Genomic DNA, 283210 nt, shown 5'->3' with positions numbered 1-283210 from the left:
ATATGTGGGACATTTATAATCATGTTAGCCTATTGGCAGCTTCAGCAACTAAATTTGCTTGGATGTGTGGCTTAACCAACTGTCGAGATTTTCATTCCTTGCCGTCAACCTGGAACTAATTACTTCCAAAGTTCTCTCCAAGTTAACCACTCTAGGTGAGAGTGGATTTACCAGGCAGCAGCTGTGGAAATTTCAGGCCTCTGTATGTAAAAACAATCAAGCCAATTCCACTTCATTGAACAACTAAAATATGAACAATTAATCGTGTGAATGTTTATAAAGTGATTTCAGTTGCTGTCCAAATTCTAATTCTTCTCTACATTTAATAAACCTGGAATTGGAATGCTGAAATTGCACAAAAATATTAGCAACACAATAGAAGTATTATTTTTTACATCAACACTGAGTCTTTAGTTTAGTTTAGAGATACAGCATGGAGACAGGCCTTTCAGTCCACAGAGTCCAGTCTGACCATCAATCAGTGAGGAAAGATTAGGTGGGATTATTGAATTGAATTGAAAGATACAGCATAGAAACAGCCCTTTGGCCCACCGAGACCCATCAATCACCCGTTCACACTAGTTCCATATTATCTCACTTTTTCATCCATACCTGACCTACCTGGGGCAATTCACAGAGGGCAATTACAGTAACCTACAAACATGCACGACTTTGGAATGTGGGAGAAAACCGGAGCACCCGGAAAAAATCCACGTGGTCACAGGAAGAACGTGCAAACTCCACACAGACAACAATCGAGGTAAGGATCTAACCCATGTCTCTGGAGCTGTGAGGCAGTAGCTCAGCCAGTCATGTCACTGTGCTGCCCTCTATGGCAGAAAATGTCCAAATAATTTCATACTCTCTTTGATGACATATTTCTTCATCTTAAGCCTAAATGGGCAACCCTAATTTGAAATAGTGGACTGAATTGCCTCAGCAAAGGAAAATGTCATCTATTCTCTTAAGATCTTTAAATTTTGTACATTTCAATGAAATCTCATTCTTCTAAACTCTACAGGGCACAGTGCTAGTCCAGTTTCTATATGCAAGTACCTCCTGCTCACTATATACCATGCAATTTTACCAAATTCTTGCATAATTCTTCTTTACTCGCATATTCAAATCCTCTCAGTAGAGACTAACAGACAATTTCTCTTCTTGATCACCTGCTGGAATGTGGCACTGTATGTACAAGAACACCTGGAGCTCTTTTAACATCAACACCATCTAACCTATTGCCATTTAATTAATACTTCTCTTTTCTGTTATCAGCAGTACAGTTCCTCCGATGACGCACAGGTTTGTAGGCTAATTGACTTGGTAAAATTGTAAATTGTCCCAAGTGTGTGTAGGATAGTGTTAGTGTGCGGGGATCGCTTGTCGGCACGGACTCGATGAGCCTGTTTCCGCGTTGCAGCTCTAAACGAAACTAAACAAAGGTGGAAATATGATATTTAGTCCGCTCACCTAAATTATTGATGAAGATTGTGCAAATCCTGGGGCCAATCACCAATCCCCAAGGTACTCCACCAGTCACAGCTGCCAAATTGAGTATGGTCCACTCATACCCGCTCTTTATCTAATTGCCAATTCTCAAGTAATGTTCAGTATATTAACCCCAGTTTCTTGTACTCTTGCTAATTAACCTCCTGTGTAGGATATTATCAAATACTTCCTAAAAATCCAAAAATAACACAGATGCTAGTTCTCCTTATCTACTTCACAAGTCATATCCTCAAAGAATTCCCAAAGATTAGACAGCATGATTTTCCTTTCATAAATCTAGATTGACTTTGCTGAATCCTATTAATTTTTTTAATGTGTTTTGTTGTTGCACCCTTCATTTTAGATTCCAACATTTTCCCTAAAGCTGAAATGAGGATCAGTAGTTTCCTGTTTTTTTTCTCTCTTATTTCTTGTTTCGAACTAAGCTTATTTTATCCTAGCATTGCAACATTTAATGATAACTCCAATGAAGTGCTTCTGCATTCATGGAAAATGCATATATTTGGGGTCTTTAACTGTTTTGGTTGATGGGGATATCAGCTCCATCTTGGTGGTGGGTCCATCAATAAAGACCAGTTAATCATGAAAAGTGAATTGGATTCTAAACAATTACAATATAAAATAAGCTATAAATATGTCCCCAGGAAATCAGTAGGAAGGGAGTGTCTAATAACTGAACAGAAATTAACCGATAAATAACAATCTTTTGAGACTTTTTATGAGACGACAAAGGAAGTTATTCAAGCAAAACAAAAATTGTATATGTCATCAGGTTCCACTGATATGAGACTTGTGTCTCTAAGAAAAACCCCTAGAGTGTGCAGCAGACATTCTGTACTTTCTGCTGCTGTTTGCGTGGTTCGTGGCTGGAGGAAACCGCACCTCAGCCTAAATTAACCTGCTTTAATGGAAAAACCCATTGAGTCACTCGTGAGAAGCTGGTTTGAATTGCTATCAGTAAACTTAGGAACTGATGCATCTTTTTACAACCCAGAATGGCATGCTCAATATTCCAGTAAAACTAGAATTGAATATTTTCATTGTAACCCCACTTTTAAATGATGAAATCAGTAAAGTGCAGCTTTTTGTCAGCACATCGGCCATGATCAGTCAAGACTATTGAGTATAGAAATTGGTAGGTTATGTTACAGTTGGACAAGACATAGGTGAAGCCACGTTTCAGTATTATGTTCAGTTTTGATCACTCTGTTATAGGAAAGATGTTAAGCAGGAAAGGGTGCAGGGAAGATTTAGGAGGATGTTGCCAGAACTCAAGGGGCTGCACTGTAGAGAGAGGTTGAGCAGGCTAGAACTTTATTCCTTGGTGCGCAGGAGTACGAGGAGTGTAAGAGCTGCATAAGATAATGAGAGGAATAGATAGGGTAAATTCACAGTATTTTTTACCCAGCGTATGGGAATCAAGAACCAGAGGACATAGGTTTAAGGAGAGGGGGAAAAGATTTAATAGGAACCTCAGGGGCAACTTTTTTACCCAAAGAGTGATAGGAATATGGAACGAGGAGGTACCAGAGGAGGTAGTTAAGGCAGGTACTATTACAATGTTAAAAAAAAAACATTTGGACAGGTATAGGATAGGTTTAGAGGAATATGGGCCAAATGCAGGCAGGTAAGACTAGTGTAGATTGGGCATGTTGGTTGGCGTGGGCAAGTTGGGCCAAAAGGCCTGGTTCCAGGCTATATGACTATTATCAGGGCAGAGGCAAGGAACTAGATTTCTCTCCATAATTAGCCCTACAAGATAATGGGGAGATCGGTACCTGTGATGGACCGAGCAGTGCCCACCACGCTTTATAACCTCCTTTATTCCAAGGCATTCGAGTTGCCAATCCAAGCTGTAATGCAAGCAGTCAATAGGCTCTCTACCGTACATCTGTAGAAGTTCAAGAGAGTATTCGTCGACATACCGAATTTCCTCAATCTTCTAAGGAAGGCAATCTTTATGATTGCATCAATATGCTGAACCCATGACAGATCTTCAGAGATACTCATACACAGGAACTTGAAGTTAACTTTCCACCGTCAACCCATTGTTGAAGACAGGGTCGTGGATCCTCAGCTTTCCCCTCCTTGGTCTTGCTGGCATTCAGAGCAAGATTGTTGTCTAATCAAATGTTTAAATAAAATGGTGAAACTTTAAGAACATAGCGTCTTGGTTCTTGGTTTCTTGGTCCTCCAAAATATTCCAAATGGAATTTAAACTGGAGGTGGATTATACAGCATGGAAACAGTTTCTTCAGCCTAATCCATGCTGACCAAGTTAGCATATTGGACGTCTCATTTGCCTTTGGTCCATATCCCCATAAATCCTTCCTACTTATGTAACTGTTCCACATATTCCTGTTATAAATTATGAATATAATAATTCAAAGGATTGATGATTATTCAGACCTGAAATATTGACAAAATTAAGAAAATATCTCCACTTTGGAAAACCAACTTCAATGCCAATATTATTCTTGATTTCTGATAAATTTGGCATAAAATCAAACTTAAGGAAATTTTAAAAGGGAAGCATTCTCTGCATTTTTTGATATGATTGTTTTAACAGTGCCAACATATTTCTGTCATTACCAGAATTAGGATCCTTATGAAACTCATGTCAACAGTGCGTGATCTGTTCCCAGCCAGGGTGTTTCTCTTTGGCTGCGTTTACTGCATGGTTTAAATTTAGCTAAACTCTACACAACCTAATTTAAGTTTTCAAAATGTCCGGCTTACTAAATGACCCCTTGTAATTATGCCACATACCATTTTAAATATTTCTACTATTTTAATTTATTTCCAACGAAGATGCATGAATTGTGAAAAGTGTCATTGTGTTAATAGCATTAGCGCTCCAATGCAAAAAAAGCTTCCTCACCTATTTGGGACTTGTTACAAATTGCACGAGCAACAATTGCATGAAGAGGCCATAAATAACATATCCATGTGTTGAGACCATTTTTAGGAACCTAACAAAGGTACATACCACATACAGTATTTTGTTCGTGTATGCGTGTACGTATGCCAAAAAGGTTAAGAACCACTGATCTAGTCCCTGTCGACCAGCGATCACCCTGTACACTTGTTCTACCCTACACAATAGGGACAATTTACAGAAGCCAATTAACCTACAAACCTGTCTGTCTTTGGAGCGTGGGAGGAAACCAGAACACCCAGAGAAAACCAATGTGGTCACAGGGAGAATGTGTATACTCCATACAGACAGAACCTGTTGTCAGGATTAAACCCATGTCTCTGGCACTGAGAGGCAGCAACTCTAACGCTGTGCCACACTATTCCTCCAGATTATGGCAGGCAATACAGGTACCAAAGGGTGTGGTCAGCATGCATAAATTCAAGCTAAATGGCCTCCATGGTTTAGTTTTGTGGCCCTGACTCCTAATTTAACATCTGCAAATTGGTCTATGCATTGCAAGATTTCAATACTGTTCCAATATTCAAATAACTGTGGATTCTCTTTATTCAGTGGATAATACAAGCACATTAAAAGGACAGACCACAAGAAGGAGAAAGATGTGTTTCTAGTGCAATGATTTAGCAGTCCTGTTGCAGTGGATGTTGTTATTTGTTAGCAGTTATCTTCTGTATAGATGGGGGTCACAATTCTGCAATAGAAAAGAAATAACACAGAAAAAGTGCAAAGAAAACTCCCAGGAATATTTTCTTTTGTCCCTGAGAAAGAATGTGAATTTCATTTTAACCATTTTATATTTTTTATGGAATCTAACCAAATTCCATGACTGTGGAATGACGATTTAATAACCAGAATGAATCTTGTATGCATCGAGGATGATTTATGCTTGGCTCCTCCTGATTTTAACAGGATGTGGGAGGGTTGCCAAAGCATATGTTGCTGTTAAGGATAATTAATTTTGAAAAGGAATGCAGTGATTTGTCAACTAAGGACCTCGAAACCTCTGTTAAAAATATAAACAATAAAATCTGTCAGGTAAAATAGACATTGATCAACTAAAGCAAAATTTCCAAATTTGTTACATTCAGGTGAAAATTTGGGGTTATGAAAAGTGTTATTCAGCTTGATAGATAGTGCGGCACAATGGTTAAATCACAAAGATTGTCAAATTATTTTTCAGCTTCCATTCTAATTTAAGTGCATGCTTCTAACCTTATTATGTATTTTGAAAAATATTTCAATCTTAGCTATAAAGTGCCTGTAAACTTTCATTAGTTTAATATGTGAGAGGAGGAATTTAACTCATTTCCAAAGCGAAGAAAACAATTGTCAAATATTCATCTTAGTAAGAAAGATGATACACAAAATTGCATGAATAAAAGCTCCATAATTTATCCCATGTAATGGGCCTGTCCCACTTAAGGGATTTTTTTTCGGCGACTGCCGGAAACTATCATAGTCGTAGTAGGTCGCCGAACAATCGGCGACTGGACGCGCCTATGACAATGCCTAGGACAATGTCTAGAACAACCTACAATCTAGTCGACGTCAAGCTACGGAGAGCTACCGACAACCGGCGACCCATTAGGACATCCACCTACGACCTATTAGGACCACACCTACGACAACCTACGTCCACCCACGACAAGGTAAAACAATTCAGTCGCCGGTACCTGTTGCCGGTTGATGTAGGTAGTCGCCAATGGAATTCACCGAAGTCAGCACCAGAGACAACCTACATCATCCTGGCGACAACCTACGACACCAATTCAGGAGGTCAAGCTACGCTCATTGGCGTCAAGCCAAATGTCACCGACTGTCGCCGAAAAGTTTTGAACATTTCAAAATCCAGCGGCGACCAGAAAAACGCTACGATTCTTTGGGCGACTGAGGAGACGACTCACGACCATACAGGCGACACCCCGGCGACCATGTGGCGACAGCCTAGTCTACTGTAGTCGCCTAAAATATCACCTAAGTGGGACAGGGGCATAACTCTTAACTGGTGATTTCAGTATTGGTAAGTTGTTAGGAGCATTCTAAACTCATTCGATTGATGCAGTTATCCTAATTCTGTGCTTAGAATATCTTAATTTGATTGTACTTTGGACAATGTGATTAGATGAGCAGTATTGATATTGAATAAATATAAAAACTAAACTCAAGGGTTCAGACTTCAGAGAACTCTTTGTCTAGGACCTCCAGAATTCTGATATAATTATATTTCCCCTTTGTTAAGAATGCAAGGTTATGTAACATTGACCTGGTAAAGCGTTCTATGGGAAGGTGCATGCATCTGATCTCTCACACTCCTTCTCATAGGCAATTTCCTATTGGACTTTAACCAGATAGATCTGTTAAGGCATTGTCCAGTGGGGATGCATGCTATTAACAGTAGGAAAAGGGCCACTGTTGCTTCCTATTAACCTTGCTGAACATGGAAACAGGCCAAAATATCATTACAAACATTTGTTGTTTAGGGATAAATGCATGTCACCAAATGCAGTCATTTTCCTGATGTTATTGTTATAACTGATAAAAATGCAGATGGTGTCTCCACTTGTGATCTTTTTGCTAATACCCATAACTTCAATGTACATTTACACTACAGCTGATATTCACACATGATTGTAGTGTAGCTACCAGAATAGGTCAGATTGCAGTAGAGGAAGGCACATGATAACCCTTTGATTGCTTGGATGCAAACGTACTGTTATTTTTCCTAGCAATCTATTTTTAACTCTAGGGAACGAATGCTGTTGTAGAAGATAGATGCAAAGCGCTGGAGTAACTCAGCAGGTCAAGCAGTATCTCTGGAGAAAAAGGATGGGTGCATTTCAGGTCGGGACCTATCCTCAGGAGTCTCAGTTGCCTTGTCAGCCATCCATGTTGTCCAGAAATGCTGCCTGAGCCGCTGATTTACTCCAGCACTTTGTTTCTATCTTTGCTATAAACCGGCATCTGTAGTTCTTTGTTTCTACTGCATGTTTTTGTAGACCCTATTCATCTGAGTAAGTTGGTCCATTTATAGTCATGGTCATACAGTTTGGAAACAGGGCCTTTGGCCCAACGTGCCCTCATTGACCAACATGTCACATCGACACTGGTCCCACCTGCCTGCGTTTGGCCCATATCCCTCTAAACCTGTCCTATCCATGTACGTCAAAATGTTTCTTAAATATTGAGATAATACCTGCAATTCATATATTAATTTAAATCATAGTAGTATTATGTTAATAGAACAACGCTCAACTGATTTAATTCAACTTTCATGATTAGATATGTGTAGTTTATTGTGAAGAGGGTCAAAGTGTCTTCGAGTCCAAGTGTGAAGAGGGTCAACCCTGTGTCTCCCTCTCCCCTGACTCTCAGTCCGAAGAAGGGTCTCGACCCGAAATGTCACCCATTCCTTCTATCAAGAGATGCTGCCTGTCCCGTTGAGTTACTCCAGCATTTTGAGTCTACTGTGTAAACCAGCATCTGCAGTTCCTTCCTAAACAACCCTGTGAGGGGTGATGTTTGGAGCTGGGTAAGCGGTGCATCCACTCAGTGCTAAACTATGGGGCTCAGGCTGCATACAGTGTGTGTGGACCACTTGATAGGTAGTCAAGAATGCAAACATGTGAATTATGATGCATGAGATTCTTGAAACCGGCGCATCACCATTTGAATTTACCATCGTATGCGGGACAATCCACAGATCTTTCAGACCACAAATCATACGGCATTTCTGCGGGTGAATTCGTAATGTCAGAATTAAGCTATACTCAATGTGTTGGAAGGAACTACAGATGCTGGTTTACACCCAAGACAGACACAAAATGCTGGTGTAACTCAGCGGGTCAGGCATCATCTCCTGATAGAAGGAATAGATGACGTTTCGGGTCGAGACCCTTCTTCAGACCTTCATTTGGTTACATACTCATTTGGTTCTGCAATTTATATTGGAATGTTTGGAATTCATCGGAATGATTTGATTGGCTTGACTCACGGAAAGCACAGAATATTAAATTGCAAAGTCTATTTTAACTGTCACCAGCACTTCGATCATTATTTTCTCATTTCCAACATCATTATCGAGGTACTTGCTGTTTTGAAAAGTGCAGGTTCGATTGATGTCAGGATTGCAACTACCTAAAGTGCCACACTTTGAAAGGATCATTGCTCTCTTCATGCAATAGATTATCATTTAAATGTCTGATATTATTTTGCTGCATCTTGTGATGAATAGAAAGCATTCTATACTTCCTAGTAAATGCATTTGTATTATCAGGGAGAACATCTATTGGAAAGAGACACATCAGTCAATAGCTATCTTAAAGATTCTTGGAATACAGTTCTCATCATATCTCTGCCCAGCGAGAGTGCATCTGTGCAATTCTCTACCACAGAAGGTGCTGTAAAATCCAAGATGCGTGGCTCTATTGAATTGAATTGAGAGATAGAGCATGGAAACAGGCCTTTTGGCCCATCGAGTCCATGCCGACCATCGATTACCCATTCACACTAGTTCTATGTTATCCCATTCACAAACATTACCCACACACTAGGGGGGGATTTACAGAGGCCAATTGACCTACAAACCCTCATGTCTTTGGGATTCGGGAGGAAACCAGAGCACCCAGAGGATATCCACACGGTCACAGGGAGAGTGTGCAAACCCCACACAGACAGCACCCGAACCCGAGTCTCTGACACTGTGAGGCAGCAGCTCTGCCAACTGCAAATTGTCCTGCCCCACTTCCACCTGTGTCTCTCTAAAGGCCATTAACTCTATTATCCAACATTGCCAATCCCACTAGGTACTACCTTCCCTTACAATATTCTCAGGCGTTTATGTGGTCACATCTTTCACCTTTGCACTCCCATTTCCTAGATCCGTCTTATTGCCTTCATGATGACTGTTTACGAATGTTCCTCTATCTCTAAAAAACATATTCCAGTGTTCACTGGGCTTAAATGTTGCTGTTGAAATTTGTTAATAGTTCATTTTGTCTCAAGAAAAATGGTGAACTCTTGGCATGAGATAATGAAATGCTCCTAACGTGGTATTTTGCATTAATATCAATACTTTGCATTGGTCACACGTTGAACGGGTTAATTTTCTTATCTCCGTATTACTTATGGTGCAGACAGAACACTCAGCAAGCCATCTCATGGCTAACAGCAACTGCTCTGATCTCATCAGCAAACTGCACTTGAAGCTGAACAATACAGTCTTCTCCTAAGAACACAATTACCAGAAGTTCACAGCTTTTCACTGAAACCTCCCCAAGGACTAAAATGCCAGCCTGCTTGTCTGCTCCCAGAATAATAGTAGCTGCCAATTTCTTTCACCTTTATCCTCCTTTAAGTGATTGAATAGCTGTTTCATAAGACAACATATGTAAGGGCATAATTCTTTCAAATGTTATGCCACTGAAATAGAAAAGTAAGATTAAAAAAGGCAGATTTTTGACATCATGTCATTAATGAAGGAGATAAGCTTGAGATTGTTGTGTTGCAGTAACATGCAAAATGCAGCCCTCTTATGTGGAACAGAAAAAGAAGAAAAACAAATCAGAGTAGCAAATACACAAGGGTTTGCTAACTGTGATTGCTGCAGCTTTTGCTGGCCTGTTGAATGCTATTTTACCATTCTCAATTAAGAAGTTATGGTAAGCAGTGTATAATATAAGGAAAGGATGATTATTGATAATGACATAAACTGTTGTGTTTCGTTTAGTTTAGAGATGCAGCACGGAAACAAGCCCTTCACCCCACTGAGTCCGCGCCGACCAGCGATCCCTGCACACTAACACTATCCTGCACACACTAGGCACAATTTACAATTATACCGAGCCAATTAATCTACAAACCTGTACGTCTTTGGAGTGTGGGAGGAGACCAGGGATCCCAGAGAAAACCCACACAGGTCACGGGTAGAATGTACAAACTGCGTACAGACAGAACCTGTGGTCAGGATGGAACCTGGGTATCTGGCGCTGTGGGGCAGCGACTCTACCGCTGCGCCACTGTGCCGCCCATGTAGTGCCTTGTGAAACTTGTGGAAATATAAACAACCCAATGATTCTGCCAAAATAACATTGCGTTAGCATTCTGTTGCATGCAACAAAAACAGCTTTTCACTGTACCTCGGTACACGTGACAATAATAAACTAAACTAGACTCAACAAATTTTAATTGAATTCCAATTTTTCACTGAGTGAAATGTGTGGTAATTTCGTCTAGTCGTTTCACATTGCACTAGTCTGTTCACTGTACATTTCCAGCAATTAATTACCTTGCAGCCCCAGTGTGATCTCTGCATCAGGGACAGGAGAGATTATGTCGTTATCTCCTTTTGGTTTTGTTACTGCTAGAGTAGGACTCCTAAAATTTTGTATATAGTCCCCTGCCCCATTCCTATTTCTACATTATTATTTGATCTGCAGCCAAATCGTGAAATTGCTCAAGTCCTGCTCACCACTTGCACCGAAGATAGTCACGAAATGCTGGAGTAATTTAGCAGATCAAGAAACATCACTGGATGAAAGGAATAGGCAATGTTTCGGGTCGAAACCAGTCTGAAGAAGGGATTCGACCTGAAACGTTGCCAATTCCTTTTCTCCAGAGATGCTGCCTGAACCGCTGAGTTACCCCAGAATTTTGTGTTTATCTTCCATGTAGACCTGTATCTGCAGTTCCATTCTAAGCACGTGCACCCTTCCCCTCCCATTTATTCTGCCAGACCCCTAAATAATGCCATTTGTGGCTTGTAAATCTGAAGAGATAGCGGGATCTGAAGGAAGCAGAGACACCAGAAGTGGGAATACCATCTTGTTCAATGTTATCGACCCTGTCCCTGGTCACGTGTTTCTCAATGATAGGTTTAAGAAGGAACTGCAGATGCTGGAAATATTGAAGGTCGATAAAAATCCTGGAGAAACTCAGCCGGTTTCATGCAAAAATGGCTTGCATGCAAAAATTCTAATACTGAGGATGGACTTAATTTCTTTGCAACTTTTCCTGTGTTCCTAATACTAACCAGACTAGTTCTGTAACTCAAAGTGTTGTTCTCTGTGTACTGCAGCAGGACCATGCATATATTGATGTTGCTTCCCAGTATATGGAGCCCATTTCTCCATGGGGGCAGTGAATGATCTGATTACAATTTATATTTGTGAACTTTTATTCGCATATCAGAAAAATAAGCAAACTAATGCTTTGTGTCCGACAATTGTTTATTTACATTGTAATTATAATACTGACCTTGACATTACATAAGGCCAGATTTGTAAGTAGGAAGTGAGGTTTTGGTGTGAAAGCTGAGTTTTCCTGCTGTTTTCTTTTAGTATTGTGTTGACAGTGAACAGCCAGAAGCCAGCCTGGTTTAACACTGTAGACACAATGAACTGCAGATACATGTTCACAGAAAAATGACACAAAATGCTGGAGTAACTCAGCGAATTAGGCAGCAGCCCAGGAGAACATGAATAGGTAACGTTTCAGGTCGGGACTGAAGAAGGCTCCATCTATCCATGTAACAGGAAAGCAGACTATTATCTAAATGGTGGCCGACTAGGAAAAGGGGAGATGCAGCGAGACCTGGGTGTCATGGTACACCAGTCATTGAAAGTAGGCATGCAGGTGCAGCAGGCAGTGAAGAAAGCGAATGGTATGTTAGCTTTCATAGCAAAAGGATTTGAGTATAGGAGCAGGGAGGTTCTACTGCAGTTGTACAGGGTCTTGGTGAGACCACACCTGGAGTATTGCGTACAGTTTTGGTCTCCAAATCTGAGGAAGGACATTATTGCCATAGAGGGAGTGCAGAGAAGGTTCACCAGACTGATTCCTGGGATGTCAGGACTGTCTTATGAAGAAAGACTGGATAGACTTGGTTTATACTCTCTAGAATTTAGGAGATTGAGAGGGGATCTTATAGAAACTTACAAAATTCTTAAGGGGTTGGACAGGCTAGATGCAGGAAGATTGCTCCCGATGTTGGGGAAGTCCAGGACAAGGGGTCACAGCTTAAGGATAAGGGGGAAATCCTTTAAAACCGAGATGAGAAGAACTTTTTTCACACAGAGAGTGGTGAATCTCTGGAAATCTCTGCCACAGAGGGTAGTCGAGGCCAGTTCATTGGCTATATTTAAGAGGGAGTTAGATGTGGCCCTTGTGGCTAAGGGGATCGGAGGGTATGGAGAGAAGGCAGGTACGGGATACTGAGTTGGATGATCAGCCATGATCATATTGAATGGCAGTGCAGGCTCGAAGGGCCGAATGGCCTACTCCTGCACCTAATTTCTATGTTTCTATGTTTCTCCAGAGATGCCAACTAACCGGCTGAGTTACTCCAGCGCTTTAGAAACATAGAAACATAGAAATTAGGTGCAGGAGTAGGCCATTCGGCCCTTCGAGCCTGCACCGCCATTCAATATGATCATGGCTGATCATCCAACTCAGTATCCCGTACCTGCCTTCTCTCCATACCCTCTGATCCCCTTAGCCACAAGGGCCACATCTAACTCCCTCTTAAATATAGCCAATGAACTGGCCTCGACTACCCTCTGTGGCAGGGAGTTCCAGAGATTCACCACTCTCTGTGTGAAAAAAGTTCTTCTCATCTCGGTTTTAAAGGATTTCCCCCTTATCCTTAAGCTGTGACCCCTTGTCCTGGACTTCCCCAACATCGGGAGCAATCTTCCTGCATCTAGCCTGTCCAACCCCTTAAGAATTTTGTAAGTTTCTATAAGATCCCCTCTCAATCTCCTAAATTCTAGAGAGTATAAACCAAGTCTATCCAGTCTTTCTTCATAAGACAGTCCTGACATCCCAGGAATCAGTCTGGTGAACCTTCTCTGCACTCCCTCTATGGCAATAATGTCCTTCCTCAGATTTGGAGACCAAAACTGTACGCAATACTCCAGGTGTGGTCTCACCAAGACCCTGTACAACTGCAGTAGAACCTCCCTGCTCCTATACTCAAATCCTTTTGCTATGAAAGCTAACATACCATTCGCTTTCTTCACTGCCTGCTGCACCTGCATGCCCACTTTCAATGACTGGTGTACCATGACACCCAGGTCTCGCTGCATCTCCCCTTTTCCTAGTCGGCCACCATTTAGATAATAGTCTGCTTTCCTGTTTTTGCCACCAAAATGGATAACCTCACATTTATCCACATTATACTGCATCTGCCAAACATTTGCCCACTCACCCAGCCTATCCAAGTCACCTTGCAGTCTCCTAGCATCCTCCTCACAGCTAACACTGCCCCCCAGCTTCGTGTCATCCGCAAACTTGGAGATATTGCCTTCAATTCCCTCATCCAGATCATTAATATATATTGTAAATAGCTGGGGTCCCAGCACTGAGCCTTGCGGTACCCCACTAGTCACTGCCTGCCATTGTGAAAAGGACCCGTTTACTCCTACTCTTTGCTTCCTGTTTGCCAGCCAGTTCTCTATCCACATCAATACTGAACCCCCAATGCCGTGTGCTTTAAGTTTGTAAACTAATCTCTTATGTGGGACCTTGTCGAAAGCCTTCTGGAAGTCCAGATACACCACATCCACTGGTTCTCCCCTATCCACGCTACTAGTTACATCCTCGAAAAATTCTATAAGATTCGTCAGACATGATTTACCTTTTGTAAATCCATGCTGACTTTGTCCAATGATTTCACCACTTTCCAAATGTGCTGCTATCCCATCTTTAATAACTGACTCTAGCAGTTTCCCCACTACCGATGTTAGACTAACTGGTCTGTAATTCCCCGTTTTCTCTCTCCCTCCCTTCTTAAAAAGTGGGGTTACGTTTGCTACCCGCCAATCCTCAGGAACTACTCCAGAATCTAAAGAGTTTTGAAAGATTATTACTAATGCATCCACTATTTCTGGAGCTACTTCCTTAAGTACTCTGGGATGCAGCCTATCTGGCCCTGGGGATTTATCGGCCTTTAATCCATTTAATTTACCCAACACCACTTCCCGGCTAACCCGGATTTCACTCAATTCCTCCAACTCCTTTGACCCGCGGTCCCCTGCTATTTCCGGCAGATTATTTATGTCTTCCTTAGTGAAGACGGAACCAAAGTAGTTATTCAATTGGTCCGCCATATCCTTGTTCCCCATGATCAACTCACCCGTTTCTGACTGCAAGGGACCTACATTTGTTTTAACTAATCTCTTTCTTTTCACATATCTATAAAAACTTTTGCAGTCAGTTTTTATGTTCCCTGCCAGTTTTCTTTCATAATCTATTTTTCCTTTCCTAATTAAGCCCTTTGTCCTCCTCTGCTGGTCTCTGAATTTCTCCCAGTCCTCCGGTATGCTGCTTTTTCTGGCTAATTTGTACGCATCATCCTTCGCTTTGATACTATCCCTGATTTCCCTTGTTATCCACGGATGCACTACCTTCCCTGATTTATTCTTTTGCCAAACTGGGATGAACAATTTTTGTAGTTCATCCATGCAGTCTTTAAATGTCTTCCATTGCATATCCACCGTCAACCCTTTTAGAATTAATTGCCAGTCAATCTTGGCCAATTCACGTCTCATACCCTCAAAGTTACCTTTCTTTAAGTTCAGAACCATTGTTTCTGAATTAACAATGTCACTCTCCATCCTAATGAAGAACTCAACCATATTATGGTCACTCTTGCCCAAGGGGGCACGTACAACAAGACTGCTAACTAACCCTTCCTCATTACTCAATACCCAGTCTAAAATAGCCTGCTCTCTTGTTGGTTCCTCTACATGTTGATTTAGATAACTATCCCGCATACATTCCAAAAAATCCTCTTCCTCAGCACCCCTGCCAATTTGATTCACCCAATCTATATGTAGATTGAAGTCACCCATTATAACGGTTTTGCCTTTGTCGCACGCATTTCTAATTTCCTGTTTGATACCATCTCCAACTTCACTACTACTGTTAGGTGGCCTGTACACAACACCCACCAGCGTTTTCTGCCCCTTAGTGTTTCGCAGCTCTACCCATACCGATTCCACATCCTGCAAACTAATGTCCTTCCTTTCCATTGCGTTAATCTCCTCTCTAATCAGCAACGCTACCCCACCTCCTTTTCCTTTCTCTCTATCCCTCCTGATTATTGAATATCCCTGGATGTTCAGCTCCCAGCCTTGGTCACCCTGGAGCCATGTCTCCGTGATCCCAACTATATCATAGTCATTAATAGCTATCTGCACATTCAACTCATCCACCTTATTACGAACATTCAACTCATCCACCTTATTACGATACCTTTGTGTCTGGTTTAACACTGGATGCTGATTCATAAATAGAAGGCAGCATATTCACAGCTCAATTTAGGTTTTGTTTTTTCTTCTCATTTTGTCATTGTGATGTGCAGGCATAGTTTATGCTAATGTGCTTAGACACAAAATGCTGGAGTAACTCCGCGGGACAGCCAGCATCGCTGGAGAGAAGGAATGGGTGACGTTTCGGCAGTTCTTTCCTACACATTCTTTTGTGCTTTTGTAAAACCCTCACAAAGGATTCTGACCGCAGCTTTGGTTATCGGGGGCTATAAGAAGGCATGTCAGTGTTTTCCACATCGAAACGCGTATAGAAGGCATTGAGCTCCTCTGATAGTGATGCCTCGCTGTCGTTTGAGCTACCACTTGATTTTGCCGTGTCGGAAGTGATTGAAACATAGAAAGTAGGTGCAGGAGTAGGCCCATCGGCCCTACCACAGCTGCTGAACATCCATCTCATCCTCCAGTTTTGAGCAAAACTCCCTTTTAGCCTTTTAGCCATCTAAGGTGGAGTATTAAAAAATCTTATAAATCTCAAAGTATGCCAAACTTTATTCTGAAACTTTGCTCAATATTTCGAGGCTCCCCAGACAAACGAAGCAACTCATCAGCTTTTGCTCTGTAGGTACCTCTCAAAGTGTAGTTTGTCCCAAAGAGACCTAGATACTTAAACATCCAGATATTGCTTTCTGGATTTGAATTGCTTAATTATCTGCATTTTGTTTTAATTTTCTGGTTATCAATTCCTTAACTGTTGCGCTCACTCTTAACTTCTGATGACTTTTTATGCTGACGTGAAATCAAATTATGTTTTGACTGGTCTAATAAATGATCCAGGTGGTAGACTAATTACCAAAGGTGCATGGATATCTCATACTGACTACAGGTTAAAATACCAAGTAACAAGGAAAGAAACCAAGCTAATCTTCTTCTTTTCATGTCCATCTTGTTACAAGTGTTGACGTCGCTGTCATCGTCCGTCCTGAAAAGAACACAAGCTTCCGGCGACAACCAGTGGGAGCCATCACTTGTCACAGTAGATGATGGTGGTAGCAGAATTAGCTCAGGATACTTCCAGTTTCCAGCCCTGCGACATGGACGTTTCTGCTATGGGGCCATTCAAGCTAATAGGATGATGTAATTATGAAATAATATGAGAAAGGGGAAAGATATCAGAATCGGAACCTTGTTCATTGTTTAATATTCTGCAGTATATGACAAATATATCAGGAGATATAATATGACAAGGCATCATAACTCCTACGAGAATATCACGCCTCTTACATGAATCAATATTTTCAAATACTGTGACCTACCTGAAAGTGCTCTGTGATATGAACCAGCCATGAATGTCAGCCATACATGTTCCCATATATTCCTCCAATCTTTTCAAATGTTACACGCAATGTGCTCAGTGTAACGGGTATAGCTTGGATCCAACAGCAGCACAGAATCAGGCAGGTATAGTTGGTAATGAACTTTATTACGATACTGTAACACAGAGTAGTAACACAGAGGCTCAGGATTGAGCAAAGGTTCGAATCCATGTAGGCAGTCGGGAAATCGCTGGAGAGTCTTGCATGAATGCTGAGAACAATCTGGCACTGTGTGAACGGTGAGGAGAGTCTATATACCGGGTTAATTGGTGATCAGAGGCAACTGAGTGCAACAGGTGAGGAGAGTTGGGCTGATGAGAGGGGAGTGGCAGGCAGGTGAGGAGAAGGAGGGACCGGTGGAAAAGTACTGGGAGGTGAAGTGGATGAGAATGAGGAGAGGACAGACTATGACACTCAGATATAAAGTACCAACATTATTTTTCAAACATGCATCACTGTTGTAATTGTCGTGATTGCAACCTGTTTTTTTCATGGTTATATAATGTGATTGACTGCCGTTCAGTCATTTATCTTGTTTGACGTAAACAGAACAACTTGAAAGGTCATTTCCTGGTTTAAATATGATTGTAATGGTCTGAAAATAGCACAGAGGTGTTCAAATCTGGCATCTTGCTGATGCTCCAGAAGCAAATACCTTGGCTGGGTGCTGAAATGCAGATTCTTTGTTGTGTGTGAGACCTCGCCTCAATATGCAACGTGGGATCTTCTACTGTGCAAAGGGAAAGTACATAATGCAGCAAAGACACAAAGTGCTGGAGTAACTCCACCGGTCAAGCAGCATCTCTGGAGAAATAGGATGGGTGACGTTTTGGGTCAGGACTGGAAAAAGGTCCTGACACAAAATGCCACTCATTCTTTCTCACTGGAGATGCTGCCTGGCCTGCTGAGTTACTCCAGCATTTTGTGTCTATCTTTGGTATAAACCAGCATCCACAGTTCTTTGTTTTTACATAGTGCAGCGATACAGATGGAGCTGCTGAACAAAGCTCAGAAGACACTCAAAAGCTTCAATTCTTCCACAACTTCATCGGAAGTTTGGGTTTACCTTTATTATCATTAGCGAGGTACAGTGAAAAGCTTTGGTTCATGTGCTAGCCATTCAGATCAGATGATAAACAAGTCAAGCTCAAGTACAATAGTTGGAGCAAAGGGGAAGATACAGAGTGCAGAATATAGTAGCGCATCAGTTTCAGAGACCAAGTCCAAAGTCTGCAATGGGATAGTGATACCTTAGGTTGTGTCTACAAAATAACCCAGGCTCACTGCCAGTACATGGGAGCCATCTCCTCCTCCTTCACCGTAGACCTTACCAGTCCTCCAGTTCAGAATGGAATTGAGTAACTCCGTTTTCTCCCCAAGTTAGCAAGATGCAAGCCTTCTATATTTATGTGGCTAAAGGAATCAGGGGGTATGGAGAGAAGGCAGGTACAGGATACTGAGTTGGATGATCAGCCATGATCATATTGAATGGCGGTGCAGGCTCGAAGGACCGAATGGCCTACTCCTGCACCTATTTTCTATGTAAAATCTATAATATAAAACGAGCTGGCCATCACGGTGGCAACATTTCCAGACTTGCCTGCTAACAGTCACTGCAGTCTGTATAAAAACCTGTCTTACCGCTCATGTTACCATCTGTATTCTGTCTTCCCTTCACAAACTGAAAAGGGCTCTCAAGCTAAACAAGCCCTATCTACACTCTGAAGGGGATGTGTTTACCAACTTCTGAGCCAGGTTAACAAACTTCTTTTCGCGCACGTCATTTGGAGAAAATCATCACTGTCTTTCTCATATACATTTTAATCATCTTTCATGTCAATATCTTTCATAAAAAGCTTGCGTAAATGGTCTTAGCTATAAACCACAACCAATGTTTAGCACATTGCACTTGTGCTGTGGTAAACACAAATCTTCAAATTGATCCTTTGGAAAATAGGTCTTTTATTTCAAGCATGGAAAATGTGCATGGAGATTTCTCAGTGCCTACAAATTTTAAAGGCGACTTTATGTCTTGACTATTACAAAACATAAACTGTTCCAAGCTTCCCAATCAAAGGCCGATAGCATTTCCTTCCTGCCTCCTCACAACTTCCTGCAGCAGGTCTTATCGACATAGAAACACCGGGATGGCCAGTCCACTTTCAGTGCCAAGACCAGCCTTGTAACGGGAAACTGATGGCAAAAAGGTAAATTAAACAAAATATTCAACTCCTTTAAGGCTTCTGTTGTTTTGTTTAATTGGAAACATGGGCGGGTTGTGACAGCCCAACTAAAAGAGAAATGTGCTCATGTGAACATGGAGTCCCACACCCATAAATCCTGGTCACCTTATCAAAACCATTTGTTTATTTTTATCCTAAAACACTGCCAGATTTCAATCTGGTTAGTACCGATAGCATTCGTCTATGTTAGGCTTGTCGGAGCAATCTGATAAACTCCCATACAACCTCCTTTGATAAAAATTGGCAAAGGATTAAAAAAAAATCTTTCTTCTTCCTTCAGCATAAGGAGACCACTACAGAAATAATCCATTAAACAAACAGCTTCAGTAAATAGCTCTTTAGTGTGTTCTATTGTAAGAAACCAAATTAATAAAAGCTCAAAAGTTGTTCTCGGTATCCTCAGTGGTACTTTAAGATGAAGCTGTAGCTCACTGTGATTAAATTAATTCAAAACAATAAGAGTCTTGCAGCATGGAAACAGGCTCTTCAGTTCAACTTGTCCATGCCAACCAAGATGCCCCACCTGAGCCAGACTCATTTGCCCGCATTTGGTCCATATCCCTCTAAACCTGTCCAATCCACGTGCCTATCCAAGTGTCTTTTAAATGTCAATATTGTACCTGTCTCAGCTACCTCTTCTGGCAGCTCGTTCTATATATCCAACAGCCTCTGAAAAATATGCTCCTCAAGTTCCTATTAAAGGGCCTGTCCCACTTTCACAACCTAATTCACGACCTTTTTTACTCGTGGACATTTTTCATCATGTTGAAAAAATGCCCCGACCTACTTGATGCCACGAGTACCTACGACTAGCATCATGACCTGCTACGACTCACCTACGACCTCCTACAACTTTGTGACAACCACGCTGCGAGTATGAGTCAAGGGCAAACTCGGCAGAGGTCGTGAATTAGGTCGTGAAAGTGGGACAATCTTTATCTTAATCTTAAATCTTTCCCCTCTCACCTTAAGCCAAAGTCCACCGGTTCTTGATTCCCCTACGCCGGGTAGGTTAAATTAACAACAGTAAACGTTGCTTAAACTTAAAGTCAATGGCCAGCTGATAAATGCACATTTTATCTTTTTATTCAAGTTTGGAATTGTATTCTTGGAGTTTTAAAACTCACTTAATAAAATTACTTTTCTTCATTTAAGCAAAAAAATAACTTGCTTCCAAACTGTTCATGGAGTTTGGTTCAGTTCTGAACTGATATAGACGGTAATTAATTTAATTTATCTGGAGGCTGTACTCTATAAATGTAAATGTACTGACATTTTCCTTTCCTCTGATTTCCAGTAAAAAACAAAAAAAAGGAAGCATAGTTTAATCAATTAAATAACACAAGGATTACTGCTCCTTCAGTTTGTTTGGTTTTCTCCCTTCTGCATCACCAGCATCAGTAATATAAAGGTAATTTAATCAGTTCTAAAGATGGTCTCTGTCGTTTTCCGATTCAGGTAAACCAGAGCAGTAACTTGAATTATTGATATATGCGTGTTAGTGAAGCAAATTCGGCTTTCATTTGCAAAAGCAGGAAACTTGTAAACTGACCTGTAGTTATAGATATTAATCAAGGTATCATTTAGTAATTGAATCACGATGATGCAATATATGTATAACTATTAGAATTCTCAATTGAGTACTTTGATACAGTGAACTTTTCATTTAAGCGTTCAAAAGAATCAACATCATACCTACATTATTGTGGTATTTCATCATAATCCCATCCTTGCAACTAAAACATAATTAAATAATTAACAACATTGCAGTAAATTGCCTAATGAGGAATATAATGTGACTTGGTGATTTATAAAAGTCAACATAAAAGGTAGACAAAGATGCTGGAGAAACTCAGCGGGTGAGGCAGCATCCATGGAGAGGCAGGGATAGAAAGGTTATTGAATCTAGATGGGTCGTAAGAGTTAAGATACAATTGGATGTGACCTCATTGAATTACTCACACCTGTATCTGCATTCCTATATTTCTTGTTACTTTATAAATATGCTGTAATGTTAATTTAATAATGTAATATTGTATCATGAACGCAATCATAAAACAAACTAGAAATCTGTAATCATGCTAAATTATGAATCCTTGTTAATCAATACATTATATTGTTATGCCTCTGTCCCACTTAGGAAACCTGAACGGAAACCTCTGGAGACTTTGCGCCCCACCCAAGGTTTCCGTGCGGTTCCCAGAGGTTGCAGGTGGTTGCCGGAGGTTGCAGGTAGTGGAAGCAGGTAGGGAGACTGACAAAAACCTCTGGTAACCGCACGGAAACCTTGGGTGGGGCACAAAGTCTCCAGAGGTTTCCGTTCAGATTTCCTAAGTGGGACAGGGTCATTATACTTTTCCCTTTTAACTCAATTTGATTTGATGGGCAACTCATCTGTGTTCCGTCAATTGTAATGAGGCCACGCTCCTGAAACAGTACATTGCCAGAGGTAATTGAAGACTTGAAGCTATAATATTATGACTCTCTCTCTAACATGTTCTTTTTTCTGGAGGCTGTCTGTATAAATGTTGCAGAAAGAAGGATCTCGACTCGAATCGTCATCCATTCCTTCAATCCAGAGAAGCTGCCTGTCCAGCTGAGTCACTCCGGCATTTTGTGTCTAACTATATAAATGTAAATGTATTGACAATGTATACACTCTGGTTTCCAGTATAAAACAAAAAAATCAAAGCAGAGTCTACTCAAGTCAATTAGGAAGCTCAACACTAACCTTACATTTTGTATTTTCTGCACTTTAAATCACATAGAACATCGAAAAGTTGAGCACAGGAATGCATATTTTGTCAAACTTGTTGCCCAGGTAAATTTCTCTCATTTGCCTGCACATGATCAATATCCCTCCATTCCCTGCACATCCATGTGCCTATCTAAAAGCCTCTTAAATGCCACTATCGTATCTGCCTCTGCCACATCACTGGCAGCATGTTCAAATCACTCACCCCGTACTTCTAGAAACTTTGTCCCTCTCACCTTAAAGCTGCGCCCTCTAGTCTTTGACATTTCCACCCTGGAAATAAGGTTCAGACCTTCTACCCTGTCTACACCCCTCATAATTCTATACACTTCCATCAAGTCTCCCCCTCAAACTCAACCTCCAGTGTTCTGGAGAAAACATTGCAAATCACAAATAAATAAATACTGCCAGAATAAAAATAGAGAAATCTTCGGAATAGCAAAACAGATGTGGAAATAAATATGAATTCACTACCAGATTCATTGTAAACAGTTTTCTTGATGTCACAACAACTTTTGAAATCATTATGGTAAATGCTAATGTCATGAAAATATGCAAATACTTTGATGACAAAACCAAAAATATAATTATGAAGTATTTTGGAGGTATTGGGTGGCCAATGTCTCATTGACTTTGTTTAAGAATATAAAGAGCAGGTTTGACAACTGTCCCCACCCAGAGTCCAGTGACTGACAGATTGAGTTTAATGGTTTTCAGAGATTCACGTTGGGCAAGACTCATGGGCATGTTTCGAATTGTTTGTAGGTAATTTGTCATTAGCTATTAGGCATATTCTCAACAGTTCGTAACGTCGCTGCCTAATACTTCAGTAAATGTATTCATTGTCCAGCACTGAGCCAATTAATATCCATACTCCATCTGCATTCCCTGCCGCCATGTGAACTGATGTCAGCTGGATGGTGAGAGCAACGACAACTTGCCTCCATGTCTTTTAACTATAGAAAGGAAAGCCACTGAAAATTGCTGCACCAGATCATGTGTCCATCGTCCAAATGCTCACTCCCACTGATGTAAATCTATGGAATAAATACAAGCTGAAGAGTGAATTGAACTTGAACGTGAGATCGGAGACACAAGGAACTGCAGATGCTGGAATCTCAGGCAAAACACAGAGCACTGGAGGAACTCAGCGGGCCAGGAAGCATCCGTGGAGGGAATTGAAGAATGGTCCGCACCAGAAACATCATCTGTCCATTCCTCTCCACAGATGCTGCCTGACCTGCTGACTTCCTCCAGCACTGTGTGTTTTGAATGTGATGTCCTCTTGGCCACAGTTGAGTTAGCCTGATAGTGCTTACACCGTGAATAACTATTATTCAGATGCTGAACGACATCTGATGCTGGTAAATGTTACCCCTTTAAAGTACGGAAAGCAATTTTGAAAAATAATGAACATGTACAAGATAAGTATGGCACTAAAATGATGAAAACTGGTTGTCACATAGCAGACTGAGAGTTGGACAAGTGACTCCTTTACAGCCTGAAGGATGTAACCAGTGGGGCGTCCCATGGATCAATTCTTATTCCTCAATTGTTTATGTTTACAATCGTCGGCGGCGGTCACTGGAAACGAGTATGACTGTCCTCTCATGGAGGACGCCTGTGCGTGACTTTGTTTAACGTGGGGAGACTGGTGCACAGACAGCCACCCCACGGTCCTTGACAGATCTGGGTCAGGATCCAGTGTCATGGAGTCCAAGACGACCGGAGATCCTTTTCTGCTGCAGCCTTCATCTGCCTTCCCAGCCGTTGTGACGCTCCACTAAGGAGCGTCACTCCGCCTGTTCCGCCATTGAGGTCTTGGTTGGATTGTTCTTTGTCAGAGACCTCCCCCTCGACCTTACCACCATGGGTGACCCTACCAGGAGCATAGCTCCAGACGGCATCGCTCTCAGGATCTTAGAACCACACAAGGTTCCCACCACGACAAGGTGACAATCCACAGAGAAGATGTTTACAATACTGACATCGAGAAGGGGAACACAATCTAAGGTTTCCAATGTTGCCATTGACAGGAAAATAGATGGGAATCCATGTTCTGATGAGGACCTTGTGATTCTGCAAAGGGTTATGGATAGAGTGAATGGGTGAAATCCTGGCAAGTGGAGTTTAGTGTGGGCAAGTGTGAGGTCATGTACTTTGGTAAAAAATAATCGGTCTGAAGAAGGGGCTCGACCCAAAACGTCACCCATTCCTTCTCTCCAGAGATATTGCCTGTCCCGCTGTGTTACTCCAGCATTTTGTGTCTATCTTCAAAAATAATCGAAAGGTAGATTATCTAAATGGAAAGAGACAGCAAATTAGCAAAACCTAGATGTTCTTATAGATGAATCACTGAGATTGGAAGAGATTAAACTTGTTCGCCTTCCATCACAGTGAGGAATATGGAGGAGTCACTGTGGTGGATGTTCATGTTAAAATGTATTTTGTTTGTCTTGTTGCTTTTTATTGGTATGACTGTATGGCAAATGAAATTCCCCGTATTTTGCAAAACCTACCTGGCTAATAAAGTATTATTAAGAATATGATTATGATTATGAAAATGTCAGCAGGCAGGTTTAGCAAGTAATAATGAAGGCAAATGGCATGTTGGCCTTCATTGCAAAGAGGATGGAATTTAAAATGAGTGAAGTTGTGTTACAGTTGTTCAGGGTGTTGGTGAGGCCACACCTGGAATACTGTGCCCAGTATTGACCTGAAACAGAATATATTGTCATTGGAGGCGCTGTAAACGAGATTAACCTGATTAATTCCTGGGGTGGGAGGGTTGTCCTTCCAAGAGAGCCAAGACGGTTTTGGTTTGTGTTTCTGGGAATTTAGCAGATTCAGCAGAGTCCGTTTCAAATATAAAATATCCAAAGGGGGCTTGACAGGACAGATATTGGGATGTTTTTACGAACAAGGGGCTAGTTACAAAATTAAACCTTCTGCCTATCCAAAAACCCTCCTCACAAAGTGCTGGAGGAACTCGGTGGGTCAGGTAGCATCTGGGGAGGGAATGGGCATTTGGGGAGGGAATGCAACATTTGAGGTCAGATGATCAGTCTGAAGAATGGTCCCAACCTGAAACGTTGCCCGTTTATTGCCTCACCAGATGCTGCCTGCCCCGTTGAGTTCCTCCAGCATATTATGTTTTGCTGGAGACTCCAGTGTCTGCAGGCATCATCGCCCTGGTTTTACACAGGCCTAGTTTCTTGGTTTCTTGGTCCTCCAAAATATTCCAAATGGAATTTAAACTGGAGGTGGTGAAGGGAGGGCTTAAGGCAGAAAGGGTTATTGGGAAGAAAGAGCTACTTTAAATGTAGTTGCATCTGGTTGGGTAACTATAGTTGGGTGGAGATTATTCCATGCTTTAATTGTGCTGGGGAAGAACGAATTGCTGTACACATCTGTCTTTGTAGCTGGGATCACAAATTGGATCGAATGCCCTCGTCTGCTCCTAATTGGTTTGGGTTTGGTGTAGGTCTTGTAGTCTATGTCGAGCTGACCATTTAACATTTTGTAAAAACAGGTCAAACGGTGAGCTTCATGTCTGTTGTTCAGAAGTGTCCAGAATACATTCAGACATCACTCAAGATCTAATGATATTTAAGGCAAAGTTCAAGTGACCAAACAATGCTTTAGACATAACAACTCACAGCAAATAAATACACATGCTTTCCAGAAACAGAGGAGCAAGTGCATACAAGCACGTTCATGTTTAAAAAGTTGAGAAAATGTCTGCATTTGTCCTACAGTGAATTGTTTCTACTTTCCTGTCCATTTCTTTGAAACAAGCCGATTTATTTTAAGTTGGTGGTAATGGATCATCTTTGATGTTTAGCATAATAATCCAGTGCATGTAACGAGAAAAATATCCATGAATGCAACATTTACAGTGTTTACTATGTTCTGTTACTTCAAGGAAATGTAATTTAATTGCTGAAAATATTTACTTTGTGCTATCCAGATGATCCCATTGAATTGGCCCCATTGCCCCTGCACTCAGAATCCACCACTGGCTGTTTCTGACTGCAGTGTGTATTATCTACAGGATGCACTGCATCAACTCATCAAACTTACTTTGACAGCAGCTCCGAGTCTCACAACATCTACAACTACGAAGGACATAAACATCAAGGTCATGGGAACGCCATCACCTTCAAGATCACTTCCAAGTCACAAACATTCTTCTGACTTGGACAAATATCATTGCATCTTCATTATTGTAAATCTGAAATCCCCTATCTAACATCATTGTAAGCACCATTAACATAGAACTCTAGTAGTTCAAGAAGAATGCCAACTATCAATGTCTTAAGTCAAGCAAGCAATAAATAATCTTCCTCCACTTTCCAAGAAAAACGTACAAAAGGTTTATCGCTGTTGATGTGAAAAGTTATCTGATTAGCAAGAGCTTCAGTGTTTCTTGCACCAGGCCAGTAAAAACGGACAACTTTCCTTCTATTCATTTTGAAGTGTGAGTCCTGAACCACAAGAGACATAAACAAAGATTCACACGAGTTAGAGATGTTATGAAAAACACCAAGTGCTGGAGTTCAACAGGCCAGGCAGTACCACTGGACGACATGAATGGATGACTTTTCTTCAACCCGGAATAAAGAAGGGTCTGACCCGAAACATAACTTATCCGCATTCTCCAGAGATGCCACCTGACTGGCCCACTTAGTTGCACCAGTACTTTGAGCTTCTCTTTGTAATCCAGTATCAGCAGTTCCTTGTGTCTTTTGTTAGAGATTTTGTATGTCTTTTGCACATTTTTTTCACTTACATTTTTAATGTTCAGAACAAACAGTAAAATGGTTAGCAAGATAAAATAGATTGAAAGTAAATCCCTAACAAATATCTAGAATTTTGCAACATGCAGTGGAGATGGAAGTAACAATATTGGTAGGGTTGAGATGAGAGTGTCCACTTGCTTTATAACCTGGAAGTAGCAGTTTGGTAAAGATATCCTGAGGTTTTTCTCTGAATGGAAGGACTGTGAAAATTGATGAGGTTGATGCAATGGGGGTAGTGGGACTGTAGTTTCACAGCACTAGCTGGGCCAGACTGCAGCTGTTATTACAGTCAAAGTCTGTCCAGAGTCTCCAAAACATATTCTCCTATTGTCCCTGCAAATTCAAATGTCTGTGGCCATTAGTTTGCTACTAAAGATGAGTTGCCATAGTGCATCCTGCAGATAGGGTGCTTTGCAGCTAAGGTACAGTGTCGGCATGTTGGCGCAGCGGTAGAATTGCTGCCTCACAGCACCAGAGGGGTGGAAGATTGCAACCTTCACATAGTCCGCCCTGTTTCGACTAATGCAATCAACTCGACGTGCACAAACGGAAGATCAAATAGAATAAGTTGTCCAACAACTTTAGGCTGTGCACGCCACATGAAAGAAGAAGACAGCACCAGAGACCCGGATTTGATCCTGACTACAGGTGCTGTCTGTACGGAGTTTGTACGTTCTCCCTGTGACCACGTGGGTTTTCTCCGGCTTCCTTAAATTCTCCCTAGTATGCAGAATAGAATTTGTGTGAATGGGCGATCGATGGTCAGCTTGGACTCGGTGGGCCGAAGGGCCTGTTTCCATGCTGTATCTCTAAACTAAGCTAAACTAAAGCAAAGGTAGACAAAAATGCTGGAGATACTCAGTGGGAGCGGCAGCATCAATGGAGCGACGATTCGGGTCGAGACCCTTCTTCTGAAGAAATGTAGAACAATATAGCATAGGAACAGGCCCTTATGCCCCCAATGCCTGCGCCAAACATGATGCCAACTTAAACTAATCTACTCTGCCTGCACCTGATCCATATTACTCCATTCCCTGCATATCGATGTGCCAGTCTAAAAGCCACAGATGCCACTATTGCATCTGCCACATCAACACGGCATTTGCAGCCCACCTGAGATCACTCCAGAGTGCATCTTAGTAAGTTGATCAAATACCTTAACTTTCATTGATTGAGTTGAGAGAATGAAGACTCACCATAGAGGGAAATACAGAGTTGACCCAGAGGATGGAAAGTAAAGGAGGTGAGGGTCACATGGTCAAACCTGGGGTTCCTAAGATACATTTTGAACTTAATAAAATGAGAGAGAAAAATAACCAAGAAATACACAGTCCTGCTCATAGGAAGTGTACATCATGAACACAAAAAGTTGGAGTAAGTCAGCGGGTCAGACAGCATCTCTGGACAACAGGAATAGGTGACGTTTTGGGTCGAGACCCTTCTTCAGACCCAAAACGTCACCTATTCCTTTTGTCCAGAGATGCTGTCTGACCCGCTGACTTACTCCAGCTGTTTGTGTCTATCTTCGGTTTAAACCAGCATCTGCAGTTCCTTCCTACACAGCCACTGTCCGTTATAAACATTGGGGGTAGTGTGGAAATGGGAATGCAAGTTGAGAGCTATTCATTCTGTTGCTGGTTTCACAGAAAGGAAATAAATTGCAAAAATATTGACTTCTGTTAAACTTTGATTTTTAAATATAATAATATAACTGATTCCATGTCACATACTTGTCATTACGTTATATAGGAATTCAATCAGTAAGAGTTGGCAGCCAATTTAATCATTCCAGCCAAGATCAATGAGGTTTTCACTCAATACCCACCTGCAAGTGCTTATATGATCCCAGGACCAACTCGTATCTGCCTGCACAAAATCTGTACCCTCCAGTCCCTGCATTATCCTTATACAAGGTTAATTCGGGGGATGGCAGGACTGTCATATGCTGAGAGAATGGAGCAGCTGGGCATGTATACTCTGGAGTTTAGAAGGATGAGAGGGAATCTCATTGAAACATATAAGATTATTAAGGGTTTTGACACGCTAGAGGCAGGAAACATGTTCCCGATGTTGGGGGAGTCCAGAACCAGGGGCCACAGTTTAAGAATAAGGAGTAAGCCATTTAGAACGGAGACGAGGAAACATTTTTTCTCACAGAGCGTGGTGGGTCTGTGGAATTCTCTGCCTCAGAGGCTGGTTCTCTGGATGCTTTCAAGAGAGATTTAGATAGGGCTCTTAAAAATAGCGGAGTCAGGGGATATGGGGAGAAGGCAGGAACGGGGAACTGATTGGGGATGATCAGCCATGATCACATTGAATGGCGGTGCTGGCTCGAAGGGCCAAATGGCCTACTCCTGCACCTATTGTCTATTGTCTACCTATCCAAAACATTCTTATATGCCACTATCATATCTGCCCTCAACCACCACCCCTGGAAGCACATTCCAGGCACTCGCCATCCTCTACGTTAAAAAAAAGTTGCTCTACACATCTCCTTAAAATTTTGCCCCTCTCAACTTAAAGCTGTGCCAACTAGTATTTGATTTTTCCATCCTGGCAAATAGGCACTGGCTCTCTACCCTATCTATGCCTCCATCAGTTTTGTATGTTTGTATCAGGTCTCTCCGCAACCTTAGAAGATAACTTCAGTGCGTGTATTTCTTTTTTGAATTTCAAGTCAAGTTTATTCGTCACATACACATACGAGATGTGCAGTGAAATGAAACGTGGCAATGCTTGCAGATTGTGCAAAAAAACTACAAAACAGAATGGAACAGAATCAGTAATTACATTTTTGTGTGCATCAAATTATAATTTCATAGCACATCTGACAAATACATTGGATTTAAATTCACACAAACCTTGTAAAATGTTCTTTCACTCTAAAAGTGCATAATTGGCAGTCATATTTCAATCATTGAGTGCAAAACTAAAATTCTAATTAAGATACTTATGTGCAAAGTCAATATCAGGAATAGGTGATATTTAAATTGCATTAATTCAAGTTTGAGAGGAAGCCAGATATATTCTCCTCTTAATCTATTTCTATCCTGGAGTTCCAAAATAGACTATTTCAAATAGAATGAATAGCTCTCAACTTGCATTCCCATACTCTTTGTGAGTGTGACCTTGCTGAGAAAAATGGTATGTTTAAATGAAATAAGTCCTGGAGTCTGGAGACTGAGGCAGATTTCCTTTGTTAGGTGGGGCGCAGCTGCAGTGGCTGTGAGGGATTGTATGAGACAGAGGCGCACTCTGAGCAGAAGTGTCTGCAGCTGGATGAGGGCCAACTCGTCGGACGCCAGGCCTGGTGAGCTGGGTGGTGGGAGAGGTCACCGCGCTGAGTTCTGCAGCGATCTTATCTCTGTCCAGCCACTGCAGCAGAAACATCAAACATTTCCTGTCCACAAGGCAGAAATACAACTGTCCCGTGTCCAACTTTCAGCAGTCACTGTAACCTAAGGCAGGATGTTGGAGATTTACTTTTTATAGAGGGAAGGATTGTCCGATAGTCATCTTTCCCAGTGAAGGCTTAATGTGAAAGCTGCCAAGCTATATGCTTGATAACTTAGGGCGCTAAATTTATTTACCAATAGTGCGATGATTGGTTTAATTTTTCATCCGATTCTCTTGGAAGTGAAGCTTTTGTTTGTGTGTGTGTGTGTGTGTGTGTGTGTGTGTGTGTGTGTGTGTGTGTGTGTGTGTGTGTGTGTGTGTGTGTGTGTGTGTCTTATAGAGCGCCTTATAGAGTCTCAGCATTACATTCCTATTTTTGTATACAAGCTCTCTCGAAATAACTAGAGTCTAGCCAGTCATATAGTCATACAGCACAGAAACAGGCCCTTTTCGCCAACTTGCCCACCTGCCTGTCTTTGACCCATATCCCTCTAAACCTTTCCTATCTATGCACCTGTCCAAATGTTTTTTAAATATTGTTATTATAGAAACATAGGAAATAGGTGCAGGAGGAGTCCATTTGGCCCTTCGAGACTGCACCGCCATTCATTGTGATCATGGCTGGTCATCCACAATCAGTAACCCATACCTGCCTTCTCCCCATATCCCTTGATTCTGCTGGCCCCTATCTAACTCTCTTTTAAATTCATCTAGTGAATTGGTCTCTACTTTTTCTCATCTCAGTTTTAAATGGCCTCCCCTTTATTCTTAAGGGGCTTGTCCCACTGCGGCGACCTAATCCACGAGTTAAGAAGAGTGTCTTCGACCTTCAAGCTCGAGGGCACACGCCTGGAAAACCTCGAGCTGGATCGACCCTCCGCGTTGAAACCGCGAGCTGGATCGACCACACACACACACACACACACACACACACACACACACACACACACACACATCGCAAAGGTGGAGACCAGGGAAAGCGGGGGAGCGCTGTCTGAAATTCACACCTGCGATGAAGAGGAAGGTAAATGGCTGCCACAGTGTACGGTAAGTCGTTTAGAGAGTGCGGGGGGGGGGGGGGGGGGCAGAAAACGGGAGAGAGGCCGCGAGTATGCGGGAACTTCCCTCGAGTATGAAGGAGAGTTCCAGTGACCTCATAGGATCTCCTTGGACCACGTGTCGACCATGCTGTGAGTTTGAGTCGAGGGCAAACTCTTCTAAACTCGCAGATTAGGTCGCCGCAGTGGGACAGCCCCTTTATATGACAGTCCCGCCATCCCGGGGATTAACCTCGTGAACCTACGCTGCACTGCCTCAATAGCAAGGATGTCCTTCCTCAAATTAGGAGACCTAAATTGCTCCAGATGTGGTCTCACCAGGGCCCTGTACAACTGCAGAAGAACCTCTTTACTCCTATACTCAAATCCTCTCGTTATGAAGGCCAACATGCCATTAGCTTTCTTCACTGCCTGCTGTACCTGCATGTTTACTTTCAGTGACTGGTGCACAAGGACACCCAGGTCTTGTTACACTTCCCTTTTTCCTACCTGCCTCAACAACCTCCTTCAGCAGCTCATTCCATATACTCACCATACACTCTGTGTGAAAAAGTTGCCCCTCAGGTTCCTATTGAATCTTTCCCATCTCACCTCACTATAGGAATGATATTTGTTCCATAGATGCTGCTGCACCTGCTGAGTTTCTCCAGCACTTTTGTGTACCTTTTACTATTGTGTATCTCTTCCCCCCCAATTACAATATCAGTGATCAGAGAGGTAATGTTAATAAATACATTACGTCTCGTATAGCTTCTTCCAGCGGGCACCACAGTCAGTATTTGGACCTCCTCTGCCCTAGGCTCATTTGCACTCCTCCCACTGGTAAACCTCCAGAAACACTCCCTGTGAATTATCTTCTGATTCATAAGCCATGTGAGAAGAACTCGTTTTTAATGTTAATAAATGGAACAGTCATTTCCCAATGAGGTCATGTAACCTGAATATTATTTTAGACATTAGTACAACCTCCATTATCAGAGCAGAGATGGAAAACATGTTATAGAGGGTGCCGGATGATTGTGGAGTGGTCAAACCACCCAGGACTATAAAGTAAAGTAGCCTTTATTGTCATTCAGACCTTGCGGTCTGAACGAAATTTCATTGATTTGCAGTCCTATATATAGTAAAAATGACAAAAACACACAATAAACACAAATTAACATCCACCACAGTGAGTTCACCAGGCACCTCCTCACTGTGATGGAAGACAAAAGTTTTAAGTCTTTGTCTCTTCCCTTCTTATTCTCCCTCTGCGCTGAGGCGATCCAGGCTTCAGATGTTGTGACCCCGCCGGACGATGGTGTCAGTCCCGCGGCTGAATCCGAGCTCCGCGAACACCATAAATGTGCTCAACTTTACCAGTGCAGTTGTGGAATTTGAGGTTAGTTACTCTAGTGATCAGTAATTTAAAATAATGGTAACCATACGCTACAGGATTGTCAGAAGGAAATCTACCACCTGTCGGGTTTCTATGAGACTCCAGACTCACAGTAATGACAATGACTGAAAGGGCAGAGTAAGCCTTAGTGCTGCTTTAAAACACACTAAAGAAAGAATCAGAAGGATGATCTGGCATTACCATAGCAAAGTTTTACGCATTCATAGAGTGATACAGCATGGAAACAGGCCCTTCAGCCCAACTTGCCCACACCGACCAACATACCACATCTACACTAGTTCCACCTGCCTGTGTTTGGCTCATATCCCTCTAAATATATCCTATCCATGTACCTATCTAAACATTTCTTAAACGTTGCAATAATACCTACCAGTCTTACAATTCTTCACAAAGATCTGGGCCAGCAAGGGTCAAGAGGAGTGTGTCTACGTTGGAAGTGATGTCGAGCAACAGTGTGACATGCGTGCGTTCACAGAATCATTCCTTACAGACAACTTGCCAGACTCTACCATCACAATCGCTGGGTACTGCAGAGCAGATCCACCAGAGGAGGCGTTCTAGATTGGAGTCTTCAATATTGACTCTAGAACCTCGTGAACTGTCATGATTTCTGGTCCAAAACCAGCAAAGATTCTTCTGCTGATTACCACCTGCCTTCCTCTCAATGCTCCCTGTTCTCGTTCACAAACCCTGATCTCTTTCGTCAAAACACAAAGTAGCGGAGGAACTCAGCAGGTCAGGCATCATATTTGGAAGGAATGGGTGGACGATGTTTTGGGAGGGGATCCTTCTTCTGACTCTGCTCCAGAACAATTTTGCTGCTCCCTTGGCACCGACATCCCAACTTGATGCTACTATACCATTTAAGTTGATGTTCGCCAAAAGAAGCAACAAGGATAGAGTGTCTGTCCAACGACTTATTAAAAAGATATCCAGAACTCAAATAACTGGAGTAGCTGATACAAGAAGAAACCAAAAGTCATACCGTACAGAATACAGCGTAGAAACAGTGGGCACTTCACCCACTGAGTCTGCACCAACATTTGATCACCTGTTCACATTAATTCTATGTTATCCCACTTTCACATCCACACCCATCCACTTCAGGCGACTGAACCATCCTGTCAACAACTAGAGAGCGGTCCTGAGCCATCTATCAACCTCTGAGATCCTCAGAATATCTTTAATTGGACTTCACTGAACTTTATCTGCCACATCACATGCCCTAAAAAAAGGTCAATAGATCTATCATAAATTGATCTATCTTTCATAAAACCAAGTCTAATTATATTATGACTAACCGTCAATACTCTGCTGAGACCAAAGTAGGGGTGTCTGCAAAGGTGTACTTTTTACTTTTCGTGGCTAATAGATTTCTGGCGTGTTTTTTACTTTACGTCATCTATATATCTACCAAGTTCACGGAAGAGCCCACAGTAATAGATAGAGCACAGAAACAAGCCCTTCAGCGCAACTCATCCATGCTGACCAAGATGTTCCATCTAAGCTAGTCCCCTTGGTCCATGTCCCTCTCAACCTTTCCTATCCATGTACCTATACAAATGTCTTTCAAATGTTGTTATAGTACCTGCCTCAAGTACCTCCGCTGGCACTAAATGCTGGAGACGCAGCAGCTCTGAAGAGAAGGAATGGGTGACGTTTCGGGTTGAGACATTTCTTCAGTCCGAAGTAGGGTCTCGACCCGAAACGTCTCCCATTCCTTCTCTCGAGAGATGCTGCCTGTCCCGCTGAGTTACTCTAGAATTTTGTGCCTATCTTCGGTTTAAACCAGCATCTGCAGTGCCTTCCTACACATACCTCCTCTAGCAGCTCCTTTCATAAACCCACCACCTTTGTGTGGAAATATTGACCCTCATGTTTCTATTAAATCTTTCCCCTCTCACCTTGACATACATCCTCTGATTCTTGATTCCTCTACTCTGGGTAAAAGACTCCCATCACGCTTATTTTATTTTGCCCGCTGTACAGTTCTGGCAAATAGCAGGTTCACTGGTTGCCGCGGTGTTGTCATTCGAGGGCGCTGCATATCTGGGGCATCGGGGACAGCATCGATAAATACCATCAGATTTGTTCAATTCAATTTATATAAATGTAACATTTTACGTAACTGTAAAGGAAATAATCTCATGAATAAAAATGGGTTGAGGGTTCCAGCAGGTCTCCACAAAAAAAATTCTATCAGTGAATATGGATGGAAACAGAGATTTCAGCTATAACTTGGTGTCCAATGTGTTCAAGTCTTGGAATTATCATAAACGACATCATGCCAGCAAATGTCAACATTCCAGGAGTAAGTAATGATTTGGGGAATTAAATTTGACGTGGCCTTTAGTCGGGTTGTGCTGGATGGGAAGAATGGTGCCAAGAATAACATTTGTTTCTCATCATCTGTGATCTTGTATGTCAAGGTGAAAGCGTGTTTCAATGTGATATTGCCGCTTACTAAATACCAATGATGGCTTGTGACCAACTGCTAGAGGAAGATTACTAATAGAGGCATCGTTGTAAAGGATAGAATCCTTGGCCCAATAATTACATCTCCACCATCAAGCAAGTGTTCACCCTAAACCTATTTTATTCTTCACACATTCCCATTAACTTCCTCCACAGATTCTACCCCTCATATACGCCCCCAGGTGCAGTTTTAAACTGGCCAATTAACCTAACAACTAGCACATGTGGGAGTAAGCTGCAGACCCAGAAGAAAATCGTGTAATAAGCAGTAGAATGAGCAGACTCTACACAGAGAGCAACGGAGATTAGGTCGCTGGAGTTGTGAGGAAGCTGCTCTACTAGCTGCATCATTAAATTGCTCACAAGATATCCTTAATGTCATACTTCATTGTGGAGTTCACTGAATTTGAAGTCACTATGCTGAATTTAATCATAAACCATTAAAATGCACTTCAAGAGGAATGTTTTACAATAACAGCATTTAAAAGGATAAGCATATGGATAGGAAAAGTTTAAAGGGATATGGATCAAATATGGGGAAATGGGATTGCTTGGATAGTGTATCTTGCTCAGCATGGATGAGTTGGGCCGAATGGCCTGTTTTAGTGCTCCATGACTCTAAATTTACTTCCATGTTAAATTAAAACCTGTAAATTAGAAAATATTCACGTTGATGGTTGAAATAGCTATTTAAGTCCAATAAATATTAGACTTTAACACAAGGCCATTTAAAGCCAAACGAATATTAAACTTGTTGCAGCAACTTATTTTGTAGAGCTGCAGCATGGAAATGGGGCCTTCAGCCCACCATGTCCATACTGACCATTGATCACTTTTTCACACTAGTTCTAAGTTTTTCCACTTTCTCCTCCACTCCCGACATAGTAGGAGCAATTTACAGAGGGCCAATTAACCTGCATGTCTTTGGGATGTGGGAGGAGACCAGAGCACCTGGAAGAATCTCACGTGGTCACAGGGAGAACGTACAAACTCCACACAGACAGCACCCAAGGTCGGGATCGAACCCGGATCTCTGAAGCAGTGAGGATGTTTGATGGTTGAAGCAGACTTGGTGGACAGAGGGTCCATTTCTGTGTCGTAGCTGTCTTTGGTTCTACGACTCTATTTGCATGTTACACATTCCTCTTACTTACGCAAGTGACTTTGGCCATTCAGTGGCTTCTGGGTGGAATTATGCACAAATTGTAGGGCTGCCAACATTGGGTGAGAGTTGGGAGTGAGAAATTGCGAGAGACCAAGCCTGAGGGAGCGTAGCGACCGAGGGAGAGGGGAGGGTGTGGAGCTTTTGCATTTTTAAGCTTGAAATTGTGCAATCTGGTGCATACTGTAGCAAGTCTTTTAACTTACACTTGAGTGTAATATTTATGCATTAAATTGGATTAGCTATGAATAAGGTTAGGCTAAATTACATTCCTAATTACATTCCACAGTGGAGCCAGGCTCTGATCAACAGGTGCAGCACATGAATGATCTTAGTGTATTCATGTATGGAAATCAGATTATAATCAAGCACTTGGCCCATGTTGACCAACCTGGGTCTCACTGCACACCTGGTACTACTTCAGGCCCTGACTCCAGTTGCATGCCCTCTCTTATTCCTGACCCTGAGTCCAGCCCTACACCTGCCCCCCCCTATTCTACCCTGATCATAACTGCTTACCTGCTTAGGTTCCCAGTGCTGAACACTCCCACTGTCCCTGCTTTGACTGCACACCTAGTATTTATTCCAGACCTTGATTCTGGATGCACACTTGGCCTTGCTCCTAGCCCCTCTGCACTGACAATATATCTGGCCCACACATAAAGCCCCATATCTGACCCCCTGGACTTAACCTATTACGTTCAAGTCCACAGGTGCTTATCTAATGCGGTAATCTTTAATGGGGCACTTCACGGACCAAATTTTGTATAACAAAAATTGCTACATCCATTGGCTTCCTTGATATCTAACATGCTAGTTATTTTGTCAAAGAAGTCATCAATTGGTTGAACACAATTTCCCATCCATAAAATTATACTCACTCAGCTGTATAAGTATTCTGTTACCATTTCCTTCATTTTCCTAACAATCTGTCCTGAAGTTATTTTCACCCCCAATATTTTCAGTATTTTGCTGCCTTCCTCTCAGCTGGGACATTTCTGCAATGCAATGTCCACTAACTATATATTTAAGCAATAATATTCTATTTAATGTGATCTTGAGAGTACATACTATGTTCTGTGGTATTCATAACACAACAATGATAAAAAAGATCTTTGTTTTGATTGCACCTACCAACATGCATACATTATTATATTACAGTTAATGTACCAAGGGCAATTTTTTTGTTCCAGTGCTCCCCATTCCCAATTACTTTTATGTTGAAGTGATTGAAATCCAAGTGAAGTTTAAATGGCATCAGAAAAATGGCATCCAGAATGGATGATATTCATTACAAGGTTGGTTGGAGTCAGTATCAGCACAATTACTATATTAAACTTTGAATCTTCAGATGTCCTGGTTCAAGCTAAAACTAAAGACAAATAATAACCTCCTCACACATTCCCCTGTAAGTATCTCTGTCACTCCTTTAAAATATTCCCCTTTGAACAAGCGCTTAAACATCGCACCTGAATCAGTTTTCATCTAATTACACTCCTTGAGGATGTTCATCTACGTGTTCAGGGACTATCCCAACATTTAAGAAACAGTTAGACTGATACATGGATAGGACAGGTTTGGAGGGATATGGACTAAAAGCAGGTAGTGTAGCTGGGACATGTTGGCGTGTGTGGGCAAGTTGGGCAGAAGGGCCTGTTTTCATACTGTTTCACTCTATGACTACATTATACCTCCACCATGCATGAATGCTTCAAAATCGAGTGGTTGAGTTTTATTGCCATATACTCAAGCATAGAAACATAGAAAATAGGTACAGGAATAGGCCATTCGGCCCTTAGAGCCAGCACTGCCATTCAATATGATCATGGCTGTTCATCTAAAATCAGTACCTCTTTCCTGTTTTTTCCCCATATCCCTTGATTTTGCTAGCCCCAAGAGCTAAATGTAACTCTCTTGAAAACATCCAGTGAATTGGCCTCCACTGCCTTCTGTGGCAGAGAATTCCACAGATTCACAACTCTCTGGGTGAAGAAAGTTTTTCCTCATCTCAGTCCTAAATGGCCGACCCCTTATTCTTAAACTATGTGACCCCTGGTTCTGGATTCCCCCAACATCGGGAACATTTTTCCTGCAGTTACAGTAAGTGAAAATCTAGCAGCCAAGCAGCATGCTTTCTCCAACCACCTCCCTTGGAAGGCCACTATCTTCCACCACTTCTACCCAGTGCTTGGTACCTACTTCCAGCAGCCACTGGTTGTCCTCCAGGATGCATCGAGCCACAGCCTGGTCCATGCCAGTCACCAGAGCGAATTCGGCACAGAGACTCTTGCGGCTGCGGCACAACACTTCCGACGCCTCCGATGGTCTGGGACTCTTGCACTGAGGCTGTTCCATGGCCGGAGCTGCGGCGAGTGACTCACCAGCCCCGCAAACACTTGCCAGCCCCGCAAACACTCGCCAGCCCCGGCTCCCCATCCGCATCTGTCCCCGCCGCTGCTTCTGCTTCCATCCCTCCCTCAGCCCCGGGTCTCCAACACCTGCGGCCCATGCAGTTGATATTAGTTTTGAAATTCTCAGTGATCACAGAATTTCTCACGACTGTTTCACGCTCAATGCGTGAGAGTTGGCAGCTCTGAAATTGTAACATGCCGGAAAGTTGAATATCCAGTGAACTGATGTATTTAACGGGGAAATTTGGCAACACCAATGAAATGGAACTGAAATGTAAGCATTTCCATCATCCAGTAATTGTGCAAGAAACTGGCAGAAAAATTTACGAGCACTCTATATTCAGTACCAGCCAAGTCCATGTTCAGTATTGGCCAAGTGCATGCAGCTGGTACTGAATTTCGATTCTGCAGATGTCTCCTCAGTTGATATCCAGGAAGGGAAAAGATGACAATGAGGCTATTTTCATTTCACCCACATGTTGACGTTGCTGCAGCTGATATTAACTCACCAGCTCCCTGACCAAGGGGAGCCCAAAACGATGGGACAACTTCTGAAATAATAGAAATTAGAGTTTTATAAATCTGAATTGGAAATCCCTTTCCAAGTATATACTTCAAGCAATCTAATTGGAATGAAGAAAATGTGTTCTTTTTTTTAACGTAATTATCCTTGCCCTTTATGTTCAAGTATACATAAGTGTTATTTTTTATCATTCACTATTTCCTGTTATATTGCTTTGAAAGCTTTGTTTAATATAGTTAATTGAGGTATTTGTATGTAATTTTGAAAGATACCTCAGCTGTTATTATACTGGTAATTATTTGTCACCCAAAGGTATTATTTTAAATATTATCCTACTTTTTTTAAAAAGGACATGCTGTTTTTATAAATTCCATCATATTTTTCATTGATTATTGATAGGTAATTTGAATTTTGGAACAGATTTGTGATACACAGTTGCTTAATACAGATAAGTTAAATCTTTTAAGAACTACTTCTGCCAATGTAATTTTGACAATAGACAATAGATAATAGGTGCTGGAGTAGGCCATTCGGCCCCTCGAGCCAGCACCGCCATTCAATGTGATCGTGGCTGATCATCCCCAATCAGTATCCCGTTCCTGCCTTCTCCCCATATCCCCTGACTCCGTTATCTTTAAGAGCCCTATCTAGCTCTCTCTTGAAAGTATCCAGAGAACCGGCCTCCACCGCCCTCTGAGGCAGAGAATTCCACGGACTCACAACTCTCTGTGTGAAAAAGTGTTTCCTCATCTCTGTTCTAAATGGCTTGCCCCTTATTCTTAAACTGTGGCCCCTGGTTCTGGACTCCCCCAACATTGGGAACATGTTTCCTGCCTCTAGCGTGATTGGGCAAATACAGGCAAAAGCTGCTGGTAAATTTCAGCTTCTGAATTCTTCCTCTCTATCTGTCTTGCCTCTCTATGATTGAATTTACACTTACAATGATTTCTCCCTTCTGTCAAAATTACAAAATGCCCTGTAATCTTTAGTTTAGTTTAGTTTTGTTTAGAGATATAGCGCGGAAACAGGCCCTTCGGCACACCAGGTCCGCGCCGACCAGCTTCCCCGCATGTACACTATCCTACACCCACTAGGGAATTTTTTTTTTTACATTTACCAAGCCAAGTAGGTCTTTGGAGTGTGGGAGGAAACCGAAGATCTTGGAGAAAACACATGTAGGTCACGGGGAGAACGTACAAACACCGTACAGACAGCACCCGTAGTCAGGATCGAACCCGGGTCTCCGGCGCTGCATTCGCTGTAAGGCAGCAACTCTACCGCTGAGCCACCATGACCGCCCAATGCCAGTGAAAATACCGTATATCAAAGAATCATGAATGCAACTCAATATCCTACAGTACGTAATTGACCCAACGTGTGTTGTTATCTGTATGTTAGCGATCCTAGTCAAGGACAGTTGCATCAGCATGCACATATATGTTGTGCTTCATCATGCATGTATGCGTTGACATTACATATGCATTTATAAATCTATCGATTTTATATTATACTAGACCAAGTGCAGACTCGTTGGGTCTGTTCCCCCAACGTGCGGTTGTGGGGGGGGGAGGCGACATGCAGCGTCACACACACTAACTACGCCCCCCGCACTCACGCTAATTACCCCCCTTGATATTATATTAATATTATTAATTTGCTCCTTTTACCCCATAAACACCCTATCTACTGATGCATAGCCCCCAACTTGCAGTCACACCTAGAGAGGGAGGGGGGGGGGGGCGGGGGTAGAGAGTGAGGGCAGAGAGAGAAGGGGCAGAGACACAGAGAGAGACAGAGACACAGAGAGAGGGGCAAGAGGTAGAGGGGGTGGAGAGGAGGAGAAGAGGGAGGGTGGGTGAGGGGGGAAAGGTGGGGGAGGAGGGGAGGAGAGAGAGAGGGTGAGAGTGAGGGGAAGAAAGAGGGGGTGCGGTGAGGTGGGGAGCAGGGAGGGGGAGGTAGGGGGATGGAAGAGGGTAGGGAGTGTGGAGGGGAGGGAGGGAGGGTGGGGGAGGGGAAGAGGGGGCAGGGAGGAAGGGGGAGGGGAGAGGGGGGAGGGGGGAGGAGAGAGGGGGGAGGAGAGGGGGGAGGAGAGAGGGGGGAGGAGAGAGGGGGGAGGAGAGAGGGGAGGAGAGAGGGGAGGATAGGGGGGAAAGAGGGGGAGAGAGAGGGTGTGCTGAGAGGGGAGGGGGAGATGGTGGGGAGCAGGGAGGGGGATGGGAGGGGGAGGAAGAGGGTAGGGTGTTGGTGGAGGGGAGGGGGTTTAGGGGAGGAATGGTGGGGGAGGGGAGGGGGGGAGAAAAAGAGGGGAGAGCGAGAGGAGAGAGGGGGGGAGAGGAGAGGGGGGGAGAGGAGAGGGGGGGGAGAGGAGAGAGGGGGGGAGGAGAGGGGGGGGGGAGAACCTAAAAAACATTTTAGAACCAAAAAAGACACATTCTGCAAGCATTGTAGAACCAAAAGAGACACTTTTTGCAAACATTTTAGAACCAATAAACACTTTTTGCAAACAATTTAGAACCAATAGACACATTCTGCAAGTGTTTTAGAACCACTAAGGACACTTACACTTGAGTAGACATGTGTTCAGTGTTATTCCCAGCTCAGAGAAACGTGACCCTCTGCCTTCCTCCATCTTGATGAGAGACTGATTGAGGCACACCACTTCCTGGTTTTATAGTCCCTCACCCCTGCCGCCAGCGGGGGCAGCAGAGAGAATGGGGAATTTTGTAAAATCATTAATATCTCTGTCATTTTTCATCGACGGGAAAAATCCTCGGCACACATACGGCGGAGGGGGGCTCTGAGCAAGGTGGCCAAAAATGACGGCCGTAGGTGGCGGCGTTCTCTTGAAAATCGCAGCACAGAAAGCCAAACCCGGTCAAGAACAGACTTTTAGTAATATAGATATCATATTATTTAAGGCAGAAATAGAAAGATCCTGATTCATTACGGGTGTCGAGGGTTATGGGGAGAAGGCAGGAGAATGGGGTTTGGAGGAAGAGATGGATCAGCCATAATTGAATGTATACTTGATGGGCCGAATGGCATAATTTTGCTCCTATCACTTATGAACCTATTATCCAAGCAAATTCAAGTGGATCATATGATTTGTGGTATTTGTTGTTTGTGGCCTGCCAAGTTATACATGATGGTCAAAACACAAAGTGCTGGAGGAACTCAGTGTGTCAGGCAGCATCTGTGGAGGGAATGGACAGATGGCGGTTCTGGACGGGACCCTTCTTCAGACTGATGCAGTAAGGGGAAGAAAGCCGTAAAGCTCGGCAAGTGATAGGTGGATACAGGTGAGGCAGGGGTGGGAGGGGTGATTGGCGGACGGGTGAAGTAAGTGATGAAGGATAGATGTGAAAAAGAGACGAAAATGTGCCAGTGAAATGTAAAGCCAGAGGGAGGGATGTAGACAGAATGAGGGAAGGGAAAGAGGGATAGATAGGGAAATATGGGACTAGAGGATGGGAGAGGAGAAGGTGGGGGGGAAGGAGCAGTGTGACTGGGGTGATGGAGTACGTGATGCCCCCTCTACTTGACTTGATTGGATTTATATTCAATATATCTGATCTGCTTGAATAGCTTGCAAACAAAGCTTTGTACTGTACCTTGGTACAGGCGTGAATACTAAACTTAAACCTACAGAAAAAAATAACAGAAACCTACAGAATGATCAGTACGGGTGTCAGAGGTTATGGGGAGAAGGCAGGAGAATGGGGTTGGGAGGGAGAGATAGATCAGCCATAATTGAATGGCAGAGTAGACTTGATGGGCCGAATGACCTAATTCTGCTCCTATCACTTGTGTCCTTATGAAACCAGAGTTATTACTGGATGGGATTAAGGGATTTATTATTCACTCTACCAAAGGTAATTTGTTTATTAATTTATCCTATTAAAGCTCAGTGGCATAGCCACTTTGTCCCCACCATATATCCCATATATTACCAATAGTCCCCAGGTGAGAGAGATGACCACAATATTTCCTGAATTATCTGCTGTATTTACTGAAAATAAAATTGTACGAACATAACCTTTCATGTTCGACATGTCCTGATATAATGTTATTGGAGAGTTAATTTACGTGAATGAAATTGGGTTTATGCTTTGACTTGAAAATATAATCTTTAAAATATATTTTTATTTCTCATGTACGGGTCGAGTGAGGTACAGTATTACTAAAGGAAGTGGAGATTTTGTCTTCAACCCAATTTGGTGTGAGTTGAGCCATTTGTGATTTAATGTTTTGATATGACACACCAAGTCTGAGTGCAATTCTTCCAAAGTAGCAGCATTGTATTTGGTTGTCAAGACTAGCCGTGTCCTCCCCTGGGTCTCGACCCGAAACATCACCCGTTGCTTCCCTCCAGAGGTGCTGCCTGTCCCGCTGAGCTACTCCAGCTTTTTGCGTCAATCTTCCCTTTCTAAGTCAGGGTCCAAAATGCGATGAGATGTCAGGTTCTTTATGTTGTGCATGGGAGCATATTTCTTGGAAACTTGCTGGTAATAAGCAGGTAGACAAAAATGCTGGAGAAACTCAACAGGTGAGGCAGCATCTATGGAGCGAAGGAAATGGGCAACGTTTCGGGTCGAAACCCTTCATCAGACTGATGTGGGGGGGGGGGGGGGGGGGGCGGCAGGAAGAAGAAAGGAAGAGGTGGAGCCAGTGGGCTGAGGGAGAGCTGAGAAGGGGAGGAGAAAGTAAGGACTACTTGAAATTAGAGGTCAATGTTCATTCCGCTGGGGTGCAAACGGCCCAAGCGAAATATGAGGTGCTGCTCCTCTAATTTACGGTGGTCCTCACTCTCAGCCACCGGGAGATCAGATTGGTTATTACGAGCCGAGCGGAGGTGTTCACCGAAGCGATCGCCAAGCCTACGCTTGGTCTCACCGATGTAGAGCAGCTGACATCTAGCGCAGCGGATGCAATAGATGAGGTTGGAGGAGGTGCAGGTGAACCTCTGCCGCATCTGGAAAGACTGCTTGTGTCCTTGAATGGAGACAAGGGGGGAGGTAGCATTTCTTGTGGTTGCAAGAGAAACTGGATATCCATGGTGAAGATGAGGGAATGGGGGCCTAGAAAATGGAAGTCCTGAAGTCGACAAAGAGCATGTGAGGTGTCTTAAACATAGGTTGGGATGGATTTAACCAAGGGGGATAGGATGGAGTCGAGTTATGTGGAAATAAGTTCGGGAGGACACGAACAGGCAGAAACAATGGGTCTGCCAGGACAGTCAGATTTGTGGATTTTGGGGAGAAGGTAAAATCGAGCCGTGCAGGGCTGGGGAACGATGAAGTTGGAGGCTTGGGAGGGCAGGAAGCCAGGTAAATACAGGTAATTAGCAGAGTATGTTTATTCAGTAGTCCTTAAAATGAGCAGGGTGGAGAAGGAAGTGAAATTGAATAAAACTAGTAGTGGGAGAGAGGCACACGGCCAAATAAAGATGCATTGAGGGGTCTTTCCTGTCCTATTTACAGTATCTAATGCAGAGGTTACCCGGCATAGTCTGTGGGGTGACAAATCTGTTTATCAGACTTATGATTTTTTTTCTTGCCTTCGACCAAGTGTTGCTTCCAGCTCAAGACTTCTCAATATTATTGCAACATGAAATTGCATAGTTTCTATGGTATTGCGACTCCACCTGTTTTATTCAAACACTGACTCACCTGTTTGGATGGCGTTCAAACCTTGGAGGGTTTAGTTTCAAGGAAGAAAAGCTAATTACAATACACAGATAATTGTATGGTGAATATGCAGCGCTGCTAGCCTAAGCAAGGCATTACAATTGCAGACTTTAGAAGGTGCACATTGTAACTTCAGAAAGCAATTTCCATTTTACAGCGAAAGTAAATTGCTCGGTAATTGGATAGTTTGGGCCTAAACCACCTCTGGAGGAAAGTTGTCCAGGAATCCTTGAGTAAATACATTTAGAGTTGATGCACAGAACAGTACAGAACATGAATATGCCCTTCAGATTCAGATTCAGATTCAGATTCAAACTTTATTGTCATTGTGCAGTGTACAGTACAGAGACAACGAAATGCAGTTAGCATCTCCCTAGAAGAGCGACATAGAATATGAGCAATAAATAAATATATTTACGTGCATACAGTCATAGTAGTGCAATTATTTATTTATTTTTCCTTGTGGGAGGAGTGATTGGCAGTCACCGAGGTACAGTGTTGAGTAGTGTAACAGCCGCTGGGAAGAAGCTGTTCCTGGACCTGCTGGTCCGGCAACGGAGAGACCTGTAGCGCCTCCCGGATGGTAGGAGGGTAAACAGTCTGTGGTTGGGGTGAGAGCAGCCCTTGGCGATGCTGAGCACCCTTCGCAGACAACGCTTGCTTTGGACAGACTCAATGGAGGGGAGTGAGGAACCGGTGATGCGTTGGGCAATTTCAGTCCACAATGTCCATGCAGAAATAATGCCAAGGTTAACTCATCTCTGCCTGTACGTGGTCCATATCCCTCCATTCCCTGCATGTCCATGTACCTCTCTAAAAGCCTCTTCAATGTCACTATCATATCTGTCTCCACCACCACCCCTGGCAGTGCATTCCAGGCACCCACCACCCTCTCTGTAAAGAAAGACTTACCCTGCACATCTCCTTTACATTTTTGCCCCTCTCATCTTATAGCTATCCACTCTAGTCTTTGTTTAAGAAGTAACTGCAGATGCTGGAAAATCAAAGGTAGACAAAAATGCTTGAGAAACTCAGCGGGTGAGGCAGCATCTATGTTGATCATGGGGAACAAGGATATGGCGGACCAATTGAATAACTACTTTGGTTCCGTCTTCACTAAGGAAGACATAAATAATCTGCCGGAAATAGCAGGGGACCGCGGGTCAAAGGAGTTGGAGGAATTGAGTGAAATCCAGGTTAGCCGGGAAGTGGTGTTGGGTAAATTGAATGGATTAAAGGCCGATAAATCCCCAGGGCCAGATAGGCTGCATCCCAGAGTACTTAAGGAAGTAGCTCCAGAAATAGTGGATGCATTAGTAATAATCTTTCAAAACTCTTTAGATTCTGGAGTAGTTCCTGAGGATTGGCGGGTAGCAAACGTAACCCCACTTTTTAAGAAGGGAGGGAGAGAGAAAACGGGGAATTACAGACCAGTTAGTCTAACATCGGTAGTGGGGAAACTACTAGAGTCAGTTATTAAAGATGGGATAGCAGCACATTTGGAAAGTGGTGAAATCATGTCTGACGAATCTTATAGAATTTTTCGAGGATGTAACTAGTAGCGTGGATAGGGGAGAACCAGTGGATGTGGTGTATCTGGACTTTCAGAAGGCTTTCGACAAGGTCCCACATAAGAGATTAGTTTACAAACTTAAAGCACACGGCATTGGGGGTTCAGTATTGATGTGGATAGAGAACTGGCTGGCAAACAGGAAGCAAAGAGTAGGAGTAAACGGGTCCTTTTCACAATGGCAGGCAGTGACTAGTGGGGTACCGCAAGGCTCAGTGCTGGGACCCCAGCTATTTACAATATATATTAATGATCTGGATGAGGGAATTGAAGGCAATATCTCCAAGTTTGCGGATGACACTAAGCTGGGGGGCAGTGTTAGCTGTGAGGAGGATGCTAGGAGACTGCAAGGTGACTTGGATAGGCTGGGTGAGTGGGCAAATGTTTGGCAGATGCAGTGTAATGTGGATAAATGTGAGGTTATCCATTTTGGTGGCAAAAACAGGAAAGCAGACTATTATCTAAATGGTGGCCGACTAGGAAAAGGGGAGATGCAGCGAGACCTGGGTGTCATGGTACACCAGTCATTGAAAGTGGGCATGCAGGTGCAGCAGGCAGTGAAGAAAGCGAATGGTATGTTAGCTTTCATAGCAAAAGGATTTGAGTATAGGAGCAGGGAGGTTCTACTGCAGTTGTACAGGGTCTTGGTGAGACCACACCTGGAGTATTGCGTACAGTTTTGGTCTCCAAATCTGAGGAAGGACATTATTGCCATAGAGGGAGTGCAGAGAAGGTTCACCAGACTGATTCCTGGGATGTCAGGACTGTCTTATGAAGAAAGACTGGATAGACTTGGTTTATACTCTCTAGAATTTAGGAGATTGAGAGGGGATCTTATAGAAACTTACAAAATTCTTAAGGGGTTGGACAGGCTAGACGCAGGAAGATTGCTCCCGATGTTGGGGAAGTCCAGGACAAGGGGTCACAGCTTAAGGATAAGGGGGAAATCCTTTAAAACCGAGATGAGAAGAACTTTTTTCACACAGAGAGTGGTGAATCTCTGGAACTCCCTGCCACAGAGGGTAGTCGAGGCCAGTTCATTGGCTATATTTAAGAGGGAGTCAGATGTGGCCCTTGTGGCTAAGGGGATCAGAGGGTATGGAGAGAAGGCAGGTACGGGATACTGAGTTGGATGATCAGCCATGATCATATTGAATGGCGGTGCAGGCTCGAAGGGCCGAATGGCCTACACCTGCACCTAATTTCTATGTTTCTATGGAGCGAAGGAAATAGGCAACGTTGAGATAGACACAAAATAGAAACATAGAAACAAAGAAAATAGGTGCAGGAGGAGGCCATTCGGCCCTTCGAGCCAGCACCACCATTTATTGTGATCATGGCTGATCGTCCCCTATCAATAACCCGTGCCTGCCTTCTCCCCATATCCCTTGACTCCACTAGCCCCTAGAGCTCTAACTCTCTTAAATCCATCCAGTGACTTGGCCTCCACTGCTCTCTGTGGCAGGGAATTCCACAAATTCACAACTCTCTGGGTGTAAACGTTTTTTCTCACCTCAGTCTTAAATGACCTCCCCTTTATTCTAAGACTGTGGCCCCTGGTTCTGGACTCGCCCAACATTAGGAACATTTTTCCTGCATCTAGCTTGTCCAGTCCTTTTATAATTGTATATGTTTCTATAAGATCCCCCCTCATTCTTCTAAACTCCAGTGAATATAAGCGAATGACATGCTGGAGTAACTGAGTGGGCCAGACAGCATCTCTGGAGAAAAGGAATAGGTGACATTTAGGGTCACCAGTCTGAAGAAGGGTTCCTACCCGAAACGTTTCTCCAGAGATACTGCCTGACCCACTGAGTAACGCCAGCATTTTATGTCTGTCTCCCTCTGAACTTTTCCTGTCTACGGTGGAACCCAACTTGGGAATTGGTAGACCGGCCAGTGGAGTGTAGGCGCTGTTTGATGGCCCGGTCTGTGTACAGTTTTGGTCTCCTAATCTGAGGAAAGACATTATTGCCATAGAGGGAGTACAGAGAAGGTTCACCAGACTGATTTCTGGGATGGCAGGACTTTCATATGAAGAAAGACTGGATAGACTCGGCTTGTACTCGCTAGAATTTAGAAGATTGAGGGGGGATCTTATAGAAACTTACAAAATTCTTAAGGGGTTGGTCAGGCTAGATGCAGGAAGATTGTTCCCGATGTTGGGGAAGTCCAGAACAAGGATTCACAGTTTAAGGATAAGGGGGAATACTTTTAGGACCGAGATGAGAAAAAAAATGTTCACACAGAGAGTGGTGAATCTCTGGAATTCTCTGCCACAGAATGTAGTTGAGGCCAGTTCATTGACTATTTAAGTGAGTTAGATGTGGCCCTTGTGGCTAAAGGGATCAGGGGGTATGGAGAGAAGGCAGGTTCAGGATATTGAGTTGGATGATCAGCCATGATCATATTGAATGGCGGTGCAGTCTCGAAGGGCCGAATGGCCTACTCCTGCACCTATTTTCTATGTTTCTATCCAACTGGAATTTCCTGTTTGTATCACGCATGTCAAACGCACTTTTCTGAAATCGACACCTCCCTGCTGTACCACCTGCTTCTTTCAGTAAAATATCCCTTCATGTAAAATAGCATAAAGCCGAGGCCCAGCTCCAGAACTCGGTACAGTCAGGCGAGAAACATTCTCAAGTAAGAACTGATTAAATTACTTGTTTAGACAAAAATGCTGGAGAAACTCAAAGGTACACAAAAAAGCTGGAGAAACTCAGCGGGTGCAGCAGCATATATGGAGCGAAGGAAAAGGGCAACGTTTCGGGCCGAAACCCTTCTTCAGACTGATGTGGTGGTGGTGGTGGTGGTGGTGGGGGGGGGGGGGGGGGGGGGGGGGGGGGGGGGGGTGGCTGAAGAAGGGTCTCGACCCGAAACGTCACCTATTCCTTCGCTCCATAGATGCTGCCTCCCCGCTGAGTTTCTCCAGCATTTTTGTCTACCTTCGATTTTTCCAGCATCTGCAGTTCCTTCTTATAAATCACCTGGTCAGTTACATTTCCTGCCTGGTTCATTAGGCGTGAAATCATGACCTTGTATCTGCCTTCTAATTGTGCCAGTTCCAATTTGTTTTAGGCCTGCAAGCGAGGGTGGAACAGCCAAATGTTTTAGTTCATCTTCGTTTAAAAGGCACTTTGCCATTTCTCGTGTCAAGAGAGGCGAGATGCAAAATGCAAATGAGAAGGTGAGACAGGTTGGTACATCGTGGTACAAACGTTCTCGCCGGGACCCAGATACATATTGTTTAAGAAGGAACTGCAGATGCTGGAAAATCGAAGTGCTGGAGAAACTCAGCGGGTGCAGCAGCATATATGGAGCGAAGGAAAAGGGCAACGTTTCGGGCCGAAACCCTTCTTCAGACTGATGTGGTGGTGGTGGTGGTGGTGGGGGGGGGGGGGGGGGGGGGGGGGGGGGGTGGCTGAAGAAGGGTCTCGACCCGAAACGTCACCTATTCCTTCGCTCCATAGATGCTGCCTCCCCGCTGAGTTTCTCCAGCATTTTTGTCTACCTTCGATTTTTCCAGCATCTGCAGTTCCTTCTTATAAATCACCTGGTCAGTTACATTTCCTGCCTGGTTCATTAGGCGTGAAATCATGACCTTGTATCTGCCTTCTAATTGTGCCAGTTCCAATTTGTTTTAGGCCTGCAAGCGAGGGTGGAACAGCCAAATGTTTTAGTTCATCTTCGTTTAAAAGGCACTTTGCCATTTCTCGTGTCAAGAGAGGCGAGATGCAAAATGCAAATGAGAAGGTGAGACAGGTTGGTACATCGTGGTACAAACGTTCTCGCCGGGACCCAGATACATATTGTTTAAGAAGGAACTGCAGATGCTGGAAAATCGAAGTGCTGGAGAAACTCAGCGGGTGCAGCAGCATCTATGGAGCGAAGGAAATAGGCAACGTTGCCTATTTCCTTTGGGTTTCGGCCCGAAGCGTTGCCTATCTCCTTCGCTCCATAGATGCTGCTGCACCCGCTGAGTTTCTCCAGCACTTTTGTCTACCCTAGATACGTATTGTTCCATGAATCTGCAACAGGGTCGGCTGCAGTGTGGTTGTGGGGACATTAGACGGGTTTCACTTGATGTCGCCGGCGGGGTGGAGATCAGGTACAACACATTATTATCACATAGATGGCAATCAATGTTCCTAGTGAGGCGTGGGCGCGGCGTCGCCGTCGTTGTCTGAACCCGGCGCGCTATCTTCTGGATAACTTCAGCTCAGGGTTTCCACACCCCGGGCTGACCCTCTCACGTGTAGCTTTTTGCAAACTACTTCTACAGCCGTGGTCTGCGATCTTACTTCGAGATACTTTTCATGAATTAAAGTTGAAATTCCCTTAAAACCAGGAATTGATTTGGGATTTACGTGCATGATTTGGGATTGCGTTTGAATGAGTCCCATACACAATTATCACAAAATATTTCGGTATAATGTGTAGGAAGGAACCGAAGATAGAGACAAAATGATGGAGCAACAGCGAGTCAGGCAGCATCTCTGGAGAAAGGGAATAGATAACAAAATATTATTCGATTGTAGTTAAAAAAAAAACATTTCTATTACTTGCTTCGTTACATTAAGTGCACATAAGTCCTATAGGCAAGAGTTATTCCTGTTAATATATCCGGTCTATTTTTTTCTCTCAGAACCACAAATATCAATAATATTTAATTAGCTCCCTCTACATCAATTATCGAAATTCCAGCATGAGTTATTTTATGCAAATTAGTTACCTTTAATATCTTGGAGTAGGAACTATGGTATTAATAAATTATTTCTGATACAATGCTGAAAGTATTGGTAAGAAAATATTAAGACTTAGAACCGTTACGATCGCGTGAATGCTAACGGAGAGACTTTCTGAAATACCTTTAATGGATCAAATTTTATGTACACAAGATAATTTGGGCATTTTAATTATTTAGTTTAAACACTTCATATTAAATAGGATAAAACAGAATGAATTATAACTGCTGAGTCATCATCATTGACATTTTTATGAGAATAAAGTCATCGCTGACAATATTTTGTAAATCTAATTTACAGTTCAGCTTCAGCCCCTGTTTCTAGCATGCCAACACGTTTCATAAACGAGTACATGGCTTCCTTTGACCCCAATGTTACGATACTATTCGTTGTTTAAAATCCCCCAAATCAAATACCGAATTATTAAAATTGAAAATAAATTACAAGTATTTTTGTGTCTAGTTTTACCTAAACCTCAAAATCACATAATTAGCAATGTAGCAAATTACCTCGTTAGATCGCCACAATTGTCACCACAATGGATCCTCTGTTTAAATTTGTACCTCGACAATACTGGCAAGGAGTTGTCAATACCGTTGTTAACATTTCCGAATAACGAAAACGCGAAAATGAAAAAAAAATACTCATCAGAGTTTCCTATTTTAATCATAGCCGGAAGCTGCTTTGAAGAAATCCTCTGCAAGAGTGTTGGAAGGAACTGCAGATGCTGGTTTAAACCGAAGATAGGCACAAAATGCTGGAGTAACTCAGCGGGACAGGCAGAGAAGTCGTGACATGTCGGGTCGAGAACGGTGTGAAGATGGGTCTCGACCCGAAACGTCACCCATTCCTTCTCTCCCTGTCCCGCTGAGTTAGTTACTCTAGCATTTTTTTTGCGTCTAACCACCGCAAGATTGTTTTTTCGCAGCGGACATCGAAAGTACACAGAAAGCGGTTCTGTTTCTATAACAAAATATAATGTCCTCGATGCAGCAGCGTTGAACCTGATGCGGAGAGCTGCCACACTTCCACATCACGGCATTCGCTGGTCAGAGGTTGTAGATTCAAATTCTATTCTGGGATTTGAGCACATTATCCCTGATTGACTAAATGCTTGATTCTCCTTGTTTAAGATATTAATGCCAAGCCGGTCCAGGTGTATGTTCAAGGGAATTCTCGCGACCTTAAAAAGTTAAACATAATATTTATCCTTAATCTCCTCTTTGCCCCAATACGTTTTCGGAGAACATGTTCACCACTGAACTAGTATGAATAAAAACGACAGGAAAATATTTGGAAATGCCGTAAACCTACACTTGTGCACCTTCTCGATTTGCAGTCGCGTTAAGTTAGGAGAAAGTGCGAAATTACCCCCAAAATTCCCACCAAAATCAATGAAAGTAAGAAAAACAGACTGCTTAAATATCAATGCCGAGGGACAAATAGCGTGTCACCTAGATCAATTCCCGTTAAACCAGGCAAGGCACACTGCGGTAAGAATGGAGCGGCTGGGCTTGTACACACTGGAATTTAGAAGGATGAGAGGATATCTTATTGAAACTGATAAGATTGGTAAGGGATTGGGCACGCTAGAGGCAGGAAACATGTTCCCGATGTTGGGGGAGTCCAGAACCAGGGGCCACAGTTTGAGAATAAGGGGTCGGCCATTTAGAACGGAGATGAGCAAAAACCTTTTCACCCAAAGAGTTGTGAGTCTGTGGAATTCTCTGCCTCAGAAGGGAATGGAGGCCAATTCTCTGGATACTTTCAAGAGAGAGTTAGATAGGGCTCTTAAAGATAGCGGAGTCAGGGGATATGGGGAGAAGTCAGGAACGGGGTACTGATTGGGGATGATCAGCCATGATCACATTGAATGGCGGTGCTGGCTCGAAGGGCCGAATGGCCCACTGCTGCACCTGTTGTCTATTGATATTCATGCAATGATACTTCGAGTGTCATTTATTGAGTGTTTATTTATTGTCCCAAACAGAAAAATAAATTCCTTATTTGCAGCAGCACAACATAATATGTAAACATAGTACTCTGTAAACAATATCATAACTCTCTCTTTCTCTTTTTATTTTATATATATATATGTATATATATTTGTGTATATGTATGCATATACATACACATAAAAACAAACAATAAGAATGCAAAAAGCCAAATCCAATGCCCCAACATCTATGTAGTCCAGAGCTTATTTGGGGCTGAATGGATGGATAATCTAAATCAAATTGGATGTCACCAGGAAAATCAGTTTCTGAAGGGAGATAATTTATAATAATATAAAATGAGCAAGAAGGCTCTTGACCCGAAACATCAGCCATACCTTGGCCAGATGCTGCCTGTCCCGCTGAGTTACTCCAGTTTTGTGTCTATCTTCGGTTTAAACTGGCAGCTGCAGTTCCTTCCTACACAATATAAAAAGAGCAGACATATTAAAGGTATTAAAGGCAAAATGATTATTCTAAGAGTTTTATAGAAGAACATGTGTTCCCACCTATTCTGAAACAGCATCTGGCCAAATGATGTACTTGTTGGCATGTAGAGTGGTGCTAACATGGATACAGGCCCTTTGGCCCAACTTGCCCACACTGATCAAGTTGCCCCCTCTACTCTAGTCCCACCTGCCTGTGTTTGACCCATATGGCTTTGAATCTTTCCTATCCATGTACCTGTCATTTAAATTTTGTGATAATACTTGCCTCAACTACATCTTCCAGCAGCACGTTCCATACACCCACCGTCTTTTTTTTAAAAGTTAGCCTTCAGGTTCCTATTAAATCTTTCCCCTCTCAACTTAAACCTTTGATCTCTGGTTCTTGATTCCCCTCCTCGGGGTAAAAGACTTTGTGCATTATGTTTTAAAACATAAATGTTTAAGGTGCTAAAAAGATACAAGATTAGGAAAGCAGAGCAATAAACATCATGTCTTCTGTTTGAAACTTGCACACACCTTTTAAATTATGAAATTGTAGTTTGGTTTTGCAAATTTACAAATAAGCACAAAATTTACTCTGAAACTTCACAGTTAATTGGCTGATTTTACTAAACCAGAGCTCAGTGCCAGACAAAAAGGATCGCCAGGTATCCTGGGGTTCTAATTTTTTAGAATTACAGTATGGTAAAAGGGCATTCGGCCCAGCGAGTCTACACCAACCGTCAATCACACAGACAATCGACCATCAATCAATACCATCCATATTATCCCACTTTGACAATAGGGGCAATTTACTCAGGGCCAATTAGCCTACAAACCCGCACATCTTTGGGATGTGGGAGGAAACTGAAGCACCCGGAGGAAACCCACGCGGTCACGGGGAGAATGTGCAAACTCCGCACAGACAGCACCCGAGGTCAGGATCGAACCCAGGTCTCCAGTACTGTGAGTCAGCAGCTCTACCTGCTGCGTTACTGCGACCACCTTAATCATCATGCTTGTGGCCTTGGTGCACACATGTCTTATATACATGACAGGTACATACATATATACCTTATATATAGGTATGTTGCAAAGCCTACCTGAAGCGTCTTTGAAAATCTGCCGTTGCGGGTGTGCGCGATTTTGGCGCCGTTTAGAGGGGGCGGGTTTAAAACGCGATTTTCTCTAAGCTGTTCAAATCGAAGATGTTCAGCCTAGTTAATTATTAACGAAAAATCGCTGGAAGACCCCGTCGCAAAAGCTATTATTAGGTTTAAAGGCCTCGTATAATAGTTATAGTAGTTTAAAAATCCATCTCTAAACCCGCGACCGCCAGCAACCGCTGGGTCTCATAAAGCAAATAGCAGAAGTTAGGTTGTATATTTTTACATTAAAAAGGGCTTCTAAAGATCCCTTTATACTAAGTTTAATATTGCGAGTAGCTCAATTTGGGCCCATTATATCGCGCAGTATTTTTCTGGGCATTTGGGGCACAAATCTACCGCAATGTGAACGTTCTAAACCAGCGCGTTCCACAGGGACCCACTGGAAAGCTGATTTAAATGGGCATTTATTTACAGCAATTGAACACTGAATTCCTTCCATTTGGTCTATAAATTAATGTAAATGAGATTTAAAAATCATGTTTTATTGTGAATTATTTGTGAATATTATTTGGACATTTAGGCTATTTAAAAATGTTAATAATTTATTAAGAAATGGATAGATGTTTAGATCTAGTAATTGAAGTCTGAAATTAGCTACAATTAGGTAACTAACTAATTATATGCTTTAATTTTAGGTCATCCAAGTAAGATTATTTTATATTTGTTTCAGAATGCTTCAATCTATGATAACTGAAAATTTCATTCAGTTCTCTTAATTTTTAAGAAAGTTATGGGCTTTTGACTGTTCACGATCACAACTTTTTTGTTATGTCCATAGAAAATCAATAGGGAACAAGATGCTCATTTCCGAGTATGAAAATGGCCATAACTTTTTAAATACTTGAGATATGAAAGTGAATTAGGTGTCAAATTAAACTTATTTTTATGCTTTATCTGATGGGATAAATTACAGACTTGATTTTTAAAATCTCAAAATTTTGTAACATTGCTATTATATACGCACATATACATACTGCAAATGTAGCCCCTGTGTCTGGGAATGGTGATTTAATTTCTGCAATACAACTGAAGGAACTGAAGCAAAACTCGACTACTGTCCTCCACCAGTCTTCATAGTTACGCCAATTAAAATTGTTCAGGGTCTGGGTTATTATGAATGAATGAATAAGTTTATTGGCCAAGTATTCACATACAAGGAATCTGCCTTGGTGCTCCGCCCGCAAGTGACAACATGACATACAGTGACGGTTAGGAATGACACATAAAAATTTGTCATGTGTACTGAGGTACAGTGAAAAACGTTTGTTTGCATGCTACCCCATCAAACCAGATAGTACTATACATGAATAGGAGCAAGTCATGCACACATACAACAGTGCAAAGGGACCAGAGTGCAGAATATAGATCTAAGCATTGTAGCCTAACACTTCCAGAGAAAAAGTCCAATAACTGACATGGGATAGGTTGGTGAATGAAGACTACACCTTAGCTTATGGAGGACTGTTCAGAAGTCTGATAACAGATGGGAATAAGCTATTCCTGGGTCTGGTGGGATGGGCTTTCAAGCTTCTGTATCTTCTGCCTCCTTAGGGTGGGGAGAAGATTAAAGAAGGAATGTTTGGGATGGGAAAGGTCCTTGATTATTCCTCAGTGCTGTTGTCTTCCCAGAACTTGCATCCTAATGGCCAATACCTCAGTCATGAGTTGATTGCACATTGGACTATGACAATGTACAGTCCGCCCAGAGCTGCTCTTTAATGGCACACACATTTTAGATGACCAGGAGGTTAGGACTATCATACTTTGAGGGGCAATGGCTGATTTCCGAAGCCACTGGAGTAAAAACTGAATTGCCTGGCTATCTGAGCAGCATTATCTGTTCTACTAAGGTCCCATTTCTCAGCGACTCGTTGGCTCATTTTGATCTACTCTCTGCCGTCGGAACATTCAGTCTGCGGTTTGCCACCCCCCAGTGAAGACCAAGCCTGAGGCATTCAAGTCAGGTGATCCCAACCTGCAGAGGATATCGAGGTGCGAAGATCGCAAAGTCACCAGGAACGGCAAGGTGCACCTCCAGACCAAGCTGGGAGCCCAGTCTAGCCAGCCCGACTCCAGTCGCTTGTGGCAAGACTTGCTTGCTTTAACGGGCGGGCTACAGAGTGAAGTGGGGAAGAATCGCTGGCAACAACACATCTCTCCACAGTGAGCCCAGTGCATTCCATACTCATTTTGAGCAGAAGGTCTGGGGAATGCTACAGGTGCACACGGCAGCTTCATGTACATCTGTACTCATGTCTCTGCCGAAGACGTCAGATCACTCTTGCTGAGAATGAGCCCGTGGATAGTGACTGACCCAGATGCAGTCTCTGGCCATGTTCTCAGAACCCTGCGTAAACCAGCTGGCCAGAGTATTTGCAGACATCTTCAATCTTCCCCTACTCCAGGGTGAGATTCCCCACCTGCTTTGAGAAGTCGCCATCATCCTGGTGCCAAAGAAAGTCAAGGTGTGGTGATGTGATGACCACAGTCTGATGGCTCTGACACCAACTCCCACAAAGTGCCTTGAGCAGCTGGTCATGGGGCACATTAACTCCAGCTTCCCAAGTTGGCCTTCTGGGCTAGTCCCATTTGTCTGCATTTGGCCCATATCCCTCTAAACCCTTCCTATCCATAAACTGTACCTGTTCATTATTTACACTGTACCCTATTTACACTGACATTGCGAGTTCGTGAGAATCTCATTGCCCAAGAAGGTTTGCTGGTGAACTTTCCGCCTCACGACAACCTTCTGAATGTTGTAGGTACACAAAAATGCTGGAGAAACTCATCGGGTGCAGCAGCATCTATGGAGCGAAGGAAATAGGCAACCTTTCGGGCCGAAACCCTTCTTCGGAACCCTTCTTCTGAATGTTGTAGTCGGCAGGGCATATCGCCAACTTGGACAATTTAACATTTTTATCAAGCCAATTAACCTACAAACCTGTACGTCTTTGGAGTGTGGGTGGAAACCGAAGATCTCGGAGAAAACCCTCGGGGAGAACGTGCAAACTCCATACAGACAGCACCCGTAGTCGGGATCGAACCCGGGTCTCTGGCGCTGGTAAGACAGCAACTCTACCGCTGTGCCACCGTGCCTGCCCTTTGCACTGTCACCCATTCCTTACCCCCAGAGATGCTGCCTGACCCGCTGAGTTACTCCAGCATTTTGTGTCTACCTTGGGTTTAAGCCAGCACCTACAGTTCCTTCCTACACTTGATTCCCGACTGGTTGAATCACGCCTCCTGCTCTGTGATTGGCGTCGCTCATGTATATTTGCCCCGGGAGCGCTGGAGCCGGCAGCAGAAGTTGGCAAAGACGTGAAGAGGTGTTTGTGATTGTCAGTGACAGGTCCGCCCCGCTCGCAGGCAGCCGGCTATCGGCGCTCAGATAAGAAGTGTTCTGGCTGGAATGAGTATTTCTGAGGCGGAATACTGCCGTGTAGAGGATTCGCAGCCGCCCCGGGGCGCGGGCTTGGACACGGCCGCTTCCCCATGGGCTCGGGGCGAGAGCGCTGCTGCCTCCCAACCCACAACCACCCCTGCCACAGTTGTCGCCGCGAGTAAAGCGGAGGGGAACGGCGACAGCGAATCCCGGATCCGCCGCCCTATGAACGCCTTCATGGTCTGGGCAAAGGACGAACGCAAACGGCTCGCCCAACAAAACCCAGACCTGCACAACGCGGTCCTCAGCAAAATGCTCGGTGAGTGAAGGCAGGGTTTACTGGCCCTGACTTACAACGCGGCCGCAAGGTGTGTTATAGGCAAAGACAGACACGGAGTGCTGGAGTAACTCAGCGGGTCAGGCAGCATCTGTGGAGAACATGGATAGGTGACGTTTCGGGTCGGGACCCTTCTTCACACTGGGCATTCTAGGCAGGCAGTCAGGGACCAAAAGGAAGAGATTTGTGTCACTGTCGCTGTTTCTACAGCGCCGGCTTGATTCAAAACACGCTGAACTGAGAACGCGGTGTAAAACTAAGTTGCAATCTGACTGACATCAGGACTCCTAGATATGTGTGTGTGTGTTTATGTCTGTTTATGTGTGTTTCTGTGTGTGAGTGTGTGTTTATGTCTGTGTATTTGTCTGTGTGTAAGTGTGTGTTATGTCTATGTGTGAATGTTTGTGTGTGTGGGTGTGTGTTTGTGTGTGTCTCTGTGTGACTTTGTATGTGTGTGTGTGTGTGTGTGTGTGTGTGTGTGTGTGTGTGTGTGTGAGAGAGAGAGAGAGAGAGACTTTGCCAAAAGCCCACAGTCGTATTGTCGACGGTAATGTAAATTAATTGTCAATAAAACGCAAAGTGCTGGAGGAAGCCAGCCAGCGGGTCAGGCAGTACTTGTGGGGGGAATGGACAGATGGTGTTTCGGGTCGGGACGCTTCAGGTTCATTCGCCTGGCGTTTAATTGTCACACGTCCCGACAACAGAACGGTGCCAGTATTAGGTAACAAACCCAACAACACAGTTATTATATAATAATTAAAAATATAATAAATTAATAGCAGTAAAACTAGGGCAACCATAATAGTGCAAAAACACAGGTCCACAGTGCAACCAAAGATACAGTCCATAGAAGGCCAGAGACCAAATAACTTTAAATTGTTGACAGACACAAAATGCTGGAGTAACTCAGCGGGTGCAGCAGCATCTACGGAGAGAAGGAACGGGTGACGTTCCGGGTGGAGACCTTTCTTCACACTTCAAATTGTTCTGCAGAACAATTCAGCTGTCCATGGGAAATCGAAACGGGACCTCTCCTCAGACTTAATCAGTCTAAAGACCCGAAACATCGTCTGTCCATTCCCTCCACAGACGCTGCCTGACGTGCTGAGTTCCTCCAGCACTTTGTGTTTTGCTCAAGATTCCAGTACACCTGCAATTCTTTATGTCTCCCGGGAGACTATAATAATCGGATAATATTTAAATGTTAAATAATAATGAAAGTTATATAAAATTATAGCTAAATTATTCATCTGAACCATATAACCATATAACAATTACAGCACGGAAACAGGCCCTCGGCCCTTCTAGTCCGTGCCGAACACTTACTCTCACCTAGTCCCATCTACCTGCACTCAGACCATAGCCCTCCATTCCTTCCCCGTCCATATACCTATCCAATTTATTTTTAAATGATAAAATCGAACCTGCCTCCACCACTTCCACTGGAAGCTCATTCCACACAGCTACCACTCTCTGAGTAAAGAAGTTCCCCCTCATGTTACCCCTAAACATTTGTCCCTTAATTCTCAAATCATGTCCTCTTGTTTGAATCTTCCCTACTCTCAATGGAAAAAAGCTTATACACGTCAACTCTGTCTATCCCTCTCATAATTTTAAAGACCTCTATCAAGGTCCCCCCCTTAACCTTCTGCGCTCCAAAGAATAAAGACCTATCTTGCTCAACCTTTCTCTGTAACTTAGGTGCTGAAACGCAGGCAACATTCTAGTAAATCTCCTCTGTACTCTCTCTATTTTGTTGACATCTTTCCTATAATTTGGCGATTTCCAGCACCTGCAATTCTTTGTGTCTCCCGGGAGACTATAATAATCAGATACTATTTAAATGTTAAATAATAATGAAAGTTATATTAAATTGTAGCTAAATTATTCATCTGGGCGTAATATTTCTCACTCGGCCTGGGTTTGATTTACGTTTCTATATCTTGAATGACTGAAGATGCTGGAAAATCGAAGATAGACAAAAATGCTGGAGAAACTCAGCGGGTGCAGCAGCATCTATGGAGCGAAGGAAATAGGCAACGTTTCGGGCCGAAACCCTTTGGGTTTCGACCCGAAACGTTGCCTATTTCCTTTGGGTTTCGGCCCGAAACGTTGCCTATTTCCTTCGCTCCATAGATGCTGCTGCACACGCTGAGTTTCTCCAGCATTTTTGTCTACCTTTAATGAAAGTGTCTCCATGTCTACAAAGCCCTCAATGGGCTTGCCCCCCACCTTCTCACCCACCACTCCACCTCCAGGCCCCTCAGATCGGCCGACTTGGGGTTGCTGAATATCCCACGGTCTAGGCATAAGCTCAGGGGCGGCCGCGCCTTTGCGGTTGCAGCCCCTAGACTGTGGAACATCATCCCCCTTTCCCATCAGAACTGCCCCCTCCATCGACTCTTTTAAGTCGAGACTAAAGACTTATCTATACTCCCAAACCTTTCCTGACGTCCTCTGAGTGAGGGCCACATGTATATATGTATGTAGTCTGTTTTGTTGTGCTATTTCTTATAACACATGTAAAGCACTTTGGCCAACGAGAGTTGTTTTTTAAATGTGCTATATATATAAATGTGACTTGACGACTTGTGCGTGTGGTGGTGCAGTGTGGTTAATTTGTGCCTACATGAACCTTACAGGGCAGTCCTGGAAATCTCTCCCCTTTGACGAGAAGCGCCCGTTTGTGGAGGAGGCGGAGAGACTGCGAGTGCAACACTTGCAAGACCACCCCAACTACAAATACCGGCCGCGCAGGAAGAAGGCCAGCAAGAAGGTCAAGCGGATGGAGGGCAGCCTGCTGGCACACGGCCTGACCCGACCCCACGGCCCCGCTCTCAGGACTAGAGCGGGAGCCGGCGGCGACCGGTACAGCCGGGGCCAGTCCGAGCCGAGGGCCGGCGGGCAGCACCACCAACTCGCCTCGCTCGCCCACTACCGCGACTTGCATGGACTGGGCTCGGAGTTTGACAACTACGGCTTGCCCACGCCCGAGATGTCTCCCTTGGACGCGCTGGACCCCGTCTTCTTCCCCACTCACGCCCAGGAAGACGGCAACGTGTCCTACGCTGCCTACCACCACCACCACCACCTAGACTACACCACCAGAGAGAAGGCAGACGCCTTGAGCTACCCAGACCAGATGTCTGCCAACGTGGCCGAGCTGGTGAGGAACCCGCAGCATCTGTACTACAGCCAGATGTGCCACGGAGGTCAGGGACTCCTGGGACACCTGTCGCCTCCTCCTGAAGCCCCCCAGCACCTTGACAACAACGTGGAACACTTTGGTCCAACCGAGCTGTGGACTGATGTTGACCGCAGCGAGTTTGACCAGTATTTGAACCTGGCAAGGACTCGTGCAGCTGATAACTCCGGGCAAACCTTTCACGTCGCCCTGTCCAAACTGAATCCAAGAGGTTGCGAGGAGAGCAGTTTCATCTCTGTACTGAGCGACGCCAGCAATGCTGTCTACTACAGCGCCTGTCTCAGCGGCTAGATCGCCGAACTCAATCAACGCTGTTCAACTAACTCCCCCTGCAAACAAAAAGATACACAACAAGTGCTGGAGGAACTCAGCGGGTCAGGCAGCATCTGTGATGGGGAAGGGACAGGCGACGTTTCTGGTCGGCGCCCTACTTCAGACTGAATCTCATCTGCCCATTCCCCCCACAAACGCTGCCTACTGCCTAAACTAATCTGTCCCTGGGACATTATGGACAGGCGAAGTAGTTTCGAAAAAGGGACCCTCGTTCAGATTAATCAGTCTGAAGAACAGCCCCGACCACAAACGCCTGGCCATTCTCTCCTCGACCAGACTCTGCCTGACCCGCTGAGTTCCTCCAGCACTTCGTGTCTTTCCCAAGATTCCAGCACCTGCAGTTTTCATTTTTGTGTCACCAGTGTTAAGTCCCAGTGCGGGGTTATTTGCAATATACTATTTTTCTTTTCTTTTTTTAATTGTAATTAAACTGTTACTGTAGGTATATATTTACTTCTGTCTCCGCCGAGACAAACAGGCTGTGTCCCACTTGGGGTAAAGGGCGTAATGAAGTCAACCAGAAAAAAACAATGATAATCGAACAATGTCGGTGTCCAAAGCAAATTAATAATAAAAAGGGAATTGTAATAGTCAGAGGTTATTCCGACTGGAATATTTTGTATAAACCTTCATGGAGCAGCACATACAGGTAGATATTTCATCGATTCAAGTCCAAATGTATTTGTGGAAGGTGGACAAAAATGCTGGAGAAACTCAGCGGGTGAGGCAGCAATGTACTTCTCGAGATCGCTCTTTCCACCTTATGTGGATGGATGCCGCCTGATATTTTGGCGCTTTTGAGCCTGATTATGCATCTAACTGGCAGTGTACAGTGCTAACCTGATCTCACATACTGTTGTAGTGGTGCTTCTTTTGCTGTAATTGCATTTTCTAAATCTGTTAATAAATTCTGTTATTTAATAAATAAAAAACAGAACAACTTGAAAATTGCTTCCGTAATATAAAATCTCCTTGTTTGTTTGCTTGAACACATTTGATTGTTATTTTGCTCAATAACATCCAAAGTCCCAGAAGATGGACACAAATGCTGGAGTAACTCAGCGGGACAGGCAGCATCTCTGGATGGAAGGAATGGATGATGTTTGGGGTCGAGACCCTTCTTCAGACTGAGAGTCAGGGGAGAGGGACATGAGAGATATGGAAGGGGAAAGGTGTGAAGACTGTCCCCAAGCTAACAATATTCTACATTCTCCTGGATATTCGTCCCTTTTGATGTCTTGCTTTCACACCTTACCCTTCCTTATCTCTCGTTTCCCTTTCACTTGACTCTCAGTCTGAAGGAGGGACTTGGACCGAAGCCTCACCCATTCCCTCGATCCAGAGATGCTGCCTGTCCCACAGAGTTACTCCAGTATTTTATGACTATCTTCGGTGTAAATCAGCATCTGCAGTTCCTTCCTACACACCCAGAGTTCCAGATTGTTTTCAAGTAACAAGTGTGTTCCAGCGCAAGTTTCCATGAAACATTCTCATTTTAAAGGTTGAGAGATGGCCTGGAAATTGTACAGAGTCCGTGACAAGGACCTTGTGGAGGTTATGATTTTATCAGAGTCCTGACACTCTATGCACCCTCTGGACGTTTGCCTATATGATATCCTAAAAGAATAATGTTTAAGAAGGAACTCCAGATGATGGAAAAATCGAAGGTACACAAAAATGCTGGAGAAACTCAGCGGGTGCAGCAGCATCTATGGAGCGAAGGAGATAGGCAACGTTTCGGGCCGAAACGTTGCCTATCTCCTTCGCTCCATAGATGCTGCTGCACCCGCTGAGTTTCTCCAGCATTTTTGTGTACATCCAAAATCAGTACCCTGTTCCGGCTTTTTCCCCATATCCCTTGATTCCTTTAGGCCTAAGAGTTAAATCTAACTCTCACTTGAAAACATCCAGTGAATTTTCCTCCATTGCCTTCTGTGGCAGAGAATTCCACAGATTCACAACTCTCTGGGTGAAAACGTTTTTCCTCATCTCAGTCCTAAATGGCCTACACCTTATTCTTATACTGTGACCCCTGGTTCTGGACTCCCCAACATCGGGAATTTTTTTTCTGCATTTCCCTTTCCAATCATAGAAACATAGAAACATAGAAATTAGGTGCAGGAGTAGGCCATTCGGCCCTTCGAGCCTGCACCGCCATTCAATATGATCATGGCTGATCATCCAACTCAGTATCCCGTACCTGCCTTCTCTCCATACCCTCTGATCCCCTTAGCCACAAGGGCCACATCTAACTCCCTCTTAAATATAGCCAATGAACTGGCCTCAACTACCCTCTGTGGCAGAGAGTTCCAGAGATTCACCACTTTCTGTGTGAAAAAAGTTTTTCTCATCTCGGTTTTAAAGGATTTCCCCCTTATCCTTAAGTTGTGACCCCTTGTCCTGGTCTTCCCCAACATCGGGAACAATCTTCCTGCATCTAGCCTGTCCAACCCCTTAAGAATTTTGTAAGTTTCTATAAGATCCCCTCTCAACCTCCTAAATTCTAGAGAGTATAAACCAAGTCTATCCAGTCTTTCTTCATAAAACAGTCCTGACATCCCAGGAATCAGTCTGGTGAACCTTCTCTGCACTCCCTCTATGGCAATAATGTCCTCTAAGAATTTTATATGTTTCTATAAGATACCCCCTCATCCTTCTAAATTCCTGTGAATACAAGCCCAGTCGACCCATTCTTTCATCATATGTCAGTCGCGCCATCCCGGGAATTAATCTGGTGAACCTACGCTGCATTCCCTCTATAGCAAGAATGTCCTTCCTCAAATTAGGAGACCAAAATTGCACACAATACTCCAGGTATGGTCTCACCAGTACTACTGCAGTAGGACCTCCTTGCTCCTAAACTCAAATCCTCTCGCAATGAAGGCCAACATGCCATTAGCTTTCTTCACTGCCCGCTGTACCTGCATGCTTACTTTTAGTGACTGATGTACAAGCACCTCCCCTACTCCTAATCTGACACCATTCAAATAATAATCTGCCTTCCTGTTCTTGCCACCAAAGTGGATAACCTCACATTTATCCACATTATACTGCATCTGCCATGCATCTGCCCACTCACACAACCTATCTAATGCACCCTGCAGCCTCATAGCATCCTCATCGCAGCTCACACTGCCACCCAGCTTTGTGTCATCTGCAAATTTAGAGATGTTACATTTAATTGCCTTGTCTAAATCGTTAATATATATTGTAAATAACTGCAGTCCCAGCACCGAGCCTTGCGGCACCCCACTAGTCACCACCTGCCATTCTGAAAAGGACCCGTTAATTCCTACTCTTTGCTTCCTGTCTGCCAACCAGTTCTCTATCCATGTCAATACCCTACCCCCAATACCAAGTGCTCTAATTTTGCACACTAATCTCTTGTGTGGGACCTTGCCAAAGGGTTTTGGAAAGTCCAGATACACCACATCCACTGGCTCTCCCTTATCCATTCTACTTGTTACATCCTCAAAAAATTCCAGAAGATTAATCAAGCATGATTTCCCCGTCGTAAATCCATGCTGACTTTGACCGATCCCATCACTGCTTTCCAGTTCTCAGTAGATAATGTTATAAACAAACAGAAAAGGTCACTAAATTAAAAAAACCCGATATTGCAAAGCAAAACAAACACAAAGTCCCTGGTGTAACCAAGACAGTTCATAGTTTAGTTGGAGTTTGTAGTATTAAATAACATTATAGCTTTGGGGAAGAAGCTGCTCCTGAATCTGGACATTACAGTTTTCAAGCTCCTGTACCTACTTCCCGATGGCAGGGGAGAGATGAGTGTGTGGCCAGGTTGGTGCGGGTCTCTGATGATGCTGGCCACCTTTTTGAGGTAGCGCCTCCTATAGATCCCTTCGATGGTGCGGAGGTCAGTAGCTGTGATGGACCGGGCAGTGTCCACCACTTTTGGAATCATGAACCAAAGGGGATATGTCGAAGGGGAGAAGGGAAACATTTAACGGAAACCCGAGGGGCAACTTTATCACACAGAAGGCATTGTATATCCATGGAACAAGCTGCCAGAGGGTGAAGGTGAGGCAGGCACTATAACAACATTAAAAAAAACATTTGGACAGGTACATAGGTAGGAAAAGTTAGAGGGTTAAGGGCCTGTCCCACTTGGCCGTCATTTGTGCGTAATTTATGCGTCATCATTTACACGTCACGACGCACGAGACGTGACACGCACGTGATGCGCGCATGGTGCGTGATGACATAGGCAGTGACGCGCGGCCATGCACAACGTCGCTGGATTTTGTGATGTACAAAATCTTTGCACGCCATCTGCGTGAAGCGCAAATGACGGCCAAGTGGGACAGGCCCTTTATGGGCCAAAACCAAGGAAATGTGACCAGTTTAGAGGGGGCATCTTTGTCGGCATGGACGAGTTAGGTTTAAAAGAATGCGGGCCAAACTCAGGCAGATGCATCCTGCATGGCATGGGCTAGTTGGGCTGAAGGGCCTATTTCCATGCTGTATGACTTTATGACTCTTTCAAACAACAGCAGAATTGTCCCACTTGTGTGATCAAAGGCCCTAAATATTTGATGTTAAAATAATTAACTTTTTCATATCAAATGTTGTAAACAAAAGTTAACTAGCATCATTTTATACGTCTACGACACTGTCTCCCAATACTACGACATTTCCAACAAATACTAATCCTCCTAATGGCCCTGTCCCACTTACGCAACATTTTCGGCGACTGCCGGCACCCGTCATAGGTCGTTGCAGGTCGGCGAAAATTTGTAACATGTCGAAAATCCAGCGGCGACCAGAAAGACGCTACGACTCTTTGGGCGACTGAGGAGACAACTCACGACCATACAGGCGACATGTCGCGGGGTGAAGCCTGTATGGTCGTGAGTAGTCGCCCAAAGAGTCGTACCTTGTTCTGGTCGCCACTGGATTTTTAAAGTGTTGAAAATTTTCGGCCACCTGCAACGACCTATGACGGGTGCCGGCGGTCGCCGAAAAACTTGTGTAAGTGGGACAGGCCCGTTATATTCAGCCTTTTTAAAGACTTTAACTCCAGGCACATTTCCATTGTTTTGATGTAGCTTTGTGTATTATAACGTAACCATAAAACAATCCAAGTACCTCAGGGGCGGCACGGTGGCGGGACAGTAGAGCTGCTGCCTCACAGCGCCAGAGACTCGGGTTCAATCCAGACTACAGGTGCTGTCTGTGTGGAGTTTGTACGTTCTCCCCATGACCACATAGGTTTTCTCCGGGCGCTCCGGTTTCCTCCCACACTCCAAAGACGTTCAGGTTTGTAGGCTAATCGGCTTGGTAAAATGGTAAATTCTCCCTAGCGTGTGTAGGATAGTGCTATTGTGCGGGGATCGCTGGTCGTCACGGACTCCGTGGGTCTGCATTTCTAAACTAAAACGATTCCTCCTGCATCCCAAAGATGTGTAGGTTTGTGTTTAATTGGCCTCGGTAAATTGCCCCTCATGGGCAGGGAGTGGATGAGAAAGCCGGATAATATGGAACAAGTGTGGTCGAGTGTTTGACGATCGGGCCGAAGGGCCTGTTTCCATGCTGTATCTTTCAATCAATACATAGAGGCCCTGTTGCGGTACTGAGAGAGAGAGACTGTATTTTGAGTGAGATGTTAAATCCAAAGCTAACTTTATTGATGGAAGCTTTGCCTGACATGTTGAATAGAAACATAGAAACATAGAAAATAGGTGCAGGAGTAGGCCATTCGGCCCTTCGAGCATGCACCGCCATTCAATATGATCATGGCTGATCATCCAACTCAGTATCCTGTACCTGCCTTCTCTCCATACCCCCTGATCCCTTTAGCCACAAGGGCCACATCTAACTCCCTCTTAAATATAGCCAATGAACTGGCCTCAACTACCTTCTGTGGCAGAGAATTCCAGAGATTCACCACTCTCTGTGTGAAAAATGTTTTTCTCATCTCGGTCCTAAAAGATTTCCCCCTTATCCTTAAACTGACCCCTTGTTCTGGACTTCCCCAACATCGGGAACAATCTTCCTGCATCTAGCCTGTCCAACCCCTTAAGAATTTTGTACGTTTCTATAAGATCCCCCCCTCAATCTTCTAAATTCTAGCGAGTACAAGCCGAATCTATCCAGTCTTTCTTCATATGAAAGTCCTGACATCCCAGGAATCAGTCTGGTGAACCTTCTCTACACTCCCTCTATGGCAAGAATGTCTTTCCTCAGATTAGGAGACCAAAACTGTACACAATACTCCAGGTGTGGTCTCACCAAGACCCTGTACAACTGCAGTAGAACCTCCCTGCTCCTATACTCAAATCCTCAAATAGAGGAACAAGAAGAAAGATACAGGTATCTAAATTAGTTTTTTTTTCTGCAGTGGTACTTACAAAACATGACGTGGCCATAGAAAATAAAGCAAATGAGGTAGAAGTGTAGAAATTATCTTATGACCTTGAGTCAAGAAAGGACGTCCTGCCAGCTGGAGAATTATTGACGAGGAAACAAGAGGTGGGGTAATCAGCAGGATACATGTGAGAAACAAAAGGTTGGATGGTGGGGCAAGTCATCACATTGGGAAATTGGGTCTGGCTAGCTGAGATGTAGGAAACCCAACACGAATATTATTTGCCAGCTTGACATTTCAATATTGAAGCATCGGTGCTGAACTTTCTTTGATAGCCATCTCTTCAGGATTACTTCACCGTGGGCCATCTTCTCACCTACTCCAATTATCTTTATCATAATTTCATCATCCTCCTTGCGACATTTTATGAATTGGCTATCAGTCCCCCCCCCTCACCCCCCCTCACCCAACATGCCAGGCATTGTCCCCTGGATTTGGATAAAGGACTGTTTCTCTTCTTGGCAAACAGACACAGGGTAATGAAGAGTATAGGTCTGTGTTTATTACAGCAGGATCGTCAGATACATCGTGCATTATTCCTAACATGTCTGCAATTTATGCAATTGGTCCGTTTCCCTTGGAAATTGTCTCCAAAAATGATATCGGAACATTTGACATTTCACACGATTTTGTGTATTTCAATTTACATTCTTCCATTAGTTAATGTTAAGAAACGCAAAGTTGCTATTAAATTAATAATACTTGCTAAAGATTTGTGCTAAGTGCAGAACATTGTTCAGTCCAAATTTTGCATCAATTTGTGGAGAGCTTAAACAACACATTATTACTATTAAATTATCCATCAGGTAAGATCAGAAAGAGATAGCACATACAATTGACACATCACAAAGTCAAAGACTATTAGCCTGCTGCAGGGCATTTTCAATTTTTTAGCAATATTTTACATTTGATTCCAAATAGTTAAAATAAATAATAATTTCTGTATTGCGTCGGAAAGAACTGCAGATGCTGGTTTAAATCGAAGGTAGACACAAAATGCTGGAGTAACTCAGCGGGTCAGGCAGCGTCTCTGGAGAGAAGGAACGGGTGACGTTTCGGGTCGGGACCCTTCTTCAGACTGATGTCAGGGGAGGGGGCGGGACAAAGATAGAATGTAGTCGGAGACAGTAAGACTGGTGGGAGAATTGGGAAGGGGGAGGGGATGGAGAGGGAAAGCAAGGGCTATTTGAAGTTAGAGAAGTCAATGTTCACACCACTGGGGTGTAAGCTGCCCAAGCGAAATAAGAGGTGCTGTCCCTCCAATTTGCGCTGGGCCTCACTCCGACAATGGAGGAGGCCCAGGACAGAAAGGTCAGATTGGGAATGGGAGGGGGAGTTGAAAGGCTGAGCAACCAGGAGATCAGGTAGATTAGGACAGACTGAGCGGAGGTGTTCAACGAAACGATCGCCGCACTTGCACTTGGTCTCGCCGTTGTAGAGAAGTTGACACCTGGAACAACGGATATGGTAGATGAGGTTGGAGGAAGTGCAAGTGAACCTCTGTCTCACCTGGAAAGACTATTTGGGTCCTTGGATGGAGTCGAGGGGGGAGATATAGGGACAGGTGTTGCATCTCCTGCTGTTGCAGGGGAAAGTACCTGGGGAGGGGGTGGTTTGGGTGGGAAAGGACGAGTTGACCATCTGGGGAGGGGGTGGTTTCTGTATTGTTTACCTTACAACGGAAAAGTAAAATAATAGAAAGTGTAAAATAGAAGTTGTCTTTTTGCCAGTAGCAGTGAGTTCAGTTCTGGGCCCTGCCATTCAGAGAGGATGGGGTAGGATGCAATACCAATCAGTGGAATGACCATAAGGTCAAAAGGGTTGGATTTTGTGGAGAGGATGCGTAGATAGGTTTTGTATTTCCTTGAATATTATGTAGATTTTATTTGCATATTTTATTTAATGCACATGTTTAATCAATAATGTTTTATTATTAATGTTTAATGTTTTATGTATCATTCCTAAATGTCACTGTATGTGAAGTTGTCACATGTTGGCAGAGCACCAAGGCAAATTCCTTGTAACCATATAACCATATAACAATTACAGCACGGAAACAGGCCATCTCGACCCTTCTAGTCCGTGCCGAATACATAATCTCCCCTAGTCCCATATACCTGCGCTCAGACCATAGCCCTCCATTCCTTTCCCATCCATATAACTATCCAATGTATGTGAATACTTGGCCAATAAACTTATTCATTCATTCATTCATTCATTCATTCAATCATTCATTCATTCATTCATTCATTCATTCATTCATTCATTCATTCATTCATTCATTCATAATGAAATGATTTGATCAGAGAAAAACTATTTCCCATTATTGGAGAGAACCACATCGAGAACAACTTTAATATTTGAGCTGGACCATTCTAGAGACATGCCAGGAAATATATATTCATACAACCTGGAACTGTCTTCAGTGAGAAGCTATTGAAACGGCGTAATTGGAGAGGTTTCAAAGATGCAACTGGTCGATCTACTTGCCGAAGGCTATCAAGGGCATTGGAACCAAAACATGTAAACCAAAACATGGTGGCGCAGTGGTAGAGTTGCTGCCTTGCAGCGTTAGAGACCCGGGTTCGACCCTGGCTACAGGTTCTGTCTGCACCGAGTTTGTACGTTCTCCCTGTGACCGCGTGGGTTTTCTCCGTGTGCTCTGGTTTCCACCCACACTCCAAACATGTAGAGATTTGTAAGTTAATTGGCTTCTGTTAATTGTAAATTGTAAATTATCCCAAGAGTGTAGGATAGTACTAGTGTACGGGGATCGCTGGTCGGCATGGTCTCGGTGGCCTGTATCTATAAAGTCTAAAGTCATATCTCTGACAGTGGGTTTTTAAGCCGAGAATGACTCTGGTTTTCTCCCACACTCCAAACAAGTCCAGGTTTACAGGTTAATTGGTTTCCCTAGTATATTAAGTGTTTAAGAAGGAACTGCAGATGCTGGAAAATCGAAGGTAGACAAAAGTGCTGGAGAAACTCAGCGGGTGCAGCAGCATCTATGGAGCGAAGGAAATAGGCAACGTTTCAGGCCATTTCCTATTTCCTTCGCTCCATAGATGCTGCTGCACTCGCTGATTTTCTCCAGCACTTTTGTCTACCTATCCTGGTAAATTGTCCCTTGTGTGAGGGCTGGTGTGTGGGCGAACTCGATGGGCTGAAGGGCCTGTTTCCACGCTGTATCTCTAAAACTAAAACTCAATGGAGTTAAAGATCATGTCATCTAATTGAACAAACTGGAGAGGTAAACACCTTTAATTTTGCTCCTATATTTTGAGTGGAAGTGTAACATCAATGGCCTATAAAACTCTCTACTGGGAAGTCACTGGGGTGGGAAAAGCATTATTTATAGTCCTGTTATCCAATAGATTAATTTATACCAGTTGTACCAGTACTCTAAACACAGCACAGATCATCTTACTCAACATAGCGATGAAATGAAACTTGTTTAGTTCCGGTTTAGTATATTACTGTCGTGGAGAAAATCTGAGCACTCTGTTTCCTTTGAAAGAAAAAATGGTTTCCATCCTCATGAGGTGATGTCATTGTTAATATGCTGCTTTATCCTGGAATGAAGGAATGAAATAATTGGCCAGGCACGATGCCACGATTGTCATACTCTTCCTTGCGCTGCTCGTAATACCAGCTTCAGTCATTTTCTCAAGCATCCTGTCTGAGAACTTCGCTTGAAGGAAGTCCTTTGTGACAAATGTTGAATCACACAATTCATTTTGCAGAAAAGGTTCTCAGGAAGGAGACAGAGTTGATAGCCATTTATCACTCATTCTCTGGTGCTATGTTTCCTGATAGATACCACAAAATACAGTAACGGTGGAATTGCATTTTAAAATGTGTTGCATGAAGCGTGGTACTTTAGAGCCTTAAATGACAGAGTTTGCGTTGGTAGTTTGAGGGTAGGTTATTGTCACAGGTGCAGTGAAAAGTTTTTGTTGCGTGCTAACCAGTCAGCGGAAAGACAACACATGATTACAATCGAGCCGTCCACAGTGTACAGATACATGATAAAGGGACTAACATTAATAACGTCTAGTGCAAGATAAAGCCAGTAAAGTCCGAACAAAAATAGTCCGAAGTTCTCCAACGAGGTAAATAGTAGTTCATTGCGTGAGGCACAAATGACGCCAGGCCCTTGAAGTTCTGCCTTATTCAAGAGTCAAGAGAGTTACATTGGCACATGTACCGGCAATGGAACAATGAAATTCTTACTTGCTGCTTAAATTCTTACAAGGAGACATGGACACCCTTTACCGAATTCTTACAAGGATCGTATGGTGCAACACAAATTTAGATTTATATCCAATTATGGGTTGGGTGAGGTGGGCGGGGGGGACGAGGGGCAGGTATATCTCCACTTTTTTCTTTTTTTCTTTTTTCTTTTTCCTCTCTTACATCTTTATTCACTCTTTGGCCACGCTACTTTGGTGGTCTAGGGGTCCTATCTTTTCACTTTTCACTTTATCCCACTCTTGTTCTTTCTTTCTTCTTTTCTTCCATTTTCAAGTTAAAAGGTAAAAATAAATAAATAAATAAATAGATTCTTACAAGCCCAATGGGGTCAAGGAAGGAGCGTTCACCTCCCGGCCCCTGTTTCCACCAATCTTTCCACCACCACACACAAGAAGCACAAGAAGCGACAAGACAGACACCATGGTGTTGAAGAAGGAACTGCAGATGCTGGATGATCGAAGGTACACAAAAATGCTGGAGAAACTCAGCGGGTGCAGCAGCATCTATGGAGCGAAGGAAATAGGTGACATTTCGGGCCGAAACCCTTCTTCAGACTGATGGGGGGTGGGGGGGAGAAGGAAGGAAAAAGGGAGGAGGAGGAGCCCGAGGGCGGGGGGATGGGAGGAGACAGCCCGAGGGTTAAGGAAGAGGAGGAGACAGCAAGGGCTAGCAAAACTGGGAGAATTCAACGTTCATGCCATCCGGACGCAAGCAACCCAGGCGGAATATGAGGTGCTGTTCCTCCAATTTCCGGTGTTGCTCACTCTGGCAATGGAGGAGACCCGGGACAGAGAGGTCGGATTGGGAATGGGAGGGGGAGTTGAAGTGCTGAGCCACCGGGAGTTCAGGTAGGTTATTGCGGACTGAGCGGAGGTGTTCGGCGAAACGATCGCCCAACCTCCGCTTAGTCTCCCCGATGTAAATCAGCTGACATCTAGAGCAGCGGATGCAGTAGATGAGGTTGGAGGAGATACAGGTGATGCTTTGTCGCACCTGGAACGACTGCTTGGGTCCTTGAATGGAGTCGAGGGGGGAGGTGAAGGGACAGGTGTTGCATCTCTTGCGGACAGACACCATTGTATGCAGATGCCGAGAAGTGTGTTCAGCCCTTCTAATCTTGTGTGTGGACTCGATAAGAAGAACAAGACCAATAATGCAATGACATACAGGTAAATACATAGTAATCAACAATATAATGAATTCATAATCTGCAATACTAGGAAACCATAATAGTGCAAACCCCAAGTGTAATGCACCCAAAAACATAGAAGATCGCGGAAACAGGCCCTTTCGGCTGACCGGGTCCGCGCCGACCAGCGATCCCCGCACATTAACACTTTCCTACACCCACTAGGGACAATTTTTACATTTACCAAGCCAATTAACCTACATGCCTGTATGTCTTTGGAGTGTGGGAGGAAACCGAAGATCTCGGTGAAAACCCACGCAGGTCACGGGGAGAACATACAAGCTCCGTAGGGACATCGAACCCATAGGTTTTAACAGCAGAATTAGACCATTCGGCCCAACAAGTATACTCCACCATTCAATCATGGGTGATCTGTCTATCTATCTATCTATCTATCTATCACTACAGTTGCTGAGGTTAGTGTTGTGTTGTGTTCATGTATGATAGTTGCTGGGAAGAAGTTGTTCTTGAACCTGGTGGTCATGGTTTTCAGGCTCCTGTACCTTTTTGTACTGATGGTAGTAGTGAAATAAGAGCATGGCCAGGGTGGTGTAGGTCTTTGATGATATTGGCTGCCTTTTTGATGCAGTGTCACCTGTCGATCATTCACTCTTTGGGTGGGAGCAGGGAGGTATTCTGTCAAAGAAAGACAAACAAAAGCTAGTGTAAGTCAGCGGGTCAGGCAGTGTCTCTGGAGAACAGGAGCAGGTGACGTTTCGGGTCGAGACCCTTCTCCTGACTGAGTCGGGAGGGGAAGGGGAAGTCATGTCATCGATGCAGGAGTGCAGTCTGTGTCCATGGAGCCAATACCTCCCTATAGCACAGGAAGGAAGCCTCACTCCGTGCAAGACTGAGCCTGCATTAGCCAGCATTGGAGAGCAGTCAGTCCTGATGGGATCACTTCCCAACACGATTTATTCCGGAGAGCAGCCGGTGTGTGTCAGTGGAGTGAGTCACGATTTCACGTGGCCAGGCAGGAGGAAAGCTAAGTGTGGATGGATCCTCGGCCTGCCTTAGTCAAACCAGACAGGAAGCTGAAGAAGGGTCTCGACCCGAAACGTCACCTATTCCTTTTCTCCAGAGATGCTGTCTGACCCGCTGGGTTACTCCAGCTTTTTGTGTCTGTCTTCGGTTTAAACCAGTTTCTGCAGTTATAGACAATAGACAATAGGTGCAGGAGTAGGCCATTCGGCCCTTCGAGCCAGCACCGCCATTCAATGTGATCATGGCTGATCATCCCCAATCAGTACCCCGTTCCTGCCTTCTCTCCATATCCCCTGACTCTGCTATTTTTAAGAGCCCTATCTAGCTCTCTCTTGAAAGCATCCAGAGAACCTGCCTCCACCGCCCTCTGAGGCAGAGAATTCCACAGACTCACCACTCTCTGTGAGAAGAAGTGTTTCCTCGTCTCCGTTCTAAATGGCTTACTCCTTATTCTTAAGTTCCTTCCAACACAGACAGAAAGCTCCCTCTCTGGAGCCATAAAGCCCCATCGACATCTCTGCGGTTAGAAGGAAGTGAAGAAGTAAATATAAAATAAAAAGGAAAATAAAACCTTTTTCAAAATGGAGAATGAATGGTGATATAATTAAATCAGCTAAAACGATGAATCATCAGGTTATCTTGTCCACCTATGAATGAACATCTATTTAATCTGTGGTGTTGTGTTGACATTGTGGGGAAAACAATTGAAACTCTTATCTCCAATGCTGGATACAAAGGCCTGTAATGAAATATCTAGTTATAGGTAACCAAAGGCTGTTGTACGTAGCTTGCCTGCTATTTAACAGATCAGTGAATAAATAGACCTTGTAATTACCATGTAGAGGGGACGACTTTAACATTTTCAAGGAATTTAGAATGTAACAAAAACATAATTGGCTCTAACCTTGCACAGGCAAACGCATCACGTCTTGAACTGTAACAGATTTTAACGTGTAAATTAATTTGAAATTAGATCGTTATGTTCAATCAAGGCAAAACAATTTTGAAATGATTCAACTGTAGTACGATCTTGTAAGCCTATCTTTATGATATGTGCTAAATTAGCATTTTTATCGGTTAAATCAGACCATAATGTTCGTCGCGGTCTGAGTTACAATCCCACTCTTTCAGAGCCAGGATGGTGGAACATTTTTCCGTCGGAAACAATTTCCAGAGGTCGGATTATCTGAGAATGTCTGTAGCTCAGAATTATAATCCGAAATCTGAGGAAGGACATTCTTGCCATAGAGGGAGTAAAGAGAAGGTTCACCAGACTGATTTCTGGGATGACAGAACTTTCATATGAAGAAAGACTGGATAGACTTGGCTTGTACTCGCTAGAATTTAGAAGATTGAGGGGGGATCTTATAGAAACTTACAAAATTCTTAAGGGATTGGACAGGCTAGATGCAGGAAGATTGTTCCTGATGTTGGGGAAGTCCAGAACAAGGGGTCACAGTTTAAGGATAAGGGGGAAATCTTTTAGGACCGAGATGAGAAAAACATTTTTCACACAGAGTGTGGTGAATCTCTGGAATTCTCTGCCTCAGAAGGTAGTTGAGGCCAGTTCATTGGCTATATTTAAGAGGGAGTTAGATGTGGCCCTTGTGGCTAAAAGGATCAGGGGGTATGGAGAGAAGGCAGGTACAGGATACTGAGTTGGATGATCAGCCATGATCATATTGAATGGCGGTGCAGGCTCAAAGGGCCGAATGGCCTACTCCTGCACCTATGTTCTATGTTTCTATGTTTCTATGAAACCATGCCAAATATTCAATTCCTTAGTTCAGAAGAACGAGGGGGGACCTCATTGGAACGTACAGAATAGTGAAAGGCTTGGATAGGGTGGATGAGGAGAGGATGTTTTCACTAGTGGGAGAGTCTAGGACTAGAGGTCATAGCCGCAGAGTTAAAGGACGTTCTTTTAGGAAGGAGATGAGGAAGAATTTCTTTAGTCAGAGGGAATTCATTGAAGGCTGTGGAGGCCAAGTCAATGGATATAGTTAAAGCAGAGATAGATAGATTCTTGATTAGTACGGGTGTCAGAGGTTATGGGGAGAAGGCAGGAGAGTGGGGTACAGGAGGGAGAGATAGATCAGCCTTGATTGAATGGCGGAGTAGACTTGATGGGCCGAATGGCCTAATTCTCCCATCACTTATGATCTTTCCGCTATCGTACATGGGGCTGTGACTGATTGAAGGCAACAGGTGGAGTCCGGGCAACATCAGTGGTGCTATGAAGCAGAGCAAGGCCACACACAAACTGGAGGAACAGTACCTCAAATCCTGCAAGAGTATTTCACAACCCAATGGATAAACTCCGAATTCTCCAATTTTGGATAGTTAACCAACAAAATAACCCTCCCCCTCTCCCTCCCATCCCCCTTCTCTGTGCCCCACCTAGACACGCACCCATTTCTCCCCCTCCCTGGCCCCTTCCACCTGCATTCCTTCCTCCGTCTTCACAATTTGCACGTCTGACACCCTTATCAAACACCTTTTGTCTTTTCACCTCTGGCCTTTGTCCAACCATCCACCTATAACCCCTCCCCCCCTCCTCCTCGCTCACTTGCAACCACCTATCACTCACCAGGTTTTGTCCTGCCCTTCGCTCTTCAAGCTTCCCCCCCTCCCCCCCCAACCACAATCAGTCTGAAGAAGGGGCCTGACCTGAAAAGTTACCCATCCATTTTGTCCAGAGATACTGCCTGACCTGCTGAGTTACTCCAGTACTTTGTGTCCTTCTTTGGTAAACCAGCATTTGCAGTTCCTTGTGTCTGCAGGCATATATTGATGTCCATTCATATAAAATAAACTAAAAAACATTAAAAAATCTTGAATGAATTATGTCTTCTGTTGCACTACTTGCTTGTATATCGGTTTTTGCACGATTAAAGCCCTGTCCCACTGTACGAGTTAATTCCAAGAGCTCTCCCGAGTTTAAAAAAAATCAAACTCGCGGTAAGGAGAATGAACGTAGCGGGTACGTCGGAGCTCGGGGACGTCTCTTAGCGCTGACGGCAGGTACTCGGGAAGACTCGCTAACGGCAGGTAAGCACGGGAAGACGCGTGAAGATTTTTCAACGTGTTGAAAAATGTCCACGAGAGCCCCGAGTACCGACGAGTGGCCATTACCGTAAATCTCCCGAGTTCGAATCAGGGCAAACTCGGGAGTGCTCTTGGAATGAACTCGTAACGTGGGACAGGGCTTTTATGACCACCTTGTGTTACATTTAGTCATTTATTGAATTTTGATTATTACATTTTTATCTGCCTATATTTATTGCGTTTACGGGTCTATTAAGATGCCACAAGTAAGATTTTCATTATTCTGCTGGTGTCACATTTGACAATTATACACTCTTGACTTGACTCTTGACTCTTGAGATTTAAAACAGTCTACTTCAAGAGAATTCTCCTTCCATCAATTCTAAATGCTCAGTCGCTTGTGATAATATTATGTCCCTCAGCGGCTTCAGATTGTACATCCAGGGGAAACACACTTTCAGCATATGTTCTACCAATCCTTCCCAATCCTTGTAGAATCTTACAGAAGCATATAAAATTCTTAAGGAATCTGGCAGGCTAGATGCAGGGAAAATGTTCCCCATGTTGGGGGAGTTCAGAACCAGGGGGTCACAATTTAAGAATAAGAGGTAGGCCATTTAGGACTGAGATGAGGAAAAACTTTTTCACCTTGAGAGTTGTGAATCTGTGACATTCTCTGCCACAGAAGGCAGTGGAGGCCAATTCACTGGATGTTTTCAAGAGAGAGTTAGATATAGTACTTAGAGCTAACGGAATAAAGAGATATGGGGGAAAAGCAGGAACGGGGTACTGGCTCGGAGGGCCGAATGGCCTACTCCTGCACTTATGCTTCTATCCTACCATATATGTGTCAGATTTCAACTCTTGTTGGCTACATTGCAGTGCAGATAGCCAATCCTCTACAATGCGTCCACAGAGCTGACCGCAACATCCCCCAGAATCAATCAGGTGAACCCTCTCCCTCGTCCTTCTTCCCCCTCCCCACTCCCCGTACCCCACCTGGACCTGCACCTATTTCTTCCTCCCCCCCCCCCCCTGTATTCTTTTCTCCAGCTTCACAATTTGCAACTCTTTGTCTCACACTTTCTGTCTTTTCATCTCTAACCATTGTCCAACTAGACCTCCTCACCTGTGTTGGTCTATGACTGCCAGGCCTTGTTCTTCCCCTCCTCTCTTCCAACATTCTAATCCCCCCCCCCCGCCCCTCCCCCCCCCCCCCCCCCCTCCCTGAGGTTGGGCAGGTGAGAACCTTATTCGGAGGGCAGGAGACTGAGGAGTGATCTTATAGAGGTGTGTAAAATAATGAGGGGAACTGATCCGCTAGAGTCTTTCTCAGGTTAGGAGAGTCAAGAACTAGAGGGCATGGGCTCAATATGTGAGGGGAGGGATTTAATAGGAACCTGAGGGGCAACCATTTTGTTTACTATTATATGAACTGATTGCTTTGTGTTTATGGTAGACAAAAATGCTGGAGAAACTCAGCGGGTGAGGCAGCATCTATGGAGCGAAGGAATAGGTGACGTTTCAGGTCGAGACCCTTCTTCAGACTGATGTAGGGGTGGGGGTGGGGGTCGTTTAGAAGAAAGGAAGAGGCGGAGACAGTGGGCTGTGGGGGAGCTGGGAAGGGGAGGGGAAGGAGGGAGAAAGCAAGGACTACCTGAAATTGGAGAAGTCAATGTTCATACCGCTGGGGTGTAAACTGCCCAAGCGAAATATGAGGTGCTGCTCCTCCAATTTGCGGTGGGACTCACTCTGGCCATGGAGGAGGCCCAGGACAGAAAGGTCGAATTCGGAATGGGAGGGGGAGTTGAAGTGTTGAGCCACCGGGAGATCAGGTTGGTTAATGCGAATTGAGCGGAGGTGTTGGGCGAAGCGATCGCCAAGCCTGCTGCAGCAAGTGAGAATTTCATTGTTCTAATGTCAGTACATATAACAATTAAACACTTTTAGAGGGGGAGAGAAGGATGTTGAATTCTGAGAAATCTTTTCTATCGGAGGGTGGCAGGTGTATGGATCAAGCACCTTCTAGACCTCCACCACTCTCTGTGTAAAAAATCTGCAATGTACATCTCCTTTAAACTTTGCCCCTCTCACCTTAAAGATACACCCTGTAGACATTTAGAGTCATAGAGTGATACAGTGTGTAAACAGATCCTTCGGCCCAACTTCCCCACACCCGCCAACACGTCCCAGCTACACTAGTCCCACCTGCCAGCGCTTGGTCCATATCCCTCCAAACCTGTCCTATCCATGTACCTGTCTAACTGTTTCATAAATGTTGGGATAGTCCCAGCCTCAACTACCTCCTCTGGCAGCTTGTTCCGTACACCCACCACCCTTTGTGTGGAAAAATCTACCCCTTTGATTCCTAGTAAATCTTTTCCCCTACACCTTGAATCTACTGTTTGTCCTCTGGACCTCGGTTCACCTACTTTTGGGAAGAGACTCTGTGCATCTACCCGATCTATTCCTCTCATGGTTTTGTACACCTAGGAGAAAGATTCAGGTCTCCCCTCAGCCACCGACGCTCCAGAGCAAACACAGCATGATTAAAACAAAACACATGAAACTATGATGTGGGATTACAGGAATAAACCTGGGAGCCAGCAGCAAATGTGCAAGGAAGTGACTAATTTGTCCCACTTGAATCTGAGCAGCAATGGCTCAAAACAACATTCGTCCCAGAAGTCTTGATTTACGATCAATTCATGGCAGGCAATGGATTCTCGTTAAATAACTGGATCTGGAGTTGTGTTTCCTGACTTATTTCACACAAATCTTTTAGTTTTTTGAACCAAAGTCTGAGGGGAAAAAAAAGATCTTTATTGAGCGATTATTGGCTCAGGATTCAATTGACATCATTCTGTCGTTAATTGTGACCAGCAGTGAATGACGGATGGACGGGCACGTGGTGAAAACAGGATGTTTTCGCAGCTCGCTCAGGCAGATCAATTTGTTTTTAAACTCCTCTGCACTTGTTTTAACTGACCTCTTATTCCTCCCTTCCTAAGTCTTTGCGAGGTTTGGACCAGGAATAACAACTTCAAAAGACGGGGCTCATTTTTTTCACTGATCCGCAGGAAGCAAGAGTCAGCGTAACACGACTGGGAACTCTTTGAGCAAGGTGCCTCAAGAGCCTGTCCCACTTACGTGATTTTTCTCGGCGACTTCCCGGCTCCCGTCATAGTCGCAGCAGGTGGCCGAAAATTTTCAACATGTTGAAAATCCAGCGGCGACCAGATAAAGGTACGCCTCTTTGGGCGACTACTCAACACCATACAGGCGTCACCCCGTGACTCTTCGGGCGACTGTTCACCACCAAACACCAACCTGTATGGTCGTGAAAAAATCGAGTAAGTGGGACAGGCCCTTCAGTGTTTCCCCCTCTTCCTGACCTGTCTTGCAATCTCAGCAGAATGCACTTTGGCTGCTGCCTGTTAGAGGAGCTGGGATACTCGAACTTGCAGAAGATTAAAAGAGGAAACACCTTGTTTGTTGATAAACAGTCAGAAACGTTTATTTTTCCCAGGGTGGAAATGTCAAAGGCTAGAGGGCATAGCTTTAAGGTGAAAGGGACAAAGTTTAAAGGTGATGTGTGGGGCGAGTCTTTTTACACAGAGGGTGGTGGGTGCTTGGAACGTGGTCTCAGGAGTGGTGTGGAGGCAGGTACACCAGTGGTATTTAAAGAATCTGAAGAAGGGTCTCGACCCGAAACGTCACCTATTCCTTCGCTCCATAGATGCTGCCTCACCCACTGAGTTTCTCCAGCATTTTTGTCTAGCTAGCGGCATTTAAGAGGCTTTTAGATATGATACTGATACTTTGATGATATTTTATTGTTACATGTACCAAGGCACAGCAAACAAAATCCAGTCAAGTCATGCTATCGATAAGCACAATCATAGATGGGCAACAATGGTGGTGTAACAGTAGACTTCACCCAGACAGTACACAAAGAGTCCCCACGATTTTGGCGGCAACTAACTTTCAAAGTTCTAACATTGGGCAGCACGGTGGCGCAGCGGTAGAGTTGCTGCCTTACAGCGCTTATAACGCCAGAGACCCAGGTTCGATCCCGACTACGGGTGCTGTCTGTACAGAGTTTGTACCTTTACCCCGTGACCTGCGTGGATTTTCTCCGACATCTTCGGTTTCCTACCACACTCCAAAGACGTACAGATATATATAGGTTAATTGGCGTGGCATAAGTGTAAATTGTCCCAAGTTTGTGTCGGATAGTGTTAATGTGCGGGGATCGCTGGTCGGCGCGGACCCGGTGGGCCTGTTTTCGCGCTGTATCTCCAAACGGAACTAAACTAAAATTAAAGGGTGCAGCCGTAGCTGGGCCTAAAGGCCCGTTGTCCCGGCAACACCGATCCTCTCCTCTGTCCGCCGCCATCTTGGAAATGGCCCTTTGTCTGGCACCGCAGTAATCCTCTTCGCTTCCCAGTCTTTGGGATCGAGCATGAGACGAGTCTCGGACGATTCCGCTTATACACGGAATAGAGGGATATGGACCATGTGCGTGCAGATGAGATCAGTTTAACTTAGCATCATGTTGGGTACGGACAACGTGGGTCGAATGGCCTGTTCCTGTGCTGAACTGTTCTATGCTATACACTCTATGTAGTGATTGCCTTCACTGTTTCAATGCCATTCAGGTAAAATTAACAGTTGGAAGTGTTGTCCTATTACAGACAATAGGTGCAGGAGTAGGCCATTCAGCCCTTCGAGCCAGCACCGCCATGCAATGTGATTATGGCTGATCATCCACAATCAGTTCCCCGTTCCTGCCTTCTCACCATATCCCCATGACTCTGCTATCTTTAAGAGCTCTCTATTGTAAAGGATGCTACAAATAAACAGGGCAGGAAGGAACTGCAGATGCTGGTTTAAACTTCTTCTTCTTATCGAGTCCACACGCAAGATTAGAAGTGTTCAGCTAGAGCTGAACACACTTCTCGGCATCTGCGTACAATTGTGTCTGTCTTGTCGCTTCTTGTGCTCCTTGTGCGTGGTGGTGGAAAGATTGGTGGAAACAGGGCCGCGACATGAACGCTCTTTCCTTGACCCCGCTGGTTTAAACAAAAGATAGACACAAAAAGCTGGAGTAACTCAACGGGACCGGCAGCATCTGTGGAGAGAAGGAATGGGTGACGTTTCAGATCGAGGTTGAGGAAGAAGGGTCTTGACCCGACATGTCATCCATTCATTCTCTCCAGAGATGCTGCCTGTCCTGCTGAGTTACTCCAGCATTTTGTGTCTATCTACAAATAAACAGGCACAATTAAATGTTTTTAAATGTTATGCAGTAATTTGTATAATTCCTTGCTCACGACACAGTTCTAGTATCATTCTTACAACAAATCCTCACCTTTAAAATGTGCACATTTGCATGCACCTGTCACTCTCTCACTCTCTGCTTTACAGTATCTCTCATCTGCCCTATGGTCCTCCACTATATCTCCGCTCTTCTGACCACTGGTTTTCTTCACACCACTGTTAATGGTGCAGATAAGGAACTGCAGATGCTGGAATCTTGAGCAAAACATCAGGTGCTGGAGGAACTTGCCCTGAACTCCTACCTGAAACTTTACCCTTCCCATTTTAAAGGTATATCCTCTCGTCTTTGACATGTCCAGCCTCGAAAAAAAGGTTCTGACTGTCTACCCTATCTATGCCTCTCGTAATTTTACATCAGGTCTCCCGTCAATCTCCAGTTTTCCAGAGAAAAACAACCTGTCTGTCTTTTTCTATGTTCTATGTTCTATGTTCCATGTTCTATGTCGGTTCTGTTCTATGTTCTATGTTCCATGTTCTATGTTGGTTCTGTTCTATGTTCTATATTCTGTTCTATGTTCTATGTTCCATGTTCTATGTTGGTTCTGTTCTATGTTCTATATTCTGTTCTATGTTCTATGTTCCATGTTCTATGTCGGTTCTGTTCTATGTTCTATGTTCTGTTCTATGTTCTATGTTCCATGTTCTATGTTCTATGTAGGTTATGTTCTATGTTCTGTTCTATGTTCTATGTTCTATGTTCTATGTTCTATGTTCCATGTTCCATGTTCATGTCAAAATAATGATAATGATATCCACATCCTATGATATAACACTTCACGCTAAACTAAACCTGCATGGGGTTTCCTCCGGGTGCTCCGGTTTCTTCCCACATCCCAAAGACGTGCGGGTTCGTAGGTCAATTGCCTTGTGTCTAGTGTGTAGGGAGTGGGTGAGAAAGTAGAATAATGTCAATGGGTGATCAATAGTTGGCGTAGACTCGGTGGGCCAAAGGATCTGTATCACTAAACTATAAACTATTAACTAAACTAAACTAAACTATAAACTAAACTAAACTAAAGTGAACAACCATAAAAGTGGAAAGACAAAGAGACCTCGGTTTAAAACAACATGAGCCAAAACATTACGTATGAATGTAGTGTTAACAATTTCATTTTATAATTAACCCTGGATTTACAACATCTGGATGTCAACTTAGACAAAATAGACCATGCAAAGGTTCATGGCACAGCTGGGTGATCGGACAAAGTGTCAGATTGTCTCGGCTGTATTAGCTTGGTTAAATTGTCAGAAACAACTCGTCAAAAACCACAAACAAGGGCCCTAAATCTAAATCTGACGGATAATCACGAACAAGGTCTCGAACTGAAACGTCACCCTTTCCTTCTCTCCAGAGATGCTGCCTGGCCCGCTGAGTTACTCCAGCATTTGTGTCTATATTCGGGGGAGTTTCCATCACATGAAAATAAATCATCTGGATAATATGTATAGAACAGGTTTGGAGGGATACAGAGGTATGGACCAAACGCAGGCAGGTGGGACAAGTGTAGAAACATAGAAACATAGAAAATAGGTGCATTCGCATTGTAGGCCATTCGGCCCTTCAAGCCAGCACCAACATTTAATATGATCATGGCTGATCATCCAGAATCAGTACCCTGCTCCTGCTTTCTCCCCATATCCCTTGATTCCATTAGCCCTAAGAGCTATATGTTGGCCAGTATGGGCAAGTTGGGCCGAAGGGCCTATATCCATGCTGTATCGCTCTATGATTCTAAATTTAAAGCAAACTTTACGTGGTCCGCCCTGTTTCGACGAATGCAATCAACCGGGCGTGCACAATCAAATAAGATCAAATAGAACAAGTCGTCCTACAACATTAAGCTGTGCATGCCATACGCAAGAAGAAGAAGTAGGCTGCCTGAATGACTTACTTTTTTCAAACCTCCCTTCCTGCAAAATCATATTTTCATCCATTGCATGATTATAAGATCATACGTTTATTAGATCATAAGTGATAGGAGTAGAATTAGGCCATTCGGCCCATCAAGTCCACTCCGCCATTCAATCATGGCTGATCTACCTCTCCCTCCGAACCCCATTCTCCTGCCTTCTCCCCATAAACTATGACACCTGTACTAACCAGGAATCTATCTATCTCCGCCTTAATATATCCACTGACTTTGCCTCCACAGCCTCCTGTGGCAAAGAATTCCACAGATTCACCACCATACGATGTGGATATCTTTGGCAATGTAAGCTTTGGTTTGAAAAAAGACACAACGTGTTGGAGTAATTCAGCAGGTCAGGTGGCATCTCTGAAGATCATGTACATACCTGTTGGTGACATTTCGGGTCAGGTCCCTTCTTCAGACTGAAGGTTCCTGACCCGAAACATCCGCCTCTCCATGTTCTCCAGGGATGCTGCCTGACCTGGGAGTTACTCCAGCACTTTTTTTGTAAACGAGCATCCGCAGTTCTTCCTTTCTACTTTTTTTAGTATTATTTCAGTTTAGGTTAGAGATACTAAAACAGGCTCTATGGCCCACTGAGTCCATGCCGACCATCGATCACCCGTTCACACTAGTCCCATGTTTCCCCGCTTTTGCAATCGCTCCCTGCACAGTTAAGGGGCAATTTACAGAGGGTCAGTTTAACCTACAAACCCGCACGTCTTTGGGACTTGGGAGGAAACGGGAGCACCCGGAGGAAATCCACGTCGTCACCGGGAGAACGTGCAAAATTCCACACAGGCAGCACCTGAGGATTGAATGTTTAAGAAGGAACTGCAGATGCTGGAAAATCGAGGTAGACAAAAATGCTGGAGAAACTCAGCGGGTGCAGCAGCATCTATGGAGCGAAGGAAATAGGCAACGTTTCGGGTCGAAACCCGAAGGGTTTCGGCCCGAAACGTTGCCTATTTCCTTTTGGTTTTGGCCCGAAACGTTGCCTATTTCATTCGCTCAATAGATGCTGCTGCACCCGCTGAGTTTCTCCAGCATTTTTGTGTACCTGAGGATTGAACCTGGATCTCTGGCGCCGCGAGGCAGCAGCTCTACCCGCTGCGCCACTGTGCCACCATGGTGCGGTGGACTGACACAACGTTGATTTACGATGTCAAAGAACAATTATTTCATCTGCAAGTGTCGCCGTTAATGAAAAGGGTCGAACGGGCAAACCCTCCACATTGTTACAGCGGTTTTATTCATTGCTTTTCCTGAAGCTGTCATTTTTTTTTTGCCCAGGTCTGTTTTTCCACGACAGACAGGCTTCTTAAAGCAGGAGGACTGTTCAGAGACAGGAAGAAAACAGGAAGCTATTAGCAGCACGATGCACAGGATACAAAGCCAATAGGTTGTAACAAGGAAGAAAAGCCTCACGGACAGGATATTTTTGGACACGTTGTCGATTTAGTGGCTTATCTTTTGAACACAGAGTTGAAATTCTACACAAATAATTGAAACATCTGGCTTGACATGAGTGCCGTCAGTATTTGGTCGGGGGCCAATTGCAATGTGGGGAGGGGGGAGTTGCATAGGGATGGGCTGGCAGCCCAGAAAATGGCAAAATAAATCAATTCACTGGACAAGCAATTAGGGCCCAATTTTCTGAACATGCTCTCCCACTTTTGTTCCTGGCGCATCATGTTAGCAGATCACAAATCACACACAGGGTCCTCACGCAGGGCATAGAACAGTGCTCTCTGAAGAAGGGTCCCGACCCGAAACGTCATCTATCCATGTTCTCCAGAGATGCCGCCTCACCTGCTGAGTTACTCCAGCACTTTGTGTTTTGCTCAGGATTGCAGCACCTGCGGTTCCTTGTGTCTCTGTGGAATATTACAGCACAGGGACCGGTCCACCGCCCCCCATCTCTGCACCGACTAAGATGCCAATCGATGTCCACACATGGTCCACATCCCTCCGTTGTGGCTATCCCTCGAGGTGGAGGAGGATGGTTTACGTTCTGTTGTTTATATGGACTCTCTGGTGGCTCATGAGTCCAATCCTGGCTTTGCTGCTCACAGAAGGAAGACGCCTGTGCGTGTGTGTGTTTAACGTGTACATGATGTTGCGCTCCAGGAAGCACACGGTCCTTCACAAATCAATCAACTCCATTCCAACGGCAACTAACCAAGACGATTTGAGCTGATAGATCTGTTGCAGCCTTCATCCGCCTTCACAGCCGTTGAGTTCAAGATAACTTCGTCCCTCCTGGTCCGCCGTTGAGGTCTTGTAGGTTGGATCGTTCTTAGTCTGGACCTTCATCCTCGACCTTACCGCCATGGGTGGCCCGACCAGAAGCTGGTGCTTCCGACGGCATCGCTCTCGGGATCATGGGGTCACGCAAGCCTCTTCACCTCAACCAGGTCAACGATCCAAAGAGGCCATCCCTCCATCCCCTAGATAGGCACAAAGTGCTGGAGCAACTCAACGGGTCAGGCAGCATCTCTGGAGAAAAGGAATAGGTGACGGTTTGGGTAGGGAAAACTTCTTCAGACAGATCCCTCCGTCAAGAGAGAGTTAGATTTAGTTCTTAGGGCAAAAGGAATCAAGGGATATGGGGAAAAAGCAGGAATGGGGCAGAAACAGATTTTAGATGATCAGCCATGATCATATTGAATGGCGGTGCTGGCTCAAAGGGCTGAATAGCCAACAGGAGTTTCTATCCACTCCTGTTCATGGGTCTGGCTACATGCCTTATAAAAGATGCTATTGTACCTGCTTTAACCACTCCTCAGGCAGTGTGTTCCAAGTATCCACCACTGTAAAACAACTGCCTTGCATAACTTTTTTAAACTTTCCCCATTGCTTCAAACTAGTGCCTTCTAAGACTTGACATTTCCACCCTATGAAAAAGACAGAGTGTCTGCCCGATGTATGCTTCTCATTAGTTTATAGACTTCTATCGTCATCTTTCAGCCTCTGATGGTCCGGAAGAAACAATCCAAGTCAGTCCAGCCTCTCTTTCCAGCCAATACACGCCAATCCAGTCAACATCCAGGTAAACCTCTACCTTCTCCAACAGGTCAGGCAGCACCTGTGGAGGGAACAGACAGACCGCAGGAAAAATGTTCCCCATGTTGGAGGAGTCCAGAACCAGGGGATCACAGTTTAAGGATAAGGGGTAAGCCAATTAGAACCGAGATGAGGAAATTTGTTTTTCACCCAGAGAGCTGTGAATCTGTGGAATTCTCTGCCACAGAAGGCAGTGGAGGCCGATTCACTGGATGTTTTCAAGAGAGAGTTAGATGTAGCTCATAGGGCTAATGGAATCAAGGGATATGGGGAGAAAGCAGGAACGGGGTACTGATTTTGGTTGATCAGCCATGATCATATTGAATGGCGGTGTTGGCTCGAAGGGCCGAATGGTCTACTCATGCACCTATTTTCTATGTTTCTATGATATTTAGGGTCATAGGGTCATTCTTCAAGCAAGATCGGAACCCTTCTCGAGACTGATGAAGAGTCCCAATTTGTAACGCCACCTGTCCATTTCGGACCCGGAATGTTGCCTATTTCCTTCGCTCCATAGATGCTACCTCACCCGCTGAGTTTCTCCAGCACTTTTGTCTACTGACGTGTACCTTTGTTTGGTTTAAAAGATTCTGCTGAATCAGGAAGAAGAACTGCAAACAGTGCCTGCATTTGGTCCATATCTCTCTAAACCCAACCTATCTTATCTTCAGTTTAATCTGGCATCTGCAGTTCCTTCATACACATTTCGTCTGCTCCACTGCGAAATCTACTCAAGTCATGTCTACTTTGAAGAAGTTCTCCACCTCCCTCCGACGAGAGTTCAGCAACACCCTCTCTCGCTGTTCCCCCTCGGTGCCTTGATCTCCATTCTCTTTGCCCTGTTTTCACACCTTCACCCTTCCTTATCTATGTATCTCCCTCCCCCCCTGGACGTCAGTCTGAAGTAGGGTCTCGACCCGAAACGTCGCCCATTCCATCTCTCCAGTGATGCTGCTTGTCCCGATGAGTTACTCCAGCGTTTTGTGTCTATCCAGGTACCTGTCTAACATGGAGCAGCTGGGCTTGTACACTCTGGAGTTTAGAAGGATGACAGGAGATCTCATTTAAACATATAAGATTGTTAAGGGCTTGGACATGCTAGAGGCAGAAAACATGTTCCCGATGTTGGGAGAGTCCAGAACCAGGGGCCACAGTTTAAGAATAAGGAGTAAGCCAATTAGAACGGAGACGAGGAAACACTTTTTCTCATAGAGAGTGGTGTGTTTGTGGAATTCTCTGCCTCAAAGGGCGGTGGAGGCAGGTTCTCTGGATGCTTAAGGGGTTGAACAGGCTAGATGCAGGAAGATTGTTCCCGATGTTGGTGAAGTCCAGAACAAGGGGTCACAGTTTAAGGATAAGGGGGAAATCTTTTAGGACAGAGATGAGAAAAACATTTTTCACACAGAGAGTGGTGAATCTCTGGAATTCTCTGCCACAGAATCATATTGAATGGCCGAATGGTCTACTCCTGCACCTATTTTCTATGTTTTTATGTTTTCAAGAGAGAGCTAGATAGGGCTCTTAAAGATAGCGGAGTCAGGGGATATGGGGAGAAGGCAGGAACGGGGTACTGATTAGAGATGATCAGCCATGATCACATTGAATGGTGGTGCTGGCTCGAAGGGCCGAATGGCCTACTCCTGCACCTATTGTCTATTGTCTATTGTCTAACAGCGTAGAACATACGTAGACATACGTGGTGAAAGTCAAGGAGTAATGATGGTGTGGTGCAGGTGCCTGTGACAGGTCACAATGGTTGTTGGCATTGTCCCGCAGAAGTCTTCACAATCCGAGATCAATCCGTGCGGATTGAGAAATATCTGTCGTCTAGCTTTCCCAAGTTCTTGACCCTGGGCCGGAGTTGAGACCCGTTTCCGTTCTGCGTGAAAAATCACTTCCTCCACCAGGTGGCTCTCCGTGACCATTTTCACAAGGAAAGCCTCTCTTCCTGTGCATCGCAATGTGTGAGTAGTGGCAGGATGTCGTTCCAAAGTTCCCTCGGGGAAAAACAATCACTCTTTAGAAAGTAAAAATTAACTCCATCCTGACCCCTTCGTTAGTTGAGCTAAGTCTTATTCTGCCACCAAATTAGTTTCCCCAATATCTGAGCCTTGTATCTCCTCCCTGTGCCCCACCTAGATGCAGACTCAGTTAGAGTCATAGAGTGATACAGTGTGGAAACAGGCCCTTCGGCCCAAACCTGTCCATCGCCGACCAACATGTCCCATCTACACTAGTCCAACCTGCCTGCGTTTGGGTCCATATCCCCCCAAACTTAACCTATCCTTGTACCTGTCTAAATGTTTCTTAAACATTTAGGGAGATACGGCGGCGCAGCGTTAGAGTTGCTGCCTTACAGCGCCGGAGATCCGAGTTTGATCCTGACTACGGGAGCTGTCTGTACGGAGTTTGTACGTTCCCATGTAACCTCGTGGGTTTTCTCTGGGTGCTCTGGTTTCGTCCCACACTCCAAAGGTTAATTGTCTTCAGTAAAATAGTAAATTGTCCCAAGTGGGTAGGATAGTGCTCGTGTGCGGGGGACTGCTGGTCAGCACGGGCTCAGTGGGCCGAAGGGCCTGTTTCCACTCTGATTCTCTTATGTCTAAAGTCTGAATATTGCAATACTACCTGCTTCAGAACATTACAAACTCCGCACACACGGCACCTGTAGACAGGAACGGACCCTTGTCTCTGGTGCTGTAAGACAACAGCTCTACCTTTGCCCTCTATATATAGATAAAGGCTAAACCCTATAGAGATATAGGCAAAACCCTATATGGATATAGACCAAACCCATCAGAGATATAGGCCTAACATGGGCAAATGCGACCAGCTTCGATGGGGCAATTTGGTTGGTCTGGCTCATCAACACCTTCTCAAAGACAATCAGGAGTGGGAGGTAAATGTTGCCCACGGCAGCAAATCCTACTTCCCGAGGAAATGAAAATTACCCTCTAAAATGCAGTGAAAGCAAGATTGATTTGCATTTGTATAGAACCTTCCACAGCCCTTGATTATTCCACAGCACAGTGGCGCAGCTGGTGGAGCCGTTGCCTCACGGCACCAGAGTCCCGAGTTCGATCCTGACCTCGGATGCTGCCGATGTGGAGTTTGCACGTTCACCCTGTGACCACGTGGATTTCCTCCGGGTGCTCCGGTTTCCTCTCGCATCAGAAATTTGTGTGGGTTTGTAGGTTAATTGGCCTTTGTAAAAAATCTCCCAGTGTGTAGGAAGTGGGACAAGAGAGAGCTAGATAGGGCTCTTAAAGATAGCGGAGTCAGGGGGTATGGGGAGAAGGCAGGAACTGATTGGGGATGATCACATTGAATGGCGGTGCTGGCTCGAAGGGCCGAAATGGCTACTCCTGCACCTATTGTCTATTTCTATTTCAGACTGATTCTATTTTTATTCTTGGGAGGTGGAGGAGTAATCTAAATACCACGATACACCAAATAAGGTCGCTGGAACTTTCCTTCTTCTTCAGCGAGCAGACAGCGCTCCCCCGCTTTCCTCCCTGGCCCCCCGCCTGTCGCAATGTGTTTGTGTGTGTGTGCGGTCGGTCAGGATTCGTCGATCCAGCCTCCGGTTTTCACGCGGGACTGGTCGATCCAGCTACTTTGGTTTTCCAGGCTGTGTGCCCTCGGAGCCTGAGGTCGAAGGCACTCTTCTTAACTCGCGGATTGGTATGTCCCCAAGTGGACAGCCCGATTACAAATGTTTTCGGTCCTGTGCACTCAGCCAGCCTGAGACATTATTTAACATCTTTGTCAAGTTGTACCGACGACGTGGAATTCTCTAGTTTGGTGTGAAGATTTACAACTTGATAATGAGTCTCCATATATGTCAAACGTCCCTCCAACCAGAATTACACTATCACATTTCTTCCAGTCAAAAGAAACAAATGTTCCCTTGAAATGTTTTTCAATCTCATTTGTGAATCTCACAGGGGATGCCTTTTGTGTGCAGCATTATTTTGCAATTCAAAATGAGTAAAGTATTAATTAATTTTTTTTCACACTTGCTATTTTAGAAATGCTGGCTTCAGGAATCAGAAGTCTTGATGCATGAGTTGTACCAACACAAGGGAGAATGTTGAACCTCACTGAATTCCCTAGTTGGCCACTCGCCTGCATTAAGGCTGGTGTAGAAGTTGCTGCAATGATTTATTTGAAGCTGTGCGGAGCTTATCGTTGGAGGCAGAAGCAGAGGCTTTGTGTCAACCTGTTTATAACAGACTAAATGTCAACTTGCACTCGCTCTGATAAGGATAATTGCCTATGGATAACCTTGGCAGATGGGACATTCCGTCCGCTCCAGAAGGCAATTCATATTATTTCTGCAGATTTTATGGAAAATATTGTGTAATTCTAAAGCTTGGCCGGTGGCCTGCACTGAATCCTGTGTGTGTGTGTGTGTGTGTGTGTGTGTGTGTGTGTGTGTGTGTGTGTGGTGTGGTGTGTGGGTTGTGTGTGTGTGTGTGTGTGCGTGCGTGTGTGCGTGTGTGCGTGCGTGCGTGCGTGCGTGTGTGTGTGTGCGTGTGCGTGTGTGCGTGTATGTGTGTGTATGCGTGCGTGCATATGTGCAATGTGCATGCATGTATGCATGTATGTAAACATATGTATGTGCGCATGAATGTGGATGTGTTTTGATTTTGCAATGTACGTGTAGGGGTGGGTGTGCTTGTGCGCATGTGTATGAATGGTGGTGCTGTATGGCGTGATGCATGTGTGTGTACGTATGGTATGGTGCGTGTGCGCACGTGTGCATTGCATGCATGTATGTGCATGTATGTTGCATGCACTGTCTGCATGGGAAGTATTGCATGGGTGTTCGTGTGTGGGAGAGGGAGCGGAGGGTTAGTGATGAGGGTAGGGCTAGTATAAGCGTGGATGTAGGTGGGTGAAGTGGTGGCGTTTAGAGTGCAGAAATAGAGATTATAACATGTGAATAATGCACTGGACGATAAAAGGTGGTGCAGTGGCACAGAGGGTAGAGCTGCTGCCTCACAGTGCCAGAGACTCAGGTTCAATCCTGACCTCTGATGCTGTCTGTGTGGAGTTTGCATGTTCTCCCTGTGACCTCCGGGTGCTCCGGTTTCCTCCCACATCCGAAGACGTGCAGATTTGTAGGTTAATTGGCCCTCTGTAAATTGCCCCTTGTGTGCAGAGAGTGACTGGAAACGTGAGATAACATAGAACGAGTGTGAGTGGCCGCAGGGCCTGTTTCAATGCTGTATCTTTCAATCAAGCACTGTTTTAGACAATAGACAATGGACAACAGGTACAGGAGTAGGCCATTCGGCCCTTCGAGCCAGCACCGCCATTTAATGTGATCATGGCTGATCATCACCAATCAGTACCCCGTTCCTGCCTTCTCCCCATATCTCCTGACTCCGCTATTTTTAAGAGCCCTATCTAGCTCTCTCTTGAAAGCATCCAGAGAACCGGCCTCCACCGCCCTCTGAGGCAGAGAATTCCACAGACTCACCACTCTCTGTGAGAAAAAGTGTTTCCTCGTCTCCATTCTAAATGGCTTACCTCCTTATTCTTAAACTGTGGCCCTGGTTCTGGACTCCCCCCAACATCGGGAACATGTTTCCTGCCTCTAGTGTGTCCAAACCCTTAACAATCTTATATGTTTCAATAAGATACCCTCTCATCCTTCTAAACTCCAGAGTGTACAAGCCCAGCCGCTCTCATTCTCTCAGCATATGACAGTCCCACCTTCCCGGGAATTAACCTTGTAAACCTACGCTGCACTCCTCAATAGCAGAATGGTCAGCTCTACATAGACATGTAAAGCATGTGGAACAAATTAGATGGAGTACAAGAGTACATTTAATTAACAGATGGAGGTGAACGGGTCATATTGAATGTTGAGGATTTTCAAGATGTCCATGAATGGGAAATAAACATATCTTTGTAGCGGCACCTAGTGGTGGGGCTGGGAAGTCAGAACCCTCGTCAATGGTCGGCACGGTCACGTGACCGCGGGGGTTTGTCCCGCGGGCTTTCGTTAGTAATTAGCGCTCCACGCTTCGACAGGAGCAGTATCTGGTAGCTAGACTAGGTACGCGGTATTACGAGCTTTTGTTTGGTGTTTGTTAATAAAACCCATTTTGCTCAACCTGCCTGGTCTCTCTACGCCGTGTTATATCTGGAGATGGAGGAGACCCCAGTGGTTTTCACTTGGCAATTATGTTGCTGATAAAAAAATGTCAATGAGAGGGAAACATCGCACGAGAACGTTGTTGGTAAACGTACATTTTTTACCACTAGTTGGTGAGTCCAGGACCAGAGGGCACAGCCTCAGAATGAAAGGACATACCTTTAGAAAGGAGTTGTGAAGGAATTTCTGAATCAGTCTGAAGAAGGGTCTCGACCCGAAACGTCGCCCATTCCTTCTCTCCGGAAATGCTACCTGGCCCGCTGAGTTCGCCAGCATTTTGAGTCTATCAAAGAATTTCTTTAGTCAGAGGGTGGTGAATCTGTGGAATCCATTGCCACAGAAGGCTGTGGAGGCCAAGTCAATGGGTATTTTTAAGGCGGAGATCCACAGATTCTAGATTACAACAGGGTGTGAGGGGTTCTGGGGAGAAGGCAGGAGAATGGGGTTGGCAGGGAGAGATAGATCAGCTATGATTCAATGGCGGAGTAGACATATGATGGGCCCGAATGCCTAATTCTGCTCCCAGAACTTATCAAATAAGACACGTATGGGAATTGTGTGTGGGTCTCCTGATGGCAACCTTAAAATACCAAACCACATCAATAAAGAGATTAGGCAAACATAGATCATAGGTTCTGATAGGAAAATAACTTTCATAGAAGCTGGGAAAGATATTTTAATTTACATGCATAAGGTGGTACATTTGTGCAAATAGGGTGATTCCCATCGTATCTGTCACAGATCCATCATGAAATTATATTAGATTTGGTATTGATTAATGAGCCAAATTTAGTTAACTGCCTAATAGTGCAAAAATATTTATCAGATGTTGTTGAAAATATGATCAATATAGTGTTTGAAACTGAAAAATGAGAGACCATTACTGATATTCTGGACATGATTAAGGGTGAATTGTGTGACTTGTGTGTGATAAGACATAGAAACAAAAAAATAGGTACAGGAGTAGGCCATTCGGCCCTTCGAGCCAGCACCGCCATTCAATATGATCATGGCTGATCATCTAAAATCAGAACCCCTTTCCTGCTTTTTCCCCATATCCCTTGATTCCTTTTGCTCTAAGAACTAAATCTAACTCTCTCTTGAAAACATCCAGTGAATTGGCCTCCACTACCTTCTGTGGTAGAGAATTCCACAGATTCACAGCTCTACGGGTGAAAACGTTTTTCCTCATGATGGAGAATAATTTTAGAAATTTGGGCAAATGTTACAGGTAAAACAAAGATAGACTGATGGAAGATATTCAAAAATAACTATTGTATGAATTCAGTTCATACTCATAAGGCACAATAATTATAGCTGTCAAAGATTCAACCATGAATGACTAAAGAGGTAACGATAAAATTAAACTCGAAGAAAAAGCACAAAAACAGTCAAAGTTGAGAAACAGAGAGTAAAAGAACTATGGTTCTCCCTGTGACCTGCGTGGGTTTTGTCTGAGATCTTTGGTTTCCTCCCACACTCGAAAGATGTATAGGTTTGTAGGTTAATTGGCTTGGTATAAATGTAAAATTCTCCCTGGTGTGTGTAGGATAGTGTTAGTGTGCGGGGATCGCTGGTCGGTGCAAACTCGGTGGGCCGAAGGGCCTGTTTCCGCGCTGTATTTCTGAACCAAACTAAAGTAAAAGGGAGAAGAAGGGTCACGACCCGAAACGTCACCCGTTCCTTCTCTCCAGAGATGCTGCCTGTCCCGCTGAGTCACTCCAGCCTTTGTGTCTATCTAAGCTAAAGGGGATATGAGTCGAACGCAGGTGAAAGGGACGAGCATAGATGAAGCATCATAGTCAGCTTGGAAGCGATTGGCAGAAGGGCCTATTTTTACGTTGTTAGACTCTAAGACTCTACGGGAAGAAATCTGTAAAGTTCCCAATGTGGAGCGAGTCCAGAACCAGGGGCCACACAGTCTTAGAATAAAGGGGAGGTGATTTAAGACTGAGGTGAGAAAAAACTATTTCACCCAGAGAGTTGTGAATGTATGGAATTCCCTGCCACAGAGGGCAGTGGAGGCCAAGTCACTGGATGGATTTAAGGGAGAGTTAGATAGAGCTCTAGGGGCTAGTGGAGTCAAGGTATATATGGAGAGGGCAGGCACGGGTTATTGATTGAGGACGATCAGCCATGATCACAATGAATGGCGGTGCTGGCTCGAAGGGCTGAATGGCCTCCTCCTGCACCTATTTTCTATGTTTCTATGTAACTCCCCACCTGTCCAACCACCTCTACCATTCTCTACTTCTCTCACTCACTCGATTATCTCCCTAACGCTAATAAACCCTAATCCAGTCTATTCACGTCCGAATCCAGCAATCTAGTCAAACTGACCATCTGTGCTATTTCTGCTGCAGCAGAAACTGATAGATAAAATATAATCCTCTGCACAAAAATGTTGAAGGCCTATTATGGGATGCACAAAACTTTGTTTGTCATGCCGCAACCGGTAAGATTCTCAGTACGTGTAAACTTCTCTTAAGACTTATCAAGGAATCAATATCTGTCCTTGCTCATGAAAATACTGCAGCATTTTCCAGCCTTCTCAGACAGGGTTAGCTAGTCATACAGTGTAGAAACTCTTAGACTCGACTCGACTCGATGCTCCGCTAAGCTGGTCCCATTTGCCTGCATTTGACCCATATCCCTCTAAACCCTTCCTATCTATATACACGTCGAAAGGTCTTTTAAAAGTTTCAACTACCTCCCCCGGCAGCTCGTTCCATAAACCCACCACCCTCTGTGGAGAGGCTGTCCCTCAGGTTCCTATTAAATCTTTCTCCTCCCACCTTTTAGTTTTTGATTCCCCAACCTTGAGAAAAAGTCTCTGGGCATTCTCCCTATCTCTTCACCTCATAGTCAGAGTGCGACAGTGCCAACTTGCCAACATGTCCCTGCTACACTCGTCCCACCTGCCTGCGTTTGGTCAATATCCCTCCAAACTTGTCCTATCCATGCACCTGTCTGTTTCTTAAACGTTGGGATAGTCCCAGCCTCAACTACCTCCTCTGGCAAAGTAGGCACGTCCGGATGGCATGAACATTGAATTCTCCCAATTTTGCTAGCCCTTGCTGTCTCCTTCCCTTCCTTAACCCTCGAGCTGTCTCCTCCCATCCCCCCACCCTCGGGCTCCTCCTCCTCCCTTTTTCCTTCCTTCTCCCCCCTACCCCCCATCAGTCTGAAGAAGGGTTTCAGCCCGAAACGTCACCTATTTCCTTCGCTCCATAGATGCTGCTGCACCCTCTGAGTTTCTCCAGCATTTTTGTGTACCTCCTCTGGCAGCTTGTTCCATACACCCACCACCTTTTGTGTGAAAAAGTTACCCCTCAGATTCCTATTAAATCTTTTCCCCTTCACCTTGAACCTACGTTCCCTGGTCCTTGATTCCCCTACTCTGGGCAAGATATTCTGTGCATCTACCTGATCTATATCTCTCATGATTTTATACACCTCTATAAGATCCCCCCTCATCCTCCTGCGCTCCAAGGAATAGAGACCCAGCCTACTCAACCTCTCACTGTAGCTCAGACCCTCTAGTCCTGGCAACATCCTCGTAAATCTTCTCTGAACCCTTTCAAGCTTGACAATATCTTTCCTATAACATGGTGCCCAGAACTGAACACAAGAACTTTCATGATTTTATACACCTCTGTAAGATCACCCCTCAGCCTCATGCACTCCAGTTGCGTTTAGGGTGGTGAAAATTGCCCAATGCATCACCGGTTCCTCGCTCCCCTCCATTGAGTCTGTCCAAAGCAAGCGTTGTCTGCGGAGGGCGCTCAGCATCGCCAAGGACTGCTCTCACCCCAACCATGGACTGTTACCCTCCTACCATCCGGGAGGCGCTACAGGTCTCTCCGTTGCCGGACCAGCAGGTCCAGGAACAGCTTCTTCCCTGCGGCTGTCACTCTACTCAACAATGTACCTCGGTGACTGCCAATCACCCCCCCACCCCCCCCCCGGACACTCCTCCCACAGGAAAAACACTATGACTGTATACATGTAAAAAGATTTATTTATTGAAATCATACTCTATGTCGCTCTTCCAGGGAGATACTAACTGCATTTCGTTGTCTCTGTACTGTACACTGACAATGACAATTAAAGTTGAAACTGAATCTGAATCTGAATCTGAGGAGGCTTTTAGACAGGCACATGGATCAACAGGGAATGGAGGATATGCATCATGTGCAGGCAGAGGAGATTGGTTTATCTTGGCAACATGTATGGCACAGACATTGTGGGCCGAAGGGCCATTTCCTGTGCTCTACAGTTCGATGTCCTACGAATAAAATCCTAACCAGCCCAACCTCTCCCTGTAACCCAGACCCTCGAGTCCTGGCAACATCCTCGTAACTCTTCTCTGCACTCTTCCCAGCTTAATGGCAGGTTTTCAGTACTTGCTTTATCTGGAGAATACTTTTGTAGCATTGCTAGCAAAAATATTTTGGTAAAGCCAATAGTAATCTGTTCACCATGTCCTTTTGGAAAAAAGGCTTAAGTGTTTACAGGGTTTGTGTTGAGAACCCAGAGTGCTTATTAACTGGGAGGTAGACACTTCACAACTGATCGGTAAAATACAACCTGCAAGAAGGATATTTAAAGTGAAATCTTGGCTGGGGTAGCCATTGCGATTATAATGCTGCCACCAAGTGGCAAAGGAACTGATTCACTCAATGAACGATGTTTGATTCGTTGACATTATTGATATCCATGAACCCAATCCAATTAAAACAAAGCAGAGAAATACCTAACGTGCTTTTCACTACTAAACCCATTTACTGCAAATTCGCAGGAAACTTGCAGATCCGTGCAATTTAACTTGCTAAAGTTACATTAAGTAATTAAAAGTAGAACTTAGATTTGTGTGCACTAATGATTACTGATCAAAGCAAAAGATATAGGCAGTGTGAACACTTCAATTTCACTTTAGAAGCAATAGGATTCTGCAGATGCTTCAGTTTATTTGCTGACCATGACCAACGAAACCTTTAAACTGATTGCATGGCACGCACTTGCTATAATGGCCCTTATTATGTCAGTGGATTTTTCATAATACAACCAGTTAAGTAATTCCCCAATGTATATTAAATTTCAATAATTTTTCTATGTAAACCTAATTTTTATAACAGGTTTTTCACAGTTATGGGGAAATCCAACAGTAAGCAAATGGGGGTGAAAAATGTCAATTGTTAGATGTTCTTAATACTTTGAGCAGTGTTCCACATAGTCATAGTTTAGTTTAGTTTAGTTTAATTTAGTTTAGTTTAGATTAGTTTAGTTTAGATTAGTTTAGTTTAGATTAGCTTAGTTTAGATTAGTTTAGTTTAGATTAGTTTAGTTTAGTTTAGAAGAAGTCTCCTGCACGCTAGGAGTGTGAAAAAGGGTCCCGACACGAAACGTCACCCATCCTTTTACTCCTGGGACGCTGCCTGATCCGCTGAGTTACTCCAGCACTTTGTATCTATCTTTGGTATAAACCAGCATCTGCAGTTCTTTGTTTCTCCACCTATCAGTTGCCAGCTTTGTACCAAAGATCCTATAGCGAGCAAGATAGTTGATGAAAAAGACGTAGTACGGTCATGGGCAGATTGATGGGTAATTTAAGGCCCCATTTCCGTAACCGGCTTCCGTCTCCGCACCAAAGTCCGCGTAGGATACTAGTGCGGAGACGGAAGCCGGTTACGGAAACATCCTCATTATTTGGAAAAAATCTTCTCCTCGTTTTCAGAATTTTAATTTATTAACACAAACCTTTCCCCCGCAACGTTGATTACACTGTGAGTCGGGTCGGGTCGGGTCGGGTTACTGAAATGGATGAAAAACAGGCCCACGTTCCATTCCGTTCCGTTGCGTACTACACGTCAGCCCATTGCATTCAGCAGGAGTGGTCTATCTTGCTATAGGATCTTTGCTTTGTACCACCTCCACCTCTCGTTTCTAGCTTTCTCCCTCCTCCGCAAGCAGTCTGAAGAAGGATCAATCCCTGAAACATCGCCTGTACAAATGCTGCCTGACCCGCTGAGTTACTCCAGCACTTTGTATCTTTGTTACTACCAAACAGTACGTTCCAGCACTGTTGGTCAGACCACTCCATTAATATTCCAGACCACGGCTTATACTTGCTGCAAAGCTGTAATAAGGAAGGTTAATGAAGATGGAAATCTGTCAGAAACTTACTGCAGCCCTTGGTTGACTTTCCAATAGACACTTCTGGATTTATGGCTGTGGTCCATATACGGTTCATTTACTACAAGTCATGGCTGGAATATCTCAAGCCTCTAACATTGCTTTAAAATAATCAGACTTAATGAAACATAAAAAAATAAATGTGCAAACAGCCCCTTGAATTAGATTCTAGATTCTACAGCATCACAAACTGTCAATGTTTCCATTCATGTGTGAAACATTGCTGAGAAACAAATTCTTGAATTAATTTCTGAAACACAGTCTATTTGTTGTGAAACCCTGGATTACTAAACTTCTTTTGATCTGCCGCAGTAACATTATTCCTATTAAGAATATGAGTGTGAGAAACAGACATTATTAAATAATTAAATATTAAATTAGATAGCAGAGTCAGGGGATTTGGGGAGAAGGCAGGAGCGGGGTACTGATTGGGGATGATCAGCCATGATCACATTGAATGGTGGTGCTGGCTCGAAGGGCCGAATGGCCTACTGCTGCACCTATTATCTATTGTCTATTGTCTAAAGAAGACTAGACCAAGTGGGCCCCGTTGGGTCCCTGTCACACGGGAGGCCTGGTCCCCCAACGCAACCTGTTCCCCCAACGCAATATTACCCCACTCACCCATGGCCCCCACAGGAGGCCTGGTCCCCCAACGCAACCCATTCTCCAAGGCAATATTCCACCACGCACCCGTTCCCCCAACACAACATGTTCCCCCAAAGCAATTTTCCACCACTCACCCATAACCCGCAACTAACTGCGCATGGGCTGCTCATTTCGCCTTCATCATTTTAAACTTTTAAAAAAATGTGCACTTGCTAGGGCTTCCAGGACTCAGTGTCCTGGGATAGCAACATTGTAGCGAGTAGGGCTACAATCCTATTGTGATGTCATAGCTGCAAGTGCCAATGCAGAGGGAAGACGTTTTTCTCAAAGTGGGGTTTTGTAAAGTTAAAAATGTGAATAACTTGTAAAATATAACATCAATCTGAACGAAACTTGATACAAAAGACCACAGGACAATTGTGAGTAAGGTGGTCCAAAAATTGTAGTGTTATCATGTACCGTTTTTGCGTAATATCAGGATCACATGGGCAGACATCGATACACACACACACACACACACACACACACACACACACACACACACACACACACACACACACACACACACACACACACACACACACACACACACACACACACACACACACACACACAGAGCTGTGTGGGAGGGGAGCTATCCATCAGTTCCCCTCCTGGAAGTTCTATCATATCGTATCATATCAAAGTTGGGTCGTGTGGAAGATAGATATGGTTGTCCATTATGTCGGAATAGGGGGGGGAGGGCGGGTATGGATCAGAGTTTTGGGGTCAGATGACGGGGAGGAAAGAGGGCTATGGATCACTGGGCAATGAGATGACCAGGGCCAGGAGAAGTTGATGCCAACTATCAGTGGAGAAGGCTGGTGATCAGGCCATCCACTTGGGCTATTAGAGGCACAAGTCATTGGAAAGGGACAAAAAGTTGGAGTAACTCAGTCAGTCAGGCAGCATCCTTGGGGAACATGGATAGGTGATGTTTCGGGTTGACGGAAGAATGGTCCCAACATGGGGCAGCATGGTGGCGTAGCGGTAGAGTTGCTACCTTACAGCGCTTGGGTGCTGGAGACCCGGGTTCGATCCCGACTATGGGTGCTGTCTGTACCGAACTTTGTACGTTCTTCCCCTGATCGCGTGGGTTTTTTTTGGTTTCCCCCCCACACTCCAAAGACGTACGGGTTTGTAGGATAATGGTGTAGGTGTGTGTAGATAGTGTTAATGCTGGTCAGCGGGGAATCGATGGCCTGAAGGGCCTGTTTCCGTGTGGTTTTTCGGGGAAAAAATGAAATGTCACCTATCTTTGGCCTCCAGGGATGCTGCCCAGCACGCTGAATTACTCCAGTTTTTTTCTGTCTTTCCTAGATAAACTAACATCTGCAGTTCCTTGTTTCCACATTGAGTTATTGGAGTTGTATGGTCATGTTGGGGGCTGAGGACACTGACATAACTAGTGAACAGGAGACCATGGTTGAAAACAATGAATTGATGTTTGCACTATTGGGATTTGGGGGGGTGGGGGGGGGGGGGGGGTGTTGAGGGAAAGACGTGTTCAGTTGAAATTCCATCAATGAAATGAAATGGTATAAAGATGGTCGGTATCATCTTTCAACTCCTCTAAAGTGCATTTTCAATTGCACTGTGGTACCAGCAGATTTCAAGAGCATTATGGAATCTGATCTACCTGGTGTACATTCACTTTTTTGTTGACACATGTCAGATAAGGAGATTACTCGTCAAACCTGTAACTGATCCCATTGACGGGAATGAGAGTCTAAAGAGACGGCTTAAAACATCGAGAAGGAAGACTCTTGCAAAATTTATGAAATTGACTCTCAGAACCTTCGTGCAATGCCCATCACCTCAAATTCATCTGCTATTGTGCGGCAACTTTTTAAACCTATTTTGTAAACAGCGCAAGGCATTTCTGCAATGGGAGATGACATGCTAGACTTAATTCCTGTTTAAGAAGGAACTGCAGATGCTGGAAAATCGAAGGTAGACAAAAATGCTGGTGTACAGCAGCATCTATGGAGCGAAGGAAATAGGCAACATTTTGGGCCGGAACCCTTCTTCAGACCGGCTTAAGCCAATGCCCTCTAGTTTTGGGTGATCATGGTAGCACAGCAGTAGAGTTGCTGCCTTACAGCAAAATGCAGCACCAGAGACCCGGGTTCGATCCCGACTACGGGTGCTGTCTGTACGGAGTTTGTACGTTCTCCCTGTGATCTGCGTGGGTTTTCTCCCAGATCTTCGGTTTCCTCCCACACTCCAAAGACGTGCAGGTTAGTAGGTTAATTGGCTTGATAAAAATGTAAAATAGTCCAAGTTGGCGATATGCAGAGTACTGCCCTGCCGACTACAACATTCAGAAGGTTCAGAAGGTTTGGAGTCCTCTTCTCTGGGAAAAGACCGTGAGGTCACCTCTCAGTAGAAGTAGATATTTTATTTCATACATGTAAAACAAAAAAAGTTATAAACAAAGCAAAATAACAATAAAATGAAATGAACAGTAATACCTATTCACAACTCATTGAATAACTTCTCATTAACGTCACAAATTAAATCTTACAAATGTTCGAAAAGGAGTAGGAGGAAGTATACTCTTATTATTCTTTCCCCAGTGCGTTCCTCAGCACGTACTCCTGCAGACTGCAGCGGGCCAGGCGGCAACATTCCCCAACGGACATCTCGCTCCGCTGGGTGGTGAACAACGCTCGGGCAGACCAAAGAGCGTCTTTCACCGAGTTGATGACCTTCCAGCAGCACTCGATGTCAGTCTCTGAATGTGTCCCTGGGAACAGTCCGTAAATCACAGAGTCCTCTGTGACGGAGCTGTTCGGGATAAACCGTGACAGGGACCCTTGCAGACCTCTACAGACTCTCTTTGTGAATCCACACTCTGCAAAGAAGTGGGCAACCGTTTCCTCTCCATAGCAACCGTCCCGAGGGCAGCGTGCGTTGGTAGTGAGGTTCCAACGGTGCAGGAAGGATCTGACTGGGAGGGCTCCCCTCACCGCCAGCCAAGCCAGGTTGTGGTGTTTGTTGGTGAGTTCTGGCGATGAGGCATTTTGCCAGACAAGCTGGGCAGTCTGCTCTGGGAACCACGCCACCGGATCCATCGAGTCCTTTCCCTGCAGTGCCTGCAGGACATTCCGTGCTGACCACTGCCCGATGGACTTGTGGTCAAAGGTGTTGGTCCGGAAGAACCTTTCCACGAATGTCCAGCTGACTGCCACTTGCGTGGCATCTGCGCCAGGCCCATCCTTCGCAACACCGGGGACAGGTAAACTTCAGCAGGTAGTGACACTTGGTGCCCACGTGCCTTGGCTCTACGCTCTGCCTGATGCAGCCACACACGAAGGTGGTCATCAGGGTGAGGGCGACGTTGGGCACGCATTTACCCCCATCGTCTACCGACTTGTACATTGTGGCCCGTCGCACCCGGCCTATCCTCGGCCCCCAGATGAACTGGAAGACGGCCCGGGTGATCCCTGTGGCGTAGGAGGGAGGAACAGGCCACACTTGCGCCAAGTATAGCAGCCCCGAGAGCACCTCACACCTGATGACCACATTTTTCCCGTTATGGAGAGGGAGCGTTGCCTCCACAGCTCCAGCTTACTCCCCACCTTGGCTATCCGCTCCAGCCAATTCTTGTTACTCGCCTCAGCCTCCCCGAACCAGATCCCCAGCACCTTCAAGAAGTCAGGCTTGATGGTGAAGGGGATGGAAGATCGGTCGGGCCAGTTGCCAAAGAGCATGGCCTCGCTCTTCCTGCGGTTCACCCTGGCTCCCGTGGCCACAGATGGTCGCAGATGCTGATCAGTCTGCGGACCGACCCTGGATCCGAGCAGAAGACGGCGACATCATCCATGTACAGGGAGGTCTTGGCCTGAATGCCCCCACTGCCTGGCAATGTCACTCCTCTTATGCTCGCATCCTTCCTGATGGACTCGGCACAAGGTTCAATACAACAGACGAACAAGAAAGGGGAGGGAGGGCAACCCTGCCTGACTCTAGACCTGACGGGGAAGCTGTCTGATTCCAAGTTAAATCATCTTTCTTTTTTTGATTGGAGAGCAAAGAAAAGAGTTTAGAGTGGAGGAATACTGAATCACCGTGGTGCAGCAGGTAGAGCTGCTGCCTTACAGGACCAGAGGTCCAGGTTTGATTCCAACCTTGGATGCTATCTGAGCGGAGTATGCACGTTCTCCCTGTGACCTCATGGGTTCGTCCCAATAATCCCACATCCCAAAGACATGCAGGTTTGTAGGTTATTTGGCCACCAGGCAACTGAACCATACCACTGCAACTGAAGAGCAGTCCTGAACTACCGGCCAGCTGGTTGGTGATCCTCAGACTATCTTTGATCGGGCTTTCCTGGCTTTATCTTGCACTAGACGTTATTCACTTAACATGCACCTGTACACTGTGAATGGCCCAATTGTGATCACGTATTCTTGCTATTGAGGGAGCGCAGCGTAGGTTCACCAGGTTAATTCCCGGGATGGCGGGACTGTCATATGCTGAGAGAATGGAGCAGCTGGGTTTGTACCCTCTGGAGTTTAGAAGGATGAGAGGGCATCTTAGTGAAACATATAAGATTATTAAGGGTTTGGACACGCTAGAGGCAGGAAACATGTTCCCGATGTTGGGGGAGTCCAGAACCAGGGGCCACAGTTTAAGAATAAGGGGTAAGCCATTTAGAACAGAGATAAGGAAACACTTTTTCACGCAGAGAGTTGTGAGTCTGTGGAATTCTCTGCCTCAGAGGGCGGTGGAGACCGGTTCTCTGGATACTTTCAAGAGTGAGCTAGATAGGGCTCTTAAAGATAGCGGAGTCAGGGGATATGGGGAGAAGGCAGGAACGGGGTACTGATTGGGGATGATCAGCCATGATCACATTGAATGGCTCAAAGGGCCAAATGGCCTCCTCCTGCACCTATTGTCTATTGTCTTTCTGCCAACTGGTTAGCACGCAACAAAAGCTTTTCACTGTATCTTAGTACACGTACGTGACAATAAAAGAAACCAAAAAAAGTTCAAGTTCAAGAGAGTTTATTGTCATGTGTCCCTGTATAGGACAATGAAATTCTTGCTTTGCTTCAGCACACATTACATAGTAGGCATTTACTACAAAACAGATCAGTGTGTCCAAAAAACTAAGCTCTGCCACGCGGGTACGAAATCAAACTAGTACACGGGCGATCAGTGGCCGGCGTGGCCTCGGTGGGCCGAAGGGCCTGTTTCCATGCTGTATCTCTAAAGTACAAACTAAAGACTGACGTCTTTGGAGTTGCGCATGATGCAGTGTGTGTGCAGAAATTGTCTGTATCAGTCTCCCAATGCAACAACGGTGAGCACTGAATATTAAACCATGACTCGCACTGCAACATCCAGCTCATTGCTTTAACACTTGATGTAAAAAGTCCTTCTGCTGCCTGCCCTGGCTACTGGTTGGAGAAATGGGGCATGGTGTGTGTCTGTGGAATTCTCTGCCTCAGAGGGCGGTGGAGGCCGGTTCTCTGGATGCTTTCAAGAGAGAGCTGGATAGGGCTCTTAAAGATAGCGGAGTCAGGGGATATGGGTGGAAGGCAGGAACGGGGTACTGATTGGGGATGATCAGCCATGATCACATTGAATGGCTCGAAGGGCCGAATGACAACAAAGGTTGTCAGAAACGTGTGTTTCTGACAACCTGTTTAGGATAACATCTGAGATACACAAATTGGTGCTCACTACCTTTCCTTGCCTTACTTGTTCGAGATCTTTAATCGGACTTCATGGAACTATGAATATTAATGCCAACGCCGCAGGCTGCCCCCCCTCCTCCAACGGGTCCCACTTGGTCTAGTAATTATTAAATCCGATCAATGTAAACTGCGTGATGGATAATTTACTGCAGGCCTGGGATATAAGACAAGCACTTTAGGTTTTTACAGTACGTCAGTTAGTCTTCCCCCGTGAATACATATATCTAAATACAGGCCACGTTATTGCAGGAAGTATAACTGGACAGTTAAACATGATCTTTTTTCAATAATGTACTGATCAATGATAGCGTCTGAGAATCACAGCATCACACCTGATCTACCTGTCACGCCACCTTCAAGGAACTTACTTAAAGGAAATTTAAAAAAAAATTCAATCAAGTACATTTATGTTCTACAGTAATTACAGCTGGCGTCCTGGTGTCTTCGCAGCAACCTGGAGCTCATTGCTCTTAAGACCGAGAAATTGATTGTAGAATTTAGGAGAGCTCACCCTCCCCTGCCCCCCACTCACCATCAACAACACCACAGTCACATCTGTGGAGTCTTTTAAGTTCCTGGGAACCATCATCTCCAAGGACCTTAAATGGGGGGCCGCCATCGACTCCACAGTCAAAAAGGCCCAACAGAGGATGTACGTCCTGCGGTAGCTGAGGAAGCACAATCTGCCACAGCAGGCAATGATGGTCCAGTTCTACACGGCCATCGTAGAGTCTGTCCTCACCTTCTCCATCATGGTCTGGTTTGGCTCAGCCACCAAGCACGACACCCGGAGGCTGCAGCGAATCGTCCGGTCAGCTGAGAAGACATAAAAACAGCTTTATCCCCCACGATCTGTAGCAGTACTCAATAATCAAAAGTCTGTAGCCTCCTTTTGCTCTGGTATTTTAGTTCATTCACATGTTTAAACTATAATGTTTTATTCTTAATGTTTGAATGTTTTATGTTTCATTCTTTATTGTTCACTGTCTGTTGTGTTGTTACTTGCGAGTGGAGCACCAAGGCAAATTCCTTGTATGTGTATATATTTAACCAATAACCTTATTCATTCATTCATTACTGACGGAGCAGACTCGATGGGCCAAATGTCCCACTTACCCGACCTTTACAAGCGGCTGCTGGCAACCGTCATAGGTCGCCGAAATGTTCAACATGTTGAAAATTCAGCTGCGACCAGAAAGACGCTACGACTCTTTGGAGACCTCTCACGACGCATAGGAGCCCTCTCACGACCATACAGGCGACCCCTGGCTGCCTATCGCGGGCGACCTCTCACGATCGTACAACCTGTATGGTGGTGAGAGGTCTCCTATGCGTCGTGAGAGGTCTACAAAGAGTTGTAGCGTCTTTCTGGTCGCCGCTGAATTTTCGACATGTTGAAAATTTCGGCGACCTATGACGGTTGCCGGCAGTCGCCTGTAAAGGTCGCGTAAGTGGGACAGGCCCTTAACTCTGCTCCAATGTCTCATGATCTTATGACCTTATATTTTGCTCTGTGCTCTGAAAGATATTTTGCTTCTTACGATGTGTTAATAAAGCATAGGGTTGGCATCAGTCAGCAAGCTGGCGTTAACGTTTATTATTAGTGTAGCAATTTGTGCTGATTCTGCTGATTAGATTGTCAGCACATTATATGATCCGTCACACTGTGACGGCTCTCTGCCTCCTGCACGCTGTGTTTAACTCTTTGTTGGTTGAACGTTACATCTAGATTCCAGGGTTGGAAACTGAGCAAAGAGTGAATGCACTGCACTGGTTCATTTAGTGCGAAAGGGGTTCATGGAAACTTGCACTATTTAAGAGGCACATCAAACTTGTAGGGACTATTGAATAAAGCAAACATAAAATACATTATGAGCTAAATGGGTTATGGCATTAAGAATCCATGAATCGATAGAATTGAGATACACAAACCATATATCATAAAGCTGACGAGATCCTGCAATCTGTTGTAGAGATAAGGAACTTAAGACACTGGTTTGCAAAAAAAACGCAAAGTGCTGGAGTAATTCGGGCGGCTTGGTCGTGCAGCAGTAGAGTTGCTGCCTTAAGGGCCTGTCCCACCTTGGCTCGTAAATTACGCGACCTCGTGGTCGCTTGAGGCATACGGGCACCGTATGGCCGAGCGGGGCCACTTAGAAGCGTGGAGTTTTGTGGGGCTGGTCCCGACATTGCGCGGGGCTCCAAAATTCTTGCAGTGACCGAAATCTTCACGCTCCAACGGCCTGTCGGCACGCAGGCGCATTGCGGTCGTACGCAGCGTCTTGACGGCGTACGCCTAGCGCGTGGCGTTGCGTGATGACGTCACCGCACAACGCCCAAATTCAGTCGGCCCGCCTCCTGCCCAGCTGATTTGTAAGCATGATGCAAATGATGTCACGCGCGAACTTAGCACGAACTTAGTGCGAACTTCCCGCGAACTTCGCGTGAACTCCGCTTCCGGTTGGTCGCGCCAAACGCACGCAATCGCATGCAAGTGGGACAGGCCCTTTATAGCGCTTGCAGCGCCAGAGACCCGGGTTCAATCCCGAAGACAGGTGCCGTCTGTACGGGGTTTGCATGCTCTTCCCGTGACCTGCGTGGGCTTTCTCAGAGATCTTCAGTGATCCTCCCACACTCCAAAGACTCACAGGTTTGTAGGTTAATTGGCTTGTTATGAATGTAAGATTGTCGCTGGTGTGCGTAGGATAGTGTTAGTGTGCGGGGATCGCTGGTCGATGCAGACTCTGTGGGCCGAAGGGCCTGTTTGCCCGCTGTATCTCTAAAATAAATTAAACAAAACTAAACTCAGCGGGCAGCATCTCTGGACGGGACGGCCACTTGGTCACAAGTCGAGTGTGATGTCTCCCCACGCAGCCTGAGAGAACCCAAGCAACTGGAGATCAGGCAGGTGTGCCTCCTGTTCTGCTGAGTTGCAGCCTTTAGTCACAGAAGGTAAAATAACCAAAACTGCAAAATCAATTTTAACACTCTTTCCATCTTCCTACAGATTAGGTTTTGCTGAGAAGGCAACAGGTAAAATGTCATGGATCTTGTAAAGGAAGTTATCAAACAGTTTCATGTGTAGGAAGGAACTGGTTTACACCGAAGATAGACATAAAATGCTGGAGTAACTCAGCGGGTCAGGCAACATCTCTGGAGAGAAGGAATGGGTGATGCTTTGAGTCGAGACCCTTCTTCAGATATTCTGTCTGAAGAAGTGTTCCGTCCCGAAACGTCACCTATTCCTTCTCTCCAGTGATGCTTCCTGGCCCGCTGAGTTACTCCAGCATTTTATGTCTATCTTTGATTTAAACCAGCATCTGGCAGTTCCTTCCTACATAGAACAGAACAGTGCAGGAACAGGCCCTTCAGCTCGCATAATCCATCCAAACATGATGCCAAATTAATACTAATCTCCTCATCCTGGACCTGATCCATATCCCTCCATTCCCTGCATATCCATGTGACTATCTAACAGCTTCTTAAACCCCACAATCATATCTGCCTCCACCACCACCCCTGGCAGCATGTTCCAGCCCCCACTACCCTCGGTGTTAAATAAAACTTGTCCCACACATCTCCCTTTAAACTTTGCTCCTCTCACTGAAAAGCTACGCTCTCTCATCTTTGACATTCCCACCCTGGGATAAGGATCGGACTGTCTACTCCACCCATTGCTCTCATGATTGTGTACAGTATTGATTGGCTTATTTGAGTTCAAAAGAGAAATAACCTTTATCTTCTAAATTTAGAAATAAAAATGATGTCAGACTAAAGCATATGGTGCACGATGCTAACTCAGTTGTAGACACAAAATGCTGGAGTAACTCAGCGGGTCCGGCAGCATCTCTGTAGAACATGGAGAGGTGACGTTTCACAGAGTGCTGGAGTAACTCAGCAGGAGAGGCAGCATCTCTGGAGAGAAGGAATGGGCGACGTTTTGGGTCGAGACCCTTCTTCAGACTCCAGCATTTTGTGTCTACCTTCGATTTTATCCAGCATCTGCAGTTCTTTCTTACACATGCTAAATCAATTCATGTATTAGAACTAACATAAACAATGAGGAAAGTGGTTGCGAATTGCACTCATTCCTTATCAAATGTTATCCTGCTCTTAAAATTTATCCTGCTACCTTTGATTATATTCATTTCATTTAGTCATATCGTCATTCAGCACGGAAACATGCCCTTCGACCCAACTCATCTATGCTGACCAAGATACTCCATCTAAGCTAGTCCATCCTTGCTGGCCCTTATTTCATACCCTTCATTCTTCTGTTCTTTGTACCTCCTCATACCTCCAGTTTCCCTCTCCTCTGATTCTCGGGCTGAAGAAAGATCCCGACCCAAAATATCATCTATTCCTTTTCTCCAGAGATGCTGCCTGACCCGCTGAGTTACTCCAGCACTTTGCGTCTGTCTTCGGTTTGAACCAGCAGTTCCTTCCTGTTCATTTCCCTGTGTTTGGTTGATATTTCTCTGTAGCTTTCCTGTTCGTGCACCTGTCCAAATGTCTTTAAAATGTTGACACAAGAAACTACAGATGCATGCAGGTGAGATAGGTTCATGGATATTATGGATATGCTGGAAGTTACAGGAATCTTCTATTCGTTTTTGCAGGCAGAAATGTCGCAACTTTACAACTTCAAATATCACATATCATCTATATTACTAAATCTCTGATCTTGACCGTTTTTGGCCCACTGTGCTGCGATTTCCGAGAGAACACCACCACCTACAGCCGTTATTTTTGGCCACCTCGCACAGAGCCTCCCTCCGCCGTATAAGTGTGGAGGATTTTTTCCGTTGATGAAAAATGAGAGAGATATTAATGTTTTTACAAAATTCCCCATTCTCTCTGCTGCCCCCGCTGGAGGCAGGGGGAGGGACTATAAAACCAGGAATTGTCGTGCCTCACTCAGTCTCTGCCAGACCCAGGAAGCGAGAGGGTCTGGCAGAGACTGACCTGCGAATAACACTGAATGTACGTCTACTCCACGGTGAGTCCCCTCGATACGGCTGTAAAGCGGCTGCAGCCCTATTTAAAACGTTTGTGTTCACAAAATGAATTTTGGTTGTCGGCTGTCTGCAGCCCAATTGTTTGCCTCGCCTTTTTTAACAAGTTTGTGTTCACAAAATGAGTTTTGGTTGTCGGGTGGCTGCAGCCCAATTGTTTGCCTCGCCTTGGCTTTTAAAATCGTTGCAACAGTTGGATACCTGCCCAAGCATCTATATGGCCCACAATGTCTATACTAGCCCTCTGGACACCAGTACCTTCGGCCCGCAACACCCATACTAACGCAACAGACAGCCCCCACCCACTGGGAGCAGTATTGGAATTGGTGGAGAGGTGGAATATTGCGTTGGTGACCAGCCCTCCCGTGTATTACTAAAAGTCTGCTCTTGACCACCTCCTGGTATTCTGTATATTGATTTTAGAAAAAACGCTGCCACTTACGGCTGTGATTTTTGGCCATCTTACTCAGAGTCCCCCTCCGCTGCGCAGGACAAGAGGATTTTTCCCATCGATGAAAAATAAAAGAGTTATTAGTGTTTAAAAAATGTTGAGATTCTCTCTCCTGGAGGCCACGTCCCTGCGGGAGGGACTATAAAACCCAGAAGTGTTGAGTGCCTCAGTCAGTCTCTGCAAGATGGGGGGAGCGAGAGGGTCACGTCTCTCAGTCTGAGCTGTGAATAACACTGAACACATGTCTACTAAACTGTGAGTGGTTTTACTGACCTGTCAGCGCCCTTAATGTGGTTTGAGAATATAGTTTGGAAATGCTAAAACTGTGTTGCCTTTGCTTTGGAAATGCTAAAGCTGTGGTGCCTTTGCTTTGGAAATGTTAAAGCTGTGATGCCTTTGGTTTGGAAATGCTAAAGCTGCGTTGCCTAATTAAAGTTGCCTTGCCTAATTAAAGTTGCCTTGCCTAATTAAAGTTGCCTTGCCTAATTAAAGTTGCCTCACCCAATTAAAGTTGTCTTGCCTAATTAAAGTTGCCTTGCCTTCTATATAATTAAAAGTCTAATATTGACCACTTCCTGTGTGCGCTTTATATTGATTTTAGAAAAAACACTAAAACGTACGGCTGTGATTTTTGGCCATCTTACTCAGAGTCCCTCTCCGCTCATCAGGCGCCGAGGATTTTTCCCATCGATGAAAAATAAAAAAGTTATTAGTGTTTAGAAAATGTTGAGATTCTCTCTCCTGTCAATCATGCCATGAAGGCCACGCCCCTTCTGGTGGGAGGGACTATAAAACCCAGAAGTGTGGGCGTGGCTCAGTCTCTGCAAGATGGAGGAGGGAGAGGTCACGACTCGCTGTCTTTAGTGACCTTGCACCCTGCTTGAAATGGTGTGAAACTGCACTTGAATTTGGTGGCCTTGCACCCTGCTTGAAATGGAATTTCAAGGAATAGCTGTGAGTCAACTGCCAGCCTACCTGCCGTGAGTGAGTGAGCCTCCAGCCCAAGAATCCATTCGGCCCACAATGTCCATACTAGCCCTCTGGAAACTAGTCCCTTCAGCCCACAACACCTATACTAGTGCTCCAGAAAGCTCCCCCCCACTGGCCACCAATATTGGAATTTGTGGAGAGATGGAATATTGCGTTGGGGGTCCAGCCCTCCCGTGTGATGTCAGGCCCAACGGGTCCAACTTAGTCTAGTACTAATATATATTGTACAGCTTTATCCTTTAAGTTGGATGTGAAACAATATTGTTCAAGAGGGCGAATGAAGGAGACATTTTGTTGCCTCATTGAAAGCTCAAGAAAGCTAAAGTTAATAACCTTTGTCGATTTAGCTTTCATATTGGAAGATCTTCCCTTTTACAAGGCTTCACATCACAGCCCCACATCCCTACATCTAAATCTTCAAGAGGATGCTCAGAAATTATTCAAACAATCATTTTCTGGATGAACATTTTTTGCCGAGCCAACACTAAAGAAAAAATGATGAAATGCTCATTTATTTGGCTTTTATTCTGTGAGAAATATGTTGTGTGATAAAAATAGTTGCTTTTGTTTTATGAAACAAACAATCATTCTTTCAATAAAACACTTCCATGGGCTTCCAAGTGAAGACATAACATTCTACATAAATGCAAGTTTATTTCTGCCACATTTTTTGACAGTTATGGCCCACAGTCACTTAACAAGTCTCAGTTTCAGGATGCATTCAACTGGATGACAAAACGGTTGTTATTACTTTCAAAAATTGTCAAAGTATTATTTCAACAGATTTATTTCAACATATCTTGGTACGGATATAAGAGTAGGGAAGATTCAAACAAGGGGACATGACTTGAGAATTAAGGGACTGAAGTTTAGGGGTAACATGAGGGGGAACTTCTTTACTCAGAGAGTGGTAGCTGTGTGGAATGAGCTTCCAGTGAAGGTGGTGGAGGCAGGTTCGTTTTTATCATTTAAAAATAAATTGGATAGTTATATGGATGGGAAAGGAATGGAGGGTTATGGTCTGAGCGCAGGTATATGGGACTAGGGGAGATTATGTGTTCGGCACGGACTAGAAGGGTCGAGATGGCCTGTTTCCGTGCTGTAATTGTTATATGGCTATTATATGGTTATATCACTATGGACTACATTTCTGGTCCACAGGAGTCCCGTAGAGATATGAGGATAGGTCAAATTATACGGCACGGTGGCGCAGCGGTAGAGTCGCTGCCTTACAGCGCCAGAGACCCGGGTTTGATCCTGACTACGGGTGCTGTCTGCCTGTCGCTCTCGCTATTACCATGTGGGGTTTCCCCGGGTCCTCCAGTTTCCTCCCACACTCTAAAGACGTGCAGATTTGTACATGAATTGGCTTCGGTAAAAAAAAAATTGAAAATTGTACCTAATGTGAAGGATAGTGCGAGTGTACGGGGATCGCTGGTCGGTGCGGACTTGATGGGCCAAAGGGCCTGTGTCTGTGCTATATCTATAAAACTCTAAAACTAAAACAGTAAAACTGGGTCTGCATTACAGATGGAGGTTACAGAAAGACTTAATTAGGTAACAAACTGGGTCTTGTTTACAGAATCCAATGATTATCCACAAGTCCAACTTAGTTGACAGTAGCTCCAATTTTCTGTTACAGTGACGGGTGCACTCTGTAACATAATCAATGAAGTCCCTGAACTTAGGTATCATCAATGATGCATTCCATGTCTCTCCTTAGTCTAGTTCAGTTTAGTTTATTACCACGTGTACCAAGGTACAGCGAAAAGCTTTTTGTTGCATGCTAACCAGTCAGCGGAAAGACCATAAATGATTACAATTGAGCCGTCCACAGTGTACTGTGTTTAGGCTTTGTCTACAGTTCCCTATCAGCACATTAGAACAATCCACCACAAGCTATGATCACTCACTATTCATTCCCTTACAACACAACGCTTCTGATGAATGGTGCGATCTGGTGCTTTGACAGTCAAATAATCAACTGAAGCTAGACACAAAATGCTGGAGTAATTCAGTGGGACAGGCAGCATCAGAGATCATAGAAGACTATATAGAAACATAGAAAATAGGTGCAGGAGGAGGCCATTCGGCCCTTCGACCCAGCACCACCATTCATTGCGATCAAGGCTGATCGTCCCCTATCAATAACTCGTGCCTGCCTTCTCCCCATATCCCTTGATTCCACTAGCCCCTAGAGCTCTATCTAACTCTCTCTTAAATCCATCCAGTGACTTGGCCTCCACTGCCCTCTGTGGCAGGGAATTCCACAAATTCACAACTCTCTGGGTGACATTTTTTTTCCTCACCTCAGTCTTAAATGGCCTCCCCTTTATTCTAAGAGGCAGCATCTGGCCAGCATCTCTGGATAGAAGGGATGGGTGACGTTTTAGGTCGAGACGGAGGCCAGTCTGAAGAAGAGTCCGCGCTGACCAGCGATCCCCGTACAATAGCACTATCCTACACACTAGGGACAATTTACAATTTGTTAACCAAAGCCAATTAACCTACAAACCCGTCTTCGGAGTGTGGGAGGAAACCTGAGCCAAAGACCATTCCACATGGAAAAGTGTAGGAAGGAACTGCAGATGCTGGTTTTCACCGAAGATAGGCACAAAGTGCTGGAGTAACTCAGTGGGACAGGCAGCATCTCTGGAGAGAAGGAATGGGTGGCATTTTCGGGTCTAGTCTGAAGATGGGTCTCGATCCAAAATGTCACCCATTCCTTCCAGAACTTACAAAATTCTTAAGGGGTTAGACAGGCTAGATGCAGGAAGATTGCTCCCGATGTTGGGGAAGTCCAGGACAAGGGGTCACACCTTAAGGATAAGGGGGAAATCCTTTAAAACTGAGATGAGAAGAACTTTTTTCACACAGAGAGTGGTGAATCTCTGGAACTCCCTGCCACAGAGGGTAGTTGAGGCCAGTTCATTGGCTATATTTAAGAGGGAGTTAGATGTGGCCCTTGTGGCTAAGGGGATCAGAGGGTATGGAGAGAAGGCAGGTACGGGATACTGAGTTGGATGATCAGCCATGATCATATTGAATGGCGGTGCAGGCTCGAAGGGCCGAATGGCCTACTCCTGCACCTAATTTCTATGTTTCTATGTTTCCATCCAGAGATGATGCTGCCTGTCCCGCTGAGTTACTCCAGCATTTTGTGTCTATCTTTGGTGTAAACCAACATCTGCAGTTCCTTCCAAAAGGAATAAACGAAAGTTAATAAACTAAAGTCCTTGTGGGAACTAAACTAAATTAAGTTGTTCTATTCACCATTGGCCGTGCAAAGCAAAGACTAAAAGACCATGTGTGTAGGAAGGAATGGTTTAAACCGAAGATAGACACAAAATACTAGAGTAACTCAGCGGGACAGGCTGCATCTCTGGGGGGAAGGAATGGGTGATGTTTCGGGTCGAGACGTTTCGATCCTGAAGGGTCTCGACCCGAAACGTCACCCGTTCCTTCTCCCGCTACGTTACTCCGGCTTTTGTTACTATGGACATACAGAGACCATGATAGAAACATAGAAACATAGAAAATAGGTGCAGGAGTAGGCCATTCATCCCTTCGAGCCTGCGCCGCCATTCAATATGATCATGGCTGATCATCCAACTCAGTATCCCGTACCTGCATTCTCTCCATACCCCCTGAACCCTTTAGCTACAAGGGCCACATCTACCTCCTTCTTAAATATAGCCAATGAACTGACCTTCTGTGGCAGAGAATTCCACAGATTCACCACTCGCTGTGTGAAAAATGTTTTTCTCATCTTGGTCCTAAAAGACTTCCCCCTTATCCTTAAACTGTGACCCCGTGTTCTGGACTTCCCCAACATCAGGAACAATCTTCCTGCATCTAGCCTGTCCAACCCCTTAAGAATTTTGTAAGTTTCTAAAAGATCCCCCCTCAATCTTCTAAATTCCAGCGAGTACAAGCCGAGTCTATCCAGTCTATCTTCACATGAAAGTCCTGACATCCCAGGAATCAGTCTGGTTGCCCATGTATGCTCTGACCCAGTAAGTGGTGGCTCGGTTACACCACAGCTTTCTTCAGCGGCTGAGATGGAGGTTTACTAGTTTTCCTGACCTTCTCTGTCATGGTGATCAATATTCAATGATGTGAGGCCATGCACCGACAGTGTGGTGCGCACTCCTCGGGCAAAAGCTTTGCTATCTCTGTGCTGATACATCAACCTTCTCTGAAAAGAATACAAAGTTACATTGGTTAGTTTTAAATCATACTTTCTACAATCCTGTCTTCGGAGAGCAGAAATGGTGACTTAATTATGGACGACAGATGGCACAATGGGCTAAGTGTTCGGCTGGCGACCGGAAGGTGGCCGGTTCGAATCCCGCTTGGAGTGCATACTGTCGTTGTGTCCTTGGGCAAGACACTTCACCCACCTTTGCCTGTGTGTGAATGTGTGTGAGTGATTGGTGGTGGTCGGAGGGGCCGTAGGCGCAGATTGGCAGCCACGCTTCCGTCAGTCTGCCCCAGGGCAGCTGTGGCTACAGAAGTAGCTTACCACCACCGAGTGTGACTGAGGAGTGAATGAATAATGCGATGTAAAGCGCCTTGAGTATTAGAAAGGCGCTATATAAATCCCATCCATTATTATTATTATTATCCTCTAGCGTTGCTGCAGTACTTGGTGGATCGCAAATGTAACCTACACAATATGTTTAAGAGGAACTGCAGATGCTGGAAAATCGAAGGTAGACAAAAGTGCTGGAGAAACTCAGCGGGTGCAGCAGCATCTATGGAGCGAAGGAACTAGGCAACGTTTTGGGACGAAACCCAAAGGAAATAGGCAACGTTTCGGGTCGAAACCCGAAAGGGTTTCGGCCCGAAACGTTGCCTATTTCCTGAAACTGTTCCTATTCGGTCCGAAACGTTACCTATTTCATTCACTCCATAGATGCTGCTGCACCCGCTGAGTTTCTATGGAGCGAAGGAAATAGGCGACGTTTCGGGTCGAAACCCTTCGCCGCCACAAGGAATGCGGGCCTTTATGTTCAAGTTAAGACTCGATGTTTTTAACAACTTTGATCTTGAAAGATACAGGATGGCTTTGGAAACGTGGCGACTCTTGTGCTCTGCATCTGTCTCATTTACAGTTCTTCCATTCTTGTTCTCAAGTATGATTGTGCCCTAGTATAGTGAGATTGTAACTGAACAGTATACAACAAAAAATAAGTTCAATGTATCCAAGTACTAATGACACAAAAGTACCATTGAGTCATTAACATTTATATATACATGTGTGTGTGTGTGTGTGTGTGTGTGTGTGTGTGTGTGTGTGTGTGTGTGTGTGTGTGTGTGTGTGTGTGTGTGTGTGTGAATGATTCAAAGCATATTATGAATCAAGAAATATATTCATATATTTAAATATATATATATATATATATACTGATATATGTATACATAATACATGTATGTATACATATATGTGTGTATGATATATACACATATTTAATTGTGTGTGTGTTTGCGCGTGTGTGTGTGTGCGCGTGTGTGTGTTTCAGTGTCTGTGCGTGTGTGTGTGTGTCTGTGTGTGCGTGCGTGTGTGCGCGTGTGTGCGCGTGCGTGTCTGTGCGTGTCTGTGTGTGCGTGTGTGCGTGCGTGTGTGTGTGTGCGTGCGTGTGTGCGCGTGTGTGCGCGTGCGTGTCTGTGCGTGTCTGTGTGTGTGTGTGCGTGTGTGCGTGCGTGTGTGTGTGTGTGCGCGTGCGTGTCTGTGCGTGTCTGTGTGTGTCTGTGCGTGTGTGCGTGCGTGTGTGTGTGCGTGCGTGTGTATGTGCGTGTGCGTGTCTGTGTGTGTGTGCGTGTCTGTGTGTGTGTGTGCGTGTGTGCGTCTGTGCGTGTGTGTGTGCGTGCGTGCGTGTGTGTGTGCATGATGTATAATGTTCATTAATAAATCTGCTTGACATTCATCCAGTTTTTCTACTGCCTTATGTAAACAGATAAATGAGCTGATAGAGAAACATCAGCAAATGTATGTGATGTGTGTCATTCATTACTATGTTACACAGCTGTACCACTTAGTTAACCGTGTTTGGCCGAGGCAGAGCTGGGCAAGAATGCTCTCTAATATATGTGGGACTGCCATCTTGAATCAGCCACATACATGTAGTTACATAGTTCTTCACAAGATTACACCGATTACACTTTAGTTTGGGGTTGGGGTGGATGGAGCCCCTAATCATTGACTGGAAATTGAGTTTGCTGTTAGTAAACCAAGCCTGACATCCACTGTATGTTGTTGTGGATCAAGAGCTAGAATAAAAAGATTCAGAGCATGAAAATATCGCTTGATAATGAATGTTTTCATGAAACCCTGCAACAGAAATTTGTCATTAGTATTTCACAAGGGATGAAAGTCTGGCGAGAGGGATTACCACATTTGACAGGTACTGCCTGCATATTTTTTAATACTGCTGTTCATTTTTGTTTCCACTCTCTCTGGATCGCTCAGCTTTTACATTGTAAGCCGAGGTCAGTGCCTTAAGACATCTCTGCATTCAGCACAACAATTTAGATAGAGTACTGCTGCGTATTTGGAGCTTATTATTCAGATCATGGATCTTTTTCATATATATTAATGTTGGACTTGATAGACAGAGCAGTATTTCAAACTCTGCAGGAGATATATAGTCGTGGAGAGTCATAGAGCCATATAGCATGGAAACAGGCCCTTCAGCCCAACTATCCATGCCGACCAAGATGCCCCATCTAAACTAGTTCAATTTGCCTGCATTTGGGCCATATCGCTCTCAAATTTTCCTATCCATAACATTAGCTGGATAGGACAGGTAAAGAGGGACATGGGGCAAACAGAGGCAGGTGGGACTAGTGCAGATGGGAGTGAGGGCAAGTTGGGCCGAAGGGACTGTTTGCACGCTGTATCATTCCATGACTCCATAACGTCAAAAAATCTACTTAACGGTGAGGAAGAGAGTTACAGACTTCAGGGAGACGCAGTAAAAGGGTCGGGTACATTGTAGATGAAATTGTCACGTTAAACTATGAGGTCTTACATTTCGGTGGGAAGAATGGTTGAAATTGGAAGGAAACAGCACAAGGAAAGTTGGAAGGTTCAGCATCCTGAGTAATGTTATTTAAAAGCCTTTTAGGGGTAGAAATAACCATCCATTCTCTTTGCCGGGGAGAGGGTGGAAGAGTGGGAGACATTTGCAAGATGCAGCTCGGTCTGGCTTTGGCTAAGATGATTTCCATAATGTTTATCATGAACCAACTCTTATTTCATAGGGAGGATGAGGGAGGAACTTATAGAAACAAATACAATTATTACAGGACTGGTCAAGCTAGATGCAGGAAAAATATTCCCATTGTTGGGCGAGTCCAGAACCAGGGGGCCACAGTCTTAGAATAAAGGGGAGGCCATTTAAGACTGAGGTGAGAAAAAACTTTTTCACCCAGAGAGTTGTGAATTTATGGAATTTATGGAGGCCAAGTAACTGGATGGATTTAAGAGAGAGTTAGATAGAGCTCTAGGGGCTAGTGGAGTCAAGGGATATGGGGAGAGGGCAGGCACGGGTTATTGATAGGGGACGATCAGCCATGATCACAATGAATGGCGGTGCTGGCTGGAAGGGCCGTATGGCCTCCACCTGCACCTATTTTCTATGTTTCTATGAAGTGTATAAACAGTAATTGAGCTGAGTGAAGGTACACAAAATTGCTGGAGAAACTCAGCGGGTGCAGCAGCATCTATGGAGCGAAGGAAATAGGCGACGTTTCGGGCCGAAACCCTTCTTCAGACTGATGGGGGGTGGGGGGAGAAGGAAGGAAAAGGGGGAGGAGGAGAAGCCCGAGGGCGGGCGGGTGGATGGGAGGGTGGGAGGAGACAGCTGGAGGGTTAAGGAAGGGGAGGAGACAGCAAGGGCTAGCAAAATTGGGAGAATTCAATGTTAATGCCATCCGGATGCAAGGTCCCCAGGCGGAATATGAGGTGCTGTTCTTCCAATTTCCGCTGTTGCTCACTCTGGCAATGGAGGAGACCCAGGACAGAGAGGTCGGATTGGGAATGGGAGGGGGAGTTGAAGTGCTTAGCCACCGGGAGGTCAGGTTCGTTATTGCGGACCGAGCGGAGGTGTTCGGCGAAACGATCGCCCAACCTCCGCTTAGTCTCCCCGATGTAAATCAGCTGACATCTAGAGCAGCGGATGCAGTAGATGAGGTTGGAGTAGATACAGGTGAACCTTTGTCGCACCTGGAACGACTGCTTGGGTCCTTGAATGGAGTCGAGGGGGGAGGTGAAGGGACAGGTGTTGCATTTCTTGCGGTTGCAAGGGAAAGTGCCCGGGGAGGGGGTGGTATGGGAGGGAAGGGAAGAATTGACGAGGGAGTTGCGGAGGGAGCGGTCTTTGCGGAAGGCAGACATGGGGGGAGATGGGAAGATGTGGCGAGTGGTGGGGTCACGTTGGAGGTGGCGGAAATGGCGGAGGATTATGTGTTGTATTTGCCGGCTGGTGGGGTGAAAGGTGAGGACCAGAGGGACTCTGCCCTTGTTGCGAGTGCTGGGATGGGGAGAGAGAGCAGTGTTACGGGGTATGGATGAGACCCTGGTGTGAGCTTCATCTATGGTGGCGGAGGGGAATCCCCGTTCCCTGAAGAACGAGGACATTTCCGATGCCCTGGTATGGAATGTCTCATCCTGGGAACAGATGCGGCATAGGCGGAGGAATTGGGAGTAGGGGATGGAGTCTTTACAGGGGGCAGGGTGGGAAGGCGTGTAGTCCATAGGTGAGACTGGTCTCCAGCCCAGATACTGCCTTTTCTTCACAGGGCAGCATCATCTGTACCGCATTATTCTTGCAGTGTTATCAAGAGGTCTCAAAGATATGAACAATCCATTTCCCAATGGGAGGAGCAGTCATCGCAGCTCTGGAAAGTCCATTCGGCCCATCAAGCCTCGAGGGTGAGCTACCATACTGTACTAATGATGCGCAGAACACGTTTTCACAGTTTCTCGGTACATGTGTCAATAATAAACAAAACTAAACGGATTCTATGAGCATCTAGCTGCACGTTAAATCGTAAAAGTTTACATTTGCTTGAAAGGCACAGGATTTATGTTTAGGAAAGAACTGCAGATGCTTCTTTAAATCGAAGGTAGACACAAAATGCTGGAGTAACTCAGCGGGACAGGCAGCATCTATGGAGCGAAGGAAATAGGCAACGTTTCGGGCCGAAACCCTTTCGGGTTTCGGCCCGAAACGTTGCCTATTTCCTGAAACAGTTCCTATTCGGCCCGAAACGTTGCCTATTTCCTTCGCTCCATAGATGCTGCTGCACCCGCTGAGTTTCTCCAGCACTTTTGTCTACCTTCGATTTTCCAGCATTTGCAGTTCCTTCTTATAGATTCATAGAAAATAGGTGCAGGAGTAGGCCATTCGGCCCTTCGAGCCTGCACCGCCATTCAATATGATCATGGCTGATCATCCAACTCAATATCCTGTACCTGCCTTCTCTCCATACCCCCCTGATCCCTTTAGCCACAAGGACCACATCTAACTCCCTCTTAAATATAGCCAATGAATTGTGGCCTCAACTACCTTCTGTGGCAGAGAGTTCCAGAGATTCACCACTCTCTACCGATCTATGAGTATCTGGCTGCATGTAAAATTGTGAATTAAATTTAACTTTGGACAAAAGATAAGTGTGTTGAAGGAAAGAATAGAATCTACTGGATAAATTAAAATGTATTTCAGTTTAGCACAGTGGCGTAGCAGGAGAACTGCTGCCTTATAACGCCAAGGACGCAGGTTCGATCCTGACTATGGCTGCTGTCTAGAAGGAGTTTGTATGTTCCCCCTGTGGCCGCGTTGGTTTTCTCCGGGTGTTCCAGTTTCCTCCCACACTCTAAATTTGGAGTTTGGTTTGTAGGCTAATTGGCTTCAGTAAAATTATAAATTGTCCCTAGTGTGTAGTATAATGTTAGTGTACGGAGCAATCGCTGGTCGGTGCGGACCCGATGGGCCGAAGGGCCTGTTTCGCACTGTATCTCTAAAGCCTAAAGAAAAGTCTATTTATAATGTGATACATCTCTGCAATGAAATGTTAGTTTTTTTTTAGTTTTACCCGAACCACTGAATAATCCACAAATAATCTTGATCAAAGCCTTGAAGATCAAACAGGTTTCTTGTGCATTCCGGTTGCTGAAATGGATGAAGTCGTATTTTATTCAGAAATAGCCTTCGAGGTTGAATGGTTTTTACTGAAATTATTCAAAAATATATTTAAGAAAACAACAGCAAGTCTCTGCCCGTGTTTTTGCTCATATCATGGCTGAAATCAACTATTCAACTGCAAATATGTTGGAAGTGGCATTATAGGTTCACAACAGTGAAACTGTGCACTCTTTCTTTCCAGCTGTACATTGGCTTTTAAACATATCAGTTTTTCTTCACAAAGTACACTCAGAATCTAAAATAAGTGGTATTGTAGTCAGTGAAGATGGTCATTGTGAGTAAGAGCAGAATTTTGATCAGCTGGGCAAGTGGGTCGAGGAATGAATGAATTAATAAGTTTGTTGGCCAAGTATTCACATACAAGGAATTTGCCTTGGTGCTCCGCCCACCAGTGGCAACACGGCATACATTGACAGTTAGGAATTGCGCATAAAACATTAAACATTAATAATAAAACATTATTGATGGATGGTGAATGGAGGTTAATTCAGACAAGTTTGAGTGTAGCATTTTGTGAAGTCAAACCAGGGAAGAATCTTTGCAGTAAACGGCAGGTCCCTGGGGAGCGTTGTGGAGTAGAGGGTCCAGGATTTTAAGTACACAGTTCTCTGAAAGTGCTTTTGGCATGCTATTAAACACCACATCAAATAAGCTCTGAACGATGACAGTCTATTATTATTATTGCACTATTGTGTATATATTTATTTATTGTGTATATATGGTCTATGGTCTATAGACACTGAACTTTTATCTTCCGTTTTGTATTATGTGTACATATTCTGTTGTGCTGCAGCTGTAATTTCACCATCCGCTTGTAGAAAAGATGCCACGAAGCTGGAAAGAGTGCAGAGAGGATTTGTAAGTGTGTTGCCAGAATTCAAGGGCCTGAGCTATAGGGAGAGGTTGGGCAGGCTAGGACTTTATTCCTTATAATAATAATAATGGATGGGATTTATATAGCGCCTTTCTAATACTCAAGGCGCTTTACATCGCATTATTCATTCACTCCTCAGTCACACTCGGTGGTGGTGAGCTACTTCTGTAGCCACAGCTGCCCTGGGGCAGACTGACGGAAGCGTGGCTGCCAATCTGCGCCTACGGCCCCTCCGACCACCACCAATCACTCACACACATTCACACACAGGCAAAGGTGGGTGAAGTGTCTTGCCCAAGGACACAACGACAGTATGCACTCCAAGCGGGATTCGAACCGGCCACCTTCCGGTCGCCAGCCGAACACTTAGCCCATTGTGCCATCTGTCGTCCCGCCATCTCTGCGCCATCTCTCATCCTTGGAGTGCAAGAGGCTGAGGGTTGGTCTTATAGAGGTGTGTCAAATCATGAAGGAAAAAGATAGGCTGAATGCACAGTCTTTAATCCAGGGTAGAAGAATCAAGAGCTAGCAGGCATGGGTTTAAATTGAGAGAGATAGGATTTAATAGAAACCTGAGGGTCAACTTTTTCACACAGAGGGTGTCTTCTTCTTGCGTATAGCGAGCACAGCCTTAAGTTGTAGGACAACTTGTTCTATTTGATCTTATTTGATTGTGCACGCCGGGTTGGTTGCATTCGTCGAAACAGGGCGGACCACTCGAAGGTTGCAATCTCCCACCCCAACAGAGGGTGGCGAGTGTATGGAATGATCTGCGGAACAAGTCCTTTTATACAGAGGGAGGTGGGCGCTCAAAACATGCTGTCAGTGGTGGTGGTGGAGGCAGGTACGATCGTGGCAATGAAGAGGTTATTCAATAGAGGAGGTAGTTGAAGCAGGTACTGTAAAAGCATTTAAAAGACACTCGGACAGGTACAAGGAGAGGAAAGGTTTAGAGGGATATGGACGAAATGTGGGCAAATGGGACAAGCTTGGACAGCACTGACAAGTTGGGCTGAAGGGACTGTTCACCTGCTGAATAACTAAGTGTTACGGTCTTTAATGTCAATGCCAGTGTGCCCGCAAGATCGATGTTGCAGGATTACCTGCAGGGAACTGTTCTAAAAAGGACCAATGTTCAATTAGAGGCTAATTAATGTTGATAAACGTTTGTCTGTACAGGCAATTGTTTTACTCCTGTCATTATCGCAGTGACCTTCCGAGCTTATTCCAAAGTCAGACAAAGAACTCTAAGTCATTGTATTTTTTATATTTTTATATTTTTCGTGTTATCTATTATATTGGCTGGAATATTTTAGACTTTTAGGCCTTAGGCCATAGAGATAGAACAGGCCCTTTGGCCCACCGAGTCCACGCTGACCAGTGATCCCCGTACACTAGCACTATCCTACACACTCGGGACAATTTACAATTTTTTTAACCAAAGCCAATTAACCAAACCCGTCTTTGGAGTGTGGGAGGAAACCTGAGCCAAAGGCGATTCCGCATGGAGAAGTGTAGGAGGGAATGCTGGAGTAACTGGAGTAACTCAGTGGGACAGGCAGCATCTCTGGAGAGAAGGAATGGGTGGCATTTTCGGGCCGAGTCTGAAAATGGGTCTCGACCCAAAATTGTCACCCATTCCTTCTCTCCAGAGATGCTGCCTGACCCGCTGAGTTACTCCGGTATGTCTATCTTCCACATGGAGAAAGTTGGAATTGTGTCCACCTATGTAGCTTCCTCTGGCAGCTTGTTCCAGATACACATTCATTGCCACAGAAGGCTGTGGAAGCCAAGTCAATGTGTGTTTTTAAGGCAGAGATTGACAGATTCTTGATTACTCAGCTCAGGTCTGGGGGGAGTTCCCCCCATTGCCACGGGTTCCATGTAATCCCGTGCTACCTGCTCCATGGTCGAATAGTCGGCGACTAAACCGTCTCCCCCACCTGGTTTGCCAGGTGAGGAGGGGGCTGTGGACCCCCAGCAGGACCAGGCACAAGACCTGCCAAAGGGCGGATGAGCTTCTAGCGAGCCAACGGCCATCCACACTTCAGTAGAAGTTGCGATCACTGTCGTACATGGCATTGTAAGGAATGATGATAAACCACACACACAAGCACCAACATCCTGTACTTCCAGCGGCGGAAGTCCGCAGGAACTGGAGGACAGAGATATGTGGTGCGTCCGTCACCGTTCCCGTCGGATACCGACACCGCTGGGTCGCTAATGTTTACGACGTTGATGAATGAATGAATTGATTAGTACAGGTGCTTACGGGGAGAAGGCAGGAGAATGGGGTTAGGAGGGAAGAGATAGGTCAGCCATGATTGAATTGATGGAGTAGACTTGATGGGCCGAATGGCCTAATTCTGCTCATATCACTTATGAATTTATGAACTTATCCTCTGAGTGAGCAATGTAGAAACAAGGAACTGCAGGCGTTGTTTCGCAAAAGATACACAAAGCGCTGGAGTAACTCAGCGGGTCAGGCATTATCTGGTGAGAACATCGATAGGTGACGTATTGGGTCAGGCCAACATCTGCAGTTCCTACTTCCACATATTACTACTCCACTGCCAAATCTCTGCGGGGTTTGCCTGCTTTGAAGAAGTTTTCTTCCTCTCTCCGATGGGGGTTCTGTGAGGCCCTCTCTCACTGCTCCCCCTCTCTGTGGTTCCTGTCGCTCTCCTGCTCCCCAAGTCTGAAGAAGGGTCCCAACCCGAAACGTCGCCTATCCATAATAGACAAAAGTGCTGGAGAAACTCAGCAGGTGCAGCAGCATCTATGGAGTGAAGGAAATAGGCAACGTTTCGTGCCGAAACCCAAAGGAAATAGGCAACGTTTCGGGTCGAAACCCGAAGGGTTTCGGCCCGAAACGTTGCCTATTTCCTTCGCTCCATAGATGCTGCTGCACCCGCTGAGTTTCTCCAGCACTTTTGTCTACCTTCGACTTTCCAGCATCTGCAGTTCCTTCTTAAACACGTCACCTATCCATGTTCTCTGGAAATGATGAGTAACGGGCCTGTCCCACTTATGCGACTTTTTCGCCAACTATCGGCACCCGACATAGATCGTAACAGGTGGCCGAAAATTTTCAACATGTTGAAAATCCAGCGGCGACCAGAACAAGGTACGACTCTTTGGGCGACTACTCACGACCGTACAGGCTTCACCCCGCGACATGTCGCCTGTATGGTCGTGAGTCGTCTCCTCAGTCGCCCAAAGAGTCGTAGCGTCTTTCTGGTCGCCGCTGGATTTTCAACATGTTGCAAATTTTCGGCGACCTGTAACGACCTACGACGGGTGCCGGCAGTCGCCGAAAAAGTCGCGTAAGTGGGACAGGCCCCATAACTCCTTCTCTGAGAGTGCAAGTTGCCACTGAGGTCTCTCTTAAATCTCTCCCCTCTCACCTTAAGCTTACGCCCTCTAGTTTTCGAATCCTCTTCCCTGGGGGGAAAAGTGAGATGGACCTAAATAATCTTTCTGAGTATTTTCCTTAATTCATAAATCAAGAAGATTACTGATTAGCATGCAAGCCAAGTTAATTTTTAACAAGGTACAGAGTGGGGTTGTAGCTTTGTAAGCAAGGTAATATTCATTGCTGGGGCATATGAAAGAAAATTAATTAAATCCTTTATTTCAAGAGTTGTTTTATTGCTTTTTAATTATTCATATAGTCATAATGAAATGCTCCGTTAGTGGCATCAATTAATTTATTGCAGTTATGAGATTTTACAAACACCTAGCAGGCTACAAGAAAATCACGTGGATCGTGGATGAGTTCAAATAAATGCATAACAATGATGTAGAAATGTTAAAATATGACCTCCTCGTGGTTCTTCAAATCTGCAAATTACTGTGAAATTCAAGGTGAGGTTTTAACTCTGGAAATTGGGATTGTATTTGATAGTTTAGTAGTGGGTACTGATGTAGGGTTGAGTACAGTGGAGGCATTTCTCTAGGTTGGGCAGCACGGTGGCGCAGCAGTAGAGTTACTACCTCACAGCGCCAAAGACCCGGGATCGATCCTGCCTACCGGCGCTGTCTGTACGCAGTTTGTACGTTCTCCCCGTGACCGCGTTGGTTTTTCCCGGGTGCACCGGTTTCATTCCACGTTCCAAAGACGTACATGATCAGCCATGATCATATTGAATGGCGGTGCAGGCTCGAAGTGCCGTATTGCCTACTCCTGCACCTATTTTCTATGTTTCTATGTTTCTATGTGTTTGTAGGTGCATTGTCTTTGGTAAAGATTGCAAATTGTCCCTAGGGTGTAGGATAGTGCTAGTGTGCAGGGATCGCTAGTTCCTGTGGACTCGGTAGGGGCAAAGATGAGTGGGCTGTCTCTGCACTGTATCTCTAAACTAAACTAAACTGAACAACATAGTACTGATCTAATACCTTTAATGCAGCTCACGTTAGCTGCAAGTGGGAAATAATTGAAGTAATCAAGATGACATTCCAGTAGGTTGTTTGACATCATATTGAACCTAGAACGTAGAACAGCATAACAATGATGTTTAGGAATAAGGGGTAAGCCATTTAGAACGGAGACGAAGAAACACTTTTTCTCACAGAGAGTTGTGAGTCTGTGGAATTCTCTGCCTCAGAGGGCGGTGGAGGCAGGTTCGCTGGATACTTTCAAGAGAGCGCTAGATAGGGCTCTTAAAGATAGCGGAGTCAGGGGATATGGGGAGAAGGCAGGAACGGGGCACTGATTGGGGATGATCAGCCATGACCACATTGAATGGCGGTGCTGGCTCGAAGGGCCAAATGTCCTACTCCTGCACCTATTGTCTATTGTCCTTTGTCTGTAGTACAGCACAGGAACAGGCCCTTCAGCCCACAATGTAAAGTGTCCCTAGTGTGTTGGATAGTGATAGTGTACAGAGATCGCTAGTCGGTGTGGACTCAGTGAGGCAATGGTGGCTGGGTTCTTTCTGCCCTATCTCTCGAAACTAAACTCGGCAACTTAGTCTGAAGAAGGGTCTCGCCACGAAACATCACCTGCTCCTTTGCTCCATAGATGCTGCCTCACCCACTGAGTTTCTCCAGTGACCTTTGACAACAGTGGATTTATTTGAGGCAGAGATCGATAAATTCTTCATTAGCACAGGTGTCAGAGGTTACGGGGAGAAGGCAGGAGAATGGGGTTAGGAGGGAGAGATAGATCTGTCATGATTGAATGGCGGCGTGGACTTGATGGGCCGAATGGCCTGATTCTACTCCTATCACTTATGACCTTGACCTTATGACAATGTCTGGCAAACAGCAGGCCAAGATAAATCAACCTCAGACACAAGGAACTGCTTGTTTACCATTAAAGACACAAAGTGCTGGAGTAACGGAGCGGGCCAGGCAGCATCTCTGAGGAATGCAGACAACTGACGTTTAGGGTCGGGACCCTTCTTCAGAATGATTGTAGCTATGCGGGGAGAAAGCTGGAAGAGAAGCCTAGATCAGGTAGAAAAAGTCAGAACCTTTTACCCAGTTTGGAAATCTCAAATACTAGAGGGCACAGCTGTTATGAGAGAGGGGCAAGTGTGAGGAAGATGTGCTGGATAAGTATTTTACACAAAGTGCTGGGCGCCTGGAACGCATTGCCAGAGTTGGTTGTGAAGGCAGGTATGATAATGTTGGTTCTTGTCAGCTCGGGGGGAGTTCCCCCCACTGCCACGGGTACCATGTAATCCCGTGCTAACTGCTCCATGGCCGTATAGTCGGCGACTAAACCGTCTCCCCAACCTGGTTTGCCAGGTGAGGAGGGGGCTGTGGACCCCCAGCTGGACCAAAAACAAGACCTGTCAAAGGGCCGACAGCCATCCACACTTCAGTAGAAGTTGCGATCATTGACGTACATCACGTCTAGGCACCGTGCCCGTTGATGGTTTCAACCATGATGATGATGATAAGGTAGGCACGTAGATATGCAGGGGATGGTGGGCTATGGATTATGTGAAGCCAGAGAGGTGTTGGTAAAGGCATCATGTTCGGCACAAACATTGTGGGCCAAAAGGCCAGTGCCTGTGCTGCACTATTTTAAGATAGACACAAAATGCTGGAGTAACTCAGTGGGACAGGCAGCATCCCTGGAGAGAAGGAATGGGTTATTAACACAAAAGCTGTGATCGAGGACAGTGAAATGGCCATAACTTCATTAAAAATTAAGAGAACTGAAATAAATTTTCAGTTATTATAGATTGAAGCATTCTGAAACAAATATTAAACAATTTTACTTGAAAGACCTGAAATTAAAGCATATAATTAGTTAGTTACCCAATTGTAGCTAATTCCAAACTTCAATTACTACATCTAAACATCTATCCATTTCTTAAGAAAAGATTAACATTTTTAAATAGCCTAAGTGTCCAAATAACATTCAAACAAGAATTCACAATAAAACATGATTTTTAAATTTCATTTTCATTAATTTATAGGCCAAATGGAAGGGATTTAATGTTCAATTTCTGTAAATTAATGGCCATTTAAATCAGCTTTCGAGTGGGATCGTGTGGAACGCGCTGGTTTGGAACATTCCCATTGCGGTGAATTTGTACCCCATATGCCCAGAAAAATACTGCAGGATTGAATGGGCCCCCAAATTAGCTACTCGCAACATAAATTTTTGTATAAAGGGATCTCAAGAAGCGCTTTTTAATGTAAAAATAAACAACCTACCTTCCGTTGTCCCCTGCATGAGATCCGTCCCGTTGTCGGCGGTCGCGGGTTTAGAAGATGATTTTTAACTTACCATAACAATTAAATTAACCAATTAAGTTTAAAAATAGCTGCAGCAAATGAACCTGGCAGCGATTTTTTGTCAGCAACTAAGTAGGCTGAACAACCTCGATTTGAATAGCCAAGAGAAAATCGCGTTTTAAACCCGCCCCCTCTTAAAGGCGCCAAAATCGCGCACACGGGCAGCGACAGATCTGCAGTGCCGCTGAAGGTAGGTTTTGCAACATACCTACTAGAAGAGGAACCACTGTCCTCATGTACAGTATGACTTCATGGGTGTCAGCAAGCAGAACAAGCATTTTGCTACATCTTTGTACACGTGACAATAAATAAAACCATTGCACCACGGGGCTTAGACTTCCAAGAGCTTAAATCCTGGCATTTCATTTATTAGATTAGTCACTAAAGAACTAATTACTCCTCTTGCAACATGGAATGGTAATTAGTTCTACATGTTTGTCAAAACAATGCAAAGGGAACATTGCTTTGATATTTACTCTATTTACATTTCAAGAAGGCCTTTGTTTTATCTGCTGTACTATTAGCATGAGAGTTGAACGCTGATGTGAATGTTCAATTTGGAGCCCAATCTTTAGTTGTGTTTCAAAGGAAGCTCAAAGTCAAATTGTGTGCGAGTATTAATTTCATCCATTCAGATGGAGATGGAAATTGTAACTATTATATCAATTGATATAATTATCAAAGCACATAATCTGACATCAGTCATACAGCATAGAGTCATTGGCCCTTCGGCCCAACTTTCCCACACTGACCAACATGCCCCATCTACACTAGTCCCACCTGCCTGCATGCGTTTGGTCCATATCCACTCTAAACCTGTCCCATCCATGTACCTGTCTAAATGTTTCTTAAACATTGTGATATTCCCTGCCTCAACTACCTTCTCCAGCAGCTCATTCTGTACACTCACCACCTTTTGTGTAAAAAAAGTTATCCCTCAGGTTCCTATTAAATCTTTCCCCTCTCACCTTAAACCTATGACCTTCTCGTTTCCACTACTCTGGGCAAGAGACTCTGTTCGTTTACCCAATCTAATCCTCACGTGATTTTGTACACATATTTAGGTAGACATGTGGAACTGCAGAAACAAGGAACTGCAGATGCTAGTTAATTACAAAAAGGACACAAAGTGCTGGAGTAACTCAGCGGGTCAGGCAGCATCTGTGGAGAACATGGATAGGTGACATTTCACAGAGTGCTGGAGTAACTCAGCGGGTCAGGCAGCATCTGTGGAGAACATGGATAGGTGACGTTTCACAGAGTGCTGGAGTAACTCAGCGGGTCAGGCAGCATCTGTGGAGAACATGGATAGGTGACGTTTCACAGAGTGCTGGAGTAACTCAGCGGGTCAGGCAGCATCTCAGGAGAACATGGATAGGTGACGTTTCACAGAGTGCTGGAGTAACTCAGCGGGTGCAGCAGCATCTATGGAGCTAAGGAAATAGGTAACATTTCGGGCCGAAACCCTTCCGGGTTTCGGCCCGAAATGTTGCCTATTTCCAGAAGGGTTTCGGCCCGAACGTTGCCTATTTCCTTAGCTCCATAGATGCTGCTGCACCATAACTCAGTGGGTCAGGCAGCATCTGTGGAGAACATGGATAGGCGACGTTTCACAGAGTGCTGGAGTCACTCAGCGGGTCAGGCAGCATCTCAGGAGAACATGGATAGGTGACGTTTCACAGAGTGCTGGAGTAACTCAGCGGGTCAGGCAGCATCTGTGGAGAACATGGATGGGTGACGTTTCGGGTCGAGACCCCTCTCCTGCACTTTGTGTCCTTACATGTAACTGCAGATGCTGGTTTACAAAAAAAACTCCAAGTGCTGGAGTAACTCAGCGGGTGGGCGGAAAGGCAAGTTCCCGAGCTGCGCTGTTCTCTGTTCGATCTGTTCAGTCTGAAGAAGGGTCTCCAAACGAAATGTCACCCATTTCCTTCTCTCCAGAGATGCTGCCTGTCCCGCTGAGTTACTGCAGCTTTTTGTGCCTATCTGCGATCTAAACCTGCATCTGCTGTTCTTTCCTACACGTACGTCTATCTCGGCACAGAATGCGAGAAGTCATCCGCGATGAAATCCTATGCCCTTTGAACATGCTGGGGAGGTTGGCTCCTCAAAGTGATCTTTTTCAGATAACCACTTGACTCTAAATGGCACAGCAGGCAAGACGAGCGAAAGCGATGATTGCAGTAACAGAAAAAAGAGAGAAAATATTCTCAGCAATCAATCTTGTGTTGCATTAAGGCAGCTCGATTGCGCTAATGGCCATTTCATGGCTGCGAGTCATGTGAAAGTCATAAATAGTAATGGTGGTGACACAGGATCCACCCACACCATTATTTATTTGTTCAAAAGCGCCGGCACCAACAGGACCTCACATCGACACTCCCTGTACTTCAGGCCTCACTAACCCAGACCTGCAACGGACCCCAGTTGTATTTCATCCGCCGGAAGATCCACCTCTTTAATAAAAAATTCCTGGCCTACCTTAATTCCACCTCCGCAATAACCTACCTGACCTCCCGGTGGCTCAGCACTTCAACTCCCCCTCCCATTCCCAATCCGACCTCTCTGTCCTGGGTCTCCTCCATTGCCAGAGTGAGCAACAGCGGAAATTGGAGGAACAGCACCTCATATTCCGTCTGGGGACCTTGCGTCCTTATGGCATTAACATTGAATTCTCCCAATTTGGCTAGCCCTTGCTGTCTCCTCCCCTTCCTTAACCCTCTAGCTGTCTACTCCCACCCTCCCATCCGCCCGCCCTCAGGCTCCTCCTCCTCCTCCCCTTTTCCTTCTTTCTTTCCCCCCCCCCCCCACCCCCCATCAGTCTGAAGAAGGGTTTCGGCCCGAAATGTCGCCTATTTCCTTCGCTCCATAGATGCTGCTGCACCCGCTGCGTTTCCCCAGCAATTTTGTGTGCCTCCATTATTTATTTGTTTAGTCCGCTGCAATTAGAAAAGAAAAACCTGTTTCAAATGCAAGGAAATCACTACTAACATTGGTCAGAATAAAGAGGAGAGCTTTTACTCTCGACTCTCACCACTGTCTTCAGGAGCGAATCGTAAATTCCCATGGATATTTGGCACAATGCGTTGAATAATACAACCATGCTCTTATCATAACTGTTATGATGCAAATATAACCAAACAGATGAATGAATGAATAAGTTTATTGGCCAAGTATTCACATACAAGGAATCTGCCTTGGTGCTCCGCCCGCAAGTGACAACATGACATACAGTGACAGTTAGGAATGACACATAAAGCATTAAACGTTAATAATAAAAAATAGATGCCATGCCACACGTTCACCAGTAACCCTGGAGGAACAGCACCTCGTATATTGTTTACAACCCAGCGGTATGAATATTTTATCTCTAACTTCAAGTAACCTTAGCATCCCCTCTCTCTCCGTCCCTTCCCCACCCTAGTTGTCGCACTAGTTTTACTGTCATCCTATTGAATTCCACTGTCTGTATAACCCCTTTATCTCCTATCCCACAGCCAACAATGGACCATTGTGGGCTCTATATTTCCTTTGATTCTCGTTGATTTTTGCATGTCTTCCATTCATTTGTCCCAAGTACCGTCTATATCCCTCATTCCCCTTTCCACAGACTCTCAATCTGAAGCAGGGTCTCGACCCGAAATGTCACCTATTCCTTTTCTCCAGAGATGCTGCCTGCCCCGCCTGAGTTACTCCAGCTATTTGTGTCTGTAAGCCCTGCCAACTATTCGCAATGTAAACACAAGAATCGACCTTAGTTCAATACCAATCATATTGATGAGATGGGTGGCAATTTTTAACAATGCACCAACATGCATCATGAGGACAGTACGTAATAATTTAATATTTGTCGGAAGGAACTGCAGATGCTGGTTTAAACTGAAGATAGACACAAAAAGCTGGAGTTACTCAGCGAGACATGCAGCATCTCTGAAGAGAAGGAATGGGCGACGTTTCGGGTCGAGCCCCTTCTTTGGACTGAAGAAGGGTCTCGACCTGAAACGTCACCCATTCCTTCTTTCCAGAGATGCTGCCTGTCCTGCTGAGTTACTCCAGCTTTTTGTGTCGATCTTCTATAATTGAATATTTAGTTATTCCACATGTTAGCACACTTTCCCCATCTCTCACATATTGAAAACTACCAAGAGAGGGGTGAAATTTAAAGGAGATGTGTGGGGCATGATTTTTACACAGGTGGTGGCTGCCTGTAATAGACAATAGACAACAGGTGCAGGAGTAGGCCATTCAGCCCTTCGAGCCAGCACCACCATTCACTGTGATCATGGCTGATCATCCACAATCAGTACCCCGTTCCTGCCTTCTCCCCATATCCCCTGACTCCGCTATCTTTAAGAGCCCTATAATGCGCTGCTGGGGGTGGTGGTGGAGGCAGATATAATAGTAGCATTTGGATAGATGCATGGATGTGCAGGAGATGAAGGGATATGGATGATGTGAGGCAGATATAGAAACATAGAACATAGGTGCAGGAGTAGGCCATTCGGCCCTTCGAGTCTGCACCGCCATTCAATATGATCATGGCTGATCATCCAACTCAGTATCCTGTACCTGGCTTCTCTCCATACTCCCTGATCCCTTTAGCCGCAAGGGCCACATCTAACTCCCTCTTAAATATAGCCAATGAACTGGCCTAAACTACCTTCTGTGGCAGAGATGGAATGGTGTCATGTTGGGCACAGACATTGTGGGCCGAAGGGCCTGTTCCTACGCTGTACTATCCTGTCTTCTATGTTTTATGCTCTAATACCATGAAGACAATAAAGCTTGAATGTATAACAGCGCCTTCTTGCTGCCAGATGAGGGATGTCCTGAATTTCCTTGCAAGGATATTAATAAGGGTGAGATCAAGATATTGCGATCTACTTTAGACCAATAACAGTGGTAAACATAAAAACTGGAGACTCCTTGCCTCCACAATCAGGTCACTTATAATAGTGCAAAATAGTTATTAAATACATTCATTGCCTCGCTTGGAATGAAATTCATTCCCATCCGTGCTATATAGCCTGTCACCGGAAAGACAATATATGATTATAACCGAGTTGTACAAATACATGATAATGGGAATAACGTGAATAATGTTTAATACAAGATAAAGATGCAAAAGTGGGAAAACAAGGGGAGAGATTGAACTTTATTTTCTCCTTCCATCACAGTGAGGAATGTGGAGGAGTCACTGTGGTGGATGTTTATGTTAAAATGTGTTTCGTGTGTTCTGTTGCTTTTTATTAGCATGACTGACTTGGCAAATGGAATTCCTCGTATGTTGCAAAACATACTTGGCTAATAAAGTATGATTGTATTGTATTGTATTTTGTGTGAACATGAGATTGTTGGTCAGAGTGGATTCAATGGGCCGAAGGGCCTGTTTCCATGCTGTTTCTCTAAACGAAACTGTGCCCTCTGGTCTTTGACATTTCCACCCCGGGAAGAAGGTTCTGACTGTCTACCCCATCTACGCTTCACATAATTTTATATACTTCAATAGTAGCTATTCTAAAAACTGGATCCACCCTTTCACGAGTAGAACTGGGAAACATTTCTATTTCTTGGTTTCTTGGTCCTCCAAAATATTCCAAATGGAATTTAAACTGGAGGTGGTGGAGGGAGGGCTTAAGCCAGAAAGTGTTATTGGGAAGAAAGAGCTACTTTTGAACCTGAACAATTACTCCTTTAAAGCATTTTAAAGCATAATGCCAACTTTTACAATAGATAGCCAGCAAGTACAAAATGTCAAGGTCTTGGTGTTCTTTCTAAGCCTTTGCTCACGTATTTGTAAGTTCTTAAATTCGTTTTTTTTTTTTCTTTAAACACTGGCCATTTACAGCACGTGGCTGCTTTAATAACTTCTATATCAGTATCTTTTAAATTGTAGTGTGAAAAACCAGATCTTGCAAAATAAAAGAAGAAATATCACACCCTGATAACTCGCAAACCCACGCATATTCGCAGTTACATCAATACTTTGGAACGTTTCTGAAACATTCAAAAATTGAAAAAATCTTAAAAGCATAAACACAATGCAATTATTCAAAATTAAAAGCCTAAAAGACATGAAGAAAACTCAGAGCATAATGCGCTTTCAATATTTGAAAAAAAATCTTAAATAACATGATATTGGAGATTTCTTTTTAAAATTACGACTAGTTTTCAACTAATTACCAATCAGAAGGCCTGTTCTAATATACTCACCCTTACATGAGGCCCTACTGCCGTAGTGTCGCTGCCTCACAGCACCGGAGACCCACATTTGATCCAGACCTCGATCACTCTCTGTGTGGAGTTTTCACGTTCTACCTGTGAATGAGTGGGTGCTCCGGTTTCATCCCACCTTTCTTTGATGGTGGGGAGGTCAGTGCCTGTGATAGAGCGGGCAATGTCGACCACTCCACTAAGACGTGTGTGGTTTGATAGCAACAAACTGCGGACAATATAAGCAATATTGAGTTAATACAAAATGATGCTGACCATTTTGCCTCTCAGTCTGCGAGGATGATTAGTGTGGGTGACTTTGAGGCTGTGATGCACCATCCAGCAAGTATCTTTGACACTTTGACTCATTTATTAATCATCTCAGCCGCATCGGGTTTGCTCAGCGGAAGTCTAACGCACAGAATTTCTTATGATCTTAACTCTCTTTGAAAGTGCATTGGTTTAGTTTAGTGATACTGCACAGAAACAGGCCCTTCGACCCACCGGGTCCGCGCCGACCAGCGATCCCCGCACATTAACACTATCCTACACACACTAGGGACAATTTTTACATTTACCAAGCCAATTCACCTACAAACCTGCACTTCTTTGGAGTGTGGGAGGAAACCGAAGATCTTGGAGAAAACCCACGCAGGTCACGGGGAGAACGTACAAACTCTGTACAGACAGCACCCGTAGTCAGGATCGAACCCGGGTCCCCGGCGCTGCAAGCGTTGTACAGTAGCAACTCTACCACTGCGCCACCGTGCCACCCCATCCATCAAGTATCTCTAGTAATTATTATCCTTGACACTTTGACTCATTTATTAATCATCTCAGCCACATTCGTGTAGTCTTTCCACTTTTCTTGATTTCAATAGACAATAGACAATAGGTGCAGGAGTAGGGCCATACGGCCCTTCAAGCCAGCACCACCATTCAATGTGATCATGGTTGATCGTGGACCTGGTGGGCTGAAGGGCCTGTTTCCATGCTGTTATATTTCAGTTTTTGCCAGGGTGTGCGGGTGCAGTGGAAACTTCCTTGACCGCTGTTTATCCTGGGGCTTTAGTGAAGTAAACACAAAGGGCTGGAGTAACTCAGCGGGACAGGCAGCATCTCTGGAGAAAAGGAATAGGTGACGTTTCGGGTCAAGACCCTTCTTGAAAACCGATGTTTAGTCTAGTTTTATTCAGTTTAGTTTAGAGACAACAGCATGGAAACAGGCCCTTCGGCCCACCAGGTCCATGCCAGCCACCGATCACCTGTACATGAGTAATCCTACTGCACACTCACAACAATTTACAAAGGCCAATTAACCTGTTACGTATTTAGGATGTGGGAGGAAACAGGAGCACCCAGAGGAAACCCACATGGTCACAGGGAGAACATGCAAACTCCACACCAACAGCACCCAAGGTCGAACCTGGATCTCTGGCGCTGTGAGGCAGTAACTCAACCCACTGCATCACCCAACACTCATGTTCTGGAGGCCATGACTAATCATGAGCATTCCAAAATGTTTAAATGAATATATTTTAAATCTTGAATTTACAAATGGCTATTTATAGTAACAAAACTCTGGCAGTGAAGAGTTGTCATGAATTAATGATTGTCCTCCCAATGAAGCTAGTTTGTTGCCTGCTTCAAGTGATGCTGAACTGAGGATGATGGTTGTGTATTAACTAGGTTTCAGTCGCTGAATTGTTACATCACCCTCAGACTGAGAAGGAAATCAGTTGTCAGGATTTACAAAACCCATCACAGTGGCAGAGCGGGTAGAGTTGCTGCCTCACAGCGCCAGAGACCCGGCCTGAATCCTGACCTCCGCTGCTGTCTGTGTGGTGTTTGCACTCTCTCCCTGTGACCGCGTGGGTTTCCTCCGGTTGCTCCAATTTCCTCCCACGTCCTAAAGATGCGCAGGTTTGCAGGTTAATTAGCCCTCTGTAAATTGTCATTGGAAAGTTGTGAGTGGGTGCATAACATAGAACTAGTGTGGGGTGGACACAAAATGCTGGAGGAACTCAGCGGGACAGGCAGCATCTCTGGAGGGAAGGAAAGGGTGACGTTTCGGGTCGAGGCCCTTCTTCAAGACGCAACGACACCCGTTCCTTCTCTCCAGAGATGCCGCCTGTCCCGCTGAGTTACTGCAGCATTTTGTGTCTACCTTCGATTTAAATCAGCATCTGAAGTTCTTTCTTACACATAGAACTAGTGTGATCGGATAATCGATGGTCGACTTGGACTCGGTGGGCCGAAGGGCCTGTTCCAAAGCTGAATCTTTCAATCAATATACCTGATATTAGCATTTTGTCTTAAAAGAAAGCATCTTTTTGGTTCAGGAAACATTTCACAATTATGTGAGAATAATGCTTTTCATTAGAATGTGTAACATAAAATTATATAATTCTCTGCACTATATTGTGATTTTTACATAATATTAAGTTGCTTTATATTTTTTTTACTCTATTTTTGTTTCTTTATTATATTATCTACTGACCACTGAGTTTACAAACCTTGAACTCCATCCAAGGACCCCGACAGTCTTTCCAGGTGAGGCAGAGGTTCACTTGCACCTCCTCCAACCACATCTACTGTATCCGCTGTTCCAGGTGTCAACTCCTGTACATCGGCGAGACCAAGCGCAGGCTCGGCGATCGTTTCGCTGAACACCTCCGCTCAGTCCGCCTTAACCTACCTGATCTCCCGGTGACTCAGCACTTTAAATCCCCCTCCCATTCCCAATCTGACCTTTCTGTCCTGGGCCTCCTCCATTGTCAGAGTGAGGTCCAACACAAATTGGAGGAACAGCACCTCATATTTCACTTGGGCATCTTACACCCCAGCGCTGTGAACATTGACTTCTCTAACTTCAAGTAGCCCTTGCTTTCCCTCTCTCTCTCCATCCCCTCCCCATTCCCAGTTCTCCCACCAGTCTTACTGTCTCCGACTACATTCTATCTCTGTCGCACCCACTCCCCTGACATCAGTCCGAAGATGGGTCTCGACCCGAAACGTCACCCATTCCTTCTCCCCAGAGATGCTGCCTGTCCCGCTGAGTTACTCCAGCATTTTGTGTCTATTTTCGTGTTTATAGACCAGTGGTGCTGCTGCAAGTAAGAATGTAATTGTTCAGTTTCGGTACATAATTGACAATTAAACACTCTTGCCTTGAGTACTGTATTTTTCCAATTAATTCAATCCAACTATAATATTTTTTTAAAGTTTGACCACATTACTCGTTATTGCACCATATTCCAGGGATGGAGTTGACATTGTGTCATTGGGTAAGACATGGAGTTTGGGTGAATAAACAAACTGAGAGCCATTGATTTATGGCTGGGAATCTAATTAACAAAGATAGCTCTGGAAACAACACAAAGCATTGAATTTCTAGCAAAAATACCCTGCGTGGTTAGGGAGAAATTGATGTGGATTTGACAGGTATTGTAAATTGGCCTAGTTCCTTTCCAATTGACTGTTTGCTTAGACATCACCTCTACCTCCCGCTTCTTATCTGACACTAATTATCAATAAGGATACGGTGAAAAAAAACTGGAGATGCTGGAATCTTGAGCAAAAACATTAAGTGTCAGAGGAACTCAGCGGGTCAGGCAGCATCTGTGGAGGGAATGGGCACAGCAATCAATCTGAAGAAGGGTCCTGATCCCATTGGAGACCCTCGGACTTTCTTTGATCGGACTTTACTGGTTTGATCTTGCACCAAATTCAATTATAATCATGTATTGTCTTTCCACTGACTGGTTAGCACGCAACAAAAGCTTTTCACTGTACCTTGGTATATGTGACAATAAACTAAACTAAATCTGAAACATCGTCTGCTTATTCCCTTCACAGATGCTGCCTGACCCGTAGAGTTCCTTTAGAATTTAGTTTTTTGTTCTGTAAAAAAAAAATACTGGTTCTGGTTGATTACTGTGCAAACAACTCATCAGTGGTTATCTCGCGCAGGTCGGAGTGAGTAGAGTAGTGAATAAATGTTGAAGTGGGTCTTTTTGACCAAATTGAGGAGATCTAGTTGCTCGATCATCTTTTTAAATGACTTAACATGGGGAGCAGCGCGTGTGTTGGGTGGTAACATATTCCATTCCCTTATCGTCCTTGGGTCAAGGGAATATTGGCAGCAAAGTGAATTGAAATTTAACCAGTTGATGATATAGGGACCGTTTATACCCCACCGGCATGAACATTGACTTCTCCAATTTCAGGTAGGCCTCACTGTCTCCTCCCCTTCTCAGCTCTCCCTCTGCCCTCTGGCTCCGCCTCTTCCTTTCTTCTTCCCGCCACCCCCTACATCAGTCTGAAGAAGGGTTTCTGCCCGAAACGTTGCCTATTTCCTTCGCTCCATAGATGCTGCCTCACCCGCTGAGTTTCTCCAGCACTTTTGTCTACCTTCGATTTTCCAGCATCTGCAGTTCCTTCTTCAACAAGATGATGTAGGGACCGTTCTTTTGTCTTGTTTCATGGTAGTTGGTGCTCTGGGATGGCGGGAGGTTTGATGCCGTGATTTTGTGAATCTCCTTGTAAATTGCAATAAGTGTCAGCCTGATTCTGCGGAGCTCTAGGGTGTCCCATCCGAGAGAAGTCAGCATCTTATTCACGCTGGATTTGCGCTTGTAGTCATTACATACAAAGCGGGCAGCTCAGCGTTGTACTTTCTCCAGGGTGATCTTGTTGTTGTTGAAAGGATCACAAACGGCTCCACAATACTCCAGTTTGGGGCCTGACCAAGGACTTGTACTTGCATCAGTTTCATAAAATCACATCTGATTCATAAATGTTTCCGGGTGAAGAATATTTGCTACTGTTACCTGATCTGACCTCTGTGTGTTTGTCGGGCCATTAACGGGCCTCTGACATGGATCGGCTATTCACCAAGTTCAAGGATAAATGGCGATGAGGAACAAAATACTGACTATGTCAGCGATTCTCACACTACTCTCCCATGTTGTTCACAGGACATTTGTAACTGATAGTTTGCTCTTGAACAAAAAAACAACCAGCTGGAGGAAGTCAGTGGGTCAGGTAGAATCTGTGGAGGGAGTGGACATCTGACGTTTTGGGTTGGGGCCCTTCTTCCCGATCTGAAACATCGCCTGTCCATTTCCTTCCACAGATGCTGCCTGACCTGCAGAGTTCTTCTGGCTTTTTTAATTTCTGCTCAAGATTCCAGTCTCTTTTGCCTCCATTTTACTCCATAACAGCTGGTGTTCGATGTTCCATCCGGCTCCACCTTGCATTTTTTAGATAGTGGGTTTGAGAACGTGGAACCAAGCAAATCACAATCGACAAGCAGAGTCACCACGAACAAATATCAAAGAGCGGACCAAATTAATCCCAGGATGTTCTATCTTGCAGAAGATGGAGAAACATTGTCTGAAGAAAGGCCCCGACCTGAAATGTCACGTATTCCTTCTCTGCAGAGATGCTGTCTGACCCGCTGAGTTACTCCAGCACTTTGTGTCTATCCAGCATAAGGGTTTGCTATCCTAATGTACTATTGTCAGATGGGAGGTAATAACAAACCATTATACTTCCACAAGCTAGAACTCCCACCAAAGTTCACCAATAAAAATGAAGTTTATCGTTGAAGATATTACTTGCAAAAACACATCATAGCAACTGGGAAAAATGCCAGTTCTTTAATGAGGATCTAGGAAATCTATAGCACCAGTATTGATAAGTTTTAATGGCTACAAAATTAATTACAGCATTATAAATCACATTAAAAATTAACCTTTTTAGTTTAGTTTAGTTTAGAGATACAGCGCGGAAACAGGCCCTTCGCCCCACCGAGTCCATGCCGACCAGCGATCCCCGCACACTGACACTATCCTACGCACACTAGAGGTAATTTACAATTTCACCGAGCCGACTCGCCCACAAACCTGTATGTCTTTGGAGTGTGGGAGGAATCCAGAGCACCCAGAGAAAACCCATGCAGGTCACAGGGAGAACGTACAAACTCCGTACAGACAGCACACGTACACAGGATCAAACCCGGGTCTCTGCCGCTGTAAGGCAGCAACTCTACCGCTGCGCCACCGTGCCGCGCCACCTGATATTACAAACAAGGTTATTATGCATAATAGAGTCTTGGTATCTTCTCTTGTGGAAAGTACAGTATATAAAAAACTAATACAGAAGGACATATGTTTAAGGTGAGACAAGCAACATCTAAAGGAGATGTGCACAGCAAGGTTTTTCACACTGGGTAACCAGTGCCTGGAACGCACTACCTGGGGTGGTGGTGGTGGAGGCAGATAAGATAGTGGCATTTAAGAGGCTTTTGGATAGGCCGGGATGGTATGGTACATTTGCCACATGTGCCGAGGGAAAGTGAAATTCATTTTTATATACGGTTCAGTACAAGTATCACTCTACATGGATAGACACAAAAAGCTGGAGTAACTCACCGGGACAGGCAGCATCACTGGAGAGACGGAATGGCTAACGTTTCGGGTTGAGACCCTTTTTCAGACGGTTTGAAGAAGGGTCTCAACCAGAAACGTCGCCCATTCCTTCTCTCCAGTGATGCTGCCTGTCTCGCTGAGTTACTCCAGCTTTTTGCCTCTATCTCCGCTTTAAACCAGCATCTGCAGTTCCTTCCCACACGATACATGGATATGTAGGCAATGTGGTATATGGGTTACGTGCAGGCAGATATGGGTTGGTTTTGGCATCATGTTGGGGACAGACATTGAGGGCCGAAGGGCCTGTTTCTGTGCTGTACTGGAATGGAATACTTTATTGCCACAAGTGACAAGGCACAGTGACATTTGTTGCTTCCATACCCAAACATAAACGCCCCTGACGAAGTTACAAAGAACCCCCTGCCAGCTCCTCCTCTGATCCCCTCCGCCTCCCCCCATTCCAGCGGTCCTCACATGATGGCTCCTACATTGCTCTTTCCTCTCCCTCCCCCCCCATGGTGCATGGTCGTTCCCCAGCGCCCTCATCGACCATCGACCGTGAGTCGACCCACGAGGCTCCCACCGACCCATGAGGCTTTACAGGGCCTGTCCCACCAGCATGCGACTCCATGCGGCAAGCGCTTCCTAACGTGGTCGCTTGAGCCGTACGGCCTCGCGGGGCCGGTCCCACTTCGATCGCCGGAACCGTATGGAGTTGTGCGGAGCTGGTCCCGACATTGCGCGGGGCTCCGAAAAACTGACCGTGTTCAACAATTCCGTACAGCAACGGCCTGCCGGCCCGCAGCCGCATCGACGCCGTACGTCACGCGCGAACTTCCCGCGGACTTCGCTCGCACTTCATGTCACTCACCTGACCTCCGCGTGGCCCCCGCTTCTGGTTAGGTCGCGCTTGCCGCATGGAGTCGCTTAGGTCGTGCTTGCTGCATGGAGTCACATGCTCGTGGGACAGGCCCTTACTGCCGCGAGGCTAATCTATTCCATCGCTATATTATGGACCCAGGCAGGACAGTTTTCAGTATCCATTCACATTTCTTCAGCGTGTACACACTCCTCATGTGTGAGCTTAACCTTAGAATGGGCATCTTGTTTTACAAATAGGATTTCCCAGTCGCTGAATAGAAATGAATGCTTTTTAAAAAAAGTCTAATTAGAAGAAGCAATCAATGTTCTTTCTCGAGGTAAAGTACTTGATGACTTGAGGCTCGAGTCAGTTTCATTGATCGATTTCAAGCCCAGCATTCTTCATCATGAGCCTCACAATGAAGATTATCACTTAAACTTTCAATATAACAGGGCAGTGATTTCAGATCCATTAAGTGTGCACTTGCACTAGAAGCTTATGATTGTTCCAACACAGATGGTAACTTTCATTGTAGCTAAAACTGTCAATAAAATTGTTTGAAGGAATAAGTTTGTACATCCCATATTTCTCAACATATGGAACATAAATACTGTCTGCATTGCTGCAGGCATTGCATGCAAGGTATTCCGTGGCATTACTTTCTCCTGGGCATCATGCAGGGCCTTCTTTAGTTTAGTTTAGTTTAGTTTAGTTTGCAGACACAGCGCGGAAACAGGCCCTTTCGGCCCACCAGCGATCCCCGCACACTAACACTATCCTACACACACTAGGGACAATTTTTACATTTACCAAGCCAATTAATTTACACACCTGTACGTCTTTGGAGTGTGGGAGGAAACCGAAGATCTTGGAGAAAACCCGCGCAGGACACGGGGAGAACGTACAAACTCCGTACAGACAGCGCCCATAGTCGGGATCGAACCCGGGTCTCTGGCGCTGCATTCGCTGTAAGGCAGCAACTCTACCGTTGCGCCACCGTGCCGGCCTGTTCCTGTGCTGTACGTTTGGATGTTCTAAGGTAATCAAAGTCACATCTAGACCTCAGGATTATCCAAAATGAGTACTTTTCAATTAATATATACAGTGCATACATTAGCTGATACTTTATTGTAAATATGCATGCGTAAAGCATCCTTTTTATGAGTTGAAAGAATAATAAGTTTATCATCTATAGGAGATATTAACACTCCTAACATGAACTAACGTAGTACTTTGTGGTGTGTTTTGGGAAGTTTTGGTTGAGGTCCATTATTGTCACGTGTACCGAGGTACAGTGAAAACCCTTGTTAACATGCTATCCAACCAAATCAGATGATACTTTATTTAAATGCAATCAAACCAAACACAACTATAAAAATACCACAGTGCAAAATATAGTTGCTCAGCTTTGTAGCAGAACAGTTCCAGAGAAAATGTACAATGTCTGAAATGAGGTAGGCTGGAGGGAGACACGAAATGCTGGAGTAACTCAGCGGGACAGGCAGCGTTTCTGGAGAGAAGGAATGGGTGACGTTTCAGGTCGAGACCCTTCAGACTGACGTCAGGGGAGTGGGCAGCATCTCTGGAAGGAATGGATAAGTGATGTCTCTGGTCGGGACCTTTCTTCAGACCAACATTAAGGTAGGGATGGACTATTTTTGAAGCATTTATGTTGGAGGAAGAGCATGTGAACGGTAACTAGGGCTTAACATGTGACACAGGAATGATACGGACAGCAGAGTTTTGTAGAAATTAGTGTTTAAAGAGAACATGAGGGGTCAGCATCTCTGCAATCATCATGTGAAATTAGTTCAGTGTTTAATCTGTGCCAATTGCTCTGGTTTGTATCACCATCCAATCAGTGGAGTGGCTTAAAGTCTTCTCAGCAGCAGCTGAAGCTAATAGAACTAACATCAAGCCTCTTAGCTGATTGAAGTCAGATGTATCTCTTGAAGGTGAGACATTCTTTGTCTTTAACTGTTGCAGAGAGTTATTTCCGAAGATAGACACCAAGTGCTGGGGCAATTGAGTGGGTTAGGTAGCATCTCTGGAGAAAAGGAAAAGGAACAGTGATGTTTCAGGTCGGACCTCTTCAGACTCAACAGTCTGAATATATAAGTAGCTGTACTTAGTAAATAGAAACAAATCAATAGACACTAGATAATAGGTGCAGGAGTAGGCCATTCGGCCCTTCGCGCCAGCAGTAGGCCATTCGGCCCTTCAAGCCAGCAGTAGGCCATTCGGCCCTTCAAGCCAGCAGTAGGCCATTTGGCCCTTCGAGCCAGCAGTAGGCCATTCGGCCCTTCGAGCCAGCAGTAGACCATTCGGCCCTTCGAGCCAGCAGTAGGCCATTCGGCCCTTCGAGCCAGCAGTAGGCCATTCGGCCCTTCGGGCCAGCAGTAGGCCATTCGGTCCTTCGGGCCAGCAGTAGGCCATTCGGTCCTTCGGGCCAGCAGTAGGCCATTCGGCCCTTCGGGCCAGCAGTAGGCCATTCGGCCCTTCGAGCCAGCAGTAGGCCATTCGGCCCTTCGAGCATGCACTCAAGTCACACATTGTTACCTTTATTCTTAGGCTAAATACCAGACAATTATGGTGCTTGTTAGTAGTGACATCAGAGCCATTAAATAATTATGTTCAAAAGGGAACTGCAGATGCTGGAATATCGAAGGTACACAAAATTGCTGGGGAAACTCAGCGGGTGCAGCAGCATCTATGGAGCGAAGGAAATAGGCGACGTTTCGGGCTGAAACCCTTCTTCTGAAGAAGGGTTTCGGCCCGAAACGTTCCCTATTTCCTTCGCTCTATAGATGCTGCTGCACCCGCTGAGTTTCCCCAGCAATTTTGTGTGCCATTAAATAATTATGATCTGCAATAACTTCCTTAAAATGCCAGGGAACGAAGTGTCTAAAGAAAAGTAAAAATCAAGGGAATTTAGTATTCGTATAAAAATCGTGCTGCAGATATTAATGGCACAGCAAAGGGAGAACATTCCCAGTACATGCAGAGTCTCAGCATGTCCGAGCAGAGATGGAGACAGCAGGGATCATAATGGATTATAGACACAAAAAGCTGTAGTAACAGGCAGCATCTCTGGTGAGAAGGAATGGGTGACATTTCGGGTCGAGACCCTTCTTCAGACTCTGAAGTCTTGACCCGAAACATCACCCATTCCTTCTCTCCAGAGTTTGCTGCCTGTCCCACTGAGTTACTCCAGTTTTTTGTGTTAAACAACTGGAGTAACCGCGTTTCCCGCTAAGAGACATCCCCGAGCTCCGACGTACCCGTTACGTACATTCTACGTGCTCACCATGAGTTTGATTTTTTTTTTAAACTCGGGAGAGCTCTTGGGTAAACTCGTATAGTGGGACAGGCCCTTAAGTCATCATTCATGCTGGCAATAGAGACACAGTGCTGGAGTAACTCAGCGGGTCAGGCAGCATCTCTGGAGACAAAGGAGAGGTGATGCTTCGGGTCGGGACCCTTCATCAGACTCTAAAAATGCCCCTGTCCCACTTAGGAAACCTGAACGGAAACCTCTGCAGACTTTGCACCCCACCCAAGGTTTCCGTGCGGTTCCTGGAGGTTTTTGTCAGTCTCCCTACCTGCTTCCACTACCTGCAACCACCTGCAACCTCCGGGAACCGCATGGAAACCTTGGGTGGGGCGCAAAGTCTCCAGAGATTTCCGTTCAGGTTTCCCAAGTGGGACAGGGGTATTATTATTTCAGACTCCTCAGACACGCTGGCACTCACGCCCGCACCCGGGAAGTTGTTCATGTGGACTTCATTGCCTTACAGGTAGGCTTTTAGTTCTAAACGAGTGTAGTCTTTCCTTCCACCCGCAGTTAGAATTCTCTTCAAAACTAATACAAGTACAGTGAAGGCATACAATGAAGTAATTTAAGGGTGAAATGAAAAAGCTAAGCGCTGCTCCTGCCGTGATTATTACATCCAGCAGCAGCTTAAATCTCATCAAATAAATTTATGACCTGTGTATTTTTTTATAACTTTTCTATACTACCAAAGAAGCGGAAAAATAAGTTTTTTAATTCAACTGAGTCCTTCAATTCCCGCTTATTATTATTTATAAGAGGCAAAGATTTGAAAGTGAATTTGTACTTGTGGATTTTGAAACTATTTAATGAAACCAACCGATAAAAGCAGGATATAATTTATTATGAAGTAACTATAATATGAAAATATTTTTCATATTTCGAACTTCAAATCTACCAGAATGATGATACACTTTATATTCAATTGTCTTTTTTTGATAGTCCTCCGTTTTAAATGGTAGCTATTGTGACTACATTCCTTACTTTCTTGTTGTGTAGACGTTGAGCTGTACAGCACAGAAACAGGCCCTTCGGCCTCCCTTGTCCATACTGACCAAGTTGACATAATGGGCTCGTCCCATTTGCCTGCATTTGGTCCATTGCTCTTTAAACCGTTCGATCCATATATCAGTCCAAATATATTTTAAAAGTCATAGTTGTATTCTATAGGATCCTCTGACAGTTCATTCTACATATGGACTACCTTCTAAGTGATAAAAGTTGTTCCTGAGGTCCTTCTTAAATTTCTCCCCTCTCATCTTAAGTTTGTACTCTCTAGTTTTGCATCCTCTACCCTGGGATAAAAGAGCATTCATTTTATCCATGTCCCTCATGATCTTGTACACCCCTCCTTGTCTCCTACGCTCCAAAGAAGAACATCCCAGCCTATTGTCTATTAGGAACGGGGTACTGATTGGGGATGATCAGCCATGATCACATTGAATGGCGGTGCTGGCTCGAAGGGCCGAATGGCCTACTCCTGCACGTATTGTCTATTGTCCTATCCAGCTTCTCCCTGTAACTCCAGCATGGCAAGACCAGTTAAAATCCTGGTGAATTTCTTCTGCACCTTTTCCAACATGTACTTGATCATTTTGCCATAAGGGGTCGGCCATTTAGAATGGAGACGAGGAAAAACTTTTTCACACAGAGGGTTGTGAATCCGTGGAATTCTCTGCCTCAGAGGGCGGTGGAGGCTAATTCTCTGGATGCTTTCAAGAGAGAGTTAGATAGAGTTAGGTAGGGCTCTTAAAGATAGCGGAGTCAGGTATTATCTAAATGGTGGCCGACTAGGAAAAGGGGAGATGCAGCGAGACCTGGGTGTCATGGTACACCAGTCATTGAAAGTGGGCATGCAGGTGCAGCAGGTGCAGCAGGCAGTGAAGAAAGCGAATGGTATGTTAGCTTTCATAGCAAAAGGATTTGAGTATAGGAGCAGGGAGGTTCTACTGCAGTTGTACAGGGTCTTGGTGAGACCACACCTGGAGTATTGCGTACAGTTTTGGTCTCCAAATCTGAGGAAGGACATTATTGCCATAGAGGGAGTGCAGAGAAGGTTCACCAGACTGATTCCTGGGATGTCAGGACTGTCTTATGAAGAAAGACTGGATAGACTTGGTTTATACTCTCTAGAATTTAGGAGATTGAGAGGGGATCTTATAGAAACTTACAAAATTCTTAAGGGGTTGGACAGGCTAGATGCAGGAAGATTGCTCCCGATGTTGGGGAAGTCCAGGACAAGGGGTCACAGCTTAAGGATAAGGGGGAAATCCTTTAAAACCGAGATGAGAAGAACTTTTTTCACACAGAGAGTGGTGAATCTCTGGAACTCCCTGCCACAGAGGGTAGTCGAGGCCAGTTCATTGGCTATATTTAAGAGGGAGTTAGATGTGGCCCTTGTGGCTAAGGGGATCAGAGGGTATGGAGAGAAGGCAGGTACGGGATACTGAGTTGGATGATCAGCCATGATCATATTGAATGGCGGTGCTGGCTCGAAGGGCCAAATGGCACCTATGGTCTATTATCTTTTCTGCCAGAAACGTTGTCCATTTTTTTCTGATTTTATATTTAAAAAAATACAATTGCATAGATATTAAGATATTTATTGTAAACTGGCACTCCCTTCGTAATCACTTAAAACAAATTCAATATACATGCTTTCCAGATTAGCCTTTACAAATGTTAGATTATATTAATCTGTAGACATTTACGTTAATAATCAAATGCAATTTTCTTTGAGACGGTTGATGCATCACAGAGAAACAGATCAAGCATTTGATAATTCAACTGCATGCTGGCTGTGGTTACTCCATTTGGAAATGACAGATAGTATTAGCTTATTATATGATAATGCTGCAACCAGTGTTTTGTTTAATTATTTGATCTCTTAAACGTTTTAATCAAAATACAAATGTTTTTGAGGAGTCCTGTTCTTACGCATTCTCTTATTTAATTAGTTTGGAGGCTCCTAGCACTTGCACATTTCAGAATGGTTAGTGAATGAAATATTGAATCTGTTTCCTTTCGTACCAGTCAACTATTAAACCATCGTCTTGTTGACTCCAATTGTCTGTAACGTGTTTTCACCTAGCCCCTAGCTAACAATGTGTAGGAAGGAACTGCAGATGCTGGTTTAAACCGAAGATAGACGTAAAATGTTGGAGCAACTCAGCGGGACTGGCAGCATCTCTGGAGAGAAGGAATAGGTGACGTTTTCGGGTCAACACCCTTCTTCGGAATGATGACATTTTAGGTCGAGACCGCTCGTTGGCCTGTTTCCTTTATCATTGTTACTTTTTTGCCTTTCTTTCACTGTTCTTTATCTCTCTACATCACCGTCTATATCTCTCGTTTCCCTTCCCCCTGACTCACAGCCAGAAACATAGAAACATAGAAAATAGGTGCAGGAGTAGGCCATTTGGCCCTTCGAGCCAGCACCGCCATTCATTGTGATCATGGCTGATCGTCCCCAATCAATAACCGAAGGATCTCAACCCAAAACGACACCTATTCCTTATCTCCAGAGATTCTGTCTTACCCGCTGAGTTACTCCAGCTTTTTGTGTCTATCTTTGGTTTAAACCAACATCTGCAGTTCCTTCCTACACAACTATGAAATGAGGGTAGGTGGAGAAGGGTGGAAGGGGACCTGTTCTATCATGGTCATCGTATTAAGTTATCCCCCAGATATGGATGGTGAATAATTGTTGGCATTCTTAACAAACAAAGACCAGTACAGCACAGGAACAGGCCAATGTCTGTGCCGAAGATGATGCCAATGACATTTTGGCCTTCATTGCGATACGATTTGAGTTTAGGAGCAAGGAGGTCCTACTACAGTTGTACAGGGCACTGGTGAGACCACACCTGGAGCACTGTGTGCAATTTTGGTCTCCTAATTTGAGGGAGGACATTCTTGCTATTGAGGGAGTGCAGCGTAGGTTAATTCCCAGGATGGTGAAACTGACATATGATGAAAGAATGGGTCGACTGAGCTTGTATTCGCTGGAATTTAGAAGGGTGAGAGGGGATCTTATAGAAATATAAAATTCTTAAAGGATTGGACAGGGTAAATGCAGGAAAAATGTTCCCATTGTTGGGGGAGTGCAGAACCAGGTGTTCACAGTTTAAGGATAAGGGGTAAGCCATTTAGAACTGAGACGAGGAAACACTTTTTCTCACAGAGAGTTGTGAGTCTGTGGAATTCTCTGCCTCAGAGGGAGGTGGAGGCCGGTTCTCTGGACTTTCAAGAGAGAGCTAGATAGGGCTCTTGAAGAAAGCGGAGTCAGGGTATATGGGGAGAAGGCAGGAACGGGGTACTGATTGGGGATACACAAAATTGCTGGGGAAACTCAGCGGGTGCAGCAGCATCTATGGAGCGAAGGAAATAGGCGACGTTTCGGGCCGAAACCCTTCTTCAGACTGATTGGGGATGATCAACCATGATCACATTGAATGGCGGTGCAGGCTCGAAGGGCCGAATGGCCTACTCCTGCACCAATTGTCTATTGTGTCTCCACCCTGTACTCAAGTCCCCTCGACTAACTGCCTTCCTGAACAGATATCACATCCACCCACTTTATATATTCACGTTTGGAGATTAGTTCAGGAAGATAAGTAGTCTGTTGCCCTGGTCACTCGTGGCACAGCACATTTCACCGTCAACGTGTATTGGAAATCGATCAGTAAATACTTAAGTTGTTCCTCGCTTTGGTATCATTCAGTCATTACATGGCCGAGTTCCGGATTGTAAATCAGCAATCGATTATTCGGTAATTTTATGGACAATCGATCATTGGTGCAGATCTTGGTCCGGTCTTGTAAATAATCATCATTAGCCTATTACACGCGAGGACCTGGTGCTTATCGCGGAGAAGACGAATAAATTATGTGTTCTGTGTTTTCTTTTAAGGCGAACAAATAGGGCGATCTCCAGTTAAATGCAACAAAGGTTGGTGCTATATTTAACGTGGATTTATCTGTCACTTGCAAAACAATCTGGCCCCATCCAGTAAAACATACAGTGAATAAATATGATCCGATCTCTAAACTCAGCATCTGCTGCAAGCTCTGAGGACAGTTTTCCCAGTATCCACTGAAGCGGTCTCGCCACTCGACACCAAATCACTCCCTAACCGGGTCCATGCACTGAATCAGTACAGCGGCTCCTCCAGGGGTCCCAAGGGTCTCGGTTGCATTCTCCAGCAATATTGGAATGGGTGGAATTAAATTCCTCGGCAGCTGCGAAGCGTTTACAATGTTTATAAAACGCGGAGTTAATGCTTCGCGGGTCCCTGGTCGAATTAACCCAAAACAGTCAAACATCAGTCTGAAGAAGGGTCTCGACCCGAAACGCCACCCATTCCTTCCTTCTCTCCACAGATGCTGCCTGTCCCGCTGAGTTACTCCAGCATGTTTGTGTCTACCTGAGATGAGATAAGCCTGAAGAAGCGACTCGACTCGGAACGTGGTCTGCCCATTCCCCCCACAGATGCTGCCCGGTGTGTTTTACACAAGATTCCAGCGTCTGCAGTTGCCCGTGTTTGCGTGGGTCTAATCTGGTGAACGGGTGCAACCTGCTTGCATGGAGAAAACACAAAGCGTTTGCGTGTAAGTCAACGCGGAAGGGTTGCATGCAAGCGAGTTCTGTGCGTTTGGCGGCAATGGAGTGCAAGGCGGTTTCTTGGGCGAGGCGTTTGCACGGGTTGGGCGTTTGCACGGGGTGTGTGTTTGCACGGGTTGGGCGTTTGCACGGGGTGTGTGTGTTTGCACGGGCGAGGTGTTCCCGCGGGCGAGGCGTTTGCATGCAGGGCAGCCATGGGGCCGTGCTGTTGGGGCGCGTCTGTTGCATCCACGCCGGGCTGAGCGCCGAACAAAAGGGCGCAGCGCCGTTGCAGACTCGTTGATGCAGTCAGTCACGTTGCTGGAAGCAAACCCGCTCACAAAGAGGAGGAGCTGCATCTCGTCTGCATCCTCTGCCGAGCCCGGCAGCCGGAAGTTTTTTCCTCCCTATCCCCTCTCTCTGTGTCTCTGAGTGAGTGTGTGTGCCTCCCCTCCCCAGCCCAACCACCACCCCCCTCTACCTCCCACACCCACCGTTTAAAGGCAGCAGCTGGGCGTGTGAGCGGCTGCCAGTGCCGGGCAGGGATGGCTGCACAGTCGGACGGGACAGGAGGGTCAGTTCCTCCACTGCTGCCGCTGCCGCCGCTGCTGGATTTGGGTCAACGCCCATGTGATGGGGACAGGAATGGGGACGGGTCGGCGGGAGGTCCCGGGGCGGCGGGGCCGAGCTGTTGCCACAGCTCGTGTGTACACTCGGTGATCCGCCAGCGCCGGCGCTACTCACTGGCCGACTGTTGTTGGGTGCTCAGCTCTCTGCTGGTCTTCTTCTCGGACGGGGCGACGGACGTGTGGCTGGCGGCTGACTACTACCTCCGCGGCCACTTCTGGTGGTTCGGCCTCACCCTGGTCTTCGTCGTGGTGCCGTCGCTCGTCGTGCAGGTGCTGAGTTTCAGGTGGTTCGTCTACGACTACTCCTCGAGCCAGCCGCGGGGCGAGGCGGCGGCGGCGGCCGGGTCAGGAGCGCCTGCGGGCGGCGGCGGCAGCGACCAGGGACCGGCGGTCCAACACTTCAGCACCATGGAGAGCGGCGCTCGGCCAGCCCGCACCTCGTCCTGCTGCCGCCTGTGTATGTGGCTCTTCCAATCCCTCGTCCACATCCTGCAGCTTGGGCAGGTCTGGAGGTAAAACCTACCTACAATTGCTCTCTTGCTCGTTTTGTTTGTATGGCTGTAGAAACGGAGTTTCGTTTGCGCCTCACTGAGGTTCAAATGACATGGAATAAATATTGAATTGAATTGAATTAAAATACCAAAAAAAAACCATTTTGCATCCAACTTGGGGGTGTTCATCAGGGTGGGTTAAAATGCCCATTGAGTGACGAGATTGTGGATGTGAAATTGTGAGCAGGGAGTACATCGAATCAATTCAATTTAGGTGAACAAAGGAAAGTACTTGTGCTGCTGGTTTTGAAGTAACTCGTTATTTTTACCTTCTTGAGCTAATACCCGCAATTATCTTCCACATTTATAGGGTTTATATTGCGGACACTTCAAAGGGCTATTCACATATCAGTTATCTCTTGCTGTGACATAGGGTGTTAAACATAACTAGGGTAGTAGCTAGGAGAATCAGAACCATAGGCGTGAAAATAGAGACAGAACTTTACCACAATATCACAGCTGGTTCAAAATTTTGGGCAATTATTGCCGATTTAAAATCTGCAGCTTTGGAAACACCGATTCTACTAGTTCTACACTTGGGTGCCTCTCATAGCCTGCACCAGAATAGGATTTGTTTTAAGCATTGGGTGGAAACCTGCAATGACTAAAATATTTTATTTCGTTTTTTTGAGTTCTAACTTTAAAAGCCTTGACCTCTTTAGTTCCAGGAATTGAAAGGATGTGCGTGTGAGGCAAATCAGGAACATGTGCGCTTCAGGAGGGGCTGCATTAGGGATAATTAATTTATTTTTGGGGATAATTAATCCTGCAAGGATAAACTTGAATAAGAAGCCTCTATTGAGATGACTTCTCATCATAACCACTTTTGATAAGTGCCTCAATTATTAATGGAAGAATTAAACAAATTGCATATACACATTAATCAGGTTAATATTACATGATATCTCTCATCCCTTACCTGTATTTTCAGTAATTCATCTTTCACATTTTTCAGTTTGGGATTCAATAGCTGGGTTAACTAGGTGCCAAACCATTATAGGGATTGGGTAGTATCTTACAAACTAGTGGGCTCTTCAGATAATGAATCAGATAACTAAGTACCATGTTGAAACGGCATAATTTGCAGAGGCCATCAAGTCGACGTATTGCTTTTTCTCAGTTTTAGATGGTAGGCTCAAGTCGAACAAAATCTTTCGAAATAAAAGATGGGTCAAAATCTTCTTCATAATAATTTTATTTCAATCAACTCATCTACAGTATTGTAGGTGATTTTTTTTTTTTTTTTTTTTTGGCCTCTTGCATAATTGGATTCCTTAGAACCTTTGACTTTGATATTGTAATTATTTTTTCCATAAAACAAAAAACATCTTCTAGGTTACATGTACTTTAATCATATTAAGAATTAAAGAGAGTTAGATATAGCTCTTAGGGCTAACGGAATCAGAGGATGTGGGGGAGAAAGGAGGAACGGGGTACTGATTTTGGATGATCAACCATGATCATATTGAATACATGCCCTGTTTCTGAAGCTTAGTATGTGCTACATGCAGATGCTGTTCAATATAGTCCAACATAGATCCTTTCTGTCCTGGGCCTCCTTCACTGACAGGGTGAGGAGCAGCACCTTATATTTTGCTTGCCCCCCAGCGGTATGAACATTGACTTCTCTAACTTCACGTAATCCTGGCTTTCCTTCTCTCTCTGCATCCCTCCCCCTTCCTAGTCCTCTGACCAGTCTGACTGACCCCCTGATTTAATTTTATCTATGTATGCCTCGTTGTCACCTTCTCCTAGCTAACATTGATCTGGTCTACATTTTCCTTGATACCTCATCCCTTTGATGTCTCATTTTCACACCTTGCACTTCCTTATCTCTGTGTCTCCCTCTCCCCTGACTCTCAGTCTGGAGAAGGTTCTCGACCCGAACCGTCACCCATACCTTCCTTCCAGAGATGCTGCCTGTCATGCTGAGTTACTCCAGCATTTTGTGCCTACCTCCAATATAGATTATTAGATATATTTGTGATGAGAGGGGAGGTGGGGGTGTGGGGGGTGGGTGGGGGTGGGTGGGGGGGGGGGGGGGGTGTTGTTACATAGATAAATGAAACTTGTACAACCAGTTCATTGTAGTGAAGTAGCTCCATTATAACAAGCTGGCAATCTCAGTGTGACTCTGTGGAGATGGGATATTTGGGACATCAGTGTGAATGTGGGAGGGATGAGGTGATGGTGTGGGGAAGGTTGAAGGTTAACGGAAGTGGCTGAGCCCAAGAAATATGAGCTTTTCCAGGAACTTAGTCTGGCTGTATATGAACTAAAGATATTTAATCACAAAACCTCAAAGTTAAAATGGAATTGAATTTTGAAGATATCCTCAAGGCAAAATGTTGACTAAATTTGAAGGCATTTTGATCTTGTAAGGAAACCCTAATTTGAGAGCATAATCTGGAATCAGTTTGCCCATAGCGCTGCAAGAATTAATTGCCTGGCTTTATATAAGAAATAGCTTTAAAGTCCCAAAGCCAGCGCATTATGAAATAATAGATGAAACTGATTGAATGGGTTTTTAGAGTGGGCTGTTTAAGATTTTGACCTAAGGTGTCTCTTTTTAAATTCAAGGTGCCCAAAGTTTTATCCACACAAGGGGATACAGGGTGGGCCATTCAGGAATAGTTAAGTTTGCACGCTTTACTGAGTAAAAGATTTTGCAAGGGTTTAAAAAATGATGAGCCAAGACCTGCATTTGTGTAATGTTATTGCTGTTTCTATATGCTTCCGATTACTATGGAGGGGTCATAGTATTGTGTAGATGGTTTGTGGTGTCGATGTTGTGCAATTTTTTTAAATGTCTTTTTTGTTGTTGAACATACTATTTATAGAATTGAAGGTCAAAGATAATGGTGTGTATGGGGCCACAGATTAAGAATAAGGGGTAAGCCATTTAGAACGGAGATGAGGAAACACTTTTTCTCACAGAGAGTTGTGAGTCTGTGGAATTCTCTGCCTCGGAGGGCGGTGGGGGCCGGTTCTCTGGATACTTTCAAGAGAGAGCTAGATAGGGCTCTTGAAGATAGCGGAGTCAGGGGATATGGAGAGAAGGAAGGAACGGGGTACTGATTGTGGATGATCAGCCATGATCACATTGAATAGGGATGTTGGCTCGAGGGGTCGAATGGCCTACTCCTGCACCTATTGTCTATTGTCTATATATTTGACACTAGACTGAAGAAACATCTAGATTGAAACTTCTACCTAGAAAAGAGCATACTTGGTGAACTATGTTTTTTTAATGATACATTGAAATAATTTGTTTAAATACCTATTTTGAGACAATAAGCTATTAGGTCACCTGTGGGTGACTTGTGCAGGAATAGCTATTACATCTGCAGTATGATTATTCTCCATTATCATTTCTGGATTGTAATTATTGCGCACAGCAAATAAAAACGCTACTTTTTTTTAAAGGCGAGAAAACAATAATTTGCAATGCATTTGCAGTTGTAATTGAGTTAATGGTGAATAGGTCCTTTCATTACTACCTGAAACTCTCAAATATTTTAATGAGGTTTGGCATTGTACACAGAAACAAAATATGTATTACAAAAACATTGTAGTACTCTGAAGAAAGTGTGTAAATTCTGCTTTCTTGCATTTAAATTAAATTTTAAACAGAGTATCTTTCATTGTCATAGTGTGGGTACCAGAAATGCACAGTAGACTAAAATCTATGGATATTTATGTACAGGATTCAAGTATATTTTATTTTCCAATATTCAGATAGTTACCGAAAAATTATTTGGGGAATTTAGTGCATTTTAGTGTTAGAATTTGTCCATGAGCCGGATTAGTCTTGCCTGTTTTAGATGGAGCAATCTTCTACATTTTATTTTCGTACTCTTCCCAATAGCCAAAAAATGTATTTCTGACAAGTTCCTATTGAATTATCGTCCCATCGCGTATGGGGTTAGATGGGGTAGAAATTGTAAAATACGTGCAAGAAATATTCCTTGATCAAAATATAGAGGGCTGCAGCAGAGAGGGTGCGGCACTGGAGCTCCTCTTGGGGAACGAAGTGGGGCAAGTGACTGAAATGTCAGTGAAGGAGCATTCAGGGACAAGTGACCATAACTCTATCAGTTTTGAAGCAGTTATGGAATGAAAAGTGTAAGACTGGTCCACAAGTTGAAGACTGGTGTTGGGGCAAGGCCAATGTTGATGGTATTAGACAGGAGCTTTCAGAAGTGGATTTGGCGAGATGGTTTGGAGGTAAAAGGATATCTGACAAGTGGGAGGCTTTTAAACGTGCGGGAGGGAGGTCCAAAATTGGCTTTCAAAAGCGAAATGGCAAGAGTACAAGTGAAGCATGTTCATGTGGTATGGCTGGCAGGTTTAGAGAACCTTTGTTGATGAGACAAGTTGAGGTTCTGGTCAGGGAAATAGAGGAGTCAGGTTTCAGGTCGGGATCAAGCGAATATCTCAGGGAGCGTAAGACATGTGGGAGTACACTTACGAAGGCAATCAGGAAGGCAGTAAGATGACATGAAATGCATCTGGCAGGCAAGGCAAGGAACATCCTAAGAGACCCTTCAAGAGTAAAACAGTGGCTAGGCAAAGAATAGGTCGCCTAAAAGATCAGCATGGCTGTCTGTGTGTCGAGCCACAAGAGATGGAGGAAATATTAAATAAATAGCGGAGGTTGGGGGGAGAGACCTTATTGTATATAAAATTATGAGAGGCATAGACAGGGCAGATGTTCAGAACCTTTTCACTTACTAAGGTGTTTAGAGCTGAGAGCAGGATTTGGATGTTAGACTGGTTAATTCAATAATGTACAGGAAATCAATGTGGGGAAATGAGGATTAAAGGAAGGAGACATCGAATAATAGATGAATGTATTATTTACATGGTTTAGTTTTAAAATTAGACAATTATGAACATTTGAAAGAACGAGTTCCCTATTTTTGTTTTCCAGGATGTAAATTGGCAATATTTAAAATTTAGTGCAAAGTTTTTAAACATTCACAGGCATTTCAATGGGTGCCTATCATGTATAGAGAGCATCTTAATGCCTGCACCCCATGCCCATGCTCTCCAATTGAGGGCGGCATGTTGGCGCAGTTGTCGAGTTGCAGCCTGACAGCGCTTGCAGCGCCGGAGACCCGGGTTCGATTCCGACTACGGGTGCTGTCTCTACGGAATCTGTATGTTCTCCCCGCGACCGCGTGGGTTTTCTCCGAGATCTTCGATTTCCTCCCACACTCCGAAGACGTACAGGTATGTAGGTTAATTGGCTTGGTGTATGTGTAATGTTGTCCCTAGTGTATGTAGGATAGTGTTAATATGCAGGGATCGCTGATCAGCGCAGACTCGGTGGGCCGAAAGGCCTGTTTCCGCGCTGTATCTCCAAACTAAACTAAATACTTGTGTATAGTTAGCCTTTCACTGACGTATCATAACAACACACACTAGACTAGCATTTCTTGACAAGCCATTCCTTCTCAAGTCTCTGATGACAACTTCCTGATTGCCATCTTCAACTACACATGTTACAAGTTGCTGTCTAATATGTGTATCGTTTAGAACTGTGAGTATTGAGAGCTTCCGTGTACTTCACAATTCAAGGCTTGTGATTCTTGGTCTCTGATTTTTAAGTGTTTACCAGAAAATCTGGCAAAGAGTTCTCTGGGAATTTCTCCACAACTATTAACAATGAACATTCAGATTCAGAAATTTGGCGGTGCAGCGATGTCTCCGAGATGTCTCCAGTGACGCTCTGAGTTATTGAAAAACACACTTCTCCAGAAGAGGGATGTGTTATGCCCCTGTCCCACTTAGGAAACCTGAACGGACACCTCTGGAGACTTTGTGCCCCACCCAAGGTTTCCGTGCGGTTCCCGGAGGTTGCAGGTAGTGGAAGCAGGTAGGGAGACTGACAAAAACCTCCGAGAACCACACGGAAACCTTGGGTGGGGCGCAAAGTCTCCAGAGGTTTCCGTTCAGGTTTCCTAAGTGGGACAGGGGCATAACTGACTATCCCTAAGTCTCCTTGTTCCTCTGGAACCTGACCAGGCACTTCCACTGGAAGTCATACGTGGGCAACTAACATTATTAAATAATTTGCTGAGAAAATTATTTGATGGTAGGAGCTCACGGTGGCGCAGCGGTAGAGTTGCTGCCTTACAGCGAATGCAGCGCCGGAGACCCGGGTTCGATCCCGATACGGGTGCTGTCTGTACGGGGCTTGTACGTTCTCCCCATGACCTGCCTGGGTTTTCTCCGAGATCTTCGGTTTCTTCCCACACTCCAAAGACGTGCAGGTTTGTAGGTTAATTGGCTTTGTGGGTGTAGGGTGGTGTTAGTGTGCGGGTGATCGCTGGTCGGCGCGGACCCGGTGGGCCGAAGGGCCTGTTTCCGTGCTGTATCTCTAAACTAAACTACTGTAAGCTACTGCTTTTGCCCATTCCCTGCATATGCCTATCCAAAAGCCACCTGAATGCCACTATCATATCTGCCTCCACCACCACGCTGACAGGGTATTTTAGGGCCCCACCACCACCCTCTGTGTAAAAAAAACAAAAAAAAACGACAACACATCTCCCATTAAACTTTCCCCCTCTCAATTTATAGCTATGCCCTCTGGTGTTTGGCTTTTCCATCCTGGGAAAGAGTTCTGTGTGTGTACCCTTTACTAGACTATCTACATGTGTAGCTACAGAGAGCTATGGACTTGGAATTCAAGTTAGCTCTGTTCATTAATGGTTGTGCATACATGCGGCTCTGCCAACTTTGACAATAATAACATTGGTAACTTGGTGGCTGTCAGATCTTCAAAGGGTTATGAAGGGGAATGGACCACTGCTCACATGCAGGGAGACAGTCTGAAGTTATCTTGTTGGGGAAGGGTCTCGACCCGAAACCTCACCCATTCCTTCTCTCCAGAGATGCTGCCTGTCCCGCTGAGTTACTCCAGCTTTTTTGTGTTTACCTTGTTGGGTATGGTGCCAAATTTGATGCTACCGTTTCCCATTTATCCTGTATCACGTCTAAGCGGCATTAAGCATTCTTCACACTGACTTGCTGTGAAATCGCACAGTTTAAACAATTTGTACCCAGGCACCTCTCAACCATGCATTCCCTTGAACTGTTGCTTTGTTAGACATTCAAATGCTCACTCACCCCTTGAACAGTTGCACAAAATGGCACTGCATAGCCAGGAAACTAATTTAGAACTTGATGGTTTCATTGTTAGAGTGGCCAAGAAGGACGTGTAGATATTCGGAACCACATTGTTATTTTAGTTATGTTGCCAGAGATCGCTTCATGTTTAAAGAAGCATGCCGTGATTTTATTTCAGCGTCCCCTGCTTCCATTGTATGCACTAAGTTTTATACCCTGTGTTAAAAACAAAAAGAGAATTGCACAATTCTTACCATGCAGTGTGGGCTTAAATTTATTAGGCTCATCTGTCTTGCATAAAAGATTTATCCAATTTTAAATGGAGAACAATCTTGTGTGAAACTGAACTGAACTGAAGCAAGTAATTTCTTTGGGATTGGCCATAACAATTGGTACAGCAAAGATAAATATATTAACACAACAAAGAAAGATTGAGGATCTGTGTGCTGGTTGCACACTGCAGCAGGCACATCTGTAGCAAATCTGAGGAGAATGTCTTAACAATGATGGCCTTTGTTGTTCCTTATTGGAGATGGTGGCCTGCAAATTGCTTCGTGTCGTCTTCTGTCATTAAAATGGTGTTTTAAGTCAATCTTTTTTGCCGTTTGTGAGAGTGACGAAGAGGGAGAACTTGAAATGTGTGGTGCACATATCCTGCGTTGTCTGGTTTTTCTCTGGTGTGTAATCCCGCGCTGGAAGGGATGGTGTCATTATTTACTGGAGAACTCTATTGATGTATCACAAATAGTCAGAGCTGCAGCAGTGTTGCACAGCGAGTGTGATATTTGCAGGCAGTTCTTAAATAGACACATCACAGAACGAGCACCACTCTTCCAATGGAGAAAGCAAAATCAATGCTGGAGTAGCAAAGGTAGGTTTGGCAGCATCTCTGACTGGTGTGGAAGGGCAGCAGTTTGGGTTGGGACCCTACTTCGGACTCTGAATCTAACCAAATCCTTCTTCTCAGTATCCTAGGTACAGGATACTCAGCCATGATCATATTGAATGGCGGTGCAGGCTCGAAGGGCCAAATGGCCTATTTTCTATGTCTATGTTTCTCGAGTCTGAAGAAGGGTCCCAATCTGTAACATCGCCAATCCAGGTCCTCCACAGATGCTTTAAGAAGGAACTGCAGATGCTGGAAAATCGAAGGTAGACAAAAATGCTGGAGAAACTCAGCGGGTGCAGCAGCATCTATGGAGCGAAGGAAATAGGCAACGTTTCGGGCCAAATAGGAACTGTTTCAGGAAATAGGCAACGTTTATCCCGAAACGTTGCCTATTTCCTTCGCTCCATAGATGCTGCTGCACCTGCTGAGTTTCTCCAGCATATTTGTGTATCCTCCACAGATGCTGCCTGACCCACTGAATTACTCTGGCTCTTTGTGTCCTGCACCGGATTCCTGCATCTGCAGTTCCTTGTGTCATCACGCCTCCTGCTACACTGCCCGAGCAAATGATTGCCATCGGCAATGGTGGGAGATGGGCGGCATTAAAGGAGATGTTGGATGGGCAAATGGATTTGCAGGGACTGTACGGATATGGATCATGTGCAGGCTGAGGAGATTAGTTTAGCTTGGCATCATTTTCGGCACGGACTTTGTGGGCTGAAGGGCCTGTTCCTGTACTGTTCTGTGTTTTGCAATCACATTCGTATTGGTGAGGTTGAAAATCTTGTCACTAGATTCTGTTTTCCACTCCCTTTCCCATCACTGGGGAAGGTGAAGACAATGAGTGTTTGGAAGGAAGAATAAGGGGTCGGCCATTTGGGACTGAGATGAGGAAAAACATTTTCACCCAGAGAGTTGTGAATCTGTGGAATTCTCTGCCTCAGAGGGCAGTGGAGGCCAATTCTCTGGATGTTTTCAAGCGAGAGTTAGATAGAGGTCTTAAGGATAGTGGAGTCGGGGGATATGGGGAGAAGGCAGGAACGGGGTACTGAATGTGGATGATCAGCCATGATCACGGTGAATTAATCAATCAATCAATCAACCTTTGTTGTCATCTTGCAAGCAACAGTTGTACAGTGCAAAATGAAAAGACGTTTCCCAGGGAATACCGGAGCATCGCACATGAAATTTAAAACATTTCACACATAATAACACTAAAAACAATCCAGTCCCTGATGGAACAGTATAAATAAATAGTTAAAAGCAGGTAAAACAGCAACGTTAAAATACTGTAAAACCAATCATAAAAATGTCCAGGGCAGCTGATTTGAGGGGCCAGTGCCAGTTATTAAAGTGGCCAGTGCCAGTTATTAAAGTGTCCGTGCCAGCCGCAGAATCAAGTGACTGTGAGTACAGAGTGACTGTTTAGCAGCCTCACAGCCTGTGGTAGGAAGCTGTTTATCAGTCTTGTAGTCCGGGCTTTGATGCTTCGATATCTCTTGCCTGATGGCAGGAGATCCAGGTGTATGTGGAGGGGGTGCAGTTTGTCCTTAGCAATTCTCTGAGCGTTTTTCAGACAGCGGCTCTGGAACAGTTCTTGTACCGAGGGTAGGGAGACGCCAATGATCCTCTCTGCTCCCCTCACTACCCTCTGCAGAGTCTTCCTGTCCGAGCAGTTGCAGGTGGAGTACCACGTATTTATGCAGTACGTGAGTACAGACTCCACCGTACCCCTGTAGAAAGTCCTGAGGATGTTGGTGGGGAGTGAGGCCTGTTTTAGTTTCCTCAGGAAGTGCGGTCGCTGATGGGCCCGTTTGACGGCCCCAGTGGTGTTCCTGGACCAGGTGAGGCTGTCTGTAATTTGCACACCGAGGAACTTTATGCTCTCCACTCTCTCCACTGTAATGCCACTGATGTTGAGGGGTGTATGCTTTGGCTGCGCCCTCCTGAAGTCGACAACCATCTCCTTCATTTGTCGACATTTAATTCTAGATTATTTTTGCCGCACCAGTCCACTAGTTGTTTTACTTCCTCCCTGTACATTGACTCGTCATCTCCGCTGATGAGTCCCACCACTGTTGTGTCATCCGCGAATTTTATGATCTTATTGTCCCTGAATCTGGCAGCACAGTCATGTGTGAGCAATGGCGGTGAATGGCGGTGCTGGCTCGAAGGGCCGAATGGCCTACTCCTGCACTTATTGTCTATTGTCTTTACTGAAAAACCAGGATATGCATTTAACAGTGGGAGATAAACATCACCCAGAAATGTGTATGATGTTGCATTGCCAACATGTTAGCAAGATTATTTCTTCAAACTCAAACCATATTTTTGGCCAAACAATATCAAAGTTAGTGGCTTCCTAAATTAATAGTTTAGCTGCTCAACAAAATTATCGTTGGGAGTTTTATTATTCAGCAATCTGCAGTGATCTCTTGAAACAGATGTGTTTTTACTTAAGGTAATAGTTTGTGTTGACTCCAAAGACGTGCAGGTTTGTAGGTAAATGCACGATTGGCTTGGTAAATGTAAAAATTGTCCCTAGTGGGTGTAGGATGGTGTAAATATGCGGGGATCGCTGGTCGGCGTGGACCCGGTGGGTCAAAGGGGCTGTTTCCCCACTGTATCTCTAAAAAAAAAATGTGGAGTAAGTCCAGAACCAGGGGCCACAGTTTAAGAATAAGGGGTAAGCCATTTAGAACGGAGATGAGGAAACGCTTTTTCTCACAGAGAGTTGTGTGTCTGTGGAATTCTCTGCCTCGGAGGGCGGTGGAGGCAGGTTCTCTGGATGCTTTCAAGAGAGAGCTGAATAGGGCTCTTAAAAATAGCGGAGTCAGGGAATATGGGGAGAAGGCCATGAATGGGGTACTGATTGGGGATGATCAGCCATGATCACATTGAATGGCGGTGCTGGCTCGAAGGGCCGAATGGCCTACTCATGCACCTATTGTCTATTGTCTATTGAGTAGATGTGGTCCAAGCAGATAGGTAATGTAAATCCACTGATGTTTTTACATTTCCCTTGGAAATGTTGTCCGACCCATCCATTCATACTTACAGATGTTTTACTTTGACAATGAAATGTAAGCTGTGTGGTGCAACTAATGTGAACTATCCTGTAAATGAATGAATTAATGAATAAGTTTATTGGCCAAGTATTCACATACAAGGAATTTGCCTTGGTGCTCCGCCCGCAAGTGACAACATGACATACAGTGACAGTTAGGAATGACACGTTAAACATTAATAATAAATGACCTTCAGAAAGGTACTATGGGCAGGTACTATCACAAGGTTTGAGAAGCATTTAGACAGGCACATGGTTAATGACAGGTTTGGATGGGATATGGGCCAAATGCAGGCAGGTGGGACAAGTGTAGATGGGGCATGTTGGTCGGTGTGGGCAAGTTGTGACGATGGGCCTGTTTCCACGTTGTGCGACTCTATAGCTCAAGGGTGGCACAGATGGGCAGCGGCAGAGTTGCTGCCGCTCAGCACCAGAGACCCAGGTTCAATCCTGACGTCGTTTTTTCGTCTGTGTGGAGTTTGCACATTCTCCCTGTGACCTCTGGTGGCTCCAGTTTCCTCTCACATCCCACAGGCCTGTGGGTTTGTCAGTTAATTGGCCTCTAAGTCATCCCTATTGTGTACGATGAGAAAGTGGGATAATATAGAACTAGTATGAATGGGTGACCGATGATTTGCGTGGACTTGGCGGGCCGAATGGCCTGTTTCCATGCTGTATCTCTAAACTAAACCTACGTTTTCACCGAGATGAGGTCTAAATAGTGCACATTACTTGTGTCTGGTTGTTTTTCCTGAAATGAATTAATGATGATGTGCAGCAAAAAATGATTCCAAAAGCAATGTTTGTTCAATCCATCAAACTGCAAAAACATTGTGGAAAGTCAAACTGCATGAGAGAGTTCATGGGCGGCACAGTAGTGCAGCGGGTAGTTCTGCTGCCCAGGTCAGTACTTCCCCAGTGACAGTACCACCACCACTGTCCCACATACTAAAGCTGAGCGGCTCAGTGCGTGAATTATGCCCCTAGCATAATTTTCTCTCTAATAAAACAGGTCTACTGGCTCATAGATACAAATTCTGCTCCAAAATATGTTCGCTGAAGATTTTGAATTTGTGCACACTGCAAGGGCAGATGGGCCGAATGGCCTCCTAGAAGGGCCGAATGGCCGCCTCATGCACCTATTTTCTGTGTTTCTATTTGATAGGGGACGATCAGCCATGATCACAATGAATGGCGGTGCTGGCTCGAAGGGCTGAATGGCCGCCTACTGCATCTATTTTCTATGTTTCTATGAGTCCAGTTACATCAATTGTACAAGTGGTTGGTGGGGCCACGTTTGGAAGTCTGTGGAGATACAGGGAATTGCAAGTGCTGGTTTACAAAGAAAAGGCACAAAGGGCTGGAGTAACACAACAGGTTGGGCAACGTCTCTGGAGAACATGTGTTCTGTTTTGGTTACCCTGCTATGGGAAGGATGGAATTAAGCTAGAAAGAATGCAGAGAAGATTGATGAGGATTGTTGACAGGACTCGAGGGCCTGAGCTGTAGGGAGAGGTTGGGCAAGCTAGGGTTTATTCCTTGATTCCAAGATCATGAGGGAAGCAGATCGAGTGAATGCACAGGGAAGGGTAGGGGAATCAAGAACCAGAGGACATTGGTTTAAGGTGAGAGGGGCAAGATGTAATAGGAACCTGAGGGGCAACTTTTTCTCCCATAGGGTGGTGGTTTTTATGGAACGAGCTGCCAGAAGAAGTAGTTGACACATGTACAGCAACTTGTAAAAGACACTTGGACAGGTACATGGATAGGAAAGATATAGGGATTGGGCCAAACACTGACAAATTAGAATGGCTTAAATGAGGCATCTTGGTTGGCATGGACGAGTTGGGCAGAATGTGCTGTATGACTCCATCTATATATTACTAAAACTCTCATCTTGTTTGTTTGTATGTATACGTGCGTGCGTGTGCGCGCGCGATATTCCAAAACCCCACCATAACGGTAGACAATAGCGCTACAGTTTTTGACCCACCTTACTCACCTTACATTGTCCTGGGATGTAAAAGAAACAAGTTTCGTTCGGATTGATGTTATATTTTACAAGTTATTGACATATAAAACTTTATAAAAATCATTTTTCAAAGCACTTTTCCACTTGCCCTGCTCGTCAGCAGCGTTCAATGTCACAATGGGATCCCGAATCTCATTTACATTAAAAAATCGGGATTTTAAAAAAACACCTCAGTTTTAATCAAATTCTTCCGTTTTCATTAACAGCTAACATTGTGTTTAGGTTATTTTAAAGAAAAATCACGATTTTCTTTGAGGGGGGGGGGGGGGGATAGGGGGGAGGCGAGGAGTGGGGGAGCAGGGGGATAGAGGGAGAGGAGGGGGTAGGTAGGGGAGAGGGGTTATGGAGGGAGGGTGGGAGTGACTGAGGGTAGGGGAAAAGAGAGGGAGGGAGAGGTGAGGGAAGGAGTGGGGGAGGGGAGGAGGAGAGGGTGGAGGAGGGAGAATGGGGAGGATAGAGGTAGGAAGAGGGATGGCGAGGCGCACTTGGGGGAGGGTTGCCGTGACTCGCGTCACAACGGGAACCCCACAGCCGCGCCTGCACAGTTGGGGGCTATGGGTGAGTGGTGGAATATTTCGTTGGGGGAACAGGGCCCAACGGGTCCGCACTTGGTCTAGTGGCCGTTATAAAGATCCTTTGTTTTAAAACGGTAGTTATTCAAGTGATTGTTTTCTAATAAAATCGCTGATGTGTTTTGCCCTGCAGCTTGAAACTTGAATGAGACAAGGAAGAGCTGTTCTGTGGAGGATGAGCATTGTTGCACCATGTTTCTGTTTTCCTGCCACGCGATCTGGGTCTTCCAGGCAGTGCCGCAGACTAACATGTCAGATCCCCCGGCATTGACTTTCTGAGTGAACTGACAAGATTCCCCGTTTCATTCATAATTTCTAAGGTAAACGAGGAGGCAGCAAGTCTAGCATAACAGTACTTAGAAGGACATTTGCTTAATGTGAAACATGAGTCCAATCATGTGGTGAAACTTCAGGCGAACTCACTGAGAAACACTTAGTGAGCTTAGATATCAGACTGCATTTCCTAGAAATGAACTTCAGCCAGTCCCCATTGTCATATCATGTAAACAAGTCTGCCCTCGGAAAATCCTCTTGTCTCAAACAAACATTGTCCTGCGAGATAAGGGTAGGCAATAGACAATAGGTGCAGGAGCAGGCCATTCGGCCCTTCGAATAATATTATGAAATGGGTTAGTAATAAGATGATGTCTGAAGAGTGCGCGTTATTTGTGATTTTTTAATGACATCCATTAATTATGATGTGCAGCAAAAATTGATTCCAAAAACAAATGTTTGGCCAAATTGCAAATGTATACACTGTACTTTTTGTTCAAATTTGAAATATATTTGTATCCATTAAGGATGCTTTGTGAGACGATCTGACTACCAACAAGGCCAATAATGTTAGCTGGTTCAGAGATCCATAATTTTTAAGACTGCTGCCTCGCATTGCCAGAGATCCGAGTTCAATCCTGACCACGGTGATGTCTGTGTGGAGTTTGCACGTTCTCCCCGAGACCGCGTGGGTTTCTACCGGGTGTTCTGGTTTCCTCCCACATCCCAAAGACATGCGGCTTTGTTGGTGAATTGACCTTCTGTAGATTGCTGCTCGTATGTCAGGAGTGGGCGAGATAGTGGGATAGCATGGAACTAGTGTGAGCGGGTGGTCAGTCTGGACTTGGTGGGCCAGAGGGTCAGTTTCCCTGCTGTGCTAAACCAAGTGTTTAAATTAATCTTGAACAAAAGGGTTGGGATTATTGCGGGTTCCTGTTGCATTCTGCTGCTCGTTGACAAATAATTTCCGTAGCCAGATGCAGATTAACAGGACCGTGGCAACACTTTGCAAGCAATGCGTCAAGATCAAATATAGCCATTTTGAACTTCTCTAGTTCACTGATATTGTGGTGATTAACGGTAGGTAGACAAAAATGCTGGAGAAACTGAAGAAGGGACTCGACCCGAAACGTCACCTATTCCTTCTCTCCTTAGATGTTGCCTCACCCGCTGAGTTTCTCCAGCATTTTTGTCTACCTTCGATTTCTCCAGCATCTGCAGTTCTTTCTTTTTGTTTATAATATGTTATCTATGAGTACTGCGCTTTAAAGGGCCTGTCCCACTTGCCGATTTTTTTCGGGGACTGCCGACATCATTGACTGACGTATCAGGTCACCGAAGATTTTGTGGCGTGATGGCGCGCGGTGTTTTTTCAAGTGTCACAAGGTTTTTTTGTCGCCGCTGGATTTTGAAATGTTCAAAATCTTTTGCCGACCCTGATATGATGCCGGCAGTCACTGGAAAAAAAACGGCAAGTGGGACAGGCCCTTTACAGGCCAGTTACGCTGCTGCAAGGAAGAATTTCATTGTTCTGTACATTGGACAATTAAACATTTTGACTTGACTCCTGAGATATTGACTAGCGGGATTTAACAAGAGAAGCAGATTTTCAAAGCTGTTATAATTTGCCATGGATTTATTTTCAGATTTAGTTTTATTCTGATGCTCCAAAAGTCCGATATTACATAATATGAAAACTATAACTACTGCTTGTCGAGATTAGTCTTTCAGAATACAATGCTTTTAAATTTACCAGTTAGTAACCAAGAATGCAACGTATTTAAGCCCCTGTCCCACTTTCACAACCTAATTGGCGACATCTGCCGAGTTTGCCCTCGACTATACTCGCAGCATGGTCGCCACAAGGTCGTAGGAGGTCTTCGTAACTCTTCCTCGTGCTCGTGAGTGGTCTCCGCGTACTCGTGGCCTCAAGTAGGTCGCGGCGTTTTTTCCAGCCTGATAAAAAATGTCTACGAGTTTTAAAAAAAAAAGGTCGGCATGGAAAAAATGGATACTTTTTACTCGTAGGTAGGTTGTAGTAGGTCGTGATGGTAGTCGTAGGTAGTCGTAGGTCGGTAACTGGCCCGAGAAAAAAAATGCTAACAACATAATTTTATCATGTGATCATTTTTCACTCGTAGCTGGTCGTAGTTGGTCTTAGGTGTGGTAGACTGAGGTCGAGGGGGGTCGTAGGAGGTCTTTTACTTCGGCGAGTCAATACAACCTTGACATTTTTTTCAACTCGTCTAGGGTCTTCTAAACCCATGAATTAGGTCGTCCAAGTGGGCCAGGCCCTTTAATCAGTTTTGTGCCGAGTGAGTTGTCTTCAACATTTAATGAGCCATATTGTCACATTACAATGCAGTTGTTGTTCGTCAACTCTGTGGGGCTGCATCACAGTTTGGTTTCTGCCCAAGGCCGCAAGAACCTGCAGAGAGTGGTGTGGATGTAGCCCTGTCCATCACACAAGCTAGACTCCCCACCATTCTCTCCACACTCCACATTCCACACTGCCTCAGGAAAGCAGCCAACGTCATCCGACACCAGACCCACCCCGGCCATTCCTCCTTCTCCCCACTTCCGTCAGGCAGGAGATCCGAAAGCTTGAAAGCGCACACCACCAGACCCGGAAGCAGCATCTTCCCCTCTGTGACCAGACTTAGGAATGGACCTTCCATAAACTAGAGTACAGACCCAATTTCACCAACCCACCTCTGGAACTGACGATACTGCTGGGAACTATATTCTGCACTCTGTATCATTCCTTTGCTCTACCTGATGTTTGACGATTATATTTGACTATATATAGATTATATACTAGTGTGAGGTCGCTCTCATACCAGTCATCATGAAGTGTTTCGAGAGGCTGGTCCAGCAGCACATCAAAGCCAGCCTCCCGCCCACCTTCCATCCACACCAGTTTGCCTACAGAGCAAATAGGTCCACTGAGGATGCCATCGCCACTGCTCTTCACACTGCACTGACCCACCTCGAACACCAGGGGAGCTATGTGAGGATGCTTTTCATTGACTTTAGCTCTGCTTTCAATACCATCATCCCCAGCAGACTGGTCACCAAACTCATGGATTTAGGACTCTCCCAACCCATCTGCCTCTGGATCAAGGACTTTCTGTCTAACCGCTCCCAGACCGTCAGACTGGGCCATCACCTCTCCACCCCCATCACACTCAGCACCGGCTCCCCACAGGGCTGTGTGTTGAGCCCCCTCCTCTACGCCCTCTCCACCCACGATTGTGCCCCCGCCCACTCCACCAACACCATCGTCAAGTTTGCGGACGACACGACTGTGGTTGGACGTATCTCAGGAGGAGATGAGACAGCCTACAGGGAGGAAGCCCAAAGACTGGCAGCGTGGTGTTCAGACAACAACCTCATCCTAAACACCACAAAAACAAAGGAAATTATCATAGACTTCCGTAAGAACAGTGCAGCCCCCAAACCCCTATTGATCAATGGGGACTGTGTGGAAAGGGTCTCAGACTTCAGATTCCTGGGCACACAAATTACGGAGGATCTCTCCTGGACTACAAACACCACCACAGCAGTCAAGAAGGCCCAGCAGCGACTCTACTTTCTGAGGATCCTCAGGAAAAACAACCTGGAGGAGAAGCTGCTGGTGTCCTTCTACCGCTGCTCCATCGAGAGTGTGCTGGCGTACTGTATAACCACATGGTATGCCAGCTGCTCTGCAGTGGACAGGAGAGCCCTTCAAAGGGTCATCAACACCGCACAAAAAATCACTGGCTGCCCACTGCCCTCCCTGAAGGACATCTTCAGCTCTCGCTGCCTTGGCAGGGCAGCCAACATCCTGAAGGACCCTTCACACCCTGGACACAACCTGTTCCACCTGCTGCCCTCTGGCAGACGGTACAGGTCTTTCAAAACTCGCACAAACAGACTCAGAGACAACTTCTACCCCATAGCCATACGTGAACTTAACAATGCAAAATAAGGAATAACACTCGCATTCAACTGAATGGTTCTACCTCAGCTGCTCTTGTTATTTATCTGTAATTTTATTTTATTTTTTATTTTTTTTATATGTATATATTTTTACCTTTTCTTATATATTTAAAATTGCTCTTGTGAATCGCACCGTGGGATTGACTTTTAAATTTTGTTGTACCATGTGCAATGACAATAAAGAGATTCATTCATTCATGTATAGTATTACCTGATTCAGTTGGACAGCACACAACCAGAGCTTTTCTCTATCTCAGTAACCATAACAATAATAAACCTACATCTATACTGTGGCATGGTGGTCTCTGTTTGACATTCAGTGCCACACCTAATGCCTTGTAACATGGCATTCTGCTTCTCAAGGGTCAAGAATGTTTCCTTGTCGTATGTACTGGCAACAGGACAATGACTTTCTTCCTTTGCCGCAGCTGAACAGGCAACCAAACACTGTCCATGGTTCACAGTTGAGGTTAGTGTTGTGCGGTTTTCAAGAGGCTGATGGTTGTGGTGAAGAAACTGTTCTTGAACCTAGAAGGCACGGTTTTCAGACTCCTGTACCTTCTTCCCAACGGTAGGAGCAAAATGATTGGGAGGCCAGAGTGGTGTGTGTCTCTGATGCTGTCGTATGTACCGACAACGGAGCAATGAGAATGGATCTATAGGGGGCGTCGTTTCCTGGAGATCCCTTTGAAGGTGGGGATGTCAGTAACTGCAATGGACCGGGCCGGGTCCATTATTTTTTTGTCTTCTCCTATGTTCCTGGGCGCTTGAGTTTCTGAAGCAGTCAACATGACTCCACTGTATACCTGGTCTTCATTTAGTCTGGCTTTGAGATGCACCAAAGTTCAACGCCACTTGGTCCTAATATTAGGTTCAAGTTAGCAAATTTGAAAAGCAAGTTTTCATTTAGTATCTTTTTATTCTTTAACAAGAATGGGCGGCACAGTGGCGCAGCGATAGAGTTGCTGCCTTGCAGCGTCAGAGACACGGGTTCGATCCTGACTACGGGTGCTGTCTGTATGGAGTTTGTACGTTCTCCCCGTCAACCTGCATGAGTTTCCTCCGGGTGCTCCGGTTTCCTCCCACGCTTCAAAGACGTACAGGTTTGTAGGCTAGTTGGCTTGGAAAGATAGTGAACTGTCCCTAGTATGTGTAGGATGGTGTTGGTGGTCAGCGTGGACCCTTTATCATGTATCTGTACACCATGGATGGCTTGATTGTAATCATGTATTGTCCTTCACTGACTGGTCAGAACGCAACGAAAGCTTTTCACTGTACCTCGGTACATGTGACAATAAACTAATCATAGTCATACTTTATTAGTCAAGTATGTTTTGCAACATACGAGGAATTTGATTTGCCGTACAGTCATACCATTAAAAATCAACAGAACACACAAAATACATTTTAACATAAACATCCACCACTGTGACTCCTCCACATTCCCCACTGTGATGGAAGGCGAAAAAAAGTTCAATCTCCCCCTTCTTTGTCCGCCAGCAGTCGGGGGCCTCGAACCTTCCGTTAACGGGGCGATCTTACTCCGGTAGCTGGCAGCGGGCCGCCTCGTCGGGGCGATCAAGCTCCTGTATCGGGGGGGGGATTTCAGCTCCCCCGCGCCGGGTGATCTACCCCGGGTCAGGGCTAGTCGGGGCTAGTCGAACGTCATGCGGCTTTTTGAGCTTCCCGACGTCAGTCTCAACCCGAAACTGCGAGCTCTGCGATGTTAAAGTCCGCAGGCCGCGGTTAGAGCGTCAATCCCAGGCTCTGATTGTAAGTCTGAGGGGCTCAAAGTCGGTCTCGAGCAAGGCCGCCAGCTCCACGATGTTAGGCCGCAGAGCGACCGGAGATACGACCCGGAAAACAATCGCATCTCCGGCAAGGTAAGAGATTGAAAAAAAGTTTTCCCGCCCACCCCCCACATAAAACAACCCAGAGAGCATTAACGTGGTTAAGACGGAACTGCAGATGCTGGAAAAATCGAAGGTAGATAAAAATGCTGGAGAAACTCAGCGGGTGAGGCAGCATCTATGGAGCGAAGGAATAGGTGACGTTTCGGGTCGAGACCCTTGTTCATTAACACACACTAAAAATAACAACAAAAAAGATGAAGAGGACAGACAGACTGTCGGCGAGGCTGCCATCGAAGCGCATCCGGTGGCGAACGACTGAAGGGCCTGTTTCCGTGCTGTGTCTCTAAACTAAACTAAAAGAGCCCTCAAGGTGAATTGAATGCTAATGAAATCCCCTTTAAGGGATACAAGTTAGAGTCGCCGTGGTATTCATTTGCAATGAAGCAGATCATGATTCACCTTATCCCCTTGATTCACTTTGCTTGCTGCGTTAATGACTTTTAACTGAATGATTTGATATCAAAGAGCAGGTTCTTTGAGAGTGGATGGGAACAACATCAGCATCTTTTGATAATTCTGACATTCATTAAAAGGAAGTAATTGAACACTTTGTAAAAATCAATTAAGAGAAGCAATTTATAAATGATCAAAATGATAGGTTACTGTTTGTTGTAATCATTATAGCTGCCGCACTTAACACCTGAGAACGATATTGAAAAGCGTCGAAATCTTTAAAAAAAAGAAACTGCAGATGATGGAAATCCGAAACATAATCCGAACATGATAGAAGCACTTAGCGTCACCGGTTGAATGCAGAACAAAGTTAACATTTCAGCTTCAGTTGGTTAATGATCGACAGTCAGAACCATTTTTCTCAGCGTGGAATGTCAAAGACTGGAGGGCATGGATTTATGGTAAGAGGGACAAAGTTTAAAGGAGATGTGTGGGGCAGGTTTTCTACACAGAGGGTAGTGTGTGCCTGGATGGTGCAGGCTAGATGGACATCTTGGTCAGTGTGGACTAGTCATTCCCCTCTCACCTAAAACCTATGTCCTCTGGTTCTCGATTCCCCTACTCTGGGTAAAAGACTGAGCATTTACCCCAGCTATTCCCCTTGTGATGTTGTACACCTCTATAAGATCGCACCTCGGCTTCCTGCGCTCAAAGGAATTAAGTCCTAGCCTGCACCAACCACTTCCTATTGCTCAGGGCCTCGAGTGCTGGCTGCTTAAAGTAGTTTAACTATTGTGACATTAATTAAGGAAGTTCAAAAACCGACCTTCCTCGTGCCACCCTGCAACCATGCCCGTTCCCTCAGAGAAGCCATCCATCCTTCGACATGTTGGGGTTCTGTGGGATTTCTGGGTGTTTGAGCAACCAGGGGGGGTTGGACCAGCAGGGAAGGAGCCCGTGGTGTGATATGCGGGATGTTGGGACTACTTCTCCCAGCCACCAGTTTAACTCGCACTAACTTTTCGTATCATCTGGCTTTGTGAGTGGAAGCCTGTCTCCCTCCCAAAATGGATTTGGAAAGGAGAGGAAGGTGATGCGGGGAAACGTTGCCTATTTCCTTCTCTCCATAGATGCTGCTGCACCCGCTGAGTTTCTCCAGCATTTTTGTCTACCTGCGGGGAAAGAGAATTGCTGTGGCCTTCTCTCTATCTTGCTGCCTCCATTCTTAACATCTGCCTAAATGTAGAAACAAAGAGCTGCATATTCATAACTTCTAGGAGTAGAATTAGGCCATTCGGTCCATCAAGTCTGCTCCACCAATCATGGCTGATCTATCTTTCCCTCTCAACCCCATTCTCCTGCCTTATCCCCATCAGCCCCAACACCCTTAATAATCCAGAACGTGTCAATCCCTGCTGTAAAAAATATCCATTGACTTGGCCTCCACAGCCACCTGTGGCAACAAATCCCACTGATTCACGGCCCTCAGATGCTGGTTTATTCCAAAGACAGACACAAAGTATTGGGCAGATGGGGCTCGTCAGCCTGGGAAGGCAGTCGATCTAGGAGAGGGAAAACTCTGATTTAAAACCTCCACTGCCTTGTGGCCATATCCAGTCACGGAAAAGGCTCCAGGAGTAATCCTCAAGAAAATCCGGAGTCGGAGTCCCTAAGGCAGTTTGTCGTTGTCTACATCCTCGCTCTGGCAGCTCCTGCGATGGCGCTGGTGCCAAACTGTAACGGCCCTGCTGTTCCTTTGGGTCGATCAGCGACGTGGAGAGAGGGGACGTGCTGCATGGGCAACAGCCTGTCCTCCACATGACATCGATCGCCCAGGCTTGCATCCGACCAGGACGCATCACCCATGGTCAGTCATGGGGCCTACTTAGACACAAAGTGCTGGAGTAACTCTGCAGGTCAGGCAGCATCTCTGGAGAGGAAGGATGGGTAACATTTTGGGTGGGGTCACAGTGGCACAGCGGTAGAGTTGCTGCCTTACAGCACCAGAGACCTGGGTTTGATCCTGAGCACGGGTGCTGTCTGTACGGAGTTTGCACGTTCTACCTGTGACCGCATGGGTTTCCCTCGGGTGCTCCGGTTTCCTCCCACACTCCAAAGACCTGCGGGTTTGTAGGTTAATTGGCTTTGGTAAAGACTGTAAATTGTCCCTGATGTACGGGATAATGCGAGTGTACAGGGATTGCTGCTTTGTGTGAAATCAGTGGAACGAAGGGCTTGGCTCCTCGCTGTATCTCTGAAGCCTTAAGGGCCTGTCCCACCAGCATGCGATTGCATGCGTCTAGTGCGACCAACCATGGTCGCTTGGCCGGTCCCACTTCGAACCGTGGAGGCGTATGGAGTTGTGCGGGGCTGGTCCCGACATCATACTCACCAATCAGCTGGGCAGGAGGCGGGCCGACTGAATTTGGACGTCGGGCGGTGACGTCATCACGCTACGGCACGCCGGGTGGTGACGTCATCGCGCAACGCCACCCGCTAGGCGTACGCCATCAAGACGCTGCGTACGGCGTAGAGACGCTGTGTACGCCCATCAATGCGCCTGCGGGCCGACAGGCCGTTGGCGCGCGGGATTTTCGGACAGTGCAAGATTTTTGGAGCCCAGCGCGATGTCGGGACCAGCCCCGCACAACTCCATACGCCTCCGGCGATCGAAGTGGGACCGGCCCCCGGGAGGCCGTACACCTCAAGCGACCACGTTTCCTCGCGCTAGATGCATGCAATCGCATGCTGGTGGGACAGGCCCTTAATAGATGCTGCCTAACCCGCTGAGTTACTCCAGCACTTTGTGTCTAAGTTAACATCTGCCTGTTCAGCTGCTGTTGGTTATGCCAGGTCTTGTGATTGAAAGCCTATTCTCGAGAGCTCATGTGACATATCCTGCAGGAGAATATAATTTGGACAAGAGTCAAGAGCGTTTAAATGCCATATGTACTGAAAATGGAACAGCAAAATCCCTACTCGCAGCAGCTTAACAAATCTGTAAACAATGTACTCATCGATAACATAATAATATAAAATAAATACTAAAAAAATATATAAATATAATACTCCAATATTATTGCAGAAAGCCAAAATTGTTACTGCAACAAAGGCATTTTGTAATTCATATTGAGTTGGTGTCTATAGAGTCGACGAGGCTGATGGTTGTTGGGAAGAAGCTGTTCTTGAGCCTGGTGTTCTTCAACCTGGCGCTAACAGTTTTCAGACTCCTGTACCTTCTTCCTATTGAGTGAATTGAAGGTGTGGCCAGGTGGTGTGAGTCATAGAGCGATACAGGGTGGAAACAGGTCCTTCGTCCCAACTTGCCCACGCCGGCCAACATGTCCCAGCTACACTAGTCCCACCTGCCCGCATTTGGTCCATATCCCTCCAAACCTGTCCTATCCATGTTCCTGTTGAACTGTTTCTTAAATGTTAATAGACAATAGTCAATAGGTGCAGGAGCTGGCCCTTCGAGCCAGCCCCGCCATTCAAAAGCTGATCATCCCCAATCAGTACCCCGTTCCTGCCTTCTCCCCATATCCCCTGACTCCGCTGTTTTTAAGAGCCCTATCTAGCTCTCTCTTGAAAGCATCCAGAGAACCTGCCTCCACCGTCCTCAGACTATCCCAAATTCCACAGACTATCCCAAATGTTGGGACAGTCCCTGCCTCAACTACAGTACCTCCTCTGGCAGCTCGTTCCATACACCCACCACCTTCTTGTGCGAATAAGTTACCCCTCAGATTCCTATTAAATCTTTTCCCCTTCTCCTTGAACCTATGTCCTCTGGTCGTTGATTCACTTACTCTGGGCCAGAGACTCTGTGCACTGACCCGATATGTTCCTCTCATGGTCTTGGGTGATATTGGACATGCTAAGCCATGTGATAAGGGAAAGGCTATTAGTTTGCAAGTTAGTTTTTGATCTTTCCATCCATTAATGGTGGGAGATTAGTTTCATTCCCATTTTATTAACCAGGCATTTGTAGCTGATGGTGTCCTCTGGAACATGAAATTGGTGGAACTCAGTGGGTCAGCCAGTATATGTGGAGGGAGATAGACAGACAGACAATGTTTTGGGCCGAAGACTGACACAAATTGCTGGAGTAACTCAGCGGGACAGGCAGCTTCTTTGGAGAGAAGGAATGGGTGACATTTCGTGTCGAGATCTTCAGACCAAAACATCATCCATTCCTTCTCTCCAGAGATGCTGCCTGCCCCGCTGAGTTCCTCCAGCACTTTGTTAATTGCTCATGATTCCCGCGTCTGCAGTTCCTTGTGTCTCCGTCTGATTCTTGAAGATGCTTTTGCTGATGGGAATGTAGTAGACAGTGAGTAGAAGCAAGTCTTCCCTCTGGGAGATGGTGGGCAGGCTGCCTGTCACAGGATGTACTTTGTGAAACTTGGAAAGGTAGAACCTCGTTATACAAAGTGGCTTGATTTGTGCTGATGGATTGGTAAACAATCAAGTGCTGAGAGAGATATCCATTTATGGCAATGATATTCATTCATTCATTCATCATCATTGAAAACATTAGCGATGCAGTGGTGAGCGGGAACGGTGACGGACGCACCACACATCTCTGTCCTCCAGTTCCTGCGAACTTCCGCCGCTGGAAGTACAGGATGTTGGTGCTTGTGTGTGTGGTTTATCATCGTTCCTTACAATGCCGTGTACGACAGTGATCGCAACTTCTACTGAAGTGTGGATGGCCGTTGGCTCGCTAGAAGCTCATCCGCCCTTTGACAGGTCTTGTTTCTGGTCCTGCTGAGGGTCCACAGCCCCCTCCTCACCTGGCAAACCAGGTGGGGGAGACGGTTTAGTCGCCGACTATCCGACCATGGAGCAGGTAGCACGGGATTACATGGTACACGTGGCAATGGGGGGAACTCCCCCACCTCCCCGACCTGACCTTAATGGTAACCAAAGGCTTTTAGTGTAGTTTAGAGATAGAAACATAGAAACATAGAAAATAGGTGCAGGAGTAGGCCATTCGGCCCTTCGAGTCTGCACCGCCATTCAATATGACCATGGCTGATCATCCAACTCAGTATCCTGTACCTGCCTTCTCTCCATACCCCCTGATCCCTTTAGCCACAAGAGCCACATCTAACTCCCTCTTAGATACAGTGTGGAAACAGGCCCTTCAGCCCACCCAGTCTATGCCGACCAGCAATCACCCGTTCACACACTAATTCTATAGATACAATCGTGGTGTTTAAGAGGCTTTTAAATCGGCACACGGATCAGCTGGGAATGGAACGATATGGATCGTACAAACAGCGGAGGTTTGTTAAGTTTCGCATTGTGTTCGGCACAGATATTAAGGGCTGAAGGGCCTGTTCCTGTGCCGTATTTTTTGATGTGTAGGAAGGAACTGCAGATGCCGGTTTACATCGAAGGTAGACACAAAATGCTGGAGTAGCTCAGTGGGTCTGACAGCATCTCTGGAGAAATGGAATGGATTGATCCCTTGGTCGATACACCTTCCTCACATTGGATTTTTCTGTGTTGTATGTTGTTATAATAAGCCACAAATTGTTTGCAACTTTCCGAAAAAGAAACCGGTTACTTTAGTGACTAAACCTTGGTCTTTACGAAGAGATCTGACGTGCAAAATATAAATGGAGAGCCTCCATTCAGGTTAGGCAGGTCCACATTTTATTTAATTGTAAATCTGGAGGTCCAAATTGGAATTCAGAAGTGGCATCAATCCAGCCCTTTTCCATTATCTGTATGTAAAGGGCCTGTCCCACTTACGCAACTTTTTCGGCGACTGCCGGCACCCGTCATAGGTCATTAGAGATGGCTGAAAATGTTCAACATGTTGACAATCCAGTGGCGACCAGAACAAGGTTCGACTCTTTGGGCGACAACTCACGACCACACAGGCTTCACCCCGCGACATGTCGCCTGTACGGTCGTGAGTCGTCTCCTCAGTCGCCCAAAGAGTTGTAGCGTCTTTCTGGTCGCCGCTGGATTTTCAACACGTTGAAAAATTTCGCCAACCTGCAACGACCTATAGAAACATAGAAACATAGAAAATGGGTGCGGGAGTAGAGGCCATTCGGCCCTTCGAGCCTGCACCGCCATTCAATATGATCATGGCTGATCATCCAACTGCCCTCTCTCCATACCCCCTGATCCCTTTACCTATGACGTGTGCCGGCAGACGCCAAAAAATTTGCGTAAGTGGGACAGGCACGTTAGGCGATCTTTTAGGCGACAGCTCAATTCTGTCCATTGAGTAAATCTGTAAATTGTAACAGTCGTGTAGCCACCCAGAACCTGCGCAGTTCATCCCTGGGTCGACTCTACCCTTCCCACTGGATATCTCTGCGTTGCAACGCCCACACTGTGTCTGGAACTCTCACCTTGCCTGTTGGCTTTGCTGGAGATGTGCCTGTGTTTTCATTAAACTTTTATGAACATCTCGTCTCATGCTGTTGAAAGAGATTACAGATTCTTTCCCTGAACTGCCCTTTATAAGCTGTGTGAAGAATCCTCCCATGGTTGCGAAACTGCCAAGTCACTGTCAAATTGACTGCTTTGATTCTGGCTACACATTACAGACTGTCTTTTACCGGGCCTGCACTCCCAACTTTATTTCCTTTGGGATTTCCCAAACTCGTCCAATTCTCCCCACCAAATATTTCTCTGCAGGTCTGCTGCTCAAACTCCTGATTGCCGTCACAGATGCGTCAGTTACCAGCCCTGGTTGTGGAGGTTTCACCGACGTTGTGATTCCATACTTGTGTCTCTTTGCCCTGTTCCTGTAGCCTGTCACCTGAACAATAAAGGGCCTGTCCCACTTGGCTGTCTTTCGTCCCGCCATTTACGCAACCTGCTAGCGTGTGGGTAGCACGTGGGTAGCGCGGGACGGGCGCATGGAGTGGCGTGGAGGAGTGTGGACTTCATCCTGCACGAAATCTTCACGCGCCAACAGCCTGTCGCGGAACTGACGGCCAAAGTGGGACAGGCCCAAAACCCTGGCATGACGCAACGTCTCACCTCCAACAGCAGCAGAAGCAGGCAAACGATCGCCGAGCTCGGCCTGGGGCTCACGGCCATTGCGGATCCGGTCCGCCCCCACTTCTACTCCCAGAGCGGGGCCAAGAAAATTGAAGACAGATACAAAATGCAGGAGTAGAGCTCTCAAAGAATGTCTTAAGTTGCACTTTAATGTAGAGATACAGCAGGGAAGCAGGCTCCTTGTCCCACACTGACCATCGATCACCTGTTTGCACTTGTTTTACTGTGTGTGTGATCCCACTTTCTTCATTGCTCCATGCACACTAGGGGCAATTTACCGATGGCAATTAACCTATAAACCCACACATCTTTATCGGGAGTGGATGAGAGAGTGGGATAATATAGCACTAGTGTGAACGGGTGATCAATGGCTAGTGGACTCAGTGGGCCAAAGGGCATGTTTACTTGCTGCAGCTCCAAACTAATCTATATCCTTAAAAGCATTCTCCTTAGCAGTGCAGGTACCTACGTCACACTCTGCGCTCCTGGTTTTACTGATCAGCTCCCCCTTGCTTCAGGCAATTTTGGGGATGGTCGTCTTTATGAATGGGACAGTACCCTAGCTTATGGAAGGACCGTTCAGGAGCCTGATAACTGAGGGGAATAAGTGGTACAGGGCCCTAGTGTGACCACACCTGGAGTATTGTGTGCAGTTTTGGTCCCCTAATTTGAGGAAGTACATTCTTGCTATTGAGGGAGTGCAGCGTAGGTTTACAAGGTTAATTCCCGGGATGGCTGGACTGTCATATGCTGAGAGAATGGAGCGGCTGGGCTTGTACACTCTGGAGTTTAGAAGGATGAGAGGGTATCTTATTGAAACGTATACGATTATTAAGGGTTTGGGCACACTAGAGGCAGGAGACATGTTCCCGATGTTGGGGGAGTCCAGAACCAGGGGCCGCAGTTTAAGAATAAGGGGCAAGCCATTTAGAATGGAGACGAGGAAACAATTTTTCACACGGAGAGTTGTGAGTCTGTGGAATTCTCTGTCTCAGAGGGCGGTGGGGGCCGGTTCTCTGGATACTTTCAAGAGAGCTAGATAGGGCTCTTAAAGATAACGGAGTCAGGGGATATGGGGAGAAGGCAGGAACGGGGTACTAGAAACATAGAAACATAGAAATTAGGTGCAGGAGTAGGCCATTCGGCCCTTCGAGCCTGCACCGCCATTCAATATGATCATGGCTGATCATCCAACTCAGTATCCCGTACCTGCCTTCTCTCCATACCCTCTGATCCCCTTAGCCACAAGGGCCACATCTAACTCCCTCTTAAATATAGCCAATGAACTGGCCTCGACTACCCTCTGTGGCAGGGAGTTCCAGAGATTCACCACTCTCTGTGTGAAAAAAGTTCTTCTCATCTCGGTTTTAAAGGATTTCCCCTTTATCCTTAAGCTGTGACCCCTTGTCCTGGACTTCCCCAACATCGGGAGCAATCTTCCTGCATCTAGCCTGTCCAACCCCTTAAGAATTTTGTAAGTTTCTATAAGATCCCCTCTCAATCTCCTAAATTCTAGAGAGTATAAACCAAGTCTATCCAGTCTTTCTTCATAAGACAGTCCTGACATCCCAGGAATCTGTACTGATTGGGGATGATCTGCCATGATCACATTGAATGGCGGTGCTGGCTCGAAGGGCCGAATGGCCTACTCCTGCAGCTATTGTCTATTGTCTGTTGTCTATTATAAGCTGTTCCTGAGTCTGGTGGTGCACGCTTTCAAGCTTCTGTATCTTCTGCTTGACCTGAGCGGGGAGGAGGAGGAATGACCGGGGTTATGTTGGCTGCTTTTCCAAGGCAGCGTGAAGTGTAGATGGAGTCAATGGTGGGCTGGGCTACATCTACAGCACTGTGTTAGCAGTCTGAACAGTAGGCAGCTTAGAGAAGGAGCCCGATCTGAAATGTCGTTTGTCCGTTCCCTCCATAGTTGCTGTGTGGAACATGATACTGCAGATGCTGGTTGACACAAAATGTTGAAGTAACTCAGCCATGCAGGCAGCGTCTCTGGAGAGAAGGAATGGGTGATATTTCGGAAGAAGGGTCTTGACCTGAATTCACCCCATTCCTTCGCCCCGGAAATGCTGCCTGCCCCACTGAGTTCCTCCAGCATTCTGTGTCTACCCTCCACAGATGCTGCCTGTCCCACTGAGTTCCTGCAGCATTCTGTGTCTACCCTCCACAGATGCTGCCTGTCCCACTGAGTTCCTCCAGCATTTTGCGTTTGTTCAGCTCGCTTAAATGTCTAACATCAATTCTTGCGTATTGCCTCCTTCCTCTGTTCTTCCCCAAGACACCAATGATATTTCTTGCTAGCACCTGCAAAACGATCTGTCCAATTGACCTCCACACCTTCCCTGCCGAGGCAGCGTTTAGTTCAGAAGGCTTCTCTTTGTAAAGAAAAAAAACACATTATCTGTGGTTACCAGAACATACACGTTACTGATCTCCTGATGTAGAGGCCGTTCTTCCTGCAGCTAACAGACTCGCTGAAACAGTCCCCTATTTCCATTTCGGTGAACTCCTAAACCTTTCTATTAAAATCTCTTTATTAGTTTTTTTCAAAAACAAAAACAAAACAAAAAGAAATAATGCTAAACATAACAATGATATTGATACATAGGGAGCAGGATTACATTAATAACAGGTATAACCTAAATATGTGTCAAAATACACCTTGAGTATAGACTTCCCGGTCCCTATGTAAATATAGTTAAGTGTTTAAAAGAGAACTTGTATATATATATAAACACAAAAAGATAAAAAAAGCAAATTAAAAAAGAAGAGAAAAAAGTGAACAACAAAACCCCCTAAACTAGAGAAATAAACACAGAATCTGGGCTGCAAATAATTTCAACAATTTAAGTCCCCTGTTTGTCGTCAAGTCCGTTCCACCGTATAAAGGTGAAAGAATTATTATAACGGTTGGAGATGAGACAATTTAATTTAATAGGGGACATCGTGTGAAAATGTTGAATAAAGCTTCCCCAAGTCCTATCAAATTTAACCAAGGGTTCAACAACGTCACTCCTAATTTTTTTCTAAATTTAAACATGATATTTCAGAGTACCAATGGAGTGTGGTCGGAGGGTTGGAGTCTTTCCATTTAAATAAAATAGATCTTCTGGCAATTAATGTAGTAAAAGCAATCAGCCGATGGGCGGAACGGGACAGATGAGTAGAATCTAACATTGGTAGCCCAAAAATTGCAGTAATAGGATGAGGTTGTAAATCAATACCTAAAACTACAGAAATAGTGTCAAAAATTTATTCACAATATTTTTCCAAAAGTGGGCAGGACCAAAACATATGAGTCAGTGAGGTCACTTCAGAATTACATCTGTCACAGGTAGGAACTCCAAAACCTGGTCGGATAATGCCCAGATTCTCTGGACGTTGAGTTTTCATCGCGATTTCCTTTCAGTTGGCTCGCGTTTTCATCTGTTTACGAATGTTAACTAACTGGACAAGCACCGCTCCACTGCTCGTGGCTGGGCTCAGAGCTGTTTGGAGGATTTTATTTGCAAGGCCAAACACCAGCTGTTTTCTTCAATTGATGTAGTCTGTATCTGCTCCATCCTGGCGTTTCACCGAGACATGTTTACCTGTGCATTTATCTTTGAAGAGAGTATGTGGTGGATTTAGCTACACCCACACTTATATATTTTCTTTGCGTTCTGCTTGATACCATCTCTGGAGCCCAGGAAAAAAAAATACTGAAGTGCTTGCACAGTATAAAATGGAATTGATTCTCATAGCCTGAATGAACGGTACCGGGACATTATCTCCACATATGCTCTAGAGGTAATGTATCCAATTTAGAGCATGATTTTAGAGGAGTTAGCCGAGATTAATGGAGTTAACTTAATCAACCCAGGGGAATATCTTGCCCACTATCCTCATCGCATTAATTTTTAATCTCTGGGCTCTTCTTTTGACCTTGACACAAGTCGATATTTCGATGTTTTTTTTTCAATGTGATTCTCATCTGCATTCGTCAGAAGGGTTGGATTGGATTTTGTGAATAGGAGGGAGAATACTGACTTTTGTGCGTTTCCGAGCCAGGTTCTGATGTATTCCAGTCGAGAGTGTTTTATTGTCAATTATGTACCGAAACGATACATTGAAATTCTTACTTGCAGCAGGTCTGTAAATACTGGAGTCAGTAGATAATATAATAAAGAAACAAAAATAGAGTAAAAAAACATAGCAACTCAATATTATGTAAAAATCACAATATAGTGCAAAGAATTATGTATATTTACGCTGCACATTTTAATGAAAAACTTAATTCACTCACAATTACAAGTCTGAAGAAGGATCTCGACCCGAAACATCACCTATTCCTTCGCCCCATAGATGCTGCCTGTCCCGCTGAGTTTCTCCAGCATTTTTGTCTACCTACAATTGCATTGTAAAAGGTTTCCTTATTGCTAATATTAGGTATATTGATTGATTGAAAGATTCAGCTTTGAAACGGGCCCTTCGGCCCACCGAGTCCACGTCCGACTATCCCTCTGTTATCCCACTTTCACATCCACTTCCTACACCCATTTAGAACCGAGATGAGGAAAAACTTTTTCACACAGAGGGTTGTGAATTTGTGGAATTCTCTGCCTCAGTAGGCAATGGAGGCCGATTCACTGGATGCATTCAAAAGAGAGTTAGATAGAGCTGTTAGGGCTAGCGGAATCAAGGGGTAAGGGGAGAAGGCAGAATTGTGGATGATCAGTGAATGGCGGTGCTGGCTCAAAGGGCCGAATGGCCTATTCGTGCACCTATTGTCTATGTATCTATGTACCCGAGGGGCAATTTTTACAAAGGCCAATCAACCTACAAGCTACACTTGTTTGGGATGTGGGAGGAAGCTGGAGGTAACCCATGGGGAAAACGTGCAAACTCCACACAGGCAGCACCCGAGGTCAGGATCAAACCCGGGTCTCTGGCGCTGCTTTACGCAGAGTTGAAAGTGGTTACTATGCAGTGATTTCTTTTCATTTCAATTTATTTAACATTCGCCAGGAGCCTCAAAGAATTTCTAATTACTTCCTTGTAAACCAGCATTCTGACATTCAGTTCTTTGAACAAGAACAATGGTCGCGTTCGACTTCTAAACTGCACACCAGCGAAATTTATACAGATTTATACAAATTATTTATTTATGCAAATTTATACTTATACTCTTGGTGAGGTTTCTGGATATTTATATACAACAGTTTTTGTTAACCTCAATCCCAGTGTGCCTGGAACGCGCTGCCATGGGTGGTCGGGGTGGAGAGTGAGATATGATCGTGGCGTTTAAGAGGCCTTTACATGGGTACATTAATATGCTGGGAATGGAGGGAAGTGGATTACATCGGAGATTAGTTTAACTTGGCATCATGTTTGGCACAGATATTGTGGGCCAAAGGGCCTGTTACTGTACTGCCCCTATGTTCTAACACAGTCATTCCTAACTCTGTCACTGTATGTCATGTTGTCACTTGTGGGCAGAGCACCAAGGCAAATTCCTTGTATGTGAATACTTGGCCAATAAACTTATTCATTCATTCATTCTACGTTTGATGATACAAATCAGACTTAAAACTGATCATTTAAAGGTAGGTTGGTAGGTTAGGACTACACTCTCGTTTACGGAAGGCCATTTATTAGACTGATTCCAGCAGGAAAGATGCTGCCCCCCCCAATCTGATGGTTTGCGCAGACAGGTCTTCGGAACTTCAGGCCGACGGAAGCGGGGAGAAGAGGGAACGACCGGGGTTGGAAAAGGTCATTGGTTATGTTGGCTGCTTTCCCAAGGCGGTGTGAAGTGTAGATGGGGGCCGGTGGTGGTCTGGTCTGGGATACATCCACAACACTCTGCCATTTCTTGCGGTCTTGTGCACAGCAGTATCCAAACCAAAGGTACACAAAATTGCTGGGGAAACTCAGCGGGTGCAGCAGCATCTATGGAGCGAAGGAAATAGGCGACGTTTCGGGCCGAAACCCTTCTTCAGATATCTCCTGTATCCAAACCAAGTTGGGATGCAACCCTATATGTTCCTTTTTATGGTAGAAGTTGGTGCCATAAGTTCACGAGTTATTATAGGAATAGAATTAGACAATTCCGCCCATCAAGTCTACTCCGCCATTCAATCAAAGCTGATCTATCTCTCCCTCCTAAACCCATTCTCCTGCCTTCTCCCCATAAGCCCTGACACCTGTACTAATCAAGAATCTACCTAAGGTAGACAAAAATGATGGACAAACTCAGTGGGTGAGACAGCATCTATGGAGCAAAGGAATAGGCGATGTTTCGGGTTGAGACCCTTCTTCAGTCTGAAGAAGTCTCGACCAGCTCATCTGACTGAAGAAGGGTCTCGACCTGAAACATCGCCTATTCCTTCACTCCATAGATGCTGCCTCACCCGCTGAGTTTCTCCAGCATTTTTGTCTACCTTCGATTTTTCCAGCATCTGCAGTTCTTTCTTAAACCATAATCTATCTATCTCTGCCTTAAAAAATATCCACTGACTTGGCCTCCACAGCCTTCTGTGGCAAAGAATTCCACAGATTCACCACCCTCTGACTAAAGATATTTCTCCTAATTTCCTTCCTAAAAGAACGTCCTTTAATTCTGAGCCTATGACCTCTGGTCCTAGACTCTCCCATTAGTGGAAACATCCTCTCCACATCCACTCTATCCAGGCCTTTCACTATTCTGTACGTTTCAATGAGATTCCCCCCTCATTCCTCTAAACTCCAGCGAGTACAGGCCCAGTGCCAACAAACGCTCATCATAGGTTAACCCACTCATTCCTGGGATCATTCCTGTAAACCTCCTCTGGACCATCTGTGGAGCCAGCACATCCTTCCTCGGGTACGGTGCCCAGAATTGCTCCCAATATTCCAAATGCGGCCTTATACAGCATCAAAATTACATCCCTGATTTTTGTATACAAGCCCTTTTGAAATAAATGCTAGCATTGAGTTTGCTTTCTTTACTACTGATTCGACTTGAGATTAACTGTTTGGGAATCCTGCACCAGCACCTCCCAAGCCCCTTTGCACCTCGATTTCTGGATTCTCTCCCCATTTAGAAAATAGTCTACGCCATTATTCCTACTACCTAAATGCATGACTCCACACTTTGCGACACTATATTCCATCTGCCACTTCTCTGCCCACTCTCCCAAACTGTCCAAGTCCTTCTGCAGAGTCCCTGCTTTCTCTGCACTACCTGCGCTTACACCTATTTTCGAATCCTCCGCAAACTTTGCCGCAAAGCCTTCGACCCCCCCCCCCCCCCTCGTCCAAATCATTAATATACAATAGATGATTACAATCGAGCCGTCCACAGTGGACACTGCACAGCGAGTTCCTTTCAGCTCTAATAACCACAGATCCTCCCTTTATCGTGAGATTATCTGCTGCTTTTATATCCAGAGGCATTTAGCATCAAATAAAAAATATTTCAAATAAGTAATTAAAAATTAATAACAAAATAAATACCATATTAATATTCAAATGAAAAACATTCAAGAACTTGTTCTTTTCATCCCATCAAAATAGGAATTGAACTCAAATTAGATTACACGAATCTCTCATGGATTTAGCATTTCCCATTTTAAAGAGAGTATCTTTGTTGGATGTCGCTAAGAATTTGGAGATAATTGGACATGCACAATAACACTGTCAGGCTGAGGTTGAAGTTGCTTATTGGAAGTACGTTGCAAGCTTGCACTCAGTTCAACTTTGGGATTGTATGGGCGACGATGGGCGTCAGTGACTGACGCCTAAAAAACGTCAAGTAGCTCGACACAGCCGCGTCACCATGCGTTACCATTGCAGGGTGACTTGGACAGGTTGGGGGAGTGGGCAGATGCATGGCAGATGAAGTTTAATGCGGATAAATGTGAGGTTATCTACTTTGGTATCAAAAACAGGAAGGCTGATTACTATCTAAAAGGCGTCAAGTTGGGAAAAGGGGAAGTACAATGGGATCTGGGGGGTCCTTGTTCATCAGTCTATGAAAGTAAGCATGCAGGTACAGCAGGCAATGAAGAAAGCGAATGGCATGTTGGCCTTTATAACAGGAGGAGTTGAGTATAGGAGCAAAGAGGTCCTTCTGCAGTTGTACAGGGCCCTAGTGAGACCACACCTGGAGTATTGTGTGCAGTTTTGGTCCCCTAATTTGAGGAAGGACATTCTTGCTATTGAGGGAGTGCAGCATAGGTTTACAAGGTTAATTCCCGGGATGGCAGGACTGTCATATGCTGAGAAAATGGAGCAGCTGGGCTTGTATATTCTTGAGTTTAGAAGGATGAAATTAGAGAAGTCAATGTTCATACCGCTGGGGTGCAAATTGGAGGAGCAGCACCTCATAATTCGCTTGGACAGTTTGCACCCCAGCGGTATGAACATTGACTTCTCTAATTTCAGGTAGTCCCTACTTTCTCCTCCCCTTCCCAGCTCTCCCTCAGCCCACTGTCTCCGCCTCTTCCTTTCTTCTTCCCGCCCCTCCTCACATCAGTTTGAAGAAGGGTCTCAACCCAAAACGTTGCCTATTTCCTTCGCTCCATTGATGCTGCCTCACCCGCTGAGTTTCTCCAGCATTTGTGTCTACCATGAGACTCTATTCTCACTTGTGCCTCGCTAGGTGTAAGTGAAATTCTTTTTTTTGCATGCAAAGTACACAAAAGAGTCACCACTAAGTCGCTGACAAAGTTAAAGTACTCATCCCTTCTTCATCCCCCCCCCCCCCCCGCTGGATCCCCCCTTGTTCTCGGCGATACGGCCGATCTCAAGACTCCGACCTTGGCATTTCCCGACCATGGAGCGATGAGATCGCGTTCATTTTGAATCAAAATGTCTGACTTGGAGATCAAGAGCAGGAGATACTTTTTGGTGGGAAGCTTGCAGAATGTTTTCAGTATTGACCAGTTGCATCTTGTTTGGGAACTGCTCCGCCCAGGACAAGAAGGCTCTGCGGAGAGTATTGCGTTCGGCCGAACGCACTATGGGAACTTCACTCGCCCCCCCTGCAGAAACTATACATCAGAAGATGCAACTCCAGACCCAACAAGATCATGGGAGACCCCTTCCACCCCAGCAACAGACTGTTCCAGCTGCTACGGTCAGGCAAACGCCTCCGTTGCCATGCTGCGAAAACGGAGAGGATGAGAAGGAGTTTCTTCCCAGAGGCCATTAGGACTGTAAACTCTGACCTCACCAGGGACTAACTTTACTGAACCATTCTACTGCTTTTTTTTAAATTGCTGTTTTTTTTACCTTTTTCCTTCCTCCCACAATATGTAATATGTAAAAGAATATGTGATTCTGTTCCATTCTGTTTGTAGTTGTTCCTTTGTTTGTTTTTTTGCACAAAGTCCGCGAGCATTGCCACTTTTCATTTCACTGCACATCTCGTATATGTGTATGTGACGAATAAACTTGACTTGACTTGACCACGAGGGAATATCCAAGTGAAGATAGTGACTTGCGATCACGCTCTGAAGAGAAAGGACGGCTGGAACTGAACAATAGTGATATCTATACAAATCGAATCCCATTCCCTTCACTTCTTACAACCCTTTCAAATCTCCAGAGAAAGAAGGAAGGGTAAGCACCTTGGCAGTAAACCTGCTGAAGAGCAAATATGGAGGATTCTCCTCACACAAGCTGTGTAATGGAGCAACACTCTTCATCATTGAACCAACTCTGAGTGCAGGAGTGTTTAGGTCATTATATTTATGGTCCTTTCAGTGCAAGTTAAAACCGCGCTAAAATGTTCTGGAATACTTTTTGTTGCTGTTATAGACAATAGACAATAGGTGCAGCAGTAGGCCATTCGGCCCTTCGAGCCAGCATCGCCATTCAACGTGATCATGGCTGATCATTCCTAATCAGTACCCCGTTCCTGCCTTCTCCCCATATCCCCTGACTCCTCTATCTTTAAGAGCCCCATCTAGCTCTCTCTTGAAAGTATCCAGAGAACCGGCCTCCACCGCCCTCTGAGGCAGAGAATTCCACAGACTCTGCAATTGCTGAAGGTCTTTGACTTGTTGGTTAAACTATTAGGGGGAAATGAAATGTGGAGTTTCAAGACTCAATCTGGATCTACTTGTGCTGGTTTGAGTGGAAAGTTGACGGGTTTCGGGCCTTCACGCTTTTTGAAGCCTTGAGCCATTTGTATCTTAATCCCTCTTTTTAATTACACTACATTACAAAAGTCATATTTTTATTTCTAGATCTGAAATGTTCATCAGTTGTATGGGGCAGAATTAGGCTATTCGGCCCATTGACTTTTTCCTCACAGAGAGTTGTGAGTCTGTGGAATTCTCTGCCTCAGAGGGTGGAGGAGGTCGGTTCTCTGGATACTTTCAAGAGAGAGCTAGATAGGTCTCTTAAAGATAGCGGAGTCAGGGGATATGGGGAGAAGGCAGGAACGGGGTACTGATTGGGGGATGATCAGCCATGATCACATTGAATTTGGCCATTCGGCCCATTGAGTCTACTCCGCCTTTGAATCATGGCTGATCTATCTTTCCCTCTGAACCCCATTCTCCTGCCTTCTCCCCATAACCCCTGACACCCCCCCCCCCACTAATCAAACTTGAGACTGGAAACAAAGTTTGTGCACCAGTGCCTTCGAAGGCGTCAAAACCAGGCTGACTGGTCAAAGAAGTGAAACAGTTGAGGGGGGTTTTGATTGGGAGATGTTTGGATAAAAGCCAGAGATGAAAGGACAAAAAGTATAAGCCAAGGAGATAAAGATAGAAGAGGCGTGAAATGTGTAGCCGGGGGAAGAATGTATGGGGGGTGAAGGGGGAAGAGTGAAATGGGTGCACATCCAGGTTAGGCACAGGAAAGAGAGAGGGCTGGCCCACTGAGTTACTCCAGCACTCTATGTCTTTTGTTGTAAACCAGCATCTGCAGTTCCTTGTGTCTATGTTCATAAAAGTATCTACTTTTAGAAATAGTTGTCTATATCTGAATAGATGTTTCATCAGTTTTAAATCTTTATTGTCAGTTTTTACATCAGTTATCCATTTGAAAAGCATTTATTGATCTTCTGGGTTGGATGTGACCATTAATTGTTTGTTCTGAGGCCTGAAGACCCATCCACAGAATGGTACTTTGTGGTAGGTTTGTTATAAGCAAGAGGTTTACTAAAATAGATCTGTTGTGTAGAACTTGTTCAGTAACAAAGGAACTAAAAATGATAGCTCCCTTTATTGTGTTATTAATGTTGGCATATATCATCTGCTTTTACTGTTAATTACAGAGGAATTATTTATGCTGTCCCATGTTACACAACATCAGATATTATGTGACATTTTTTTAATTGAACTTCATAGTCTCATTGAGTCTGAAATTACTGTCATTGTAATAATGGTAATTAATTCAGTGCCAGCCATGACTAGATTAGTAGCTCAGTCACAAAGGGTTCTGGCTTCAAGTATTATTTGGGAACTTCAAGGACAGGAATCGAGATCATAATACCCCTGTCCCACGGTACGAGTTCATTCCAAGAGCTCTCCCGAGTTTAAAAAAAAAATCAAACTCTTGGTAAGCACGGAGAATGAACGTAGCGGGTACGTCGGAGCTCGGGGACGTCTCTTAGCGCTAACGGCAGGTACTCGGGAAGACTCGCTAACGGCAGGTAAACACGGGAAGACTCGTGAAGATTTTTCAACATGATGAAAAATGTCCACGAGAGCCCCGAGTACCGACAAGTGGCCATTACCGTAAATCCCCGAGTTCTAATCAGGGCAAACTCGGGAGAACTCTTGGAATGAACTCGTACCGTGGGACAGGGCTTTTATGTGTCAAAGCAGAGACCCTCTCTCACTGCTCCCTATCTGAGATTCAGAAGAAGGGTCCCAACATGAAACATCACCTATCCATGTTCACCACAGATGCTGGAGAAGGGGAGTTTAGTTTCGTTCAGAGATACAGCTCAGAAACAGGCCCTTCGGCCCACGGAGTCTGTGCCGACCAGCGATCCCCACACAATACCGCTATCCTATACATACCAGGGACAGTTTTAATTCTACCGAGCCAATTCACCTATAAACCTGTATGTCGTTGAAGCATGAGAGCAAACCATAGATGCAGGAGAAAACCCACGATGGGTCACGGGGAGAACGTGCAAACTCTGTACAGACAGCACCTGTAGTCAGGATCGAACCTGGGTCTCTGGTGCTGTGAGGCAGCAACTCTACCTCTGCACCACCAGGCCGCGGGGTAAGATTTAACCAGAACACGAAGGGCAATTTTTATCACACAGAGGGTGGTGGGTGTATGGAACGAGCTGGCTGATGAGGTAATTGTGTCAGATGCTATAACGGTATTAAGAGGTACATGGCACATGGATAGGAGAGGTTTAGACAATAGACAATAGGTGCAGGAGTAGGCCATTCGGCCCTTCGAGCCAGCACTGCCATTCAATGTGATCATGGCTGATCATCCACAATCTGTACCACTTTCCTGCCTTCTCCCTATATCCCTTAATTCCGCTATCCCTAAGAGCTCGATCTAACTTTCTCTTGAAAGCATCCAGAGAACCGGCCTCCACCGCCCTCTGAGGCAGAGAATTCCACAGACTCACAATTCTCTGTGTGAAAAAGTATTTCCTCATCTCCGTTGTAAATGGCTTGCCCCTTTTTCACACAGAGAGTGGTGAATCTCTGGAACCAGGTGCCACAGAAGGTAGTTGAGGCCAGTTCATTGGCTATATTTAAGAGGGGGTTAGATGTGGCCCTTGTGGCTAAAGGGATCAGAGGGTATGGAGAGAAGACAGGTACAGGATACTGAGTTGGATGATCATATTGAATGGCGGTGCAGGCTCGAAGGGCCGAATGACCTACTCCTGCACCCATTTTCTATGTTTCTATGTTTCTTAAACTGTGGCCCCTGGTTCTGGACGGATGTGGGCCAAATGCAGGCAAATGGGACTAACTTAGATGGGCATCTTGGTCGGCATGGACAAGTCGGGCCGAAGGGCCTGTTTCCATGTTGTATTATTCTTGTGAGCAAACACAAATTTGAAACCTGCATGTTTGATGTTCAGCCTTTGTCTCTCTGGCGCTGTTAATTACCATACCCGGCAGCGTGGGCAGGCGTGGCGTTGACATCGAGGTACATTTTACAGTCCACTTGATCTTGTCTGATGCTGATATTCTCCCCGATGCCTCTCTGCCTGTTCAGACGCAGTGTTGGTTTTTAATTACTTTTCAATTTAAAGCTTGTACAAATGCTAAATCACCCTTAACTCCTAAACCTGCACTGCAAATGAAATCCATTTTTCCAATCTTCACTAACCTTTAATAGCTTCCTGTTTCTCAGAATATTAATTCTGAACCTCTGCAGTTTGGATCCAAGATGGCATCCATACAAGGGGACTCTTTGTGTGCTGGTAATAGACAATAGACAATAGGTGCAGGAGTAGGCCATTCGGCCCTTCGAGCCAGCACCGCCATTCAATGCGATCATGGCTGATCATCCCCAATCAGTACCCCGTTCCTGCCTTCTCCCCATATCCCCTGACTCCGCTATCTTTAAGAGCCCTATCTAGCTCTCTCTTGGAAAGTATCCAGAGAACCGGCCTCCACCGCCCTCTGAGGCAGAGAATTCCACAGACTCACAACTCTCTGTGTGAAAAAGTGTTTCCTCGTCTCCTAAATGGCTTACCCCTTATTCTTAAACCGTGGCCCCTGGCTCTGGACTCCCCCAACATCAGGAACATGTTTCCTGCCTCTATCGTGTCCAAATCCCTTAATAATCTTATATGTTTCAATAAGATATCCTCTCATCCTTCTAAACTCCAGAGTGTACAAGCCCAGCCGCTCCATTCTCTCAGCATATGACAGTCCCGCCATCCCGGGAATTACCCTTGTGAACCTACGCTGCACTCCCTCAATAGCAAGAAGTGGATCTGCAATCAAGTATTACAATTGCTCCACTCATTTAAATCGCTACTCCAACAGATCTATACACTGTGGACGGCTCGATTGTAATCATGTCTTTCCACTGACTGGTTAGCACACAACAAAAGCTTTTCACTGCTCCTCGGTACACGTGACAAACTCAACTCAAGGTGGTTAATTAGTGTAGCCTTGCCCCATGCATTCTGTGGTAGTTTCTTCGGACTCACCCTTCTATCAATTCAGCTGTCGTCCTGCGCTGTGTGATCTACTCTACCATGAGCTGTGCCATCAGTCTGAAGAAGGGTCCCGACCCGAAACGTCGGCTGTCAATTCCCCTCCACAGATGTTGAAGAAAGAACTGCAGATGCTGGAATAATCGAAGGTAGTCAAAAATGCTGGAGAAACTCAGCGGGTGAGGCAGCATCTATGGAGCGAAGGAATAGGTGGCGTTTCGGGTCGAGACCCTTCCTCAGACTGATAGAGACCCTCCTTCAGTCTGAGGAAGGGTCTCGACCCGAAACATCACCTATTCCTTCGCTCCATACATGCTGCCTCTCCCGCTGAGTTTCTCCAGCATTTTTGTCTCCGCTCCACAGATGCTGCCTGACCCGCCGAGTTCCTCCAGCACTTTGTGTTTTGCTCAAGATTCCAGCATCTGCAGGCTCTTGTCTTCAATAGCTCATCCGATCTCTGCGCAAACCCCAGCAATGCCAGATGTTTCACTGTCCTTCCATCTTAATCACAACCTTCCTGTAACACCCGCGGCTCTATAGCCAGGGATGACGGAAACCTATTAAATGTGTGCGGGAGTAAGCCTTCAGTACAACTGTACCTACCTTCTGTCCTCCACCTCTCTACATGACCACAGTGGTGCGAATTGTAATCTACAGCGAGGAAACAGGCCACTCGGCCCACCACTGGATTTTAGAAGGATTCACTGGAGTTTAGAAGGATGAGGGGGCATCTTATAGAAACTTATAAAAGGACTGGACAAGCTAGATGCAGGAAAAATGTTCCCAATGTTGGACGAGTCCAGAAGCAGGGGCCACAGTCTTAGAATAAAGGGGAGGTCATTTAAGACTGAGGTGAGAAAAAAAAATTTCACCCAGAGAGTTGTGAATTTATGGAATTCCCTGTCACAGAGGGTAGTGGAGGCCAAGTCACTGGATGGATTTAAGAGAGAGTTAGATAGAGCTCTAGGGGCTAGTGGAGTCAAGGGATATGGGGAGAAGGCAGGTACGGGTTATTGAAAGGGGACGATCAGCCATGATCACAATGAATGGCGGTGCTGGCTCGTAGGGCCGAATAGCCTCCTCCTGCACCTATTTTCTATGTCTATGTTTTAACCAAGTCCATGTTGACCATTGCTCACCCTTTCATACTCGTTCTACGTTATCCCACTTTCACATCCACTCCCTACGCATTAGAGACAATTTACAGAGGCCCAAATAACCTTAAAACCCATACGTCTTGGGGATTTGGGAGGAAGCTCACGCGGACACCGGGACAACGTGCACCCGAAGTAGAGATTGAACCCGTTTCTGGGAATAAGTCTTAGAATGCCTTCAGTCTCGAATAAGTAAGTAAGTAAGTTTATTGGCCAAGTATTCACATACAAGGAATTTGCCTTGGTGCTCCGCCCACAAGTAACAACATGACATACAGTGACAGTTACAAATGACTCAGAAAACACTAAACATTAATAATAATAAGACATTAATGATAAAACACCATTGATCAAGCATGTGAACCAACAAAATACCAGATCAAAGGGAGGCTACAGATTTTTGACTGTTGAGTAGAGCAACTACTCGTGGATAAAAACTGTTTTTATGTCTGTCTGTGGCAGCTTTGACAGTCCAGAGTCGCCTTCCAGAGGGAAGTGATTCAAAGAGTTTGTGGCCAGGGTGAGAGGGGTCAGAGATGATCTTGCCCGCTCGCTTGCTGGCCTGAAGAAGTGACCTGTCCCGATATGTGACCTGTCCATTCCCTCCGCGGATGCCGCCTGACCTGCCGAGTTGGTTTGTTGTTGGTTCAAGATGGCGGCGTTGGCAGTCTCTCGGGTCTCCTGCACAATATAACTTCCCAATCATTCACCACTTTAAAAAATGCGATTTGGCATTTTGTCTTTTTTCTTTTTGCTGAAGGGGATAACTTATTTATCCCCTTTTGTACAACATCTGCCGCGTTACACATTATCTTGTCTATCTCTCCGTGAAGCTCTTTGCATCCCCACCAATATTCACTTTTCCATTTAGTTTTATGTCTTTCAGCTAAATTTGGAAATGTTACATTTGGAGTCCTCGGCTGAATTGTCCGAATAGTTCATTTCGAGTTCATTGACTGATCCCTGATCCCTGAGGTTACATCGTCAGTCTCAGCCGACCAGCCCAAGAAACATCTGACTATACCTGTTGATGTTCTCCCATGGACCAACTCCATCCAATCCCACATAGACTATTCTCCATGTGCTTGCACCAACATTGTTCAGCAACCCGCTTTAGTTTTGTTTAAAGGTACAGCATGGAAACATAGAAACATAGAAATTAGGTGCAGGAGTAGGCCATTCGGCCCTTCGAGCCTGCACCGCCATTCAATATGATCATGGCTGATCATCCAACTCAGTATCCCGTACCTGCCTTCTCTCCATACCCTCTGATCCCCTTAGCCACAAGGGCCACATCTAACTCCCTCTTAAATATAGCCAATGAACTGGCCTCGACTACCCTCTGTGGCAGAGAGTTCCAGAGATTCACCACTCTCTGTGTGAAAAAAGTTCTTCTCATCTCGGTTTTAAAGGATTTCCCCCTTATCCTTAAGCTGTGACCCCTTGTCCTGGACTTCCCCAACATCGGGAGCAATCTTCCTGCATCTAGCCTGTCCAACCCCTTAAGAGCTTCTATAAGATCCCCTCTCAATCTCCTAAATTCTTGAGAGTATAAACCAAGTCTATCCAGTCTTTCTTCATAAGACAGTCCTGACATCCCAGGAATCAGTCTGGTGAACCTTCTCTGCACTCCCTCTATGGCAATAATGTCCTTCCTCAGATTTGGAGACCAAAACTGTACGCAATACTCCAGGTGTGGTCTCACCAAGACCCTGTACAACTGCAGTAGAACCTCCCTGCTCCTATACTCAAATCCTTTTGCTATGAAAGCTAACATACCATTCGCTTTCTTCACTGTCTGCTGCACCTGCATGCCCACTTTCAATGACTGGTGTACCATGACACCCATGTCTCGCTGCATCTCCCCTTTTCCTAGTCGGCCACCATTTAGATAATAGCCTGCCCACCAAGACCACACCGACCATCGATCACCCACCCGTGGACACTAGTTCCATGCTATCCCACTTTCTCATCCACTCTCGACACCATAGGGGCAATTTACAGAGAGTCGAGTAGCCTACAAACCCACACGTCTTTGGGATGTGAGAGGAAACCGGTGCACCCGGAGAAAACCCACTCGGTCACAGGGAGATCGTGCAAACTCCACACAGACAGCACCCAAGGTGAGGATCGAACCTGGGTCTCTGGCTCCGTGAGGGAGTGGCTCTACCAGCTGCCCCACCTCGTATCTCAAGATTCTACAGGGCAGTTCACATTAGTTGCATCTCTGTGCCCACACCAAATGTTGTACCGCCCCTGATATTTTACCTTCGAAAATGTATTGACACCACATCCACATGGTTTCTGTTCATCTATCCATTTGATGCATACTCAACAATCCCAACACATTAACCAACAATAATTTCCCTTTAATAAACTCATGTACAGATATGGTTTATCAATACATTTATTATAGGCTCCTGCGTTTCTCCAACGACAGATATATTACACTGGCTGGTTGCTAGTTGCCTTTTCCCATTTCTTTCTTTGTCATTCTCTCTTCCTTTTCTCCCCCACTTTATTTCCAGAATCTATGGCTTTTGGGAAGTAATCACCAGAGCATCGATTATTCCACAGGCATCCTTCAAATCTCAGAAGAGTAGATCACTGGGACCTTGGGACTTATCAGTTTTCATGATCCGTAACTCTTGTAGCTGAATCTATTACGTGGTTCCTCAGTATTTAGCGTTATATAGAACAGAAACGGGCTCATTGCCCCAACTTGGCCATGTTCTGGGCTAGTTCGATTCGCCTGCGTTTGGCCCATATCCCTCTAAATCCTTGCCATCCACATATCTGTTCCAATATCATTGAAAAATCATATGGGTTTCTAGAGCTTTCTCTGGCAGCTCAGACCAGGTATGGACTATCCTCTGAGTGGAAACATTTACCACTGAGGTCCCTCTTATATATCTCCCCTCTCACCCTAAGCCTGCGCGCTCTGGTTTAAGAATCTCCTGGCCCTCTGAAGCGATCGCCAAGCCTACGCTTAGTCTCACCGATGTAGATCAGCTGACATCTAGAGCAGTGGATCCAGTAGATGAGGTTGGAGGAGATGCAGGTGAACCTCTGTCGCACCTGGAACGACTGCTTGGGTCCTTGAATGGAGTCGAGGGGGGAGGTAAAGCGACAAGTGTAGCATCTCTTGCGGTTGCAAGGGAAAGTGCCCGGGGAGGGGGTGGTGCGGGAGGGAAGTGAAGAATTGACAAGGGATTTACGGAGGGAGTGGTCTTTGCAGAAAGCAGACAGGGAGGGAGATGGGAAGATGTGGCGAGTGGTGGAGTCACGTTGGAGGTGGCGAAACTGACGGAGGACTATTTGTTGTATGTGACAGCTAGTGGGGTGAAAGGTGAGGACTAGGGGGACTCTGCCCTTGTTACGTGTAACTGAGAAACTTTCCTCGAGTTGAATATTTGACCAACTCGATTCTTTCCATCGGCTTTAATTATATTCAAGCAATACTAAAACGGCCTTCATTCTGCGCGGTGCGATTAGCCTGAGGAGTCGTAGCCTTGTGCACACGTCGGGATGGTGACGAGAAGGCTTTTGCTCCTGTTCTGCCATCTGTTGTAAGAGTTATTGTTCTTCACGTGCTATCCCCGCCGTATTCTTAATTATTCTTGGTCGGCATCCAGGAAGAAAGGAAAAATCTTCCTGGAAAAGTATTGATGTGGATTGAGCATGTCGATATTAAAAGTCGATTCTCCACTACTGATTTTTTTTTACGTTGATTAAGCAAAGGTGGTGACGAGTATGAGTCCCCATCATGCACAGGTTTGTGTAATGGCTTTTTTAATTCAATGCTAAACCTCAGCATCTGAGCTTTGACAGGGAAGGAGGGATTGGATTAGTCACAGAGGCCTACAGCACGGAAACAGGCCCTTCGGCCCAACTATGCCAGGCCGACCAAGATGCCCCATCTACACAAGTCCCACCTGCCTGTGTTTGACCCATATCCCATCAACTTGGGCAGTTTGTACCCCAGCTGTATGAACATTGATTTCTCTAATTTCAGGTAGTCCTTACCGTCTCCTCCCCTTCTCAGCTCTCCCTCTAGTCCTCTGGTTCCTCCTCTTCCTTTCTTCTTCCCACTCCCCCACCCTCACATCAGTCTGAAGAAGGGTTTTGGCCAGAAACGTTGCCTATTTCCTTCGCTCCATAGATGCTGCCTCACCCACTGAGTTTCTCCAGCATTTTTGTCTACCTTCGATTTTCCAGCATCTGCAGTTCCTTCTTAAACCTTTCCTATCCATGTCTCTGCCACATGTCTTTTGGATGTGGTTATAGTACCAGCCTCAAGTGCTTCCTCTGGCAGCTCATTCAGATAGCCACCACCATCTGTGCCCCTCTGGTTGCTGCCTGTACTTGAACCTCAACGGCGTGGATGTGGATGGGATGTTTCCACTTGTGGGAGTGTCTAGGACTAGAGGTCATAGTCTCAGAATTAAAGAAGTAAAAGAATTAGGAAGGAGATGAGGAGGAATTTCTTTAGGGGAGGGTGGTGAATCTGTCGAATTCTTTGCCACAGAAGGCGGTGGAGGCCAAGTCAATGGATATTTTTAAGGCAGAAATAGATAGAATCTTGATTAGTACAGGTGTCGGGGGTTATGGGGAGAAGGCAGGAGAGTGCGGTTAGGAAGGAAAGCTAGATCGGCCCTGATTGAATGGCGGAGTGGACTTGATGGGCCGAATGGCCTAATTCTGCTCCTATCACTCCTGCTTAAACTCCTGCTGTATTGTCTAAAATTGTACTGCCAGTATAAAATTGCTGTGAGCACAAAGAATCATCAACTCTTGTAACATCTACTGATTGAAACAGGGGAAAAGTACAAGATGGTCTAATAAAAGTAGGCAATGATCGCAGTTGATTGTGATTTATTTTAATTCATTATTGTCGAATTGGGACTTAGAATTCTTCTATGCAGCTGCAAATACTTGTGGCCATAATTTACTGCAGTGAAAGTGAGTGGGGGATGAGGAACCAGAATGTCTCTGTAGTGAATGACAAAACGCGAGTGCCCGCTCCCTTCCTACCTCCTTACCCAGGCTGGTCATTTAAATGTTTTCACCCAGTGTTTAAATGCTGCTATTGTACGTGTGGGCAGTGGGCAGGTGCTATAGACCTGCACGGGAAGGTAGACCCTCCCGCCCCCACCAGTCTCGGGCAGATGGGGCTCGTCAGCCTGGGAAGGCAGTCCATCTAGGAGAGGGAAAACCCTGATTTAAAACCTCCACTACCTTGTGGCCAAATCCAGTCGTGGAAAAGGCTCCAGGAGTAAACCTCAAGAAAATCCGGAGTCGGAGCCCCTAAGGCAGTTCGTCGTTGTCTACAACCTCGCTCTGGCAGCTCCTGCGACGGCGCTGGTGCCAAACTGTAACGGCCCTGCTGTTCCTTTGGATCGATCAGCGACGTGGAGAGGGGGGTCGTGCTGCATGGGCAACAGCCTGTCCTCCATATGACATCTATCGCCCAGGCTTGCATCCGACCACACATCACCTGCAAATTAGGATGCATAACCCATGGTCAGTCATGACTGAGGGGGGCCTACTACCTATTGTACCTGCATCAACTACCTCCTCTGGCAGCTTGTTCCATGCACCTGTGTTGAAAAGCTGTCCATCAGTTACCTATTCAATCTTTCCCCTGTCACCTTAAACCTATGCCCCCTGGTTCTTGAGCCCCCTAAGCTGGGGGGCCAGCTTAGATGGAGTATCTTGGTCAACATGGGCAAGTTGTTTAAGAAAGAACTGCAGATGCTGGAAAAATCGAAGGTAGACAAAAAATGCTGGAGAAACTCAGCGGGTGAGGCAGCATCTATGGAGTGAAGGAAAAAGCGACGTTTCAGGTCGAGACCCTTCTTCAAACTGATATCAGTGGAGGGGGGGGGGGGTGAATGAAAGGAAGAGGCGGAGACAGTTGTGGGAGAGCTGGGAAGGGGAGGGGAAGGAAGGAGAAAGCAGGGACTACCTGAAATTAGAGAAGTCAATGTTCATACCGCTGAGGTATAAAATACCCAAGCAAAATATGAGGTGCTCTTCTTCCAATTAGCGCTGGGCCTCACTCTGGCAATGGAGGAGGCCCAGGACAGAAAGGTCTGAGTGGGAATGGGAGCGGGAGTTGAAGTGCTGAGCAACCGGGAGATCAGGTTGGTTAGTACGGACTGAGCGGCGGTGTTGGGCAAACCGATCATCAAGCCTGCGCTTGGTTTCGCCGATGTAGAGAAGTTGACACCTGGAACAGTGGATGCAGTAGATGAGGTTGGAGGAGGTGCAGGTGAACCTCTGCCACACCTGGAAAGACTGTTTGGGTCCTTGAATGGAGTCGAGGGGGGAAGTAAAGGGACAGGTGTTGCATCTCCTGCGGTTGCAAGGGAAAGTACCCGGGGAGTTGGCCCTCTTTCCATGCTCTGTGATCATGTTACTCTAAAACAGAAGCATAATGTTTAAGAAAGAACTGCAGATGCTGGAAAAATCGAAGGTAGACAAAAATGCTGGAGAAACTCAGCGGGTGAGGCAGCATCTATGGAGCAAGGAATAGGTGACGTTTTGGGTCGAGACCCTTCCTCAGACTGATGTGGGGGTGGGGGGGGGGGGGGGGGGCGGGAGTAAGAAAGGAAGAGGCGGAGCCACTGGGCTGTGGGAGAGCTGGGAAGGGGAGGGGAAGGAGGGAGAAGGCAAGGACTACCTGAAATAGTGGCACAAAGTCACCCTACCCTGCCCAAACTCTCCCTATAGCTCCGGCCCCTCGAGTCCTGGCAACATCCTTGTAACTCTTCCCGTAAAATGCCGTTCACTGTGAAGGTCCTGCCCTGGTTTAACTTCTCAAAATGCAACACCTCAAATTTGTCTGCATTGAACCCCATTAGCCATTCCTCAACTGATCATGAACCTATTGTAACTGGTTTGGGGCCTGAGATAGTTTTGTCAGTGACTGTGAAGCTCAAAATGACTTATCTTCAATCCACAAATGTATAAAAATAAATGGCATGACGTGAGCCAGAACCAAGATCTCGTGACATTTTCCCTAAAAAAAAAACCTCTACCTAGAGAACGTTCTTCTGTTTAGTTTCTATTTCCAGATTCCTGACAAAAAAAATGCTTAGTGGGTTATGTATATATTGTCCCTCTGACCATCTGTATATTTAGCCCAAATAGTGCACCATTCATGTATGAAGGGGCCACAATTTCACTTTTGGATTGTAATTTCTAAACTTAGAATTTAAAGGGCCTGTCCCACCTACGCGATTATTTCAGCGACCTCCGGCACCCGTCATAGTCGCAGCAGGTCGCCGAAATGTTTCAAAACGTTGAAAATCCAGCGGCCACCAGAAAAAGGTACGACTGTTTGGGCGACTACTCACGACCGTACAGGCGTCGATGACTGTGTGAGTAGTCGCCCAAAGAGCCGTACCTTTTTCTGGTCGCCGCTGGATTTTCGACTATGATGGGTGCCGGCAAGTCGCCGAAAAAATCGCGTAGGTGGGACAGGCCCTTCCCACTCACGTTTTGTAATTTGTAATTTTTAAAGATACAGCGCAGAAATAGTGCCCTTCGGCCAACCGAGACCGCTTCAACCAGCGATCCCCACATACTAACACTACCAAACACACACAATAGACAATAGACAACAGGTGCAGGAGTAGGCCATACGGCCCTTCGAGCCAGCACCGCCATTCAATGTGATCATGGCTGATCATCCCCAATCAGTACCCCGTTCCTGCCTTCTCCCCATATCCCCTGACTCCGCTACCTTTAAGAGCCCTATCTAGCTCTCTCTTGAAAGTATCCAGAGAACCAGCCTCCACAGGCAGAGAATTCCACAGACTCGCCACTCTCTGTAGGGAAAAAGTGTTTCCTCGTCTCCATTCTAAATGGCGTACTCCTTATTCGTAAACTGTGGCACGAGGGGCACACTCGGGGCAATTTCCAATTTTACCAAGCCAATTAACCTACAAACCCGCACGTCTTTGGAATACGGGAGGAAACCGGAAGCACCCGGAGAAAATCCCACGTGGTCACGGGGAGAACATGCAAACTCCGTACAGGCAGCACAGGCTCGTAGTGAGGATCGAACTCAGAACTCCGGCACTGGGAAAATCAACTCTACCGCTGCGCCACCGTGCCGCCTAGATTTAAAGTACATCCTGTTAATACTTGGCTGGTGTATCACAAGGAATCTGGTGGCCACAAGGAATGTTGTCTTTCGATGGATTGTGACCACTTTGGTACTCCTCTGGACGAACGTTGGGGGAACAACAGTACCTTGCACATGCTGGGTACAAGGAACTGCAGGTGCAGGCTTACAAAAAAGACACAAAATGCTGGCATAACTCAGCGGGGCAGGCAGCATCTCTGGCGAGCATGGATAGGTGATTTTTCGGGTCGGGATCATTCTTCAGACTGATGGTAAGGGGAGGAAAGAAAGCTGGAAGAGAGGTGGGGCAAGAACAAGTTGATACAGGTGAGGTGGGGCAAGAACAAGTTGATACAGGTGAGGTGGGGCAAGAACAAGTTAATACAGGTGAGGTGGGGCAACAACAAGTTGATACAGGTGAGACGGGGCAAGAACAAGTTGATACAGGTGAGGTGGGGCAACAACAGGTTGATACAGGTGAGGTGGGGCAAGAACAAGTTGATACAGGTGAGGTGGGGCAACAACAGGTTGATACAGGTGAGGTGGGGCACGAACAAGTTGATACAGGTGAGGTGGGGCAACAACAGGTTGATACAGGTGAGGTGGGGCACGAACAAGTTGATACAGGTGAGGGGGTTTTAGGCTTTTCATAGCCCAGAGGTGAAAAGACTTTGTCCTTTGTCCATCAACTGCCTATCGACACCCGCCTCACCTGTCGACAGGTAACGAGTGGAACTGCTGTCTCGCAGCACCAGAGACCCGTGTTCCATCCTGATCTTGGGTGCTGTCTGTGTGGAGTTTGCACGTTCTCCCAGTGACCCCGTGGGTTTCCTCCGGGTGCTCCGGTGTCCTCCCACTTCCCAAAGACGTGCGGGTTTGCACGTGTAGGTGCGTCGGGAGCGGATGGGAATGCGGGATAAACCTAGAACTAGCGTGTGAACGGGTGATCGATGGTTGGCTCGGACTCGGTGGAGCGAAGGGCCGGTTTCCCCGTTGTATCTTCCATTCAATCATAAACTCCTCCAAGAATCAAAAGAAAACAGGGAATCATATCTCAAATTCAATTAGAGGTAAAGATAGCGGTAGAAGGGTTTGGCTTTGAAGTCACAGTCTGACGGAAATCAAATCTAAATGTTCCCGTGGAGATGGTACAGAACAGCAGAATCAAAGTTAATTTAAAATGCTGCCGACATAGTCAGATGAGGCTTGCATTCAATATCCTGCCATCAGTAAATTAATTTCCCTGTAAATAACATGTTAATATTCATTTAGAGAAAATAGTGCAAAACGGTATATATTGGATTTGCTACATCTCAATTTAGAGATTGCTTCTAATGCTGCAGGTCCATGAAACGTAACCTATTTAACACAAACTGCACGCATTTTAATCCTGATTTTTGTGCGCTCTAAAACCTCTGCTTTAACTGCATGTGAAAATTATTAATTGGTCATTAAACTTCAAATGGATGTATGGAAGCATGAAGTTTATTTAAATTTCTGAGCAGTAATTTTGAAAGGAAGACTGTTGTGAGATTGTAGGCTGTATGAATATTTCTACATAATGAAGCTTGCAGTGAGATAAGGCCAATTAGTATGTCAAAATCAGCTCCATTACATCCCCCCCCCCCCCCCCCCCCCCCCCCCCCCCACTGTGGACTTGACTCATTTAATTTCCTGAAAAATGTTCTGCATTAATACTATTTATTTTATATATATATGTATATCCGCCAGCATAATTAGCAAAGCTTTTAATTTTTTAATACTAGCATAACCAATATTTGATCCAGTATCCAGGCTCCTCCTTTTTCCTTCCTTCTCCCCGCCACCCCCTATCAGTCTGAAGAAGGGTTTTGGTTCGTAACGTTACCTATTTCCTTCACTCCATAGATGCTGCTGCACCCGCTGAGTTTCTCCAGCATTTTTGTGTACCTTTGATCCAGTATTCCTGCTTTTACAGTTTTAGTTTTAGAGCTACAGCGGGGAAACAGGCCCTTCGGCCCACCGAGTCCAAACCCCGTACAGACAGCACCCGTAGTCGGGATCGAACCCGGGTCTCTGGTGCTGAAAGGGCTGTAAGGCAGCAACTCTACAGCTGCGCCATCACGCTGCCTGTACAAGACGTTGGTGAGACCAGCGATTGGAGTATTGTGTTCAGTTTTGGTTTTGGTCACCCTGCTGTTGGAATGGTGTTGTGAAGCTGGAAAGAGTTCAGAGAAGATTTACCAGGATGTTGCCAGGAGTCGAGGGCATGAGCTATTGGGGGGGGGGGGGGGGGGGGGGGGGGGCGGCTGGGCTGGCTAGGATGATGCTATGCCTCTTGTTTTTTTTATCAGATTGATTCACTGCCCCCTACCCAGGCAACTTGTGGCATAGAGTCATACAGCATGGGAACAGGCCATTGTGTCCATCTTGTCCATGCCAACCAAGAAGTTCCTTCGAAGCCATATCCCTCTAAACCTTTCCTATCCACATACCAGTCCAAGTGTCTTTTAAATGTTGGTGCAGAATCATTATAGTGTTAGGCTGTTATAATACCTTAAGGAACATTATATCTTTAGTTTAGGTTAGAGTTGCAACGCAGAAACAGGCGCTTTGGCCCACCGGGTCCGCGCCGACCAGCGATCCCCGCACATTAACACTATCCTACACACACAAGGGACAACCGGTAGAGTTACTGCCTTACAGCAAATGCAGCACCGGAGTCCCGGGTTCGATCCTGACTATGGGTGCTGTATGTACAGAGTTTGTACGTTCTCCCCGTGACCTGCTTGTGTTTTCTCCGAGATCTTCGGTTTCCTCCTACACTCCATTGACGTACAGGTTTGTAGGTTAATTGGCTTGTGTAAATGTAAAAATTGTCCCTAGTGTGTGTAGGATAGCGTTAATGTACGGGGATCGCTGGTCGGCGCGGACCCGGTGGGCCAAACGGCCTGTTTCATCACTGTATCTCTAAACTAAACTCAACTTGGAGAAATTTAGAAGACCAATTAATGTATAAAGCTACACGTCTTTGGGATGTGGAATGAAACTGGAACATCCAGAGGCAACAGGGAGAACGTGCAAACTCCGCACATGCAGCACCCAAGGTCAGGATAAGCATTTGAGGTTGCCCAAAAAGAGCAGTCTATCAGATGCGCAGTCATACTGCACGGAAACAGGCCCTTCGGCCCTACTTATCCAAACCGAATAACAATGTTGGCCCTACCGAAGCAGCTGTCAATGAACATTTGCAATGAGATTGACAGATTCTTGATCAGTATGGGTGTCAGGGGTTATAATAATAATAATAATAATAATAATAATAATAATATATTTTATTGTCATTGCACATAAGCGCAACGAGATTTGGTTTGCAGCTTCCCTCTGATGTCATAACTTAAATAACTAATAAAATGTAGATTTAGATACCCCGAGAACATGGATTGTAAAAGAACAGTAAAATAGTCAAAACAGTTCAAACAGACTAAAGTGCAGATGTGTCTGTGTGACGTGACCATCTGAGGGAGACAGTCCAGGGGGGGTGGGGGGCACTCAGCAGGGCCGGTTCAGAGCCGCTATAGCTCTGGGAATGAAGCTGTTCCTGAGTCTGGAGGTTCGGGCGTAGAAGGCCTTGTAACGTCTGCCGGAGGGAAGTAGTTCGAATAGTCCATTACAAGGGTGTGAGGAGTCTTTATGGATGCTGACGGCCTTCCTGAGGCATCGTGTGTGGTAGATGCCCTCCAAGGCTGGTAGCGGTGTCCCAATGATCTTCTGCGCTCTGTGGACGACGTGCTGAAGAGCTCTCCTCTCTGCCTCCGTGCAGCTGAGATACCACATAAGAAGGCAGGAGAATGGGGTTGAGAGGGAAAGATAGATCAGCCATGATTGGATGGTGGAGTAGATTCGATGGGCTGAATGGTGCTGCTCCTAGAACCTGGATTGGAACCAAGCACTAACCACTCACGACATGATGAGCTGTGTGTAATGAACACAAGTATCTTCAACAGGTGGTCTTGTTTTAAAATAGTAAGATTAAACGAGAACTTACCAGTTTGAAGTTTGATCTTGATTTTATGAGGAGTTACGATGAGCGATTACGTGAAGAAGGGCCATCCGTCTGCGTGCGCGTCAATCTTCAAAGCAGCGGTGTTAAATCACAGATAAAAAGAAGACCTGAGAATAGTAAGATTGAAGAAACTAGAACTTCCATGTGACCTTGATAGTATGAGGGTGGGAGCGGTGGGCACGTAATCGCTCATCGTAACTCCTCATAAAATCAAGATCAAACTTCAAACTGGTAAGTTCTCGTTTAATCTTACTATTTTACTTCGGAGTCACGTGAGTGACTACGTGAAGATTTTAAAGCTCTGTGATTTTACGCCGGTTACGAATCCAGGCGTCACACACTGAATGGATTGACCATGGATGCGTGTAATCATTAAAGCATTCAGACATTACGTAGTTAAGTAAGGACACTGATGCTTTAAATGAAAGAAACGTTTTAAAAAACTAGTTTCCCCTCCCAACCTTGGGGGTAAACTATGGGACAGAATTTAAAATGGTACGTGCAAACACCCCCAGTCCGGTAATAGGTTTGTTATAAAACCGGTGGACCGTTATTTCATTCGTCCATCCTGCAGCCACTAGGATGTTGTCAAGAGGCACGTCCATTGCTCTTGCTGCCGACGTAGATGCAGCCCTGGTGGAGTGAGATTTAACCATATGAACGTTCACTCTGTTACCGCCATTACTCCCTTTGACCATCTGGAGATGGTTTGTGTTGACACCTTCTGGTCTGTTCTGAGCCTCTGTGGTTCTCCGTAACTCTCAGATAGTGGTGTTAGTATGTTACCACACACTCAACCGTAGGTCCTCTGGATATGCCAAGAACTGGATCTCCATCCCTGGCATTCCTGGCCTGCTATGTTTATATCAGGTTCCTGATTACGAATGTTGTGTTGTTCATATTGGTGGTGATGTGGTCCAACCGTAGCTTTTGCAGTGTCTGGACTCTTTGTCAGCATACCACCTTCAGGGTTAGTTATAGGCGGTCCCCACTGTCAAAGTAGGGTTAGTACCACACTCACATCCCATGTGTCCGTGTACCTTGGTCTTAGAGGTAATAGATTGTAAATTCTCTTCATGAATTTTGTTGTAAAGGGGTGCGTTCCTATCGACCCGTGCCCTGCTTGCAGCATCAGATAGGAGGAAAGTGCGCCTCTGGCACTATTGATTGCACTATAACTATAACTTTGTTTATAGTTATAGTACAGAGTTGATAGGAAACTCCAAGACATCTGTTATCCGAACTGTGTTGTATTTGTTCGGACAGTCCTATGCCTTGAAAAGGCCTCTTCAGAATCTGCAGACCAACAAGTTAATACGTTTGCGTAGTGGATGATTACTCCCTGTAACTGGGTTCACTAGGAGGTCCCTGCTCTTGGGTACAGCCATAACTGGCTGGACTATAGTTCCCAACATTTTTGGGGACCAGGCTTGAGTAGGCCAATCTGGCACTACCAATATGCCTGTGGCTTAGTCTTGCTTGATTTTGGTCAAGCATCGGTTTGTGAGACAATTTTGCGGAAAGCATGCATAAACAATCCTCCCCAATTGAGGGAGAAAGCATCCACTGCCTTTGTCCCTGGATCCTGCTTGCAGGACACATATCTGGGTAACTGATGGTTTAGTCTAGATGCAAATAGATCAAATCTGGTATGCCAAATCGTGTAGTTATTTCGTTAAATACTGCCTGATTCAACATCCATTCTGTGTTGTTATTAAACATCCGTGATCCAGCATCTGTCAACGTGTTATATCTACCTCGTAGATTTCCCAAATATTCCTCTTGATACACCAGTGCCAAATGAGGTTCGACAATCTATCGTAAGATACAGATTTTACACCACCCTTGTTAATGGATATATGCCACCGCAGTGGTGTTATCAATCTGAATTTGAACAAGCACCGGTTGCATATCGCTACAGAACCCCTTGAGTCCAAATTGTGCCCCCAACAATTCTGGGTAATTGATTCCATGTGTTGGGGAATTACAGACTCCTGCTCATTCCATCTGCCCCCACAGCTCTAGACTGTGTTAGTGGCTCCCCATCCTTAGCCGCTAGCATAGGTCTGAAGAACACTCGATGGCTTTCAAGCAAATTTACTTTGAGCTTTCTCACGTTCATTATCCACCGTAGTTATTCAACAAAGGCCTCTGCTGGCAATCCATAGTTTTGCCAATTTTGCCTGCATGGAATCTGAGTGTTCGTTCCTTTGCTCGCTGTAATTCTGGTAATGCAAAGGCCCGTACATACTGCTGGAAATGCGGCTACTATTTGCCAATTACACTCGCTGTTTACCTGATAGATGGCTAGTATTTGACTATCAGGTCATAGCAGGCTTGATTAATATAGTCGTTTGCCCCTAGGCAAAGTCACCAACATATTTACTGTTTTTGATAGTAAATTCTAGGTAATCAATTACCCTTGTAGGTGTCAATTTTGATTTAACTGGATGGATGAGGTAACCAATTCTATCAAACAGGGTTTTGGTTTGCTTTGACTGATGCTTCTGCCAATTCTTGCTGCCTCCAAAATGAAATTGTCCAAATATGCCATTACTATGTGGTTCTGAGAACTTTGTAGACCCAGAATTGGTTTCCGTAGTTTTGTCAATAGTCTAGGAGCTGATGTCAACCCATTTGGCAGATCCATACCATTCAGTTAAACTTCAAATATCTCCTGTTCTTAGTGAATAGACACCGAATAGTATGCATCTTTGAGGTCGATGCATGCCATGTGACCATTTTATAGGAAGCTCCTATAAAACAGTAGTTAGACCGTAACAAAATTACTGTTTCTAAAAGTCTATACTGCACAAATGAGTTAAACCTGGATGAAGTGACATCCTCCATCTGTCACATGTCCTGAATGGCAATCCTGCCCAAAATTACTGGGCCTGCCTCGAGGACAATTCCAGTCCGAGTTCCAAGTCTGCTTGGAACCTGTGTATGTTGTGCAGTAAAATTATCACGTTATTATCTGGTTTTTTTTCTGTTTTTTTTATTTTATTTATCTTTTTTTTTTAAACCAGTTCTGAAATGTCATGTTATTGTCATTTTGGACAAGAATACAAGAGTAAATTACCAACATGTAACTGCTCCACAATCCCTTGTTTAAGTAAACCCAGACCCACCTACCTCCATGGCTACCGGTGGTCTTGTGGTAAGCCCAAAGGCCCCTGATGCGGATTCCTTTTCTCTCCTTGATTGGGAGTAGGACTGGTAAGGAGTGTGGATTCCATGTTTCTCCCGACCTCTGCTTGGGTCTGGTCTGAAAACCTCATCATACTGAGCCTGCCTTGTAGGACAATTCTGGCCATTATTTTGAGTCTGCCTTGAAAGACGACTCTGATCGTATTTCCGTGCCCAGCTTTCAAGCTACCACCGGATTCAGTGAACCGCTTACCCCCTATGGAGGTGTGGGGTGTGTTGTCGCCTATGCAGATATTCTGCCAACTGCTGGCTCGTGAGGCCATATGCATGCTTCAGTATGTTCATACTTTAAATTCGAGATCAGTTACCTACTGATCATTCACACTCCCCTCCACTGAGAATGAGGTTCGTAGGCAGCCCTGAAAACAGGTGCTGCCGCAGGCCCCTGAGGATACCTGTGCTGACATGGCCCTTCCAGTGGACCTAAATGAGATTCTAGCTTTGGTCAGACTGAAATGGACCATGAATGCTCCTCTCCTCAGAGCAGGAGACATTTGTGCAGCCCTGAAAACAGGTGCTGCTGTCTGCGGGTTCTCCATAATACCCGGGCTGTCAAGAGCTAGATTCCATCCAGGGAAGCACCCAGTGGAACTTGGATGATTGCAGAAGCACTTATTTTCTGTTTGTTTGTATGGAAGCTTATTATTCCTTTTATGTAAAGCATTTTGGTGTTGACTTAAACAGTGCAATATAAGTAAAACTTACTTACTTACTTCCTTTCTTCTGCTTGTCCCTGGGAAGGTTTCCCCCCCCCTCTTCTTTGTACTCTGATTCAGAGTGGTTGCTTCCACATGTAGTTCCCCCTCCAACGGGGAAGACATTGGGCTGCCCCATGTGCGAGGCTCCCGGCACCGGCACTGCTGTAGGCCGTGCTGATACTGCTCCCTCCTTTGGAGCAGATCATTGTTGGAGCAACTTCTCCATAAGTTGCTCCATGTGGGAGAAGTCGTCCTCAGACGCTCTCCGTTGAGGGAGGGTATCCCTCTTCCCCGGACTCATCTGAGTCAACGGGTTCGTTTAGACTTGCGGGTGGTATTACGTCCCGCAGGTCAACCGCGGAGCTCCTGCTCCCGCGCAAAGTCTCCTGCCGATTCTGCTGTCGGCGCTAATGTCGGGAACAAGACCGTCGCCCGCTGTTTGGAAAGCTGCGGTCTTCGGCAGCCGACATCCCCGCGGGCCGTCTCTTCGACATCTGGGCTCTGAAAAAAACTTCAAGCCCGAAAGAACGCAGGTAAGTGATTCAACTTTCCTTACCTGCTCATCCCGACGGCCTGGGAGGACTCAGTGCCTGCCAGTCCGTCGTGCGCGTTGCGTTCAGACGTAATGACGCGCACGCAGATGGACGGCCCTTCTTCACGTAGTCACTCACGTGACTCCGAAGTAAAATCACCATGCCTCCCACTCATTGCCACAAATAAAAGTGGGATGGAGGTAGCCTCAGGAAATGGTGACAGCAGGTGATGTGGAGCAGGTAGACTGCTCTGCTCTGCTCGGCTCACAATTGAAAGTGGGAAGTTTGACTTTCCTCTGATTTATTCTCTCTTCATGTGTGGGTTACCTGCTGTGAGCTTGTTATCCACCTACATGGGGCAATTTGTAATGCAAAACGCTCAGCATTGTGCCACATTTTTACAAAATGACAATCCCACATAATCATTCTGCCACAGTTTAGTAACTCATGGAGTGGCAATTAAAGAATCAGCGATATATCCTTGCGTGCTATTGCCAGTATCAGATTCTACGAGGATGTTTTGTTTAAGAAAGAACTGCAGATGCTGGAAAAATCGAAGGTAGACAAAAATGCTGGAGAAACTCAGCGGGTGAGGCAGCATCTATGGAGCGAAGGAATAGGTGACGTTTCGGGTCGAGACCCTTCTTCAGACTGATGTGGGGGCGGGAAGAAGAAAGGAAGAGGCGGAGACTGTGGGCTGTGGGGGAGCTGGGAAGGGGAGGGGAAGGAGGGAGAAAGCAAGGACTACCTGAAATTGGAGAAGTCAATGTTCATGCCGCTGGGGTGTAAACTGCCCAAGCGAAATATGAGGTGCTGCTCCTCCAGTTTACGGTGGGACTCACTCTGGCCATGGAGGAGGCCCAGGACAGAAAGGCCGGATTCGGAATGGGAGGGGGAGTTGAAGTGCTGAGCCACCAGGAGATCAGGTTGGTTATTGCGGACTGAGCGGAGGCGTTGGGCGAAGCGATCGCCAAAACTGCGCTTGGTCCCACCGATGTTTTGTTCGGTTTGGTTCGGAAATATTTGGAGCATTATTCTATCCTTCAACTGTTAATTGGATGCATTCACCACATTATCTGTATTGACTGTTAAATACACCTCTCTGTACTATTGATGTCAAGATGGTAAGGATTACGGGCGCATGGCAGTGCAGCGATAGAGCTGTTGCCTTACAGTGTCAGAGCCCCAGGTTCGATCCTGACTACGGGTGCTGACTGTACGGAGTTTGTACGTTTTCCCCGTGACCATGTGGGTTTTCTCCGGGTGCTCCGGTTTCCTCCCACACGCCAAAGACGTGCAGGTTTGTATGTTTATTGGCTTGGTATAAATATAAATCGTCCCTACTGTGTGTAGAATAGTATTAGTGATCGTTGGTCAGCATGAACTCAGCGGGCTGAAGAGGGCTAAACTAAAACTGCATATGTAGCATTGTTCCACCCTTCATCTGTGAATTGGAAGAATTCACAACATTATCTGAATTGACTCTTAAATACACATTTTCTTTAATTATTTTTTTTAATGTAGATGCCGAGCAATTTATCCGTGTACAATTGTTTCTAATAAAAATAACATTTAAAAAAAAATAAAATTAAAAATACACATTTTTATAGTTTAGTTTAGAGATACAGCGCGGAAACAGGCCCTTCGGCCCACCGAGTCTGTACCGACCAACAATGCCCGTGCACTAACCCCATCCTACACACTAGGGACAATTACAATTTTTTTTACCAAAGCCAATTAACCTACAAACATGGACACCTTTGCAGCGTGGGAGGAAACCGGAACACCCGGAGAAAACCCACGCGGTCCCAGGGTAAATGTAGAAACACGATACAGACAGTAGCAATGTTACAAAATTTTGAGATTTTAAAAATCAAGTCTGCAATTTATCCCATCAGATAAAGCATAAACATAAGTTTAATTTGACACCTAATTCACTTTCATATCTCAAGTATTAAAAAAGTTATGGCCATTTTCATATTGGGAAATGAGCGTCTTGTTCCCTATTGATTTTCTATGGACATAACAAAAAAGCTGTGATCGTGAACAGTCAAAAGCCCATAACTTTCTTAAAAATTAAGAGAACTGAATGAAATTTTCAGTTATCATAGATTGAAGCATTCTGAAACAAATATAAAATAATCTTACTTGGATGACCTGAAATTAAAGCATATAATTAGTTAGTTACCTAATTGTAGCTAATTTCAGACTTCAATTACTAGATCTAAACATCTATCCATTTCTTAATAAATGATTAACATTTTTAAATAGCCTAAATGTCCAAATAATATTCACAAATAATTCACAATAAAACATGATTTTTAAATCTCATTTACATTAATTTATAGACCAAATGGAAGGAATTTAGTGTTTAATTGCTGTAAATAAATGCCCATTTAAATCAGCTTTCCAGTGGGTCCCTGTGGAACGTGCTGGTTTAGAACGTTCACATTGCGGTAGATTTGTGTCCCCAAATGCCCAGAAAAATACTGCGGGATATAATGGGCCCAAAATGAGCTACTCGCAATATTAAACTTTGTATAAAGGGATCTTCAGAAGCCCTTTTTAATGTAAAAATATACAGCCTACCTTCAGTTGACTGCTTTATGAGACCCTGCGGTTGCTGGTGTTCGCGGGTTTAGAGGTTGATTTTTAAACTACTATAACTATTTTACGAGGCCTTTAAAACTAATAATAGCTTTTGCGACGGGGTCTTTCAGCGATTTTTCGTTAATAATTAACTAGGCTGAACATCCTGATTTGAACAGCCTAGAGAAAATCGTGTTTTAAACCCGCCCCCCTCTAAACGGCGCCAAAATCGCGCACACCCGCAGCGACAGATTTTCAGCGACGCTTCAGGTAGGCTTTGCAACACACCTACAGACAGCACCTGTGGTGGATGTTTATGTTAAATTCTATTGTCTATTGTGTTCTTTTTGATTGTACGGCTGCATGGTAACTCAAACTTCACTGTACCTTAATGGTGGATGTGGGAATAAATGTGGACTTGGACTTGAACCTGTAGCCAGGATGGAACCTGGGTCCCTGGCGCTGTAAGGCGGCAACTCTGCCGCTGCGCCACCGTGCCGCACCTCTCTCTACTATTTGATGTTGAGATCGTCAGAATTGATTCGATCTTTAAAAAGTGCATCACGAGAAATATTAAAAACTAGGTTTTCACATTTTTAACGCGTTGATTTCTTACTTATTAGTTATTCGTTTATTAAATTAGAAGTTGATTGAAAACCGATATCAAAAGCAAGAAGGGAAATAATTGTTGAGAAATTTAACGTAATCTTTTCACTGAACCTTGGTACACGCGACACTACACTAAACTAAAAGTAAATGCAACAGGAAAGGGAATGTAGTTGTATAGTTCTGCAGTTGTACAGGGCCCTAGTGAGACCACACCTGGAGTATTGTGTGCTGTTTTGGTCCCCTAAATTGAGGAAGGACATTCTTGCTATTGAGGGAGTGCAGCGTAGGTTTACAAGGTTAATCCCCGGTTTGGCGGGACTGTCCCATATGCTGAGGGAATGGAGCAGCTGGGCTTGTACACTCTGGAGTTTAGAAGGATGAGCGGGTATTTCATTGAAACATATAAGATTGTTAAGGGTTTGGACACGCTAGAAGCAGGAAACATGTTCCCGATGTTGGGGGAGTCCAGAACCAGGGGCCGCAGTTTAAGAATAAGGAGTAAGCCATTTAGAATGGAGACGAGGAAACACTTTTTCTCACAGAGAGTGGTGAGTCTGTGGAATTCTCTGCCTCAGAGGGCGGTGGAGGCAGGTTCTCTGGCTGCTTTCAAGAGAGAGCTAGATAGGGCTCTTAAAAATAGCGGAGTCGGGGGATATGGGGAGAAGGCAGGAACGGGGTACTGATTGGGGATGATCAGCCATGATCACATTGAATGGCGGTGCTGGCTCGAAGGGCCGAATGGCCTACTACTGCACCTATTGTCTATTGTCTGTATCTGTGATGGTGGCTTCAGCAACAAATTAGTGTCTAGTTCTTGAAAATGCAGAAGGAAGTGGTGAAGAGAGTGTGCGCTTTTGTAGCAGGGGATTAGGGATAATGTGGAGGATGAGGTGATGAGACAAACCCATGTCCTTGGAGTGTGGTTAAGCCTGAGATTTGATTTGGAGAGAATCACTAGTTCTGCCAAGTAGTCCTGGAAGTGGAGGAATATAAAGATCAGTTTGCTGTTCCCCGCGGGCTGGATTGTCGTTATCCTTTCATCATACTCCACTGTCTCAGCAAAGTTAAAAAAATCACGCTCGCAACTTCACCACTTGAAACCCAGCTGTCATTTCTGTGATCAGACATTGGCTGTGGTGATCACCACATCTTCGGGTGCGAATGCAATTTGGAATGCCTTTCCTCAACAAAACTAGGTGGAGGCTGGAACGTTTGGACCTCAGCGAGCTGGGCTGGGTGGGGATTTGACTGGTGGTCATTGCAATGCCATTGCCTAGTAACTGTCTCCATGGTGAACTGAAGTGGAACCATGAAGGAACATCAGTTCCCTGAAGAGCAGCCTTGGGTGCAGATTCTGCATGATGCCTTCTTCGCTGAGTTTTATTTTATTAGTTCAATAGTCCATTGCGGCACCCGATCTGCATTAAATCCCCCGCCCTACATCGCAGTCCCCTGCTCCACACCTTCCCCAAGGCATTTTGTCTCTAGGGAAGCCAGCTGCCGTCCACAGCTTGCCTGCCTTATCAATATTTCATTTTGTATCGTGTTTGTTGTGTACTGATTCTGGGTAGCAGCGCTGATTTAAATCCTGCAATAAGATGTGCTCTCGTTCCTTAGAATTACTTAGAACACAAAGTAGCTGCAAGTTGTGTTATAACACCAGGATAAGCACTCAACCAAGGAAGCCAAGCCCAATGGCAAAGAAGTATCTAAACTACTTACAGTGCATTGAGAAAGTATTCAGACCACGTTCTTCCTGTTTCCCGGGTGCGCCAGTTTCCTCCCACACTCCAAAGATTTGTAGGTTTATTGGCTTTGGTAAAAATTGTAAATTGTCCCCAGTGTGTGTGTAGGATAATACTAGTATACAGGCGGTCAGAGTGGACTCAGTGGGCCGAAGGGCCTGTTTCCGCACTGTATCTCTATACTAAACTAAACTATACTGTATATACACTTATGCTATGGGATAGCATATAACTATGACTGACCATATTCAGTAATAAGCTATCTACATGTTAACAAACACTAAAGCTAAGTAAACTTGCACTGTGGTGCTGAAATCGTCCAAAAAAAAATGTTTTAAAAAAAAAAAAAATGCGCTTGTTGAGAAAGGCAAGATTTGAGTGTAGACAAAAATGCTGGAGAAACTCAACGGGTGCAGCAGCATCTGTGGAGCGAAGGAAATGGGCAACGTTTCGGGCCAAAACCCTTCTTCCAGTCTGACGAAGAAGGGTCTCGACCCGAAACATCACCTAATCCTGTTCTCCAGAGATGCTGCCTGACCCGCTGAGTTACTTCAGGTTTTTGTGTCTATCTTCAGTGAAATGCATGTTCTGCTATCCAGTCACATCATACTATACATGATCATAGAACACAGCATAGTAAGCCATTTAGAATGGAGATGAGGAAACACTTTTTCTCACAGAGAGTTGAGAGACTGTGGAATTCTCTGCCTCAGAGGGCGGTGGAGGCCGGTTCTCTGGATACTTTCAAGAGAGAGCTAGATAGGGCTCTTAAAGAAAGCGGGGTCGGGGGATATGGGGAGAAGGCAGGAACGGGGGTACTGATTGGGGATGATCAGCCATGATCACATTGAATGGTGGTGCTGGCTCGAAGGACCAAATGGCCTACTCCTGCACCTATTGTCTATTGAAAGTTCACTGGATGTTGTCACCATGATTGTCTGACCTAAATGACCAGTTCTGGTGCTGCATTGGTGTCACATGTAACTTCACATTTCTTTGTCCTATGTTGCTTTGAGTGTTTCATTTTTTTGTTTTTGTTTCTGCAAATGGGGAATTGACTCGTGTACGAGTACTGACATTCACCGCTTCATGCCGGAGAAAATGGTTCGATATTCTCCTGGTTTCTTCAGCGGGACTGGTTTGTTGTTTACATTTCAACTCCGCTTGCTTAATTAATCTGGCAACCTTCCTCAAAGGTTTGTTCAGACGGATTTAATGAGGTTTTTTGAGAAGTGACTAATTGGATAGATAAAACAAATGCATTTAGTGTCATCTATTGATTTTCGAAAGGCATTTGGATAGACTTGCAACTACGGACTTCTGTTTATTCTGCAGTCTCAGAGTCTCTATCTCAGTTTTTTTTTAGAATGTAATTTCTTACCTTTCCTAAGCAGATAACTACAACTCTTGTGTCTGGAATATTGACTTGTTTGGCATTGTGTCTTCTGCGATCTTGCAAGTTTACTAGATGTTTTCCTGCAAAAAAAACGAATATCTTCAATAGAATATTTCTAATGCTTTAATCAACTTTCCATTTCTTCCATGGGTTTTGACTTGAAGGCGAAACAGTGTGAGGAGGGGTCTCGAACCGAAGCGTCACCCATTTCTTTTCTCCAGAGATGCTGCCTGACCCACTGAGTTACTCCAGCACTGTGAAACGTCACCTATCCATGTTCTCCACAGATGCTGCCTGACCCGCTGAGTTACTCCAGCACTGTGAAACGTCACCTATCCATGTTCTCCACAGATGCTGCCTGACCCGCTGAGTTACTAAGTACATTGACAGATCCTTGATTAGTAACGGTGTCAAGGGTTATGGGGGGAAGGCAGGAGAATGGGTTCGAAAGGGAAAGATAGATAGCTTTGATGGGCCGAATGGCCTACTTTTGCTCATATGACATGAACATTCAATTTATGGAGGGGGCAGGAAATCACAAATGAGGGAGAAGGAAATGGGATAAATATGCCCAATTAGAAACCAAAATGAATTGAAAGGTTATATTAACGAGACTATTTCATATTTTTGCCTTATAGGTTAAGAAAGTTGTTTCTTGTGGAACTAATAGCAGTGTAAATCAATTATTCATCTACAAGTGCCAATTTGAAACTCATGAATGCTTGCTTGCCTTGCTGCAAGATAAATAGTATAAAGTAGAAATGATATATTGGTGTATAGAGTGGAAATGGGATGTTCATTGAATTTTTACTGAATAGTGAAGGGCCTGAATAGAGTGGATGTAGAGAGGATGTTTCCACTAGTGGGAGAGGCTAGGACCAGAGGCCACAGCCTCAAAATAAAAGGACATACCTTTAAAAAGGAGGCGAAGAGGAATTCCTTTAGCCAGAGGGTGGTGAATCTGTAGAATTCATTGCCACAGACGGTTGTGGAAACCATTGGATATTTTTAAAGTGGAAATTAACAAATTAGTGTGGGTGTCAAAGGTTACGGGAAAAATGCAGGAGATTTGGGTTGAGAGGGAAGAATAGATCAGCCAAGAATAGATCGAATGGTGGAGTAGACTCGATGGGCCAAATGAGTTTGTTGGCCAAGTATTAACATACAAGGAATTTGCATTGGTGCTCCGCCCGCAAGTGACAACATAACACACAGTGACAGTTAGGAATGACACATAAAACATTAAACATTAATAATAAAACATTACTGATTAAACATGTGAATGAAATAAAATACCAGAGCTAAAGGAAGCTACGGATTTTTGGTTATTTAGTAGAGCTACTGCTCGTGGGGAAAAAAGCTGTTTTTATGTCTGGCTGTGGCAGCTTTGACAGTCCGGAGTCGCCTTCCAGAGGGAAGTGATTCAAAGAGTTTGTGGCCAGGGTGAGAGGGGTCAGCGATGATCTTACCCGCTCGCTTCCTGGCCCTTGCAGTGTACAAATGGCCTAGCTCTGCTCGTATGATTTATGAACTTTCACCATTTCCAGCAGAATTGGACTTTCTACCCCTGAACCCAGGTACCATTTCCATGGACTAGAATGTTGGACATACAAGAGTACAGCTGAGGGGCAGGCCCTTCGGCCCACAATGTGCGTACCAAACACAATGCCAAGTTAAATCTAATCTCCTCTGCCTGTACATCTGGATCTGGGTCTGGATGTAGTACGCTGAAAAACTCTAGGTAGAGCATCACTCAGCACTCTGATGGTGGTGGGCGTACTAGTCGAGATGCAGATGCTTTTGGAGTTGCATCTTTGTATGTGTTTATGTTTTGGAGATTTCTGATGCTGGCTGGTTGCGTAATCCAATCCCTTGTTGTCTTGAACAAAAACAAGTTAGAAAGTGCTAACGAAGTGCCGTGTGGAATGAAATGTCTGTGGAATTCTCTGCCTCAGAGGGCGGTGGAGGCCGGTTCTCTGGATACTTTCAAGAGAGAGCTAGAAAGGGCTCTTAAAAAATAGCGGAGTCAGGGGATATGGGGAGGAGGCAGGAATGGGGTACTGATTGGGGATGATCAGCCATGATCCCATTGAATGGCGGTGCTGGCTCGAAGGACCAAATGGCCTACTCCTGAACCTATTGTCTATGGTCTATTGTCTATTGAAATAATTTCCAGGTTGGTAGCTTCTGGTTGACGTGCCGATGGGTGCTTGGATTAACTGGATGTGGTCCTCATCTTTAAATCGATGGTGGTATTCCTGATCTTGTGGAATGCTGCCAGTCATGATCCATATCCCTCCATTCCCTGCATGTCCATGTGCCTCTCTATATGCATCTTAAATGCCACTATTGTATCTGTCTATTGTATCGGCCACTAACCACCCTCTGTGGAAAGTTTAAGAAAGAACTGCAGATGCTGGGAAAATCGAAGGTGGACAAAAAACGCTGGAGAAACTCAGCGGGCGAGGCAGCATCTATGGAGCGCAGGAATAGGCGACGTTTCGGGTCGAGACCCTCGACCCGAAACGTCGCCTATTCCTTCGCTCCATAGATGCTGCCTCACCCGCTGAGTTTCTCCAGCGTTTTTTGTCTACCCTCTGTGTTAAAATAACTTGCCCCGCACATCTCCTTTAAACTTTGTCCCCTCACCATTCTCTGTTGTCCCCTCAGAAATCCACTTCCAGGTGCCCACTTGATAAACCCCAATGATACATTTGCATCTACAGGATTAGTTTTTTTAAAGAGCTTATTAATATGTAGCTGACTGTTTTTTGCATATGGAGTCATTTATTCTAAAATAGAATATTGAGTTAGATAATAATGCTTTGCCTTCGGGCTTGGTTTTCTTGCTTGAGCGCTTATCCCAGAGCTATAGCACGCAAAGTGCTTCTTTGTGTTTTAATTGTAATTTGATAAAGAAAAATCGTGGGAAAATTAGGCGTTTGAATATTTTCAGATGGGCATTAATATGTTCACATAACATTTCATCTTCTGAAGTGCTCGAGCATTTAAAATATCCATATTATCTCCACCGCCAGAAGAGCAGACAGATAGGTTGTTGAAATGTCAAAGGTAGACATAAATGCTGGAGAGACTCAGCGGGTGAGGCAGCATCTATGGAGCTAATTAATAGTTGAAGTTTCGGGTCGAGACCCTTCTTCAGACTGATGTGGGGGTGGGGGGGGGGGGGGCGGGAAGAACCTATCTTTCCCTCTCAACCACATTTTCTGAGAGCAATGTTTTTAACGGTGCTTTAGACAATAGACAATAGGTGCAGGAGTAGGCCATTCGGCCCTTCGAGCCAGCACCGCCATTCAATGCGATCATGGCTGATCATCCCCAATCAGTACCCCGTTCCTGCCTTTTTCCCATATTCCCTGACTCCACTATTTTTAAGAGCCCTATCTAGCTCTCTCTTGAAAGTATCCAGAGAACCGGCCTCCACCGCCCTCTGAGGCAGAAAATTCCACAGACTCACAAGTCTCTGTGAGAAAAAGTGTTTCCTCGTCTCCGTTCTAAATGGCTTACCACTTATTCTTAAACTGCGGCCCCTGGTTCTGGACTCCCCCAACATCGGGAACATGTTTCCTGCCTCTAGCATGTCCAAACCTTTAACGGTCTTATATGTTTCAATAAGATATCCTCTCATCCTTCTAAACTCCAGAGTGTACAAGCCCAGCTGCTCCATTCTCTCAGTATATGACAGTCCCGCCATCCCGGGATTTAACCTTGTGCCAGCTCTTTAAGGGAAAACTATTTGGTTGAAGCAGGCTTTGATGGTTTCACGAGAGAAATAGCCCTCCTACGGCTAAAGGAATCAAGGGATATGGGGAAAAAGCAGGAACGGGGTACTGATTGTGGATGATCAGCCATGATCATATTGAATGGCGGTGCTGGCTCGAAGGACCGAATTGCCTACTCCTGCACCTATTTTCTATGTTTTAAAAGCATAAACTGCAAATACTGGAAATCTAAAATGAAAACAATACTGGGATTCCCAAGTGGGTCAGGCATCATCAGTGGACAACCTCTCTAATGGGGCATCTATGCGGATGCTGCCTGTCTTTCTGTGCATTTCCAACATGTTCCTCTTGTATTTTTAATTAAACTGGTTTGTCCCACCGAGTCCACGCCGACCATCGATCACCCGTTCACACTAGATCAGATATTAACCCGCTTTCACATCTACTCCCGACACTCTAGGGGCAAATTTACAGTGAATCAATTAACCTACAAACCCACACGTCTTTGGGATGGGATGGGAGGAAACCCATCTAAGCACCTGGAGGAAACTCACTTGGTCACTGGTAGAACATGCAAACTCCCCACAGACAGCACCCAAGGTCAGGATCTAACCTGGATCTCTGGCGACGAGAGGCAGCAGCTCAGCCGACCTTCTTGTTATCAAATCCCACCTTTTGGTTTTATCTTTTGTTTCTAAAGCAGATCCACATCAGCCGGTCTCCTCTCCATCCACAAGTCCAACTTCCGCAGTTTTGGGGACAGAGCCTTCTCCAGGGCAGCTCCCAGGCTCTGGAACTCCCTCCCACAACTGATCCGCAATTCCGTGTCCCTCACCATCTTCCAGTCCCGCCTCAAGACCCATCTCTTCACCTCTGCCTATCCTTAGCCCCACGTCCCCCTCCCTTTTCATCTGTGCATTAATTGCCTCATATTGTGTTTTGAATTGAATTCTGTCTTTACTTTGTGTACTAGTCATGTCTCTACTATTTTTGTCATTCCCCTTACAGTTTTTTCCTCTACCTGCTAAATTTTTGTAAGGTCTCCTTGAGACTCTTGAAAGGCGCCCATAAATAAAATGTATTATTATTATTATTATTATTAAAGCTGCACTTTCCCAATACTGACCGCCTGATCCTCTGAGGCTGCATGCAAGAAAAGTGTTTCACTTTTCACAAGGTGGCGCAGCGGTAGAGTTGCTGCTTACAGCGCCGGAGTCCCGGGTTCGATCCCGACTACGGGTGCTGTCTGTACGGAGTTTGTACGTTCCCCCGTTACCTGCGTGGGTTTTCTCCGAGATCTCCGGTTTCCTCCCGCACTCCAAAGATGTGCAGGTTTGTAGGTTAATTGGCTTGGTGTATGTGTAAAATTGTCCCTAGGGTGTGTAGGGGTGGTGTTAATGCACGGAGATCGCTGGTCGATGCAGACTCGGTGGGCTGAAAGGCGCTGTATCTCTAAACTAAAAGTTGAATCTATTGCCATTGCCTGTTGTGTCTTCAGGTGATGGGAGGCCTTGACCCGGGCATCTTTCCTTCAAAACCTACACTTTTCAAGCTTTTAGTCGCAATGCCCAATATCTTTGTGGAGTTCTGCATCAGGAGTTTGTTATGAGTACAAGTTATTGACAGCAATATTTCAGACGTGACCTTTTGTCCAGCGATGTTGATGAGCCTCATGCTGTGCTGAATCATAAATTATTTCGAGAGTAGCATAACACAGCATCTTGGTAGAAGTATGAAAATCCACACCACCAGAGTCCTGGGCCTCCTCCATGGCCAGAGTGAGTGAGTCCCACCGCAAATTGGAGGACCTCATATTTCGCTTGGGCAGTTTACACCCCAGCGGTATGAACATTGACTTCTCCAATTTCAGGTAGTCCTTGCTTTCTCCCTCTTTCCCCTCCCCTTCCCAGCTAGCCCACTGTCTCCGCCTCTTCCTTTCTTCTTCCCGCCTCTCCCCCCCCCACCCCCACTTCAGCCTGAAGAAGGGTCTCGACCCGAAACGTCACCTATTCCTTCGCTCCATCGATGCTGCCTCACCCGCTGAGTTTCTCCAGCATTTTTGTCCACCAGTTTCAGGGACAGTTTCTTCCCAGCTGTCATCAGACAACTGAATCTCCCTATCCTCTACAAGAGAGCAGCCCTGAGCCACGATCGACCTCATTGGAGACAATTGGACTATCTTTAATCGGACTTTACTGGCTTTTATCAGGCACTAAACATTATTCAATTTCTTCCATTTATCATAGATCTGTACACTGTGGACGGCTCGATTGTAAACATGAGCGCCACGGTGGGGTAGCGGTAGAGTTGCTGCCTTACAGCGCATTCAGCGCCAGATATCCAGGTTCGATCCTGACTACGGGCGCTGTCATAGGAACATAGAAAAATACGTGAAGGAGTAGGCCATTCGGCCCTTCGAGCCAGAACCGCCATTCAATACGATCATGGCTGATCATCTAAAATCAGTACCCCGTTCCTGCTTTCCCCCATATCCCTTGATTCCTTGAGCCCCAAGAGCTAAATCGAACTTGAAAACATCCAGTGAATTGGCCTCCACTGCCTTCTGTGGCAAAGAATTCCGCAGATTCACAACTCTCTGGGTGAAGAAGTTTTTCCTCATCTCAGTCCTACTCCTTATTCTTAAACTGGGACCCCCTGGTTCTGGACTCCGCCAACATCGGGAATTAGACACCAAGCATGAATCAATAATTAAGACTTCACATGCCTAACGACCAAGGAAGTCAATGTCAAAATTGCCACGGGAAATCTGATGACTGTACATGTTAAGTATTTCTCCGTGGCGTTCTCTGTAGATGTCAGTGTTTCCCATTTCAATTTGTTGAAAGCAGCCCTTCAGCAGATTTTAAACGCCCCATGAGTTCTGGCGCGTGCGATCTGCTTGTAAGGGCAGAAAATTTCAGGCTGGTTTGAACTGTTTTTGCATGGAGTACAAGATGGCATTTAACATTCTGCGCAGCTGGTGACTATTACATCGGCCTTTGCCATCTAATAATTGAAGCCCAGAAGTGTTTGTTGAAAATGTGCGCAATAAGCACTTGCATCAGCTATAATTGCACTATTTCCTTGCTCTGAATCATTTGGAAAGATTGCTCTTCAGATTTGCAATCATAATTTATCAAGGGAATTTTATAATAAAAGTGAGCTCTCATTCCGGATTGATTGTCGATTATTTGTCTTTAAATGTGTGTTGATGAGTAGAAGAGCTAAATATATCTGCTGATTTCAATCAAAATGTATTTGTAGCACGGTGGCCCAGCGGGTAGAGCCGCTGCCTCACGGTGCCGGAGACCTGGGTTCGATCCTGACCTCGGGTGCTGTCTGTGTGGAGTTTGCACTTTCTCCCTGTGACCGCGTGGGTTTCCTCCGGGTGCTCCGGTTTCCTCCCACATCCCAAAGACATGAAAGTTTGTAGGTTAATTGGCCCTCTGTAACTTGTCCCTATTGTGTAGGGAGTGGATGGGAAAATGGGATAACTAGTGTGAACGGGTGATCGATGGGCGGCGTGGACTCGGTTGGTCGAAGGGCCTGTTTCCACGCCGTATATTTTGGTTCAATTCAATTCAATTCAACACTCCACCAATGTGGATGTCATTATTAAAGCTTGCAAAAGGATTTGGGTAACGGCTGGAGAACGTGTGTAGTCTTGCCTGCCACATTTGAAGGAAGATATGAATGTAATAGCACATTTGGAGTTTCGGAAAGTAATTATTTCACAGCGAGGATAGAACATGGGCTTCTCTGCCTTTTAATTATCCGAGTCCAATCTGTGAAAAGTCATTTTGAAAGAGAATTTGCTGGTTGCATGAATGGTCTTATTAAAAGCCACACGGAGAAAGCAGGACGGCGAAAAGTCTGGGTGACGTGTGGAGAGAACGCTAGTGCGTGCATGGAAACCAGGAACTGCAGATGCTGGTTTACCCCCCAAAAAAAAAAAAACACCAAGTGCTGGAGTAACTCAGCGGGTCAGGCGGCAACTCCGGAGAACGTGGGTAGGTGACGTTTTGAGTCGAGGACTCATTTTGGTGGTGGGTCTAAATTCAATTCCAGAGCCATAATCTTCAATGTGTGTCTAGAGGAGCCTTATCTTGTCTTATCTTGCTCTGTGACATACAATAATGAAAGTTTCATTCACTTGACATAATTTTCATTGCAATTGATCTGAAAATATGTAAGGATCAAATCTCACCGTAATAATAATAATAATAAATTTTATATTTAATGGGCGCCTTTCATACAAAATCTCAAGGACACCTTACATAGTAATCGGAATAAAAACATATAATCGGAGTAAAACAAGTAATTAAAGACATCACAATGACACAGATTAAAAACAGAATTCAATCCAAAAACAGAAAATCAAAAACACAGTGTGAAGAGAGAGCAGCGGCAACCAATTCGTGCCAGCGTCCACTCTCTCTTCACGGCAGCCATCTTGGACACAGACCTACAAGACTAGTTAGACAAAAAAAAAAAATCATCCCCCCACAGTGGATAGCACTGTGGAGGAAGGCACAATGTCCAGTCCCCACCCCATGTTCACCCCAAAGTCAGGCCTATTGGGGCCACCGCAGTTGCCTCTACGGAGGCCCGATGTCCCTGGCCGTTCTCACCGGGTGGTCTTGCCCCGGCGTCGGGAGAGTCCTTTCGGCGGCTGGGCCACTTGGAACGGCCGCTTCTTGGTTGGAGCCCGCGGCTGCCGAAGCCGACAAGGCCGCGCCGGTTTGGCGCTCCTAGGCTCCAGATGAAAAAGTCGGCGACCGCTCTCCTCACTGCCGCCTTGCCGCCTCTACGCACGCCGCCTCTCCGCTCCGCAAACCCGCAGCCCGGAGATGTTGCTCACGGCGGTCCAGCTCGCCAGAGCTCCAGCGCGGCGACCCAGGCAAGGCATCGCCCGCTCCGCTCCAGCGCTCCAGCGCTCCAATGCAGTGCCGCCACGCAGGCCGAGGTGCTGGGTGGTTCCCGCCAAGAAACGGCGCTCCAAGCCCGCTGGTAGGCCACGACGACGGGTCGACGGGCAGCCCGGAAAAAAGGCTGCCACACCGACCACCGTAAGACTGCAGATGCCGAAATCCCAACTGTATGGACAATGAATTCTCCAATTTTATGTGACCTCTAACTAACTCCCCGAAACATCCCTCCCCCCCTTTTCTCCCCGACACCCCACCCCTCTCTTTCCCCTCCCTCCCCCCTCCCAACGCCTGAGCCCCACCTGGACTCCCACCTATGTCTCCCCTCCACACCCCTCCCTCTCCGTACCTGCCCACCTATTACCTGCCCGCCTCACCCTTTTTCTAGCTTCTTTACTCAACTTTAAAGAGCACATTTGCACTCAACTTCTGTCCGATAGGTGCAGGAGTAGGCCATTCGGCCCTTTGAGCCAGCACCGCCATTCAATGCTATCATGGCTGATCATCCCCAATCAGTACCCCGGTTCCTGCCTTCTCCCCATATCCCCTGACTCCGGTATCGTTAAGAGCCCTATCTAGCTCTCTCTTGAAAGCATCCAGAGAACCGGCCTCCACCGCCCTCTGAGGCGGTGAATCCCACAGACTCACCCATCCCCAAAATCACTCTGAAGGTGGGTCGCGACCCAGAATGTCACCTGTCTGTGTTCTCCAGAGATGCTGCCTGACCCGCGGAGTTGTCCTTGTGAGCTCATTATATTGAGGCACAGCCAATAGACGCAGGAGTAGGCCATTCGGCCCTTCGAGCCAGCACCGCCATTCAATGTGATCATGGCTGCAGCCATGCAGACAACAGGCGTTTAACCTGTACACCGTGTGTCTGCTGTCCAGTGTGGCATTTAGTTGGACAGGGGCAAAACGTCTCCACAGAATGGCTTGTCAAGTTGTACGCAGGGGATGAGGATTAACGTGGCCAGGCAATTATTGGGGTACTTTAAAATGCACTGCAGCATTCCATTAAACTATCGACTCGAAAGAAGATTAATAATAGTCATGTTATCGGGACAGCGCTGCTGGGGAACTGGTTTTAAACGAATGTACATACTTGGACACCTGATAGTAGATGAGTGGAGGTAGACAAAAATGCTGGAGAACCTCAGCGGGTGCAGCAGCATCTATGGAGCGAAGGAAATAGGCAACGTTTCGGCCCGAAACCCAAAGGAAATAGGCAACGTTTCGGGTCGAAACGTTGCCTATTTCCTTCGCTCCATAGATGCTGCTGCACCCGCTGAGTTTCTCCAGCATTTTTGTGTACCTTCGATATTCCAGCATCTGCAGTTCCTTCTGAATCAGTAAATCAGTGGATGTGTTTTTTGGTGATATGTTTGGCCATGATGCTGAGATGCTTGTCTTTTTTTTTATCCACAAGTTTTTATCCACGAGTAGTAGCTCTACTCAACAGCCAAAAATCTGTAGCCTCTGGTATTTTGATGGTTCACATGCTTGATCAATGGTGTTTTATCATTCATGTCTTATTATTATTAATGTTTAGTGATTTCTGAGTCATTCGTAACTGTCACTGTTTGTCATGTTGTTACTTGTGGGCGGAGCACCAAGGCAAATTCCTTGTATGTGAATACTTGGCCAATAAACTTATTTACTAATGCCCACTTGGGAAACTTGAACGGAATCCTCTGCAGACTTTGCGCCCCACCCAAGGTTTCTGTGCGGTTCCCAGAGATTGCAGGTGGTTGCCGGAGGTTGCAGGTAGTGGAAGCGGGTAGAGAGACTGACAAAAACCTCCGGGAACCGCACGGAAACCTTGGGTGGGGCCCAAAGTCTCCAGAGGTTTCCGTTCAGGTTTCTTAAGTGGGACAGGGGCATTATAGGAAGGATGTCAACAAAATAGAGAGAGTACAGAGGAGAGAGTACAGAGGAGATTTACTAGAATGTTGCCTGGCTTTCAGCAACTAAGTTACAGAGAAAGGTTGAACAAGTTAGGGCTTTATTCTTTGGAGCGCAGAAGATTAAGGGGGGACGATAGAGGTTTTTTAAATGATGAGAGGGATAGACAGAGTTGACGTGGATAAGCTTTTCCCACTGAGAGTAGGGAAGATTCAAACAAGGGGACATGACTTGAGAATTAAGGGACAGAAGTTTAGGGGTAACATGAGGGGGAACTTCTTTACTCGGAGAGTGGTAGCTGTGTGGAATGAGCTTCCAGGGAAGGTGGTGGAGGCAGGTTCGTTTTTATCATTTAAAAATAAATTGGATAGTTATATGGACGGGAAAGGAATGGAGGGTTATGGTCTGAGCGCAGGTAGATGGGACTAGGGGAGAATACGTGTTCGGCACGGACTAGAAGGGTCGAGATGGCCTGTTTCCGTGCTGTAATTGTTATATGGTTATATGGTTATTAAACACATGGTCTATGGATATGAACCATGTGAGCAATGGACACGGGGACAATGAGGAGACAGAGTAAACAGAGTCACTTGCCATCATGTTATAGCACAGACCTTGTGGGCTGAAGGGCCTGTCGATGTGTAGTATTCTTATACGTAGGATGGAACTGGTTTAAACCGAAAATAGACGCAAAAAGCTGTAGTAACTCAGCTGGACAGGCAACAACTCTGGAGAGAAGGAATGGGTGACACTTCTTCACACTGAAGGGTCTCGAACCAAAACGTCACCTATTCCTTCTCTCCAGAGATGTTGTCTGTCCCGCTGAGTTACTCCAGCCTTTGGCCTCCACCTTGTACTTCTATACGTTCTATATTCTGTTCCACAATGGAAAACTCGTAGCGACAATTGCAGCAACTCTCGCGCTCCACTGATTGTGAATTTGGAAATCCTGAAGTTGTGCAAGGTCTGAATTAAAATGAAAACGTTGTCTTTCTTTTACTCAACTTGCCCGGCCAACTATGAATTCATTTCATAATTAGAATCCGATCTTGCATCCTTTTCCAATTTAAGACGTCAATTTTTAATTCGGCAGACAAGGGCTAATATTTAAACCTGTCAGCACATCGAGAGATAATTCATACCCACAGGCATTATGAAAGCAGAGACCCATAGTACAGTAGCACAGGAACAGGCCCTTCAGCCCACAATGTCCATGCCAAACCTGGCTGCAAGTTAAATTAATCTCCTCTGCCTGCACATCATCTGTAGGCCCGTGCCTATCCAAATGCCTCCATCAAATCTGCCTCCACCATCAATCCTGGAAAAGTGGTCCAGGCCCCCACAACTGTCTCTGTAAAAAAAACGTACACATCTCTCTTGAATTTTGCCCCTCTCACCTTAAACCTCACCTATCCATGGGGTATCCAGAGATAGAGGGAGTACAGAGAAGGTTCACCAGACTGATTCCTGGGATGGCAGGACTTTCATATGAAGAAAGACTCAGCTTGAACTCACTAGAATTTAGAAGATTGAGGGGGGGATCTTATAGAAACTTACAAAATTCTTAAGGGGTTGGACAGGCTAGATGCAGGAAGATTGTTCCCGATGTTGGGGAAGTCCAGAACAAGGGGTCACAGTTTAAGGATAAGGGGGAAATCTTTTAGGACCGAGATGAGAAAAACATTTTTCACACAGAGAGTGGTGGATCTCTGGAATTCTCTGCCACAGAAGGTAGTTGAGGCCACAGTTCATTGGCTATATTTAAGAGGGAGTTAGATGTGGCCCTTGTGGCTAAAGGGATCAGGGGGTATGGAGAGAAGGCAGGTACAGGATACTGAGTTGGATGATCAGCCATGATCATATTGAATGGCGGTGCAGGCTCGAAGGGCCGAATGGCCTACTCCTGCACCTATTTTCTATGTTTCTATGTTTCGATACTGCCTGACCCACTGAGTTAAGGGCCTGAATCACTGACGTGATTTTATCAGTGACTTGCCGGCACCCGTCATAGTCGCAGCAGGTGGCCGAAAATTTTCAACATGTGAAGCCTGTACGGCCATGAGTAGTCGCCCAAAGAGTCGTACCTTTTTCTGGTCGCCGCTGGATTTTCAACATGTTGAAAATCTTCGGCCACCTGCGGCAACTTTGACGGGTGCCGGCACGTTGCCGAAAAAACTTGCGTAAGTGGGACAGGCCCTTCACTCCAGCACTCTGTGTCTCCATTAAACTTTTCCCCTCTACACTCTTTGACATTTCCACCCTCGGGGGGGGGGGGGGAGGGGAGGTAAAAGGTTCTGAGAGATGTGGTCTATATGCGACTGAGATGGTAAAAATAATAGTTCTACAAGGCAGACATTTAGGAATTATTAGCAAAAGATCTGATCATGTACTTTTGGAGTCAGTGTATTCAAACTTGAGTGCCCAGGAGAGGAAAAGACTAAACACTGCCCAGTCCATCATCGGCTCTGACCTCCATACCATCGAGGGGATCTATCGCAGTCTCTGCCTCAAAAAGGCTGGCAGCATCATCAAGGACCCACACCATCCTGGCCACACACTCATCTCTCCGCTGCCTTCAGATAGAAGGTACAGGAGCCTGAAGACTGCAACGTCCAGGAATAGCTACTTCCCCACAGCCATCAGGCTATTAAACTCAACTGAAACAAAACTCTGAACATTAATAGCCCATTATCTGTTTATTTGCATTTTATCAGTTTATTTATTGATGTGTGTATATATTTATATAATGGTATATGGACACACTGATCTGTTCTGTAGTCATGCCTTCTATATTCTGTTGTGCTGAAGCAAAGCAAGAATTTCATTGTCCTATCCTGGACACATGACAATAAACTCTCTTGAATCTTGACTTGACTTCTGTCGTTTAAGTGGTGTATCCTTATGTAATAAATATAATGAAGAAGGGTCCTGACCCAAGTCATCACCCATCCTTTTCCTCCAGAGATGCTGTCTGACCCACTCAGTCTGAAGAAGGGTCTCGACCCAAAACGTCACCCATTCCTTCGCTCCATAGATACTGCCTCACCCGCTGAGTTTCTCCAGCATTTTTGTCTACCTTCGATTTTTTTCCAGCATCTGCAGTTCTCTCTTAATCACTGAGTTACTCCAGCACTTTGTGTCTATCTTCGGTATAAACCAGCATCTGCAGTTCCTTTCTATCTTGTGTATTGGGGGCACATATGATGAACTGAGTACAGCTGTAACATTTCTATAATTATATGTATTTGGAGGGAATAATTGCTGAGCTTAGCATTTTAAATTTGACGGATCCAGTTATAGTGCGTGTGTGCCTAGTGGCCGCGTGATGAGCTAATGCCTGCAGTATTGCCAGTGGTACTGCGACTCATTAGACCTGTCATTACTGCAATTTAAATCTTGCATCCTGCCCCTACTCCAACCTAGAGTGAGGTATGAATCCAGTGATTCCTCTCTGCCGTCTGCCAGTGGGCCCCACAGCAGAAACGTCTCCCCCTGGGTCTGGACTCCCCCAATTCATTTCATCCCAATCACTCAATCAATCAGTTTTATTTGTCGCATAAACATACAAGTGCAGTGAAGTGAATTTCAGATTCAGATTCAACTTTATTGTCATGCCAGCAGCGGTACAATTAGAAAAGAACACACGATACACAATAAAATTTAACACAAACATCCGCCACAGCATTCTTCACTGTGGTGGAAGGCACAAAGTACAGCCAGTCCTCCTTTGTTCGCCCGTGGTCGGGGCCATAAACCCTCCGCAGTCGCCGCTACGGGCGGCCGGATGTACAAGCCTTCTCGTCGGGACGGTCGAACACACTCCGTGCTTGGAGGTCCCAAATCGGCGCTTTCCTACCGCTCCTCCCCATATCCCCTGACTCCCGCTATCTTTAAGAGCTCTATCAAGCTCTCTCTTGAAAGTATCCAGAGAACCGGCCTCTGAGGCATTACTGAAAAGACCAAGCCAGAGTCTGATGAAGAGTCCCAATCCAAAACGTCACCTATCCATGTTCTCCACAGATGCTGCCTGACCCGCTGAGTTACTCCAGCACTCTGTGAAACGTCACCTATCCATGTTCTCCACAGATGCTGCCTGACCCGCTGAGTTACTCCAGCACTCTGTGAAACGTCACCTATCCATGTTCTCCACAGATGCTGCCTGACCCGCTGAGTTACTCCAGCACTCTGTGAAACGCCACCTATCCATGTTCTCCACAGATGCTGCCTGACCCACGGAGCTAAGGAAATAGGCAACGTTTCGGGCCGAAATCCTTCTGGAAATAGGCAACGTTTCGGGCCGAAACCCTTACGGGTTTCGTCCCGAAACGTTGCCTATTTCCTTCGCTCCATAGATGCTGCCTGACCCGCTGAGTTACTCCAGCACTCTGTGAAACGTCACCTATCCATGTTCTCCACAGATGCTGCCTGACCCGCTGAGTTACTCCAGCACTCTGTGTCTTTTTGTGCGTACCAGCATTTGCCATTCTTTCTTTAAGCCAATATTCTTCCTCTACTAATAGGTGGACAAATTGACAGAGGGGATAGTCTCGATGCGGTGTGAATAAGGGTCCTGACACTAACGTCACCTCGTTAGGATGCCATTCTTCCATTTTCAGGATATGTGACAGTAAAACTCTTTTTGACTCTTGATTCTTGACTTGACCCTGACGGGGGGTCCCGACCCAAAACGTCACCAATCCGTGTTCTCCAGAGATGCTGCCTGACATGCTGAGTTACTCCAGCACTTTGTGTCTTTTTTTGTGTAAACCAGCGTCTGCAGTTGCTTGTTTAAGCCAATATTCTTCCTCCTCTAACAGGTGGAAGAATTGACTGTCATGGGTTAGACTGGGTGCTGTTTGTGCAGGGCTTGCGGTGAGCAAAATGGTGGCCATTTCAATTCACATAACAGCCTGCACTGCAGAATGATTCATTAGATATGAGCTACTTTGGAATGGTTTTTAAGAGATTCAATAAAGCAGGATATAAATGCACGATATTATCCGTTCCTCTGCACAAAATAAAAGGCAAGGCAACTTTATTTATATAGCACATTTCATACACGAGGCAGACTCAAAGTGCTTCACATAAAAACATGTCATACAATAAATGAAATAATAAAATGAAATAAAATAGAAGAACTAAAAGAAAAGAAAAACAAAATTAAAAATGCATTATAAAAAGTGCAAAAGTTAAAAGTGCAATGTAGTTAAGATTTAGCTGAAAGCTAAAGTAAACATAAAAGTTTTCAGTCTTGTTTTAAAAGTGGTCAAAGTTGAGGCAAGTCTTAAATCTTCAGGAAGTTTATTCCAGCTATTTGTTGCATAGTAACTAAATCCTGCTTTCCCATGTTTTGTATTTACTCTGGGAATCACTAGCAGATTGGTTTCAGAAGATCTTAGCGGTCTAGAAGGCTTATATAGTGGAAGCATGTCAGTGATATACTTTGGCCCTAAACCATGTAGTGACCATAAAAGGATTTCCTCTGCTTAATGTATTTCTGTTGGGTTCCGTAGTGATGCAGTGTGTGGAGAACTATTTTATGGACCACAATCGCAGTGAGGTCCATGTCACCAAGGTTGTTTGTGCACCATTAAAGTCCCACTTAACATGAATGGTTGTATCAACAACTCTGTCGTGTACTGAGAGCCGGATGAGTGATTGGAGGACATTAATTTTATTACACTCTTGTTACTTAAATTCATTTAATAGGTCAACCTCATCAGAATCCTAATCCTAGTTTCCACTTGCGGCAGTGAGCCTGTTGTTGCGTGGTACCTGGCTGCATGGGCTTTTACAAGATCGAAACATAGAAACATAGAAAATAGGTGCAGGAGTAGGCCATTCGGCCCTTCGAGCCTGCACCACCATTCAATATGATCATGGCTGATCATCCAACTCAGTATCCTGTACCTGCCTTCTCTCCATACCCCCTGATCCCTTTAGCCACAAGGACCACATCTAACTCCCTCTTAAATATAGCCAATGAACTGGCCTCAACTACCTTCAGTGGCAGAGAATTCCAGAGATTCACCACTTTCTGTGTGAAAAATGTTTTTCTCATCTCGGTCCTAAAAGATTTCCCCCTTATCCTTAAACTGTGACCCCTTGTTCTGGACTTCCCCAACATTGGGAACAATCTTCCTGCATCTTACCTGTCCAACCGCTTAAGAATTTTGTAAGTTTCTATAAGATCCCCCCTCAATCTTCTAAATTCTAGCGAGTACAAGCCAAGTCTATCCAGTCTTTCTTCATATGAAAGTCCTGACATCCCAGGAATCAGTCTGGTGAACCTTCTCTGTACTCCCTCTATGGCAAGAATGTCTTTCCTCAGATTAGGAGACCAAAACTGTACGCAATACTCCAGGTGTGGTCTCACCAAGACCCTGTACAATTGCATTCATTCAAAGATGCATTCATTTGCAGTAATGTTGGGGTTACTGGCAAGATGCTGACAGTACCAGCGACAAGCCACTGTGCCTGTCACTGGCAGGTCTCTGGCTTGGTCGGGAGCAGCAGGAACATAACATAACAAGAGGATTTCAGTGTAGGAGTAAAGAGGTTCTTCTGCAGTTGACTAGGGCTCTGGTGAGACCACAACTGGAGTGTTGGTCTCCTAATTTGAGGAAGGACATCCTTGTGATTGAGGCAGTGAGTGCAGCGTAGGTTCACGAGATTGATCCCTGGGATGGCGGGACTGTCATATGAGGAAAGATTGAAAAGACTAGGCTAATATTCACTGGAGTTTAGAAGGATGAGGGGGATCTTATAGAAACATATAACATTATAAAAGGACTGGACAAGCTAGATGCAGGAAAAATGGTCCCAATGTTGGGTGAGTCCAGAACCAGGGGTCACAGTCTTAGAATAAAGGGGAGGTCATTTAAGACTGAGGTGACCCCAGAGAGTTGTGAATTTGTGGAATTCCCTGCCACAGAGGGCAGTGGAGGCCAAATCACTGGATGGATTTAAGAGAGTTAGATAGAGCTCTAGGGGCTGGTGGAGTCGAGGGATATGGGGAGAAGGCAGGCATGGGTTATTGATGGGGGATGATCAGCCACGATCACAATGAATGGCGGTGCTGGCTCGAAGGGCCGAATGGCCTCCTCCTGCACCTATTTTCTATGTTTCTATGTTCTATGGAACTGCAGATGCTGGTTTACAAAAAGAAGACACAAAGTGCTGGAGAAGCTCAGCGGGTCAGGCAGTATCTGTGGAGAATGTCAACATCCTCAACTCCATCCAGGGACCCGACATTCCTTCCAGGTGTGGCAGGGGTTCCTCCTCTCACCTCGCCTACTGCATCCGCCGTTCTTGATTTTGGGGGGGGGGGGCTTGTCCATCAGTGAGACCAAGCGGTTGGGAAGGTGGGAGAAACTGCAACAGAGAGAGAGACCCAACTGTGGGGGGGGGGGGGGGGGTCCGTGCCCTGGGAGGGGGCTCAGTCTCCGTCACGGACCACGAGGTGAACCAGACTCCCCGCGGGAAAATATGTCACCCACCTGCAGGGACGTCATGTCTGTGGCTCCAGGATCGGCCTTTAGACTTCAGATATACAGCGCAGAACCAGGGCCTTCTGTCCACCGACTCCACACAGACCGGCCATCAGAATAAGGAGTAAGTCATCAGCCATGATCACATTGAATGGCGGTGCTGGCTCGAAGGGCCGAATGGCCTACTCCTGCACCTATTGTCTATCGTCTATTGTCACCCCGTACACTCTTGCTATCCAATCCCCATTGGGGCCAATTTTACACATACTGTACACCAAGCCAATTAACCTACAAACCTGTACGTCTTTGTAGTGTGGGAGGAAGCCAAAGCTCCCGGAGAAAACCCACGCAGGACACGGGGAGAACGTACAAACTCCGTACAGGCAGCGCCCGTAGTCAGGATCGAACCCGGGTCTCTGGCGCTGTGAGGCAGCAGCTCTACCCGCTGCGCCACCGTGCCGAGTCATGAGCCGTCTCAAGACCCACAGGCGGGCGGACAATCACACGTGACTCAGAGTGATCGCCATCGACGATGATGTTGATGAAGGCTCAGGAATCAACAGATGAGAAATAATTGAAGGACAATAGACAATAGGTGCAGGAGTAGGCCATTCGGCCCTTCGAACCAGCACCGCCATTCAATGTGATCATGGCTGATCATCCCCAATCAGTATCCAGTTCCTGCCTTCTCCCCATATCCCCAGACTCCGCTATCTTTAAGAGCCCTATCTATCTCTCTCTTGAAAGTATCCAGAGAACTGGCCTCCACCACCCTCTGAAGCAGAGAATTCCACACTCACAACTCTCTGTGTGAAAAAATGTTTCCTCATCTCCGTTCTAAATGGCTTACCCCTTATTCTTAAACAGTGGCCCCTGGTTCTGGACTCCCCCAACATCGGGAACATGTTTCCTGCCTCTATCGTGTCCAAACCCTTAACAATCTGATATGTTTCAATAAGATGCCCTCTCATCCTTCTAAACTCCAGAGTGTACAAGCCCAGCCGCTCCATTCTCTCAGCATATGACAGTCCCGCCATCCCGGGAATTAACCTCGTAAACCTACGCTGCACTCCCTCAATAGCGAGAAAGTCCTTCCTCAAATTAGGGGACCAAAACTGTAGATAATACTCCAGGTGTGGTCTCACTAGGGCCCTGTACAACTGCAGAAGGACCCCTTTGCTCCTCTACTCAATTCCTCTTGTTATGAAAGCCAAGGAAAATGATGTTTTGTCAGCATGGCAAGATAATTGACAATTATTAGAAATGTAAAACTCCGTGCTTTTTAATTAACACAAATTATTCCAGATATTACAGATGGGGATGGGATGATTCGCAATAACTTTTCCATTGTGATGTTCTGACAAATGCGAGTGTAAGATTGTCACGGGGTAATTACATGTTGTCCTCAGCAAGGGGCTGCGGGGATAGCACGAGGAGGAGACGTCGATTACTGTGTGACATGTTTACGCAGACTCACTCCATTTAAAATGCATGGATAACAATTGACAATGGAACACATTGACAGAACTAATGTAAGATTTTCTGTAGCTTTCAACTTAAATCCCTTTACTGTTTTGTCTGCTGTCATGTGTCAAACCCCTAGTTCTATCATTGATTTATTGAAAGCTGCTGCCTGGAAACAGGCCCTTCGGCCCACAGGGTCCGCGCCGACCATTGGTCTCCCCTTCTATGCTATCCCACTTTCCTTACACATTTGGGACTGATTGACCAAATAACCCGCCTGTCTTCAGGATGTGTGGAGGAGAAACCGGAGCACCCGGAGGAAACCCATGCGGTAACAGGGAGAACGTGCAAACTCCACATAGACAGCACCCAAGGTCAGGATCGAACCCGGGTCTCTGGCGCTGTGAGGCAGCAGCTCTACCCGCTGCACCGCTGTGCCACCCTTCTCTTCTCTCAGTACTTTCTCCCGACTCCAGACTTCCTCAATTATTGCTTCTTCTAACTCTGGTGATCGTGCAAACACTCTTTTCCTATCCTCCTTTCACCCACGTCCATCCTTTACCAGCCTTTATCAGCTCGCATTTAAAATATCCTGGCCTCATCTAATTGACCTGCTTGCCACAGGCAATGTAAAACTGACCTTAACTTCACCCTTTATCTCCATCTCTGTCTGTTGACGCATTCACGAAATGTCTTGGCATGTTAGAGAAGGCATGTGTAGAACTGCTGTCTCACTGCGTCACAGACCCGGGTTTGATCCTGACCTCCGGTGCTGTCTGTGTGGAGTTTGCACGTTCTCCCTGTGACCGCGTGGGTTTCCTCCAGGTGGTCCGGTTTGCTCGCACGTCCCAATGACATGTAGGTCTGTAGGTCCGAACCGAAACTGTAGGATCTCGACCCGAAACGTCACCCATTCCTTCTCTCCAGAGATGCTGCCTGTCCCGCTGAGTTACTCCAGCTTTTTGTGTTTATCTAAAGTTTGTATCTTAATTGTCTTCTGTAAATTGCCCGTGGTGTGGAGGGAGTGGGTGAGAAAGTGGGATAACATAGAACTAGCGTGAACAGGTGATCGATGGTCGGTGTGGACCCGGTGGCTGAAGGGCCTGTTTCCATGTTGTATCTCTAAACTAAACTGTGGTTCAATGGGTTCTTTATTGTAAGATATTTAGGGACGACAGATGGCACAATGGGCTAAGTGTTCGGCTGGCGACCGGAAGGTAGCCGGTTCGAATCCCGCTTGGAGTGCATACTGTCGTTGTGTCCTTGGGCAAGACACTTCACCCACCTTTGCCTGTGTGTGAATGTGTGTGAATGTGTGTGAGTGATTGGTGGTGGTCGGAGGGGCCGTAGGTGCAGATTGGCAGCCACGCTTCCGTCAGTCTGCCCCAGGGCAGCTGTGGCTACAGAAGTAGCTTACCACCACCGAGTGTGACTGAGGAGTGAATGAATAATGCGATGTAAAGCGCCTTGAGTATTAGAAAGGCGCTATATAAATCCCATCCATCATTATTCATTATTATTAAGATGTGCCAGGTAAAGTGTTTAGTTTAGTTTAGAGATACAGCACGGAAACAGGCCCTTCGGCACCAAGAGTCTGCACCGACCAGCGATCCCCGCACATTAGAACAAGCCTACACACACTAGGGACAGTTTACACTTATACCAAGTGGTTACTAACCCAAGCCAATTAACCTACAAACCTGTACACCTTTGGAGTGTGGGAGGAAACCGAAGATCTGGGAGAAAACCCACGCAGGTCACGGGGGGAACGTACAAACTCCGTACAGACAACACCCGCAGTCGGGATCGAACTCGGGACTCAGGCGCTGTAAGGCAGCAACTCTACCGCTGCGCCACCGTGCCACCATTGTGAAAAGGGAAATACATTTTTTTGCACGCGGCCCAGCAGAACAATGTCAAAGATACTGCAACCGTCGCCTCAGGTGTGTGCAGGATGTGTGTGTTGGGTGCTTTTTGTTTCCAACGATAATTACCAGCACATTGACTTCCCAACCTACTGCACCAGATGGTGATGGGATTCTCGGCTTCACCACGCGACCTCCAGTGTTGGAGAATTAGAAAACATGTTTTCTGTTTTCTGACCAATAATGTCTTGGTTCACAAGATGTTAAACATCTGTGAAACAGTGAGGCGTAAGGAACTTGACGTCTATGTTCAACCAGGTCCAGAAGAGACATCTTTAATAATAAGATAGCATTCTGTTGAGACGGTCGCACTCAAAGCTGTAGGTAGACAAAAGTGCTGGAGAAACTCAGCGGGTGCAGCAGCATCTATGAGAAGAAAGACTGGATAGACTCGGCTTGAACTCGCTGGAATTTAGAAGATTGAGGGGGGATCTTATAGAAACTTACAAAATTCTTAAGGAGTTGGACAGGCTAGATGCAGGAAGATTGTTCCAGATGTTGGGGAAGTCCAGAACATGGGGTCATGGCTTAAGGATAAGGGGGAAGTCTTTTAGGACCGAGATGAGAAAAACATTTTTCACACAGAGAGTGGTGAATCTGTGGAATTCTCTGCCACAGAAGGTAGTTGAGGCCAGTTCATATATTTAAGAGGGAGTTAGATGTGGCCCTTGTGGCTAAAGGGATCAGGGGGTATGGAGAGAAGGCAGGTACGGGGTACTGAGTTGGATGATCAGCCATGATCATATTGAATGGCGGTGCAGGCTCGAAGGGCCGAATGGCCTACTCCTGCACCTATTTTCTATGTTTCTGTGTTTCTATGTTTCTATGTTTCTATGGAGCGAAGGAAATAGGCAACGTTTCGTCCCGAAACGTTGCCTATTTCCTTCGCTCCATAGATGCTGCTGCACCCGCTGAGTTTCTCCAGCACTTTTGTCTATCTTCAATGTTCCAGCATCTGCAGTTCCTTCTTAAACACCCACAACTTGCTTCAAGCAAGATCAAGCTCCTGTGTTAAAGATGGCCACACATCATACAGCATTTCTTCCTTTGGTTAAAATCCTGATTATCAGTAATTACTACTAGGAGGAAGGATTGGTGGGAATTATTTTTTATCATGTGCAAATATCTCCACTGATTTAATTGCAAGATTACATCAGTACTATTGTAACACCAGCAACAGCTGAACCAAATGGCCTTGGTGTAATGTGCTTAATTCAGAGTTGACAATAATTTCATTTCAGGCATCTTGCAATATTTAAACTGTCAAGGGCCGTCCCACTTGGTGATTTTTTCCACCGACTTCGGTGACCTGATACGTCAGTCAATGATGCCGACTGTCGCCGAAAATCACCAAGTGGGACATCCCCTTTACTTCAGTACAGTGCCCCAGGGTGTCTCGTTCAGGAGACTGCGAACTTTAGACTTTAGACTCAGCGATCACACCCACACACTGACACCACCCTACACACCAGGGACAATTTACAATTATACCAAGCCAACGAACCTACAAAAACCTGTGCTCGTTTGGAGTGTGGGAGGAAACAGGAGCACCCAGAGAAAGCCCACGCAGTCACGGGTTGAACGTGCAAACTCTGTGCAGGCAGCGCCCGCGGTCAGCATCGAACCCGGGCCTCTGGCGCCGTGAGGCAGCAACTCTACCGCTGCGCTACCCGATTTTTAGCGGCTAACTTTAAGATGTCATATTACATCAGTTTAATTCTGTGCAAGGATCCCACGCACTATCTTAAAAGTAAGGAGTAAAAGGCTCTTTCTCAATATCCTGAGTAATATTTACCATTTAACCAGCACCAGCTTTTATGAATTATTAAAAGAATCTGATGTAGCAAAGCAAATTACAGAGGTCATTCTGTTCAGCTGTTTCACAGGGAAAGACAAGGAACTGCAGATGCTGTCATCTTGACTAAATTTGAAGGCATTTTGATCTTGTAAGGAAACCCTAATTTGAGAGCATAATCTGCTTCCGTTTGCCCATAGCGCTGCAAGAATTAATTGCCTGGCTTTATATAAGAAATAGCGTTAAAGTCCCAAAGCCAGTGCATTATGAAATAATAGATGAAACTGATTGAATGGGGTTTTAGAGTGGGCTGTTTAAGATTTTGACCTAAGGTGTCTCTTTTTAAATTCAAGGTGCCCAAAGTTTTATCCACACAAGGGGATACAGGGTGGGCCATTCAGGAATAGATAAGTTTGCACGCTTTACTGAGTAAAAGATTTCGCAAGGGTTTAAAAAATGATGAGCCAAGACCTGCATTTGTGTAATGTTATTGCTGTTTCTATATGCTTCAGATTACTATGGAGGGGTCATAGTATTGTGTGTAGACAGAAATGCTGGAGAAACTCAGCGGGTGAGGCAGCATCTATGGAGCGAAGGGGTGGGTGGCGTTTCGGATCGAGGCCCTTCTTCAGACTGATGTGGGGGTGGGGGGGGGGGGGGGCGGGAAGAAAGGGGGGGGTGGAGACGGTGGGCTGTGGGGGAGCTGGGAGGGGGAGTGGAGGGAGGGAAAAGGCGGGGACTGCCTGGGATTGGGAAGGTCAGTGTTTGTGCCGCTGGGGCGTGAACTGCCCGGGCGAGATGTGGGGAGCTGGAGGAGGTGCAGGTGAACCTCTGCCGCACCTGGAAAGTCTGCTGAGGTCCTTGGATGGAGTCAAGGGGGGAGGTAAGGCGACAAGTGTAGCTTTTTGCTGCAGTTGCAAGGGAAAGTGCCCGGGGATGGGAGGGGGTTGGGGTGGGAAGGGACGAATTGACCAGGGAGTTACGGAGGGAGCGGTCTCTGCGGAAAGCCGAAAAGGGAGGAGATGGGAAGATGTGGCCAGTGGTGGGATCCCGTTGGAGGTGGGGAAAATGTCGGAGGATTATCTGTTGTATGTGACGGCTGGTGGGGTGGAAGGTGAGGACAAGGGGGACTCTGCCCTTGTTGCGAGTGGGGGGGATGGGGAGTGAGAGCAGAGTTGCGGGGTATAGATGACACCCTGGTGAGGCCTCATCTATAGTCGAAGAGGGGAACCCCTGTTCCCTAAAGAATGATGACATCTCCGATGCCCTGGTTTGGAACACCTCATCCTGGGCACAGATGCGGCGTAGACGGAGGAATTGGGAGATGGGGCTAGAGTCCTTACAGGAAGCAGGTTGGGAAGAAGTGTAGTCCAGATAGCCGTGGGAGTCAGTGGGTTTGTAGTGGAAGTCGGTCAGTGGAATTCTCTGCCTCAGAGGGCGGTGGAGGCAGGAACGGGGTACTGATTGTGGATGATCAGCCATGATCACATTGAATGGCGGTGCTGGCTCGAAGGGCCAAATGGCCTCCTCCTGCACCTATTGTCTATTGACCAAAACACAATGTGCTGAAGGAACTCAGCAGGTTAGGCTCTACAGTGAAGAGCTTTTGTTATGTGTTACACGGTCAAAGAAAAGGCTATCCATGATTTAAACAAGCCGTACCCAGTGTACATATAAAGGATAAAGTGTACAATATTCAGTGCAAGATAAAGTCTGATTGAAAATAGTTCAAAGGTCTCCAATAAGGTAGAGGGGAGGTCGGGACCATACTCTAGCTCATGAGAGGATGATTCAGTTGTCCGATCACAGCTGGGAAGAAACTGTCCCTGAATCTGGAGGTGTGCGTTTTCACACTTCTGTACCTTTTGGCTGATGGGAGAGGGGAGAAGAGGGAGTGACCGGGGTGAGACTGGCCCCTGATTATACTTCTGGCCTTGCCGAGGCCAGCGTGAAGTGTAGATGGAGTCAATGGACGATGTTTCGGGTCGAGACCCTTCTTCAGACTGTAGAAATAGGGTGCCGATCTGAAACGTCGCCTGTCCTTTTCTCTCCATAGATGCTGTCTGGCCCAATAAGTTCCTGTAGCAGTTATTTTTTTTCTGGTTTTAACATGAATGCTGATCATTGACTTCAGGAAGCAGGGTGGAGTCTACTAACCAGCCAGCAATCAATGGTGCTGATTGGAGATGATCAAGAACTTTGAGATCTTAGGTGCAGATATCACCTACAATTTGTCCATGTCCAAGCAATAGACAATAGTTGCAGGAGTAGGCCATTTGGCCCTTCCAGCCAGCACCGCCATTCAAGGTGATCATGGCTGATCATCTCCAATCAGAACCCCATTCCTGCCTTCTCCCCTTATCCCTGACTCCGCTAGCTTTAAGAGCCCTATCTAGCTCTCTCTTGAAAGTATCCAGAGAACCGGCCTCCACCGCCCTCTGAAGCAGAGAATTCCACACTCACAACTCTCTGTGTGAAAAAATGTTTCCTCATCTCCATTCTAAATGGCTTACCCCTTATTCTTAAACAGTGGCCCCTGGTTCTGGACTCCCCCAACATCGGGAACATGTTTCCTGCCTCTATCATGTCCAAACCCTTAACAATCTGATATGTTTCAATAAGATGCCCTCTCATCCTTCTAAACTCCAGAGTGTACAAGCCCAGCCGCTCCATTCTCTCAGCATATGACAGTCCCGCCATCCCGGGAATTAACCTCGTAAACCTACGCAGCACTCCCTCAATAGCGAGAAAGTCCTTCCTCAAATTAGGGGACCAAAACTGTAGATAATACTCCAGGTGTGGTCTCACTAGGGCCCTGTACAACTGCAGAAGGACCCCTTTGCTCCTCTACTCAACTCCTCTTGTTATGAAAGCCAAGGAAAATGATGTTTTGTCAGCATGGCAAGATAATTGACAATTATTAGAAATGTAAAACTCTGAGCTTTTTAATTAACATAAATTATTCCAGATATTACAGATGGGGATGGGATGATTCGCAATAACTTTTCCATTGTGATGTTCTGACAAATGCGAGTGTAAGATTGTCACGGGGTAATTACATGTTGTCCTCAGCAAGGGGCTGCGGGGATAGCACGAGGAGGAGAAGTCGATTACTGTGTGACATGTTTACGCAGACTCACTCCATTTAAAATGCATGGATAACAATTGACAATGGAACACATTGACAGAACTAATGTAAGATTTTCTGTAGCTTTCAACTTAAATCCCTTTACTGTTTTGTCTGCTGTCATGTGTCAAACCCCTAGTTCTATCATTGATTCATTGATTTATTGAAAGATGCTGCATGTCACACAGTAATCGACTTCTCCTCCTCGTGCTATCCCCGCAGCCCCTTGCTGAGGACAACATGTAATTACCCCGTGACAATCTTACACTCGCATTTGTCAGAACATCACAATGGAAAAGTTATTGCGAATCATCCCATCCCCATCTGTAATATCTGGAATAATTTGTGTTAATTAAAAAGCCCGGAGTTTTACATTTCTAATAATTGTCAATTATCTTGCCATGCTGACAAAACATCATTTTCCTTGGCTTTCATAACAAGAGGAGTTGAGTAGAGGAGCAAAGAGGTCCTTCTGCAGTTGTACAGGGCCCTAGTGAGACCACACCTGGGGTATTATCTACAGTTTTGGTCCCCTAATTTGAGGAAGGACTTTCTAGCTATTGAGGGAGTGCAGCGTAGGTTTACGAGGTTAATTCCCGGGATGGCGGGACTCTCATATGCTGAGAGAATGGAGCGGCTGGGCTTGTACACTCTGGAGTTTAGAAGGATGAGAGGGCATCTTATTGAAACATATCAGATTGTTAAGGGTTTGGACACGATAGAGGTAGGAAACATGTTCCCGATGTTGGGGGAGTCCAGAACCAGGGGTCACTGTTTAAGAATAAGGGGTAAGCCATTTAGAACGGAGATGAGGAAACATTTTTTCACACAGAGAGTTGTGAGTGTGGAATTCTCTGCTTCAGAGGGCGGTGGAGGCCGGTTCTCTGGATACTTTCAAGAGAGAGCTAGATAGGGCTCTTAAAGATAGCGGAGTCAGGGGATATGGGGAGAAGGCAGGAACGGGTACTGATTGGGGATGATCAGCCATGATCACATTGAATGGCGGTGCTGGCTCGAAGGGCCGAATGGCCTACTCCTGCACCTATTGTCTATTGTTTGTTTTTTTTTGCATTTCCCAATTGCTGGGACTTCATTTCTTTCCCTGAGCTTCCAGCTGGTGATTTGATCACCGCTCCCCATACTTCAGCTACATGCCCTGGCAATATTTCCCATCCATTGCACTCATTCAACAGCCGATGAAGCTGCTTGTACAAAGACATCAGGCCAGAAACGATGCCTTGTTGCAATTTGTGAAAAGTGCTTTCCCCTCGCCGAATATTACCCGGGGAAAGAAAAGAGATTGAGAATCTGGAGTGTCATCAATTTTAATTCACTCCCAGCCACTTCATTGTTTAAAACCAAAACTGACAATTCACCCAGTCCAGGCCATCTTACATCTGTTTGTTGCTGCAGTTTTAACATCAGTGCTTCTGCTTCATTTAGGCTAATAAGATAACTGCTCTAAAAGCTTCTGGTGCAGTTTGAACAATATATATTTTAATATCCTCAGATCATTCTTGTTTTTCCCGAGTGTTTCGCTTTCCTCTCGGCAGATTTATTCTGTTAGAGGCACAAGGAACTGCAGATGCTGGAATCTTGAGTTTAAAAAAAAAGTGCTAGAGGAACTCAGCAGGTCAGTCAGCATCTGTGGAGGGAATGGATAGAAGATATTTCGGGTCAGGATCCTTCGTCAGGAATAAATAATAGTCTTACAATGAATCTCTTATTTCAACTAAATTTACTTTGTTGCATGTCAGTATGAGTATAAACTTATCATTTGAGCAGACTTATTACTTAAAACAATTGTTTGTAGGTTCAGCATGGAAACAGGCCCTTTGGCCCACCGAGTCCATGCTGTCCATCGATCACCCGTTCACTAGTTCTAACCTGCACACTGTGGACAATTTACAGAAGGCAATTAATCTACAAAGTTGCATGTCTTTGGAGTGTGGGAGGAAACTGGAGCACCCGGAGAAAACCCACGCAGGTCACGGGGAGAACGTACAAACTCCGTACAGACAGCACCTGTAGTCAGGATCGAACCCGGGTCTCTGGCGCTGTACTGCTGCGCAACAGGGGCAGCATGGTGGCGCAGCGGTGCCTTACAGTGCCAGAGTCCCGGGTTCGATCCCAACTACGGGTGCTGTCTGTGCGGAGTTTGTACGTTCTCCCCGTGACCACATGGGTTTTCTCCAGCATCTCCGGTTTCCTCTCCTCCAAAGACGTGCATGTTTGTAGGTTAATTGGCTTGGGTTTGTATACTTGGTATAAGTGTAAATTGTCCCTGGTGTGTGTAGGATAGTGTTAGTGTGCGGGGATCGCTGGTCGGTGCGGACTTGGTGTGCCGAAGGGCCTGTTTCCGCGCTGTATAAACTAAGCTCTACCGCTGCGCCACCGTGCCGCGCTTATAACAATGTTTATAACAAAAGGCTAAATAACAAACAATATATAAATGGAGACATAAGATACTGCAGATGCTGGAATCGTGAGCTAAAGACAAAGTGATGGAGGAACTCAGCAGGTCAGGCAGTATCTGTGGAGGGAATGGACAGGCGATGTTTCAGGTTGGGATCTTTCTTCAGACTGAAGATGCCACCACAGGATATATTCTTGTAGCATCTCCAATCTAAGGATGGTGCCTTGAAGTGTCAACTACCCCACTGCCTCCACAGATGTTGCTTGACACACTGAGTTCCTCCAGCACTTTGTTTTTTGCTCTGGCATCTGCAGTGCCTTGGGTCTCTAATGTAAATCTCTCCTGTCGTGGGGTGACGCCTGTATGGCTAAGAGTAGTCGCCCAAAGAGTCGTACCTTGTTCTGGTCGCCGCTGGATTTTCAACATGTTGAACATTTTCGGCCACCTGCTGTGACTATGACGGGTGCCGGCAAGTCGCCGAAAAAGTTGCGTCAGTGGTTCAGGCCCTTAACTCAAATATACATGCTCATTACTTGTACTTCCATTGAATGATGCAGCATCAACATAATCGCACAACCTCTCAAGGGAGACACGAGGAACTGCAGATGCTGGATAGCACACAACAAAAGCTTTTCACTGCACCTCGGTATACGTGACAAAATAACTGAACTGAACGCTGGAATGGTGCATAGAACACAGAGTGCTGGAGTAACCAAGCAGGTCAGGCAGCATCTGTGGTGGATACGGATCGGTGATGTTTCAGGTCGGGACCCTTCTCCAGACTCCTGAATTCTGCCCAGTTGTAAATGTACCATTTCGTTGCTAAACCCGTAAAACGGATCGAAATCGGACAGAAGCTGAGTGCAAAATGTGCTCTTTAAAGTTGAGTGCTGTTGTATCAGCTGAAAGGTGTGGAATGGGCAGCAGATTTATCGGGGTTGTCATTCACCGATTTGACTGCGTGGATGTTGGCGGCAAAGTGTCTTCTGTTGTGTCGTTAACGTGCAGTGAGTGCCCCTGTCGCAACGGATTAGCTGTCGATGGCTGAGAGAGACGCTGCTCTGCGCATCCAGACATTAAAAAAACGCTTGCTTCAGCACAATATGACAGGGTGTGAAAAAAGCATATTATTTAAGCACAGTTTTTCTGATGCAAGACATAAAACAAATCATCTCTGCCATGTACAGCTCACGGAACATGTTTTACATTTTTTTTTTTTAAACCCCGAAAAATTGGAACTGGCAGTCTCCACTGAGTGAAGTTGGGGCGTATGGTGGCTCAGCGGGTAGAGCCACTGCCTCACGGCGAAAGAAACCCAGGTTCCACCCGGGTGCTGTCTGTGTGGAGTTTGCGCGTTCTCCCTGGGATCACGTGGGTTTCCTCCGGGTGCTCCGGTTTCCTCCCACGACCCAAAGACGTGCGGGTTTGTAGGTTAAATTGGCCCTCTGTAAATTACCCCCTCGTGTGTAGAGAGTGGATGAGAAGGTGGGATAAATTGCCACTCGCGTGTAGGAGGGAGCCAGTCTGCGGGGTGATCACTGGTCGAGGCAGGCTCGGTGGGCCGAAGGGCCTCTTTCCACGCTGTATCTCTAAAGTCTAAAGTCTCGGGTGCTGCCTGAGTGGAGTTTGCACGTTCACCCAGTGACCGTGTGGGTTTCCTCCAGGTGCTCCGGTTTCCTCCCACATTCCAAGGACATCCGCGGCAATTAATTGCACGGACCGAGACCTGTTGGATTGACCAGGATCTCCCGGTTTCATGTTGTGACCTTTGGCCTCGGTGACGCCTCTTCCGAAATTTCCTGGAGCACATTTGTTCTGTGAAACACTCTTAAAGGGGCCTGTCCCACTTACGTGTCCTTGGCACGCAAATTACGCGACCTCGTGATCGCGTTGAGCCGCGACGGTCCCGCGAAGGTCAGGCGCGATTACATCCGCCCGCACAGCCGTCTGGAGCGCGTGACGTCATTTGAAGATGGACACAAAATGCTGGAGTAACTCAGCGGGACCGGCAGCATCTCTGGAGAGAAGGAATGGGTGACGTTTCGGGTCGAGACTCTTCTTCAGTCTGAAAAGAAGGGTCTTGACCTGAAACGTCATCCATTCCTTCTCTCCAGAGATGCTGCCGGTCCCGCTGAGTTAGTTACTCCACCATTTTGTGTCTATCCTCAATTTTCTTGGCCCCGCTCTTTTTTTTTTTTTTTTTTTCCCGTAAATGTTTTTTATTAGATTTTCAAACAAATGTACAATTTACAAGGGAAGGTAGAAAGCTCAAACAATTTAAAAAACACTTAAACAAAATTATCAAATTGAAATATTAACATTTTTATCTATAATATAGTCAACCTCCTGTGGTGACCAGCGTTCACAGAGGCCTCCACAGTCCCCGTGGACACCGCGCGTTCCCTCTCTAGGGACACGCGGGCACGGACGTAACCCCAGAAAAGGGGTAGGCAGCCGACCGCTGTGTGGCCATCGACTGCCCGCTGCCTGGACCCGCGAATGGCCATCTTGGCCAGGCCCAGGAGCAGACCGACAGGAGAACCCACTCCTCCCTCCCGACCCTCCCCCCTCTGTACCGGGTGCCCATAAATTAATAGCGTTGGACTAAAATGTAGCCAAAACTTGAGGAGCAGCCCCTTCAGATACTCGAACAGTGGCTGCAACCTCTCACACTCTATGTACACATGGAACACGGTCTCTACCTCACCGCAGAAATGACAAGCAGGGGAAGAGTCCGTGAACCAGCTCAAATACCTATTACAGGCCACGGCTTTGTGCAATACTCTCCACCCCAGTCCCCCAATGTAAAGGGGGAGGACTCCCTTGTAGAGAGACCTCCACTGGGGACCGCTCCCCTCGTCAGGTGGTAACACGAACCGCCAGGGTGTGTCTGGACGGAAGACGAGGGCGAGGAAGTGGAGAGCGTGCAGGAGCAGCCTGTACAGTACGCGCCTCTCCGCGTCACAGAACGGTACGCTGGGCATCTCGGAAAGGCGGCTCATGTTGCATGGGGCCGGCTCTCGTGGAGGGACCCGGGCCGTGGGCCCTATGAACAATTCCGACTGAGCGGGGGTAAGCTCGTCCTGAATCGCTCCATGCACACGCCTCTCCTCGACACCCACCATCACAGCCACGACACCCCCCTCCCCCTGAGGAGTAGGGCCCTGGCTGAAGGTGACCAAATCCCTGGCCTTCAGGAGGTCACGGTAAAAGCCAGGCAACTCCCGCCTATCCCGCCTAGCGCGTCGACTCATGCCCGCTACCGGGTGCCGTGAGCCCTCCTGAAGGCAGCGCCCCTGGCGGAAAAAGTACGTCGCCAGCACGTGCCATTTAGGAGGGTAGTCCGAGTAGACGTACCTCCGCAGGGTCCTGAGTCGGAGAGCCGTCACCTGGGTACGAATACAGACCAGCGCCTGACCGCCCTCCTCCAACGGGAGACTCAGAACCCCAGCAGAGACCCAGTGGTTCCTCTCACCCCAGAAGAAGTTGACCAATCTCCTCTGTAACATGGTTATAAAATAAGAGGACGGGACCATAGTGGCCATCCGGTACCACAGCAGAGAGGCCACCAGCTGGTTTATAACTGCAGCCCTGCCCCGGTAGGGAGCACACCAAGTAGGCCGGACTAACGTCCCAGCCGGGCAATCACCTTCGCCTCCAGCTCCTGCCAGTTCGCCGGCCACCCCCCCTCATCGGGACTCAGGTAGACCCCCAGATAGAGGAGGTGCGTGGTACTCCACGCAAAACCTGCCATCTCCTCCGGCAGGGAGTCCACCTGCCACCCACCCACCAAGAGACCAGAACACTTCCCCCAGTTGATCTTGGCGGAGGAAGCAGCCGAGAAAACCTGCTGGCACTCACGCATCCTCCGCAGGTCAACAGGGTCGGTGAAGCCAGGCCTGTCAACCGCCTCCGGAGAAGGCACAGGAAAGGCTCGACACAGATGGAATACAGCTGGCCGGACATGGGACATCCCTGACGAACCCCCCTCCCAAAGGGAATGGGGCCAACAAAGAGCCGTTGACCTTAACAAGGCATTCTGCAGCAGTGTATAAAAGTTGAACCCAGGCCACAAAGTGTGGTCCAAATCCGAACGCCTGCAGAGTCCCCAGAAGGTAGTCGTGCTCCACCCTGTCGAACACCTTCTCCTGGTCGAGGGAGAGAAAGGCGACTGACAGACCAGCCCCCTGGGACAGATGGATCAGGTCCCGGACCAGATGGATATTGTCTTGGATGGACCGGCCCGGGACTGTGTTCGACTGGTCAGGGTGGATCACCTGGGACAGCACGGGGCCCAGGCGATTCGCCAATGCCCGTGCAAAAACTTTATAGTCCGTGCTGAGGAGAGAGACCGGGCGCCAGTTCTTCAAAAGGCGGAGATCGCCCTTCTTGGGCAGCAGGACAACAACTGCCCTGCGCCACGAGAAGGGCATCTCCCCAGTCGCCAGGCTCTCCCCCAGGACCTTCATATAGTCACCCCCCAGGACATCCCAGAAGGCCCTAAGGTGCTCCACAGTCAGCCCATCCAGCCCTGGAGACTTGCCCCCCTTGAGCTGGTGCAGGGCACCAGTCATCTCCTCCAGAGTTAGGGGATCATCCAGGTGTTCAGCCACATCATTGCACACAGCGGGTAAGCCCTCCCACAGGACCTCTTGCGCCTTCCCACTCGATGTGCCTGCCGAGAACAGAGTCTTGTAGAAAGACCCAACCGAGGCACCAATGCTCTCTGGATCTGTGACAGAGGAGCCATCATCCGCAAGCAACTCAACAAGCTGCCTGCGGGCTCCTCCTCGCCCCTTCTCCAGAGAAAAGAAAAAGGGGGAGGCGCGGTCCAGATCGTGCAACATCTGGACTCGCGACCTCACATACGCACCCCGGGACCTCCTAAGCTGCAAGTCCCTCAGTGCTCCCTTCTTCTCCTGGTATTCCTCCCACTCACACGAAGCCCCACCAGTCTGATCCAGACGTGCCTCCGAGTCGAGCAACTCTCTCTCAAGCCGTCCGATCTCGGAGTCCCGCCCCTTGGTCGACCCCCTCGCGTAGTCCTGGCAAAACAGACGGACGTAGGCCTTCCCCACGTCCCACCACTGCCTTAGGGAAAGGAAACGCCCCTGCCTCTCTCTCCACCTCGCCCAGAACAGCCTGAATGAATCCTGGAATCGGCGATCCTCCAGACGCTGGCTATTAAAATGCCAGTACGCGGACCCAGCCCGTGTGCACGTCGGGATTAAATCCACTCGCACCAGGCAATGGTCCGAGCACGGTGCCGGCTGCATGGAGGCCGCCGAAACACAGGAGACATAGGCCTTGGACACGTATAAATGATCAATACGGGAACCACCCCCCTCAAACCTGTACGAGAAGGCGTTAGAGTCGGGATGGAAATTCCGCCAAGCATCTACCAGCTCAAAAGAGTCCACCATCTCCCTTAGAGTCTTTACTGCACCCGGGTCACGCTGAACGCCAGAGCGATCTCTCGCCTCGAGGGCACAATTAAAATCTCCCCCAAGGAAAACACACTCCCCACGGTCGATAGTATTCAACAACGTGGTCACTTCCCTTGTTAAGCGCGTCTGCATTACGCCGATCTTGGGGGCGTACACATTAATGAAGTGTAATGGCACGCCATCCAAGCGCACGGCCAGATACAGCAAACGGCCTGGTACAATGCTCTGCACTTTGAGGATCTCTGGCTGGGAAGACGGGGCCAACAGGAAGGCCACTCCACTCGAATTGGAGCTGATTTGACTCATGTAGACCCCCCCTTCCCACTCCAGGAGCCAGGTGGGTTCATCACTAACCACAGTGTGTGTTTCCTGCAGGAAGCTCACCGCATACCTCCCGTCCCTGAGCACTGAGAGATGGTGAAACCTACGGAGAGACCCCCTGCCCCCATTGATATTCAGGCTGGCTATAGTGAGCTTCATTTTGAAAGTACACTAGATCTTTTACCCTCCCCCGGTGAAGGATTGGAGCCGCCCCTAACCTTCTGCCCTCTCTTTAGGGCCTTAAAAAGCTCTTGGAACTGGCGCCTCTCATTTCTTATTAGCCCCGCCTCATTCCCCTTCTTCTGAAGGATGGCATGAATGGACTGCATGGGCGCACTCAGATCCGACCAGCGGTCGACAGCCAAATCCACCTTGTTCCTACTCCCTCTAGTGTCCTTTAAGAACTTCCGAAGTTCCCAGACTTCGACAAGTCGAGACACGGGGCCGCGGGTGGAGCAGTCCGTCAACTCACTGTCGATGGACTCCGCGTACCCCTCCTCCTCGCACTCAATGTCCGAGCCCGAGTCTGGAAGGTTACTACTCTCAGCCGCCTCACTCACCCCTCCCTGTGAGGTGGGCATTCCAGCCACATCACACAGTCCCTCCTCTGTCACCATCCCACCCCCAGGATCAGTGACAGGGGCAGGTACCGGTGCCTCTGACACTTGGCCAGTCTCCTGCACGCTCCCACCGCCCTCTGTAACCGGATTGGGAACAGTGAAGTCGGACCAAGTCCCCGGGCCTTGCTGTAAGCGGGCCTGTCTGGAGTCCGACCGAAGGACACGATCCGGAACGATCTTACCCGCCCCTGCACCGTCACCCAGAGAGTCCCCGTCCCCCTCCACCAGGTGAATCACCTCACTGTGGCCCTCAGGGGCTGATGTTACTGGAGTCTCCCCTGCTCCCTCAACCAGTGGGGCATCACACCCCTCAACTGGGCTTGTAGCCTCAACAGGGAGCTCACATTGGGGACCCACCCCCTCACCCAAGTCCTCCCCTTCAGGCTGCCCCTGGTCATCCACTAAGCTAGCAGATGCGTTCTCTGGGGGAACAGCCCCCAAGAGTAATATATCGCCACTCTCAGGTGGTCCCTGACCTACAGAGGCATCCTCCGCCTCAGAGGAAGCGTGCCCTGGGTTCTCCACCTCAACAGGAGGGGAAGGCTCCCCTTCAGGTTGCCCCTGACCTTCAGGGCCCTTCTCTGTATCAGAGGACCCATGCCTCCTCCTCTTCCAACCACTGGCGTGCGGTGGTACGGTGAGCTCCATTGCAGAAGCCTCTACCTCCGCACTACCATCTATCTCAGAGGCGAGCACAAAATTATCTGCTGCCAGGGGTCCCGCTTGGAGGTGGTCATCTTCTAGGGGACCCGCCTGGAGATGCTTCTTCTTTTTCTTGACTTTCCTCCCCCGCTGTTGCTCCCAAACCTTCCCATCCACCCCACGCACTTCTCCGGCATCCACCGCCACAGGTACGGGACATGGGGGTGGTGGGGGGATGGGGGTTGGGGGTAGGGGAGTAAAGCCTTCACGGGCCACCGTGGTAAAACCAGCAGCCCCAGATGGGCCAGTAGTGCTTTCCCGGGCCATCGTGGTGGAACTGGCAGCCCAGGTCCTGGGACAATTCCTGCGAAAATGCCCCACCTTTTTGCAAGCGTGACAACGCACTTGGCCCACGTTCCAGAACACGCGATAGGAGAAATCATCCACCTCCACCTCAAAACTCCCCTTCCTGTCCGTCCCCTGAGCCAACTGTATATACACGCGACGCTTGAACGTATATATATGTTGCATCTCAGGATCGTCAAACCTGTACAACAGTTTGGTGAGCCCTGACCGCACCTCCCCCAGCTTCCTTACATGTGGGATCAGGAGCGCATCCGGAACAAAAGTGGGAACGTTGGACAGAATGACCGGCAAAACGGGACCCCCCCATGGGTCCACCGCCGCAAAATTCCCGCCTGATGTTACCGCCCTTTCCAGAGCCAGAGCCACCGCCTGTTCAGTCTTTAGTAGAACAACAACCTTCCCACTGACCACCGCGCCCGAGACTATGGCTTTCTTGCCAACAGTCTCACCCAGCGCATCTAGAAAGGCCTTGAAGGGCAGGTTGCTCTGCATGTACATTTTTACACCATTTGTGCGCCCCATCAACTCGTGGCCCTCAGTCTCCGAGACTGCCGACCGTGCGACAGCTGCATAACTCTGAGGGGCCGCCATCTTTAGGGCGTGGCACAACACACAAAGTATCAGTACTTTATAAATCCAAGCAGTCTTTCTGCTGTTGCTGCACCTCCACACTTCTGCAGCAGTTCAATAGTCTTGTGAAGGCTTTCTTGGCAAGCAACAGAAGCAGTCTCCTCCTGATAAGATAGGAATGTCCGTGTCAATCCTCCCCGTCGTTAAAAATGGAGCTTCCGGAGGCTTCTTCCCCAGGTCTCCGTCACCTCCCCGGCTTCAACGAAATCCAAGGCACTGTTGCCGTTCTTACCCAGCACACCTGGACCGGGCAAGTCGGTGTAGGAGGGAGCTTTCCGATGTTACTGACCACAAACACCGCTCCAGACTCAGCTCCCACTTGTACATGTGTAACTTGGCCTTCCGCCAGCCACAGGGCGCTCCCATGACTTTCCAGATACACGGACAAATCCTCACTAATTAGAGGAATCTTTGAACAAAGAAAGTCTCTGCAGATCGACAAAGCTCTGAACTGCAAAGTCTGACTGCTTTTGTTTCCCCCCGCTAAACAAATCCTTCCGAAAAGTTCATCAAATCCTCCCCGCCAGCAGAACAGCTCCTCTCCTGGCCCCCGCTCTGGGAGTAGGAGTGGGGGCGGTTCTGGACCGCAACGGCCGTGAGCCCCTGGCCGAGCTCAACGATCGTTTGCCTGCTTCTGCTGCTGTTGGAGGTGAGACGTTGCGTCGCGCCAGGGTCTTGGGCCGGTCCCACTTTGGCCGTCAGCTCCGCGACAGACCGTTGGTGCGCGAAGATTTTGTTCGCTATAAAAATTTCAGAGCCCCGTGCGATGTCGCGCACAACTACATACCCCTCCGCGTTTCTAAGTGGGACCGGCCCCCGCGCGGCCATACGATGCCAGTGCGCCTCAACGCGACCACGAGGTTGCGTAATTTGCGTGCCAAGGACACGTATGTGTCCTTGGCATGCAAATTACGCAACCTCGTGGTCGCGTTGAGCTGCGATGTCCCGGCGATGGACAGGCCCTTTAGCAAACGGAAATCATTGTTGTCACAAGCCTTACAAACATTATGCTATTTACATGTAAAAAGAGCAAATGGAACGACTGTAACAAGCAGAAACACAGCCAAATACATCTGTAATGACGTGCATTTCTGTGTCTAAATTTGACAATGCCTTGGATAAATGTGCTATCATCTTCACCCCACTGCAGCACAGACATCAAACTGAATTATGTACACTTCACAGGTTCTTCGTGATGCCAGTTTGCCATCTGCTGCAAATTGCTTCCTTTATACCAGACATTACATTTCCCTTCAGCCCGCTTAATGGTGGAGTCATCTGTGAACTTTCCTGAGTGTAGAAATCTAAAAATGATGCTGCAGCTTTAAACCTGTAATCATAACCATTTAACACAGACGTACAACACAATCGTCCCTTGGTATAATACGCTGCAAAGATATTTTCATGTGTTGCCTCTCACGATTTACGCGTTAAAAAATTCCAATGTATCTCATGTGATTGATTGACAGATACTGTGTGGAAACAGGCCATTTGGCCCACTTGACTCTTAGACAATAGACAATAGGTGCAGGAGGAGGCCATTCAGCCCTTCGAGTCAGCATCGCCATTCAATGTGATCATGGCTGATCATCCCCAATCAGTACCCGGTTCCTGCCTTCTCCCCATATCCCCTGACTCCGCTATCTTTAAGAGCCCTATCTAGCTCTCTCTTGAAAGCATCCAGAGAACCGGCCTCCACCGCCCTCAGAGGCAGAGAATTCCAATAAGATTATTAAAGGTTCAGACACGCTAGAGGCAGGAAACATGTTCCCGATGTTGGGGGAGTCCAGAACCAGGGGCCACAGTTTAAGAATAAGCGGTAAGCCATTTAGAATGGAGACGAGGAAACACTTTCTCACACAGAAAGTTGTGAGTCTGTGGAATTCTCTGCCTCAGAGGGCGGTGGAGGCCGGTTCTCTGGATACTTTCAAGAGAGAGCTAGATAGGGCTCTTAAAGGTAGCGGAGTCAGAGAATATGGGGAGAAGGCAGGAACGGGGTACTGATTGGGGATGATCAGCCACGATCACATTGAATGGCGGTGCTGGCTCGAAGGGCCGAATGGCCTACTCCTGCACCTATTGTCTATTGTCAGTCCATGGAAGAGCACAGTTGTTGTGGTTAGTGCTGTGCAGTGTTCAAGGACCTGGAAGAAGTTGGTCCTTGACGTGGATGGTCGTGGTTTTCAGGCTCCTGGAACTTCTTCCCAATGGGACAGTGAGGTGAATGCGTGGTCTTTGGCGATGCTGACTGCCTGTTTGAGGCAGCACATCCTGCACGTCCCTTCAATGGCGGGGAGGGCATTTAAAACTCTCCTACGGGGTTGTAATATTTTTTACACACAATACATCAGCTGGATGTCGCTGTTGGGGGAATGTCCTTTTCAATTATGCCCCCACCCCTTGGATAAGTGTTAGTGCCACATAGAAATGGAGTGAAACTGCATCTCTCTTCACATTTGGCTCTCCAGTCCATTACTGGTATATGGAAGACTGCCAGATAACAGGACCAGTGGGGTCACAGTGAAAGGAAATGCTTTAGTGCTCATATCTAGTGCTCAAACATCAGTGAGCATCGAAGATAGACACAAAATGCTGGAGTAACTCAGTGGGACAGGCAGCATCTCTAGAGAGAAGGAATGGGTGACGTTTCAGGTGGAGACCCTTCTTCAGACTGAGAGTCAGGGGAGAGGGAGACACAGAGATGTTGAAGGGTAAGGTGTGAAAGCACCAGATCAAAGCAGCTGATGTAGGAAATGTAGAACGGTTCGTTGTTGGCTGAGGGGCATACAAACATTAATATTAATCAGGAGGAGAGGGAAACTAGTCGGAGAACTAGGGTGGGGAGGCACAGAGGGAGAGGGAAAGCAAGCGTTACTTGAGGTTAGTGAAATCAATATTCGTACCACTGCTACCGAGGCCAAATATGAGGTGCTGTTCCTCCAATTTGCGCTGGGCCTCACTCTGACATTGGAGGAGGCCCAGGACAGAACGGTCAGTGTGGGAATGGGAGGGGGAGTTAAAGTGTTTAGCAACCGGGAGATCGCTTGGCCTAGACGGACTGAGTGGAGGTGTTCGACGAAACGCTGGCCGAGCCTGCGCTTGGTCTTGCCGATGTACAGGAGCATCAGCGCGCATTTCACGTCTGCTTAAGGGCCTGTCCCACTAAGGGCGTCATTTACGTGACATCCTAAAAATTGGCTGGCGCATCGCGGCGCGCACATTGCGTGCATGTCGTGCACATGGAGCGTTGTGAGGCGTGGTGGCGTATGCAGTGATGCCCGGTAGCGCGCGGCGCTCCAGGAATTTTGGGATGCTCAAAATCCCCGGGTGCCACCTGCGTGACGCGCAAATAACGCCCTTAGTGGGACAGGCCCTTTACTCTCCTGACTCCTATCATTCCTCAACTCCTCAATCCAATTCTCCACCTGATCTTCTGACCCCTTGCGCACAAAACACTATTGACCATCCAACTTTCCTTCCGCGAATGGTGTCAATGATGCTGTGAAGGATGAGCTCATCGTACGTTTCAGCAGCTTTTTTCTGCGGCTTGTGCAATTCTTAAAATATATTTTACGACTTGATCTTAAAACAAAATGAAAACGCAGCGGCCGTTTCCGTGGGATAAACCTGCAGATTTCATTACCATGCAAATTACATTGAAATGGAAAAGGAGCTCTTGAATATTTATACAACTCCAATTATTCGATGGAGAATAAGATTTAAACGTAAGATTAAAAAAAATAAGATTTCTCCATTATAGATTTTTTTCATTTGTTTTGGCATTTTATAACAATCCACACATGTCAGCCACTATTTTTATAGTTTTTAATATCCATCTTTCTCTGTTCCATCTCTCTCATCTTTATCTTTGATGTCTTCAAACCCATCCCGACATTCATCCTACCTTTTCCACACTCTTTCATACAAGTAATTAAACGTAGGATAGACACAAAATCTTATAAGATCTTTGCTCGTGGCCTACCTGCGGGCTTGGAGTGCCGTTTCCTGGCGGGGACCGCCCAGCACCTCGGCCTCAGCGGCAGCACAGTGTTGGAGCGCTGGAGCGGAGTGGAGCGGGCGATGTCTTGCCTGGGTCGCCGCGCTGGAGCGACGCGCTGGAGCTCTGGCGAGCTGGACCGCCGAGAGCAACATCTCCGGGCTGCGGGTCTGCGGAGCGGAGAGGCGGCAGTGCGGAGAGGCGGCGGTGCGGAGAGGCGGCAGTGCGGAGAGGCGGCGCCGACTTTTTCATCGGGAGCCTGGGAGCTCCAAACCGGCGCGGCCTTGTCGGCTTCGGCAGCCGCGGGCTCCAACCAGGAAGCGGCCGTTCCAGGTGGCCCAGCCGCCGAAAGGACTCTCCCGACGCCGGGGCAAGACCACCCGGTGAGAACGGCCAGGGACATCGGGCCTCCGTAGAGGCAATTGCGGTGACCTCAATAGGCCTGACTTTGGGGTGAACATGGGGTGGGGACTGGACATTGTGCCTTCCTCCACAGTGCTACCCACTGTGGGGGGATGATTTTTTTGTCTAATTGTAGTCCTGTAGGTCTGTGTCCAAGATGGCTGCCGTGAAGAGAGAGTGGACGCTAGCGCGCTTTGGCTGCCGCTGCTCTCTCTTCACACTGTGTTTTTGGTTTTCTGTTTTTGGATTGAATTCTGTTTTTAATTTGTGTCTCTGTGATGTCTTTATTACTTGTTATATTCCGATTATATGTTTTTATTCCGATTACTATGTAAGGTGTCCTTGAGATGTCTGAAAGGCGCCCATTAAAATAAATTTATTAAAATGCTGGAGTAACTCAGCGGGACAGGCAGCATCTCTGGAGAGAAGGAATGGGTGACGTTTCGGGTCGAGACCCTTCGTCAGACTGATGTCGGGGGAGTGGGGCGGTACATAGATAAGGAAGTGTTTAGACGAGGAAGTGTACGGTGTGAACATAGGACAAAGGGAATGGAGATCAAGGAAGATATAGTATCGATAGATCATTGTTAATTGGGAGAAGGCAACAACAAAACAGTGATAGAATGTAGTCGGAGACAGTAAGACTGCTGGGAGAACTGGGAAGGGGGAGGGGATAGAGAGAGAGGGAAAGCAAGGGTTACTTGAAGTTAGAGAAGTCAATGTTCATACCGCTGGGGTGTAAGCTGCCCAAGCGAAATATGAGGTGCTGTTCCTCCAATTTACGCTGGGCCTCACTCTGATAATGGAGGAGGCCCAGGACAGAAAGGTCAGCATGAGAATGGGGGGGGGGGGAGTTAAACTATTTAGCAACCGGGAGATCAGGTAGGTTCAGGCAGACTGAGCGGAGGTGTTCAGCGAAACGATGGCCGAGCCTGCCAGGGCCCCGGTGTAGTAGTTCTTGGAGCATCCCAAAGGTCCATGACAGATCGTTGCTGATCATTTCAGCCAAGGAGCGTGAAGCTCTCAACCATTTCCACTTCGGCACAGTTGGTGCTGATCGGTGCACGAACTCCCCCGCATGCTCTGATTCTGCTCGTTCTCCTCATCTCCCCATTCCTGTGCCTTTCTGCCTTCATTCCTTTGGGTGGGTTTTAGACACAAAATGCTGGAGTAACTCAGCGGGTCAGGCAGAACCTCTGGAGAAATGGAATAGGCGACGTTTCAGACCCTTCTTCAGACTGCAGTCTGCCTCGCTGAGTTACTCCAGCATTTTGTGTCTACCTTTGGTGTCAACCAGCACCTGCTGTTCCTTTCTACACATTTGGTTGTTTTTGAACCATTCTACGTGTTTGTGATTCATCGTCCCCTTTGATCTGTGTTTTCACACTTTACCCTTCCATATCTCAATGTCTCCCTCTCCCTTGACTCTCAGCTTGAAGAAGGGTCTCGACCCGAAACGTCACCCATTCCTCCTCTCCAGAGATGCTGCCTGCCCCGCTGAGTTTCTCCAGCTTTTTGTGTCTATCGTTTGTTGGTTTTTGGCTGTTTAAGGTCCTGTCTCTGGAATTTCCTGGTGACCTGAGTCTCTGTCATATTTTCCATAATGCCCACCTTTCACCGAGCTTTTACATACCCCACCCAACATCATCATCTTTATATCGGCAACCAATTTAGTCTGGTTATCTTTGTGGCGTTTTTAGGGTTATGTCTGTGTATTAAGGTCAGGTCGGGGGGAGTTCCCCCCCGCCACGGGTACCACCATGTAATCCCGTGCTACCCGCTCCATGGTCGGATAGGCGGCGACTAAACCGTCTCCCCCACCTGGTTTGCCAGGTGAGGAGGGGGCTGTGGACCCCCAGCAGGACCAGAAACAAGACCTGCCAAAGGGCGGATGAGCTTCTAGCGAGCCAACGGCCATCCACACTTCAGTAGAAGTTGCGATCGCTGTCGTACTCGGCATTGTAAGGAATGATGATAAAACACACACACACACACCAACATCCTGTACATCCAGCGGCGGAAGTCCGCAGGAACTGGAGGACAGAGATGTGTGGAGCGTCCGTCACCGTTCCCGTTGGAAACCAGCGCCACTGGGCCGCTAATGTTGAATGACGAATGATAAAATGCAAACATAACTGGCTCAATAACGTTCAAGAAGGAGAAAACCTTTTCTATATATTCTCTTTTCTATATATTGGAGGAGCAGCACCTCATATTTCGCTTGGGCAGTTTACACCCCAGCGGTATGAACATTGACTTCTCCAATTTCAGGTAGTCCTTGCTTTCTCCTTCTTTCCCCTCCCCTTCCCAGCTCTCCCATAGCCCACTGTCTCTGTCTCTTCCTTTCTTCTTCCCGCCCCCCTCCCCACCCCCACATCAGTCTGCGGAAGGGTCTCGACCCGAAACGTCACCTATGCCTTTGTTCCATAGATGTTGCCTCACCCGCTGAGTTTCTCCAGCATTTTTGTCTACTTTCGATTTTTCCAGCATTTGCAGTTTCTCCTTAAACTATATATCCTCTTGATTTGTTACCAGAAAGTTTGTAAAAATTGAAGAAGGCAGCATTGTACATCAGAGAGATTTACATCCATCGCCCATGGATAACTCGGTGCTGTTATGGATAATCAAATAAATCTATCTTCCGACAAAAGAAATACCACTCCTGTTCCGATTGTTCTCCATTATTACAGCAATAATTCACAAAGATGTTATCACGTGGCACTGAAGAGAATGAATGAATGATCGAATAAGTTTGTTGGCCAAGTATTCACATACAAGGAATTTGCCTTGGTGCTCCGCCCGCAAGTGACAACATAACACACAGTGACAGTTAGGAATGACACATAAAACATTAAACGTTAATAATAAAACATCACCAATTAAACATGCGAATGAAATAAAATACCAGAGCTAAAGGAGGCTACGGGTTTTTGGTTATTGAGTAGAGCAACTACTCGTGGGGGAAAAAAAACTGTTTTTATGTCTGGCTGCGGCAGCTTTGACAGTCCGGAGTCGCCTTCCAGAGGGAAAGTGATTCAAAGAGTTTGTGGCCAGGGTGAGAGGGGTCAGAGATGATCTTACCCGCTCGCTTCCTGGCCCTTGCAGTGTACAAATGGCCTAGCGCTGCTCGTATGATTTATGAACTTTCACCATTTCCAGCAGAATTGGACTTTCTACCCCTGAACCCAGGTGCCATTTCCATGGACTAGAACGTAGGACATACAATAATACAGTAACCCTGGAGGAACAGCGCCTCAGATTTTGCTTGGCAGCTTACAACCCAACGGTCTGAATATTGATTCCGCTAGCCCCCAGAGCACTATCTAACTCTCTTTTAAATGAATCCAGTGAATTGGCCTCCACTGCCTTTTGTGGCAGGGAATTCCACAAATTCACAACTCTCTGGGTGAAAAGGTTTTTTCTCATCTCAGTTTTAAATGGCCTCCCCTTTATTCTAAGACTGTGGCCCCTGGTTCTGGACTCGCCCAACATTGGGAACATTTTTCCTGCATCTAGCTTGGTCCAGTCCTTTTATAATTTTACATGTTTCTATAAGATATCCCCTCGTCCTTCTAAATTCCAGTGAATACAAGCCTAGTCTTCCCAGTCTTTCCTCATATGACAGTCCCACCATCCCGGGGCAATTCATTGCCACAGATGTCTGTGGAGGCCAAGTCAATGGATATTTTTAAGGCGGAGATTGACAGATTCTTAATTGTAAACCTGCCAGGGGTATATGGGGAGAAATGGGGTTAGGAAGGAGAGATAGATCAGCCATGAATAAATGGCGGAGTAGACATGATGGGCCGAATGGCCTAATTCTGCTCTTATAACCTACGGACTTATGCGTAATGCTGATCCTAACTTGCCAACAGAACTCCTCTGGCACTCCTATAAACTTGTTTTTATTTTCTAATCATGATTTTGCACAGATGTCTTGTACGGGGTGACAGATGGCACAATGGGCTAAGTGTTCGGCTGGCAACCGGTTCGAATCCCGCTTGGAGTGCATACTGTCGTCGTGTCCTTGGGCAAGACACTTCACCCACCTTTGCCTGTGTGTGAATGTGTGTGAGTGATTGGTGGTGGTCGGAGGGGCCGTAGGCGCAGATTGGCAGCCACGCTTCCGTCAGTCTGCCCCAGGGACAGCTGTGGCTACAGAAGTAGCTTACCACCACCGATTGTGACTGAGGAGTGAATGAATAATGCGATGTAAAGCGCCTTGAGTATTAGAAAGGCGCTATATAAATCCCATCCATTATTATTATTACTTTGCCACAGTCTTCTTTCTGTAACAATGTTATTTGTGATTTATGGGTCATTTGTGTATAATTTGTGTGTGTGGTTCCCTCAGCCTATGTGCGTGTGATGAGGCTACAAGCAAGACTTTGCCTTGCACCCGTCCATCGCTTCACTCATACATATGACCATAAACTCAACTTGAACTGTTCTTGAGTGGATATGAAAGACATCATTACATGTTAGTGCAGAGGACTTGGCATCTGTGTCCTGTCTTAACATCCCCAAGATTGTGCAATCATTATCACCTCTATTTGTCAGGTAGTCAAAATTGCTGGAGAAACTCAGCGGGTGAGGCAGCATCTGAGGACAAAGGCGATGTTTTGGGTCTGAAGATTAGTCTGAAGAAGGGTCTTGACCCGAAACGTCACCTTTTTCCTTCGCTCCATAGATGCTGCCTCACCCGCTGAGTTTCTCCAGCAATTTGACTACCTTCGATTTTCCAGCATCTGCAGTTCCTTCTTAAACATCTATTTGCAATCTTGTTTTGTCCAAATTATAGCTAATAGGTGCAGTAGGCCATTCGGCCCTTTGAGCCAGCACCGCCATTCAATGTGATCATGGCTGATCATCCCCAATCAGTACCCCGTTCCTGCCTTCTCCCCATATCCTCTGACTCCGCTACCTTTAAGAGCCCTATCTAGCTCTCTCTTGAAAGTATCCAGAGAACCGACCTCCACCGCACTCTGAGGCAGAGAATTCCACAGACTCACAACTCTCTGTGTGAAAAAGTGTCTGCTCATCTCCGTTCTAAATGGCTTACCCCTTATTCTTAAACTGTGGCCCCTGGTTCTGCTTTAGCGGCCACTTCACCCAGAGAGATTGTGAATTTGTGGAATTCCCTGCCACAGAGGCAGTGGAGGCCAAGTCACTGGATGGATTTAAAAGAGAGTTAGATAGTGCTACTAGGGGCTAGTGGAGTCAAGGGATATGGGGAAGAAGGCAGGCACGGGTTATTGATAGGGGACTGATCAGCCATGATCACAATGAATGGCGGTGCAGGCTCGAAGGGCCGAATGGCCTCCCCCTGCACCTATTGTCTATGTTTCTATGTCGCCATCTTGAGGCGACGCTTGAAGTTAACGGCTGACCTAATTGCCCTGCATGTTATTTCTGTGCTTTGGACAGGTATCTCAGAGCCATGTACCTGGGGATTCAGAGCCGCTGGCACAGGGAACATGAGCGGAGACACTTCTACTGGAGGATGATGTTTGAGAGCGCTGATATCAACATGCTACGCCTGTTGGAGACCTTCCTTAAAAGTGCCCCTCAGCTGGTGCTGCAGCTCAGCATCATGGTACAACGCAACCACATTGGCAGCCTGCAAGGTGAGTCATGATCCTGCACTAAACGTCATTCCCTTTGTCCTGTATCTGTACGCCATCGACCCTCTTCGATCGCAGTCATAGAGTCTTACAGTGTGGAAGCAGGCCCTTCGGCCCAACTTGCCCACGCCGGCCAACATGTCCCTCAGACTGAAGACCATAGAGGGAGTACAGAGAAGGTTCACCAGACTGATTCCTGGGATGTCAGGACTTTCATATGAAGAAAGACTGGATAGACTTGGCTTGTACTCGCTAGAATTTAGAAGATTGAGGGGGGATCTTGCGAGGCAGAGGAGTCGTTTCAGCGCACAATCTCAACCAGCCACAGCACGGGGAACAAAGTGAAAATGTCACCATCCAGTGGAGGAGAAAATGAATAAATAATTGCTTTGTTCCCGGGCAAAAGGCCACACAGGTCTAAATCCACAAATGAATGAAATTAACAACTAATCTCCTCACATCTTTTTAAAACAAGCTGACATTCTTTTTTTTAGTTTTAAAAAGGAACTGCAGATGCCGTAGAGGGAGTACAGAGAAGGTTCACCAGACTGATTCCTGGGATGGCAGGACTTTCATATGAAGAGAGACTGGATAAACTCGGCTTGTACTCGCTAGAATTTAGAAGATTGAGGGGGGATCTTATAGAAACTACAAAATTCTTAAGGGGTTGGACAGGCTAGATGCAGGAAGATTGTTCCCGATGTTGGGGAAGTCCAGGACAAGGGGTCACAGGATAAAGGGGAAATCCTTTGGGACCGAGATGAGAAAAGCATTTTTCACACAGAGAGTGGTGAATCTCTGGAACTCTCTGCCACAGAAGGTAGTTGAGGCCAGTTCATTGGCTATATTTAAGAGGGAGTTAGATGTGGCCCTTGTGGCTAAGGGGATCAGAGGGTATGGAGAGAAGGCAGGTACAGGATACTGAGTTGGATGATCAGCCATGATCATATTGAATGGCGGTGCAGGCTCGAAGGGCCGAATGGCCTACTCCTGCACCTATTTTCTATTATCTATTTCTGTGTGAAAAAGTTGCCCCTCATGTGCCTATTGAATTTCTTTTCAAAGAACCTTTTTCATCAACTCCTTACAATCAGGTATTTTAATTCACAATTAATCATAGACGGGATTAATATGCAAACTTACATAACTGCATTTCCATAATTTATTCAGTAAACTCGTTCAAATTTGTATTCTTAAAATTTGCTGTTCATAACATACCATTGTGTGCAATCTGCCTCCTAAACTTGCCCATGTAACCATAGTAAGTGTTTGTGAATCACTGATATATTTTAAGAAGGAACTGCAGATGCTGGAATAATCGAAGGTAGATAAAAATGCTGGAGAAACTCAGCGGGTGAGGCAGCATCTATGGAGCGAAGGAAAAGACACCTTTTCCTTCACTCCATAGATGCTGCCTCACCCGCTGAGTTTCTCCAGCATTTTTATCTACCTGGTGATATATTTTAATGTTACTAATTCCATCCATCATACATGGAAGTTTATTATTTTTTTATTATTTTTTTTAAATTATTATCAATTTATTGAACATGTTAAAAAATACAAACACAAATAAACTTGTAAGCAATAAAAAAAAGAAAATAAAACACAAAGGAAAACAAACAAATAAGTAACTCAAATAATATCGTTATTGCACTTTCCCATTGTTCTTGCACCCAAAGAACATGACTGAAACTATATACAGGTTTAGTTTAGAGATACAGGCCCTTCGGCCCACCGAGCCGCACCGACCAGCGATCCCCGCACACTAACACTAACAATTTACACTTACACCAAGCCAATTCACCTACAAACCTGTACGTCTTTTGGAGTGTGGGTGGAAACCAAAGATCTCGGTGAAAACCCGCGCGGTCACGGGGAGAACGTGCAAACTCCGTACAGACAGCACCGGCAGTCGGGATCGAACCCATGGTCATCGGCTCTGCAAGTGCTGTAAGGCAGCGACTCTGCCGCTACACCATCCTGCAGTGTAGTTTAGAAGATAGCTGAATATCAACATCACATCTCAGTCTTAAAATATCTAACGCAACCAACAGAGAAACACAAAGTGCTGGAGGAACTCAGCAGGCCAGGCAGCATCTGTGGAGAGGAAGGGAAAAGGGGGTCTTGGGTTGGGACCCTCATTCAGACTCCAAATGATCCATTCCCTCCACAGATGCTGCTGCCTGACCTGCACAGTTCCTCCAGCACTTTGTGCTTTGCTCCAGGTTCCACCACCTGCAGTTTCTGGTGTCTTTCCTGTGACCAACATTTTCAGTATAACAGTAAGTAAGTAAGTGAGTTTATTGGCCAAGTATTCACATACAAGGAATTTGCCTTGGTGCTCCGCCTACAAGTAACAACATGACATACAGTGACAGTTACGAATGACTCAGAAAACACTAAACATTAATAATAATAAAACATTAATGATAAAACACCATTGATCAAGCATGTGAACCAACAAAATACCAGATCAAAGGGAGGCTACAGATTTTTGGCTGTTGAGTAGAGAAACTACTCGTGGATAAAAACTGTTTTTATGTCTGGCTGTGGCAGCTTTGACAGTCCGGAGTCGCCTTCCAGAGGGAAGTGATTCAAAGAGTTTGTGGCCAGGGTGAGAGGGGTCAGAGATGATCTTACCCACTCACTTCCTGGCCCATAGACACAAAGATAGACACAAAAAGCTGGAGCAACTCAAGCGGGTCAGGCAGCATCTGTGGAGGTAAGGAACGGGTGACGTTTCGGGTCGCGACCCTTCTACAGCATAAATATCGGTCGGCTGTGTGTGTGAAATATTACGGTGCAGTGTTAGATCTGAGAAGTAAGGCAACTGATATTGATTCGCATTTATTGAATTGGGTTGTAACTTGGATTCACTGTGAAAGTTCTGTTCTTTAAAAATAGTACACTAAACATTTAGGTCAAATATACTTTTAAACTGTGCCACAAGATCAAGTTCTATTCATGGTTAATTTTAAAGTCCTATTTTCATTGCATGTTGATAATGCTCTCTGCCATTCTGGTGGAGCTAAACTGTACCTATTGATTAGGCAACAATTACATTTGATGTCTGCATCCCACATACTTATCATGTCCACACTTGCCATCATTTTGAAATCTTTCCTTAATCTTCACAGCGTTCTAATCACTCCTGATTTTCTTCCACTCAGACCCCATACCCGACACATTGTGTTTATAAAACTGTGGTTAGTTTAGAGATACAGCGCGGAAACAGGCCCTTCGGCCCACCGTGTCCGCGCCGACCAGCGATCCCCGCACATTAACACCATCCTACACCCACTAGGGACAATGTTTTTCATTTACAAAGCCAATTAACCTACAAACCCGCACGCCTTTGGAGTGTGGGAGGAAACCGAAGATCTCGGAGAAAACCCACGCAGGTCACGGGGAGGAACGTACAAATCGTACAGACAGCACCTTCAGATGCAGAGCCTCCTCCTGCACCTATTTTCTATGTTTCTATGTTTCTAATAATAACGCAAGTTTAAATTCAAATGTGAAGCACGCTCGCAGATAATATGCAAGGCACATTCTAGGAAAATTAATGTGGGGAACCAAAGTGGAGTTGTTGCAGCCACAGCTGCTTAGTCAGCAGTTTGCTGCCAGCTTGTGTTTGTTGGCAGTTTATGTCTTCGCTGGATGCTTTGTGTGATGTCAGTAGGTTATATCAGTGGGTGAGTAACTCGTGTGGGGGCGATTGTGTGATTTTAGTAAGGTCAGAGTACATTAAACCCCCAGGCAGAGAATTCTACTGTGTGTTACTGGATGATAGGTTAGAAAAATGTTTTGTTTGGGAACTAATTGATGAGTGTGGGTTGTGTTTTGAAAGGGGCAGGAGCTGGTGGGATAGGTCGCTGGAAAGAATGGTGTTGATTAAAGTGATGCTAAAATCTCTCTTGGTCACAGAAAATTGGATGCGAAAACGGTTCTGTAATCAAAACAGTGCCTGGATCAAGATTCACACCTTCTCTTTGTAGTAATCCATATCTCCAGTTAAGTCTGAAGGGCTCTGCAGTTGTACAGAGCCCTAGTGAGACCACACCTGGAGTATTGTGTGCAGTTTTGGTCCCCTAATTTGAGGAAGGACATTCTTGCTATTGAGGGAGTGTAGCGTAGGTTTACAAGGTTAATTCCTGGGATGGCGGGACTGTCATATGTTGAGAGAATGGAGCAGCTGGGCTTGTATACTCTGGAGTTTAGAAGGATGAGAGGGTATCTCATTGAAACATATAAGTTTGTTAAGGGTTTGGACACGCTGGAGGCAGGAAACATGTTCCCGATGTTGGGGGAGTCCAGAACCAGGGGCCATAGTTTAAGAAAAAGGAGTAAGCCATTTAGAACGGAGACGAGGAAACACTTTTTCTCACAGAGAGTGGTGAATCTGTGGAATTCTCTGCCTCAGAGGGCGGAGGAGGCCAGTTCTCTGGATACTTTCAAGAGAGAGCTAGATAGGGCTCTTAAAAATAGCGGAGTCAGGGGATATGGGGAGAAGGTAGGAACGGGGTACTGATTGTGGATGATCAGTCATGATCACATTGAATGGCGGTGCTGGCTCAAAGGGCCGAATGGCCTACTCCCGCACCTATTGTCTATTGTCTATTGAAGGGTCCCCTGTATTTGTGCCTCAGAACATTCTTCATCACTGTGTGATTTCTGTGGCCTTGGACATCACATGATGATGTGTTGTTATGTTGCTTGTGTTTTTCAAAGCAGCAGACGTGACATTTCTAACAAAGCTTCCTCTGTAACCCACTTAGCAGAATGAATGACCTCTGCACCACCACCTTACTAAGCAGAATGAATGAGGAAAAGCTTCACTTTGCATCCCTCTTCCTAGGAGTTGTTTATTCTGGTAAAGATCTTCTACATCAACGACAAACCTGTGGACACCAGGAATAACAGATGCTGGTTTACAAAAAAAAAGGCACAAAGTGCTGGAGTAACTCAGCGGGGGCTGGCAGCATCTCTGGAGAACATCGTTGGATGACATTTTGAGGGAAGAAAGGTCCCGACCCGAAACGTCACCTATCCATGTTCTCCAGAGATGCTGCCTGCCCCCTGAGTTACTCCAGCACTTTGTGTCTTTTTTTGCAAATCAGGATCCGCAATTCTTGGATGGGACAGGTTTAGATGAATATGGGCCAAACATGGGCAGGTGGGACTCATGTAGATGGGGCATCATGGTCAAGTTGGGACTGAAGGGCCTGTTTCCATGCTGTATGATGCTATGACTTTGACGCTATGATGCTTTCAAGAGAGAGCTAGATTGGGCTCTTAAAAATAGAGGAGTCGGGGGATATGGGGAGAAGGTAGGAACGGGGTACTGATTGGGGATGATCAGCCATGATCACATTGAATGGCGGTGCTGGCTCAAAGGGCCAAATGGCCTACTCCTGCACCTATTGTCTATTGTCTATTGACATTGTCTAAAGAGTGTTGACATTGTATCAGAGGTGCCGATGATCTAACGCATGCCTCTGATTTATTATCGCACCCAGGTCTATCAGCAGCTGCCTCTCTCCTCTCCCTAGCCTGGATGATTGCCTCGTACCAGAAGATCCTCCGAGACTCACGGGATGATAAGATGCCCATGACCTATATGGCTGCCATCACGCAGATCCTGTGGCACCTCTTCACCATCGCTGCCCGAGTCATCGCCTTCTCCCTGTTCGCCTCCGTTTTCCAGCTGTACTTTGGGATCTTCATCGTCAGTCACTGGTGCATCATGACCTTCTGGATCATTCACGGGGAGACGGACTTCTGCATGTCCAAGTGGGAGGAGATCATCTACAACATGGTGGTGGGCATCATTTACATTTTCTGCTGGTTCAACGTCAAGGAGGGACGGACCCGGTGTCGGATGTTCACCTATTACTTCATCACTTTTTTGGAAAACGCTGCCTTGACTGTGCTGTGGTACCTGTACAGAGATTCCCCCATCACAGACTTTGAAGCCTTAATCATCGTGTGTGTGGTGTTCAGTAGTTTTGCCCTGGGCATTTTCTTCATGTTTATATATTACGGTGCTCTGCATCCTAACGGGCCCATGTTCGGTTCCCAAGGAGGGTGCATCGACGGCGGGGAGCAAGAAGCTGTCACGCACATACCTGCACAGGTGATAACAAGCCCACCTCGAGCAATGACTCAGTGCCGGACTACAATGGGCGAACAGGTGCCGCCGGCTGAGCGGGACAGTTGCATGCCTGTCTTTCAGGTAAGGCCCAACATCCCTCCTCCATCTGTGCCCCGAATGTTACGGACAGAAGGGCCTGTGATCAGGATCGACCTGCCCAGGAAACGCTACCCAGCCTGGGACGCACACTTTATAGACAGAAGGCTGCGCAAAACCATCCTAGCCTTGGAGTATACGTCACCCACCACGCCCTGCCTCCAGTACAGCAACATTAGCTTCACGCACGAAGTACTGGAATATGAAACTACTGTGTAGTCACACTGTATGCAAGCAGACGGAGGTGCATGGAATAATCTTCCCCTTCTTCAGGGGGTCCAAGTCTTGGTAGAGTAAAGGCTGCACAAGCAGTGCCTCTCTCCCCACCAAACTACTGAGCTGGCTGTGGTCAATACAGTGCGTGAAAAGCCCCCCCCCCCCTCTACAAACATATCTCTAACCAGATGTAATGTTGCCACCACAGTCGGACTCTGCCCGAGCAGTCAGGCCGGTTACTTTTCTGTTTGCCTTTTACAATAAATGATTTTGTTTTTACTTTTGTTTTAAAGAAAATAGGAACACGATTTTGTGTCGCTCACTCTATTGTGAAAAGTCACGAGCAGGTAAAATGTACAGGTTCAAAGTGGGAATTTACTTTTCCCATTGTTCGAGGGGAAAAAAAAAACGTGGTTTGCATGTGATGTTTAAAGTACCAAGATTGACTCCAGCTTATTTTTCCTCCTTAACCGATTATTTTTTTAAATGTCACAAAACCATTTGCCAAATAGTGATCAAATGTTACAAGAGTAATAACAGTTTGATATGATATTCTGTAGAGGTTAAACGACACACGTTGTCTGAACTTTTAACACCTGTACCACACACAAGTCTATTTTCTTGATCTAAGGTATGACGGATCTGGCATTGGAACTATGTTCGACAGGCAGTTACTGGCAAGATAGAGACTTGCGATGTTCCGTACACACTGTCATGGCAAATCAGTGCAACTAAACATTAAAGCTGCAATCTACAATAGCAAGATATTATGACATTTTTAATAAGTTAGCCAAACATTTCACCCTTCAAAATTTCATCCTGTCACTTTTAATATATTTACTTAAAACCATGTAAAAGACTGCAGAGGAAATTCTCAGGAAATATGACTTCAAAAATACATTTTGAATATAAAATGTTATTAAAATGCCAACGTTGAATATGGAATATAAACGTAAATGTTATTTTACAAACATGGATTATTTTCAGTTGAACATCGGTAGGCAGGAGATGGTATTTTATTTTAAGTGCATTCTGTTAAAATGTCAGACCTGGTTTCCGTGTGATCTGACATCTTCAGGCAGAGAGGCATGCAACCATGAAGATACGTGAAGAACCTCTCATCGGGAAGACCAGAACCAAAAGGCATGTTCCAGTCTCGAGTTATCAATGTCCAAGTACAGGCTATATATCCCTGCAATTGAGCAGCATCAGATTATTCGGCCCTTCGGTGAGAAAGATGTGTTGATGATTTATCGTGTTTCGCTAGAAGGTTTTTATTAGAATAAGGAAACTGTGCCAAATCAGAAGTGTTGCCTTTCATTTGGGCAATGGCAAGAAATAAAATCTTTCTTCCTTATTGACAAAAAAAAAGGTACATGTTATACACTTATAAAGAGCTTATAGAAACATATAAAATTCTTACGGGATTGGACAGGCTTAGATGCAAGACAAAATGTTCCCGATGTTGGGGAGTCCAGAACCAGGGGTCACAGTTTAAGAATAAGGGGTCGGCCATTTAGGACTGAGATGAGGAAAAACGTTTTCACCCAGAGAGTTGTGAATCTGTAGAATTCTCTGCCACAGAAGGCAGTGGAGGCCAATTCACTGGATGTTTTCGAGAGAGAGAGTTAGATATAGCTCTTAGGGCTAACGGAATCAAGGGATATGGAGAAAAAGCAAGAATGGGGGGCTGGTTGTGGATGATCAGCCATGTTCATATTGAATGGCGGTGCTGGCTCGAAGGGCCGAATGGCCCACTCCTGCACCTATTTTCTATGTTTTCTATGTTCAGTCCAATAACAATTCAATGAATCGGGTGCTAATTTACAATTGTGATCCGTAATGTGTGAAGAATCATGGTTTTATACCAAGGGCTTCTTGTTGCGTGTAGACCTTGACTTTGCCAATTGGTGCTGCCTGGAACGTCACTGACAATTGCTCAGTTAGTGTTGTCATGGTCCTGAACTACTTGCAATGAGATAACGTGATCTTTCAGGAATGGAACTTGCATTTGAAAACACTCGGGATGTTTTGGAATTAATTTAAGAGGTTAATCTATCCAGGCCTAGCTTAAAGGGAAACTTGCATTTAACTTAAAAACTGGCGGCAAATGTTGATTAATCAAGTTCACTGAATGGATGGAAGGATAAAACGATTTTACGCTTGCCCTGAATTGCATTTTAACAATTAATTTTGAGAGCTCTCAATTTGTGGAAATATGCAGTGAAGCTAGCGACACGGATCAGTGTAGCAATCAACCCCTCTAATATCATTGACTGTTGCTTCTCAGGAGCAGACTCAACCCAGGCTGCTAACACCACAAGCTTCAAGAAGCAAGTCACCAAGTAGCCCTGTTCTATGTGACATAGAGTGCAGCTGAAATGTGATGAAAGAATGGGTCGACTGGGCTTGTATTCACTGGAATTTAGAATGATGAGAGGGGATTCTTAGTAGAAACGTATAAAATTCTTAAAGGATTGGACAGGCTAGATGCAGGAAAAATGTTCCTGATGTTGGGGCAGTCCAGAACCAGGGGTCACACAGTTTAAGAATAAGGAGTAGGACATTTAGGACTGAGATGAGGAAAAACTTTTTCACCCAGAGTCTTGAATCTGTGGAATTCTCTGCCACAGAAGGCAGTGGAGGCCAATTCACTGGATGTTTTCAAGAGAGATTTAGATTTAGCTCTTAGGGCTAAAGAAATCAAGGGAGATTGGGGGGAAAAAGCAGGAACGGGGTACTGATTTTAGATGATCAGCCATGATCATATTGGATGGCGGTGCTGGTTCGAAGGGCCGAATGGCCTACACCTACACCTATTTTTCCATGTTTTTTTCGATGTTTCTAAATCTAAAGACCACAAAACTAAATCGCAGCACTGGTGAGATACAACGTGAGATCGATCGAGTAAAGTGATACGGATGGTTTACTGGAACTAGCTCCGCAAAAGCAAATAATGTGAAATTAGATGCAACAGTCTTGTAATATGCCACTAGTCGTGCCATGTGTGAACAACGAACTATCTTAAATCCACAGGACTCAAGGTAACTGCAGTTATCAATAAGAAACGTCAAACCTTATTACTCTTTAAATTCAACTGGTAACTTTAGAAGAACACTTCACACAGATTTAAAATGCCGCAAAGACAAGTGAACAGCATCAAATAATTGCAAGGAGCATGCTACAAATTGTTAATATATTTTGAATCTCAAATTGAGAGGGGATATTTATTAAAGAATTTTGAACTTTTCTGTAATTTTAATTGTTGTATAAAACAAAGCAGTGTGCATAAATGTTTTAAGATATTTTATTTGTAATGAAACATTTTCTTCAATGTTACTAACAATGTGGTGTGATATTAATGATGGTTTTTCCACGATTACAGTATCTTAACAAGTTTGTATAAATACATCCCTAAGTTGAAGCCTTACCTTTATGTTACTCTGGACCAGACTGTTGCTCTGAGGCAAAAACTAGTGAGGAGAAATCGTGCCTACTTAAGGGCCTGCCCCACTTGGGCGTTATTCGCGCGTCATTTACGCGGCATCATTTGCGCATCATTTACGCGGCATCATTTGCGCGTCATGTCGGCGTTGTGACGTGCGCGTGGTGAGACGTGGTGGCACGCGGTCGCGTGCGGCGCCCCAGGATTTTGGGATTCACAAAATCTTCGCGCGCCACCTGCGTGACGTGCAAATGACGCCCACATGGGACAGGCCCTTCAGACTTCACAGACTGGGTTAAAGGCACTGGCCAGTGGGGCATTAAGCTATGCAGAGCAGAGGGTCCCAGCGATGATACTTGGTCTGTGTGTGTGTGTTCATTGATCGCTGCTACCTGGTGGAGCAGATGTGTAGGGGTGCTAGGATTGGGCTCAAAGATCTGGCTTTCAACCAGGACAATGGATCAGTGGCATGGATTAGATCTTGCCGGCTATTCAATGAGTCCTGGAGGCCACGAGGAACTGCAGTTGCTGGAGTCTTCCGTTGAACACAAAGTGCTGGAGTAACTCAGCGGAACCTGCATCACCTGTGGAGGATATGGACCTGGTGACATTTCAGGTCGGGGACCCTTCCGAGTCTGGAGAAGGTTCCCGACGGGAAATGTCAGCTGTCCACGTTCTCCCCAGATGTTGCGTGGCCCAGCTGATTTCTCCAGCAATTCCCTGCAATTTCTTCTGTTGGGAGCCTACATCCGTCTGACTTAGATGTCATTAAGGAAAGGATTGAGTCCGATCTGTTCTCCTCCTTGGACAAGTAACTAACCAAAACTCACTATAGAGACACAAATATGCAACGTATTACGAAGCGTGTGCGACTGGCGTTTGCAGGACACTCACTAAGAAAAAAATCAGTGCAATCTGAACACAGTAGGAATAAATGTTTAAGAAGGAACTGCAGATGCTGGAAAATCGAAGGTAGACAAAAATGCTGGAGAAACTCAGCGGGTGCAGCAGCATCTATGGAGCGAAGGAAATAGGCAACGTTTCGGGTCGAAACCCAAAGGGTTTCGACCCGAAACGTTACCTATTTCCTTTGGGTTTCGGCCCGAAACGTTGCCTATTTCCTTCGCTCCATAGATGCTGCTGCACCCGCTGAGTTTCTCCAGCATTTATGTCTACCTAAGAATAAATGTTTGTGAAAGAGTGAAGAGACAGTGCATACACACTGACACAACAAGACTAATATTTTTTTTTTTGAAGTAGAAATGCCTGCTCGATAATGAATGCAAACATCAGGAGCTTCTACTTGCAATAGTGTCAGTGCAGAATATTATTCGAGCAACTGTGTGGGAACTGCAAAACATACCATGATTCAGAGGGGCCCAAACGCATTCTGTTACGAGTGTTCGCTTGAATGAAATAACCTCTTCACATTATTTAAAAGAGGAGGCGTGGGAATCGTAGTCGAGAATGCAGAGTAACTGAAGTGGACCCTTTACTATGAGGCTTTCACCAGTTTGCAAGTTAGTCCATCGGGGACTTCCTGATTCCAATGGTTAGAATGTGGTGGTGTTTGTATGGGTGTTTGACAATTGTAAGATTTGTCTTCCTTGGGGATAGCACAACAATGAAATTAGAAATTGTTGGCATATTTTTTGGCAATTTTAAATATTCAACGTAAATAACTTGGAATGTACCACAAGGTAGACAAAAATGCTGGAGAAACTCAGGGGTGGGGCGGCATCTATGGAGCGAAGGAATAGAGTGACGTTTTGGTTCGAGGCCTTCTTCAGATGAGGTAAGGAGGGCAGGAAGAAGAAAGGAAGATGCGGAGCAGTGGGCTGTGGGAGAGCTGGGGAGGGGAGGGGAAGGAGGGAGAAAGCAAGGACTACCTGAAATTGGAGAATAATGTCATACCGCTGGGGACTGAAATTGGAAAGGTCATGGACATTGACCTCCAATATCAGGTAGTCCTTGCTTTCTCCCTCCGTCCCCTCCCCTTCCTAGCTCTCCCACAGCCCACTGTCTCCGCCTCTTCCTTTCTTCTTCCTGCCCCCCCCCCCACCTCCACATCAGTCAGAAGAAGCCTCGATCCGAAACGTCGCCTATTCCTTTGCTCCATAGATGCTGCCTCACCCGCTGAGTTTCTCCAGCATTTTTGTCTACCTTCGATTTTTCCAGCATCTGCAGTTCTTTCTTAAACATGTAATAGAACCAAGGCCTGATACCTTCTGATAAATAGATAAGCTAGAGCTCGTGGGAATGGTTGATCAATGGCTGGCGTGGACTGAGTGGGCCGAATGGCCTGTCGCCCTGCTAGTACCTCTAAAGTAAACTAAGAAGAGGTTACTTCATTATCGGTCAGATGTAACATCCTTTCCAAAGAAGATAACAAGTATGTTCAGAACTCACTGAGGATTTTTTTTAACATGTTTTTAAAATTCTATTGCAATAATATTAGTTTATTGTGTTGCTGAAGTCCACTTTAAGTTGAGATAAGCACTTAACACAAAAACTGCAGTAAAATATAATGATGATTTACTGAATTGGTGCACTTCTAAATCGGAGAAAGAGTTGCATCTGAACGCTTACTTTAACTTATGATCTGATCTGCTGCTTTTATTTTTAGCCAAATATCTACCTCAGATGCTTATTGTCGACTCTTTCCCGTCTTTGTGGTGTCCTGGTTAAAAGTGGGAATGAATTGTTGATGTATCACAGCACAGTGAAGACCAGTCTGATCCGGTTCATAGTTTGTCTCTCATTTCCCTTAGTGTCACTTTGGTGTGATGTAAGTAAGTACGTTTATTGGCCAAGTATTCACATACAAGGAATTTGCCTTGGTGCTCCGCCCACAAGTAACAACATGACATACAGTGACAGTTACGAATGACTCAGAAAACACTAAACATTAATAATAATAAAACATTAATGAACAAGCATGTGAACCAACAAAATACCAGATTAAAGGGAGGCTACAGATTTTTGGCTGTTGAGTAGAGCAAGGCAGGTACAGGATACTGAGTTGGATGATCAGCCATGATCATATTGAATGGCGGTGCAGGCTCGAAGGGCCGAATGGCCTACTCCTGCACCTATTTTCTATGTTTCTATGTAACTACTCCTGGGTAAAAACTGTTTTTATGTCTGGCTGTGGCAGCTTTGACAGTCCGGAGTCGCCTTCCCGAGGGAAGTGATTCAAAGAGTTGAGATTTACTCAAAATACTAATGCTCTTATATATTCAACAGATGTAATGGAATGAAATAATATTTTGCTTTAAGGAGGGCTGGAGTTCTGTGACTCAAGATTCGAGTCTATATTACCTCCTCAGTAATGGCTCTGAGTACTTCAACTATTCCATTATTTGTGCCTTTTCATTTGATTGTAATTGAAACAAAATCAAATCTTACCGAGTGTTTCATTCCTTATTCCATTTTTACATTGGTATATTTTGACATCTCATTTAATGTAAATTCACATTAAGCTGGAAAGGGCGCGGAGAAGATTTACTTAGATGTTGCCAGTTCTCGAGGGCTTGAGCTATAGGGAGACGTTGGTCAGGCTCAGACTTTATTCCTTGGAGCGCCGGAGGCTGAGGGGCAGGTCATGAGAGGAATATATAAGGTGAATGCACAGATTATTTTACCCAAAGTAAGGGAATCAAGAAGCAGAGGACTTGGGTTTGTGAGATGGGAAAGATTTAATAGGATCCCGAGGGGCAATTTTTCACTCAGAGGGTGGTGGGTGTGTGGAACGAGCTGTCAGAGAAGGTAGTTGTGGCAGATACAATAAACAATGTTTAAAATACATTTAGACAGGTACATTAATAGGAAAGGTTTAGATGGATATTGGCCAAACACAGGCAAATAGGACTGGCTTAGATGGGCTATCTTGATCGGCATGGACAAGTTGGGCCGAAGGGCCTGTTTCTATGTTGTACGACTCAGCGACTAACATTGAATGCAGAGCAATAAGTTGCCCTAATTTTGCTTTTCTTCACTAAGAGGAAAAAATGATATGTTTGTGTTGGTGAGAACGCACGCTGATTATGACTGGTTGTATTTTTCACTAATCCATGCGGGATTATCATCTCTGCAGCCACAGGGAAGTATTGATCATTCCGTGGGAAGAATAGCTGGCTAACACAACCAATGTTAGATTTTTCTAGCTTGTATCTTTCAATATTGGAGTTGCCAACAAATTTCACAATTTGGTCTATGACAGCAGAGCAGATACTATAGATCCACTGCAAAACACTGTGGGCAGCATGAAACATTTGTGGCATAGTGTGTATGCTGAAATGTTCAGTAATGTGATTTTAAGTCAATGTTTAAGTAGACCACACTCTCACTTATTCTTTCCATCTCTCCCCCAGCCCCCAATGTCCGTGGCGATCATGATGCTAAAATAAGCTCCTCTCATCTGTCTGCACATGATCCACCTCTCTCCCCCCCCCCCCCCCCCCCCCACCCCCACCCCCCAACACATACCTGCACTAATCTAAAGGTCTCTTGAACTCCCCTCATATTTGCCTCCACCACCACCCCTGTCAGCACCTTCCTGACACCCTTTTAAGAATAAGGAGTAAGCAGAGATGAGAAAACACCTTTTCACACAGAGAGTGGTGAGTCTGTGGAATTCTCTGCCTCAGAGGGCGGTGGAGGCCCGTTCTCTGGATACTTTCAAGAGAGAGCTAGATAGGGCTCTTGAAGATAACGGAGTCGGGGGATATAGGTAGAAGGCAGGAATTGGGTACTGATTGGGGATGATCAGCCATGATCACATTGAATGGCGGTGCTGGCTCGAAGGGCCGAATGGCCTACTCCTGCACCTATTGTCTATTTTCTATTGCCTTCGCCTGTGTAAAACTTGCCCTTCACGTTCGGGCGGCACGGTGGCGCAGCAGGTAGTGCTGCTGTCTCACAGCGCCAGAAACCATGTTCGATCCTGACTACAGACGCCGTCTTTACGGAGTTCGTACGTTCTCCCCGTGACCTGCGTGGGTTTTCTATGGGAGCTCCGGTTTCCTCCCACACTCCAACGACATACAGGTTTGTAGGTTAATTGGCTTCGGTAAAAATTGTAAATTATCCCTAGTGTGAAGGATAGTGCTAGTGTGCGGGGTGATCGCTGGTCGGCACGGACTCGATGGGCCGAAGGGTCCATTTTGTCTGTATCGCTAAACATGTAAAGTAAAGTGCAGGGGTCAGGCTTACTTAAGAAAAACTGTCTTCAATTGCATTCTTATTCAGGTAAAACTGGTTGCCTGAATTTCCATCTCACGGTAGCCCCTACACCTCTGTTGTAGGGTGGTGTACAAGGTTAATTCCCGGGATGGTGGGACTGTCATATGCTGAGAGAATGGAGTGGCTGGGCTTGTACACTCTGGAGTTTAGAAGGATGAGAGGGTATCTCATTGAAACATATAAGATTGTTAAGGGCTTGGACACGCTAGAGGCAGGAAACATGTTCCTGATGTTGGGGGAGTCCAGAACCAGGGGCCACAGTTTAAGAATAAGGGGTAAGCCATTTAGAACGGAGACGAGGAAACACTTTTTCACACAGAGAGTGGTGAGTCTGTGGAATTCTCTGCCTCAGAGGGCGGTGGAGGTCGGTTCTCTGGATACTTTCAAGAGAGAGCTAGATAGGGCCCTTGATGATAGCAGATTCAGGGGATATGGGGAGAAGGCAGGAACGGGGTACTGATTAAGGGTGATCAGCCATGATCACATTGAATGGCGGTGCTGGCTCGAAGGGCCGAATGGCCTACTCCTGCACCTGTTGTCTATTGTCTATTGTATGACTGAGTTGGAAGATGCTAAATAACTTGATTCACCCTAGAAGGGTTTCGGCCCGAAACGTCGCCTATTTCCTTCGCTCCATAGATGCTGCTGCACCCGCTGAGTTTCCCCAGCAATTTTGTGTACCTTTGA

General features: G+C 45.7%; 2 protein-coding genes across 2 annotated transcripts; both read left to right on the top strand.

The window, feature by feature from the left end:
* Positions 1-58172: 58172 nt before the first annotated feature.
* sox18 (SRY-box transcription factor 18) lies at positions 58173-63115 on the top strand. Its single transcript, XM_033041345.1, has 2 exons — positions 58173-58608; positions 61269-63115. Exons 1-2 carry the CDS (start codon positions 58317-58319, stop codon positions 62120-62122), a joined length of 1146 nt encoding a protein of 381 aa, XP_032897236.1. The 5' UTR covers positions 58173-58316; the 3' UTR covers positions 62123-63115.
* A 91234-nt stretch (positions 63116-154349) lies between these two features.
* On the top strand, positions 154350-274566 carry xkr7 (XK related 7). The gene is made up of 3 exons (XM_033041233.1): positions 154350-154945; positions 267172-267371; positions 272888-274566. The coding sequence occupies exons 1-3, from the start codon at positions 154350-154352 to the stop codon at positions 273835-273837; spliced, it is 1746 nt and encodes a 581-aa protein (XP_032897124.1). The 3' UTR covers positions 273838-274566.
* The last annotated feature ends 8644 nt before the right edge of the window (positions 274567-283210 follow it).

This window comes from Amblyraja radiata, chromosome 23 (genome assembly GCF_010909765.2).
Source record: "Amblyraja radiata isolate CabotCenter1 chromosome 23, sAmbRad1.1.pri, whole genome shotgun sequence".
NCBI lineage: Eukaryota > Metazoa > Chordata > Chondrichthyes > Rajiformes > Rajidae > Amblyraja > Amblyraja radiata.
Note: the sequence above shows the minus strand (reverse complement) of the source record. Positions and strands in the feature narration are given on the sequence as shown.

What these genes read in the sequence shown, in the direction of transcription:
- sox18 (XM_033041345.1), top strand. Translation starts at nt 58,317, where the DNA reads ATGAGTATTTCTGAGGCGGAATACTGCCGTGTAGAGGATTCGCAGCCG. An exon ending in GGTCCTCAGCAAAATGCTCG is followed by an intron (nt 58,609 to 61,268) that starts GTGAGTGAAGGC and finishes TGAACCTTACAG; the next exon opens with GGCAGTCCTGGAAATCTCTC.
- xkr7 (XM_033041233.1), top strand. Translation starts at nt 154,350, where the DNA reads ATGGCTGCACAGTCGGACGGGACAGGAGGGTCAGTTCCTCCACTGCTG. An exon ending in CAGCTTGGGCAGGTCTGGAG is followed by an intron (nt 154,946 to 267,171) that starts GTAAAACCTACC and finishes TGCTTTGGACAG; the next exon opens with GTATCTCAGAGCCATGTACC. An exon ending in CCACATTGGCAGCCTGCAAG is followed by an intron (nt 267,372 to 272,887) that starts GTGAGTCATGAT and finishes TATCGCACCCAG; the next exon opens with GTCTATCAGCAGCTGCCTCT.